This window comes from Stenella coeruleoalba (assembly GCF_951394435.1).
Source record: "Stenella coeruleoalba genome assembly, chromosome: 8".
Taxonomy (NCBI): Eukaryota; Metazoa; Chordata; class Mammalia; order Artiodactyla; family Delphinidae; genus Stenella; species Stenella coeruleoalba.
In genome coordinates, this window is record NC_137154.1 from 38,605,528 (window position 1) to 38,848,904 (window position 243,377).

At 47.2% G+C, this 243,377-nt stretch overlaps 1 protein-coding gene across 12 annotated transcripts; it reads left to right on the top strand.

The window, feature by feature from the left end:
- Positions 1-21,121: 21,121 nt before the first annotated feature.
- On the top strand, positions 21,122-233,746 carry PLEKHA7 (pleckstrin homology domain containing A7; the record flags this gene model as incomplete). 12 transcript variants are annotated; one of them, XM_079930112.1, is made up of 29 exons in its annotated part: positions 21,122-21,216; positions 23,749-23,873; positions 23,956-24,048; positions 24,659-24,735; positions 24,830-24,887; positions 148,943-149,026; positions 162,717-162,828; positions 163,597-163,698; positions 166,319-166,391; positions 167,789-167,889; positions 171,735-171,910; positions 185,048-185,518; positions 194,213-194,735; positions 195,488-195,574; positions 198,196-198,249; positions 208,171-208,296; positions 208,415-208,495; positions 209,417-209,566; positions 210,132-210,233; positions 215,248-215,356; positions 215,525-215,751; positions 219,564-219,752; positions 219,845-219,962; positions 221,793-221,896; positions 222,454-222,654; positions 225,472-225,630; positions 227,831-227,964; positions 228,773-228,915; positions 232,365-233,746. In XM_079930112.1, 27 exons carry the CDS (start codon positions 24,008-24,010, stop codon positions 232,385-232,387), a joined length of 3,825 nt encoding a protein of 1,274 aa, XP_079786238.1. In that variant the 3' UTR covers positions 232,388-233,746. The 12 variants fall into 12 exon arrangements, with proteins under 12 accessions (XP_079786238.1, XP_079786230.1, XP_079786234.1 ...); XM_079930115.1 differs by lacking the exons at positions 21,122-21,216; positions 23,749-23,873; positions 23,956-24,048 and adding an exon at positions 24,460-24,542 and having other exon boundaries at positions 185,048-185,206; positions 185,432-185,518; XM_079930104.1 differs by lacking the exons at positions 21,122-21,216; positions 23,749-23,873; positions 23,956-24,048 and adding an exon at positions 24,436-24,542.
- Positions 233,747-243,377: the final 9,631 nt, after the last annotated feature.

The window sequence follows — 243,377 nt, forward strand, 5'->3', positions numbered from 1 at the left end:
CCAGTCTTAGATATGCAGCCACCAATTCAACATCCCCACTTGGATATCTAATATGTATGTGGACTTTATTTATTCCCAAACTGAACTCTTGACTTTTGCAGCCCAAACCTGCTTTCTCCGAAGACATTTACGTCTTAATAAATGGCAACTTGATTTCATCCTTGGACCAAAAACCTGAATCAGCCTTGCCTTTTTTTCTCTTACACCCATATATCCACTTGGTCACCACATCCTCTTGGCTTGATCTTAACAATGTATCCCCACATTTGATCACTTATCACCTCTACTACAAACACCCTAGTCTGAGTCGCCTTCTCTTACCCTTACTATTGTAAAAGCCTCCTCCTAACTATTTTTTACCACCTGTTAACTCCCCACCAAAGTTTACTGCATCCATCTAGAGTGGTCTTTTAAAATCTAAGTCACATGGTGTCCCGCATGCTTAAAAACCTCCAGTGGTTTCCATCTCCTTAAGAATAAAATCCTTATCTTGCCTTACAAAGGAGTATTAGGATCCTGGCAGGAAAACAGGTGGATGTCACACTCAAATTGAGGAATTGGGAGAGTGTGTACTAAAGGAACTCTTTACAGAGGTGCCAGTGGGGTTTAGGGAAGCCACAAGGCATGCTATCTGGTTTCCTGGAGCTGGCAACCCTGGAGACGCATTAGGGACACCCACCCCCAACCTGAAGTGCACAGGGGAACTCCAAGCTGCTGAAGGTCGTCTGGGTAAAGACGACTCCTGCCCTCTGATTTCTTGCAGGTGCCTCCCACTGGCCAAATCTCATAGGAAGCCAGAGGTCAAGGGAGCTTGTTGACATGGGGCATAAACCTCAGCTTCCCAGGCGGCAGAACAGGGTGGCAAGTGGGTATGGGGGGACAAAAGGGAAGTATCCAACTCAAAGGGCCCCTGTGGTGTGGCCTCTGCGTTCATCTCCTGCCACCCTTCCCAGTCACACCAGCCTGGTTTCACAAACACTCCTCCCTGGGCCATTGCCCTTGTTCATTCCTCTGCCTGGAAAGTTCTTCCCCCAGACATCTGCATGGCTTGCTCCTTCATTGAGGTCTCTGTTCAACTGTAACCTCAAGCAGAGGCCCTGTCTGAAAGAGCTCCCTCCCACCCAGCACTCCATCCCCCTAGCCCTGCTGTTCTTCAGAGTACTGATTACTACCTGACATGCTGTGTTGATATTTTCAGATTATAAGAAAGCCCCATAGAGCAAGGACCTGTTTGTTCACTGCTATATCCCTAGAATTTAGAATAGTGTCTGGCACATAGTAGGTTCTCAAATATTGGTTAAATGAATGCACACCAGAGATGAAAAAACTTGGGATCTTGGAAAAAGTCTTTTCAACTCTCATTGTTGAGTGATAGAATTTGACTGGGAGTAGACTCTAGATTGGAAATAATTTTTCCTAAAGAGTTTTAGCACTGCTTACTGTTCTAAACTAAAAACGAACAAAAATTGTTGTTGAGAAGTCAGATGTCATTCTGTATCCCACTCCTTTGTTTATAACCTTTTTTTTTTCTTTTGGGTTTTTTTTTTCTTCTTTTCTTGACCTGATGCTTTTAGGATTGTCTCTGTTGCTTAGTGTTCTGAGATTTGCAATAATGCCTTGGTTTTATCTTTTTTCATTTGTGCTGCAAGGTACTCAGTGAGCTATTTCAGTTTCAAAATTGTCTTGCAGTTCTGGGAAATTTTCTGGAATTACTCCTTTAATATTTCTTCCACACTATTTTCTGTGTTCTTTTTCTGGAACTCATTATTTGCACATTAGATTTCTGGACTGATCCTCTATTTTTTTTCATCTTTTACCAACTATTGTCCATTGCTTTTCCTTCTGAGAGGTTTCCACTTCATCTTCCAGTCTTACTACGTTTTTCCATTTCTACCTTTTATATTTTTAATTTCCCAGAGCCAGTGGTATATTGGTAAATGTTATATGTATGCTGGATGGCGTGTGTGTATATATATATATATATATTTACATATATGTAGGTGAATGTTTAAATCTCTGGGGGGGGGGGTTGGGCACTGATTTGTAGTGTTTACCTATTCTGTGATGTAAAAAAATCCCATGATGGCCAATTTCAAGCTACCAGTGGGATGGAGCTGGGAAGAGATACTTGGCAGTAGACCAACTACATAGTATTTTGCCTATACAGAAACAGTAAACATAAATGACTTCAAGACTGTAGATGATAAAATGATGTAAAATAATTAGGAAGTGATGAGCTTTATTTCTTAAATTGTTTTAAAAATAATTTATTTACCTTTGAGTTTATATAATTTAATTTTGAGTAATGCCCTGTGCTTAACTAGCTTTCAGAATTCCTCAGAAAGTAACAGTTGGGTATTGTTAGCCCTTATGAGCCAGATCCAGCTCATCACTGCTCAGAGCTCATCTTTGTTCCCTGAACTTGCTTTTCATAGAAACCTGTTGTTTCACAGATAAACTTTTTCTGCCTCTACATTGTATATTTTCTTTGAGATCCTTTTTTGTTTGTTTGTCTTTTATGTTAAAGGCTTTCCTCAAATGTCCAGTAATCCTTGTAAGGATCTGAATTGGGATGCTTGCTATACAGTATAGTATATAGACAATATGGAATTGTATCCAGATGCAATTACTCTTTCTACCACTGCGGGGGGGGGGTGGGGGGGTGGTGGGGGTGGTGGTGGTGGTGTGTGTGTGTGTGTGTGTGTGTAACAGTACCCTATACCAGCAGCTTCTTATAATTTAAAAGTACTCTCACATTTGTTATTTCTTTGATTTTCACAACTTCCAAAAAAGTTGATTCTAGATTTTTTTGGAAGGAGCTTTGGCACAAATTCATTTATGTGAGAAAATTACCCCCATTTTAAAGATGGGGAAATTGAGGCTCAGAAAAGGTAACTCAAACTAAGGCCATTCAGATGCCTGGTGTTCCTGTCACTAAAACTGATGCCTCTTATTCATTTTCTCAGGTTTTGTTCTTTTTTTTTTTTTAAGAGAAGTGCAAATAATAAAGACCCGTGTTCTAGACAAACCAGTTAAAAAATTGAGTAATATTTTAGCTAATGCCTAATATATGACAATATATCCATTAGAGAAATCAAAATTTTAAATCTTCAGAAGTCTCAGTATAAGCAGTTTTTACTATTATTTCTCTCTTATTTTCTTTTCTTTTTGGCCGCGCCACAAGGCTTGCGGGATCTTAATTCCCTGACCGGGGAGTGAACCCACAACCTCTGCAGTGAAAGCACGGAGTCCTAATCACTGACCGCCAGGGAATTCTCTCCCTCTCGTTTTCTTACCTATGAATAGAAATTAGAGTTCTCTTAAGCTAAGGATAAGAGTTGTCTTTCAGGTCTAAGCTAGTGCTGTTCCCGGCTCCCAGTCTCACCTGCAGTCAAACTGCTTCATACACTGGTACCTGTTGCTGTGACGTGTAGCAGCAGCTTGGGAATGATAAATCAAGATAGTGATTCCTCCAGGGGGAAGGAGGTGGGCAAGATTGGGCAGGGCTACACGGAGAGTTTCAACTGTGTCTGTCAGGTTTTATTTCATAAGCTAGGTGATAGGTACAAGGGGTTTTGTTATATTCTGTCTTTTTGTATGCCCAACATAATTCATTTTAAAAGTCTCTACAGGGTCTAGAGTTATAAACGCAATTCATTCACTCCACAAATATTTATTGAGCACTTTTGTGACAAGCATTCTAGACAGCAGTGAACAGCAATTTAGGGTCTAGATTCATCACTAATTCATTCAACATGCATGTGCTATGCCAGATGTTAATAAGATGACTCACACCTGATCCTGCACCTTAAAAAAGTTTTAGACTAGTGTGAGGTAGGGCACATTAGTCGTTAATCTCACAAGGTTGAAGTTAACTTCAGAAGAGAGGTGCAGATAAAGTGGTAAGGAAAAATCACAGAGAATTTGGGAGGGCTTCACAGAGGAGATGGCAGATGAGCTGCATTTTGAAGGGCATTCTGGGAAAGGGGAGGGATGCACTCCAGGAAAAGGACCTCCTCTGCAGAGGGAACAGCACGCGCAGAGTATGAGGTAGGAGCGTGTGCAGTGTGAGGGTCCAGTGAGTATTCTAGTTTGGCTGATGAACTCAGTGGTAGGGACTGAAAAGCCTAGGAAAGAAGTTAGATCAACTCTCAGAGGGCCCAGGTCCACGCCAAGCTGCTAGACTATTCTGTAGGAGACATAGAGCTATTTGCTGTAAGGCCAGGAGGGCAGGAGAGTGGCAGGTTGCTCACAGAGCTTGGGTGGTCACAGACAGGACCTGGAGAGACAGGAGCAGGTGGGAGATCACAACAGTAGAGTCCACAGGACCTACTGTTTCCTTTGGGTTGGGATCATTACAGGTGGCTGTTCAGTTTCTGCTTGAACTCCTCCAGGGATGGGAAGCTCATCACTCAAAAGGAGTATGGTTTTTACTGCTGGGTAGCAGTTCCCCATGTGTCTTGCTGGGTCTCACATGGAGCTCTACTTCACAGGGCCGTGGTGAGGGGGGAAGAGATGGAAGAGGAGGAAGAACTTGGAAAAGCACAAAGCATGCTATCTCTGTGAGGGCACTGTATCTGCTTCTGGCAGTCAGTGTGCGTGAGGACGAGCCGGGCTGGGGGATCCAAGGGGGGAAGGGCTGCTTTGAGGCTGTGCTCTTCTCCACTCAGGCACTGACCAACAGGCTGGAGGTTGGAGGTACCGGGTTGCCTTTGTGGTGCCTCTATGGGGGTGCCATGGTACTGGGCCTGGAATGCAACGGGGACTTGGGACAGAGACAATCTAGTGCTGGAGGTATGGGATGGTCCTGTGTCACTGGGGGTCCTGCTCTGCCGCCATCCACTCTTCTAGTCCAGGGAAGGGGCTTTTGACTGATCTGGGAGTCTCTCAGCATGGGCCATCAGCACTGGCCCTCACACCTCACCAGCATGGCTTTTGGCTCAAAGATTGGGGCCAGACTGGTCTTCATGGAAGACTGATTTGGTACCCTACCCTCTGAGGGTCATTAGACAGACCCCCCCCACCCCCACTTGCCCTAAATCTCTCCAGCTAACGTACTGCAGTGTCTGAAATCTCATCATTGGACACATACATTTCCTAGAGGGACTGGCACATTACTTGAGAGCCTACTCAGAACAGTTATCTATTAACAAATTCACAAAGATTCGAAGGGCCTGATTGCCTTTTGTAACTGTAAAGCCCTACACTAAAGTAACTAAAGTGCTATTATTCATGCAAGTCACCCCGAGCTCTAACCACCTCTAACTCAGGATCAGGAGCTTATGGATCACAGTTCTGCCTCAGTAATCTCACTGGACCTTTACAGCAACCCTGTACCACAGAAATTATTAAACTTCTCTTTGCCTCAGCTTCCTCTTGTAAACTGGAAGTAAAATCCCTTGTCCAAGGTCACATGACCAATATGAGGCCACAGAGACTGGACACTAGATTTTAGAAACAAAGTCTTATTTCTTCCTATTTTTTCAAAGCAGCTTGGAGTGTGACACACTCTACCTTGTGGAAGGATTACTGTCTGACCAGGATATGTCTCTGACCTTTGAAAGCAAGATAAAGATTGGGTAGGGCTGGAAAGGAAAGTTAAGTAGTCATTTGGGTGGGTGTGGGATGCCACCCAGAATGCATGGCAGGAGGGTCACCGAGGAAGCTGAACTGGGATTTGGGGGTGTGGTCAGTTAGCCATTCAGGTGATAAGACTTAGGTCCCCTCCTACCACTGGGCCAAGAGCCTGGGACAGGGTGTCTGTGAATAGCACAGCCAGAATGGAACCCAGGCTGTCGGTGCCTGAGCCCTGTTTTCTCCATCCCTGCACTGGCCCCCAGAGGTGCTGTGTGAACTTTGGCAAGTCTCACTGCCTGGCTGATCCTTACTAGAAAAGAAGGAGATTGGACCAGATAGACTGGAAGCCACCTCCCCCCCGCACCACCCCCCCCCCCCCCGCCCCGCCCGGGCAATGCCATGCTAAGTTCTGGAAGCAGGTGAAACTATTCAAGTCTGCAGCACCTCCAGAAGAGAGGCCCTGGGGCAGGGAGGATGTGTTTCCAGTCCTGACTAAATCACTTTTTCTTATAACATTCCTTTCTGGCATGCCTGAAGGATGGAAAATCAGCTGTGAGTCATTTCCTGGGCTCTGCCCAACCTGCCCATTTATTTCTTCATTCAGCAACATTTTCTAGGTGCTTATTACAACGGCCCTGGCCCCTCTCCTCTCCTCTCTCATCCATCCATCCATCCAATCAACAAATGTTTATTGGACTGTGTGTCAGCTGCTATTTTAGGCTTTGAGATACAATAGTGAGCAAAACTGGAGCCTACAGGGTTTTGGAGGGGAGAGATGCTAATTAAACGATCACCATACAAATGCAGATGCCAATGGTAACAAGTTCTACAAAGGAGATGGGTCTGGTGCTACAAGAGCCTATGGGTGGTCGGGTGGTCTGGTGGGGGAATCTCACCAAGGTGGGTAGAGAAGGCTTCCCTGAGGATGTGACTCTTGAGCTGTTGTCTGACGTAAGGGGCAGTGAAGTGGGGAAATGCAGTGGGCATTCCAGGCACAGGAAATGGCCCATACAAAGGCTTTATGGCAGAGGGAGCCCAGTGAGTGGGGGAGGGAGGCAGGGGCCAGACCCACAGGACTTTGTAGGCCTTTGAAAGGGACGATCTTTTCTTTAGAGCAATAGGGTTTTAATTAAGGCGAGTGACATGATCAGCTTTACATTTTTTAAATATTCTGGCTGCCCACTGGGTGAAGAATGGATGAGGGTGGGTGGAAGATGAACTGGACCTAGTGAATTTGGGAGACCAGAGAGGCCAGAGTCCAAAGGAAAAATGACTGCAGCTCGGACTAAGGTGTCAGGATAGAGGTGGAGAAGAGTGGAGAAGTTAGAGAAACATTTAGACCATAAACCTGTTAAGACTTGGCGTTGGGTTGGATGTGGGGAGTGAAAGAGGTATGAAAGATGACTGCCAGTCTCTGGCACGGGCAGAAGCAGGGGTGGCAGTCATTCATGAAGACGGAACACTGGGTGGAGCGGGGCAGGTGTGGGCTGTACATTAGGAGTTCAGGTTTGGAGATGTTGAGTTTGAACTGTCTATAAGATATCCAATTAGGTCAAATAATAGTAACACTGAGCACTTACACGTGCGAGACATTACACTAAGGGCATTATCAGTATTATCTCATTTAATTCTGATAGTCACTCTATGAGTAGAGAGCATCAGCATCTCCATTTTCTGAAAGACACCAAGGCACAGAAAGGGAAAGCAGACAGGCAGTTGGACATACTGGTCTGAAGCTCAGAGAAAAAAGCTTTAGGCAGGAGATGTAGCATCTTCAGGGAGGAGTAGAACCTGAAGCCATGGTCAAGTGAAATTGAGGAGAGATGAGTCCACCTTCTCTCCCATCTTACCTCCACCCCATTTCTAGCTGGGCTCTGCTCAGGCCCACTGTCCTGTGCTGGGCAGTAAGTGGGGTGCCTGGATCCACCCTGGGTGTGGGAGATTGTCTATATCAAACTCTTTTTGTTCTCCACTCAAGAGGTGGGGTCTAATCGTCCTCCCTATCAATCTGCCAGGCCTGTGACTTGCTTATCAATATTAGAATTCAAAAAAAGTGACTTTAGGACTTTTGAAGCTAGGGCAGAAAAGGCCTTGTTACCTGGATCACTCATGCTCGGGGTAGGAAGGCTGACCCTGAGCCTCCAAGCTGTGAGAGAGGAGAGGCCACACGCAGAGGCCATGCATGGGTGCTGTGGAAACCAGCCCTGGGTCCTAGAAATTTAGAGGGACTGTGAGCCCCAGGGAGCCCCACCAGAGGGCAGCAGGAAGCTGGCCCTAGGCTCCAGTGAGTCCCTCTGCTGAGAATGTCACTGGGGGTCCAGAGGCTCCATGGAGAAGAATTTAGGTCAGATTCTGAAGGAAGAGAGTGAGAAAGCTACTTTAGGCTTGTGTGGAGGGATGGCCTGTATAGAGCTAGGTAGGCAGGAGTTAGGAAGTCAAAATTGCCAGAGGTGGGCTTCCCTGGTGGTGCAGTGGTTGAGAGTCCGCCTGCCGATGCAGGGGACACGGGTTCGTGCCCCGGTCCGGGAAGATCCCACATGCCGCGGAGCGGCTGGGCCCGTGAGCCATGGCCGCTGAGCCTGCGCATCTGGAGCCTGTGCTCCACAACGGGAGAGGCCACAACAGTGAGAGGCCCGCGTACCGCAAAAAAAAAAAAAAAAAAAAAAGATTGCCAGAGGTGAGGATGGGGACTAGACACTCCTTTCAGGCAGGGAGGGACTGTGTCTGTTTTATGCAACCACCTATACTCTTAGACCCATGTCTGGCATATAATATGCATTAAATTAATATATATTGATCAAATGCACAAATGGAGATACTGTTGGAAGGGACAAGGGAGGGAAGTGAAGGAACGGCAAATGTTTTGAGTGGAAGACAAAAATGAAAGGAATTTTTACTTATTGAGCACCTACTATATGTTGGGCAGTACCATAATAATAAGCTCTTTAAATTCATGATCTCTTTTTTCAAGTTAGTTTTTTGGGGTTTTTTAAAATTAATTAATTTTATTTATTTATTTTTGGCTGCGTTGGGTCTTCGTTGCTGTGCGCGAGCTTTCTCTAGTTGCGGTGAGCGGGGGCCACTCCTCGTTGCGGTGCGTGGGCTTATCGTGGTGGCTTCTCTTGTTGCGGAGCACGGTCTCCAGGTGCGTGGGCTTCAGTAGCTGTGGCGCACGGGCTCTGTAGTTGTTGCTCGCGGGCTCTAGAGCACAGGTTCAGTAGTAGTGGTGCACGGGCTTAGTCGCTCTGCGACATGTGGGATCTTCCTGGACCAGGGCTCGAACCCATGTCCGCTGCATTGGCAGGCGGATTCTCAACCACTGCACCACCAGGGAAGCCCATTGTTTTTTTATTTTTTATTTTTAGCTGTGATGGGTCTTCTATACTGCACGCGGGCTTTCTCTAGTTGCAGCAAGCAGGGGCGGCTACTCTTTGTTGGCGGTGTACAGGCTTCTCATTGTGGTGGCTTCTCTTGTTGCAGAGCACGGGCTCTAGGAGCGTGGGCTTCAGTAGTTGTGGCATGTGGGCTCAGTAGTTGTGGCTTGCGGGCTCTAGAGCGCAGGCTCAGTAGTTGTGGCACACAGGCTTAGTTGCTCTGCAGCATGTGGGATCTTCCCAGACCAGGGATCGAACCCATGTCCCCTGCATTGGCAGGCGGTTTCTCAACCATTGTGCCACCAGGGAAGTCCCTCAAGTTAGTTTTTTGACTGAAAAAGAACATATGCTTAAGGTTAAAAAATATGAAACAAAACAAGAATTTTAAAGTAAGTCTCACTCTCATATCAGGCCCATAAGCCTTCTTCTCAGAGGCTAACAATATTTTCTGCATATCTTTGTAGAAATATTACATGCATGCCCCTTGAGGGTCACCTGCTCCCTCCTGCATCTTTCTGAACCTCCAGGCTCAGATTAGAGCAGCATTTCTCAAAATGTGGTCTGGGACCACCTTCAACAGAATCACCTGGTGGGGACATCGCTTATTAAAATGCAGAATTTCGGGCTTCACATAGACCCCCTAGAATCAGGGTAAGGAAAAATCCCTGATTTTCCACCCCAGGCAATTTTGATACCCACTAACATTTGAGAAGCACTGACCTGACTCACCCAATCACTTCATGGAGAGAGGGCCCAGATAGCTCCGGGTGCAAATCTAGGCTCCAGTATTTCCTCACTGTGGGACCTTGGCCCTGGGTGAAGCACTTTACTTCTTGTCTTAGTGGGCTTGGGCTACCTTAACAAAGTGCCACAGGCTTGGGTGGCTTAAACAACAGAAATTTATTTCCTAAAGTCTGGAGGCTGTAAGTCCCAGATCCAAGTGCAAACAGGGTTAGTTTCTGTTGAGGCCTCTCTTCCTTACTTGCAGACGGCTGTCTTCTTGATGAGTCTTCATATGTCTTTCCTCTGTGGGTGTAAAGAGAATGAGCTCTGGTCTCCCTCTTCTCATAAGGACACCAGTCCTAACGGATTAGGGCCCCACCCTTATGACCTCATTTAACCTTAATTACTTCTTTAAAGGCCCTATCTCCAAATACAGTCACATTGGGGATTAGGGCTCCTATATATGAATTTTGGGGCACAGAGACACAATTCAGTCCATAATACTTCTTATTCTTGTCCCCACCCCCAATTTAGTCTTCCTATCCAAGGCATGTCTCTCCTATTTATTCAAGTCATGTTTTATAAACCTCAGTAATATTTAGGAGTTTTCTTCATAATAAACTTTCATACTTCTCACTAGTTTATTACTAAATATTTTAATATTTAATTTTTTTTAACTCTTACACCACCAACTTTTTATCTGGAAAATTTTCCAACCTATAGAAAAGTTGCAAAATATACAATGAATACCCAACTACCTAGATTCACCAGTTGTTAAACTTTTGCCACATTTGCTTTATCTTTGTCTATAAATCTATATAATTTTTTCCTGCACCAGGATCTTCAGGCTCCTGCAGTGCTCTCCCAGCAGCTTCAGAGCAGCTCTGGTTTTCTGGTATTTAAAGACCCACTTCTCCGAAATACTGAGAATTCTTGGGGGGAGGGACCATGATGTATGTTCTGTAGAAGCTCAAGGACTTTGCAGTGTCTACTGCCGATAGACAGTTATTACATTCAATAATAAGAGAAGTGGGATGCCCAGGTTCACACAGCTTAGTGAGGGGCAGCACCCGGAGGCAAATGCAGATCTGTTAGACCCCAAAGTTCATGCTTCTACCTACTGTCTCCTTGATAGTAAAGCAGACTTTTTACTGGAGAATAATGCATTATTGGTTTCTTGGAAGCTGAAAATTCTTGGGCACATGTTTCGTTGAGTTAATCATATTTTGGCTCATCTTTGAACATGAACTATTTTGCATTTAAGTTGATGGCTTAGTGTCATGTACTTCAGCAGGACTGTCTAGTATAAACTAAAGTCCTTCCCCAATCAAGGGGAAGATCCTCTGGACAAATCGCCTTTTGTCACAGGTGGTGGTGATTTGTCCTGATAATTAGGTTGGAAAGGGCCTTGGACAGATATAGAGAGGTGTGTTGGAGCCTAGGCTATGTTACATTACTAGCCACACAATCTTAGGAGACCCACTTGCCCTCTGTGGGTCTCTGTGTCCTCCTTTAGAAATGGGGATAAAAACTCTTGCTCTGCCCACCTCCTAGAGATGCTATGACCAGAAAAGGGGAGAAAGCACACAAACCTTCTGTGTCTTAAATTCCATCCAACACAAATATTTGTAATTGTACTCAGCCGAGGATCATGTAGAACTCAAAAAAAATTCATTACTTTGTTTTTATAAACTGAAACATTTGCCGTGACTAGGCAATGATTGTCTGGGAAAAATTCCCATCTTGTTTTGATCAATCACAGGAGGTATCGATCCAGAATGGAACTGGCACCACATATTTGCACTCACATTCAAATGTTACTTCTTAGCCTGCAGAGTGCCTTTTCTTAATTATATAAATTGAAAAATGTGAAAAAGAATTCTCTAGGGCCTGATAGCTTGGGGTCAGTAGTGGTGCTTATTTATCTTGGGTGTATATTAGAATCACCTGGGGAGATTTAAGGTCATACCAATGCCACCAACACCAATTGTATTACTTGGGATAGGGCACAGGCATTTTGTTAAAGCTCCCAAGTAATTCTAATGGGTAGTAAGGTCTATAGGTACATGAAAGCGTGACACGGAAAAGCTGAAATGGGGGAGTGGCCAAGATGGCAGCGTAGGAAGACCCTGAGCTCACCTCCTTCCTCATGCACAGCAAGATTACAGCTGTTTACAGAGCAACTATTGATGAGAAAGGCCCAAAGTCTAGCAGAAAAGATCTTCTACAACCAAAGATATAAAGAAGGAACCATAACAAGATGGGTAGGAGGGGTGGTGACACAGTACAGTCAGGACCCCCAGGTGGGTGACCCCCAAACAGGAGGATAATTACAATTGCACATGTTCTCCTTAAGGAGTGAGGGGTCTGAGCCCCTCATGAGGATCCCCAGACTGGGGGTCTTGCACCAGGAAGACAAGGCACCAGAACATTTGGCTTTGAAAGCCAGCAGGGCTTGCTTTCAGAAGAGCCAGAGGGCTGTAGGAAAGAGACTCCACTCTTTTTTTTTTTTAACATCTTTATTGGAGTATAATTGCTTTACAATGGTGGGTTAGTTTCTGTTTTATAACAAAGTGAATCAGCTATACATATACATACATCCCCATATCTCCTTCCTTTTGCATCTCCCGCCCACCCTCCCTATCCCACCCCTCTAGGTGGACACAAAGCACCCAGCTGAACTCCCTGTGCTATGCGGCTGCTTCCCACTAGCTATCTATTTTACATTTGGTAGTGTATATATGTCCATGCCACTCTCTCACTTCGTCCCAGCTTACTATTCCTCCTGTGTCCTCAAGTCCATTCTCTACATCTGTGTCTTTATTCCTGTCCTGCCTCTAGGTTATTCAGAACTCTTTTTTTTTTTAGATTCCATATTATATATGTTAGCATACGGTATTTGTTTTTCTCTTTCTGACTTACTTCACTCTGTATGACAGACTCTAGGTCCATCCACCTCACTACAAATAACTCAATTTCGTTTCTTTTTATGGCTGAGTAATATTCCATTGTATATATGTGCCACATCTTCTTTATCCATTCATCTGTTCATGGACACTTAGGGTGCTTCCATGTCCTGGCTCTTGTAAATAGAGCTGCAATGAACATTGTGGTACATGACTCTTTTTGAATTATGGTTTTCTCAGGGTATATGCCCAGTAGTGGATTGCTGGGTCGTATGGTAGTTCTAGTTTTAGTTTTTTAAGGAACCTCCATACTGTTCTCCATGGTGGCTGTACCAATTTACATTTCCACCAACGGTGCAGGGGTGCTGCCTTTTCTCCACACCTTTTCCAGCATTTATTGTTTCTAGATATTTTGATGATGGCCATTCTGACCAGTGTGAGGTGATGCCTCATTGTGGGTTTGATTTGCATTTCTCTAATGATGTTGAGCATTCTTTCATGTGTTTGTTGGCAATCTGTATATCTTCTTTGGAGAAATGTCTATTTAGGTCTTCTGCCCATGTTTGGATTGGGTTGTTTGTTTTTTTGATATTGAGCTGCATGAGCTGCTTGTAAATTTTGGAGATTAATCCTTTGTCAGTTGCTTCATCTGCAAATATTTTCTCCCATTCTGAGGGTTGTCTTTTGGTCTTGTTTATGGTTTCCTTTGCTGTGCAGAAGCTTTGAAGTTTCATTAGGTCCCATTTGTTTATTTTTGTTTTTATTTCCATTACTCTAGGAGGTGGGTCAATAAAAGGATCTTGCTGTGATTTATGTCATGGAGTGTTCTGCCTATGTTTTCCTCTAAGAGTTTTAGAGTGTCTGGCCTTACATTTAGGCCTTTAATCCATTTTGAGTTTATTTTTGTATATGGTGTTAGGGAGTGTTCTAATTTCATTCTTTTACATGTAGCTGTCCAGTTTTCCCAGCACCACTTATTGAAGAGGCTGTCTTTGGAAAGAGACTCCACTCTTAAAGGGTGCACACAAAATCACACAAAGTTTGACAGACAAGCAAAAGCTAAGAATGTAGCACCATGAAACCAGCTCTATAAGAAATGTTAAAGGGACCTCTCTCTAAGCAGAAAAGAAAAGGCCACAACTAAAAATATGAAACGTATGAAAGGAAAAATCTCATTGGTAAAGGCAAATATACAGTAAAGATAGTAATCAACCATGTATAAAGCTAGAGGAAGGTTAAAAGACAAAAGTAGTAGACTCATCTATGTCTGCAATAAGTGGTTAAGGGAGCCACAAAACAAAAAGACGTAAAATGTGATGTCAGAAACGGTAAACATGGAGGGGGGATGGAGTAAAAATGCAGAGTTGTAAAAATGCATTAAAACTTAAGAGATCAGCAACTTAAAATAATCATGTATATATAAAGGTTGCTATATATAAACCTCATGGTAACCACAAACCAAAAACCTGTAACAGATATATGCACAAACACAAGAGAAAGGAATCCAAACATAACACTAAAGATAGTCATCAAATCACAAGGGAAGGGAGCAAAAGAAGAAAAAAGGAACAAAAAAGAACTACAAAAACAACCCCCAAATTAACAAAATGGCAATAAGTACATACCACTCCTGGGTATTTATCCAATGAAAACACTAATTAGAAAAGATACATGCACCCCTATGTTCATTGTAGCATTATTTATAATAGCCGAGAAGCAACCTACGTTCCTATCAATAGATGAATGGATAAAGAAGATGTGAGATATATATATATATATGATACATACATATATATATATATATACACACACACAATGGAATGATACTCAGTCATAAAAAGGAATGAAATCTTGCCATTATTGTCAAAATGGATGGACCTATAGGGTATTAAGTTAAATGAAGTAAGTCAGACAGGGAAAGACAAATCCTATATGATTTCATTTATAAGTGGAATCTAAAAAACAAATGAACAAATATAACAAAACAGAAACAGTTACAAATACAGAGCACAAACAGGTGGCTGCCAGAGGGAAGGGGAGCAAGGGAGGAGAGAAGTAAGTGAGGGAGATTAACAGGTAGAAATTTCCAGTTGCAAAATAAATGGGTCACAAGTATGAAATGTACATTGTGGGGAATATAGTCAATAATTATGTAATACCTTTTTATGGTGACAGACGGTAACTAGACTTATTGTGATGATCATTTTGAAATGTATAGAGATACTGAATCACTATATTGTATAACAGGAACTAACATAGTGTTGTAGGTCAATTATACTTTAGAAACAGCCTCATAGAAAAGAGATCAGATTTGTGTTTACCAGAGGCACAAAGGGGAACTGGATGAAGGTGATCAAAAGGTACAGACTTCCAGTGGTGAGCACTCCATGCTTTCACTGCCAAGGGCCCGGGTTGGCTCGCTGGTCTGGGAACTAGGATCCTGTAAGCCACGTGGCACGGACAGAAAAAAAAAAAAAGGTACAAACTTCCAGTTATAAGATAAATAAGTACTAGGGATGTACTGTACAACATGATAAAGATAATAAACACTGCTGTATGTTATATATGAAAGTTGGGAGTAAAACCTAAGAGTTCTCATCACAAAGGGAAATACTTTTTTTCTATTTCTTTTATTTTGTGTCTTTATGAGATGACGGATGTTCACTAAACTTATTGTGATAATTATTTAATTATGTATGTAAGTCAAATCATTATGCTGTACAGCTTAAACTTATACAGTGCTGTATGTCAATTATATCTCAATAAAGCTGGAAGAAAAAAAAAAGGAAAATGCTCGAACAGCACTAGCTGTCCAATTGAAATATGTGAGCCGCAAAGGTGAGCCAATCTATGTAGTTTTGAATTTGGTAGTAACCACTATTTTAATAATATATTTTACATAACTTAATGTATCCAAAATATTATATCAACATGTAATCATTATAAAGTTATGAATGAGGTATTTTACATTTTTTATACTAAGTCTTCAAAATCTGCTCTATATTTTATACTTAGAGTACATATCAATTCAGACAATGTAGGCTAGCCATAATTCCCATGGCCAGTGGCTGTTTGGGGTGATGCAGAGCTAGGTAATATAAACATTTTTGCTAGTAATTCATTGGATTATGTTACTAGTAATTGCAAGAATTTCTAAATCTTACAAAAACGATTAGAATGCATGCATTGGTTTTATTATTGTTTTTACATTTACAGGTTTAAATTTGAAACCAAGTTGTTATAACATTGACTATCAGTAAAGCTTTGTGGTTTTCATCATATAGGTTTTACACATATGTTTTGTATATTTTTTCATTAGGGTTATTCCTAAATTGTTTATATTTTTGCTGCTACTATTATGGGGGAAAGAGTTCAACTGATTATTAAACTATTAATTTTGTGATATTATCTTGGTCCTGAGTTTCCTTATTAATTCTAAGAGTTTAGGGTTGTTCTCCATATTTTAAGGCATTATGCCATATTTTTATTATCTGCAAATGAAGATAATTTTATTTCCTTCCCAATACTTAAGTCTTTTATTTCTGTTTCAGGTCTGATTGTATTGGCAAGAACTTCTAAAACAACCTTAAATAATAGCATCACTGTAGATATGCTTGTTCTTTTTTTAAAAAATGTTTATTTTAATGAGAATATTTTTAAATGTTTCATTGTTAAAGAATGTGTATGTCTGAGAGATATACTCTCAAAAGAAACATCTGGTTATTTTTAATTTTCCAATACATTTCTTAAACTTTTGAGATAATTATAGATTGCAAACAGAAGTTTGCAAAGACAGTAAAGAGGTCCCTATTTACCCTCCACCCATTTCACCAATGGTTACATCTTACATAACTACAGGACAATATCATATCAAAATTAGAAAATTAGCATTGGTACAGGGACTTCCCTGGCGGTCTGGTGGTTGACTCCCCTCTTCCACTGCAGGGGGTGTGGGTTGGAGAACTAAGATCCCGCACGCCCACATGGCGCGGCCAAAAAAGAAAAAAGAAAATTAGCGTTGGTTTAATGTATGTGTACATCATTCTATAGTTTACAGAATACAGACTATATCATTCTGTAGTCATTTTACTGATTTGTGTAACCACCATTGCAATCAAGATACAGAACTATTTCATCACTACAAAGATCTCCTTCATGCCACTCTTTTATTCATCTTTCCCCTTCCCATCACCATCCCTCACCCCTTGCCACCACTGATAAGTTCTCCATCTCTGTAATTTTTAAAATTTGAGAATGTTATGGAATCATATAATGTGACCTTTTCAGATTGGCTTTTTTCACTCAGCATAATTCCTTGAGATCCACTCAAGTTGTTGTATATATCAACAGTCTGTTCCTTTTTATTACCAAGTGTATTCCATGGTATAGATGTACCACAGTTTTTAAAACCATTCAGCTACTATAGGACATTTTGTTTGTTTCCAGTTTGAGGCTATTACAAAAAGCTACTATGAACAATCACGTATAAGTTTTTATGGGAACATGTTTCATTTCTCTGGAATGTCCAGGAGTGGGAATGCTGGGACATATGGTAAGTGAATGTTAAGTTTTTTAAGAAACTGCCCAACTCTTTTCCAGAATGGCTGCACCATTTCACATTCCCACTAGCAATGTGTGAGAGAGACAATTTCTCTGCACACTCACCAGCATTTGATATTGTCACTATTTTTCATTTTAGATTCTAACATAATTTTTAAAATGAGTGATGGTTTTCTCAAATACATCTTTTGGCATTTATTGAGATAATTTCATGGTATCTCTTATTGGATCTCTTGATGAACTGTATTATTTTATCCATAAATATACGTATATATTTTCCTCTCAACATTGCATTTTATTTTTGGGGGGAGAGGATAGGAGGAGTAAGGGGAAGAAAGCAGGGTCCCACTGGAGTCTCCAAAGTGTATGAAACTAGTAGTATAAGTATGGGATGAGACGGCCAGGCAGATTCGATAGAAGGCCCCCAAGATTCTTTTTTCTACTGATTTCTGTAATCTAATGAAAATATGACATATGTAATTGCCTAGCACATGGTATTCAATAAATGTCAGTTGCCTTTTCTAGCAGGGTTCTCTACAGGCTAGGCTGTACCTAGACACCATCATCTTTCTCCTTTCAGGTAATGAAGGTCACCTAGAAAACTAGGCAATTAAAAGCACAACACAGTTTGAGTAATGCAGTTGGCTGGCTGGCTCAGTGTGTGGTCTGTCTCCCCATCCTCCCCACTCTACTGGGCCAGGGAGGGGCTAAGAGTTCAGTTTCCCCAGTGGCTGTGCAGGGGACTCGCCAGCTTGTCCTAGCAGATTCATGTGGAGGGCTGTGGGCTGCAATGCTCTAATGCACAGTCATCTCTTTTTTTTTTTTTTTGCGGTACGCGGGCCTCTCACTGTTGTGGCCTCTCTCATTGCAGCACACAGGCTCCGGACGCGCAGGCTCAGCGGCCATGGCTCAGGGGCCCAGCCGCTTCGTGGCATGTGGGATCTTCCCGGACTGGGGCACGAACCCGTGTCCCTTAGCATCGGCAGGCAGACTCTCAACCACTGCACCACCAGGGAAGCCCCAGTCATCTCTTTTTGATATTGATAATTGTACAGAAAAAAAGCAGACATGCATGCTGATTTCGCCAGCTGTCTTCAGGATCTCAGTAGCCTTGCTGTGCTTGCTATCTTGGAAATCCACATTGTTCACATCTAGGACTTGGTCCCCTTTCTGAAATCCTGCTCAGTGTACATCAGAGTCAGAAATCACCTTGGAGATGAAGATGCCTTGCTGGCAGGCCCTTCCTGCTGAGATTTGAAATCCCAACTGAGCTCTAGGGGCTTTTTTTTTTTTTTTTTAATATTTATTTATTTTGGCTGTGCTGGGTCTAGTTGCGGCACATGGTATCTTCATTGCGGCATGCAGGATCTTTCATTGAGGTGCGCAGGCTTCTATAGTTGTGGCACGTGGGCTTAGTTGCCCCAAGGAGCTTTTTTCCTATGTTCTAGTTTTATGTTTTCAGGTCTTATGTTTAAGTCTTTAATCCATTTGAGTTAATTTTTGTGAGTGGTGTAAGATAGGGGTCCAATTTCATTTTTCTGGTGTGACCATCCAGTTTTCCCATTTATTGAAGAGACCATCCTTTCCCCATTGAGTATTCTTGGCTCCCTTGTCAAATATCAGTTGATAGCTTATGTGAGGGTTTATTTCTGGACTCTCTATTCTGTTCCACTGGTTTACATATCTATTTTTATGCCAGTACCATGCTGTTTTGATTACTGTAGCTTTGTAGTATAGTTTGAAATCAGAAAGTGTGATGCCTCTAGCTTTGTTCTTCTTTCTCAGGATGACTTTGGCTAGTCAGGGTCTTTTTTGGTACCATATGAATTTTATTTTATTGTATTATTATTATTTTTTTTGGCTGCGTCGGGTCTTAGTTGCAGCATGCAGGATCTTTTGTTGTGGCACACCCAGTCTCTTCATTGCAGCACTGGGGCTTCTCTCTAGTTGTGGCATGTGGGTTTTCTCTCTCTAGTTGTGGCATGCGGGCTCCAGGGTGCACGGGCTCTGTAGTTGTGGTGCATGGGCTCCAGAGAGCATGGGCTCTATAGTTTGAGGCATGCGGGCTCTCTCACTGAGGCGTGCGAGCTCAGTAGTTGTGGTGTGTGGGCTTAGTTGCCCCACAGCATATGGGATCTTAATTCCCCAATCAGGGATCGAGTCTGTGTCCCTTGCATTGGAAGGCAGATTCTTTACTGCTGGACCACCAGGGAAGTCCCCATATGCATTTTATTTTTTTTTTATTTTTAACTTTTTTTGAATATTTTCTTTTTTAAATTTATCTTTTATAGAAGTGCAGTTGAATTACAATGTGTTAATTACTGCTGTATAGCAAAGTGACTCAGTTATACATATATATATATATATATTCTTTTTCATATTCTTTTCCATTATGGTTTATCACAGGATATTGAATATAGTTCCCTGTGCTATACAGCAGGACCTTGTTTATCCATTCTATATATACCAGTTTGCATCTGCTAATCCCAAACTCCCACTCCTATCCTCTCCCCCTCCCCCTTGGCAACCACCAGTCTGTTCTCTATGTCCCTGATTCTGTTTCTGTTTCATAGATTGGTTCATTTGTATCTTATTTTAGATTCTACATATAAGTGATATCATATGGTATTTGTCTCTCTCTTTCTTACTTACTTTGCTTAGTATGATAATCTCTAGGTCCATCCATGTTGCTGCATATGGCATTATTTCATTCTTTTTAATGGCTGAGTAACATTCCATTATATATAAACACCACATCTTCTTTATCCATTCATCTGTCAATGGATGTTTAGGTTGTTTCGAAGTCTTGGCTATTGTAAATAGTGTTGCTATGAACATGTATGTATCTTTTGCATACATAGATACATGTATCTATGTATAGATACATAGATACATGTGCATGTATCTTTTCAAATTATAGTTTTATCAGGGTATATGCCCAGGAGTGGGATTGCTGAATCATTTGTAAACTCTATTTTTAGTTCTTTGAGGAATGTACATACTGTTTTCCATAGTGGCTGTACCAATTTACATTCCAACAGTGTAAGAGGGTTCCCTTTTCTTCACACCCTCTCCAGCATTTATTATTTGTAGCTTATTAAGTTTCCTTAAAACAGGGCTATTTTTAAATTTTTTTAATTTTTAATTTTAATTTTTATTTTTTTTGCGGTACGCGGGCCTCTCACTGTTGTGGCCTCTCCCGTTGCAGAGCACAGGCTCCGGACGCACAGGCTCAGCGGCCATGGCTCATGGGCCCAGCCGCTCCGCGGCATGTGGGATCCTCCCAGACCAGGGCACGAACCCGTGTCCCCTGCATTGGCAGGCGGACTCTCAACCACTGCGCCACCAGGGAAGCCCAGGGCTATTTTTTAAAATAAATTTATTTATTTTATTTACTTATTTTTGGCTGCGTTGGGTCTTCATTGCTGCATGCGGGCTTTCTCTAGTTGTGGTGAGCAGGGGCTACTCTTTGTTGCAGTGTGTGGGCTTCTCATTGAGGTGGCTTATCTTGTTGCAGAGCACGGGCTCTAGGTGTGCAGGCTTCAGTAGTTGTAGCACGTGGGCTCAGTAGTTGTGGTGCATGGGCTTAGTTGCTCCTCAGCATGTGGGATCTTCCCGGACCAGGGCTTGAACCCGTGTCGCCTGCATTGGCAGGCAGATTCTTGACCACTGCGCCACAAGGGAAGTCCCAAAACAGAGCTATCTTGAATTATTTACTGGGTAAATTGCATATCTCCATGTCTTTGGGATTGGTAACTGGAAGATTATTGTGATCCTTTGGTGGTGTCATGTTTCACTGATTTTTCATGTTCCTTGAAGTTTTGTGTTGCTGTCTTTGCATTTGAAAGAGCAGCTCCCTCCTCTAGTTTTTACTAACTGCCCTTTTCAATGCATCCAAACTTGTCTTTTTTTGCTTCAGTGGTGTGCTGGAACTTTACACCAAACCTGGACTTCCACAAAGACCCTCTTGTCTGCGGGTGATTTTCTAAGACAGTGTTTGCCACGGCCCCTAGACTGTGTCTGAGAGGGGCTGCAGTTGGTTTGTGGGCCCCTCAGCGTCCACAGCTGGGACCAAGGTTTGTATGTCTATTGCCTGAAACATGTGGGTGAGACTCCTCCTGGGTCCCTTGGCATGTGGTGCTGGATCCCACAGCTCCCATAAAAGCACTCTTGTCCATGGATGGATGCCATATTGTTTGTTGTTGAAGGCAGGACACAAATTAAGGGTATCTTATTTAGCCATGATGCACCTATATATTAATAGCAGCATACCACATACACAGTTCTGCGTTTTACATTTCACTTAATATCTCAGAGAGTATTCCATACCAGTACATAGAGATCTATCTCATTCTTTTTAACAGCTGCATAGCAACCCATTGTAGGAGTATGACATAATTTAACCCATTTTAAAAAATTGAGGTGTAATTGACATATAACATTATGTTAGTTCCAGGCGTACAACATAATGATTCAATATTTGTATATATTGCAAAACATCACCACAATAAATCTAGTTAACATCTGTCACTATACAAATCCATTTTGGGGGGATAGACACTTAGGTTGTTTCTGGTCTTTTGTAACTATTGACAATGTTGCAGTGAATACTCTTGTATACACGTCTTTGTGCCCCTGTGTGAGCATTAACGTAGGATAAATTTCTAGTAGAAGAATTGCTAGGTCAAAAGGTATATGCATTTAAATTATAATAGCTGTTGACAAATTGCCTTCAGTGAGACAACTATTTTATAGTCCCACCAACAATGAACAAGAATGTCTTTCTCTACAAAGTGATTTTTGCCAATCTGATACTAAAAATCTTACCTTAATTTTAATCTGCATTCCTCTTATTATGAGGGGGTTGAATATTCTTTCATTTGTTTAAAAGTATCACTTTTCTGGGCTTCCCTGGTGGTGCATTCGTTAAGAATCTGCCTGCCAATGCAGGGGACACGGGTTCCATCCCTGGTCAGGGAAGATCCCACATGCCATGGGGCAACTAAGCTCGTGTGCCACAACTACTGAACCTGCATGCTGCAACTACTGAAACCCATGCACCTAGAGCCCATGCTCCACAACAAGAGGAGCCACCACAGTAAGAAGCCCACTTGCCACAACTAGAGAAAGCCCGCCTGCAGCAACGAAGACCCAGTGCAGCCAAAAATAAACAAATAAATTTATACAAAAAAAGTATTACTTTTCTATGAACTGTGTGTTCATGTCCTTTGCCCACTTAATGCATTCTTTTAAATTAATGTTTAACGACAAAGACACTACTCTCCCCTTGTAATTTGCTCAAGAATCTCCTCAAAGGGAGGTGGCCCTCTTGGACAGGTGTTCAAGGTCCTCCACAATCACAGCTCTCTCTTTTTAACTCATATGGGCCTCCTTCCCGAACACCACTGTCTGTTCCTAAGGAAGGGCACCTTTATGGTCTCCTCAACACCCCATACCCCTTCCACAATCCCATGTTTGCTCTCTCATCCCTCTCCTCTGGGATGTGTTCTTCCCAGTCAAATCTGACCAGTCCTTCAGGGTCCAGCCAAATTCCACGTGTCTGGGGCACATTCCTTCCTTCCTTCCTTTCCTTTCTTTCCTCTATAGTTGATTTACAATGTTGTGTTAGTTTTTGCTGTACAGGAAAGTGAATCATTTATACATATATCCACTCTTTTTTAGATACTTTTCCCAATATAGGTCATTACAGAGTATTGAGTAAAGTGCTATACAGTAGGTTCTTTTTTTTTTTTTTTTTTTTGTGGTACACGGGCCTCTCACTGTTGTGGCCTCTCCCGTTGCAGAGCACGGGCTCCGGACGCGCAGGCTCAGCGGCCATGGCTCACGGGCCCAGCCGCTCCGCGGCATGTGGGATCTTCCCGGACCGGGGCACGAACCCGTGTCCCCTGCATCGGCAGGCGGATTCTCAACCACTGCGCCACCAGGGAAGCCCCTATACAGTAGGTTCTTATTAGTGGGGTGCCTTTCTGAATCTAGCCTACAGTCTCACTTTCATGTGAGCTGCATCCCACCAACTACCTCCTATGTCCCTCAAAGGCTGGACCTGACATCTCCCAGAGCCCAGCTTCCTCTCTGTCCATGCTCAGTGTGCAGGGATGTCAGGGTGGAGTGTTCTTCGTGCACTCAAGCCACATTTATTGACTATATATATGAGTCAGGCACTGTTCCAGGCACTGGGGATATGGCAGTGAGTGAGACAGAACACGGCCCCTCCTCTCATCCAGCTGACATTTTACTGGTGTGTTTGTGTATGTGTGATAATGTACAACAAAAAGGCAATAAACAAACACAAATAATGTCAACTAAGGGCACAGAAGTAAAGGAATAGTGACTGGAGGAGGGGAAAGGTCTCCTTTAGACAGTGAGGTCAGGGGAGGGATCCCCCAGGAGCTGAGATGATATCAAGGACTGAGAAGGCTCCAGTCATGCAAAGAAGCTTCCAGAGCCCCCATTACAGACCCCCACCCCCACCCCCGCCTGGAGGGTCTGTTCTTCTAAAGATGGATGAGATGCAGCACAGCTCTCAGCACCTGTCTGTCACTTGACAAGAATTGAAGGCAGAGACCTGTTATTCCTTCCAACTTCAGGGCTATGTGTTGGTGTGTCGGGGGAGGACCTGCACCCTCCTGCTTCATACGCCAGCTGCAAACTTGGGAAAATGAAATCATGGCTGACCTGGGATTAACAGAGCACCTATACGTGCCCGGGTCCAGTTAAGTACTTTACACCACTGTTATTTCATTTAATCTACAGAACAATCCCATGTAGTATTTATTACTAACTTTATTTTGCAGAGGAAGAAACCGAGGCTCGGAGGGAATATGGAAGTAACCTGTTGAGGTTTACATGGTTCAGAAAGAAGTACAGTTCCTGGAGAGAGTTGTGTCGTGGGTGTCCGGTGGGGTTTACCGGCGCATTCGGGAAGCACCCTGTCTCAGGAGTTGGCCCGCCGCGCCCCGAAGGCGGCCCCCGCCCTGCTCGAGTCTCGTGGCCTCAGGGGCCAAGGGGCGCGCGGCGGGCTGGGGGCGGGGAAGGCGCGGGGACAAAGGCCGCGGCTACCGCGCTGGGGCTGGCGGGTGCAGCGGCGAACTCCCGCGGCGGTGCCGGGACTCAACCTGGGCCCTGGCCGCCGCACGCCCGCGCCCCGAGGGGCCAGCGCCGCAATGGAGCGCCCGGGGGCGCAGTTCGGGCCCGCGCGGGCCGAGCCCGCCTGCACGCCGCCCGCACCGCCCCCTCCCCCGCCTCCGCCCCCTCCCTCCCTCCCCGCGGCGGCCGCGGCTACTCAGTGCGCGGCGAACATGGCGGCGGCGGTCGGGCGGGACACTTTACCTGAGCACTGGTCCTACGGCGTGTGCCGGGACGGCCGCGTCTTCTTCATCAAGTGCGGCGCGGGAAAGCGGGGACGCGGGCTGGGACGCGGGCTGGGCGGGGGTGCGGGGCCGGGCGAGCGCCCCTAGAGCGGCGGCGGCGCTAACAGGTGCATCTCTCTCTCCGCAGCGACCAGCTCCGCTGCACAACCTGGCTACACCCGCGCACCGGGGAACCAGTCAACTCTGGCCACATGATCCGCTCAGGTGGGCGCCGGACTGGTGGGGTGGGGCGCTCGGGGGAGGGGGTCGTGCGCCTGGGTGGCCCAAGTTTGACCGGACTTTTCTCGCGTTTCCACAGACCTGCCCCGCGGCTGGGAGGAGGGCTTCACGGAGGAGGGCGCCAGTTACTTCATCGAGTGAGTGACGGGGGCGCCGCGCCTTCACCTGTGCCTCGGGGTCCGACCCGTTTCCCGCCGCGCCGCCGCCCCCCCTCCTCCCGCGCGGGTCCGGCGAGTTGGCGCGCACTGCGCCGCGGCCGCACTCATGTGGGCTATTTTGTGCCTGAGTTGTGTGGCGGGCTCCAGGCGGAGGCGAGGCGGGGGCCGCATCTCCGCAGGGGGACCCGGGCGGGGGTCCGGTATCCGGCCCGATGCGGGCGCCGGGGCTTCAAACTGCGCCCGGGACGCGGCGATTGGGCGGGATTGGGGCGCTGGTGTGAGCGGTCGGACACACCTCCGCGCTGGGGTCTCGGGCTAAGCGGAGGCTGGCGGTTGCCGGGGCCGGGATGGCCCGGGGTGGGGAGAGCAGAAGTAGGGGTTCTGACTCGGGTCCAGCAACTGGGGTTGGGGAGGAGGGGGGGTGGGGAAAGAGACGAATGGCATCTCGTCAGGGGGACTTCCTCTTCGGCCACGTTGTCCGGGATGGTGGTGGAAAATCGGCACCGCAGCCCCACTTCTCCAAAGCGCGGGCCTGCGGGGGAGCGATGGGGCTGGGGAGGGAACCGGTCAGCCAATAGCATTCCTCGAACACTAGGTGTCTTCAGCTGGCGCTTTACCGGGACTATCACTCCTGCCTCTGCTCGTCAATCACACTCCTGCCTCCGCTAGTCAGTCAGTGGCTTTTCCTCAGAAGCTCGGGAGCCTTGCCCCAGTCGTCAGGTACCCTAGACCTAGGTCTGTAGAAATGAAATCGAGGGGCAGTGAGTTAAGGCGCCGTCCTGACGCTAACACTAGTATAGTCTTTAATTTCCCTCTCTGGGCGTGTACCTGGGTTGCAGCGTTTCTCTGCAACCCTCTGCCTGCTCGCAGGTGAGCTCCATGAGGTCGGAAACTGCTTTTGATCCTTTGCCCCAGTGCCTGGCACAGAGTAGGCACTCGGTAAATGTTTGTTCACTGAGTGAATAAACTAGGCAAAGGATAGAGGTTGGTGTATTTTGGGGGACTGTGAGTTAGAATTCCTTTCTTCACCAACTAAAACACTGCTAGTCAGTAGTGGAGCAGCATATTCGAAGCTCGGATGGTCCCAGAACATCCCAGAGCCTCCCTCTCGGTTTGGGCTCTCACAGATGGTTGAAATCCTGATGGATGAGATTTATAGAAATGAGCACTAGCCCTGTGACTGTGGTTCTGCTCTCCTACCTCACATTTGTATTTGAGAGAGAAGTAGGGGAGCTGGCTGGGACCTCAAACCTCTTGGTCAGTGGGCCTCTCTGGCTCATAACTGCACCCATTGATGTTATTAGATTTCTCCTGTGTACCACACATTGTTGTAAGCATTGGGACTACAGAAGTGAAGAGGCAGACACTGGTCGGCTGCTCAGGGAGCTTGCACTTGAGTGGGGGGGGGAGGGGAGGAAGCAGAAAAATAAGGGAAAAAACAAACAGGAATAATGTCAGATAGTGGTAACTACTATGCAGAAAATTAAAATAAGATGATGTGATAAGTAACTGGGTGGTTTGGTTGGATTGGGAGGTTAGTGTTGGTGTTTCTGAATAGGTGACATTTAAGGTAAAATTTGAATGACGAGAAAGAGCCATCCTTGTGTAGATGAAGTGGCAGAGCATTTCCAGAAGAGAGAAACTGCCAGTGGAAGGGCTTTAAGGCACGAAAGAGCTTGGAGTTTAAGGAGCAGAAAGGCGGGTGTGTCTGGAATGTGGTGAACAAGGGAGAAGGTGGCAGAAGAGGTTACAGACAAGAGAGAGAGCTGAATGGTACAGAGCTTTGTGAGCCAGGGTAAGGAGTGACACAAATGATTTACTTTTTAATTTTTTTTTGGCGGCTTGCAGGATCTTAGTTCCCCGACCAGGGATCGAACTTGGGCCCCGGCAGTGAAAGCTCTGAGTCCTAATCACTAGACCAGCAGGGAATTACCTGATTTACATTTTCAGAATGGTCTCTCTGCCTGTTCTAGAGTGGGCTGTAGGTGGGCAACTGTAGGGATAGTAGTAGGAGGCTGTTGCTGTAGTCCAGGCAAGCATCATTGATGGCCTGACTGAGGGTGGTAGGTAGCATCGGAGCTGGAGAGAAGTGGTCAGATCCAGGCTTGGTGACTGGGTTGCACTCTGCGAGAGAAGGAAAAGGGTCAGAGTTGACTCCCAGGGGCTTGAGCACCTGAGTGGATGGTGTTTATATTGAGATGGGAAGGCCGGGAGGAGCAGGTTTGGAGTGGGGGAGAGCGTGAGATCTTGTTGTGCTATGTTACATTGAGATGTGAATATATCAATTAGTCAGATGTGTGAATCTGAGCCCAGGAAAGAGAGAGGACTGGAGATATACATTTGGGTATTATAGGTGTTATTCAAGGCCACAGGATTAGATGAAATCACCTAAGAAAAGAGTGTAGACAGAAAAGATGACCTAAGCCTTGGGACAGAGCAGCATTTGGAGATTGGCAAAAGAGAAGGACTGAGAAGGTAGGAGAAAATCCAGGAGAATGAGGGCTCCCAGAAGCCTGAAGGACAAATCCTGAGTGGAACAGGTGGAAGAGAGCACATGGGGTAAGGAAATGGAGTCAGTAAGTATAGGTGGATATTTCAGGTGGTTTTGTTACAGAGTGAAGTTGAGGAACGAGCTGAGAACTGGAGAGGATGTACATTTGGAGGGGGGTGTCTTTTTTTAGAGGGAGATTGTAGAGCGTGTTTTGTTTGGATGGGAATTATCCAGAAGAGATGGAGAAATAGATGATGCAGGAAAGAGATGGGACAATTACTGGAGTAGTGTTTCAGAGAAGGTAGGAGGGAAGGCATCCAGGGCTTAAGTCTCACTGGTCTCAGATGGGAACAGGGCATTTCATCCATTTGTGCAAAGGAAGGGGCTGAGTACCAGAGCTGATGTAAGGAGGTTGATAAGGTTGGTGAGGGGAGAGGTGGGTGTTCCTGTCTGATAGTTTCGGTCATTTTCATGAGGTACTAGGCAAAGTCTTGGGCTGCGGGACTTGAGGGGTGTGTAGAACTCTATAGGCCATAGTCACAGCCTCCCAACCTTCCTGTCTTTTGCTGACTCTTCTATGGTAACTGTGTGTCAAGTCTCTGGTGATCATCTTACAGCAAGCTCTGGCTCCCTACCCCCCAGGGCCTTGGCTGTGTCCTCCCAGGCCTAGGGGAAAGCAGTATGTGACAGTGTCCCCACGCTCAAAGGTGAACTATGTGGGGAAGCTGAGACCCTGTGGCCGCTGATTATATTTCCTACCTCCCGTGACAATTTCTTGAGAGACTTAAGGGTTCGGGAGTAATTGTTCTCCTTTTTCCTACATAAAACATGTTTTGCTTCACTCTGCTTTCTTAGATCTGCTATGAGCATTTCTGAGTGTTCAATTTTTTTTTTTTTTGGTCCTCCTCTAATAGGGCTCAGTTAGAGGGACAAAGCATTGGCACAGCTGCTTTTATTTTCCCCAGTGGATCCTCGGACCAGAGAGCTGTGTGAGGTTTTCAGGATGCATCAGTTGCTCCTGATATTTAGCAGGTGTTTGAATACTTTCCAGAGAAAAATTTCTTGAAGCAGAAAACCTTGAGCTAAGGCAGGTGGATTTTAGTTTTGATTTCTGCACTTTTGGTTCATTTTTGGATTAACTTGGGACAAAACATGGTTCTCCCAATTCTAGACTAGGTGATGCTGATATCTCCTAAGAAGACTTCCTGTACTTTAAAACTTCTTTACTTTCCCATGAGTCTCTTAGCCAGGTAACAAGTTATGATAATAATTGTGGGGCTTCCCCGGTGGCGCAGTGGATGGGAGTCCGCCTGCCGATGCGGGGGACACGGGTTTGTGCCCCGGTCCGAGAGGATCCCACATGCCGCGGAGTGGCTGGGCCCGTGAGCCATGGCTGCTGGGCCTGTGCGTCCAGAGCCTGTGCTCCACAGCGGGAGAGGCCACAACAGTGAGAGGCCCGCGTACCGCAAAAAAAAAAAAAAAAAAAAAAAAATTGTGATAATAGTGTCATTAACGGCAACAGCAATAATAGTAGTAGCGATTATATAATAGCTTCATCTTTCTGAGTCCTTGGAGAATGCCAGGAACTGTTTTATAGATATTATCTGACTTAATTCTCACAACAACTTGATGAGGTAGGAACTGTTACTAGTCCCATTTTACCGATGTGGAATCTTGTATAATCCTGGGCATTTGGGCAGCAAAGGGCAGTTGGCTTTCTCCAGTACCTTTTCTTATCTGATCCTTCTAACAGTCCCTAGAAGCAGCAGATCGGGGATTACCCATTTTTCAGATGATGAAACTCAGGTTCACGAGGGTTCAGTAATTTGGCTGAAGTGTTAGAGCTGGGACTAGACCGTAGGTCTTCATGGTCACCATGGTAGTGGTGGTGGCTCCTACCCCAGATCACAGGTGAGAGCCAGCGTTGATACTTGAAGGAGCCTTGTGTGCCACGTGCCACTGCTCCGAGTCAAGCTGACCAGGGCTCATGTGTCTGCACCTCTTCTCTGTTTTGCTGGGGATTGAAGTGCCTTGGAAGGGCAGCAGCCCTGGTGTCCTATGCTGTCTGGTGGTGGTGCGTGTCTCTGATTAGTAAGAAGTGGAAGACATTAATTTTTTTTTTTTTTTGCACCGCGTGGCTATCAGGAACTTAGTTTCCTGACCAGGGATCAAACCCGTGCCCCCTGCAGTTGGAAGCATGGAGTCCTAACCACTGGACCTCCAGGGAATTCCCCATTATTACTTAGTAAAAACAGTTTGGCAGACACAGCCTTTTCAAACATGAAACCCATGAAGGAAAAGTTCTAGAAGAGGCCTTGGGAGCTAGAGTGTTACAGTGGGCTGGGCTTCAGGGTTTCATGAAACCCTGTGGGTTGGGTTCTCCCTACAGCAGGCTTTGAATAGATCTTGAGTCAATAAGGAGGATGAATGGCAGAGAGGAGGGGTCTTGCCTTCTCTGAGACTTTGGTGCCCAGCCCAGCACTGGGCACTGAGTAGGCATTTGGTATTTATTGAAGTAGATCAGGGGTATAGGGGAAACGGGGCAAGGTGAAGGAAGCAAAGCGGCCAGGAGCCACACCTGTCAAGGCTGGTGCCTGGCCCTCAGGCTTCTTGGATGTAGTTGCTTGGTGTCAAGAACAGCACTCAAAGTGGGAACCTGGCCTCCTTTGTCTTCTTCACCTTATAACCTCATGCTCTGCGTCTGGGGAACGGGACATCTGTTGGCCTTTGGACCAGGCCTCCCTCCCTCTCTGGTTGCCAGGCCTTGGTGTCTGCTGTAACTTGGCTCTAGGGTCCTGGTGGGAAACAGCTGATTGCACACGGTCTCTTCTAACTTTAAGTCCCCCTCAGTTTTAGCTTTGGAGCCTTTCAGGCCGTGCTGTATAGGTGCCATTCTCTTTGTGGGTGCTGGAGTAAGGCTTGGAGTAAGGCCGGTTTCCCCTCCCCAGCCCTTTGGATCGCAGCAGATCCTGGGGCAGTACTGGCAACCTGATTTGCAGGACCCTGTGCAAAATGAAAGTAAAGGGTCTCTTGTTCAAAAAAAAAAGTGCCATTAAAGGTATTAAAGTAGGGCTTCCCTGGTGGCGCAGTGGTTAAGAGTCCGCCTGCCGATGCAGGGGACACGGGTTCGAGCTCTGGTTTGGAAAGATCCCACATGCCACGGAGCAACTAAGCCGTGAGCCACAACTACTGAGCCCGCGAGCCTAGAGGCTGTGCTCAGCAACAAGAGAAGCCACCGCGGTGAGAAGCCCGCTTGCCCTAACTAGAGAAAGCCCGCACGCAGCAACGAAGACCCAATGCAGCCAAAAATAAATAAAATAAATAAATTAAAAAAAAAAAGGTATTAAAGTGTAAAGCGCTTTCCTTTCTTCTGCTGGCTTTCCCTCAACTTGTTATGGCATTTCTATTTGCTATTTAATGTCATCCTAAGTTTAAAAGAATTAGAAATTTAAATTATTAGCATAAATCTTATGGTTCATCTGTGAACTGTGGAATATAAAGCTTTAAATGCAAACATCAGGGCATTGACCTCATAGGCTGAATCACCACCATCATGTCTCACTCCGAGACACCACAGGGCGAGAGTGCCAGTGCTCAGGCCCCCTGGACAGGAGTGAGGAGCAGCAGTGCTGGGCAGGGCTTGGTGCTCCAGGGCACTGGGAGTGGGCAGTTAAGGACCCATCTTATGGAGGCAGGGAGTGGAGACCAGGCATGAACCAAGGCTTCAAGCCTCCTTCAGAAGGATTAGTCCTCTGGAATAATGCTGAATATCTAGAGTGTGTGTGTTTTTTTATTCTAAAAACCCATCGTTCAGTCTGCAAGGGAGAGAAGAGGAGTTAGGGAGTGAAGGCTCAACCAGGGGCGACAGAATGTCCAGGTGGGGACCCCAGATGGCCATAGGCACCAGGTGTAGAAGCCTGTGAATACTAGATGGCCCTGGAGGCTGCCCTCTTGAGGTTTAATTAAGCCATCATCCAAGGGACAGTCTTCCAGGGCACCCCAGGAAGAAATCTGTCCTGTCTGCCACATGTTCCTCCCCAGACAAATGTTGAACTTCATGGTAGTGAAATTTGTCTTGTAGCGTGCCAGCCTGCTAATTCGAGTATTTGTCATCTTTCTCATTGAGGTGTTGCTGGGAACAGCAGTCCCAGCAACTTTATTTCAAACCAGAAAGCAGCAGTTCCACAAAGAATTTCTGGGAAACTAGCAGCTTACATCTATTTAGAAGGGAAATTCTGAAACCTCTTGTTGTTGAAGGTTAAGAAAAGGTTCTCCCAGCTTGGCAAGCCTTGGCCTAATCCCACACTTTATATTTCATTTCCTGCTTGTTTTATCAAGGGTGAAAACTGGCTCATGGATTGAAATGTTAGGTTCTGTGCGAAAGGAACAAGAGTGGTGTTGTGTAGAGAGCCGGAGGGAGGACTGAGAGCCATGATTTGTGCCACGGTCTCAAAACCAACCTAGAAAAGATCTGGGAAAACCTCTTTAAGACGAATGGTGGCAAGTTGCTTCTTAAGGCTCTTTTTTTCAGAGAAAGGACAGTGGGTGGGTGGTAAGAATGTGACCCCTGATTTGCATTGCAGTGCGTATGTGAAGACGGTGGGTATAGGTATCATTCTCTTGATATTTACGGGAGTAAATTTTGGGCTTCCTAAATCGAGGACTTTGGGAAAAGGAGCTTATTTAAGAAAGCACTTCATGATGTGAACTATTTGGTGATTTAGTGAGGTGCTTACTCTAGTTTTCTGTGTCTTCAGAAAAGAGCATGGGTTTGAGTCTTTTTTGCTCAGTGTAAGACAGCAGGATCTCAGCAGACTGGCAGGGTGTCTTAAGTAAATACTGGCAGAGGGAAAAGTATGGGGGAATATGGTTCTATTTGTCTGTTGTTTTTAAGTGGCTGTCAAAACATTTATTTCTCGATTTTCACAGCAACGAAGACCCAACGCAGCCAAAAATAAATAAATAAATTAAAGACAAAACCCAAAAAAACCCACTGTATAACCTTGTCCAACAACAGCTATGCTGTTCCAAGGCCATGGGTACCTTGTCCAGGCTGTCGGGACCTGGGGACCAAGGGCCCTGCGTAATGAGGTGTGAAAACGGCTCCTGGTTTGTCTCTTTCCTGGGCATTTAGAGGGCTGCACAGATGTCTGATCCTTAATCTGGGTGGCCACCTGGTTATCGGCTCTGACAGCTGAAGGACAGACATTGTCTGTTGCTGCCTGGGCCACAGATGTCAACAGTAATAATCTCCGTGGTGCTTGATTGTTGAAAAACACGTACGTTCTTTTTAGAAGCAGGTATTTTTATTATTGTCCTCATTTTACAGATCAAGCAAGCATTTGAGGCAGGGGGTGGGAGAAGGGTTAAAAGATCTTTTCAAGGCCAGAGCATCAGTGGAGGAGCTGGGACTTGAACCCAGGTCCTTTTGGCTACAAATTTGTGTACTGTTTCTATCATGGTGCGAGGTGTCTTCTGGCTCCCATTGCGCCTTTCCTTCTGTCCTGAATCCTCCCTTTACAGTCTGTTCCCCCAAAATGGTCCTCTGTACCTTTCCTGATGACCCTGAGGCAGACGCCCCCTTGGGCCTCCCTCAGAAAGTCCCCCGCAGGATAGAAGAATGATGGGCAGGGTAGATGGTTCCCAGGCAGGGCAGTGGGTTGGGTCCCTGGTGCTCTGGGGGAGTAGATCCCCCGACCTCCCCCCAGATGTCAGCTGACCACAGCTTAGGGGCTGATGAGCCTCTTAAGCCTGCTTAGAGCCAGGCTGCCTCTTTCAAGGTTCTGCCAGGAGAGTGTTTCCAGCGTCACAGTCAGTGTTCTCAGGGTTTTTCAGGGGCTTTTCCTGCCAAGGCAGAGCCCTCACTCTCTTGAGGTCTGACGGCGTGAGGTTAGCATATGCATTCTCTTCCAGGGGCTGCTGGCTACCTCCTGTGCCTCCTTGGAACACTGCAGCACGGGGAGGGCTTGGGGGGAGGTGGGCAGTGTGCTCGGGAGATGAAGGGGGCAGAGATCCCATTCCAGCCCTGTGCCTGGGCCCAGGCTGCACAGCCTCTTGTGTTCTCTCCCCTTGGGTGAAGTGAGAGATGAGACTATCTCCGACCCGGGAGGTGTGGAAGCAGAGCAGTATTTTAGGTTAATGCAGTTACCTCTGCAATAAGCCTGTCCTCTCCAAACCGAGTTTGGAGAGGATAGGTTCTGTGTGTGTCCACAGATAGCACCTTGCTGGAGGAGCATTTAACCACAGGCTGACCACAGGCTGGATGGCTTTTGATCCAGGTTTCATCTGGACTCTGATGAACATCTACTATATGCCAGTCTCCCCACTGGGCGATGTGGAGAGGAATGGAGGTCACTGCCCTCCAGCAGTGCCCAGTCCAAGAGAGGAGAGGGATACTGGGTGGTTTCAGTGTGGGTGACTGGGGCTGGCAGCCTGAGGAGGGCGCCCTAGGGAGCTTCAGAGGGTGAGTGTGAGGAAGGCCAGGCAGCTGTGGAGCGGAGTGGTGGGCAGCCCGAGGCAGGAGAGGCCAGTGGAGGAAACGCGAAGGAGCTGGGGCTGAGGGTAGGTGTGTACCTGTCTGCGTCCTGAAGAGGCTGGCACCGAGTTGAGTAGTAGGAACTTGACCTGGATACCGCACTTGACTAGTAGCTGGGCTTTAGAAGAGTGACGTAATTGGGGATTTTGCCTAGGGGTTCCCCAAATTCTACGTGTGAGGGGTGGTGCTGCGTGGGGGTTACAGAACACAGATTCTGGAGTCCGGGCGCCTGGGGTGAAATCTTGGCTCTGCTGCCAGCTTGGGCAGGTCACTTAAACCTCTCTGTGTCTTCATCTGTTAAATGGGGGCAGTGACTGTACTGCCAACTCAGAACAGTGCCTGGCAAATCGTCCATGGTATAATAACTAGCATTTAACTATTAACCATTGCCGCTCCCATAAAGGGAGCCTCCTCCCGTGGGGAAATGTGGCCCAATCAAAGGAGCTCGTTCTCCTGGGGGAAGTCTCCTGAGATCAGGCTAACAGGAGGCAGAATTGTGCTTTCTTGTTGAGACTTGTCTTTCAAAGGAAGCTGGGCACTAAATGGTTGTTGCTAAATGTCAAAGAAATGATTCCTCGAAGCCCTGTCTGGCTGTGTCCAACCTGAGAGAAAATGAGTATTTTTCTTGTACTTGCGTTTGACACATTTTCCAAATGGGCTGTTTTGATTTCTTCCCCATCCATCCCCTGCTGCCACCACCACCACCACCGGGGAGAGGGTTCCCAGGTGTTAGTATTAGTGTTTGCACTGCCTGGCCGGGCGTCTGAGCTCTTTGTTTTGGAAGCAATAACCCTGGTATCTGTCTTAAAAACACTTGATGAGGGAGCAGGGAGGGTAGACACGAAGTAGAAGCTGTGTTCTGTGCTGAGGCATAACTTCTGGGGGTGGACTGGGAATCAGCGTTATTACAGGCTCCATGGGTGATTCTTACGGACCCTGAAGATGAAAACGTCTTGGAGCTTTAGTTCCCGATCTGTGTGGTGATGGCTGCGCTGCTTTCCTCCCAAGTGTTATATGAGAATTAAACGTGATGGCCCATCTGAAGCTCCCAGCATGCTGTTAGGCACATAGAGGTGCTTAGGCCTCGTGAGCCCTTTCATTTAGAGAGGACGTCTGTCAGGATTCATTGGATGGAGCTTCGAGAAAGGCCTTGAGAGAGCGTCCGTGGGTACAGCTATCAGTAATGCCCAGCCCGTGACCCCAGTTAGATCCTGGAGAGCCAGGCTCCCTGGGACCTCTGGTTTCCTCCGTGGAGGCTGGGAATATGCTCTCCTCCCCTCTGCCTAGATGATGCTGTCAGCCCCCAAGTTGACAGTATGGCTGGTCTTTTGGGTGACCATTGAGTGGGGACTGTGTCTGCCTGAGGGGTGGGCTAGCCATTACGCATCTCAGAACCCCATGACCACTTAGAGATCCTCCTGAGGGCAGAGGAGGGGCTGGGGTGAGGGGAGGGTTGTTCTGAGTGATTGACATTGATAGCCAGAGCAGGCAGGCAGCCGCAATTAAGTTGAGAAATGGGAATGCTTCTTCTGTGTGGGAGAAGAATAAATGTATCCTGGCAGACAGTCATGATGATGAATCTTAGAGGAGTCTGGTGTTGCAGTCTTTCCTGAGCTGGTCCTGGGGAAGATGGGGTGGGGGCAGGATTGTGACTCAGTGCCGTGAACGGCTCACCAACTCCCTGGGGACAGTGTCAGCCACAGAGTCGCTGTTCAACCAAGTCAGTGTGGGTTTGTTGATCTGACGTTTGGCATGACCCTCTTGACGCTGGCAGGCACACAAGGAGAGAGGCTTGACTGGGGTTAGGAGTAAATTGGGGCTGTAAGTGAAGGGGTGAGGAGGGACACAAAGTCAGTGGTCAGGGTCCCAGGGAGGGCAAATCATTCCCTTGCCTGCCCATGAAAGTGTTTGGAAAGATTTCTCAACACGTTTTGACCTGGGGATTTTAAAAAAATAGACACATGGATGCTGTGAAGCTAAATATCTATACTCCCTGTACCCATTAATGTATTTCTAAGCAGAATTGGCGGTACCTGAAATTACATCCATTTGCCGAGGCTTTGAATAATTACATTCTTTTTTAGCGCTGGTGTGTAGGTGGGAGCTGGAGAGAGCTCGCTCCGCCTCTGCTTCGACTTTTCCCTCCTCACCTGAAAATGCATGGATGTGTTGGTGTGTTTGGCACCATATGGTTTCTAAAACTCTGGGCGGGTGATATTAGTTCTTTGGGGGAGGGAAGAATAATTGGCTTCCTAGCCTGTGAATGGATAGATAATTTAAATTAGAATCCAAAACACACTCTTTTTATTTCAAAAACTCCATGTGTCTGAGGAGCACACTGAGTTAAGATATAATAATTGTGTTGTGCAGTGACCTTGCTGGGCCTTTTGACTTTGCTCCTCGGGGCAGGGAGGACCTGGTTGGTGCTGGACTGCCTCCTTGAGCTCGTGGAAGGGTTTGAGAATTCTTTTTTTCTTTAAGGCCTTTGTTGGATTTTCCTTGGTTTTCGGGTGCAGTAAGCTGAGTGCTGGGGCAGGGGGACTGTCACAGTGAGAAGCCGGTTGCTTTTGTTGAGTCCTCATTTACTTGTTTGTTGTATAAATGTTTATCTAGTGCACACTGTGCGCTGTTCTAGGGGCTTAACAGATGTGGGCTCATATAACCCTCGTACCAACCCTATGAGGCAGGTCCTGTTATGATCCTCACTTTATAGATGAGGGAGGTTACGGAACTCTCGGAACAGGTGTTAGGTGGCAGTGGTGGGATCAACCCCAACTGTCCTTATTTGGGGTCCTCATGGTCCCTTTGTGCCCTGCTTAGCCTGTCTCCACCACATTCCATGGTGGGCCGTGCTGTGGAGACTGGCTCCATTTTGTTTCAGGGAAAAGCTCTAGCTTCACACACGTCACTGAGGGACTGTGGCCGGGGAGAGAGAGGCAACAATGTGGTCTGAGCTGTTGGCCTAGGACTCAACTGGGAGCAAACCATGTCAGGCCTTCTGTTGCGTCAGCTCCTGGACAGAGCCCTGGCTGGTCTGGTAGGAATTATCCCCACCCTGCCCTAACACACGGTACATCCAATTGTAGAGAGCCCCCTGGACTTTGCAGTGGTCCCTCCCAGAGGGGGTGTGCCTGGAAATGGCTCTTACAGACTCTGTCCAGAGGACCATATCCTGAGCTCATAGATTGGCTGAGGCAGGCCCCCAGGTCTTCACCATCTTTCTCTGCCCAGAGTGCCAGTGATAGAGGAAAGCCACGGGCTGGTTAGGTTCCCCTGCTCCCTGAGCCGCTCCTCCTCTCCTCTCTTGCAGGAGCATGGGGTCTAGGAGAGGAAACAGATCCTTTTAACCAAAAGCCTTTCCTTTGGACCTGACTCCTTTTAGGGATGGACACCTCCCTCCCCTAGTCCCACCCAAAGTGGAAAGAAGATTTTGAAAATCAACTCCTCTTCATAGTGAAAAGGTTTGGCCTTTTGAGGAGAGTTAGCATGAAAACCTCACATCTAGTACTTTCCTGTAGCCTCTGGGTTATTGCTCAGGCCCCTGTCCTCGGACATTCTTAGTGGGAGGAGAGGGAGGCAGTCTGTGGGCTGAAGCGGGGAGAAGGTGGCTGGCTTTTCTGTCCCCATAGTCGCCTCAGGGTTATTGTAAGGGGGGTGGTGATGGGAGCACTGGCCACCTGGGGGAGGGAGCAGAAATGTCCTCGGCTCACAAGCAGAGCCTCTGGGCAGGGCAATCTCACTGGGTTCTGACAGATCCACAACGGACCCATGCTTGTGTGACGTGAGAAAAGGACCTGGTAGCTCGGCCTACTTCCCGCCGCAGATTGATACCTCCCCCTCCCCCCTCCCCCTGAACCCTGCCCCTCTGAACCTTTCTGGATCTGGATGTGGCCTCAGGCCTATTCCCCTCCCAGCCCTGGCTGCACCTGCCTGCGGTGTTGTTAGCAGGTGGGATAGGTGGAGGGACCACCTCCCTGAGTGCTGATGCTTCCATTTGGACTTAGGCTCACATTCAGTTCAGCTGTTCCACTCCAGGCTTCAGATAGGGCAGCTCTGGGGTTGTGGGCGAGCGCACAGGCAGCCCAACTTTGTGGCCACGTCGTTTTATTTAACCTCTAAATAAAATGGGGCAAGCGCTGGCATCTGCCCCATGGGCTTTTTGCAGTGGTTGCATGAGAATAATACATGTAAAGTACTCAATCCCCAGAACATATTAGAGTTCGATCAATTTTAGCAAGTATTTCCATTAACAGTGGGTATTTTGTCTTTTTTTCTGTAGTGGCTGCACTGGTCCAAGCGTATTTGGGCGATTCCTTGACTTACATCCCGCAGGGGCTCTTGTCTTGTGATATACACAGAGGGTACCTGTGGGTACTGCTTAGCTCAGATTCTCAGTTATGGGCATTTTCTCATAGAGGGCATTGAACAGCTTGATGTATTTTGCCCAAGGGGTTAAAAATGGCCCACTCTACTTGCTGGTTTTAACCATAGCTGCACCCTAATTATGACCGTGGCTGTTACAGCTTATGGGTTTAGGCAGTTCAGATATAGTTGCAGCAAAGGTTGGGTCTGACCCGGACCCTGGCTTGCTTCCCCAGGGCAAGGGGAAAAACAGCTCCTGTGATAATGGAAAAATGGAGAGGGGAGGCAAGATTCAGTTTAGTATTTCTGTGTCCACTTTTGCTGTGTGCTTGGCACCATGCTTGTTGTACTCTGGGGGATATCAGGGAGCTGGCGAAACAAGATGTCCACACAGTTTCAGGCCATAGGATGGTCAGGTGGTGTGTGATTAAGTGTCAGGTAAGTAGTACAGGTACAGCATGGAGAGGAGCGTCCAGGAGGAAATAATTCAGTAGCTGGATGAGTCAGGGAAGACTGAGGGGTCTTATGAGCTGGACTGGGTGGGGATGAGGGGAGGAGTGGGTGCCTCAGGCAGGGGGACCAGCGTTCATTATTGGGGGGGGCGGTCCCTTCATTTAGCAGACCTTTACTGAGCTCTCAGTGTGTGCCAAGCACCAGCCTGGGCACTGTGGATACCAAAATGGGTAAAGCAGAGTAGAGAAAACAGTTCTGGGAGGCAGAAAGGCCCAGTGGTTGGGAGCATGGTCTAGCACAAGATTGCCTGGGTTTGAATCCCAGCCCTACCACTTACTAGCTTGTGGATCCTGAGCAAATTATGTAATATGGTGGGGCTTCCCCGGTGGCGCAGTGGTTAAGAATCCGCCTGCCAATGCAGGGGACACGGGTTCGAGCCCTGGTCTGGGAAGATCCCACATGCCGCGGAGCAACCGGACCCATGCGCCACAACTACTGAGCCTGTGCTCTAGAGCCTGCAAGCCACAACTACTGAAGCCTGTGTGCCACAGCTACTGAAGCTCATGCGCCTAGAGCCCGTGCTCCACAACAAGAGAAGCCACCGCAACGAGAGGCCCGCGCACCGCAACGAAGAGTGGCCCCCGCTCTCAGCAACTAGAGAAAACCCACGTGCAGCAGCGAAGACCCAATGTAGCCAAAAATTAAATAAATGAATAAATAAATTTATTTAAAAAATTATGTAATATGGAGCCTCAGTTTCTTCCTCTGTGAAATGGGGATAATAATAATTGTGGTGGAGATTAAATGAATTAACATTAAGTACTCAGAATAGTCTTGAATGAAGTACTCTTTTTTATAAATTTATTTTAATTAATTTATTTAGTTTTGGCTGCATTGGGTCTTCGTTGCTGTGCGCGGGCTTCTCTAGTTGTGGTGAGTGGGGGCTACTCTTTGTTGCAGTGTGTGGGCTTCTCATTGCAGTGGCTTCTCGTTGCGGAGCACGGGCTCTAAGCGTGAGGGCTTCAGTAGTTGTGGCTGGCGGGCTCTAGAGCGCAAGCTCAGAAGTTGTGGCGCATGGGCTTAGTTGCTCCGTGGCATGTGGGATATTCCCGGACCAGGGCTCTAACCCGTGTTCCCTGCGTTGGCAGGTGGATTCTTAACCATTGCGCCAGCAGGGAAGTCCCTTGAATAAAGTACTCTTGAGTGTTCAATATTATTATCACTAGAATATGAGCTCCATGAGGGCAGGCATTTTCTCTGTTGTGTTCACTGGTATATCGCTGGCTCTCAGGAGGTATCTGGTACATGGTAGGCATTCAGTTAAGGAATCAAAGTGCCATTGGTGTCCTCAAGGAGCTTAGGAGCCTGTTCTCTGGTGGGGACACAGACGTCAACACCTAGAGGATACTGTGCAAATGACTTGATAAAGGAAGCATGGGGATTAGAGGGGCACATAGAGGGGTGGCCAGGGAAGGCTTCCTGGGGGGGTGGGAGGAGCCTGAGCTGGACCTTGGAAAACAAGCAGGAATTTGTTGGGTGGTGAAAGAGAGTTTGGATGTTCAAGGGAGAGGAAGCAGCATGGGCAGAGCTAGGTGAGAACATGGCATGTTCAAGGACATTGAGAGAGGAAGGAGGCTGCAGGAAGGGCTGCTTAGAGGAGCTGGGGCTTCATCGTGAGGGTGGTGTGGATCTGGGCTTAAGGAGGGGTGTGACGGAGCCCCCGGGGTTGTGAGGGAGGAAGGTGAGATATCCTGGGTGTGCTGGTCACTCTCCCAAACTCTGGCTCAGGAGTCCAGAGAGGTGGGGCTGGAGGAAGTAGGTTGAAGCCTGCAAGACATCCCACCTGGCAGGTGAGGGCTTGGCCTCCAGAGGAGGAGACGCTGGGAAACCCACACCACTGCCTGGCAGCACTCCTGCCTTAAAATAGAAAGAGATGGAGATAAAGAGTGAGTGGTGGTGTGAGTGTCCAAGTGGTGACCTAGTTAAAACCTGACCCCCTGGAAGTGCGAGAGCCACCCTCACCCTCGCTCAAACGCCGGGGCCTTCTAAGGGACAGCTGCCAAGGGCGGCCTTGCCCTCCTTACCTCGTCCCTCCTCAGCCTGTGCTGTGTGCAGAAGTCCTGTCGCCAGGTGGCCTCGGCCCCATCCCACCGACAGAGGAAGTCCGGTTCGCAGGCCCGTGTGCTTCTGGGAGAGGGTACGGGGGCTGAGAGTAAGAGAAGTAAGGGGATGAAAATAGGTTAGTGGACTCAGGTTAATGGGACTAAATGTAACTCCAAATGAAGAAGACTTGGAGGAAAAACTCTTCATATTTAGGCTTTTGTTCTCCACAGTGCATCATAATTCTTCACAGACTTAACTATCTGACAGACAGTAATACCCTTTACTCCCTCGTTCCTGCTCCCTCCCAACTTCCTTAAATCCCACCCAGAGACAGTAGAAAAGAGGAAAATGGAGGCGGCTTTCACTTTTCTCTTAGGCCCTCTGCCTCATTTTTCTTTGGTCCGTCCTGATTTCTCTGAGGCCTTCAGGACTTATTTCTGTGGTTGATGATTTATATGCAGGATCTGCTGAAGGTCCTTGCGCAGGACTTTTAAACTTTAACTGAGGTTGTGGGTATGATGGAAATTGTGTGGAAATGACATTGCAGGCATGTGAGGTGGAACCATCTAACCGTGGCCCCTGGTGTTGTTTTTCGGGTCTGCAGTCCTGAGTCAGGAGCGTGCCCCAGGCTTGTTTCTGTAACCACAGAACAACCACTTCTTCGGCACCTACTGTGTGCTCACTGGTCCTTCATCTGAACGGCTCTGGGAGGTCCGTGCCACCAGCAGGGAGAACCTCCAGATCTGAGAGAGCAAAAGCTGCCATGGATGACCCACAGGTGCTGGCTGTTTCTGGTGGATTGGAGCCCGAGGCCACGTTTAAAATTGCTGGGAACTTTGACCCTGTAGGAATGGGCTCCCGGTACTCAGAGCCTGACGGGAATGTGGCACGAGGGAGTGCGAGCCAAGGAAGTTGGATCACCTCAAACCACATAAGGGTTCCCATCTCACACAGAGAATCCAGGGTCCTCACAGTGACCCTCGAGGCCCTGTGTCGTTTGCTCCCCCCCGAACCCCATCACCTCATTTCCTCCTGTTCTCCCTGACACTCTGCTCCAGCCACGGTGGCCTCCTTGCTGTTCCTCAAACACGTGAGCACAACCAGCTGTAGGGCCTTTGCACTCACTGTTCCCTCTGTCTGGGATGTTTTCCTTCAGATATTCCCACAGCCTACTGCTCCCTCACTTTTTTCAAGTCTCTGCTCAGGTGTCACCCCTTCAAGGTGGCCTTTCTTTTTTTTTTTTTTATTTATTTTATTTTTGGTTGCATTGGGTCTTCGTTGCTGTGCACAGGCTTTCTCTAGTTGTGTCGAGCGGCGGCTACTCTTCGTTACGGTGTGTGGGCTTCTTACAGTGGTGGCTTCTCTGGTTGTGGAGCACAGGCTCTAGGCGCGTGGGCTTCAGTAGTTGTGGCTCGCAGCCTCAGTAGTTGCGTTTCCCGGGCTCTAGAGTGCAGGCTCAGTAGTTGTGGCTCACGGGCTTAGTTGGTCCACGGCACGTGGGATCTTTCCGTAACAGGGATCGAAACTGTGTCCTCCGCATTGGCAGGCGGATTCTTAACCACTGTGCCAAGGTGGCCTTTCTTGACTCCTCTCCCCCAGCACAATCTATTTCCCTAACCCTACTTTCTTTTTTTCTTTTTTTAGAATTCTCAACTCGACCCAGACATATTACAATTTTAACTTGTTTAGTTGCCTCCCACTAGAATTTTTTTTAACATCTTTATTGGAGTATAATTGCTTTACAATGGTGTGTTAGTTTCTGCTGTATAACAAAGTGAATCAGCTATACATATACATCTATCCCCATATCTCCTCCCTCTTGCGTCTCCCTCCCACCCTCCCTATCCCACCCCTCTAGGTGGTCACAAAACACCCAGCCGATCTCCCTGTGCTATACGGCTGCTTCTGTTTTACATTTGGTAGTGTGTATATGTCCATGCCAATCTCTCACTCCGTCCCAGCTTACCCTTCCCCCTCCCCTTGTCCTCAAGTCCATTCTCCACATCTGCGTCTTTATTCCTGTCCTGCCCCTAGGTTCTTCAGAACCTTTTTTTTAGATTCTATATATATGTGTTAGCATACGGTATTTGTTTTTCTCTTTCTGACTAACTTCACTCTGTATGACAGACTCTGGGTCCACCCACCTCACTACAAATAACTCAATTTTGTTTCTTTTTATGGCTGAGTAATATTCCATTGTACATATGTGCCACATCTTCTTTATCCATTCATCTGTCGATGGACACTTAGGTTGCTTCCATGTCCTGGCTATTGTAAATAGAGCTGCAATGAGCATTGTGGTACATGACTCCTTTGAATTATGGTTTTATCAGGGTATATGCCCAGTAGTCCCACTAGAATTTGACGTCCGTGATGACACAGAATAGTGCCTGTTTTGTTCAAGGCTGTACCTCTAGTGCCTAGAATAGTGGTTGGAACAAGTAGGTGTTCAGAAAATAGTTTTTTTAGCTTGATGAGGTATGATTGACAAAATTGTATATATTTAAGATGTGTTACTTGGCACTTTGATATACATGCACATTGTGAAATGATCACAACAATCGAGGTAGTTAACACATGCATCACTTCACATGGTTACTTTTTCTTGTGTGTGTGGTGAGAGAAAATAAGCGTTGGATGAATTTATTAAATGGTTCACTGAACTCTGTGATAGTCTTTCCTTGGGACTCTGCCTGAGAAGCCCGTCAGCCACTGAGTGGTGCCTCCCTGCTATGGCCTGAGAGGCACAGGCCTTGGGTGCTCTGTCTTGGGTGTCCCCAGAGACAGTGTGGGGACCACATGGCGTCCTTATTTGTCTCCATGCTGGCTTCCAGTCGCCCCTTCTGGGGAATCATCTGAAAATAGACATTTTCTATCATGCCTGTCCACATTGACCACGGGGAATTAAAATGGGTTGGCTTACCAACTAACCATGAGGGGTATTTGAATGCCCTTTGAGTTCTCAAAGCCATACAAATACTTATGGTGGCCGGAGGAGATGGTGTCCATCTCTCGACGTTCTCCCTGCAGAGTTGGAGCTGAGCTATGCCCAGGAAAACAGTCTGATTCAGGGCTCAGGATGTAATAGACTGGAAGGAAAGAAACCGAGGTTCAGTGAACACCTGTTGTTTGTAGCACGTGGTCGCAATGGTTATTTCACTCTTAACCGTGTTCCAACCTCGAGGTTGATGATTGAGTGCCCCTATGATGGATGGGGGAAATTAAGGCTCAGAAGTGATGTAATCAAGGCTCTCACTGACTCCAGAGCCTTGGGAATAACTAGGAAAGACTCTAAAGGGGAACTCACAACCAGGCTGTAAAAAACTGTTAGTATGTGAGTCACAGGGACAGTGTGGCATTAAGCAGTGGCACAGATGGAGAGACAGGAATGCTCTATCAGGTGTGGCTTGGATGGTTTTAAGACAGCCTGTTGAATATGAACAGATATTTTTTTTCTCCCATTATTAATTACCTGAGAATAGGGAGAAGATATTTTTAATGAAGCCCCAGCAATCTGGGTCTGGAGAAACCCTGGCACCAGCCTTCTCCCCACATAGGACCTGTGCATCCTGGGGTCACCAGGGACCATCCCAAACAATGCCCATATGAGTACATGCAGCTCAGCCTGGCTCTGGGAGCAGCTTAGAGCAAACCTCACCAGTCTTTGAGATTTTGTGGTTGGGAAGGCAGAACTTTGTTATATCCTGGGTAGGGGAGGAGCCTGAGGAAAGAATGGGGACTGTGCAATGGGCTTCCCTGTTTTAGGGGGAGTGGGAAGTGCTGGCATGATTCAGTATCTTAAAGCCCTTATGAAATAAATGCTTCTTGCTACCCAGCCCATTGCTGGTGAGATTAGAGAAAGGGCCTGTCTTCTTGATATTAGTTCAATTAATTTGTTCATGTAATCATTTGTTTATCAGCATTTATTAGCTCCTACTCTGCACCAGGTGGCACCATGCCAGATTCTGGGGCTACAAAGACAAAGATGTCGTCAAGGAATTTACAGTCCAGTGCAGGGAGAAAGACAAACCAAGGATGATATTCAGCATGGAAAGGCCGTGGGACAAAGAAAACAGGGTGAGGCTGGAGCATGGTGACCAAGGCCACAAAGCTTTGGGTTGGCAGGCTTGGTTTGACCTAACCAGTTACTTGACCTTGGGCAAGATCTTGTTCTTGGCTAGGTGCTTACATACTTTATCTTATTTATTCCTAAAATCGGACTGCTGAGGTAAAAATATTCCTCCATTTTGTAGCTGAGGAAATTGAAATTTGGAGGGGGTGAGTAATTTGTCTGGGTCACTTAGTAAATAAGTGGCAGGACCAGGATTCCAACCCAGGTCTGACTCCAAAGTTCCCGCGCTTTCTGCTCTATCCAGCTGAGGAGAATGAGTTTCGTCCATGCCCCAGCACAGCCAGGGTCCTCTTGGAGATGCAGCTCTAGGCCAAGGGGTTTATTGACCGTGGACTCCATAGGAGTCTACGGGATGATGTGACCAGCCAGGATGCTAATTTTGTTTTAGCCTGCATTAATGGAAGTATAGTGCTCATGACACGGGAGATGGTGGTGCTGCCCTGCTTGGGGGAGATCACAGATGGAGTATTGGGGTCCCTTCTGAGATCACCCTTTTAAGAGGGATGTGACTAGATTAAGCCCTTCTGGCTGTGATGGGCACTGGAAACCTTGTCTCCTGAAGAACATCTTCAGGAACTGGGGGTGTTTCATGTGGGGAAGAGGAAACCCACAGGAAAATGGGGGCTGGCTGCAAATATCTGAAGGGCTGTCACGTAGAAGAGTTTTATTCTCTGGGAAAGCTACAGAGAAAGGTTTTGGCTCCAGGTTTATAACAGAACCTTCTAACGTATCTCAGAATGTAGTGAGATACTGTCGCCAGAGGTAATCAAGCACAGATGGAAGCAGTGGAGAGTATGGACTAAATGCCCTCTATCATTCCTCTGCCCAGAGCCCCTGACTGTGGCTGTGTCTCTGCTGTTCTGGGTATGGGTCCTGGAGGGGGTACAGAAGGGAAGGGTTTAGATTGTATCTCTCCCAAACCCAGATCTCCTCAGAAGACTCCAGGGTTGTATGTGCCTCCAGGGGTGGTGGAGCAAACACAGGGTTAGAATCAGAATTAGAAGACCTGGGTTTGAACCTTGGCTCATACCCTTATGACTGTGTGACCTTGAACATGCATTTGCTCTCTGTAAAGGGGATCATGTCAGACCCTCACCTGTTGGCCTTTTATCAGGTAGTGAGTGAGAAAATGCTTTGTCAAGGAGAGAGGGTTCAAACACTGGTTGTTAATGGGTGCAGCTCTGGTCACCAGGAGTGTAATCAACTTCAAGGAGCTTGGCCGTTCCGTGTCTGGGAAACTTCACGCAGTGGTGATCGAGGACTTGTTAGGTGAGGTGCTTTGGAGAACTGACTCCAGGTTTGTGCGGAGCCCTGTGAAATATTTTGTGATAAAGTGAATTCCCTATCACTAGCGATAAGCAAGAGAGTCCCCTGCCTTCAAGACCCGTGAGTGGAGGCAGAAGGAGAGACTGGGATGGGTGTTGAGAAAGGCGAGATCCAGGAAGCCTTCATGGAGGAAGTGACATGTGAGTAGGGCCTAGACAAAGATTTCATTATGCAGGGAAGGGGGCAAGGGCCTGGAGGAGTCAAAGGCGTGTGTGGGGTATAAATGACATGGAGGGAGAGAATCAGATGCTGGGGTAGCTAGGGAGTCTCCTTATTGGGGTGGGGTGTTGCCTGCCAGCTGGAAGACTCTTCCCTTCCTGGCAATAGAGCACGAAGCTGTCTTGTGGTTGAAAGGGATCCGGGTTTACTGCAGTTTGCTGGTGGAACGTGGGGCAGGAAGAGGCAGGGTGAGAACTTTTGGGGAGGCTGTTTTACATTCTTTTCATTTCTCAGATGAAGGTAAAACCCAGATGGGAAGAGGGTTTCCTAGCAGGTTTAGGGTGAGCTGAGGTTAGAACCAACGCCTGACACCTCCTCCAAGTTTTCACCTTACTCCATGGATGAGTCGGCCCATTTGCCATTTTTCCTGGTTCTGCCTCCTGGCAGGCTATTCCTCTCAAGAAGGTAAAGGAGGGGAAAGCAAAGTTGTATTTACCAAAGAGGCTGGTTGGGCAGGTCTCCTTGCTGAGGCCAGAGTCTTAGGTCAAGGTCAATTGAGCTGGCTCCTGGTGGGTGGAGTCAGGCCCTGGCCGGCCCCCAGCTGGGGGACTTTTGGTTGGGGCTGACCACTGGTAGGGACTGAGGTTTTTCCAAGGCATTGCCCCTGAGAACAGTGGGCTGGAAAGATTACAGCCCACACATTCTTTCTCAGGAGATTAGGGCTGTGGGAGATTATGGGATACACCGGAGGCTGTAGGGAGGCCTGTAAATTTCCCATTTGGGGCAATTAATTTGACGGATTGTGAAACAGCTCACTACTTCCTCTCCCCCTCCCTGGGCTGGAATGGGCAGTCAGACTGGCCGGAGAACGTCCTGAGAATGCTCTCCCTGGATTCCTGCACTGCCTGCTTGGGCCCCTTGTTAAAACCTTTCTTGGGGGCAGGGGCTGGGCATGTCCTTTTCCTGCCTCCCCTCTGGTACAAGGAAGAGCGCACAGTAGGTGCTTTATAAAGTACCATACAGAGCTGGTATTTATCTATTAGAGCCTTTCTAGGATGCTGTTAGGGGTGGGATGGGCTGGGGCCCATGGTGGCAGCTCGGTTTATAGATGGGGAAGCTGAGCTCCAGGGGTGAGGTTACCTGTCCAAGGTCACTCAGGTCATTGGTGATAGTTGGGACTGCAGCCAGGTTTCTCCACTCTTGGGCCAGGGTGTCTTCCCAGTTCTCGTGTGTTCAAAGTGCAAGTGAAATGAATCGTGGGCTTTTTTTCTGGTTTCTCTCCCTGACTTCCTCCTTGCCCCCAGCCAGTCACAGGGGTCCCTGCTTTGGTTTGTGTACAGGATGTGACATGGTTCTGCTCCCATCTCCCCCGGGCAGTTTTGCAGCATTCCTATGAGGGCTGTGATGGGGCTGCCCTTCTCCCGCATGCTCACGGTGTTTTGTGGCTCATTTTGACCATCTGCCTCCCCAGTGGGGTCTGGCACCTGTGGTTGGTGAAGGTTCCTGCACAGTGCCTTTCTCTGGTGCCTTCTGAGGGCCCTGCCGTCACCAGCTCAAACTTGGACTAGTGCAGTTGGTCCTGAATGGTTGTCCTGCTTTGGTCCTGTCCTCTCTCCAGGGGCCCAAAGACCTCATCCTAACGTGCCTCCAGATCAGGGCCTTCCAAGGTGTTCTTAACTTGGGGCTTCTATATATGTGATCTGTGTCCTGTCGGATCACAGTGTTCGCCTTGGCCTGAGCACAACCCAACAGCATCGTAGTGTTTGTAGCACTTTCTTCCTTCTGTGCCTTTGCTTTTGCAGTTCCCAGCACCAGCAATGCCCCCTTTCCATCCAGGTAACTCCTATGCATCCTTAAGACTCACATTCCCTCAGGAAACCTTCCCTGACCCGCCTCCACTGAGGCTTTGTGACATCCCTTTTTTGGTGCTTTCATTCATTTATTCAACAAGTATGTCATGAGAAGTTTTTATGAGCCTGCAGTGTTATAAGTGCTGGGGAGTACAGCAGTGAACGAAGCAAAGGTGTGTGTGCTCATGGAGCTTATATCCCAGCATCCTCTCCTGCTACCTATCACCTTAGTTTACACTAATGTTTCTGTGTCTCCACATTAACCTGTGAGTTCTCCTCATGTTTTATTCATTCGTCTCTGTATTCTTAGCACTCAGCACAGTGTCTGTCAAAGAAAACCTTAAAAGTTAATGTTGAATAAATGAGGGAATGAGCAGGCTTCCCACTTCCCTCTCCTTCTAACCTGCCCATATCTACTTATGTGCAGCCCTGCCACCGCCTGCCGCACTCTTCCCCCTCACACTTCTGGCACTGTATGTGCTGCTCACGTGACTGTCCTGCTTCATATTACTTTTTGTGTCGACGTCTCTCTCCTTCACCTGGTTATAGATTTCTTCAAGGCAAGGTCCAATTCTATTTCAACTTTTATGTACTTCTGCCCTTTCTCATATCCAGTAAAATGAAGAGCAGTATGTGAAGCGGTGCATAAAGAAATAAAAGTATAAGGATGGACCCAGGGCCTCGAAGTGGGTTGATTTATTGACAGATGTCTGGCGGGCACCTGTGTGCCAGCCCTGGGCCAGGTGCTGGGCATTCCTAGGTGGGTGGGGCAGAGGCATCTGCCGTGAGGAGCCCAGACGGAGGAAAATATAGACAGGGTGAGGAGGTGCCCAGTCTGCTGGCACCCAGAATATTTGTGGTGTAGGATGCCCAGACACTTCTTTTGGTCAAAGAAGATGGCATCACAGAGTTAAGGAGGGGGTGTCAGACCCTCCTTTTTTTTTTTTTTTTTTTTTTAAGTATTGTTGACTTATAATGTGTTAGTTTCTGGTATACAGCAAAGTGATTCATTTATACATATATATATTCTTTTCCATTATGGCTTATCACAAGATATTGAATATAGTTCCCTGTGCTATACGGTAGGACCTTGTTGTTTATCCATTCTGTATATAATAGTTTCCATCTGCTAATCCCAAACTCCCAGTCCATTCCTCCCCAACCCTTTCTCCCCCTTGACAACAAGTCTGTTCTCTTTGTCTGGGGGTCTGTTTCTGTTTCAAAGATAAGTTCATTTGTGTCATATTTTAGATTCCACATATAAGTGATATCATATGGTATTTATCTTTCTCTTTCTGACTTACTTCACTTAGTATGGTACTGTCTAGGTCCATCCATGTTGTTACACATGGCATTATTTCATTCTATATGGCCGAGTAGTATTCCATTGTATATATATATATACACCACATCTTCTTTATCTATTCATCTGTCAATGGACGTTTAGGTTGTTTCCTTGAGACAGGACTGGTTTTTAATCGCATCTTGTCCCTTGCTGACTGTTTGACCTTGGACCAGTGAGTCCACTTTTTTGAGCTTCTGTTTCCACATCTGTAATACAGCTAGTAAGAATACCTACCTTGTAGGAGCGTTCATTCATTCATGAGCGTCTCTCCTCCCTCTCTCCACCTCCAAAATCTCAGGCCTTTATGGAGAGGTCTTGGGACGCTGATGTGGTCTCTGATGCAGTTTATCCACTCACCCCATACAGAGATCCCTTCAGCAGCAGTGCTGATCAAATTGCCTCTGATGGATTCCTTTGAATAACAGGAAGAGCCTGCTACCTGACCAAGCAGCCCCTCCTTTCATTGTCACATCCTCACTGTTAGAAAGTTCCCTTTTAGGTTGAGTTGAAATCTTCTATGTCCTGACTTCCCTCATTGCTTTTAGTTCTGAAATACAGGGAGTTAGTTGTATTCTCTCTCACCCCTTTTATCCCTTACCCCTCGCTTCCTCCCAATTAGGAAAAAGTTTACTAGTGTCCCAAGAGGCTCTTTGTAGTTCTTGCTCTATTACTCAGAGTAATCGGCTAGTTGGGAAGGTGAAGGAAAGCTTTGTAGAGTACATGATGTTGGGAGTGGGGTCCTGAGGGTGAGGAGTTAGCCAGATGAGGAAGGGGAGAAAAGCCTGTAGGCAGGAGGTAAAGCAGTGTCTTCTAATAGTATGTAGAGTCCAGGAACTCTAGATAGTTCGTATCACAGGAGCAATAGGGAGTGTGTGTGGGGTGGGGTGGGGTGGGGGGGGGGAGCGGGGATCATAAGGGAGATGAAGCCTGAGAGGTAGGCCGGAGCCAGAGCGTGAAGGGCCACCTGTGACCTGCCAAGGGTCACAAACCTGAAGTCAGAGGGCTACCTAGGAGAATGGGTTTTAAAAATGGGTTTACTGGGGGGCCCAGGTAGCACAGGTTTCACATTCTCCTAGAACTGATGAATGGGTTTCTGAGTACCTCAAACTCTCTTTCTTGCTCTTGTCTGGAGTTACCGATTAAACCTGTCCTTGGGACCTCTGTAGAGCAGAGCGGGGACAAGTCAGCACCTTGAATGTGCCAGTCACCCTTGACATCATGTTTCTGAGCTCAACGCACTGGGTGAGCCTGGCTTCAGGCCCTTGCCTCTGGAGCGCCTTACCTGGGTTGGGGTGGAGGCTGGGACACTGTAACCATGGCCAGCGGCCGGCCTCAGCTTGCCTCTGTCCCAGAGTTGGCTGGACACACAGCCCTGTCTCTGCCCTGCAGGGTTTCTCTTTATGCAGGGAGCCTGCATGAATAGCGCCTGGACTCCGAGCCCTTGGCCCAACATTCCAGATTCTTCGGGCATAAAGATTTTTTGAAGGGGCCTGGGACCCTTCCAGGGAGGTTTATGCCCCACACAGATGGCTGTTTGTGTCTGATTTTTATATATTCCCAAAGGTACTTTCTGAGCATCCTGGGGGAGGCCTGTCTCTCTCAGCCTGGCTGGCTCACTGGGAATCTTCTGGCAGACCCGCCGCGCACAGGCGGCATAAGGAGTGTCCTCCCACCACCGTCTGTCCTTCCCCGGGGTCTTGGATGCTGAAGGTCCAAGGGTGGAGTGGGGTTTTTTGTTTTGTTTTTAAATAGGGGCAACGTGGGTAAACAGAGTGGTGTTTCTGGTGCTGTCTGAGGGCCAGGACCCCGCATTCCGGTTCCATGACGACAGCCTGTTCCGTTGCCGCGTGTGGGCTGTGGGCAGCAGCAGCTTAGACAGGAACAATGGAGGCTCTGTTGAGATGCTGCTGCTGAGCTCGGGCAGAATGCATTTTAATTGAACACTTTCCACCCTGAAATCTAGGGGATCTGGTGGCCCACTCCTCTTCATTCCTTCATTTTCTCTTTGTGGCTCAAGAGCCAACTTACTGCAGCTCCTTTTTTCCCCTCTAATATTACCAGCCTCTTGTGGGAAAATGGTGTTTCCAGCCTGGGATGTGGTTTGCATTTGGCTAACTTGGCGATGGTGAGAGAGAGGAGTGCTGGGGTGAGGGGCTGGAGGTGGCTGGGAGACATCCCTGTAACCCAGGCTGGAGTATCATCACAGGTGCTATATATAAGAAGCTCGTCCTCCCCTTGGACAGGGCTGCCTGGGCCTTAGGAGGACTGGCTATAAAGTCAGACCAGCTGGGTTGGAATCCCAGTGGTAACACTTCCCATTCTGGGCCCCAGTTTCCCCATTTGCAAAATAGGGATAAGAATAGTGTCTAACTCACAGGATTGTTATGAGAATTAAATTAATTTAACACACATAACATAATAAAGATAATACCTGGTACATAGTAAATACCACAGAAATGCATTTATCATTATATTATGTCATTTTATTTATTTATTTTATTTTATTTTATTTTTTGCGGTACGCGGGCCTCTCACTGTTGTGGCCTCTCCTGTTGCGGAACAAAGGCTCCAGACGCGCAGGCTCAGTGGCCATGGCTCACGGGCCTAGCTGCTCTGCGGCATGTGGGATCTTCCTGGACCGGGGCACGAACCCATGTCCCCTGCATCGGCAGGCGGACTCTCAACCACTGCGCCACCAGGGAAGCCCCTATTTTTAATTTTTTAAAATTAATTTATTTATTTTTGGCTGCATAGGGTCTTCGCTGTGGTGCATGGGCTGTTCATTGCGGTGGCTTCTCTTGTTGTGGAGCACGGGCTCTAGGCACGCAGGCTTCAGTAGTTGTAGCATGTGGGCTCAGTAGTTGTGGCTCACAGGCTCTAGAGCGCAGGCTCAGTAGTTGTGGCACATGGGCTTAGTTGCTCCGCGGCATGTGGGATCATACCAGACCAGGGCTCGAACCCGTGTCCCCTGCATTGGCAGACGGATTCTTAACCACTGCGCCACCAGAGAAGCCCTGTGTCATTTTACTATTGTGTTCTGATCATCATCAATATTGCGTTCACCCTTCAAGGCTTCATCTGAGACTACAAGATGAACAGAGCAACATTCTTTCTAAAATGCAAATTTGATTTTGTCACTCCTTGGATTAGAAAACCTAAGTGAGTCCCCATTGATCTCTCTGCACAAGGAGAAAGGAACTTTTGTTTATTGAAGGCCTACTGTGGCTAAGTCCTGGGCACTTGGTGCACCTCAACTCATTTAGATGAAGTGCAAAGTCTGTGTAAGACCCTTCATCAATTGGCTCTATCTTGCCTGTCTTTTCTCCCCTACCCCGCAAAACCAAGCCAAAGAAAAGCATAACTCTACCTCAGAGAACAGTTTTCCTCCCTGCTGTCTCATTGGCTTTCATCCTCCATGCCTTTGTGCACGTTCTCCCTTCTGCCAGGAATGCCCTGTGGGTGGTGGCTGTGGTCCAGGGGAATAGACCACACCAGGGGAGAGTTTGGGAATTCCCTAACCATCCTCTGAGGACCCAGGCTGACTCTGGTTGAATCCTGGCTCCACCACTAACTGTGTGGCCCTAGACATGCCCTAAGAATAGCACCTGCCTCATAGGTTTCTTGCGAAAAGTTAATCCACGTAAAGCGTTAGAACAACGTCTGACGTACTGTGATTGTTCAACACGTGTTAGCTGTTTCGGCCATTGCAACTCTTCCAAAGGTCTGATACAGCATTTTTCTGTGTGGAGTATTTCTCTCTATAGGCTCAGCACTGGACCGATTTCTTTGGGGGTAACAGGAATTGAAGACATACAGTGGCTAGGGAGGTCCCAGGGGTTCCTTGTCCTTCCTGGCACTGCCTGCCTCGCTTCAGTCTGTCCCTGGCGGGATCCCTTGCTTCTCAGCCACAGACGTAGCTCATTGATGTAGCCACTCCTTGTGGTGGCAGCTGGGTAACAGACACAGGGTAGCCTCACAAGATGTAGAGACCCCATGTACACAAGCTGCTTACGGATAGACCTGCCTGCCTATGAATGGGATACTTGGTATCCGAATGGGAATTATTTATAGACAAAAAAAAAAAATTGCTCTGAGTTGAGATTATCCAGATAACCAATCTCTGGTCAAGAAGGGGAGAATGAATATGTCTTCCTTTCATGTTGCTGAGTTTATTAGGGCCAAGTTCTCAGAGACTTGGGTATTTTGCAAATACATCTCATTGAAGACAATGATAATGCTTGAAAGGCCTTAGAAAGAGAGAAGAATGGAAGATTTAATTTCAGGGAGCTATGGTGATGTATGGTTTGTGTCACCTCAGTTCTCTGATTATTGGGCTCAACAGTCAGGAGAGCTGGGGCTTTATCCTGGTTCTGTCATTGACCGACTATGTGACCTTGAGCACGCTGGCCTCAAATTCCATGTCTGTAAAATGGGAGTAACCATCTAGCTTTGCCTGCCTCCCAGAGTTGTTTTCAGGAGTTAAAGATCACGTGCTCTTGTGCATTCATATTTATTCATTTAACCAACCAACCTCTGTTAGATTTACTGTGTCCCAGAGCCAGGCACCTAAAGATGGAGAGAATGTAGTCTCCTTCCTCGTGGAGCCCAGAGATGGCGGTGATGGTGTAGGGATGTGTGAGTGGATGGATATCGTGAACATGGCGGTCTGGCAAGTGCTTTGCTAGAAGCACCCAGAAGGTATATTGGTACTCAACTCTGGGAGGCCAGGGGAGGCTTCCCAGAACTGGTGACACTTGAGTGGGGCAGAGATAAGAAAGGTAGGGGTATAAGGTAGAGGCACCAGCTAGAGGCAGACACACCTTGGCCTTGTAGGACTGTGCCAAGGGGTGAAGGTAGGGTTGTGGGCATGTGGGGGAGAGGCCGCCCTGTGGACCAGGCAGGAGGTGGGCTAGGTGTTTTGGGGTTTCACCCTGAGGGTGTTGTCCTGCGGTAGAGTGACTTGAGGCAACAGAGAGCAGAATCTGGTCAGTAGTTTACAAACCTCATTCTGGTGTCCATGTCAGGGCGTGACTTGACGAATGGCAGGCAGACCTGCTACGGGACTCCTGTGATGATCTAAGTGAGAGATGATATGGGCCTGAACTGGGCACAGAGGAGGACACGAAGCACATTTGTGTGTGTATGTGTGTGTGTGCATGTTTATATGTTCTGGGAAAGGGTAAAACCCTCTGTATGCACATAGGATAGTTTTTTGTTTAATGAGATAATCAAAAATACAGACACCCAACAGTTCCATCACAGTGGCTCTATCCTTCCAGGGTTAAGTAGAGAAAATTGCAGAGGTTCATGTGCAGGGATGTTCCTTGTAGCCTTGTATATAAGACTAGGAAATTGAAAACAACCTAGCTGTCCAACAGTTAGGTACCAGATAACTAAATTATGGAGCCACGCATCCCCAAAATGATGCTGCGGGTCTTTTTTTCTGAACACATCAAGGTACACTCATATATCAACTGAAAGAACAGAAGAACATATGCGCAGCATTTAGCCTGCTAGCGCTTTGCCATTATTCTCCATGACTCGTCAGTGCCGGTCAAGGTTGGGTTTGCTCTTTTTCCCTGTGTGTGACTTTCTGTCTTATGTTACTTGATAACTGTTTTGTGTCTGGGTCTCTGTGAACAAGGACCATGCCTTGTTCTTGCTTCCTTGTTTCCCTCAAGCAACAGGAGTAGGTGGCCGCTAATTACTGCGGAATTTAATTGAGGGATGTGAACAAAGGGCCTGTTATCAGCATTAAGTGATGTTAGGCTGTAGGCTGATTCTCCCTCACCCCCCTTTTTTCTCCCTCCCTCTTACAAACAGAAACAGTGTATCTGGCCCATAAAGAAGCCTTTAAACTAAGGTTGTGTTAACAAAGACCTCTTCCAGAGACCTCCCTGCTTTGGGGGCAGGGGGTGGGTGAGAGTAAATTCAGGCTTTGTTTCCTGTCTTAGGGAGCCAACTAGAGGTGAGGGGAGATGAGGTTTCATGCACATCTGAGCCGGTGTGCTTTTGTTGGGGTGGCAAAGGGGGAGGGGAAAGCTTTGCCTTACATCTGCTGGGTGCTAGCACCATATATCATCTTGTTTCGTCCTCACAGCAGCCTGAAGTGGAAGGAAAGTTTGCAGACAAAGATGCCAAGGCTCAGAGAGGTTGAATAACTTGCTTAGTTTGCCCAGCTAGGAATTGGTAGAGCCAGGATTTGACCACAGGTCTGTCTGCCCTCAAGCCCCTGTGCTTTGCCTTAGGTGCCAGTGGTCCTAGAGCAGGGACTGGGCCACAGTCTGGGCAGTTAGGCGCTGTTACCACGTCTGGCCTTGGACACCGAGCGAAGGGTAGAAGGCTCTGAGTTTGGAGCAGCGTGAGGACTAGCCGGTCAGGTGTGTATTTCATGATGCTGAACCCTGAGGGGGACAGAGAAGAGGCCAGGATGACACTGTCCTTGTCTACCATCCGGCTGAAGTCACTCTTTCTTACACGGAGAGCTACTGCAAGGGGTGGTGAGGGATGAATAGGGGCACAGAAAACAGGAGGTGGAGGAAGTCTGAAGAGGAGCAACCAGCAGGACTGAGCGGGTGGGGAGAAGAGGGGGAGGCGTGAGCAATGGTGTGAAGCTGGCGGGTCTGGGCCGAAGTGGGGGTTTCTTGGAGGTGAGGAGTGAGCGTGAGCTTGGTTGGGAAGCAAGCAGGGTGGTGGGTTGGGAGGCCTTGGATGCTGGACCGAGGAGCATCGCCTGATTCTCTGGGTCATGGGGAGCCACTGAAGGCCGTTGAACGGGGAGTTGACATGGAGGGAAACAAGTCTAGGGTGCTGTACCTGGCCCTCCTGTAAAATGTGGGTGATGGAGGCAGGGAGGAGGAGCTGCCTCACCTCTCTAGAATGTTTACTCATCTGTAAGAGTAGTGATAGGGAGGGGTGGGGATGCCCCAGCTGATGTTGACCGGGGCTATCAGGTTTGCTTTGACATGGGTGTGTGATGGTTCTGACAGTAGAAGGAGACAGATAGCTGTGTGTGCACTGGTCTAGGCGTGGGAGGGTTGTGACCACATCCTGCCAGGTGCTCAGCTTAAGGAACGGTTGGTGTGCGTGTGTGCATTCACTCAACAATTATTTATTGAGTGTCTACCATGGCACTTAAGCTAGGCATATGATAGTGAGTGAAACAGACCTGATCCTCTCTTTGGGTCTGGCTTTGAAAGTATATGTCACGTGAGAAAAAAAACATGACAGGAAAAAAAACGTTGAGCTGCTCTAAGAAAACAGTGTGCTCCATAGCCTGGTTGTTCCACCAGAGTGAAAACATTGCTTCTCACTGCAGAGATGAGATCTTATAGAGGAAGCTCCTGGACAGAGCTTGCCCAGAGGGTGGGGTTTTGGACAGCAGCTCCCTTTTCTTAGAGGTGAGTTGAACAGTGGGGTCTCCCATACGTTGGGGGAATTCCTTAGAGCTATACAGCACATTCTGTCCATCCTTGCTTCCCAGCACTCCTGCCCAAAACACGCTGGTTCTTCTCTGGCTGAGCCTGGCTTTCCAGGCTGGTTTCTGCCCTTGGATCGGAGGAGGAGCTGGAGGAGAAAAAAGGGATAGGATGGACATTAGAATGGAACAAAGAGAATACTTCAAACAGGACAAGCTCCGGAGGAACACTCTCACTTCCTCTGTGAAGCCCCAAATCAGGGATTCAGAGAAGCTTCGGCTGGGCTCAGCTCTTCACCTTGCCTGCGGTTTGGTAACTCATTACTGAAGGCCTTATTTCTGAAGGCCTAGGTGGTGGGGACCAAGATGTCACTCACTTCAGAAGGCCAGATACCTTGCTGAAATTCCAGAGGCTTTCCCTTGAGCCTTGGGGCTGTGGCCAAACAGACCCTGCTGTGGTTGCAGCCTCAGGTCCTTCTTGAGTACCGATGCCCCACCCCCTCAAGGGCCGGCCCCCGGGGCCCAGGGAGGCAGCTGGCAGTGCAGCCCCTGCCCCAGGTGGGATGGGCAAGCCAACAAGCAGCTGTACTGCGCCTGTGAATGGAATGTGTCCTAGAATGGAGACCCACCCAACATACTTTGCTAGCGGGAGGACACAATTTTGGCTAGAAGCTTTAATGGTGGCAAAACTGGAGCTTTACTCCAAGCATTTAAAAAAATTACTTTTTGTATTATAAAGTTGTTCATGTTCATTGTCGTAAATTTAGACAATGTATACTGAGCAACAGGAAGAGAGTAAAGATCTCTTGTAATCCTGTCACCCAGAGATAATCACTGTTAACTTTTTGTTGTGTATCTACGTGTGTGTGTTTTAAGAAGACTAGGATAATACAGTTTAAAATATTTCGTATTTTTTAATAATGATATATATTCCATATCATTAATTAACATTTACCTCATCAGTTTTAATGGCTGCATAGTATGTCCTTATACAGTTGTATTGTGGTTTACCTAACTAGTAATGGATGAGATTTTGGGGGATTGTTTTCTAAAAGGGAGTATCTTTCTTGTGGTAGCTGATCATAAAATAAACACATGAATTAGAATCTCTGAGGCTGTGTCCCTGGCAGTGTTTTCTTTAAGCTCCCAGTGATTTTAATGTACAGCCAGGGTTGAGAACCATGTGGTGAGACCATAAACACTTAAGTTGGTTCTTCTACCCCAGGACTCAGCACAGTGCAGGGCATTTAGGAGATGCATGAAGAGAAACATCTCACTTCACCTCCATGCTGTCATCAGGTGAGTTTGAGGCTAGTGTGAAGGTGGTTGACCTGGGGGCTCCCTGCTATGGTCCTTGCTGAGTCTGATGTTTGTATGCTGGTGACCCTTTAACTGGGATTCCAGTCCCCACGTCTCTTTACCTTATGTGGAGATGATTGCTAATTTTGAACATTGCAGTCGATGTTTATGTGGCCAAAGCCCTTGCCCACCCAGAGGAAGGGAGGGGCTGGTGAGGACTAGAAGAGAGCAGATTTGGGGCCTGATAAGTGTCTGGAGGGATCAGAGGGAGACTATGACATTCTTCACATATCCCTGGTGCCTTTTAGGTCACAGGGTGCCTCAGACATGGGATCACCGAATCCTCCCATCCAGGCTATACGGCAGATGGCCCAGGCAGTCTTACTCCTGTTTTATAGTTGGGGAAACGGAGGCTCTGAGAGGGTAGAGGGTCTTTGATTCAAAGGAGTGAGTCAGAGTTGGACCTCTCTCTTTTGACTATCAGTCTACTTTTTTTCTGCAAAACCATCTGGGTCTGTGGATTTGCTAGAGACCTTGGGTTTATGCCTCTTTGGGAAACCCTTTGTTTTATTATAGCAAGGTGTATGGTTACTGGCCAGAAGGTTTCTAATTTTTCAGGCATTTATGAGAACTGGCTGCTGAGTGACAGCACAAGTGTACTGATATGTTAATACCCATTCATCAGAATGTGTGGAGGTATTTGGAAAACAAGGAAGTGATTTTAAAATATACCTATAACAGCATTTTTTCCTGGCTTCCAGAGAAACATTTTTAAAAACCTAAGATAGTCAACAGCACTTGGATAACTGACTGGAACCTGAGAGGTAATAGTAATAGTGGCTATGGTAGTAATAATGGCTTACATGTATTGAGCGTACACTACGTTTTGGCACTTTGGAATACCTAAGCTCAAAGGGTTGCCGAGGAGATTATTTCTATTTCAGAAATCAAACCAAGGAAAAAAAAACTTACCACTTCTTGGTTTTATTAGTCATGGTACCTTCATACAATGAATTGCTATGCATCTATTTAAAATGGTGCTGTAGGGCTTCCCTGGTGGCGCAGTGGTTAAGAATCCACCTGCCAATGCAGGGGACATGGGTTCGAGCCCTGGTCGGGGAAGATCCCACATGCCGTGGAGCAACTAAGCCCGTGCGCCACAACTACTGAGCCTGCGCTCTAGAACCCGGGAGCCACAACTACTGAGCCTGCGTTCTAGAACCCGGGAGCCACAACTACTGAAGCCTGTGCGCCTAGAGCCCGTGCTCTGCAACGAGAAGCCACTGCCTTGAGAAGCCTGTGCACCACAACAATGAGTAGCCCCCGCTCTCAGCAACTAGAGAAAACCCGCGTGCAGCAGCGGAGACCCAGTGCAGCCAAAAATTAAATAAACGAATAAATTTATTTTTAAAATAAATAAATAAATAAAATGGTGCTGTAAAATATCCACCAGTGATACGGAAAGTGTCCCCTGTGCCCTAGTGGATAAAAGAAAATTATGAAATATGTTGGCATCTGGAGGTTCTCAATGAAAGTTTAAATCCACAAACATACAAAGCAGTACTATCACCCCCCTCATTTTCTTGGTAAGGAAATTGACTTGCCTAAACGTCACAGAATTTTGGATGTGGATCTTTTATAAGAATCCAGTGTGTTTCTCACAATCCTCATATGTTTCTGTTATTAAAAAAAAATAGAGAGTAAGACATTTTATAATCAAGGGCTAGTTGCTATGTTTAGAGCAAAAAAGACAAGTGAGGCAGAGACCTGTTTGACAACCATGTTACTTTGTTTCTATAGCTCTTTACAGTTAATAAAGCACTTGTAAATAACTTTTTTTCTGAGTTTCAAAGGAATAGTTATTTAGATATACAACAAGGGTTTACTATATAGCACAGAGATCTATATTCAGTATCTTGTAATAACCTATAATGGAAAAGGATCAAAAGAAAGAATAGAGTTATATGCATATGTATGTATAGCTGAATCACTTTGCTGTACACAACTATACTTCAACAACAGCAAAAGAATTTTTTTAAATACATATTTATTATATAATTAGGAAAGTAGGGAAAACCCCAGAGAAGGAAAAAAATATTTATAATCCCTCAGGGATAATGACTGTTAACATTTTTTCTTCCTGTTTTTTCTTTCTCTCTTTCTCTCTCTCCCCCTCTCCCTTCCTCCTGCCCTCCCTCCGTTTATCTATCTATCTATCTATCTATCTGCGCCGGGTCTTAGTTGCGGCATGCAGGTTCTTAGTTGCGGCATGTAGGATCTAGTTCCCTGACCAGGGATCAAACCCAGGCCCCCTGCATTGGGAATGCAGAGTCTTAACCACTGGGCCACCAGGGAAGTCCCCTTCCTGTCTTTTCTCATTGCAGATATATTATAAATTTTATAAACTTGGGACCATGTTGTACATATGTGTTTTTGTTTGTTTGTCTTTTGCTGTGCCATGCAGCATGCGGGATCAAACCCATGCCCCCTGCAGTGGAAGCGTGAGTGTTAACCATTGGCCCTCCAGGGAAGTCCCTTGTACATATGGTTTTGACTCTTTTACTAATCTGTTTTAGATCCTTCTCCCTGTCAGTAATTGTTCTTCTACAACATGATTTCCAGAGGCTGTACAGTATCTAGTTTTTATGAGTGATTCTGAATTATTGGACAATTATTGGTTGTTTATTGATTTTTTTTCATTATTATGAATAATGCTGTTATAAATACCCTTGTCTTTACTAGCATCTGGTTGTTTCCTCAGGATAGATTCTTAGAAGAGTCATTGATGGGTCCTAGGATATCTGCCTGTGACAATGCACCCTTCATTTACATTTTCTCCTTTGATCCCTAAAATAACACCCTGAAGCTGGTACCGGAGGGATTATTATCCCCATTGTACACATTGGAAGCTGAGGTTTATAAAAGTTGCAGTTTGCTCAAGCTAAGAAACTACTTTGGAATGGTAAAGGGAGCTGCTTTAATCCAGTGAGTCTGAGGGAATAGAGTAGGAGATGGGTTCAGATTCATCAGTTTTGTTGTATTATTCAGACTTCCTAGAAACTCCACTTTCTGTGACTTCCACTGATGTCTTGGGTAGGTCCATTTCCAGAGGGTTTCAGGCATTAGCAGGTTCTGAGAAGTCTGCAGTGCTGTAGGGTGGCTAGTAGGGGACTGGAAGTCCCTGTGAGCCCTTTGGGGGTTTTGCTGGTCGAGCGTGCCAGCCCCTGCACGTGGGCAGACTTGGTAGCTGGGGGTGTGCCATGGGTGTGCCGGGTGGCTTTTGGCCTCCATCCTTCTACTGAAGACTCCAAACTGTGTTGTTCAGCTGCAAAAACAGTTTTCTTCCTTTGCTAGCAAGAAACACAAAGCAGCCCTTCAGAGAGGGCGGGTGGGTGTGCAGCAGTTCTGGCAGAGTGTCACACTCATCTGATGCAGCACAGGGCGAACCGCCCCAGATGGCCTGGCAGAAGCAGAGTTGGACAGCAGCATCCGGAGGAGCCCTGGGGAACAGAGCGTAGTGGGGAAGAGCCTTGCCCTGGAAGGCCTTGAGACCACAGACAATGGCGGGAGGAGGCCTGATCTAGGCACTGGCTCGCCTGTGAGCTGGGCAAGAATGAGACTGGAGAGCGGCCTTTCGCATGTCGCCCTGTGGGTCTGATGGAGCCTCATGTATGCTGTGTGTGTCTTTGTGTCGTGATCTGAGTCTGGGAGCAGTTTCCCTAGTGGTTGCTGGGGTGAAGAGGGAGACAAGTCTCTCTGCTGATGAGCATTAGGGGTGCCTGAGGCCTCCTCACCTTGGGGTGGGTTGGCCAAACCGCTCAATGCTTTGGCAGCCTGTCTTTTGACATCCAGATGACTTCCTATGGGTAGAGCCCAGTAGCTCGCTATTTCCTCTGCCTGCACCAAATTCCCGTTGGACTTTTTATTTTGGCTTGGGCTGAATGGGATTCTCTCTGCTTGTCCTCCGTCTCTGCCTCTCCATCTCTCCCCACTCCCTTTCTCTCTCTCCTTCCTTGTCTGCATCACTTCTTTCCCCTTTTCCTGTATGCCCTGAGCCCCCTTTCTACCCCAGGGGAGTTTGGGGCTTGGTTAGACAGGGAACACTGTCCTAGTATTTAGATGAGTGCCTCTTCCTGGGCAGTTGGTCCAAAGAAGGATCTAGAGTCCAGTGCTGTGATTGACTGCTGAGGGGTTGGGGCTTGAGGCAGCAGGCTGGCAAGTCTGTGTGTCTAATGCGGATGCCTAAATCACGCTGGTATCTGGAGGGCCCAAGACAAATGCTTGTCTGGGTCTCATTCTGGGCTCGTAGCCTGTCACACCAGAAGAACCTAGTTTGGAGAGCACCTATGCATTGGAGAAGGGGCGCTAGTGGAGTGAGGCAGAGCAGAAGTGATAGCTGGCGGCCGTTCTCTCCTGGCAGGTGGTGACTTGTGTTCACACTGTGGCTTGTAAAGGGTGGACCCAGGCATGGAGGGCCGCCTGGCATTAAGCAGAGCTGTTTCGCCCTTCCCTTTCCACAGCTGGGTAGAGAGACATACATGAGTGTCTCCTTAGTGCTTGTCCTTGATCAGCACTGCCCAGACCTCAGACACCCAGCCAAGGGTCAATTTGAATTGTCCAGATTTTCCTTTATCTCTGCTATAAGGAGAACAGAAGCCAGTTTGGGGAAATCCTGTGGGAGGAAGCAGGGGTGCTAGTTGAGATTTGCCCTAATGAAATGCACGCTAGGCTATTCTTGGGGGTTGCTGGTGAAATTATATTTTAATGGGAATGTTCTTTTCTAAACTTTAACTAGCAAAGCCATAGCAGTGTTTGCAGTTAATAATGTACCTGGTGAGTTGTTGAGCTGAAGTTTAACAGCCAATTTAAAAAACAAGGTAGGGAATTTAAAAAAATAGGACATTGAGAACATGTGTGTCCTGGAATGATTTCAATGTTTCTGTTGGAATAAGTGGTTTTGTGCTCACTGGAAGGGTTTCCATGCCCCTGTTATCGTCAGTGGCCTTTCCAGGAGGCCCTGATGCCAGGCTCCCTGGCCCATTAGTGCTGCCCATTAGTAGATGAACCAGGAGGCCATTTTACCACTTTGTAAAGCCGCAGAGCTGGGGCAGCTCTTCCCCTGGTGGGGTAGCCCAGTGAAGGTGGCTGCAGCAGGAAAGGGAGACCCAAATCATGACGCAGGCAGATGCTTCAGGCACACAAGGGTAGATAAAACCCTCGTGGCTGAACAGGGGTGGGGCTGATGCAAGGAATAAAGCAGGGAGTCCGGTATCTGAGATGACAAAGTCCTTCTGCAGAGTTTGCTTTGGAAAAGAGAAGAGGTTTTTTAAAAAATCTCTGAATGGAAAATTTAGGGAAACTGAAACGGAGGCTCCTCCTGGATTCCGAGTGGTGTGTGTTACTGCAGGAGATTGGTACCTTTTGTTAGAGGCCCTGGATCTCAGGCCCTCCCCAGTTAAGGCTTCTGATTTCACGTTCACACCCTGGCTAGTTACTCCAGGCGTCCCTGTGCCCTGCTCACTCTCTCTGGTACCCTGGTGGGCTTGTGGTTCACAGTGTGGCACACAGAAATGAGCTCAGAGAGTGGACTCTGCCTGCCTCGTACCTATATCCCTCAAGGTGCCCGACAGCAGTGGTTACTCAGTGGATGTTTGTGGAATGCATGGGGTGGTTAGTTACAGCTGTGTGCGATGTACACACACACACACACACACACACACACACACACACACACCCATACACACCCACCCTTCGGTCCTGTCCCTGTGTGTCCTCACTTTCCCAGCTCCACCCGGAGTTCTCTTTCTTTTGCCTCTTGTGTGTCTTCACTCCTACTTGTTTTATTAGAACACCTAGTATGTGCCAGGCAGGTGTTGCACTAGCTTTATGTCAACTGTCTCATTGACTCCCCATAGCCACTCTATGAAGTAGATGCTAGTATTATGTTGCCATTTTACAGATGAGAAAGTCAAGGTCAAGAGAGATTAACTAATTTGCCACAGAAGTTAATGGTGATACTTCTGCTCACACACAGGCATCCCTGATTCAAAAGCTGAGTTCTTAACTTGTAGGCTACAAGCCTCCCTTCTCTGGGCTTTGAGCTGGAGTGGAGTGAGTGCCTCAGGGAGAAAAGATGCTGCCCATTCTCCCCTCCCCTCTGCTCCACTGTCTCACTTACCCCTGGAGTAGGAGCTCCCTGAAGATGAGTTAGCAGTAGCAAAGTTTCAGGCTCCGAGGGGTTGGGGTGGTGGATTTTGTGAGTTTATTTCCCTCGTTGTCATTATTATTGCTGTTGGTACAATATACTATAAAAGGAAGGAAAAAAGGCAACAAAGGAGGGATTGGCGTCTTCAAACTTTTTTGATCGTGTATATCCTATTAATAAATTAGCATGTACCCTAATATATGCATAATCATAAATTATATTCATAAACTGCTGTGATAATGTACCTATAAGTCATATACATGCACACTTAAAAGGATGATATAAAAATAAACATGAATAGATGTTCTCATATTTTCTTCCTGAACTGAAATGGGTCATTTGAGCACCTCAGGGTTGAGTGTGCCCCCCTATAGAGACCTCTGCGTCCCGCCAGTTATCTGATAAATGCTCTGCTACTGTAGTCCAGTGCCCTGTGAGAGAGGGCATATCTACCTAGACCTTCCATTTTTAGGTGCTCTGATTTTCAGAAGCAAAGCAGGCAGGCACAGCCCTTCCAGCCCTCATGGTTTTTGCTTAAATTCTTATCAAATTGCCTGGAGCTAAGGGGGAAACTCTCCTAGATGCTGCACTGGCTGCAGTCCTTTGCTGTTATTCCTGAGCCCCTCATTCAGTCCCCAGTAGCTTTCAGACATCCTAGGGTACAAGGGAAGGCTGTTTCCAGGGGGCTTGGGTATAGCCCAAGGGTTGGTGAGGATGTGGAGAAACTGGAACTCTTGTGCATTGCTGCTGGGAACGTAAACTGGTGCAGCCACTGTGGCAAGCAGCTTGGCAGTTCCTCAAAAACCTAAATAGAATTACCATATGATTCAGCAGTTCTACTTCGAGGTGTATACCCAAAGGAATTGAAGGCAGGAACAGATACTTGTACGCCAATGTTAATTGAAGCATTATTTACAGTAACCAAAAGGTAGAAATAACCCAGGTGTCTATCTAAACAGATGAATGGATTAATAAAATGTGATATATATACAATGGAATATAATTCAGCCATAAGAAGAAATGAAATTCTGATATATTCATTCATCATGGATGAAACTCGAAGACATCATGCTGCTAGACACAAATGGGCAAATACTGTATGATTCCATACATGGGGGATAGACATACAAATACAGAGAAGCAGATGGATGAGAGGTTTTCAGGGGCTGGGGGCAGGGAGGAATGGGGAGTTATTGCTAATGAACGATTATAATGTTTCTGTTTAGGGTAATGAATATGTTTTAGAAGTAAATAATGGTGACAGTTATGCAACACTGTACATATAATAAAATAAGAAAAAAAACTTAAAAAAAAAGAATAAGCAAGGAGAGGAGGCTGGGGGCTGGGGTGGAGAGACAGGCAGTTAATTCCTCGTCTGAATGTGTTACCACTGCCGATCAGATGCCAGACTGTCCCTTTCCCTGTAGGCACCTGTGCCTGGCGTTAGGGCTGCTAGAATGGGATACCCGTGGCCGCGCCCTGGCTGTACAGGTAGCTCTCCAGGCCCCCCAGGGGAATGGGCATCAAGATTTAGGCCATGAAGTAGGGCCATTTGTCCCCCTTCTTTGCCCTCTCCCTAGTCAGCTGATGACAGCTTTGGTACTGCAGCCCAGCACCCTGTGATCGAGGACACACCTTTCTGGGTGTTCCATTGTGAGAGCTCTCGGATTTTCAGAAGCAGGTAATGGTTTTTCTCTGAGGGCTGGAATCATGAAGTAGGGCAGACAGGTTTCTTTGGAGTTAAATTTAGGGCTTAGGATCCAGGGGTGGCAGAGAGAAGCTGTACTTAACAGCTATCGCACCACCAAAAAAGAAAAAAAATGTCCTAAATTAAGCAAGGTACATGGAACCTGAAGACACTTCAGCCAAATTGGAATAAGTACCTCTAAAAATAAAAGGTGCTGAAATCTGGAAAATACCAAATATGGCTTCTTGTTCAGGTGCTTGCTTCTCTGCCTTTCTGTTTTCGTCACCCTGTCCCAGTACTGCAGCTGTACAGAGACAACGTCACCCTCGTCCCGGAGGAATGGACTGTGTACAAGGCCTTGTCTTTCATGATGAGCTGTCCCTGGGGTGGGGAGGCGACTGGCAGATGTCCCCGGGTCACAGTGGCTGTGCCCTCTCCTCATCACCCCCTCTCAGAATGCCTGTTTAGCTCTTGGCTCTCCTGGGGAGGGCTGCCTTTAAGTCCGAAACACCCTTGGTGCCACCAGTTCCCAAGGCTCCAGCAGCCAATTGCCGCATCTTGGGCACTTGATGTTTTTGTTGTTGTTGGTCCTGGGCACTGGGCAGACCAGGTGCATGAAAGATTCTTAGAAACACAGGTTCAAGGGAGGATGCACAAGGGCAACATCAAGGTGCCTGTTCCCACAGATAGAACTTGAGTTTGCAGGACTTACAGTTGTTTCAGGAAGTGAGTGTTACATGAGACAATAATAACAATAATAATAGTGAAAGACACTGGGTACTTACTGCATTTTGGGCCTGTCTCCAGGGGTCTTTATGCAGACAACCTCATGAGGTGGATATTGTGATCATGCCCATTTAGAGTGAGAAAACTTAGGCTAAGTATCCTGCTCAGGGCTACACAGGCAGCAAGAGGTAAAGATGGATTTGAACCCATGCAGTCTGTCTCCAGGGCCTGTGCACCTCGCTACGTGTGAGTCAGTCATTTCTGTCAAAGCCACAGGGCTGCCTCCTCACCTGGGGCACAGTTTCAGGACTCAGGGCTTTGCTCCTCCTCCCACAGCCTGCTTTTTTGGGAAAAAGGACAGAATAAAAGTTGCTCCGCTCTCCCCCTATTTGCTCCCCTGCTCCCCTGCTGGATGGGGGCTGATGTCAGCCTGACTGTGGCACGCAGGCTCCTGCTTTCTGCATTTTGCATTTGGTCAGGCCTACCGTGGACATATTTATCAGACACCTACTATGTGCCGGGCCCTATGTTAGGTGCGTCCCTCATAGTATCTCCCAACAGCCGGTGAGTTAGGTATTACTGCTCCCAATTTACAGGTGAGAAAGCTGAGGTTCAGAGAGGTGAACCACTTGCCCAAGTTAAATAGCTAATTAATGGCAGAACCTCAGTTTGATCTCAGGACCATCTGATTAAAAAAATCTCTGGCCTTTCCACCCTCTTCCAGGAGGGTGCAGTGGGGCTGCCGTGACCTTCCATACTCCTGGCTCTGCCAAAAGCCTGTCTCCGGCTTTGATGATGCCAGGGTAGGTCTGAGGGCCAAGGTTGAAACGACACATGCCCTTTCTGGGAGAGATGCTGCGGGTAGAGGTGGGTGAGGAGGGTCCTCATGCTTCCCCCAGGTGTCCTGCAGATCCTGCCCCGGGGAGAGTAACAGCTAGGACGCCCCCTTTGGGCACGGCCAGGGGTGGGTGCAGGGCTAAGGGCCTCTTTTCTGGGCCACTTCTCAGGTTGCCTGTAGCCGTAACTGTAAACTCTCTGGAAGGAGCTCTTGGCTGCCGGTTGGAAGCCGCGGCAGGGTCAGTGCTTTTGAGGGGCCAGGACAGGTGTGAGAAGCAGGTGCTCTTCTGCCTCTGAGACTTGTCCTCCCATGAGCTGCGGAGCCTGGAATCAGGATTACCTGAGGGAGCTGGCGGCCTTTCTGCAGCCCTTTCTGGCTGAGCTGCTGAGATTCTGTCATCTCTTTAGGAGCCGCGGGCATCCTGGTGAGTGTCAGAGAAACCAGCCTGGGGCGGGGGTAGTTTGGGGACTGTGCTGAGGAAACTTTGCTCGATGACCTGATTTTTCTAAAACTTGAGGGCTTTGTGTTTTGGGTTTGGAAAAAGCCGTAACCCGGAAGTGAGGAGGAATATGTTTCAGAAAATCAGGCTCTTCAGCCTGAGACCCCCCCAAAGGCAACAACCGGCAGTGGGTCCTGCAGGAGTGCAGAGGGGAGCTGCTGGCTGGGTCTGTTCCTGGGGAGGACAGACTGCAGAGCTGGGCAGCGGGGACTGAGTGATGAAAGGAAGCCAAAGTTTCAGGACAAGTTTGGGTTCAAGGAGTTGGCAGGTAACTGGAGTGAGAGCTTCTTCCCTGCCCTGGGCCAGCCCTCTGTGTGCCTCAGTGTCCCCTTTTGTACACTGGGGGTGAAATCCCTTGGAGTATCGGGAGGCCTCAACCTCGGGGGTGTAGCTGTTACACAGTTGTTGTTGTCGTTATTTATTATTTAAGCACCTCTCCTGTGGCTGACCGGGGGCCTGTGAGTGGAGTATCACCTTGGGCTGTGGGAACCCTTTCTCCGCTGGACCCTGCAATCACCTGTTTGTAGTTAGTACCTGCTGCTTACCGGGACTGCAGCAGTTGCTTCACGTGGGTTAGTGACGGAGGCCAGGGAGCCCTCCCGGAATCCCCAGGGCAGCTCTTCCCTTCTCTTGTGGACTCCTGCAGCACTTGTTTCTGCAGTGTGGCTGTGCATGTCCCCCTCTCACTGCCTTCTGTTCTTCTCCCCCCTCACCAGGGACTGGCCTGATCCTCACTCTCCTGGCACCCAGGTCTCAGGAAACATTTGAGTAAATGGGCGGGGTGTGGGGGGTTGTGTGTGGAATCTAGATCTTCAGTGGCTTCTCATCTCGTTACTGTTTCCTGGCTCAGCTCAGGCCCTGGGTGCCACTTGGTGGCTGTGCCGGCTTCTCCAGGACTGGTGGGACTTAAGGCTGTGATGGCTGCGGGAGTGGGGCTGGGGGGCTGCCAGTGGCTGCATACGGGGCAAAAGGAAACAGGAGCCAGTGTCCAGGAGTGAAGGAAACTGAAAGGACGTGTGGCCCAAGGTGGACAGAGAAGCCGGTTCACAGTAAGGGTTATGGTTGGTGGAGCCACGCGGGGGATGGATTTGAGGGGTGAGGGTGTGTACGTGAGCTTGGTCTGGGCTGGAGAGTAGAGGCCTGGGGCATGGGGTGCACAGGAACCCGGAACCCAGGCCGTCACTCATCTCATTGTCATCAGTGGGTGCCTTGGGGGCAGTAGGTTTCAGCCCTAAAAATCCACCAGTGTCACCTGGGCTCCTCCCCCTGGGCTTGGCCTGGGGTGAGCCACATATGGAGGTGCAGGCCTGTGTGGCTTGGAAGGGCCCCTCCACCCAGGGGCCATGTTTTATGGGAAAGCTGGAGCCAGGAACCGCACCTTGATAAAAAAGTGTTTTCATTCTCGGGGGCGTTAATTAACACAGATTAGATTTCAACTGAGTGGGCCTTTTGTTGCAGGAGCCTTTCTAATCACCGTAGTTTCAATACTGCTACGGTTTCACTGAGCCAATTCAGGTTCATTACTTTGGCCTGTTACCACCGAAGGTATTCAGCCCTGATGTTATTACTTATGGCCCCACTGGGTCCAGTTTTTCAAACTCGATTTAACTACTGGCCTGGCATCTCTCTCAGGTATCACCCTCGTAGGGTGCTGAGCCTGGAAAAAGATAACCCAAGAATGTAGGCACGTTTTCTTGGCTCTCTGAATTTTATTAAACATTTACAAACGTGTTTTCTTCAGTTTCCCGAGGTAATCTGGCACAAACAAGATGGGCTTCAAAAGTTCTTTCCAGTTGTCATATTTATGAATAATTCCATCAGTTCTCACTGTATGGAGACAGACTGGAAAGGAATCAGACAATGGTGGAAGGGAAGCCAGGCTGAAAGTTGGAAAGAAAGGCTGCCATGGCTGGCAGTGGGTCACCAAGTGTAAAGACAGGGAGCTTCCTGGCTCAGGCAGGGGTTTGGGCCCCCAGGCCCATCCCCCAGCCGTGAGGCTTCTGTTCTTGCAGTAGACACTGCTTGTGGGTGAGAGACTTCATGATTCTTTTTCTTTTCAATATTTTTTCTCTGGTTATATCTGCTGTGTAATTAAGGAATTAGCAAATAAGAAAATATGTTACCCAGTATCCTGCCACCCCAAGATAATGGCACTTAAGATCTTAGCATAGTTCCTTCTAGATTTTGGCGGGCATTTAAAAATATTATTGCAGTCTTACACTCTTTATACATAAGTCTATATATCTTGCACTTGGAGGATAGTTATTTCTTTTTATTATTATAGAAACAATTCATATTTGATTGTAGAAAATTTGGAAAATACAGAGGAAAAGCACAGAGAGGAAAAATAAAAATTGCACTGATTATATTTCCATCCAGAGAGAACCACTCTTTGTGACTGTCTATATGTGTACACTGCCAGTCTTTCTTTTCTCAAGCATATACACACATTATCTCTCACCACAAATTGGGGTCATGCATATACAGACATCCTTTCTTTTCCCTTTTTACTTAAAAATATCCCATGAATGTGTGTCATGACGTGAAGTTTTGCTTTGAGACATGATTTTAAAAAAATTATTTGTTTATGTGAAATTTATGTAATATAAAATTAACCCTTTTAAAGGGAGCAACTCAGTAGTATTTAGTACATTCACAATGTTGTGCAACCAGCACCTCTATCTAGTTTCAAAACATTTCTATCCTCTAAAGTAAATCTCCTTACCATTAAGCAGTTTCTCCCCATTTCCCCCAGCCTCTGGCAACCAGCCAATCTGCATTCTGTCTCTATAGATTTATCTGTTCAGGATATTTCATGTAAATGGAATCATACACGAGACTTGATTTTTATTGGCTCATAGTATGCTTGTATGGATCTATTTGAACAGGCCCTTGGTCTTCAGTGTAAGGTGTCATCATCAGGGAGCTGGGATTCTGTCATATGGATATACCATAATTTATCTAATCCCTTATCTTTGGACACTGAGGTTGTTTCCATTTTTTTAATGCCTACAAGTAATAATGTGTTGAACATCTTTGTGCCTAAACCTTTTTAAAAATTTCAGATTAGAAAGGACACACATTCTCGAATATCCCGTGTAATTTAGTTTGAAAATGGTTATGAAAGAAACTCTTTTTTTTGTCTCCTCGAATGAAAGACTCTAGCCTCTAACCTTCGGTCTGCCTGTTGCCTTTTTTGACAGTTTTATATCTTCCATCAAAGCCATTCCTTGGTAAGCGTCACTAATGCAGCTTTAAACCGTGCAAGGTGATAATACCTCACATTACACAAAGGTAGCGCTTAAGAAGGTAGCACTTAAACCTGCCACTTCCGTTGGGATCATCTGGGCTGTTTTTGCGGAATCTTTCTGTTCTTCAAGGGCAACTTTTGCAGAGACTGGTTAAACTGCTTTAGATTTAGTTGACAGGGCTGGCCAGTGCTTGTGGAACTTGTAGCTGACAGAGACCTCGGGTAAAAGCTGTTGTTTCCTGTCTCTCATCCAGGTGCAAGAAGTGCCAGCGTGAGCCTGGCTCTGAGATGCTCTGTGTAGACAGATTGTGGATTAGGGCTTAGCCAGGAGCAGCCTTCATGGAGAGACTTCAGATCTCCTGCAAGATCCAAGACTGGCAGGATGTTCCTTTACCCCTGTCACAGACCTGGATTAGGTGTTATTAAAATGTGAGCTACTTTTGACTCTTACTGTGGCATTGTGAGCATGGGATCATTGAAGGGTCCTTGGCTGACTCTGTGGGGAGAGAGAGAGAGAATGAGAGTGAGTGCACAACACAGAACGAACGAGCTGATGGGAGAAACTCCGAAGTGAGGTCTAAGCTTTGCTGTGCCATTTATTAGCTGTGTGACGTTGGGCAAGACATGCTACCCTCTAGGAATCAGGTTATCTGTACTTTAGGTAGGTGTTGACTTGCCCTGGGCATTAGCCCCACTTCAGAATTGCACTTGCTGGACCATCCTGGATGACTCTTCCCTCCAAGCCTAGCGTACAGTGCCTGGGGCAGAGTGAGCCTCAACATGAACAAGTTTGGGCACACACATGTGCACACGCGCACACACACACACACACACACACACACACATACACACATACATTCCTCTGAGCTACTCCGTTGTGATGACAGAATGTGCCTATTTGCCTGGTCCCTATGGAAATTATCCAAAAAGAATATATTCCTACAAACTAGATCACTGGGTATGGTTTTCCCCCAACTCTGCTTTCTAAGTGGCTGTGTATGTTCTCTGAAATCTTCCCTTTTCTAGATGACTGGGTCTCTAACCATGCCTCGGTCATTTTAGATCCCTTGTGTGGGCTCACTAGGCCTACCTTCACTTGATATAACTGGGAGCAGTCCTTACCGTTCCATCCTGCTCCCTGCCCACCATTCTAGAGCTTTCTAGAGGTAGTCTTGACTGTCTTTTATGGTCATTACAGACTGCTGGCTCATGTTTGACACAGCTTGGAGGAAAAGAACCTCCGAATCTATGTAAATCAGTAACTTTCTTTAAGCTTTATTGATTCTGAGCTTAAGTGTATACATTGTTTTCTCTAATAGTCTGTAAACGACTGACTTATTCAATTAATTCAAACATTAACTGAACCTCTGCTGTGTGCCAGACACTATACTAGATGCTAGGGAATCAAAGATAAGTAAATCACGATCCCTCAAGATGCCCCAGTCCAGTGGGGATGAGCAGATACATAAACAACTGCAATGGGACAAGTGTCCTCTTGTGGATTTGTATAGAATGCAACAGGAGCACAGAGGGGAGGGCAGTTCATTCCAGGGATAGGCTCAATAGGAAGCAACATTGAATTGGGCCTCGAAGGATGGGTGGGATGTTGCCATATGGATGGGTAGGGGAAGGGTATTCTGGAAAAAAACTTTCATTCCATTCATTTGTTCAGCAAGTCTCTCCTTCTAGTCTGCCACAGTTCAGGCACCATGGTTTGTTAGTTTAGATTTTCTTCTTTATATTCTCTAGGGTGTCTAGCATAGTGCTTTGTATACAACAGTTGTTTGGGAAATATTTGAGTAAATTAAAATCCATCTGATAGGTAAGGGAAGTAAAAATTACTCTGACATCTGCAGAAACTGAATTTCAGGTGAAACAGTGTATATGGAAATAAAGCATGAGACAACTATAAGGTGTGTACATAATATTTACCTCTCTTGTTAGCTGTTTTTATTTTGTTCTCTTCCCAAGAAATTTATTTGGAGGATTTCTGTGACCTTTCAAGTAATTATGGCATTCTATAATTATTAGTTTTTTATTCTGTGCTCTGATAGTGCTGGATAAAAGAACATTTATGGTGATGTTTTAATTTTATTTAATGATTATTTTGTTATTGTTCAACAAAATATATAGGGTGAGAAACCCTACAAATCCCTCTTAACTTGTGGAGGTCCCTCGTCATTGTGTTAAGTTTGCTTCTTACCTACTGAAGCCCAGAACTTCCTTTCTGACTTCTCCATTCAGTTCCTGTGGGTCTGAGGGGTTATTTTCTGAACTTTATATAAGTTTATGTTTGGTGAGTCAACTTTCTGATCATGATAAAGGCCAAATCATTCTTTTATAAACCTTTGTGATTTGTCACATTCCCGTCTTTCCAGTTTCTTGAGGAGGAAGAGAAAGAAAAGTAAGCACCCTCTATATCTGCTTTGCATGTTCCTGCAGAGTAAGTAATAGACTTCATTTATTTGAACAAAAAAAGTAAAATAAAATATACACAAATTAGAAAACATTGTCTAATCAACCAGGTAAATTTATCTTTAGGAGGTAACTTAAGATGTGCCCTTAAATGCAGTACTATTTATTCAAACACTAGAAGTTAACCAGTAAAGAGCTCTGATGCAAACTTTGTCAGTGTAAATTCTTCTATTTTGGTGCAAAATTAGAACATAAAATGAAATCTTATATTTCAACCATGTGACCAAAGGTCTTAGTTTATTACCTTCTGAAGAGCCCTGGTCCTCACCATTTGGTCTAGCTTATTTAATTTTTAAATTGGGGTGGTGTGCGTAATTGCTCTTATTTTTTTTTATTTTTTATTTTTGCGGTACGCGGCCCTCTCACTGTTGTGGCCTCTCCCGTTGCGGAGCACAGGCTCCGGACGTGCAGGCTCAGCGGTCATGGCTCACGGGCCTAGCCGCTCTGCGGCATGTGGGATCTTCCTGGACCAGGGCACGAACCCGTGTCCCCTGCATCGGTAGGCGGACTCTCAACCACTGCGCCACCAGGGAAGCCCTGTTCTTATTCTTTTTTTTTTGAACTGTCAGGCTTCCTGTAGATTACAGTGACTGTAGAACTCACAAGACCTTTCTGATAATTTTCTTGGATTTCACTTTAAAATTTTAATTAATTAATTTATTTTTTGGCTGTGTTGGGTCTTCGTTGCTGCACACGGGCTTTCTCTAGTTGCGGAGAGCGAAGGCTACTCTTCGTTGCAGAGCGCGGGCTTCTCATTTCGGTGGCTTCTCTTGTTGTGGAGCACAGGCTCTAGGCACGTGGGCTTCAGTAGTTGCAGCACATGGGCTCAGTAGTTGTGGCTCATGGGCTCTAGAGTGCAGGCTCAGTAGTTGTGGAGCATGGGCTTAGTTGCTCCGCGGCATGTGGGATCTTCCCGGACCAGGGCTCGAACCCGTGTCCCCTGCATTGGCAGACGGATTCTTAACCACTGCGCCACCAGGGAAGTCCCTCTTTGATTTCTTCATACTCATATATTCTTACGTTCATTTAGTCATTTAACCAATACAAGGCATTTAGCTGATTACTATGATGAAGACCAAGGTTTAAGAATAGTCTATGAGACTGTATAATCCAGTAGGATCTAATAGTATCATCTCCATGCCTCTACATAAGCTGTTCCCTCTGCCTGGAGTGCCCTTTGTTTGTCCCCTCTTGTGCATGTGATAACTTAATCCTTAGCCTTCAAGGCATAGCTCAAACCTCCCTGTCTTGTTCAGGGCAGTGGATCCCCCAACCTTGGCTGTAGATTCCTAGAAAGGAACTTCAGAATTATTGCAGTGGTTCAGCAAATTCACATGGATACTAAACATCTGCAGACTGAATAAACAATACGTCATTTGTCAAAAATATTATTTTTCAAATGTATGTAGATGCCATTGTGAAAAATGAAATTAAAATATTTAAATTTAATTAAAATGCCTTACTAAATTCATAGTAGCTCTTTGTCCTTTTGTATTTTTACAGTGAAAAATACTAAAGGTATAACGGTTACAATGGAGGTCTATGAATTTTTTTAAAGTTAAAAATCATTATTCTTACTTGTTTTAGTTAGGGTTATGTTTAGTTGCAAAAGATAGAAAACCTGACATAACAGAGACTTACTTAAAGAAATTTATTTCTATTTTACACAAAAGTCTGGAGATAGTCATCTCAGGTCTGTTAGATTGGCCTCAAAAATCACCTGGTCCCCAAGAATTCTAATTTTTCTCTAGTCTGCTCTGCCATCCCTAGTACATGGCTTTCATCTCAAAGCTCAAGATGGCTGCTTGAGCTCCAGCCATCCTGTCTGTATTCCAGAAAACGGGATAGGATCACCTTCCTACCCACCCCCACGCCAAACACACAGAGTTGTGTCTTTAGGAACATCAGGGGAAATCTTTTTACCAGGAAGAAATGGATCCCTGGAACCTTCTCCAGAGTGGGCATCTCTTCGCATCATTGGTGTGGGAGTTCTTCTCCATCCCTTTGAGGGCTACTCTGCCTTGAGATTTCACCTGTAATGGTAGTCAGGGCCATGCCCACTTGTTTTCCATTGTCTCACCTCACAGATGCTAAGGCATGGCCTATAGCAAAAGGAAAAACCCTTCTCAGCACCTGGAAAATCATTCTTAGTTCTCTGCTCTCCCTCCCTCCCTCCCTTCTCTGTGGCCCTCCTCTGCTTCCACTCACTGACTCTAACCATTTGCTGTCTGGCTTTCACCCTCCACTCTTTGAGATCTGCTTGGCTTCCTACTCACCAAGTCCAAAGGCTATTGTCAGGCCTAATTCCCCCAAGTCTTTCTAGAGTTTGACTTTAGTGACCAGACTGTCTTTCTCAGAACCTCATTTTGGTGCTCATTCTGAATGGTCACCTTCCTTTACTCTCTATCTCCAGTTTGGTTGCTTTCTCTCCTGAATTTCTGTGGCTTATGATCTCCGTACTTTGATGGCATTTGCTACTTTCTTTCTTGTACTTTGGTGATTTATATTTATCTTTTAACTCCTGTGCCAGACTCTCAGGGCAAGATCTGATCCTTAATTCTCTTCTTTACTCCCCGCCAAGTGCCAAGGACAGGCATACAGTGGGCAGTCAGACATTGGAATAAATGAATGAAGAAACAGTTTTCGGGGGATTTGTTGTAAGTTAACTGCATAGTCATGTTTCTCAAAGTGTTTTCCACAGACCGTCTACATCAGATTCATGTGTGTATAATGAGGTATTTTTTTTAAATGCAGGTTTTTAGGGCCCTATCCATATTTACTGAACCAGAATCACTGGGAGTATGGTTCTGGAGCCTGCATTTTTAACCCCCTCCCAGGTGAGTTTATTCATATTGAAATTTGAGAACTCTTGGTTTAATGGACAGTGAGCCAATCTTAAATGCATTTCAGCTGCTAAGCATGAAATGTCTTCTAGATGAAGTCTGGAAGGTGAGCGTGATCCTGTCCACTCCTTCCCACCTGTGGGGGAGTTGAGGCTTGGGTAGAACGCATGGCTTTGGAAAGCGATGAATGGGAGGGGAGCACAAAGGAGGTGAGGGGGTTACTCTGAACCAGATGGACAGATAAGGCTTGCTAAGTAGAGACGGGGAGAAGGTAACGAGAAGGGGGCCTGGGGGCTTTCTGGGAGGAGGAACCAGCATGAGCAAGGCATGGAGGTGAGAAATCCAGAGTGTGGAAATGACAAGGGGTCTGGGTTGGCTGGTTGGAAATATATGAAGGGAAGCACATGAAAGGCTCAGGTCATGAGGGCTTGAACACCATACTGAGGAGTGGTGACTTCCTATGGGGTATCTGTGGGTATCTGTGTGGACCGGTCACCTGCAGGGCCTGCCTTTCTCCCTCTGTGTTGAGGATATCCCTGGGGACTGTGGAGTGGGGGAACGTTGGGAAAGGGCTTCGTGGAGAGGGCTGTGGGAAACCTGGAGCTCATGATCAAGTCCTAAAACACTTCAATCCATGTTTTATTTATTTATATTTATTTATTTATTTGGAGTATAATTGCTTTACAATGTTGTGTTAGTTTCTGCTGTACAGTGAAGTAAATCAGCTATATGTATACCTATATCCCCTCCCTCTTGGACCTCCCTCCCACCCCACCCCCCCATCCCACCCATCTAGGTCCTCACAGAGCACTCAGCTGAGCTCCCTGTGCTATACAGCAGGTTCCCACTAGCTATCTATTTTACACGTGGTACTGTATTTATGTCAAACCTAATCTCCCAATTCATCTCACCCTCCCCTTCCCCCCATGTCCACACGTCCGTTCTCTACGCCTGCCTTTCTATTCGTGCCCTGCAGATAGGTTCATCTGTACCATTTTTCTAGATTCCACATATATGCATTAATATACGATATTTGTTTCTCTCTTTCTGACTTACTTCACTCTGTATGACAGACTCAAGGTCCATCCACATCTCTACAAATGGCCCAGTTTCATTTGTTTTTATGGCTGAGTAATATTCCATTATATATATGTACCACATCTTCTTTGTCCATTCATCTGTCGATGGACATTTAGGTTGTTTCCAAGTCCTGGCTATTGTAAATACATGTGTCGCTGGGTCATATGTTAGTTCTATTTTTAGTTTTTTAGGGAACCTCCATACTGTTCTCCATAGTGGCTGTATCAATTTACGTTCCTACCAACAGTGCAAGAGTGTTCCCTTTTCTCCACACCCTCCAGCATTTACTGTTTGTAGATTTTCTGATGATGGCCATTCTGAGAGGTGTGATCCATGTTTAATGTGAAAGTGTATCTTCTTGTTTCAAGTGTCTGTGCTTTTTTTTTTAATCTTCTCCAGCTCCTGTGAACTTGCTAGAGGCTGGTGTGTGTGTGTGTCCTTCATCCTGCCTGACAGCTCACCCAGCCGCGTGTGTGTGTGTGTGTGTGTGTGTGTGTGTGTGTGTGTGATGTATATATATGTATATATATATGTATTTGTGCAGATGCTGTCTTACTGTTTTCCTTTCTTCTCATTGCTGTGACTGCTGTCACCTTCCTGGTGTGAGGGAAATAGAGGGCAAGGCAGTGCGATACATTCAGATATATTTTGACAGCCAGCTACTTGAAAATACAGTCAGTTGCCTCTGCAGTGGTCACCACCAGGGCTTACAGATGCTACAGCTCCTCAGGGCCTGTGGGGCCCTGGCATCTGTGTTCTTTACAAGCTCCCAGGGGAGCTTGTTGATGCTGATGTAGCTGCATTTTGGAACCATCAGCGCAGATGACCCAGTAGCTTTGCCCTTTTACCAAGGGATTAAGGGCCTGCGAATTCCTCAGCTGGGATGGGTTTTTTTTTTACCTTGAGAATGACTCCTTCTTTCTCCACTTTGATCAGCAGAGAGGAAAGTTCATCACAGAGCAGAGAGGTGGCTGAGGGAATGTTCCCCCAGGTCTCCTCTGCATGGTGGGTGTGTGTTGCCACAGCCTGAGTCTAACAGGATGCTTATTAAGACCCACAGCAAGTTGGGGCCTGTCAGTAATGAGTTCTCTTTGCTGTTTTCTACAGAAATTTCACTTCACAAACTGATTTGCCTTCAAATACCCTGATTTGCCATTCTAATTAGGCACTGAAGTCAGGCTTTGGGGCAGGTTTGTGGCGCTCCTGTGCATCCCAATGCTGTGAACCTCTTGGGAGACACTTGAAGTGAGATTCTTTGAACACATCAAAAACGTCAACACAAACAAAAGTCCCAGTGATTCCTAACCCTTAAAAATATTCAGTGTTCAATTTCAAAGTTCCTGTCCATCCTCACTTTGAGGTTGATCCTGCCTTGTGATGTGAAGTAAGGAAGGAGGGTTTCACACTGTAAGAGGTGCGGGGTGGGGGTGGGTTGGTTTTCAGGGTTTTGGCCCCGGCGGGCATCCAGTCCTCTTGAGGCTGGTTATCCAGCGGCTGTACTGTTTGGGAGAAGGTCCTGGGAGAAAACCTGGAAGCCTCAGCTTTGGGCCCACTGGACTGTGGCTCAAGTGGGTGCCAGTTCCCTTCTGGTCTCTGGCAGGAGGCGGCAGCTGATGCACCCCAAGGTGGAGAGTGTGGGTGGCGCCACAGATGGTTCCTGCTGCCCCCGTGAGGAGGACTCTGGAAAGCAAGCGACTTCCCGATGGTGGAGGCTCTGGCTGTCCTGTAAATGAGGAGACCAAGGAAGCCACCGGGGAAGGAATCAGGCTGGTTCTTTTCTGTGGCTTGGTCATAAGCAGACAGGGATGGCCCTTAAGGATGTTCCCTTAAAAATAAAACCAAATACACCCGTGAACTAAATGAGAGAGCAAAGTAGGGATGTCTTTTGAGCCAGAGTGAAAGTACAAGACTTTGTAGGACTTTTGCTCCTGATCACGTCCCTACTGGGCCCATGGTCCAGCCTTTTCCTAGGCCCAGATCCCTGATTCCTTTGAAATTGCCTTTAATATGACCTTTGCTGAAGCAAGCCCTCTTCCCTTCAGATATGCTGTTTGTAGGGCCAACCCCACTCCCTGCTGCCACATGTCCCCACATAGCCCCTCACTTCCAGATAGTGCCAGATACTCCTGGACCAAAGTTTTCATCCTGTCCCCTTCTTAGAAACAATATGGAGCTTCCGTTTATTCAGCTGATAAAGTCCAGTGATCTAGATCTCCCTCGTCTCCTATCAGACTTGTATCCATCCATCCATCCTACACTTACCAAGTACTATAGGGCTTTGTGAAGTTCAAGTGTACAGAGGTACGTGTGACAGGCGTATAATCCTTAAGGAACTCTCAGGCTGTTGGAGAAGGCAGACAAGGGTCAAGTACAGAGGCAAGTTTGGTGAACTGTGGGATAACAGAGGAGGAGCACTTGTGTAAAGGTGAGCTGACTCTGTTAATGGCCATCCAGTGTTTGTAAGGTCAGAACACGCTAGATGCTGGGAAGAAATCTAGTGATTTTTAGTATTAGGAAGAATAATGAAAATGAAGCTTTTGCATTATACAGACCTACTTCAAACTAAGCTTGATTAGAAGTGTGAACTCTTCTGAGCCTCAACTTCCTCATCTGTAAATTGGGTGAGGCATAATAATGGCACCAACCTAATAGGATTGTTGTTTAGGTTTAAATGAAATAATGTATATTTGTGGAACATAGTAACTGTTCAATAAATATTGGCTTTTGGGACTTCCCTGGTGGCGCAGTGGTAAAGAATCCGCCTGCCAATGCAGGGGACACGGGTTCGAGCCCTGGTCCGGGAAGATCCCACATGCCGCGGAACAACTAAGCCCATGCTCCACAACTACTGAGCCTGCACTCTAGAGCCCACGAGCCACAACTGCTGAGCCCATGTGCTGCAACTACTGAAGCCCGCGCGCCTAGAGCCAGTGCTCCGCAACAAGAGAAGCTACCACAATGAGAAGCCCATGCACTGCAACGAAGAGTAGCCTCCTCTCGCCACCACTAGAGAAAGCCCGTGCGCAGCAACAAAGACCCAACGCAGCCAAAAATAAATATAAAATAAATTAATTAATTAAAAAAAATAAGTAAATATTGGCTTTTGTAATTGTTATCAGTTATCAAAGTCAGAGAAGAAAATTTCTCCAGGATCCTTGGAGGGAAGTCACTGAAAATGCACAGAAAAACATCTCCGACAATTTGCTCAGCGTGAATCCAGCAAGTCTTATGAAGCTGCCTGTTGTAACACGCCTCAGCATAAGTGAAAGGAATAACTCCAGCAGTTCAATTCATCAGTGAAAGGAGCCTACTGGGTGAAGGGTAACACGCTGTTTTATCAAGTATGGATTTTGCACACTGGATTTTTTTTTTTTTTTTTAAAGGAGAGGCATTTTAATACTTGTGAGGTGATTTGGTACAGTTGTTCCCAAAGATAGGCAACATCAGAATCACCTGGGAAATGTCTTTAAAATACAGATCCTTGGGTTCTGCCTTTCTGCCCTACCCCAAACTGCTCCAGTATATCTGGACACGGCCTGCAAGTCTGTGTTTTAAATAAGTACCTCCAGGTAATTCTCCTTTGGGGCTCAGTTAGGGAACCCAGGACAGAATCAGGACTCTGAGGCTAAGCCCTGGGCTTAGTTTTTCCTGGTGCTGCCTCTGTCTACTTGGGTGACCTCCTGGTCACTAAGGCTCTGGTAGTCCCAGGGTTATCAGGCACGGGCATCTTATGAGATGGTGGGTGAGAACACTTCTGTGTGGGCTCAGTAAAAGTAAGGGATTATCATTCCTATTTATTCATTATAATAGTTCCTTTTTCCCAGTCCCACTCCTTCCCTAATGATTGAATCAGAGTTACCACTGCAATACAACAGATCTTTTAAGCCTGAAGTTGATTCTGATAGGATTTAATGTTGTAAAATAAGTAACAAAGGCCTGTGCTTTGGTCTAAGAGCAAACTCTTTGCCGTTAAAAAGCCTCTGATTCTGACCTTTGGTCTGTCTGCGGAGGGGAGACCATGCCAGGCATTTATGATTGGGACTTGAAAGCTTGAGGTCTGTGCTATACTAGAAAGGTAGCCACTAGGCGCATGTGGCTGCTTAGGACTTGAGGTTCTCCTAGTCTGGATTGAGATGTACTGTGAATTTGAAATACATAACAGATTTATTTTTAATACTAAAAAAAGGTGAAATATATCAATAATAACTTTTATACTAATTATATGTTGAAAATGATAATTTTTTGGATATATTGAGTTAAGGTATATTATTAAAATTAATGGTACCGGTTTCTTTTTATCCTTTTTAATATGGCTGCTAGAAAGTTTAAAATTGCATATGTGGGGCTTCCCTGGTGGCGCAGTGGTTGAGAGTCCGCCTGCCGATGCAGGGGACACAGGTTCGTGCCCCTGTCCAGGAAGATCCCACATGCCGCGGAGTGGCTGGGCCCGTTAACCATGGCTGCTGAGCCTATGCGTCCAGAGCCTGTGCTCCGCAACGGGAGAGGCCACAGCAGTGAGAGGCCTGCGTACCACAAAAAAACAAAAAACAAAAAATGTAAAAAATAAATAAAATAAAATTGCATATGTGGCTCGCATTACATTTCATCAGACACTGTTGCTTTAAGTCTTAAGTCAGTGTTGGGGGCCAGTTCAAAAAGTTCATGGTCTTTACCCTACAAATTCAAAAGCTGGGTTTTACTTCTTTTTTTTTCTTTTTGGCCACGCTGCGTGGCAGGCAGGATCTTAGTTCCCTGACCAGGGATCGAACCTACACCCCCTGCAGTGGAAGCGTGGAGTCTTAACCACTGGACTGCCAGGAAAGCCCCATGTTTTATATTTGAGGTGACCATCCAGAACAGTTATTCTGAATCATTTAACTCAACCTTGAATATTTGCAGTATTATTATCAGTGGTGCTTTTTTTTTTTTTTTGTAGTGGGAATTTCATGAAATTTGGTCTGAAGGGCATTTGTGGCTTATCTACTGTTTTAAAAGAGAGTCTTCTAACATCTCTAGGAGGGGCAAGAAGGAAACCTAAGCGAGAAATTGCTTTGCTCAGATTGGATTTTTATTGCAGAGCTGCAAAGCCAGAAGACCGCAGTTTATAGTGGACACTGCAGTTCATTTTTTAACTGTGGACTTGGGATGAAACTGCTATGAAATATCAATAGAAGCACTGCTTACCCTTTTTCCTAATCATTTTTGGCCTTTCTCTAGCCCTCCGCTTTCTCTTTCTCTTCCCCTGATATTGTTTGGTGATTACAGTGTGTGAGGGTCCAGCCAGGCATTCACACAGCGAGACTAAGAAAAGCAGATTTAGCTCCTAAGCAATGGCCAAGTTGGAGTGGGCACTGGTCACTGAATTTCTCCCTAAATGGCAGCCTTCCTGGGAATTCAGACCATTTTCTTCATCGCCAAAGTGGCAATGATAAAAGCTCTTGTGTCTGCCTCATGGTGGGATTATAAGAAGTAAAAAGGAGAAATTAAAAGGCAGGATGTCCACGTGACTTCCCTGGTGGTCCTTGGTTAAGACTCTGAGCTTCCAAGGCAGGGGTTGTGGGTGTGATCCCTGGTCGGGGAACTAAGATCCCACGTGCCCCACAGCATGGCACAAAAAAAAAAAAAAAAAAGGAGGGGGGGCAGGATGTCCAGGGTACACAAATAGTTAATAGTAAAAGCCTGGAATATCAAGGTCCCCTGCCATTAACTGTTTCTGTGGCAAACTGTCTCCCTTCTGTGGCCTCAGATCTTTCTCCTATTATAAACTAAGGGAATAGAAGAGTTCAATATAGTTAAAAAGACACAAAGTCTCACCCCAGATTGAATACCAGTTCTGCTACCTGCTAGCTGTGTGACCTTGGGAAAGCTACTTGACCTCTCTGTACCTCAGTTTCCTTATCTATAAAATGGGGACAATAGGATCTGTTGTGAGGTTAATTGAGCTAATACCTGGAAAGTCCTTAGAACAGTGCCTGGAAGATAGTAAATACTCTAGGAACATTGGATTCATTCAGTCAACAATATTTTTTGAGTGCCTTTTATGTGCCAGGTGCTGTTCTAAGCGCGAGACACAGCAGTGAACAAAGCAGGAAAACTCTCTTTGAGAGAGGTACTTTTAGTAGAGGAATTCAAGGTATATTTATTAATTATAATCAGAGTATTTCACTACCTTAGGGACCTGCATGCACAGTGCTGCTTTATTTTATTTATTGGGTTTTTTATTTTATTTTATTTTATTTTAGGGTTGAAAGAGACTGACAGTCCTACAGTTCACAGTTTTTAGCACCTGCCTGTATATTTCCATTTACAATGATCTCACAACTTTTTTGTGAGACAACTGATTTCATTACTGCGCAGCTTTAATTGTTAGAAGCCAAAACTGAGCCAGATTTTTTTTTTAATTTTTAAATTTTATTTTATTTACTTTCTTATACAGCAGGTTCTTACTAGTCATCAGTTTTATACGCATCAGTGTATACATGTCAATCCCAATCGCCCTATTTATTGGGTTTTGACAATGAGTCTATTTTTTTAAAGTTTTCTACTGCTAAACAAAACAAAACAAAGCAAATACAAAACCTTCATTCCTAGCTCACCTACCTCTTCACTGTGTGACCTTGGGCAAGTTATATTAACTCTCGAAGGCTTCATTTCCTCATGTATAAAAAAGTTATACTATCTTTTTTTTTAAAAGTTATAATATCTTCCACAAAGGAGAGTGTGGGCATTCAGTGTTATACCAAATGAGACAGTGCTTGGAAAGCTCTTAGCATGTTTGACTCCTAGTAAGTGTTCTGTAAGTGTTAGCTATTTTTGCCAGCACTTCTAGTTTTGGAGATTCTGGAAGTCAGTGGTTCTAAAACTGAAAGTTCCCCAGGCTGGTGTAAGGGAAAACTGAATCATGTTCTCCTGTGATGCCCCTCTCCACGGGCTAGGTGGTTCAGGAGTGCCTTGGAATCTTTCTTTTTCAGAGAAAAATAGAGATCCAGAATTTCAGTAGAGGTGCCCAAAGATGGAGAAGGTTTTCTTCAGAGGTAAGAGGTAGGAGTCCCTCATCATTGGGGTTGTCCAAGCTAGACAGTCAGCAGGGATATTGTAAAGGGATGGTCCTTGGGTTCGTTGTTTTTTGCTTTTTTTTTTTTTTTTTTGCGGTACGCGGGCCTCTCACCGCCGTGGCCTCTCCCGTCGCAGAGCACAGGCTCCGGACGCGCAGGCTCAGCGGCCATGGCTCACGCGGGCCCACGCGCTCCGCGGCGTGCGGGATCCTCCCGGACAGGGGCACGAACCCGCGTCCCCTGCACCGGCAGGCGAACTCCCAACCACTGCGCCACCAGGGAAGCCCTGGGTTCGTTGTTTTTGAAGACTGCTTCCAGCTGAGTTGATGGAGCCTTTGTTTGGTCATCAACATTTGGTCCAGCTAGGTAAGGAAACCCTAGCGAGGGGTACCCGATCATCCCAACACCTTGGGGCGCCCGTTTCTAAAGGGCAGCTGTGACTTCTAGAGACTTGCTGCCCCACCCAGCCAGGAGGGGCACTCATCCTGACATTGCTGCTAATACTTCTTCTGAGTGTAGTTATTTCTTGGACACAGGTGCTAGGGTTGAGTCGGAGAGAGGCGTGTCACTCCTTTACCACATTGTTTATCCAGAGAGTGGGGGTACCTGAGTCTCAGTGCCATACTTATCCTTAAATTTCCTTTTCTGGGGATGGAGTAGATTGAAATGACTTCAGAGCCAAGTGGCTAGTGGAGGAGCACAGCTATGTCTGGACCACTCGGCCAGCTCTGGGGAAGCCACAGCCAGCTTTTAATTTTGGTTTCAATCACTTCTCCATTTTGTTTTGCTACCTTGGACTTGCTTACAGGAAGTGAAAAAGCAAAGGAACTGTGTTCTCTGGATTCATTTGCTCTTTTCTTTTTTTAACGATAAGCAGTTTATTTGCTTTAACAGAACCATTTCCTGAGCATCTACTGGTACAAAGCACCTGCTAGCCACTGTTCTTCCATTCCTTCAAAGTACCTACTGTGTGCCAGGCACTGTGCGAGGGCCTGAAGATACGGGGCTGAGCAAAGATATAAGTGGTCCTTCTCCTGGAAGTTATAGCCCAGAAGGGGAGAGGGGCATTGAGTGAGTAGTTCTAAGGTCGTGATTGCGAAGGGGAGACAGACCCACGCAGGCTGTCTGAACGGTGGCTCTTCCCTTCCCTTCTTGTCCCAGCCTCCAGTGGCCCTGGCTTCTGTTGGCACATTGTCTGAGCTCCTCAGTGTCTGACTCACTTCCTATGGCGAAGTCTGGGTCTCATCAGATCCCAGGTGTCAGTGAAATGCCGCTGGTCTTTGTCGCCTCACCCTGGTCAGTTACCTCTGTACAGGCAGCTCAGGGAAATCCCTACCCTTCACCCCATACACGCCTCCTGTGCCAGAGCAGCCTTTAACTCTTCATAGTCTTTGCAGCAGTATGGGAATCCTCTGGCTCGGAGCAGAAGGAAAGCCGGGAGGAGGGCTAAGAATGACATGGGGTATGTGTTGCCAAGCCAGCTGGTCTGGGAGAACGTGAGGAGAGAGAAAAGGAAAAACCAGTGTCCTTGAAGGAGCTGCTTTATGAGAGTGACTTTTCTTAAAAAAATAAGACTTTGTTTTTTAGAGCAGTTTTAGGTTCACAGCATAACTGAGCAGAAGGTACAGAGATTTCCCATATCCCCCCCACCTCCACATGTGCACAGCCTCCCCCGTTATCAACATCCCCCGCCTGAGTGGTACATTTGTTATGATTGATGAACCTGCATCGTCACATCATTGTGACCTGAAGTCCATAGTTTACATTAGGGTTTGCTCTTGGTGCTGTACATTCTATGGGTTTGGACAAATGTTTAATGAATTTCAGAATGTATCTGCAGTGTTTTACATTTAGATTTTGTGAATCCTCTGTGCAATGTTCCCTAAACTTCAGGCATTCAAACTTTAGGCATTCCTGTTCCACCTCTGCATTTTTATAATAGCCATATAAAATTGACTCACTTAAAAAAAACCAAATAAGTGATATAAAAAAATAATTTTACATTCATATTTATTAGCCTTCATAGTTCTTAGCTACATTATGTATAACTATTATTTATAGCATTTATATTTTTTCAAGTGTTCTTGCTGCACTGCCATCTCAGGTACCCTCAGGTATTTGCTCCATTCTTGGGGAAATTCTGCCTACGAAGTTCATGAATGGACTTTCAGAAGCTTTTTGAAATCTCCTAAAACTGGCCAAAATTGTGTTTATGTCTTTTTTTCCTGGGGGAGACAGTTCAAGTTTTCATCATGTAAAGGGGGCCAGGACCAAATAAGGAGAAGAGCCTCAATTTGCAGTTCTTGGAATTATGCCTAATTTTCATTTACAAAGATTTCATCTTCCCAGGAAGCGGAATAGTTTTTTACAAAAAATGGACTTTCTACACATAAAACATCCTGTTGTTTTTTTTTTTAATGAGGTGCAGATAAACTGAAAACTGAAAAATGGTAACGGCCTCTCCCACATCTCCTCCTCATCTCTATCCTGTTTTCAGCCTTCACTGTGTGAACGTTAATTCAGTCATTAAGAGGAGAGTGACTATTTTCTGATCCAAAAATCATGACATATGGTCTGATGAAGAATCTATGTGTATATATCATGCCTTTCAGAGGTATAAAAGGAAAACTCCGGTTATATATTTCATGAGTTGCCTTTATTAAACAGAAAATTGCAAAAAAAAAAAAAAAAAAACTTTTTAAAAAGGGAGGGGGCACCTATCCTGGAATATCCAGAATGTAGGTTCACTGTAAATATAGGTCATTGAATGTTTCAGAGAAAAATGAGCATAAAGGAAAGCTGCTTGTTAGGGTAGAAATATAACGTGATAAAGTGTCTCTGGAAAAAAGCACTATTGTGCTAGATCACTCAAACCACAAGGAATGCACTGCTTATATAAAAGTGGACCAAGCCACATGTCTTTCTGTGCCTCTGGGGTAACACACCAGGCAGGGACACAAAGGGCACTCTTGTTAATTCTTTCCAGCTCAGCCCCTTAGCCTTAGAAAGAGTATTAATAAGTCTCTATTTGTGTCCTGTCTCCTTTCACCAAGGATTCATGAATAATAGATACAATGATAAAATAGAAATAGGAATTTGAAATCAGGACTAGGGAAAATATAAGTAAAAAGAAGAAGGCAAACCAAGGGGGATGGGGAGAGTGTAAATATGCATGCATTAAGGGTCTGCATTACTGCTGAGCTTCACATTTGACTTGGAGCTTCCTGGTAGCCAAAACAAAAAAGGGAACAGAGTATGTTTTCTGGATTTTACTGTTAGAGAAGAAAAACACCCTAGTCATCAAGAGGAAGCTAAATGCCTCCTAGTTTGTTCCTTTAAGTTAAATTTCTTACGTCGGGCCCACTGAGGGTATGGAGAACAGTGTCCTCTAGCTTTCTTCTTTATCTTATTAAGTCTTCGTCATCCTGCAGCTCCTCAGACTGGGCTAATTTTCTCATTTCAGGTGGCCATGTTACAGATGGCCATGGAACTCTCCTTTGTGGTACTTATCACAGATGTACATTTACATCTACTAATCAGATTATTTTGAAAGCTTGTCTTCTCCACTAGGTTTTAAGTCCCATGAGGCCAGGGCCATGTTGTCTTCAGTGCTTGGCATAATCCTGGCACACTGTGAGCCCTCGGTACATACTTGTTTGAACAAATGAATAGGCAAAAGCAGCCAGGGATCTTATGTGATTCTTATAGAGCTCTCACAGAAAATCAAGGTTCTTTCAAAGGTACAAACTGTCTCTTGTCCAGAGAGCTTGACTACCGTAGTTATCGCAGTATCTCCAAGTTCGTTTTACTCCACTGTACCCTTCAGAGATTGTTAATAATAATAACTCCAGGGCATTGTGCACCCGCTATAAGTCCAATCCCGTAGTAGGCATTTGGTACACGCTGATGCTTGTCCTCCCAGATGAGGGAAACTGAGGCTCAGGGGAGGTGGAGGGCTTGCCCAAGGTCGCATAGCTGGTAAGAGTCAGAGCGTAGGTCTCTCTGACTCAAGTGCATGCTGTTTCCTTTCTGCCTGCGGTGTCTGAGCCTGAGGCACAAGCGTCTGTGTGAGTTATGGGTTCTTATCTCTTGGCAGTTAGAGCTGCGCAGCAAGGTATTTCTGGCACAGGCCGTGGCTGCTTTCTGACAGCTGTTACATTCCGGTCTCTCTTGAGTTGGGGAAAGAAAGCCCACACCTAGTGTTGGCCAAGGCAGTCTCAGAACTCATTTGTCCTGGCTTTCGCACACAGAGAATGTGTTTATTGCTCTTGTCACAGTGTCTCCTGAAGTGCAGGCGCATTAAAGTTGAATATTATTTTCATAAAAGTCACTAGGGAGACAGGGAGAAGAGAGGCACAATTCGGTTGTCTCAGGAATAATCGGATCTGCCCAGTGATTGGGAGAGTGGAGGCAGGAAGTGACAATATGCCAGGACATAACGTTTGATGGTGCGTTTGATTCCAAATTTGTCAGGCATGTATTTTTAATTACTTTGTGCCTGTTGCCTGTTGTCATTCTTTTACTAGAGACCTAATTTTTAGAATGGGATTTATTATTATATTAAACTTTGTCTATTCCGCAAGGCTGGGAAATGGGAGATTCTTATAGCTCAGTGTTGCCACCTACCGTGTACTGCATGGAGTGTCAATCTTCAGAAAATTAGAAGGCAATAAAACAGTAAAACTGCAACAAGGCATAGTTTGATCTGTCTGTTCTTCCACAAGGTTACAAGTCCTCAGCGTGCTTATAAGCATCTGTCATCACTGTGTGCTCTAGAGTGCCAACATCCTGGTTCCGGTGACTTCTGGTGATTAAAAAAAATAGCACTTTTCCTTTGCTCCCTTGAGGATGAGCCTCCTCAAAAACATTTGCTGCCTGCACTTGGGGATCTGAATAATTGCTATATTCAGGTTTATGTTAGAGAACGTTCCTGAAGAAGGCATTTAAGGGGATGCTTGTAAACGTGACGAGGCTTTCGGTTCTATCTTTGTCCCACTAGTCTCGGTAAGGATTTTGGCTCACGTCAGTGATTTCGAAAACCTAATAATTTTTGTGTCTCCAAAGTTGTGTTCCCAGGCTGCTGGCTATTTCATATTCTAAAGCTTGTTTCTGCATTTAGAAGGACACGAGAGAATAGCAGTGGGCACTGACATGCCTTTACCTCTCTATGCCAGAGAAGGACTGACAGATTCCAGCTTTGTTTGTGGTTAGATTTAGATTGAGTCTTATTCTGATTTCCTTCAGTGGCTTTGACAAGTCTTGTTTGGAAGATGAAGTAGCACCGTTATTGAACTAGCATCCTGTTGTTCCTAGTTTGAATGGTAAGAGCCACAAAGTCATCCATACAGATATAGGACATAAGATTTCACCCACTTGCCCTATAAATTATTGGTCAGCAGTTAGGGACAAAAAATATGAAAAATGTAGGTGCTAATTATGACCAGATTCTCTCTCTTTTTTTTTTAAACAAGAGATCAAATTTTTTAAGGGTTTTACATATTAATTAGGGCATTTCTTCCCCCTAACCTCCAGTTAATATCCATGGTAAACAACCTTTATTGATTACATAAATCTGAAAGTTTCGTATCCAGGAATGTCAAAACTGTGCACTATTTGTCTATTCATCTGTTGCTTTATCCTGTTACACAGTGGATTCGAAGCAGCTTATGAGAAAGGCATAAAATATGAATGAAAAAGAAAACAATCAGCAACAGCAAGAATATAAATTGTACTAGGAGATTAAGCCTAAGGAGACAGGAGAATGAGAACAGCCTGGTACTATTTCTGTTAAGCTAAAAGCCACTTCATTGGAAAGGTTGGTGTAGCCATTTTTTTTTTAAAGCTGCTTGGAAGCTGCTCTCAGTTTTGGAAAGCTCTGTGTAAACATGGGCAGCTTCATGTTCCTGACATTTCAGCTGAACTTTAAGAATTGCCTTTCTTCTCCTTCCAACCTCTACCTGACCTCTAGCACACACCCACTTCCTCTGAGCCAAGGTGGTGTCAGTACTGAAAGTATTTTATCAAACGAGGTTGCTATATTTCTGGAAATGGTGTAGCCTGGAGATCAGCTGGGCATTTGGGAAGCCTGAATGTGGGAGGCTATTTTGGAAACCCTTTATTACTATCACACCCTGGCCCTTGTGAGCAATTCCAGGGACTCGCACCCGAATGGTCTTCGATGATAGGAGGACCGAAAAAAGGAGTGTTGAAGTGGAAGAGGGCGGCAGAAGTCATTTTCTCACAAGCTGGCAGGATGCCCGATAAACTTCCTTCCACGGCTCCTATTTCCAGCCTCTCCTCCAACCTCTCCTCTCCCCAGCCTCTGTTGCCTTCCGGGAATCTGGCATGCTGGAGGTCATCTTGAAAGAATTCTGTCTACATAGGCTCCCAGGAAGCTAGTTTAGAGGATGGGGCTGGCATGCAGACTTTACTGGATCACAGAGGTGCTTTCAGCCTCAGAGCAAGTTGTAGTCCTGTGTTGAGATGCAGCTCTGCCCTGGCTTATTACAACAAACCAGAGGTCCGTAGCTGGAAGAGTCCTCCTCTTCCTACCCTCACAAATACACTAAGTAAGGAGTCACGTGATGATGAGATACCTCTGATTACAATTCCAGCCCTGACCTTTCCCCTGAGTGGAGACTGACACAGCTCACTGCCTTCAGGACTTCTCCACTCAGATGTCTAATAGACACCTCAAACCTAATAAGTACAAAACTGAGTTCTTGGTTGATTTTAATGCCTCCCCTCTCTGATTTTTTTTCTTCCCCAGTCTTAATCATCTCAGGAAACTGCACTGCCATGCACTCTGTTGCTCAGATCAAAAACTTGGGAGTCTTTTTTGCTTGTCTGTTTGCTGCACCCCTGTCATAAATCCCATCAGTGAGTCCTGTTGGCTCTGCTACCAAGACATTTTGCACAGCTGAATCCCCCTCAGCATTTTCTCTGTTGCTCTCTTGGTCAGCCCCCACCCTCTCTTGCCTGTACCCCTGCAGTAGTCTCTTTACCTAGTGTTGCTAGTTCTCCCTACTTCTTTTCAAAGGCAGTAGAGAGGCATTGCAGTCAGACCATCTGGGTTTGCATACTGGATCCTCCACTTATTGTGATGAGCAAGTTACCTAATCTTTCTATGCCTGGGTTTGGTATCTGTAAAATCGGGATGATAATAGTACTCATATAAAAAGTTTTCATGGGACTTTCCTGGTGGCGTAGTGGTTAAGAATCCGCCTGCCAATGCAGGGGACACGGGTTCAAGCCCTGGTCCGAGAAGATCCCACATGCCACGGAGCAACTAAGCCCGTGTGCCACAACTACTGAGCCTGTGCTCTAGAGCCCACGAGCCACACTTCTGAGCCCATGTGCTGCAACTACTGAAGCCCACGTGCCTAGAGCCCATGCTCCACAACAAGGGAAGCCACTGCAATGAGAAGCCCACGCACCACAATGAAGAGTAGCCCCCGCTCGCCTCAACTAGAGAAAGCCCACGCGCAGCAATGAAGACCCAATGCAGCCAAAAAAAAAAAAAAAAAAAATTTAAGTTTTCATGAGGATTAAGAGAGATCATACATGTAACATTCTTAGGACAGTTCTAATGGCTTGTCCCCAACCCCCAAGCCATTCTCCAAATAGCAGCTACAAAAGTCTTTTAAAAGGCAAATCAGTTCATGCCTCTTCCATGGCACGATCTTTTCTTTTAAATTCTTCTATGGTTCCTATTGCCATTTGGAAGAGAATCTAAACTCTCACTAGGTATTACACGGCCTCCATAACCTTCGCTCTCTGACTCCCTAGTTTCCTCTTTTACCGCCCATCCCACTGGTCACTGAGTTCTAGCTTTACTGTCCTTCCTTCCCAGGAATGCACTTGGTTTGTTCCCACCTGGTCTTGTGCCGGAAGTGCTCCTCCACAAGATCTTAGTTTAATGCCACATCTTAGGCCTTTCCTGATACATACTGTGAACCACTATTTCACTCTGTCACATCACTGTTTTATTTTCTTCATAGCAGACATCAATCTCTGAAATTATTTATTTGTTACCTGTATTTTTGTCCCTCTGTCTCTTTTGTCACTACTGTATCACCTGTGCTGACAGTGCCTGATTTATAAAAGGCCCTAATAAATGTTTATCCATTGACTGACTAAGTAATGATAGCTGCCAGTTATTTAGTACCTACTATGTCCCACACACTTTCACAATTCTTTATTTCTTCCTCATAACATTAAGGGGATAGAATTTTTTTTTTAAAAACCCATTTTAGAGTTGAGCAGATAGAGTGACTCAGAGAAGAAAAAACTTATCCAGGGCCACCCAGCTGGCAAGTGGGTGAGCCCAGATTTTTAACTCATGTCTGGCTGAGTCTGTGCAGGTTTTTGGTGATAACACTAGTGAATTTAGGGGATTTATACCTGGCTTATTAGTACAAGGTGAGACTAGACAGGTATCAAAATTTCACTGTCCTCATTCTTCTAAAAGGTAACAGTTTTAGAGCACTTCCTATGTGCTAAGTGCTTCCTATTTTCTTTTTTTCTGGCATTCTTCATCATGCCCTAGTTTTGTTGCAATTTTGTTGAGGTTTCACAAGATGTATCAGTTGTATTCATTCAGCTTCCATTATGAATTGCTTCAAGTCCAGGAGGGTGACACCTGCTAGAAGGTAAGTGGAGCCAGGTGCGTTAGGCCCTCCCGGCCTTGTAGCTTCACATTTCTCAAAGTGTGGTCTCTAGACCACAAACAGTGACATCACCTGTGTTGTTTGCTAAAATGCACATTCTTGGGCTCACCCTAGACTTGTTGCATGAGATTCTCTAGGGGTGGACCCGTGGCATCTGCTTTTTTACAATCAACCAAGGTTATTTTGATTAAAATGGATGTATGAAGATCACTGGTCATAGACATGTATTCTAGCTAATTAGGTGTTTTGGTTTTGTTCTTGATTTTTAAAAGATGTGTAAAGCTGTATATTTGCTTATTAATTATTCATTTTATCAAAACTCATTTGCATGGCTTTTAGTCTCTGACCATGGAGCAAGTAGGCTTTTTTCCCATTCTTTTTTTTTTTTTTTGCGGTACACGGGCCTCTCACTGCTGCGGCCTCTCCTGCTGCGGAGCACAGGCTCCGGATGCGCAGGCCCAGCGGCCATGGCTCACGGGCCTAGTCGCTCCGCGGCATGTGGGATCTTCCCGGACCGGGGCACGAACCCACGTCTTCTGCGTTGGCAGGCGGAGCCCCAACCACTGCGCCACCAGGGAAGCCCTTTTTCCCATTCTTAATGACTCTTAGGCTCCAAGTTCCAGTCCCAAGTTGGCTACCGTGGTCAGTGTATTCAATGTTTCCTGCTTGGGTGAAGCAGGGCGCCTCATTTTTGTCCCTGAGCTGTTGCCTGGCTGTGTGTGTGGGGGAGGCTGGTCTGTTCTCAAGGGGGCTGGATAGTTGTACAAGAGCAGCCCTTCTTATACACTTGGTCCCATTAAAACATTTTTTTTAAATCAAGTTTGTTCTTGTTACCTCCTTTCCAGAAACAATTCTAGAATAATCAAAATTCCCAGATCTTCAAGTCTGTGCTTCCCTCCCCTCTGTTTACTCTCTAAACAAAGGCCCCATGATTTAATAGATGCCATAACAGTAAAATTAACTTTATTAGACTCTAGATGGATTTAAAATGTAACCTAATGGCATCTCTGTCTGGCTTGGAAGTCATGTGCTTCATTTTGAGCAGAGAATGCAGTTGCTGAGCCTGGTGGGGGATTTAATGATTATTGAATTAAAGTGGCCAAATAATATGAGCATTCCTCATCTTTAGATGCTGCCCTGATGGTTTTTGGCTATTGTGTATTGAGAAACCTGGGCCTCCAGCTTGGATTTTTCATCTAACCCACCTTCTGTCCTTGACTCAGGAGTTCATGAGTTATGCCACAAGGGAAAGTCAGCACAGTTATGTTTCCCAGCTCACGTCCTTCGTCTGGTTTGTGAGCACCCTAGGTTCTCAGAAAGCTTGACATATGAGGCAAATTGCAGTTTACTGCCCTTGTGCCAAAGAACTCACAACTAGCCAGCTCCTTCTCCTCCCAAAATTCCTAGCATATACTTTCATTAAATAATAACATGCTACACTGAGATACTACTGTTCACTTTATCCTAATGCTTTTATATCCACCCCTTAAAAGAAAAGTAGAGCCTTTATTAGGCTATTTAACAGAGGGGAAACTGAGGCAGAGATCACTCATCGGTTACTGGCTGAGCCCAGTCTGATTTATGGCCTGTCCTTTTTCTGCTGGTCCTTGCCGGTGTGCTTGGTGGCACCATCAGGTCTGGGAAAAGCAAAGCTGAATCGTTTTTGGTCCTTAGGATCAAAGGTGTATATGCCTTATATGTTCTCAGCTTATTAAGAACCTAGAATATTTGGTAGAGAGTTTCATGGGAAGGAGATCCATTAGCGGATGGTCATGGCTGCTTCATTTTGGACCCTTTAGTCTAAGCTTCTAAGCATTATTGTAAGCACACCCCAGGAGGTAAATGTAAAAATAATTTTCTTGCCAGTTTTTCCTGCATGGTATCCTAGCGACAATGTACTGTCTGTCCTTGGGTATTGGGGCACCAACTGGGGCAGTACGAGAACTTGGCAGAGAGAAGGCATGTGAAAGGCGTGGAAGTCATAGTTTCTTTTATCTTTTGGAGGGGTTTTAACCCACTTAAGCAGCATTTTATTTTCTGATTATGAAGGTAATATATATTTATTGTCAGACCACTTGGAAAACACAGAAATTCCCAAGGAAGGAAATAAAACCCAAGTCTAATTCCAATATTGTTAACATTTTGCTAAATATCCTTCTGGTAGTCTTTTTTTCTGAACTGTCAAAGAGTGATGAGGTTCTAAACTCAGAATATAAGGGAAAAGAATCCCAAAGTCAAGATTACCCTACAACCACAATGGATAGTAAGTTTTATGCACTCTGAAGGTTGGAAACGATTGAACTAGACTCAAGGAAAGAACAACTTAAAAAAATCTATATGAAATGAAAAGTCTGGGGGAAAAACCATTCTACCTTTAAGATTACTATCAGATCCCTAATGGTAAGTGGATGGCGGTGGAGAATTTAACTGTGTTCTTGCCTGTCTGTAAGGTTTATTCTGTTCTGTTTTAATATTAAACTTCTATAACTTTCATATGGGTTAATAGATTTACTTGTGAGGATGACAAGCCATAGTGATGTCACGTTTCGGTCCAAGGGGTAGGTTCTGAGTCATCCTAAGAAAAATGAACACAGTACCATTCCACCATAGGTGCTTACCACCCCTCTCAAACCTATACACAGACACATGCACACACAATTGGGATCATTTGTCTTATAACCTTCATTTTGTTTTATTCAGCAGTAAATATTCTATGTATTAGGTTTAAAGTTGCATATATTCAGTTGCAAAGATGTACCACAGTTTATTAACCAATCATTTTCTGTTATAAAAATCCTTGTGTATAAATTTTTGTGTTCATCCATAATTATGTCTTGAGGATAAATTCTTAGATGGAGAATTGATGGTTCAAAGGATAGTACATTTTTAAGGCTTTTAAATCATATAGCTAATTTGTCCCCAGGAACATTATGTGCTTCCTTCAAAGTGTCTGTTTCCCAGCATCACTGGAAATTATCATTCAAAAGAGCCTTCCACAGCATGCCTTTTGGATGACCCACGGCTTCTGTTCATTGCCTGGCCAATTTATCCTGGAAAGAATAAAAGAAAGGAGGCTGGAGGTGATAAGTGCTTGTGGCTAGGTTCATGCTGGAGGAATGGGGACAGATAACAGGAAAAGGGGGAGCTTGGAGACCATTTCTTTAACCCTGCTTCCAAGTTATCTTCAGCAGAGATCTTTTAATGGTGAATACTTGAAGGGAATATATAGCTTTAAAAGCACATTCAATATTATAATTTTTGATTTGGAAAATGATTTGATGTCTTGTCATCATAGATACTACAGAACAGGAACGACAGTTCTGTGTTTATCCAAAAGGGAGTATGGTTTAAAAAAAAAAAGTGTAGAAACACTATTCTAATCCAAACCCTCATTTCACATAGAGAAACTGAAACTAGAGAGTTGGAAGGGATTTCTTTAGAGCCACACAGCAAACTGATGATGGAGTTGGAGCCAGAGTAAAGGCTCCCGACTACCTGTTCAGAGCTCAATGATGAGGTGGGCCAGCCTGGTTCAGGGGGAGATGAGAAAGCAGACATAGGGCCTCTTTGGACAGACGGCCAGGCTCTCTTCCAGGGCCTGTGAGCTGCCTCAAGCCCCTCCTGGACAAAGAACTAGGTGTCTCGGGCGTGGCATTTCACTGTCTTCTTGATTATCTCCACCTGTGAATGGGAGCAGACCTACACTTTAATAACCAGGGTCTTTGCCTGAACTTTGCCTTCCCCTGGATAACTTCTCTTCATTCCTCATCAGCTCAACTGTTACTTCCTTAGGGAAGCTTTCCTGACTGCCAAGATAGTTTAGGGTCCCTGTGTGCATTCTTGTAGCACCTCTTACCTTTAATATCCTTGTCACAATTGTGATTACCTTGCTTTATTTTTAATATGTCTCTCTCGGTGACTAGACTGTCTTCTCTATGAGTGTAGGGCTCTATGAGTGTAGGAATGCTGTTTTATCTTCTGTTGGTCCTGGCATATACTAAGCCTTAATAAATGCTCGAATGTTTGACTATTTGGATGAGTGAATTAGAAGTGTGTGTGAGCTGCTGCGTGGTGCTGTTTTTGATTGCCTGCAGAACCAGGAGAACTGTCCCTTATTGCCAAAGGCATTGAGAGACGAGAGAGAGAAAGGAGACCCAGTTGAGGCTGCTGGTATAGCCACAAGCCAGAGGGTATGGTCTGCTTCCCTGGGTGCCCCATTGCGGCCTCCTGGGTGGTGGGGTCAGCACCCACATCCAATCAAGCATTTATTACTGGCTTGGCAGAATCAGCCCCGGCAATTTCGTAGAGGTGGTTGGAGAGGAGCCTCCTTGAGTCATTCTGAGGAAGAGAATTCAAGGTCAGGACTCACCTTGGCGGGGAGAGGACAGCAACCCAGGTCACCTGCGACCTGGTCTTCACAGTCATGGGCGCTTGCGGCAACGGCTGTAAGGTCTGCTGGTGGATGGCTGGGCGCCAGAGCAGCGCTGCTGTTAGGCGGCAGGTCCTGCCCCCTCCGCCGGTTTTCCTCCCCCTCCTCCGTCTCCCTGCCCACTCCTGCTTGCAGCATCCTCTGCAAGGAGAGGAACGTGCCGCGCTCGGACGCGCTGTCCTGGCCGAGCGGCGGCACCCGGGTCGCACTCTGGACCGCCGGGGTCTGCCGTCTGGCGCTGCGCCAAGTGCTTTGATGCGCGCTGATGTCAAGTGGGTGTGGGCTCTTAGGGAAGGCCGGGCGAGGACGAGGAGGGAGCGAGATGCGCCGCGGGCGCGCTGAGGCCCCAGCGCGCTCCGCCGCCCCGCGCTGCTGACCGGTAGCCGGCCCCGGCTCCAGGAGCGGGCTCATGGAGCCGCGGCGCTGCCCGTCCGGGGACGCGTGCCCCGCCGCCCTGGGGGGCTGGAGGGGGCCGCCTCGGGGGGCCTGCAGGTGTGTCCGCGCGCCGTAACTTTCGGGGGGCTGCGGGCTGTTGGGCGGGTAGGGTTCAGGGTGCTCGGGCTGCATTTAGGAGTGCTTTTGTGTCTGGGCGCTGGCGTGATGGGAGCCGGTTTGTCCCCGGCCGGCCATCCGCGTGGGAGCCGCAGCTCGCCACTGGAGTTTCAGCGAGAAAATTCATTGAGCCGGCGACCGGCTTTGGGTTACTCATCGGGAAGGGAGCCGAGGGAGCTGCCTTGTTGTTTTGAGAATTGGTCTCCAAGTACAGACTGCATTCATGGTAACTGGATTATCTCTCAGCAGACAGCGCGGCTTCCCGAAATCGGCTGTGGTTTGGGGGCATCGGTCGGTCGGGGTGCGGGGGAGGGGAAGTGGGCAAAGGAGACCTGTCCACCCGTTCCGCCCCGCGCGCCGGGGCGCCGGCCCCTCCCCCCACCCCTTCTCGCAGGGAGCCGGCTATGGGGGAGGTAAGGGGTCAGCTTCTCGCCGTTGACAGGTCTAGTTTCAGACACACCTTCCCGGAGGAATGCGGAGGCTTTGTTCCAGCGCCCGTCCCAGCCCCGAGCCCAGAAGCCCGCGGGCATCAGGCCGGGACTCCAGTGCCATTACTCATCTTTTATAGCAACGCCGGCGAGCTCCCGGGTAGGCAAGTTAATTATTAATGTGTCTAGGCTGCCGGGAGGGAATCTGGAAATGAGATTGGTGGGTTGCAGGTTTTTCTTTCCCTTTTTTGGCGTTGGCCATCAAGGTTTAAGCCCAGGGTATTGCAGCCTATTTCCTGAGAAGGATGCTGGCATTCCCCCAGTGACCGGCACTCCGCGAAAGGGACCCCATTTCCCCATCTGTGGGACAGCCCCATCTCCCCCCAGAGGGCACAGAGGGAGCAGCTCTTGTTTTTTATCTACTTTGGAACCGGCCCATACCTTTCCTCCTTTGCCTTCTGAAACCAACCTCATTCCCGCCCCCTGCCTCAGAGCAGCTTCCAGGCTCAGGTGTGTGAGACCTGAGCCCTCAGCCGGTAGCCTGAAGCCTTCTGAAAAGAGCTGCCGTGTCCCAGCCTCAGTGCCTGAAAACCTCCGCCCTGCTCAACAAGTGCCCTGGGGTATATTTTCAGGCCCCTGCTCTGTAGGACTGTGGGCCGAGGCAAAAGTGTCTGTCGGGTGGTCACCTGACCTGCCTCTCCCAGTTCCCTCAGCTCCAAGAGGAAGGAGGAGGTCAAGGTTGGGGAAGAGCTGAGGGCGGAGTTCTTGCTGTGGTTTCAGTTTCCCTCCTGGCTGGCTGGGAGAAGGTGGATTCTAAAACTGGTAGTCTCACCAGGTGTGCTCTGTGTGTGCTATTGAATAAGAACGGGAGGGCCCAGGTTTCAGTGGACGGCTGTGGATGAGGCTTGGCTGGGTGGATTGGGCTGGGTGGAGGGCTGAGATTTTGCCCCAGCTGGAGCCTGAGGAGAATTGTCAAACTCAGCCCTCCTGGCAGCATTGTGCCTTAGAGACCTGGGACACTGCTTTTTCTTTGCCAGTTTAGGATAAGAGGACTCAGCCTTGTAAACTGAAGGGTTGGCAGATCTGTGATGAGAAGATGAGCTTGCCTTGGAAGTTGACACTCTTGAGGGTGCAAGAGGGGGCTGGGCTTATGCGGGGGGAGATGAATGTGGGGAGGAGGATGGGCTTATAGGGGTGAGGAGTGCAGGGAGGGGGATTTTAGCTCTAACTGTGGGCTGTGAATTGCATCAGAGCCTGTTCGCTGACAGGCTGCTGTAGGACCCCACATCCCTCCCTTCAGTTGTCTGTCCCCTACCTCAGTGGCTTGGCTTACTGGGTTCCTTCTGGCTCTGGTCTCCAGGGCTGGACTGTTCTGATGGCTGCCCAGGGACACCTAGTCCCCATCTCACCCCAGCCTTCCGGGGAGGAAATGAGTGGAGGAGGGCTTGGCTTCAGAGAGGCCTCTGATCCTGACACCCTGGGTTACTGTGGAGTCTGTGCCACCTGTCTTCCACTGGGTTTGTGGTATGTGCACTCAGTGGCACCCCTCCCCCAACTCACATGCTTTTAGAGTGCCACCTTCTCCAGCAGTGCCCTGAGCTGCTGGTGATCTGCTGGCACTCTGCGAGTTGAGGATTTGGAGATGGTCCTGATTAAGAACAATTTTTTTTAGATTACGGGAAGTCTGCCATCTAATGTTTGCTCACTTGCAGCCTACTGGTCATAGCTGAATCCTCATTGATAATGGCCTGGCCACTGCCTGGGAAGCTACTCAAGGTGATTCTGTAAAGAGTAGGTGGGTCCCTGGGGGCACTGTGAAGCAAACAGGAGGTCATCAGGGATTGTGACGTTGTGGGGAAAGTGAGGCAGCTGTTATAAAGGCTGTGGGAATTGTGGGGTGAACGGGAGGAGATCAGAGTCACTGTGAGTGGTAGGGTCAGAGGGCTGAGCAGGGCTGGTTTGGAGATTCCCCCATGTGTCCTGTTCCTAATGTCCATGCTGGGCACAGCGGGCAGTAGGGGGGTCGAGCATCAGCTGAGACCTCTGTTCTGGGACCTGACTGCCACTGCCTCCTGGGAAAAGGGTCAGACTTTCTCTCTGTACAGCAGCTCCTAGACTTCTCCTTTCCGTCTTAACAGAGGTGCTGGGTTTAGTGGTGGCTGTTACTGTGTTCCTCAGCCCCAGCTCTGGCAGGGAGCCTCTTCCTGGGACGGGCAGCTGGAGAAAATACCCAGTTTAAGAGAGAGGTGCTCTGAAGTGCTCTGAATCACAGAAGATCAAGAGGAGAAACAATAAAGACCCTGGCAGTCTCTGCAGTCTTGTAAAATACAAAATTCCTCCCTAGGGTTTGTACTATCTCTGGTGAAGAGAAAAAGAGGCTAGTTATTCCAGGTCTATGTCCCCTGCATCTCCAGGTGAGGGGAGAGAGAATGATGAGGAATTAGTTGAGGCGTATGGTTTGTGGCACTTTCTCTGCCCACTTGGGTTCAAACTCAGTCTCTGCTGTTTACTAGCTTTGTGTTTGTGGGCCTTTCTGCCTCTCTGAGTCTGTTTCTTTGCCTGTTAAACAGGGATAAGGGTACCTCTCTTCACCCCCTCCCCCCAGTAGGATAATTGTGAGGATTATACAAGACGTTTGTAAAGGATGGAACACAGTGCTTGTTAATTGGCAGGTTTTTTTTTTAATTAAAGGTAACTAGAGGATCCTTGGAGCAGCAGCTGAGAGGGTTGTTTTATTTTACAGAAGATGAGAATGTCAGAAATGGCATTTTGTGCCCACCCCAGAGGCCATACCTGGGCTCCTAGGGTCAGATATGAGAACTGTCCTGGAAGAGTTTCTTCTGACCTTCACATTAAGTCTGTTTTCCAGTCTCAAATTATTCAAAGAGGCCTTGGAGACCTGTGAATCCCTGACTGCAGGCACAGAGCATAATTGAGCTGGAAAGGTAGCAGCCTCAAACTCTTGCTAATGCAGCCATCTCTGGTCCAGCCATGATTGTGGATTGTGGATTGTTAGTCCCAAGAACAACCCGACACCTGGCACTTTTTTATCTCTGTAACTCTGGACGAGTCCTTTTGTCTCTTTGAACCGGTGTTCTGTGAGAGTAATAAAGCCTGCCTCTTATGATTAAATGGAATAGTGTATGCAAAACTGTAATGCAGTAATGTAATGCAGCTTACTATGTACCAGACACTGTTCTAAGTGCTTTCATATATTATCTCATTTAATTCTCGCAACAATTTATGGTGCAGTTAATTATTGCCCGCATTTTATTGACGAGGAAGTTGACTATTAGGAATTGTTACTGTTGCGTGGTTGACCCCCTGTGGAGATCATGCGTCTGAAGATCTCTGCCTCCCAGAGTAAGAATAAACTGAAGTTTCTGCAAGTACATTTGCATACTGCCTTTCTTCCATCCACCTATTCTAACATCTCCAGCTACCTCTGGATATGTTTGTAATATGAGTAAAAGAGGTCCTTATCGGTCATTTTGGTTTTTCGGTGCCCCTCTCTTGTCCCCTCCGCCTTTCATCCATAGGCTCTGTGGGGCTTATAGCCACAGCACCTTCTTGGCTGTTACTTTTAAGTGTCATTTGTGTGGGACTGTAACCCTCTTGGGCTCACTCACTTAGTGGTACCTTTTAAGAACGAGGTTGCTGGTGGATCAAAGATAGTTGATATTAGGATAGTAATGCAAGATATATAAAAAGGATTGTACATCAGCTTGCCTTAATGCTGGGCCACACTTAGGTACTGAGGATCAGTTGTATCTCCTTCTGACTTGAGTGTAATTCATGTAAATAAACTAAATGTTTGTGGATATCTATTAAAAAAAAGAAAGAAAGAAAGAGGTTGCTAACTTGATTTGACTTTAGGCAGAGGAAATGTTTGGTTTAGAGCCAGCCATTAGGCTTGGAGTTTTCAAGGTCCCATCTTTCTTTCTAATGGTTCTGGTTAGCTATTTTGTATCCTTCCCTCTGCTCCAAACCAGCTGCCAGTGAGCACCCAGGTCTGAAGTTTTAAATGTGTTAGGGGAATAAAAAAGGGAAGAAAGAAACAAACACCCTGTGAAAATAAGGACTCATGGCTGGTGGTGTTTCAAACACGGGTGGTGCTCATTAACAGAGAGTTATGATCACAGCCTCAAATTTATTCTCATTACTTTTGTAGCACGTTTATATGATAAGAAAAAGGCTGCAGCTTTGTGGGTTATTCTTTCTTTTTATGACAGGAATAACATTTATGGGCGTATAACACAAAGGAATAAAGGTCTGGTTAGGAATAAAAAGTGAAAAGCAACTGGTGGGACTCCGGGCATAGTCAGAAGATTCCAGAGTTCTCGTTAGCAGAGATTTTTCACAGCACGGACCTGGGTGCCTTAGTTCCCACAGCAGCCTGGTGATGTCATCAGAGGGGTAGTGTTCCTGTCATTTTACTGGAAAATGGAGTAACTTTTCTGAGGTCAGATAGCCAGATATGTAATGCTGGAGACTGGACCCCAGGTCTCTGAGTTTCTGAGTCAGAGGCAAGCAGTCTCATTTATCCTTGTAACAATTTTAATAATTTTTCTATTATGGACACATGATGGGAAATGTAGAATATTATAAGGGAAGATCGAAGCAGGGAATCATGGCCCAAGCATTGTGTACATCTTGGTGAATTCTAAAGACTTTTGTTTTAGGAAGAAGGGAACGTTTGTCTTTGTCAGGGAAGAATTGCTTGTTATTTATACATCTCTGGGCATCTCCAGTTTCCTGTCTTGGAGCAGGCACTCTTTCTGTGAGCTTTGATTCCCTACAAATTCAGGCCAAGATCTTTATTTTACGTGAAACACCGTGCTAGGCACGGTGGGGGAGAGAAAGATGCACAAGGCATCCCTGCCCTTAGAGAGTTTATCATCAAGTGGGAGAGGCAGATGTGTACTCCACCCATTAGTCCAGGTGTGATAGTAATAGCAAACAGCGACCGTATCCAGCTCTGTTCCAGGTGCTTTAGACAAGTTATTCACATTTAATCCCCAGACAGCCTTGTGAAGGAGGTGTTACCCATTTTACAGTTGTAGAAAAACTATGAGGTTAAATGGCCTGCCTAAGGGGATAAAACTAACAACCATCCAAGCTGACATTCAAATCCAGGTTGTCCCATTTTAAGACCAAGGGCCCTCTCTTTTGAAAATCCCTTAAAAGAGAAGCACAAAGTCTGAGTCTTTCAAGATGAGGGAAGGTATGGCGTTTATCTCTTTGTCATTCTCTCTCATCTTTTTCTTCTGTCATCTTTTATGATAAATGATTCTAATGATTTTGAGTGGTATTCATTACCTTTTCCGAAAATTCCCTGCTTGGATTCTTTTGCTTATCCGGACCACTTGATAATAAATCTCATAACCTCAGAACTGGAGGAAACGGAAAGCTTGTCTAGATCATTCTCTTTCTTTTCTTACTTGGGGGAAACTGAGTCTCAGAGAAGGGACCTGACGTGGGCGTACCTAATAGTTGTTAGCGTAGTCAGGACCAGAACTCAGGTTTTTTCACCAGTTTCCCAGAATGTAACAGGATATGGGATGATACAGGGGTGAGTATTTTAAATTTTACTAGTTTTATACCTGAGTGTATGACCCTTCCGTGTGAAATATGACGAATCTTGAACTCATCATCTGGCAGCTCCTGTCGCTTAGGATATGTCTAAAGTCTGTGCTGTGTCTGTTTAAAGGAAAAAGTGGACGTACAGGTTCGACAGCGAGGTGGCAGAATCGTGGAGGCAGTGTGCGGGCAATGCGTGGATGACATTAGGGAAACAGCGTGGATACACCAAGTTGTACTCTCTGAGAGGATTTACTTGCCCTATCAACTTGATTCTTTGAGGAGCAGGAAGAAGGGGGCCAGACCCTAGTGGAAGCATATTACCTACTAGGTATTTTACCTGTCGGTCAGTAGGAATGGGTTCATTGTGTGTATATTGTATATTGAGAAAGCTCCGAGAGGTTGATTAACAAGCCCATGGTCACACAGGGTAGACTGGAGAGTGAGAGTTCAGATCCCAGCTTGGGCTCCTTCCCTTGCCCCTCCTTGACACCTGCCACATTCCACAAGGTGGGTGAGTCCTGCACCCAGCCTGCCCTTGTCCAGGGTTCTGACACTATCTTATTCAGGTACCAGGCTCAAGTGGAAATGAATGTGATTGGGTTGCTAGGTTGCTGCGGTAACCTGCTAATTTAAAGCTTGATTTTGATAGAATTTCAAAGAATGTGCTGTATCTATAATATGTGTATTTATCAAATCTGACTCATGCTGGTAAGTGGTAAAATCCTTATCCTGCTGCCTTTTGGCTTCTGTACACATTATGATGACGCCGTGTGGATTGTGGGCTCCAGGAAGACATAGACTGTGCCTGTCAGTCTATCTAAAGGGCAATTACCGAATGATTTTTGAGACTGATTCATTTATCCATATTTTCAGAGTTCAGAGAATCAACCAGTAGGTTTTTACCTAGGGTGGAGGTGTGTGGGCTGCGTCCACGTTAGCTGAAGAAACTCAGAGTTGCATTATGAAGAGAAGGCCTCCTTTGGGAGATTTTGGCTAGAACAGGGGCTCTAGGCTTTGGGTCCCTCCTAAACCTGTCGAGAAGCTTCTACGTCTCAGTGGTTTAGGACCACATGGAGCATGGTTTCTTGCAGGAGGCAGTCAGTCACTGCCCATCTGTTATGCACTAAGAGCTATGATAGTGAGGTAGGCCGAAAGATGGCTCCCTCCCCAAAAGGTGTCCATGTTCTGATCCCCGGAACCTGGCAGTGTTACCTTATGTGGTAAAAGGGATTTTGCAGGTGTAATTAAGCGAGGAATGGGGAGATTATGCTGGGTTATCTGGGTGAGCCCAGTGTAATCAGAGGAATCCTTATAGGAGGGTCAGAGTGAAAAGAAGGAAATGTGATGACTATAGTAGAGGTTGGAGTGATGCAGGCCTGTGAGGAAGGAATGTAGAAGCTGAAAAAGGCAAGGAATGGGTTCTCCAGAAGGAATGCAGCCCTGTTGACACGTTGATTTTAGCCCAGTGAAACTGATTTTGGACTTCTGACCTTCACAACTGTAAGATGGTAAATGTGTGTTGTTTTAAGCTGCTAAATTTGTGGTAATTTGTTACACCACAAATATAATACAAACTGATACCAGATGGGTACTGAAGATCAAACAATGAACATAGCACAGTCCTTGCCTGCCTTCAGTGGTTCTCAGTCCAGTGGGGGAGACAGGCAAGTACAGAGCCAATTTTGATGACGGTGATAAGTATCCCGTTAGGGCTGTAAGGTCAGGAATCTGTGGGAGATAAGGGAATTCAGCCTGGGGAAAAACTTCTTGGATGAGCTGACCTCAGTGGAGTTAGGGGATGAAGGAGGCCAGGAAGAGCTTTTATGGAGAAAGAAGAGCATATTCAAGTTCATCTCAATAAGATCTGAAAACTAGATGGAGGCGACTGGCCAGGCCTTCCAAGGCAGAAAGCTGGTTTAAGTTGGTGCAGGTCCTCATGGCCCTGTTTCCAGACTAAAGCCTTGCACAGTGGGAACTAAGATGGAAAAGTCCTGGTGCTACGCCTTCAGGGTTGTGTGACGATAGACCTAACACCATCTTGGGCACCTGCTAGGTCTTTCACATATTTTCCCATTTAATCCACGCAACAACTGTGAGAGGTAGGGACTATTATTTTCTTCATGTTGTGACTGGGGAAAATTGAGGTCAAGTAATGGGCCCAAGACCACGTAACTTGTAAGTAGTGGGGCTGAGATTTGAATCCAGGCCTTCAGGCCTTCGAGCCCTCGTTCTTAGTATTCTGCTCTGCGGTAGGAAGATCCCTGGGTCAGCAATCAGAGGAGCTGAGATCTAGTGCTAGCTGTGCTTCTTAGTAGATTTAGGTCAATCTACTCTTCAACCTCAGTATTTCCATCTGTAAAAGGGGATAAGAGGCCTGCCTGCTTCAGAGATGTTGTGAGCCTAAAGGAGATGCTGAAGGAATGTGTTTTTGCTGTGAACTCCTCCCCTCTCCCCAGAGTTTCAGACACCTCCAGAAAGGTCCTTGTTTGTTAGTGAGCCCTGTCTTGTAGTACTGGTCATCCTTAAGGGTCATGAGGCAGGTTGGGGAATTTGGCCACGGTGGATCATAGACGTGTCCACATGGGGCTAGAGTGTTTGCATCTGTGGGTGGTGGTAGAGATAGAAAGTGGGCAAGAGACAGGGAGTGGCCTGTCTCAGGGTACCGAGAGTGGGAATGTAAGTCTGGAAGGAAGAAGTATAGTCTGCATTGTGTTCCCTGCAAAGATGCCAACGCTAGAGGTGACTGAGGGGGAAACATTCCTGACTTGGAAGTTGGGTGAGCAGCATGTAGTGATTTGAGGCAAGTTGATGTGAGTTCTGGAGCCTCAGTCTCTTCATGTGTAAAATAGAGCTAATGGTCCCTACTTTGCAAAGCATGTGAAAGCATCCTGCCCAGTTCCTGGCCTATAGCGGACATTCAGTAAATAGGGACCATCTCTAAAGCTGGCAGTTTGAGACTTCTCAGGGTTAATCCAACAGATTCCAGTTCTTTGCAGAAATTCCACCTTTCTCCCTTGCCTTTCAGACTCGCTTAGGCACATTGTCATTGGATGTGAACGGAGGTCTGGCCACAGAATGAGAGACCCATGACTCTTTGATGGGGAAGACCCTGTGCTTCCCAGTGAGAAATGGTGACAGGTGGTTTTCAGGTGGCTGCAGTGGGTCTGCTGGGCCATTTTGGAAGCGAGACTGTGTTCATCTTGCCAAGTACAGGATTGAGTGTCACTGTTTTGCTTTCTGGGAATAATGGCCGTGCAGATAAGGTAGATTTATGGCGCTGAGGTATTTCAAAGAATAGACTGTTCCTTTTTTTTTTTTTTTGAATGTCTACATCTTCTGGTTATTAAGGTAGTGGTTATTTTAGAATATTTGGAAAGTATTTTTTAAAAATAAAAACATTTACTTCCACACCCAGAGAGGATTACTGCTAACATTTTAGTGTATTTCCCTCCATTGTTTTTGAAATGAACATATACTTTTTTCACAAGATACAGAGTTGAATATGCTTTATTCACTTAACATTATATCATGTGCATTTCCCAGATTATTACATATTCCTTAGAAACATCTTAATTTGCTGCATAATAGTCTGTTGGGTACATGTACCGTAATTTTCTTAATCATTCCCCATTCAGAGGTTGGGCATTTACATTGCAACTACTGAAATAACATAAATACGTATTTTCCCCTAAAATATGTAAAAATATTTGACTACGGTTGGTTTTTTTTTTTTAAAAACTATCTTCTTAGTTTCCTAGAACTGGAAATTCCTAGACCAAAGAATCAGTACATTTTAAATTGCCTATTGGTGGGGATTATCGGACTGTTCTGTTTACCTTATATTTAAAGCAAAAGCGTTATGGCGTGTCAGGCGGCTGTGGGCCAGCTGGGTGAGGTCCCTGCTTCTGACCATTGTGCACAGGAGGCTGCCTCCTCACCGCTCACTCACTTCCTGGCAGACAGTACAATCAGCCCCTTGTAGCTCCCCAGTGAAATTTAAGTAATCGGTCAGCTTCTCCAGTGCTTCCCTCTCTGTCAGGAAGTTCATCTGTGAATCTAACCTAAATCTCACCTGCTGCATTTAAAATCCTCACCCGCTGCTGACTCCCCTCAGTGGGAGTGGAGCAAAGTGGAGCGGATCTGTGCACCTTCTGCAGGCAGCCCACTCGCCTCTCTCCCCACTGCCTGACCACCGCGGCTCCGGCCACCAGCCTTATGTTACCCTGGAGGAAACTTGAAGGTCTCTGGCTACTGCTGTCACGACTAGGAGGGCGGTCCCTGCATCGAGTTGCCGCCGATAACACCAGGTAGGGTTTCCAAACCTGAGAGTGCCCATGGCGTGGAGGCCAGCATCCCGGCCTCTCCCGTGCCCTCTGCAGAGCTCGTGGGGGCAATTAGCATTCAGAGTGGTGCTCTCCTATTGACACTGCGGGTCTATCAGATTCATTCTCTGGGAAAAAAGAAATGTGGCTAAAGCAGGGATTAATTGTGTTTCAGTCCCAAGTGCATTGGCCAAGTGGTAACTGCAGTGAAGGAGTTCAGCTAGGCAGGGAGGGGCATTTGAGTGCATTCTGGTGATGAGGGAGCCCACTGTCAGTGTGGAAAGGGTAGGGTCCCACCCTGGGCCTCCCACCTTTGGCATCAAGTAGCGGCTGTGCCCTCCACCTGAAGAGCCTCGGCTACCTTTCTTAGCCGAGTCCTTTGTTGAGAGCTGACAGCTTTCTTGTGGGGCAGTAGGATGTTAATTTGGAAGGGAAATGAATATAGCTGCAACTTCATGGGCAGCAAGAGGCCCCTTGTGTCCCTCACTTAGGCCTTTTAGAGCTGGCTGGCAATAGGCCAGCAGAGTGGACCAAGTCGTACAGGAAACAGACTGGGGATTGAGTCCTGCAGCACCTGTGGGAGTATCTGAGCATGGCTGGAGCCTGAAGTGTCCCTGGGGCCCGGCCCAGGCTGGCTGACCTTCTCCAGCTCCTTGCCGTCCCTTCCACGTCAGCACCAGGAGATCCTGCCTCAGTATGAACTGCTTGATGTTCCAGCTTTACCTCCTCAGAAGGTCTGCACTCTTAAGACGAGATGCTTTGTTTCCGGTTTGCTGTTCCTTCCTTCAGTGCCTGGTACAATGCTAGTGCTTGATTGAAATGAAAGAAGCATTTATGAGGCAAAACCCAGTGGTGTTAGGCACTCAGTAAAAAAGCTAGTTCTCTGCTCTTCAGCCCCCATTGAAAATCCCATGTCAGATGGTTTTTCTTCCTTTTGAAGAGGGGGAGCGTTTTTCCCCGCCTCACCTTATTGTTATCCCTTGTGCACTTTGGAGCTGAATATTGCTGGTACTTTTACCTTGACAAGTTGGAGCCCAGTGTCCCCACTGTGAGGCCTTAGCCCAGTGAATGCCATCCCTGGCTGCCTGTTAGAATCCCTTGGAGAGCTTTTTAAATATACTGATGCCTGGGACCCAACGCCAGAGATTCTGATTTATTTAGTCTCAGCTGGGGCTCTGGCACCATCATTTTTTTTTTTTTTTAACGTCTTTATTGTAGTATAATTGCTTTACGATGGTGTGTTAGTTTCTGCTGTATAACAAAGTGAATCAGCTATACATATACATATGTCCCCATATCTCTTCCCTCTTGCATCTCCCTCCCTCCCAGCCTCCCTATCCCACCCCTCTAGGTGGTCACAAAGCACCGAGCTGATCTCCCTGTGCTATGCGGCTGCTTCCCACTAGCTATCTATTTTACATTTGGTAGTGTATATATGTCCATGCCACGCTCTCACTTCGTGCCAGCTTACCCTTCCCCCTCCCTGTATCCTCAAGTCCATTCTCTAGTAGGTCTGTGTCTTTATTCCCATCTTGCCCCTAGGTTCTTCGTGACCTTTTTTTTTTTTTTTTAGATTCCATATATATGTGTTAGCATACGATATTTGTTTTTCTTCTTCTGACTTACTTCATTCTGTATGACAGACTCTAGGTCCATCCACCTCACTACAAATAACTCAATTTCGTTTCTTTTTATGGCTGAGTAATATTCCATCGTATATATGTGCCACATCTTCTTTATCCATTCATCTGTTGATGGACACTTAGGGTGCTTCCATCGCCTGGCTATTGTAAATAGAGCTGCAGTGAACATTTTGGTACATGACTCTTTCTGAATTATGGTTTTCTCAGGGTATATGCCCAGTAGTGGGATTGCTGGGTCGTATGATAGTTCTATTTTTAGTTTTTTAAGGAACCTCCATACAGTTCTCCATAGTGGCTGTATCAATTTACATTCCCACCAACAGTGCAAGAGGGTTCCCTTTTCTCCACATCCTCTCCAGCATTTATTCTTTGTAGATTTTTTGATGATGGCCGTTCTGACCGGTGTGAGATGATATCTCATTGTAGTTTTGATTTGCATTTCTTTAATGATTAATGATGTTGCGCATCCTTCATGTGTTTGTTGGCAATCTGTATATCTTCTTTGGAGAAACGTCTATTTAGGTCTTCTGCCCATTTTTGGATTGGGTTGTTTGTTTTTTTGATATTGAGCTGCATGAGCTGCTTGTAAATTTTGGAGATTAATCCTTTGTCAGTTGCTTCATTTGCAAATACTTTCTCCCATTCTGAGGGTTGAATTTTCGTCTTGTTTATGGTTTCCTTGGCTGTGCAAAAGCTTTTAAGTTTCACTAGGTCCCATTTGTTTATTTTTGTTTTTATTTCCCTTACTCTAGGAGGTGGTTCAAAAAGGATCTTGCTGTGATTTATGTCATAGAGTGTTCTGCCTATGTTTTCCTCTAAGAGTTCGATAGTGTCTGGCCTTACATTTAGGTCTTTAATCCATTTTGAGTTTATTTTTGTGTATGGTGTTAGGGAGTGTTCTAATTTCATTCTTTTACATGTAGCTGTCCAGTTTTCCCAGCACCACTTATTGAAGAGGCTGTCTTTTCTCCATTGTATATTCTTGCCTGCTTTATCAAAGATAAGGTGACCATATGTGTGTGGGTTTATCTCTGGGCTTTCTATCCTGTTCCATTGATCTATATTTCTGTTTTTTTGGCACCAGCATTTTAAAAAACATTCCACAGGTGATTCTAGTGTTCAGTAATCTTCCCAGAATAAGGAGTAAGATGTTCATTCCTGCTCTGTCCTGTCAGCAGTTTCGCTTTATGGAAAGATGTGTTAGGAGCCTGTGATATCTGCAGCAGCAGGCTGCTCACATCCTTTATGGAAGCAGAAAGGGTAAAATGATAAATGAGAGGATTGTGACAGGCTTTCGTGGGTGGTATTGGCTTGATGGGAAGCCCCTATGGATGTACCTAGCATCCCTTTCTGTTACCAAGATGTGCTCTGGCTGTCAGTCTGTCTAGTAATTAAGCAGGGGACCTGGGCAGGAGGAGGATGTTTTAGTTAAGGTGGACGATAAAAAGGAACAAACAGGCAATGAGCCTGTTTATATTCGGTTCATTAGCCAGGGCCTGGATTCACCTTCTTCTCAAACGTTTGGAACATGGGGCAAATGGGATGGATGGGGAACAGGGCTGTGAGTGAATGGCAGAGGATGGCGTTCAGTTTCAGGCTAGAGGACAGAGAGGTCAAAGCAGTGGGTTCCTGCAGTGAACGTTCAACCCTTCATGACTCTCTGTTACCCATTGCAGGCTGGGATCCCTAAGGCCTCACTTAGGCTAATTTCCTTTTGAATGTTGTAGATACCTCTTCCCAGAGGAGATAACAGGAGACCGAGTTATTGCCATGAGTGAATGAGCCCCTTCACTAAGGGTATTTGGGTTTGCCTGTAGGTTCCTTTACGTGATTCGAGGATGGTTATGCCCCTGTTGACTAATGCATTTGACTTGATGTCTTAAGTCCTATACCTTCCCTTACCCTCTTTGGGGTGTTTGTGGTTGGGGCTTTGTTCCATGAGCATCCTCTCAGATTGAGGGGCTGCTTTTGTGGTTTCAGCTGCTTCTTGGCTTCTGTCTCATGGATTGGCCATTTCCAGGCCCTCTCAGCCTTAGAGAAGTTGGAGCTCCCTTAAGAGAGCCCCGTGTAGCTTTATCAGAGGTGAGGTGGCCTCTAGATTAACCCCTGGGGTGCTGATGGCACTGTTCCTCAAACTTACAAATCCTGCTTAGAAAAAGCTACACACATTTTATTTATTTATTTTTAGTTTTCTCATGCTATTCAAACTGCAGTTTTGCTAGCTGTCTATAACAGATTCCCCCGGGGTGCCTGTTAAAAATGCAGAATCTCTGGGACTAGAACCTAGGAATTTGCATTTTAGCTAGAATCCCAGGCCATTATCAGGTACAGGAATGTTTGAGAATCACTTTGTTTAAAAAAAAAAAAAAAAAGGGCTTCCCTGGTGGCGCAGTGGTTGAGAATCTGCCTGCCAATGCAGGGGACACGGGTTCGAGCCCTGGTCTGGGAAGATCCCACGTGCCGCGGAGCAGCCGGGCCCATGAGCCACAACTACTGAGCCTGCGCGTCTGGAGCTTGTGTGCTCCGCAACAAGAGAGGCGGCGACAGTGAGAGGCCCACGCACCGCAATGAAGAGTGGTCCCTGCTCGCCGCAGCTAGAGAAAGCCGACGCACAGAAATGAAGACCCAACACAGCGGAAAAAAAAAAACAACAAAAAAACAGTCACCCCCTTTGTTTTACAGGGGAAATATGACACAGAGTGGTTAAGTGACTTGCCCAGGATCACTCAGTGAATTCGGGCTGGAGCCAAGCTGGAAGAACCTAAGCCAAGTCCAGAATGTTAACATCACCTCATAGTTGTATAGACCTTTGTTCTTTGAAATCGTAGCCCATCTTTCTGCCCCTCTAGTTTGCTAAGATGGAAAGCGTCATCCATCGTCGTTTTGAACCAGATTACTTTTTGCTGTGGGGAGCTGTCCTGTGCATTGTAGGATTTTTTAGCAGCATTTCTTGCTTCTGCCCCCTGGATTCCAGTAGCATCCCACAGTTGGGATAATCAAAAATGTCTCCAGGCATTACCAAATGTCCTTGGGGGGCAAAATCACCCCAGGTGAGAACCACAGCTTTAGCTGCAAAAGCTGTGTGTCAGGGATGTTCCCTAAAAGTATCCTACAGCGTTTATTTTTATATCTAGGGATTCACTTTTAAAATTTGCATAGCTGGCTTCTACCCGACTTGGCTACTGTGCTGGATTTGCACACATTAATGAAGTCACGCTGAATATAAGCTCTTTCCTCCTCTGTTTTGGCCTGCAGAGGAAAGACATAAATAAGCTTGGAAGGACCACTGAATTTGGACTCTAGTCTGTGGTTTGCCTGCCAGCCCTGCATGTCCTAATAGCTGTGGGATGTTGGGGAAAGTCGCTTGCCTTCTTGAGCCCCTTTCCTCATCTGATTATGATAGAAATAAATGTTTGTTTTGAATGAGAATTAAGTGACACCTTGAATGTGGAAGTGTTTATAAAACATTATTCATATATTAAGTGGCGATGATAAGATTCAGGTCTAATTACCAGCACTTGAGGTTTTCTCAAATTCAAGAGTGCGGAACTCAGCACAGCAATCAATTCTAGACTTGTATTTGGCCAAGTATGTTACCCTTGTCGTGTTTCTGCCCATAAAGTTAATCTTCCCCCTCTCACTTTAAATTTAATCTCCTTCTTCTTACTGGCCGTTGCGATACCTCTTTTGGGTCATTGTCTCTGCAAGATTGGTTGTTAGTTTATTACCTGTGACTGGCAAGAGCCGGGTTCTTTTTATGGTAAGGTTTCAGAAGGGCCGTCAAATAGTTTATGAAAATCAAAACCAGTGTCACCTTCCCTTCCCTCATGGCCAGCACCCAGGGAAATCCATAGTAATTGGTACATGAGGCCTGAATGCAGGCGGTGAAGCCAGCGTCAGTCTGTAAAGAGTTGCATGCAAATGAACTTGGAGATTAAAGGTCTCTGAGCTGTTGGCACAGCAAAGCTCGGCGAGTCCAGCACTTTATTTTGCAGACAAGGAAACTGATTCCAGAGAGAGAACATGTCTGAGGTATCACAGGGGCAGAGTAAGATTGTGGTCCAGGCTTTCCAGGTGCCGGCCGAGGCTCTCGGCACATGTTCACGTGTGTCCAGGCTGCCGATTGGACGGTGTGGGGGGAGCAGGCCCCACGCCGTATCCAGGGCGCTGTGGCTGCCCTCTGTTTTACTTCAGATATTGCCTGATAGGTCTTGTGAGATCATCTCTTTTAGCTCAGTAGCTTATGGGTGGAACTTCACCAGAATTCAACACAGTACACAGCATGATTTCTGCTGATTCTTACAGCAGGACATCTTGAGGGGAAAAGGCACCAGTTTCACTGTGAACATATTGAAGACGAAGAAGACTGAGAAACTGAAGCCCCTCTTGTTTCTTCAGCCACTTCGAACACCATCCCTTGGCTATACATATTCTCCCACTATGATGTGATCCTATGTCATCATCACTGCTGATATTAATTGTTGGTGTTATTAATACTTGCTGCTGTTTATTGAGTGTCTACTGTATGCCAGTGCATGTGAAGTGTTTACCACAATGCACATCTCAGTTGATCCACCCAAACACTCTACTGAGAGGGTGCTATAACTGTCTCTGTTTATAAATGGGACACAGATTAAGGAACTTACTCAAGCTCACAGAGTGGGAGGGTGGGCTGAGATTCAAACCCTTCCAACTGATGAAGCCCGAATAGGCTCCTTCCTGATCTGTAGTTCCTGACTCCCTTGGGGGCAGTTACTGTGAACCCCTCCAGCCCGCTCCTCCTCTCTAGCCAGCGTCGAGGCCTTCGAGGACCTGCTTCAGATGGCCAGTTTGAACCTCTAGAACTGTCCTGACTGGGTGGCTCTCCACCTGCCCCCCGAGCATTCCCTCTCAGCCTGTGCCAAGAGTCTGAATGAGAAGAGCTGTGTCTGACTCAGGAACCTAGAGGCCAGCTGGCAAGGGAGGCACAACCTTTAGAGACTAAGGCCTGGATTTTGGTTGGATGGATTCCTTAACCTTCTGGAGCCTCATCTCCCTTGGCTATAAAGTGGAGGCAATTCCTGTCTCACAATTTCCTTTTTTTTGAGAGTGTTAGACACTTCATATTCAAAGTGTTTATAAACTCTGGGTTTAGGTGGGATTGTGAGACTAATGATTTCTCAGCACCTGGTGCATCCCCATCATGATTCCAGAGGAGAGGAGAGTGGGAGCCTGGGGGAGAATGTTCAAGGGAATGAAATATAGGGACACTTTGGGGAAGAAGACGCAAGCTAATCTCCATTTGCCAGCTGTTTTAAAGGCCTTCTCACCCAGCCTTCCTCCTTCATGCAGTGCCAGTGCACCCTGTGTGGACGTGTTTCTGCTTCCCTACCTGCTCTGGAGGAAGTGATCACAGGCACTGTTGGAGGACTAGGGGTTCCTGTAGGTCCCCCTGCAGATACTCGCCACAGGGCCCACCCTGCTTTTCCTTGGGGCAAAGAGGGCTGCTTGGGGGGCGGACTTGGGTTATTTAAAGGGAAATTGCTAATAGATATTTTGGATTATGGTGACCTAGAGGAAAGCAGAAAATTAAAAAAAATTTTTTTCATCATGAAGGTAGTATAACTATATTACCTCAAAAATTGGATAATAGAGAAGAGGGTAAAGAGCGCTCATATTCATTTCACCGTAATATATTTCTTCTGGATTTTTGCGGGGAGGTGGAGGAATAATAATTTTCATTTATTTTAATAGGTATACGTAACATGGCACACATTTGACAGGGTACAAAGCAGTGAAAAATAAGTCTTTATAGAACATGTTTTTAGTCATTTCATACATATTTTTTTTTTGTTTTTTTTTTTGCGGGGAGGGGAGGGGCGTGCTGTGTGGCATGTGGGATCTTAGTTCCTCGACTAGGGATCGATCCTGTGACCCCTGTGTTGGGAGCACAGAGTCTTAACCACTGGACTGCCAGGGAAGTCCCCATACATATGATTTTGACTCTTTCAGTCAACGTTACTTGATCTTCACATGTCTAAATGTCTTATTCTTCCCCATTTTAAAGATTTTAAAAATTTTGCAAGCAATATGTGCAAAAATATACTTAAAATTTTTTATTCTTATGTAAGTGGACAGCAAAATACCAAATTGTAACAGTGGTGACATGTCACAGGTGACTTTTATTTTTATTTATTAAAAAAATTTTTTTTAATTTATTTTATTGAAGTATAGTTGATTTACATTGCTGTGCTAATTTCTGCTGTACAGCAAAGTGATTCAGTTATATATATATATGCACATTCTTTTTCATATTCTTTTCCATTATTTTTATCATAGGATATTGAATATAGTTCCCTGTGCTATACAATAGGACCTTGTTATTTATCCATTCTATATATAATAGTTTGCATCTGCTAATCCCAAACTCCTTATCCATCCCTCCCCCACCCACCTTCCCCCTTGGCAACCACAAGTCTGTTCTCTATGTCTGTGAGTCTGTTTCTGTTTCATAGATAAGTTCATTTATGTTGTATAAGTGATATCATATGGTATTTGTCTTTCTCTTTCCGACTTCACTTTTTATGATAATCTCTAGGTCCATCTATGTTGCTGAAAATGGCATTATTTCATTCTTTTTATGGCCAAGTAATATTCCATTGTATGTGTGTACCACATCTTCTTTATCCATTCATCTGTCAATGGACATTTAGGTTGTTTCCATGCCTTGGCTATTGCAAATAGTGCTGCTGTGAACATAGGGGTGCATGTATCTTTTTGAATTATAGTTTTGTCTGGATATATTTTTTTTTATGCTTTTATTTCTAAATTTTCTACAATGAGCAGGAATATTCAGAGAAGTATGCTGAGTAGATATTGTCCATAATCTTAGAATTAATATTTTGACCTGTTTTTATTGACTATTTAGTCTTTGCATTTTATAAACACAGTTGAAATTATATTTTATATTGTTGTGGGTCCTACTTGGTTTTCATTTAACATAGCCTTTATGAAGCTTAGATTCTTAATAAACGTTGTTTTTAATAACCATAGAATATTTTATCAAGTAGAAACACTTTTATTTAATCATTCCCTTATGATTGGACAGTTAGGTAACTTCCAGTTTTCACTGTTAAAATAATGCCAGGATGAACAACTAAGTAAATACAGCATTTGGAAGTGTCAACCCTGAAAAAATCAGTCCAGAGATTAGAGGAATTCTATTCCCAGTGGATGGGTACGCATGGAAATTCCCTGGCAGTCCAGTGCTTAGGACTCCATGCTCTCACTGCCGAAAACCTGGGTTTGATCCCTGGTCGGGGTACTAAAATCCCACAAGCCTCATGGCATGGCCAAAAGTGGGAAGGAAAAAAAAAAAAGTTAAGACGGTGAATTTTATATTATGTGTACTTAACCACAGTAAAACAAAATTGGAAAAAAAATTCATCATCCAATGGATGGGTATGCAGCAGGCACGCAGCAGTGCTTGTGCTTAGTGAACGAGGGGGCATGAGTGAAGGAGTGTCCTATAAATGATTTCAATAAATAATAACACGAAAGAATAAAGAATGTTTTACAGCTGTGAAGGCCTGTCAAGAGGGACCTCAGGATGGACTGCAAAATCCAAACCTGTCATATCCTGATAGCTTCAAGGTTTTTGAGAGGGTTCTGCAATTTCAGCCATGAAATGTATTGGGGGAAGCCAGTGATTTGCAAAATTGTACAGTCGGAATGTAGAGCTGCTCTGTCTTTGCGCCATGTTGAAGGATCGAGTGGCACTGATACTTTTCCAGTTTCTGAAGGAAGGGAACATGCCAAGAAGGACAAAAGCCTAAAGGTGGTTTGTTGTCTGACTGTGTGCTGCCCAAATGGCTGCTGAAAGCAAATCAGTTTGTGGAAGGCTGCGACGGTTTTCCTGGCTTAACTCTCTCTTTCGGAATTGGATAGGAAAATAGAATTTCTCTAAAAAGTGTCTCTATTTGTGCCTGGAGCGCTCTGTAATTTGGACCTTGTCAGCACAGCCTGTCTTTATTTTGAATTTGGAACAATTGACTCCCCTTTTCTTTACACTGTGAGCTATTTATATGCCAGAAAGCACAAGTGGAGGCCTTTCCACCTTCTCACTCACGACTTCAAGAAATAAATAAAGGAAAGCAGCATTCTTTAGGTTCTATAGTCCCTGAGTGTTGGCAACAGAGAAACGAAAATTATTCTCATGTAGACGTCTGTGTGGTGGTGATGGGCTGTGGATGGGCAGGGAGAAGCTCGGCTGCTGGGTCCTATTGTGCTGTTTCTTAGCCTTTCCTAGGACCCTCTGGGGAAGGGAGTCCTCATCCACCTGGCTGAGCATACATCCCATACATGTTCTGTTTGTCCATTTAGTCATTCCGTTCATTCCTTCACTCATTTATTCTATTTGGTTCACTTTAGTTATCGATCACCGAATGTTATACGTCATGCAGTGTCAAGGCCGTAGTGACACAGCTGTGACTAAGACTTCCTTCCTGTTTCAGTCAGGGTTCAATGGCAGTAATGAGAAACTAGCTATTCGAAACAGACATGGATTGCATACAGTGGATTAGGTGCTTACATCATTACTGGGAGGGTGGAGGAGCAAGATCTAAGCTGGCCTGTGGTAGTGACTCCTAAAACAAGACTCTGAAAACGGTTCACGAGTCACATTTTCTTTTTCCTTTTTCTCCCTCTTTTGAACTCCCCTTGCTCCCTGCTCCCAACTTCTCTGTCCCAGATTTTAAGACTATTCCTTTCTGGGATTAATGGATTGTGAAGTGTTAATGGTCGAGTCCGTTGTTAATAATAGCTGTTACTTGCTGCCCTTTTAACAAGCTGTTACTTGTGCCCAGCTGTGTGCTAAGTCCTTTGTATACCTTCTCTCAATTCTCACATCCTCTATTACATGCTTAGTAGTAGTATCTCCACATTACAGATAAGGAACCTGAAGTTAATAAAAGTTAAGTGACTTACTCAAGATAATTCAGCGAATAAGTACATTTGAATTCAGGCAGTATCCCTGTCCAGAGATACTTGCAGTTTAAAACAAAAGCTGGGCCAAAGAAGATATGCAAATGGCCAACAAGCACATGAAAAGCTGCTCAACATCACTAGACAGCAAGGAAATGCAAATCAAAACCATAATGAGATACTACTTCACACACACTAGGATGTCTATATTCAAAAAGACAAATATTTTATTTTTTTTACATTATTTTGAATCATACAACTTTATTTTTAAGTTTATTTGCTGTGCTTTTTATAGCAAAGACCTTGACTTTTTATTTTTCCCCAGATTTATTGAGGTATAATGGACCAGTAAGAATTGTATGTATTCCAGGTATACAACATGATGTTTTTCTGGGGGTTTTTTGTGTGTTTTTTTTGCGGTACGCGGGCCTCTCACCGTTGCGGCCTGTCCCGTTGTGGAGCACAGGCTCCGGACGCACAGGGTCAGTGGCGATGGCTCACGGGCCCAGCCGCTCTGCGGCATGTGGGATCTTCCTGGACCAGGGCGTGAACCCGTGTCCCCTGCATCGGCAGGCGGACTCTCAACCACTTGCGCCACCAGGGAAGCCCCAACATGATGTTTTGATATACGTATACATTGTGAAATGATGGCCACACATCACCTAACATAGTTACCTTTTTTGTTTTTTTGTGGTAAGGATACTTAAGATCTGTTTTCAGCAAATTTCAAGTATACAATACAGTATTATTAACTACAGCCACCATGTTGTATATTAGATATCCAGATCTTATTCACACTGTATAATTGAAACTTTGTACTCTTTGGCTAACATCTCCTCATTTTCCCCATCCCCTGCCCCTGGCAACCATCATTCTACTCTCTTCTTTTATGAGTTTGACTCGTGTAGATTCCACATAAGTGAAATCATGCAGTATTTGTCTTTCTGTGTCTGGCTTATTTAACTTAGCATATAATGTCCTCCAGGTTCATCCATGTTGTTGCAAATAGCAGGATTGCTTTCTTTTCAAGGCTGAATAATATTCACATGTATATAAAACCTCATTTCCTTTATCCATTCATCAGTTGATGGACACTTAAGTTGTTCCATATTTCCATATCTTGGCTATTTTGAATAATGCTGCAGTGAACATGGGAGTATACATATCTATGCAAGATCCAGATTTCATTTCCTTTGGATGTATACCCAGAAGTGGGATTGCTGGATCATATGGTAGTTCTTTTTTTTTTTTCCACATCTTTATTGGAGTATAATTGGTTTACAATGTTGTGTTAGTTTCTGCTGTACAACAAAGTGAATCAGCTGTATGTATACAAATATCCCCATATCCCCTCCCTCTTGAGCCTCCCTCCCACCCTCCCTATCCCACCTCTGTAGGTCATCATAAAGCACCAAGCTTATCTCCCTGTGCTATGCAGCAGCTTCCACTAGCCATCCATTTTACATTTGGTAGTGTACATCTGTCAGTGCTATTCTCTCAGTTCGTCCCAGCTTCCCCTTCCCCCTGTGTCCTCAAATCCATTCTCTATGTCTGCATCATTATTCCTGCCCTGCCACTAGGTTCATCAGTACTGTTGTTTTAGATTCCGTATATATGCGTTAGCATACGGTATTTGTTTTTCTCTTTCTGACTTACTTCACTCTCTATGACAGACTCTAGGTCCATCCACCTCACTACAAATAACTCAATTTTGTTTCTTTTTATGGCTGAGTAATATTACATTGTATATATATGTGTCACATCTTCTTTATCCATTCATCTGTCAGTGGACACTTAGGTTGCTTCCATGTCCTGGCTATTGTAAATAGTGCTGCAGTGAACATTGCGGTACACGTATCTTTTTGAATTATGGTTTTCTCAGGGTATATGCTCAGCAGTGAGATTGCTGGGTCATATGGTATTTCTATTTGTAGTTTTTTAAGGAACTTCCATACTGTTCTCCATAGTGGCCGTATCAATTTACATTTCCACCAACGGTGCAGGGGGGGTTCCCTTTTCTCCACACCCTCTCCAGCATTTATTGTTTCTAGATTTTTTTTTTTTTGCGGTACGTGGGCCTCTCACCGCTGTGGCCCCTCCCACTGCGGAGCACAGGCTCCGAACGTGCAGGCCCAGCGACCATGGCTCACGGGCCCAGCCGCTCCACGGCACGTGGGATCCTCCCGGACCAGGGTACGAACCTGCGTCCCCTGCATCGGCAGGCGGACTCCCAACCACTGCGCCACCAGGGAAGCCCCATGTTTCTAGATATTTTGATGATGGCTATTCTGACTAGTGTGAGGTGATGCCTCATTGTGGTTTTTTTTTTTTTTTTGGATCTAACACATAACTATATTGCTATGATTAATCAACACCTCATTGTGGTTTTGATTTGCATTTCTCTAATGATTAGTGATGTTGAGCATCTTTTCATGTGTTTGTTGGCAATCTGTATGTGTTCTTTAGAGAAATGTCTATTTAGGTCTTCCCCCCATTTTGGATTGGGTTGTTTGGTTTTGTTTTTTTTTTTTGATATTGAGCTGCATGAGCTGCTTGTAAATTTTGGAGATTAATCCTTTGAAAGTTGCTTCGCTTGCAAATATTTTCCCCCATTCTGAGGGTTGTCTTTTCGTCTTGTTTATGGTTTCCTTTGCTGTGCAAAAGCTTTTAAGTTTCATTAGGTCCCATTTGTTTATTTTTGTTTTTATTTCCCTTACTCTAGGAGGTGGTTCAAAAAGGATCTTGCTGTGATTTGTGTCATAGAGTGTTCTGCCTATGTTTTCCTCTAAGAGTTCGATAGTGTCTGGCCTTACATTTAGGTCTTTAATCCATTTTGAGTTTATTTTTGTGTATGGTGTTAGGGAGTGTTCTAATTTCATTCTTTTACATGTAGCTGTCCCGTTTTCCCAGCACCACTTACTGAAGAGGCTGTCTTTTCTCCAGTGTATATTCTTGCCTGCTTTATCAAAGATAAGGTGACCATATGTGCGTGGGTTTATCTCTGGGCTTTCTATGCTGTTCCATTGATCTACATGTCTATTTTTGTGCCAGTACCATACTGTCTGGATTACTGTAGCTTTGTAGTATAAGGACAGATATTTTAAAAGTGCTGGTAAAGATGTGGAGATACTGGAACACCAATACACTGCTGGTGAGAATGTGCAACCACTTTGAAAACCACTTTGCAGGTCCTCAAAAGTTTGAACATAGAGCCACATATGACTCATGAACTCTACTCCTAGGTATATACCCAAGAGAAATGAAAGCATATATATCTGTATAAAGACTCATATGTGAATGATCATAGAAGCAGTATTATTAATATCCCCAAAGTGGAAATAACCCAAATGTCCACCAATCAATGAATGGATAAATTAAATCTGGTATATCCATGCAATGGAATATTATTTGGCAGTGAAGGAAAGAAAAGGAGTGAAGTACTGATATATGCTATAAGGATGAACCTTGAAAACATTATGCTAAATGAAAGAAACCAGTCACAAAAGATAACATAGTGTATTATTTCATTTATATGAAATGTCCAGAATAGGAAAATCTGTAGAGGTAGAAAGGAGTTTAGTGGGTGCCTAATCTACTTTCTAGGGCTGGGAGGGATGACAGCTAAAGGGTATGGGGTTTTTTTTTTTAGAGTGATGAAAAAGTTCTAAAATTGAGTGGGCTTATGGTTACACAACCGAGACTATACTAAAAGCCATTGCATTGTACACTTTAAATGGATGAATTGTTTGACATGTGAATTATGTCTCACTAAGTTGTTACCAAACCAAAAAGAAAAAAAGAAGAAAAGCTGGGAAGGACAGTTCTTACCCAAAGAAACAAATTGCTAATGGTGGAATTTAGCTCAAACTTAAATATTTAGTTCCCAGTTGATTGTCTGGTTGGTGGACCCTAGAGGTGGTTTTTTTCTCAGCTGTCTACTTTTCTGGGTTTTTCAGTTTTTCTCTAAGGCGTATGTATTACTTTTTTTAAAAAATTAAATTTATTTATTTATTTTTGGCTGTATTGTGTCTTCACTGCTGTGCGCAAGGCTACTCTTAGTTGCGGTGCACGGGCTTCTCATTGCGGTGGCTTCTCGTTGCGGAGCATGGGCTCTAGGCATGCGGGCTTCAGTAGTTGTGGCACGCGGACTCAGTAGTTGTGGCTCGCAGGCTCTAGAGTGCAGGCTCAGTAGTTGTGACTCACGGGTTTAGTTGCTCTGCGGCATGTGGGATCTTCCCAGACCAGGGCTCAGACTCGTGTCCCCTGCATTGGAAGGTGGATTCTTAACCACTGTGCCACCAGGGAAGTCTGTAAGGCGTATGTATTACTTTTTATAAGTAGGAAACCAAAATAAAGTATGTCATGAAATATGTATTCCATTGGGTTATGCAAAAAGAACATCATGACTTTTACATGTTGTGCCACTTGAACTAGTTTGATTATTTTTGTCCTAGAAAAAATATTTTTGGGGAAAAAAAAGTGAGAGGTACCACAAGTGTGTGTCCCTGAATTGAGCTGGTATCAGGATCCAGTCACTCCTCAAAGCCTCCTGCCTTTCACCCTCTCATTTCTCACTTGCTCTTTGTGCCTGTCCAAGGACCACCAAGTTGTTAATGATCACAGTGCTGTATACAGTTTTGTGCACAACTTTCCTTACAAGGGAAAGATAATTGGGGGGAGGGGGGAGGGGTGGTGGTGATGGATGGTCAAATTGAATGTGAGTAAAAGGAAGAAATGTAGTGGGGTCTGGGCCCTTAGGTAATTTGTTCCATTGCTGATGCCAGCATTTCATAGTCTACTCGTAACCCAGTAAAATACCTCATGAAAGTTACAAGGCCTTCACAGAAGGGGAATTCACTGTAGCCCCCTCCTTTCTACCTGAGCTAATAAGACCATGCGTATGTTCTGTTTTGTTTTTTAACAGGATTTGTGGATCACTGAAGTGAAATGTATTGAGATCCAACTGTATGTTTGAGGGCAGAATTTGCTGTCAAGCAATCAGAGTAAAGCTAAGGATTTACAACCCGTGAGAGGCTTAAATGGAGAGTTCTTTTCCCATTACACATTAAGTAGGCAACTTGGAACATGACCTGGATTTCTCAGGCTAGAAGTGGCAAGCTTTGGGCCCTGAGGTCTTCTTGTTTACTTGTGTGCAGCACATGTGTTTGTCTGAAAGTAAGGTCCAGGTGCCTTCCAGGTAAAAGGGGTGTGAGGAGTAAGGGTAGGGGGAGCAGGTCTACTAGGTACCTGACCCCCACCTTACCCAGTGAGCCTGCCAGCACTTTTCGGCACACCCCCTGGCACCCGGGCTCTCTCTTTTCCTGCAGACACCTGGGACCTTTAAGAGCAGGCCTGGAATAGCTCACAAGTATGGTAGAAAGAGAAATCCCAGAGAGCAAGGTTTGGGTCCTCACTCTACCACTTACAACAGCTCTTTGCCTTTGGGCAAATCACTTATCCTTTTTAAGCTTTTCCTAATCGTGAATAGAAATAATGCTACCTACCTTCCATGCTCATGGCAGATGCAGGCACACCTTGGAGATACTGCGGGTTCAATTTCAGATCACTGCAATAAAGCGAATATTGTGATAAAGAGAATCTTACGAGTTTTTTGGCTTGCCAGTGCATATAAAAGTTATGTTTACAGTGTACTGTAGTCAATTAAGTGTGCGATAGCATTATGTCTTAAACCATGTACATACCTTAATTTAAAAATAACGCTGTTGGAGAAATGGTTCTGATAGACTTGTTCAATGCAGGTTTGCCACAAACCTTCTATTTGTAAAGAGATGCAATATTTGTGAAGTGAAATAAAACGAGGTATGCCTGTATTAAATGAAAATCATATGGAAAATGCATAGCACAGTGCCTGAGACACATTAAGCCTTTAATGAAGATCATTACCTCTTTCCTAATCCACTTTTCTTCTTTGCCTCCCCTTTCCCTCACCTGATTCCTACACTGGGTTGGCAGAGAAAGTAACCCAGTTTTCTCCACCTCCAGAGGCCCCCTGTCAGTATTAGTAAAATATTTTCTCCCCCACCTACCTATTTTTGTGCTAAATTTTAGTCTATATTGAACACATTTCTCCAAAATAAAACCCATTGAAACAAAAAATTGTTTACTCTAGATTAACCTGTCCAGTAGAAGTTTCTGTGCTAATGAAATGTTCTTGGCTACTCTTGTCCTTTTACTCTTTCACTTAGATTTTAAGATCGGTTTGTGAAGATCCATGAAAAACCCTGTGAGATCTTGATTGGTTTCACATTGAATTTATAGATTAATTTAGGGAAGAAGCAACATCGTTATGACATTGGGGTTCTCCAGCTCTCTTTTCACTTAGGCCTTTTAACATGTTTTTCAGTAAACCCATATTTTCTCCATGAAAGTCCTATCAGAGATTCACAGACCAAAGGACATTGGTTGGGTGGCCATGAGGCCAAGAGAGAGCAGAGTCTAGAAGCAAGGAAGTCAGTGAAGAGGTGAGATAAGACGCAAGCTTGGATTTAGGACTGTGAGAAGGGGGAGGAGACAAGACAAGCCCGTGACATCTCCTAGGAAGAGCGGACAGGGCCTTCTTAATTCTTTCAGGTCAGAAGAAGGCAGAAGAAGGATAACACTTGCTGCCACTTGTTGATAACTCACCGTGTACCAAGCAAAGTGCTGGCTGGCGTGTTACCGTCTTCATGACTTCTCACAAAGCTCCAGAGTAGGCATTATTCTATCCTCCAGGTGAGGAAACTAAATATCAGAGAAGTTAAGTAACTAACCCAAGGTCACCCAGGGGAACCAAGCTAGTTCACATCTAGATCTGCTCCTGCCGAAAGGCCACTGAACACTTGTGTAATCTCGGGTTGTTTCAGAGTTTATTGGACGTACTTCATGAGAATGTGCTAGACCTTTTGAATTTTATGACTGAAATAAAAGTGACAAAAATACTGTTTGCAGTCATAGTCAGAAAATTAAATTGGAATGTTTACCTAGTTTTATAATGTTTGATAAAAGATCTAGACAACTTGGAATTTATGAGATTATAAAATGTGAGTTGTTGAGAGGGCAGGAGGGCAGCTTTGGGGATGGAGATCATGTGACTCTGGAAAGCAGAAGGAATTTTGAATTCGGAAAGTGTTCTTGGTCATGTATTTCTGAGTAACATTTTGTTGATGTTTTTTGTCCATTGGTCAGAAGAAAAAAAAGAATGGGCTCAATTAAAATTTCTGTTGTCGGGCTTCCCTGGTGGCGCAGTGGTTGAGAGTCTGCCTGCCGATGCAGGGGACACGGGTTTGTGCCCCGGTCCGGGAAGATCCCACATGCCATGGAGCGGCTGGGTCTGTGAGCCATGGCCGCTGAGCCTGTGCGTCCGGAGCCTGTGCTCCGCAACGGGAGAGGCCACAACAGTGAGAGGCCCGCGTACCGCAAAAAAAAAAAAAAAAAAAAATTTCTGTTGTCTTTGCCACAGAGGAAGGAAGCCTTTTGGTGGTTGTCATGGTGATGTCTGAATGACATTGCTGAAAGTGGGTAGTGATTGCCATCCAGAGCCCTGAAATGAGCATTTATCATTTTCCCTGCCCCCTGAGAGGCCTGCAGAACCAAACTGCACAGTTCCTTAATCGCCTTAAATTTGAATTTGAGCCAGCTGTGTGCATGCGTGCATGCATGCGCGCATGTGAGGGAATGAGCTCTGCTTGTAGCCATGGTTAGAGTCGTAAAGTCTGAAAGCCCATTTCTAACTACTTTGTGCTCCTGAAGCAAAATGGCATATGTGAGGTGCTCATGAAAACTCTCAGAAAGTAATCAGGAGCTACCAGCCTTTCACGTGGCACAGCAGAACAGCTTGGGAGGCTTCCTCCCTGTCCCAGCCCTCCTGGCCCGCTCCAGGCACTCAGAAGTCTTGCCTGACACACCTTCTCCATGGACAGCCCATTGAACAGGCTTGTGCTTAATGCCTGGCAACTTTAAATGCTGCCATTTACCACGGGTCCTCCCCGCCCTGCACCCAGCCGGCACACTGGAGCCATCAGGCTGCATGCAGGCGGTGTGTGGCTGTTTCTGACAGTAAAACCAGGCTCTTTTACTGGCTTTGGGGTTTCTGCACTGTGTGATTGGGGTGTAGGAAGGGGAGGTAGGGAAGAATGATGTTGGGGGGTTGGGTAATATGGATGGATTTTCCGGAGTTCTGTCTGCAGGTGTGAAGAAGACAGGCTTGTGACACCTCCCACCCCCAACTGGACAGCTCTTCTGTAACCTGTCACGTAGAGTGGTGTTGTGACAAAGAGCAAAGAATTTGCCATCAGAGAACCTGGTTCAAGTCTTAGCTCCACCTCTTAGCTAGCCCTGTGAACCTGGGCAAGAGCTTAACTTTGGTTTCCTCTTCCAGAAAACTGTAGCATCGACAGTAACTCCCTCTCCAGGTCCTTGTATTGCTTGAGATGATGCTTTGTCAGCTGTAGGTGCTGTAGAAGCTGTAAATTCTAATTCATTAAGCTCATATCGTACACTAGGCTCTGTGCTGGAGAATCAGAGTCGACAGAGAGGCAGGGCGAGAACAACAATCAGAATAAGATGGAGGGGACCTCCCTGGCATTCCAGTGGTTAAGACTCGGCACTTTCACGGCCGTGGCCTGAGTTCAATCCCTAGTTGGGGAACTAAGATCACGCAAGCTGTGCGGCACGGCCAAAAAAAAAAAGATGGAAATGTGTGATTCCAGTGTGCACCAGCAGGCACTTAACTCTGCTTGGTGTCAGGGAAGGCTTCTAGGTGGAGGTGACCCTTGCACTGAGTCTTGAAGGATGGGTATAGTTAGCCAGAGAGACAGGGAGACAGCCTTCAAGAAGAAGGAACAGTATGTGCAAAGACACGGAGGCACCACTGGAGCCTAGTGAGCAGTGAATGGTGAGGCAGGGAACAGATAAAGGGTGGTATTTATCCAGAGGTGGGGGGAGCTGATAGATTATCTTAAGACAAGGAGTGACACAATTGTAGGTTTAGAAATATAACTGGTAGCTGTGTGGAGGATTATTGAAAGTTAATTGGGAATAGGTGGGTGAGTACAGAGATAGGATAATGACCTTAGAGGCCACTGCAGTCATCCCAGTGAGAATGGCCATGGGGATGGAGAAGATGGACTGGATTGGTGAAACAGGAAGTGAACTTGACAAGTTTCTGACTGAGAGGGAATGAGGGAAAGCTGTAGGATGACTTTCAGCATTTCTAAATGGTGTTGCTGTTGGCATTTTGGGAGGGACAGATTTTCATTGTGCAGGACAGTATCATTCAGCATCCTGGGTTCTCTGCCCACTAAATGCTCCCTAGTTGTTGTGGCAACAAAAATGTCACCGTAATTTTTCCATATGCCCCTGGTTAAAAACCATGAAATGGTGGTTTCACCAACATGGGGAATAAAAGAAGAGAAATAGGGTGGGAAGAGTTCCTTTGTGGAATATGTTGATTTTATGTTTGATTTACATGTTGGTAGAAGTGTAAGCAGTTGGATCTAGCGATCCAGGGCACAAGAGGGTGGACAGCACTAGAAGTACAGCTTCAGGAGTCATACCCATGGCAGCTAAGGGCCTTTCCAGGGAGGATACTTAACATGAGAAGGGGCAGGTGGATGGCAGAACTTCAGGGACCATCATGTATCTTGTTTAATCTTGTGTGCTGGGGAGGACAGATAGTATTCCAGGGTCTACAGGGAAGAGGAACCTGAAGCTCTGCAAGAGCAAATGACATTTCCAAGTTTCTCTTTTTATCAGTTTTGGCAGATTCTCTCCCTTGGCCCAGCTAGTGTCCAGATGAGGCTGGGGAGAAGTGGATTTTGCCCCTTTGCTTTGAAGGGCTCTTTGATGTCTTTCTTTGTGGCCAGTTGGTCCAAGCGTCTCAATGACTGGGCTGTTACTATCACTGCCTCACCTTGGGTTTAGAAGTCTTTGTGCGTTAGTAAGGCGGCTTCTCATGATTTGCTTTTTTCCCTGCAGTGGCAGATTTTTCCTTGGTGCCTTCTGTGTTCTTGGTTCACTGATTAATAGACACTTGAGGAACTGCAGGGAGACGTTTAACATGCATCAGATACCATCACTAGCAGAGAAAATGATTCACTGAGCTCTTTCTCTGTTGTCTGCATCCCTGCCTGCTGACATAGTTTGACGTTGGGGAATTGAGTCTGAATCTGGAAAAACACAGTTTAAATGTGTGATTCAGAGTCAGTGATGTGCAGCTGTCTCCAAAGTAGGGGTGCTTAGAGAGCTGGATGGTAAGGGGTCCAAGAGGCTTTGCACTCCCATCTCCTTTACATTACCTCCTTCAAATGTAGGAGTCATTCCAGGTTAAAGATAACAAGTTCTGGGCTCTAACCTTCAGGCCTTCAGCCAGTACCCACGCCAGGGGGTTGGGACTTCAGACCGGGATGTGGAGGGCTGGTGATTGATTTTCAGAGTGTGAAGATTCTAGTAAGATTGACTTCTAGTGAGCTCTTACCCTATACCAAAGTTTTCTTCTTCCCTCGGAAATATAAGGAGCCAGTTTTGCCATGTTGCCTTCGTGGGGAATAGTCCGTCCTTTCACTCCAGGGTCCATTTCAGAGGGTGGACCCCTCATCATCCACCTCTCCAGAGTTGGAGTCAGAGGACCTAGGTTTGAATCCTGGCTCTGCCCCTACCTAACTGTGTAATCTTACACAAACCCCTTAATTTCTCTCATCCTCAGTTTCCACATCTATAAAATGCAGATAATAATACCTGCCTCCTAGGATGGTAATAACGCGTGAGACATAGAATACCTGCAGAGCGCCTGGAACAGATGATATGATATATGATATACTTGCTGCAGTCACTGTTACGGATCTCTCTCATCTTATGTGGTTCTTTATCTACAACCCTCTCCCACCCCCCTCCCCTCCGCACACTTTTTTGGCTATCTGCAGAAATCTGGCCCTTCGGCATGGTGGGCCCTCTGTTTAGGGATGTGGAGAGCTAGTAGGTTTTCTTTAGGCAGAGGGGACCTCGATAAGATCAGCTACCCTATTGTTCACCTCCTGATGCCAGACACCATTTAGAAAATCTTTCACAGAACCTACACTGGCAGTGTGGGACTGGAACTGGAACCCAGTTCTGACTCCAAATCCACAGTCTTCCACTGACTTGGATGTCTCTCCCCTGCCCTCTCCCCTCTCAGGCCTGCTTTGCCCCTGCCCCCACCCCCCACCAAAAAAAAAAAAAAAAAAAAAAGAAAGAAAAGCAATAAATAAACAGTAGAACAGAACCAGAAAGGCCTGTCAGGATATTCTGTCTGGGCTCCGTGGTGTGCTTACTGGAAAGTCTGAGTACTCGGGGTCCTGTGGGTTAGGTGCCTTCTTCCTGCTATGCTCCTTGACCTGAGGCTCCACTCCCTTCCTGAATGGCCATCACTAGGAAATTTGAGAAGGAAATGGGTTTGGGTGGGGGGTTTCTAGAAGTGAGAGAGGCAGAGAGAGCCCCTCCCTGACCGGATGTCTGAAGTCCTTCCCCCTGGCCTCCACTCCAGCACTGAAGTTGGTATGGTCCCCCCTCCCTGGGTCATGGAGGGATGCCTGGCCAGTCACGCTGTGTGATTAGGTGTCCGGAGTTCCTTGGCTCTGTTAATACCACTGCTAGAAGACTCCAGAGGGACAGTTGGGAAATAGGTGGCCTTAGGCTGTCCTGAGCGGGCATGTAAGGAAGCAGCTGTGGAGGGTGGATGGGCGTCCTAACCTGATTCAGGACCGCATCCATGGAGGCTGTGCTGTGCAGAGCAGCTGCAGGAGGCCCCTCCCCCTGGAATGTGGCTGGACTACTTTACCTCTCACCCCCGCACCAACAACTTCCAAACAAAGACCCTGGGCTTCAATTCCTCATGGACATCCCCTGGGTCCTGGCACAGGTAGCCCTCAGATCTGTGTGCTGACACTCTTTACAGGACAGCCCTGGTTTATGGAATGAAGTGCTAAATGTCAAGATTTATGTGGGCCATTCTTCACTGCACACCTGCGCATGAGCTCATACAGCTGACTATGGGCCTGTTCTTGGTTTCCTCCTTCCATCACTGCCCTGGCCTCCAGGCAGCATGCAAAACAACATTGCTAGCCATGTCCCCCTTGTTGTGAGTACCAGAGATTAACTGCCTTGCCTGTCACCACTTTCGCAGCCTGGAAGGGGACATGGGGTAAAGGAATCTAGTCGAGCTGCATCAGGTGTCAAGAGCTGGAAGGGCTTCTTCTCCTCATCATTTCCAACCTTTTCCCATTTTATAGACGAGAGGCCTGAGGCCCAGAGAGGGAAAGCTACCTGCTTGCTTCCCCCTTGCGTGGTATTGTTGTTTACCTTGAACAAATTAAATGCCTGAAGTAGGATGCAGAGAAGACATCATCATGATGCAGGAAAAGAGTTTGGCTTCTGGACCTGGATTCCAGCGGGAATCCTAAATCCTGAAATGTATGGCCTTGGACAAATGACTTAACCCCTCTTAACCTCAGCCTGAGATGATAATACCTTGCAGTGTTGAAATGACCATTAGAGGTAATACATGCAAGCATCTCAGGCAGTTGCTCACCGTGGTAGGTATTCAGGAAAAGGTGACGGACCCCAGTGGTTTGTTAATGGATACTGGCTGCACTGAACTATGCAAGCTGTGGATCTGAAAGAAAAAGCTTGACAGAGGTATTGTCAATCTCAGTGTAAGCTTCCTGTGAGAAGGGGCTAAGGAACCTAACCCAGCCTCCACCACAGAACTGTGACCACCTGCTGCTGTGGCCAGGTTCCTGGGAGTTGGGCATAGGTTCTCAGCCATAGCTCCGTACAGGCCCTTGTTTCTTTGTTTTCCCACCAAAGTATCTCCTCATGCTCAGAATCTCGTCCTCCTACCCGTGTATTTCGGAAGTCTCTTGACTCACATAATGGCTAAATGGTGTGTTTCATGAATTAATGGATTCACAGACCTAGAGAGGAACATAAGGTCCTCTTGGCAGATTGCAGGCTTGGGGGTTACGTTCTTTCCTTAGCAACATGTTGCCCAATGGGTTTTTTGGCCTCTGGGCTCGAAAACATCCACCCACAGGAGACAGCCAGCCAGTCTGATGTTCAGAGGCCGCTCTGACCGTGACGTTGTTGACGCTTGATTCCTTGAAAAATATGCCTCCCAGTGACTCCACCCACTGATCCTAGTTCTACCATCTTGGACCTCAGGGAACAAATCAAATTACTCTTCCTCATGATAGCCTTTCAGAGGCAATGACAACGGTCGTGTGCCCTGAGTCTTCCCAGGCCATAAAACTCCAGTTCCTTCAGTGATGCGGCTTTGACCCTTCACAGCCCTGGCTTCTCTCTCCTGGACGTGCTCCAGCTTTCCACTCTGGCCTGTAGGTGTGGTTACCAGAAGTGAACACAATATTTGGATCAGTTAAAAATAGAACTTTTTTTTTTTTTTTGCAGTACGCGGGCCTCTCACTATTGTGGCCTCTCCCATTGCGGAGCACAGGCTCCGGACGCGCAGGCTCAGCGGCCATGGCTCACGGGACCAGCCGCTCCGCGGCATGTGGGATCTTCCCGGACCGGGGCACGAACCCGCGTCCCCTGCATCGGCAGGCAGACTCTCAGCCACTGCGCCACCAGGGAAGCCCTCAAAAATAGAACATTTTTTACCTCCCTTGTCTTAGTCTCTGTACTACTATTGAGTGAGTCCCAAGGTCTTAGTGGCTTTGTGACAGCTTTTCCATACTAATTGGGTTTGTGGTAAGTCACTAAACTAATACAAGTTCTGTATTATTTCCTAGAGCTACCGTAACAAGTTACTATAAACCTGGTGGCTTAAAACAACAGAAAGTTATCCTCTTACAGTTCTGGAGGCCAGAAGTCTGGAATCACAGCATCTGCAGCCTTGGCTCCTTTTGGAGGCTCTGAGGGAGAATCCATTCCATGCCTCTCTCTTTGCTTCTGGTGGTTGCTGGCAGTTCTTGGCATTTCTTGGCTTGTAGACACATTGCTTCACTCTTGGCCTCTGGCTTCACATGACCATCTCTCCCTGCATGTGTTTTATGTGCCACTTAAATCCAGACCAACGGCACTGGATTTCTGTGCAAGGTCTTTTGACTGGACACGAGGATTCCCAGCTCTCTAAAATATATTTTTCATGTTTGTTAGCAGAAATTAGTCACTGGAAGATGGATTTTTTTTAAGGCAGGAAATAAATTTTAAAACAGTGTGGTGATGATGTTTTTTGGGTTTTTTTTTTTTTCTTTCCATAATCCTTGTTTTCAGGAACCTAGTGTTAATTTATGGTTAGTAATAGCTAGGACCTTGAGCAATTCTCTAACCTTCCCTGACCTCAATTTCCTCATGTGTAAAACAAAGAGACTGGATGAGGTGAGTGAACTCTGGGTCATTTGCAGCTCTGAAATTCTTAATACAGTGATTTCTGGAAAGCAGGGGTTACCCTTGGTGATAAAAGGGCTCAAGTTGCCTTAATAAACTGATTGAGAATTTACAGCTCTTGACTAAGAAGACAATCATTCATGAATCTGAAAATCCGAAAAACACTGTCCTTCTGTTCACCTTTGACAGGATATAGAGTCTGAGCTGTGACACACCCCCTCCCTCTTCTCGATTACTCATGTAGTATGAGACTCTACAGGATTGGCATCTGGTTGGCTCTTAAATATTGGTTGCGTGAGTGAACGAATATACTTATGTATCATTATTGGGAGCAAGTAATGCAGTATCATTCAGGTCTGATCATCTAGTAATTGCGGGCCTGTTAAGATTCCTCCTGAGTGTATTCCTAGCAGAAGCAATAGTTTTTATTTATTTATATTCCAGTTGTATTGAGATATAATTGACATATAACTCTAGAATTTTAAGGTGTGCAGCATAGTGATTTGACTTACATACATCATGAAATGATTATCACAATAAGTTTAGTGAACATTCATCATCTCTTCTAGATACAAATTAGAGAAATAGAAAAAAATTTTTTGTAATGAGAACTCTTAGGATTTACTCTCTTAACAAGTTTCATATATGACATATAGCGGTGCTAGTTATATTTATCATGTTGTACGTTACATCTTTAGTACTTATTTATATTATAACTGAAGTTCATAGTAACTTTTGACTACCTTCATCCAATTGCCCCTCCCCCAACTCACTCACCCTACTGTTACCACTCCCACCCCCGCCTCTGGTAACCACAAATCTGATCTCTTTCTCTGTAGGTTTGTTTGTATATTTGCTTTTGTTTGTTTTTGAAGTATAATTGACCTACAATGCTACGTTAGTTCCTGTTACACAACATAGTTATTTTTTTCTGTACATTTCAAAATGATCAACATGATAAGTGTAATTACGATATGTCACCATATAAAGGAATTGCTTAGTTATTGACTGTATTCCCCACACTGTACATTTCATACCCATGACTCATTCATTTTGCAAGTGGAAATTTGTACTTCTTAATCTCCCTCACCTATTTCTTTCCTCCCCCCAACCCAGAAGCAATTATTTTTAAAAGATGGTGGCAGCGTTTCGAAGTTGCTTTCTGGAGCAGTTTCCTTATCTGTGAAATAGGCGGCTGTGTGGGGTGGACTCCAGTGCCTGTGCTCTAAACACCACAGGAGACTGCATTTTTCAGCTTGGGGTAGGTCTGTGATCTTGCTCCAGACAGAACCTGGCCAGATGCTGTTCTGTTGCAGGAGGCCCCGCTTGCCTTCAGTGGCCCCTGTGGGTGTTTAGAAGGAGCTGCAGCCACTGACACCACTCTTCTTTTGCATTCTTTAGGGTCAGACTGTTAGCAGTGCCTCTCTGGATTTTTCACTCTGTGCAAGAAACAGTCTGCTGGCTGTCATGGGGTTCACCTTTTTTTTTTTTTTTATAAATTTATTTATTTATTTTTGGCTGTGTTGGGTCTTTGTTGTGGTGCGTGGGCTTCTCATTGCGGTACGCGGGCCTCTCACTGTTGTGGCCTCTCCCATTGTGGAGCACAGGCTCCGGACGCGCAGGCTCAGCGGCCATGGCTCACGGGCCCAGCCGCTCCGCGGCGTGTGGGATCTTCCCGAACCGGGGCACGAACCCGTGTCCCCTGCATCGGCAGGCGGACCCTCAACCACTGCGCCACCAAGGAAGCCTGGGGTTCACCTTTTCAGGAGACCAGTCAGGGAAGGCTAAAGGCGAGTCCACTTGCCATTATTGTTGGGAAGATTCTTTGAAGTTTTTTTGTGAGAGGGAAATTTTTTGGCCTATTTTTGCCATCATCTTTCCATTCTTACTCTTATGTAAGAAATCTCTATTCTTTAAAACAGATCTCCTTCATAAAAGGAGGAGCTTCTCTAGAATCAATGGTGTTGGTACAAGATAGGTGTTGCAAACTCAAATGTCTGTAGAGGCTTAGCAGATAACAAAAAACCAGACTGTGTGTATGCTCTCCAATTTGTTTTAGGAATACTCTGTCCTCTCTGTTTATCTTTTGTTTCCCTAATTCTGGTTGAGATATGGGTATGAAGAAATTTCTGTCCTGTAGGGAAATTAGAAATAAAGGTGTGATGACAAATAGCACTAGACGTACACCCTCAACATCAGGAAGCAATAGGGAGTAGTGGGGACTGCAGTGAACTAGAAGGGCCATCCCACCTCTCATGGGGGCCCGCTGTTGCCACAGTGTTTGGTTTTCCAAGATGAGCTGGGTTTTTGTATGAAAATTTCCTGTTGTTAAACTTGGGCTCAATTTTAAAAATCTGTGTGGTTCAAATAAAATGAATTCTGGGGGCAAATTGGTTTGCAGGTAATCAGTTTGAAACCTCTTATATATGTTGGGGCAGATTGGCATATGGGATGGGCTCCTGGGTCATCTCTCTGTGGGTTGGTCTCGTTTGGTGGGGGGGGGCGGTCCTAGCGGAGCTGTGTGCGGAGGGGGTCGCTTATGTTCATCCTTGCAGGTGGATATGGAGGAATCGAAGATACGTAAAGTAAAAAGCAAGTTAAAGAAAAATGTGTACAGTTTTATTCTGTTTATGTAAATTTTTTTCTAAAAAGATGTGTATATAAATTTTAAATGCATAAAAATTTCATAAAGGCGAAAAACAAAAACAAAGAATACACAAGGAACTGGTAAAGGTGTTGCCTCTGAGATTGACACTGAATTCAAGGCAAAAAAGGGACCTTCTGCTTTTTAGTTTATACCTGTCTGTAACACGGAATACAGTTGACTCTCTGTGTCCGCAAATGCAGAACCCACAGATAAGGAGGCTCACTGTACTATGCCATTTTATATAAGGGACCCGATCACCTGTGGATTTTGGAATTGGGGAGGGTCCTAGAACCAATCCCCCACAGATGCCAAGGGACGACTGTACTTAATTTTTGTAGGGTAAAATGAAAAGAGTTGTTGGGAAGCATAATTGCCGTATAGAGAGTGTAAGCCTTCAGTGCTGAGAGTACAAGGAAGGAAGAAGGCAGAGTGGTCTGGAGTGATCAGGAAGGACTACTGGGAAGAGAAGAGGCCTTGAAGATTGGGTAGTATTCGTTAGGGAAGAAGACTGCAGGAGACAAAGCCCAGGGGTGGGATAGACCGGGTGATTTGGGTACTGATAAACGCTTAAATTTGGTAGGAGCTGAGGGTCTAGGGAAGTGGTGAGAGAGAGGGAGGCTTTAGCAGTGAGGAGCCACGGAGGGTGTGTGCCAGGAGATAATGGAACGAGAGCGGTGCTCCAGCATGATCAATCTGGCAGTAAGGATGCGGGAGTTTGGAGGCAGGACTACAGGGTGGGAGCCTGTCATGTGGCCTCTTTGGGCTCCCAGCTAGCTGTCACTGATCCCTGCCAGGGTGTTGCCTGGTGAACAAAGTTATAGCTATATACCTGGTGAATAAGCTCACAGCACTTCCCGTTTCTCCACTCTCAGAAATGTGGGCTTTGGAAGTTGGCCAGCCTCTGCTGGTGCTCGATGTGCTTCCTGTACCTCTGCTGCCAGCGTGTCTCCGCAGACATTTTGGAGGTTCTGTGGAGGAACTGGCCATTGACTGAAGTGTAGCTGCTAAGAACAGCCCCATACTTTGGAGTCAGGCAGATATGGGCTTGAAGTCTGACTTTGTCACCTACTGGTTATGTGACCGTGGGGTGGCACTTGACCCCTTTGGGCTTCAATATTCATGTTTGCAAAATGGGGATAAAACGATTTACCTTCTAGGGTCGTTGTACCCAGCAGATTGACACATAGCAAGTTGGTGGGCCTTGCTGTAGTTTTACACTGTGGTACTCACTCTGATCTGCAGTTATATATATTTATATTATTTATGTTTAATATTATAAAATACTTACTGTATCTATTTATGACCATATCAGTCTATTCTTTTGGATTGTAAGCTCCAGTTCAGTGGGAGTAATTATGTTCTAATCACTGTTTTAGGCCAAAACACTCAGCGCAGAACATATAGTAGCGCTAAATAAATGTTGAATGAATGGAGTTTGTGCTCTTAAACCTACTCCAGCCTTTACAAACAGTTGACTTTACAAACAGTTACAAACAGTTGATCGACTAGGGTGTATCTGTAGTTGAGAGACTAACTTCTCTGTGGTTGAAACAAGTTTTTTTTTTTTTTTTTGCGATACGTGGGCCTCTCACTGTTGTGGCCTCTCCTGTTGTGGAGCACAGGCTCCGGACGCGCAGGCTCAGTGGCCATGGCTCACGGGCCCAGCCACCCCGCAGCATGTGGGATATTCCCGGACCGGGGCACGATCCCGTGTCCCCTGAATCGGCAGGCGGACTCTCAACCACTGCGCCACCAGGGAAGCCCTGAAACAAGTTTTGTCAATTCAAATGCCCTTGTTAGGATGATATGTCAGGATGGCTTGTCGAGTCCTTCATTCTTTCATTCTACAGTGGCAGATCTGTTTTGTGGGACTTGATGTTTACAAAATTTGGGAGGTCTTCTTTAAAATATATACAGTTGTAGAAAGCATGTACACACGTTGCTAGGCCCCTTTCTAGGGCCTTGGAAGGGGCTTGTGAAAGTGAGGGGCCCTAATACTTGAAATTCCTTAGTTTCACAATAAATCATCTCTGCATTTAAAGATTTATAGAATACTCCCTACAGGCAGGGGTGGGAGTTGTGAAGGATATGGAAATTTCTAAAAGGGAAAAAATGATGTTAATGGATACAGGTTTTAGTAAAGCTGTCATTCCAAGTAGACTCAGAACAAAACCCCGTTGTTTTGTTTTATGTTTTTTGTTTTTTTTTCATTCAGCAAATATTTATTGAGCACCTACTGTGTGCCAGACATATGTAGGCATTGGAACATAGCTGTGAAAAAAGAAGTCCTTGTCACCTGCATCATGACTTGTAGACCTACATAGATGCAGTGAAGAGCCACAGTGTTGCTCTGAGGCCGTGAAGATAAAGGCACTTTGATACCTTAGTTTGCCTTTCTAACCCCCTGCCCTTCTTGGTAGCCATCCCAAGCAGTGATGAAAGAATCATAGATTTGGGAGTGAGTATGATGGCTTGTAACCGCTCAGCCTCTTCCTGGCCATGACCATGAGAGATAGTGATAGAGGAGCTTTCATTTCTCCACCAAAGACTCTCTGCTTTGGGGCTGATTTCAGCCACAGTGTGGCAGAGCAGAACCGAGTGAGCAATTCATTCTGACTCCTGGGCTCACAAGTGGAGGTGTTTTTCTATATTCTGCTACAAGAGGGGCAGCCAACCCCATGGTCTCAAAGAACAGAAGAATTGGGGCCTGGAGACACAACGTGCCTGCCTCAGTGTTTACCTCCAGCCGGTGATCCACTTGGCCACAGCGTGGCGGTGACTCACAGCTGGAACTGTGTTCCTGCATAGTTGCCAGGTTTTGCGTAGGGGTGGGCGAGGAGAAAGGAGAATGAATGGGTAGGAGCAAGTGGCTGCTGGATTTGTAACACCTTGGGAGGCAGCTGCTCCAGAACCGAAATTGAAAGAGAACAGGCGGGCTGGGAGCCTCTGCTTCACCTCTGCAGGTGGCCGGACCCTCCCTCCCAGTCTGACCTGAACTGGGGTTTTCATAAGGCCCGGGCTGGGAAGACACAGCATGGAGCTCGAGGAGAGAGTGAGTGTGTCTGCCGCCTTTCCCAGCGAGAACAGAGCTGGAGAGCAGGTTAGTCCTATACTGGTTACTGTTACTGGGATTCAGTTTGCCGTGATGTATTCTGATTCATGAAAGTCAAGTAATGACAAAGAAAGGGAGTTTTCGATGGGTTGGTTGGGAGCGTCTGCAGTTTAAAAAAAAGAAGAGCCCAATTTAATTGGGAATAAACAGGACAAAAGTATCATTAACTACACCTCCCCGATGTCATTACAAAGGATATTCTGTTGGCAAGCGAGACTGGGGAGGACAGCTGTTCTGCCTCCTTCCTTTGTGTTTTCAATTATGTGCAGTGTTGTTGCATTTCAGTCTGTGGCTCCAGCAGTAGTCTGAGATGAACCTCAGTGTCTCAAGATGTTACAGCTGGAAGATCCCTAGAACATCACCTGGTCTAGCCTTCTCATTTTACACTTGAGGAACCTGACTTATTGAAGAGCATTAAAGAGAAGCATAAACCTGGGTGTTCTCTGAGGTCGAAAATGTTACCATGAAGTTTTAAAACTTCTGTAGAGTGTGTGTCCCTGGCTCAGCACAGCCTGCTGGGAAGGCTGTTTTTTCTTGGGCTGCACTTTCTGAACCATGGAGCTCGACCCAGTGAGGGACAGAAGCGTGGCTGAAGGAAGGTGCTTATTGATCTGAAACTACTTTGCCTGGCAGGCGAATTCTAAGTTTAAACAAGAGGCTGGGTGTTTTGCCTTAACTCAAAGGGAAGAAAATGTGTTCTTGAGCCAGGCTAATAATATGGGAGTTTGCAACATAGAAAAAGACAAAACATCTCTATTAGAGTGGAGTTTTAGAGCTAGCAAAAGAAAAATATAACAGACACTGAAGGTTGAGCGCCTGCCATAGGCCAGGCACATTATCGGTACTCTTTATAACAATCTCGCAGGGTTGGAATTGTCTCCTCTTTTTACAGATAAGGAAACCAACACTCAGAAAGGTCATTAACTCTTTCAAGGTCGGGTACCGCCAGCGTGCGGCAGAGCTGGGGTTTGAACTGCATGCAGCCTGTATGACTGAATAGCCTGGGCTTCATGCTTTGAAGCCTGCGTGTGGCCTTGATGGAGAGTCTAAGCCCCTCATTGGACAGACGAGGAAACTAAGGGCCAGAGAGGTTGTGTATTTGCTCAGGGGTGTGAAACTAGTTGGTAGTAACAGAGCTGGTACCTCGGCTCCTATTACATTGCTTCTCTGCCAACTTCCTTTAAAAAAAGAGTTAGGGGAGGGGAGGCTATCTGGGTTTGATTTCCTCATTCAGTCAGGAGTTTGGCTTTAGTCTTTTCATGGTTATTGAAGTCCTGTGGAGCCACAATTAAAACTTCCTATTAACCATCAATCCTAAGTATTGGAGCCCCATGTTGGGGCTTGGGGAGAAGAGAGGCTTGCAGTGTGGGTTACTGGGTCAGAAGAGGTAATTTATGAAATGAGCTGGCCACTGAGTGGAGAGCCTAATGAAACATAGATCTTTTCAGATCATGATGGAAGATTTCGGTCTGTTAAATTCAGTGTTTGGAAAGGAGAGACCTCCCTCTTGCAAGATGTGAGAGCCTCCAGTTAACTCAGTTAATTCTGTGACTCCCTTGAGCCCAGCTCTGTCTGTGCCAGGCTCATCCCCTTTTGGCACCTTTGGGCAAGGAGAACAGGTACTGACTGCCCCTCTGGGTGGTGGGTCTGAGGTTTGGCTGCATTTCAGTGTCTTTGCCTAGTTGGGTGTGTGAGTGAGTCAACTGTGGACAGTGTGGAAGTGGGGAAGGCCCTTCCTTGGTCTGCACCGTGCTCCCCAGGGCTGATGGAGTCTCCTAGCCTGGGTGTAGGATCCTTTATCAGGGCCTGGGGGCCTCTGCCTCCCCAACTCTCTCTGGGGCATGTGTGATCCTTGGGCTGCTGAAACCAGAAAATGAGAGCGGTTCTGCACAGCCTCTCCCTGAAGGTGGCGTGTGTTTGTGCTCAGGCTGTTCAGATAAAGGACTTCAAGTGCCTGCTCCATGGTATTGCTGTTCTGTGCTGCAGGAGATACATGAGAAATCAGTGAATGACTGCCCCCAGCCCTGTGGGAACTTAGGATCTTACTGGAGGTAGGGGGAGAGGGGGAGGAGAGCAAACACACATGAAATGGTAGAGAGCAATGTGAGAGCATATAGCCAGTCACCAAATTGTAGGTTTCACACCAAATATTCTCCAAGTTCACAAAAAGGAGTTACAGGTGATGTTTCTATTATCCTCCTGTGTGTTTTTAATCACTCAGTAATTGCCTCTAGGGTGTTTGCATTCCATTCTTTGGTTCTCTCTGCCAAGTGTACTACCTCTCCTTTGCAGCAGTGAGGGGGAGGGGAGTTGCAGGGGAGGGTTAATTTCTCCAAATTATATTGTAACACAGTTGAGAGAGAGCCAAGGATTAGGCATTCGTATTATGTTGGTGTCTGATGCTTCCTTCCTCAGGTGGTAAGAGCAGAAGCCACTGCCTTTTGATGGCTTATGACCCTTGTTTTTGTCTGTCTGTGATCCAAGTCCAGACTTCAGTAGGGTTAGCTAGCCTATTTGGAGGCATGGCCTCGCTTTAAAGTAGGAGTCTCCTTCATCATTATTTCTCATTCATTCATTCAGCACATATCACAGAGCCAGACTCTGTTACAAGCTGATAATAGCAGTAAAAAGACAGGCAAGGTCCTTGCTCTCCCGGAATACACTGTTAGTTTGGGTTACCGATGATCAGCAAACACAGACATAAGTAAGAAAAATAACAGTAACAATTAAAATAGGGTGATGTGATATGAAGTGACTGGGAGCCTACTTCAGTGGGTGGTTGGGAAGGGCTCTGAGATGATAATTCTGCTGAGGTCTGAATGACAAGGAACCAGTTAGAAAGTAAGGGGAAGAGCATCCAGTACAAAGGTTGTTAAGTAAGAGAGAGCTTGGTATTCAGGGAGTAGAAAGGAGACCGATGTGGCCAGAGCAGGATGGGGATGGAGGAGAGTGGTGCGAGAAGAGGATGGAGCTAGGCAGGGGTCAGATCATCTAGGATCTTGTAAGCCAAGGTAAGGAGCTTGAATTTTACTCTGTGTGTGATGTGGAGCTGTTGTAGGGTTGAAAGGAGGAGTGTGTGTGATCTGACTGACGTTTTAAAAGATCCTTCAGGCTTTTGATGAGTAGGGTGGGTGGTACAGAGGCCAGGGTGGAAGCAGGAGAGCAGTTAGGTGGCTGTTGTGATGACTAGTGTGCTGGCTGTAGACATGAAAAGAAGCGTATGAGTTCAGAGTATGTTTTTTAGATGGAGGCAGTAGGACTTGCGAACATATGATGTGTAGCGGTTAAGGTAAAGGAGTGGAGGATGACTACTAGGTTGTTGGATAGCGATGCTGATAACAGACATAGGGAAACCTGGAGGAGGAGTATTGGATCTGGTGGGAGTGAGGGGAGGAGATTCATTCTATTTTTGCCCTGTTAAAATTTAGATGCCTGTTAGTCATTGCCATTGTCGAGACACAGCCAGGGGACTTCCCTGGTGGCGCAGTGGTTAAGAATCCGCCTGCCAATGCAGGGGACACGGGTTCGATCCCTGGTCCGGGAAGATCCTACATGCCACGGATCAGCTAAGCCCGTGTGCCACAACTACTGAGCCTGCGCTCTAGAGCCCTCGAGCCACAACTACTGAAGCCTGCGCACCTAGAGCCCGTGTACCGCAACGAAGAGTAGCCCCCGCTCACTGCAACTAGAGAAAGCCTGTATGCAGCAACGAAGACCAAACACAACCAAAAAACAAACAAACAAAAAAAGACACAGCCGGGTTCAACAAACATGAATTGAGTACCTTCTGTATGCTAGGCGTTGTGTGATGCCCTTTCATATATCCTCTCAACAACCTTTTGGAAGGATATTATTATTATTTCCTATTTGCAAATGGATGAAATGAGGCTCAGAGACCTGAGGTGGCTTGTTCTGGTTTGAACCCAGGTCTTCTGACCCCAGGACTCTGGGCTGACTTGTTGCCGAGGGTGGATATTGAAGGAGGCTGGTTAATACTGTGTTGATGGCACTCACCTGGAGAGAGGATGGGGGACCATATGTTGTCTCGCCAAGGTCTGATTCCCATGCTTCTGGAAGGAGGACCTGTCAGAGTCATGCCAGTGTGCAGCGAGCTGCTTGACATTTTCAAATAGTGCAAGCTCCAAAGACCACTTCAGTAACGTCCTCAGCCCCCTTAGGAATGCCACACGAATAGCGGTGACACTTTTTACTAAATGAGCAATTTTGTAAAAGTGTTAAGTAAAATAAAACAAAAGTTTCTTAAGAAGTGTTGGGGGAATGTAGAGATGCCATTTCGACTGTTGGCCGCTATCTCTTTACTCTGCAGCCCACATGGGAGCTGAAGGCGGGGAGGCAATTTCTTGTGTTTTTGGGTTATTAATTCGGGGACCTAACTGGGAGGATTAGTAGGTTACCTGGAACCTTGGCTTTCTGGAGACACTGGGATTCAGCACAAAGATAGTAAGTGCCGTAACAAGTCTGGAGGCAGTGCTGACTGTGGCTCGATGTCTGTAGGGTGACTCGTTCACAGCATTCTGAGAGCTGTATTGAGGAGCCAGAAGGTCCAGAGTGGCAGGTGCCGCCAAGCATACCAATGAGGAGAGCCTTGATAGAGTCCCCCCGTGGGCTTCAAGGCCGGATGCTTTCCTTACATTTTAAGTTGTCTCTTCTGCTCTTTACAGCAGGGGCCAGATAAGAGCTCGTGCTGGCAGAGCAGATCTGTCACGCTCTCAGCATACCAATACCACCACTGTCAGAAAAGCAGATTTACCAGGCTGCTCCGACCTCCACTCTTGAGCACCATTCAGAACTTCTTGCCATGCCAGAAACAGTGGCTGTGCTAAGTAAATTGGAACCTTTATGTTTAACCAACCAGAGTCACTGTTCACGTTATAGTCAAAATCTCTATGAATGGAAGAATTAATCTTGCAAAAATGTTGCAAGAAACTGTAGGACTCATTTACATTTTGACTAGCCCTGTCTGTGGCTGTAGGTGGGTTCTTCCTTCTAGTGAGCTCAAATCAGTCTCCGGTTCTCCCTGGCCCTCACTCTGTTCTCTTACCAAGTCTCCTGTGTTGGCTGTCATACTTCTTGAGGGCCTAACCCAAGTCCTTCCAGCCCAGGGCTTGTGAAGACGTGCTTGTTTACGTGGATGGTTACCCATGGCCCGCCTTTATGGGGCTTGTCCTTCCCTGCCATCTTCCACCCGTGCTCCCTGGTCCTCTCACAGGTGAGACTGGCTGCCCTCCAACCTGGAGGGCTGCCCCTGGGAGGAAGAGTGGGATCTGAAAATAAAGGCTAGGTTCTGCTCTACCTCATTTGCCGAGTTACTTTCTCAGTAGTCTGAAATGCAACAGAAGCCCTTGTATGGAGGAGAGAGAGTTTCTGTGCTCCACTGAAACCAGCCACCTGGCTCCCGGCCGGGTCACCTACATCACTGTCAGGGAGCAAGGTGGCAATTCAGGTTTAAGAACAGGTATTTCAGGGGATTTGTCTGTGCCTGCTAACTTCATCTTAAGATAGGGTCATAGGACATGAGATTCTTCATGGGTTTTAGAAAATCAAAAGTCAGGAAATGGGGCAGGCTGGGGGCTTTTGGGCTGAGGGGTTAAGGACAGCAGGAAAAGTCAGAGGACTTTGCAATCTCCCAATGGGTGGGGGAATCTAGCGTTCCATAGGCAACCTCCATTTGGTGAAGGTGAGCCTGGAGTGGTAGAAAGAGATCAGAAAGGTGGTGGGTGCAGGAACCCAGGAGTTGACTGTTGTGGGCATGTCATTTCCCCTTTCTGGGCCTTTCCTCACCTGTGGCTTGATGTAACGAAACACAGCCTGCCCTGCTGGGTGTTTAGGCAGATTGAATGAAATAGTCCAAGGACCTAACTCTTCTTCCTTTGCCAAAAAGTGCTGAACCAGAAGCTCTGCCATTAGCAACCTGGGCGAGTTTGATCAGAAACCATCGAATTTTAAGACCTCAGTATTCAGGAGGCATTACTACTTTTTAAAAATTTTATTTAATTATTATTTATTCGGCTGCATTGGGTCTTCATGGCTGCACGTGGGATCTTCGTTGCAGCACGTGGGATCTTTAGTTGCAGCATGCAAACTCTTAGTTGTGTCATGTGGGATCTAGTTCCCTGACCATAGATCGAACCTGGGCCCCTCTGCATTGGGAGCTCGAAGTCTTAGCCACTGGACCACCAGGGAAGTCCCCCAGGAGGCATTGCTTTGATTCATCTCTTTTCTCAATGTATTGAGTCCTTTTTTTTTTTTTAATTTAGTCTTCCAATAACATCCCGTGACCCACATCTTCATTTATTTTTGCATAATATAGGAATAAAAATATCTGTGCTGCCTACCTCAGTGGGTACTTGGGAGGGTCAAATACAATAATGAATGTGACCACACTTAAAACTTCATGTAAATGCAGGAAATGGTGGTGATGGTGCTGTGGTTGATAACTGTTTTTAGCAAAAAGGGCAGCGTCCATATTAGGGAAGGAAGACTGAGGAGCTGCCTCTAGGTCTGACCAAATGACAGCTATATTTTTGTCCACTTGAAAAAACTATCTTTCTTCTAATGTTAGAATGTGAAAATCAGCACAGTGCCTACACCTTCCAGCTCAGGGTTCATTTACCCAAGACCCTGGGCTTATTTAAGCTGGTACAGGTTGGGTGTGGAGAGCCCAGGAGTTGCTATTCAGGTTGTACAGTGTGTATGAAGGCATTGCTGGATGCCGGATGCTGCTCCCAGCACATAGAAGGTTTGCTCTTTGCTCACACCTACCAGAGATTCACCAGGCTGACCTTGGCATAGGACCAAAGACTGTTTGGGGGCTACTGAGTGCCACACAGGTGGTGTCATTCAGAAGTTTGGCCCTGGGCATAAGGGGAGGGAGAGGAGGTAGCAGTAGATGCTGCTGTTTTTCAGATGCCTTGACTTTAGGGACTTCCGATATTGACCAGGAAGCTGCCAGCCCCACAGACTCCTAAGGGAAGGGGACAGCAGGTTAGCACGCAAAGAGCATCGATTTAGAAATTGAAGACCTGGATTCATGGCCCAGTCTTATCACTTATTGACAGAGTTATCTTGAGCAAGTCTCTTGACCTCTCTGAGCCATTTCCTCATTCATAAAACAGGGGCCGACGGTGTTAATAGTTAAGATGTGTAAGAAAAGGCTTTGTAGAGGTAATCGTGGTTAGGAATTATTGTTATTCCCATTATGAGCAGAGCATTTTTTTTTTTTCCTCTAGGTAGAAATGAGGCAGGCTTAGGTAGAATGTTTTCAAATTCCCTGGTGAATGGAGATGGCTAAAAGAAACTGGGTGCAAATAAAGCCTAACCCGTGAACACAATGCAGGGATTTCTGAAATAGGTGTTACGGGGGCCTGCTTCTCATCCTTATCCAGACGCTCATTCCTCAACTCTATTTTTTTTGGGAAGAACAGTCTGCTGCCTGCCAGATGAGGTCATAGGATTCCAAGGGCTTTGCCTGGAGCCAGGAGCTGGGAATTCGGAGGCCGGCAGTGGTGGGGAGGGTTGAGGGGGTGCTAGGGGTGGTGTGCAGTTGCAGGGCCAGGGAGCAGACTGGCCGGATAGCTCTGCCTATTTCACCTAGGGCTTATTAGGATTCAGGCTGCTCAGATCTCAGTGCTAGCTTTACCCAGACACCAGACGCAGGACGCTCTGACAGCTCCAGGGCAGAGTAAGGCAAACAAAGGGTTTTTGTTTTTTGTTTTTTAACCTTTATGCTATGCTCATTTAAACCTACTAATCTCTGGGGTGAGTCAGGGCTCAGTTTGGGGATGGGGCTGATATCTTAACACTATCGAACTGAGATGATATGTTGACTCTGACAAGAAAAAGCATTTTAACCGTCTGTATAAGGAGCCTTAAAAAATGACCATGCCCTTTGATTTAGTAATGTTACTTCTGGGACTTTAACCCAAGGAAATAATTTGAATTGCAGAAAAAGCCCATAAATGCAAAAATATATTGACTATAATAGTGGGGGTGGGGTAGGGGAAGCACCTAAAATGTCCAGCATTAGAAGAATGTAAATCTTTCTAGAATGTAAGCACTGCGGGGTAAGGACATTTTTGTTCACTCTGTATCTCTAGCACCTCAGGCAGTACCTGGCACACAGATGGCCAGTAAAAATTTTACATCTATATGATAAGACTATTATTCACCTATTTCAAATGAAGACATCTTAATGACATAGGAAATTGTCTATGTTAATTGGATGTGAAAAAAGCAGGATACAGATTTCTAAATACAGTAAAATCATATTTTTAAAAAAAAATGATAAAAAAAAGAAAGCTAGGAAAGAGAAGAAACCCAGGTATATCTCTAGGTGGTGAGATCATGGGTGACCTTTTTTCTTTCTATATTTTCTAAAATTTCTAAAACAACTATGATTTTGCGAGTGAGAAAAACATTTTAACATAAATCATATTCTTTAAAGAATAGAAAAAGGAGGTTAGGTTAGTTTATTCGTGTGGATCAGAGCAGCAGCCTCTAGAGCCAACTCCTCCTTCCTCTCAAAGAACCAGGCAGCCTTTATGAATACACAAAACACCTACACACTTCGGTTGTGTCTGTCAACTCGGCGTGGAAGCTGATCCCTTCTCACTTCAAAAGGGTGATAAAAACTCCACAGTGTTGAAATTGTACAGGTCATGTTGCAGAGACATGCCCATACATTTATATTCCATCACTGAAGTGAAGACATTTTGTAGTAGGGAGAAGAATTTTAAGAAGATAGATTTTTCTGGGTGGATGTTAATTCTTAGGATTCTTTTCCTGGTTCATGGGTTTTGGAAGCTGTTGAAAGTGCCATCTGCTTTCGTTCATTCTTGTTTTCAGCTCGTGCCATCTTAAAGTAACTTGCGCTGAGTGAGTCAGTTTCTTGGAGTTAGCCCTTCATGGACTGTCTCTCTGAGATACAGTGCTGTCTTGGAGGCAAGACTTGCCTAGAATTGAAATCCCCACGTCTTAGGTGAGCTTTGGCGCCTGAGCTGGAAGTTTTTGGTTTTTCAGTGCAGCTGGCTTCTGGAGTGGTCTTACCCTGGGAGGAGTCTGTGTTGACCAGGGGTCCTCAGACATTAATGACCTATTGTTGTGTCTGTGAGCCTTTCCATTCACAGGATTTCTCATTCATTATCTCTCTTTCTCTTTAGCCATAACCAGCAGACCACAGCCTTCAGGCATCCTGTGAGTGGGCAGTTTTCTCCAGAAAATAGCGAATTTATTCTTCAAGAAGAGTAAGTACATTTGTATATTCTCCTTTTCCAGGCACAGCTTGGGAGCTTAAAGGCATTTGCTTAAAACAAAGCTTGTTGGACTGTTTTCTCTCTCAGACGTAGGGGCTTGACGTGGATTGTTTGATTCAAGCTGAAACTCGAGAATTTTGTTTGTCAGTCTCTAGACTTCTTTCAGCGGGTAGATGTGGAAGCGGGGAGATGATATGGGGATGTGCTGTGATGGTTATTGTCAGAGCCTCTTCATAACTCCCTTTCCCCGAATGATCCCTTTCCCCTCAAGCGTCACCTAACACACTAGCTGTGCTCTGAGAGGACCCACTCACCTGTTGTGAGAGTACCTTAAATCAGCCTCAGGTCCAGCTGAACCAACCTCCTGTGGAGGCCTCATATAGGAGCCCAAAGCCAGGGCTTAGAAGAGAGGAGGGCTGGTGGCCCCCATTGTCCCTGAACATTTTGAGTCCTTTCTGCTTGCTTTCCCTAACACGGGCACCGTCTTGCCCCTCAGTCCCATTTCACCAGGGCCTCTGGGGTGCTCAGAGGTAGTTTATACCACCCAGGGCTTGTCTGCTTAAAAATGCATGTACAGCCCACGCATACATTTTGGGGAGGTGTCCTCCCAAAAATGAAGGCAGAGAAATGTGTGCAAGTGTCTGTGTTCCCTTCTGATCATTTGAGATAGCTCTGTTTGAAGAAAACAATTCTGTCTGAGAAACTAATAGAGATGTTGGCTTTAAGCATTTTTCTTTTTTTTCTTTAAAAAAAAATATACACACACATACATATAATATATGTATAATGTGTGTGTGTGTATGTGTATATATATATATATATATATATATATAATTTTTTTTTTGGCCGCAATACACGGCTTGTGGGATCTTAGTTCCATGACCAGGGATTGAACCCAATCCCTCGGCAGTGAAAATGCGGAGTCCTAGCCACTGGACCGCCAGGGAATTCCCAAGCGTTTTTTTTTCCCCCTTCAAATCATTTTTCTTCTGTTCAATCACCTAGATATGTTCAAATATAATCTTAAATTATCACTATTTATATTTTTACAGCATTCCCCTTTCTCAGTACTTAAACTTTTAAACTAACACGGAAAATTTCAAACATATACAAAAGTAGAGAGATACAGTAATAAATCCGATATATTCATTACCCATCTTCAACAGTTTCCAAAACATGGCTGATTTTATTTTATCTGTACCCTCCCCCTCACCCCTGGATTATTTTGAAGCAAATTCCGAACATATTATTTCATCTCAATAGTGTTTTCAACTTAGAATCATTATCCAACAGAACTTTTAAAACTAGAAATCTGTAATTATGATCATACTGACATTCCTTGCATGTTTACTCTGTGCTGGGGATTTTTATATGCATATCTCATTTAATACAATAATCCTGAGAAGTAGACCATCATCACCATCTTAGAGACGAAGATACTAAGACCCAAAGAAGTCACGTCACTTGCCCAAAGTTGCCTGGCTAGAAGTAGAAAAGCCAGGATGCCATCCCAGCCTGATCTCTTTTTGGTCAGGTCTAACCCTTGCCCTAGTCAGAAGCTGTTTGCTCAGTTATTTTGGTGCTCGTGGCCCACAGGACATGACAGCCAGACTGTGGGGCTTGTGGGGGGTTGGGGGGTGTTTGACTTTGAAAGCATTAATACTATTAGAGAAAGAGGGGATGCAAGGTAAAGATTGTCTTGTCTCCTACATTGAAAAAGACCTGCTGTGTAAAGACAAAGCCAGAATGTGGATTCTCCGAATTCCAGGTTGGAATGAGTTTGTTTATAGAATCCTGAAGGTTAGAAGCTCTTGGGAGGTTGTTGAGTTCAGCCCCCCTCCTTAAGCATCCAGGAGACACGGGCGCCTGTCATTATTAAAGGTCTGGATGTAGAATCCATCAGAACATTTAGCTTGAGAAGTTACCAACTTTAATAAGAGCTTCTGGGGAAATGCACACTTTCCATCACTAAACACCTCTGTCACACACATCCTTTTTCTCATTGTTAACAGAAGACTTTATCCCTTGACCACTTACTTCTGAGAAGGTAGCCTCTTTATCCTACCAAAATAGCTCTGCAGCTAATCTCAATTCCATCCAGTTTCCAAGGAAAAGATATTCCTTCTTTTCAAGGGTCACTTTTTCCCTCTAGATCCCGTTTCCTGAATGTCATAAGGGGTGCTTGCTCATTTCAGATGTTGGGTACAACTATATGGCCAGACATTCCTTGAAGCAGACAGAATGTGCTTTAGGCGTTGAGAGGAAGGGATGATTCCTATGAACTGATGTGGTAATTGCTGCACTTATTCATTGAATACTTAGTCAGTGCCTACATGTGTCAGGGGCTATGCCAGACTCTGCAGTTATAGCAGCAAACAAGACAAATGTGGTCCTGTCTGTGAAGAGCTTACGGTTGAGCAGGGAAGATAATTAAACAAGATATCACAAATGTGATAAATGTTCAGGATAGAGGGAACACAGGGTTCAATGGGAGTTGATAAAAGAGAGTTCTAACCTGGCTCAGGGATTGTGGAAGGCCTCTCCATGCTGGGAAAGGATGTTGTTTAAATTGAGACCTGTCCAGTCAAGGTGAACAACTTGTGCAAAGACGGAGAGGGGAGAGCATGGGGAATCTATACTAGTTGAGTTAGAATGAAAAACAAAGAGCACAAAGTGGATTCTGGAGATACTTGGGAGGTAAAATTGACAGGACTTGGTGATTGATTGGCTGTGATGGGGACGAAAGAGAGGGAAGACTTTCTTGAAGTGTCTGGCCCTAAACTGGAGGAAGGGGTAAGATTTAGATAAGAGAAGATAAGTGTGCACGAGTGTGAGGGTCATTCACAGCTGAAGGAAGTGTTACCAGCCTTGGCAAGAAGACTGACATGCCACTTCCCAGAACTTCTGCCGCTAGTGTCCTTGTCCCCATGGTGAGCCACAGCTGCCTCCCGCCTCTGCAGGAGACCCTCCAACACTAGCAGAAATAAGGCATTACCCTATACATCCACCAGAGGGCAGACAGCGGAAGCAAGAAGAACTACAATCCTGCAGCCTGTGGAATGAGAACCACATTCACAGAAAGATAGATAAAATGAAAAGGCAGAGGACTATGTACCAGATGAAGGAGCAAGATAAAACCCCAGAAAAACAACTCAATAAAGTGGAGATAGGCAGCCTTCCAGAAGACTGACATGTAATGGAGGTTTGTGAAGGAGAGATAAGGTTGGAGAGGGAGGTTGCAGCCAATTATCCAAATTGCTTCCTCTCTCCAAATAGACTTGGCTTTTCCTCCAGGTAAATCCTGGGGGAGCTCCGGAGGGTGAGTGAGGCATGATTTGCCTTCCCAATAACCATTTTTAAAAACTGTGCTAAGGAGTATGATTTCCACTTTGTTCCCTTTAGAGGAGCTTAATTTTGTTGTGTAGTGTGTTATGTGGTGAGAAAAAAAAGGCTGAGATGACCTTTTTCGTCTTTATATCAGCTCTCAGATTAATGTGTTGGGTAGAAAAAGGAAAACTGGCTCTTTTCTTTTCCTTCTCCAAAAGTCTGTTACGGTCACATTGACTCCTCTCGCCAGAGCCTCTGCCTCGGTTTCACCACTTCTAGAGCGGTGGTTCTCAAAGTGTGGTCTCTGAACCAGCATCCCCTGGGAACTTGTTAGGGATGCAGTTCTCAAGCCCCACCCCAGACCTACTGAATCAGAGATTCTGGAGGTAGGACCCCCATAAACTGTGTTTTAACAAGCCTTCAGGTGATTCTGATTCTGGTAAGAGTTTGAGAACCACTGATTTAAACAACCTGCTGTTCCCATCCCTCCTGAATTACTCCCAGATTCTTCTATTTATCCTTAAGTCTCCTCCAGATAACCCATCATTCTTTGGGCTACAGTGGCAATCTCAGATGGATTTTAGTCAGATAATCTTGGGATTCCTTATCCTGTGAGAAGAAAAAAAACATTCTCCATGGTGACTTCCTTTAGAGCATTACTGATGTGAACAGATAACCCATCTCCCGCACTGCTGGCAGGTGGGGCTCACCTGAGCTGTTTGGTGTACCAGGTGCATGCCCACCAAAAGATTGTTTCCCATCTTACTGATTAGAAGCATGGAGAAGAGAAATAATGTGAAAGCTGTGATCTGGTGGATCTAGAGGACATAAACTCTGAATGTTCTAGTTTCTGTTTCAGTAATACAGGTTCAGTCAGGATAGTCTAGGGTCTGCTCTGGTAATAACAACGACAAATAAAATCTCAGTGACTTAGAACAATTAAGGTTCTCACTTTTGCCCCATGTGTCCATCATAGGTCCCCTGAGGGGTTCAGCTCTGTCACCTTTACTGAAGGACCTGCATCTCTGTGCTTCCATGATTGCCAAAGGCCAGAAAAGGGAAACTTGGTGAATTCTACACCGGCTCTTTCACTCACATCTCATTGGCTAAAACGAGTCACATGACCACTCCTAACTCCAAGGGGGCAGGGAAGTGCTTTTCTACCAGGCATCTGGAGAGGAAATCAGAAATATTTGTTGGTCAGCACTAATGACTACACTTAATAACCCACAGTGCAGATTTATTAAGGGAAGCAGGACCTTTTGAGACTGTCGCTGACGAGCATCTTTTGTTGCATGACTAGCATTTGTTTTTTCATTTCACCTTTTCTGTTACGCTACTGAGTTCTTTGTTAGAACCCCCAAGGCGGGTGGGTATCAGTCAACAGGTCCTGCAGCCTTGACCCCCAGGGGAGACCCCTGTATACCCAAGCCAACGGGCATGTGGAAATCCCTCTTGGAAGAGCTGATATAAGCCCAGGCTGCATTAATAAAAATATAATGTGTAGAGAAAGGGGGAGAATAGTTCTGGTATACCATGGTGTTTGTGGACTCCTTCATTAATTCATTCTGAGTTTATGGAGCCCCAGGGACATGCCAAGCCCCAGACGCTCTGATCTGGGTACTAAGTTTCAAGAGGGATGTTGAGCAATTGAGATAGCCCTGAGGAGGGGAATCCCCTTATGAAAAGGGGTCTGGAAACCCTGTCCTATGGCCGATCATGTTTAGTCTTTAGGAGAGAAGATGAAGGAGGATGTGCTGTAAGTCTTCAAGAAGGGCTGGCAGGTGGAAGTGGGGTATGTTTATCGTGTGGCTGCCAAAGGCAGGCATCAGATCAATGAGTAAAAGTAAAAGGCAGGCAAATTTCAGCTCAGTCTCTAATTTTCTAGGAAGGAGATTTTCTATCATCCCTTGTTTCAAGATCTAGAATTTCATCTTTAACATTAAATGAAGTAATCTACTTCTTAGAATAAGAGTTGGCTTTTTCCACTAATAATAATATTGATATTATTATTATTTGTATAGCTAATACTTAGAGTCCTTATGATTTATTGTCAGGTACTTTTCTAAGTGCTTTCCATATATTAATTTCCACAACAGTCCTTTGAGGAAGATAATGTTATTATCATGGCTACTGAGGCACAGAGAGGTTAAGAGTCTTGCCAGAAGTCACACGGCTAATAAGTGGCAGAGTTAGGATTTGAAACCAAGTAGTCTGGCTGCAGATGCTGTGCCTCTAACTACTACACCTACTGCCTCTCATTTCAGTGGTCTTCAGGAGACATTCCCCTTCCTTGGCTGTACTTAGGCGTTAATGTGTTGACTAAGTAGGCTACTGCTACTTAGAAATTTTAATTGTAATTGTATTTGCAGTAATGAAATTTGATCTAATAACTTCATGCTTGCTTGAAAGGAGCCAGCTTCCCCGGTAGTCTCTTCTCCAGAAAACATCCTCGAGCCTTTTTACAGAGCTTCAGTTACAGTGATTGGATCTTTTGGTCTCTTCTGAAGGCCTTTTTCCTGATTCTCAGCGATTTTCTTGAATTGGGAGCTTGTGGCTTAAAGGACCACACCCAGGGGCCCTCATAAAGGCGGAAGCCTTGGCACAGAGAACTCCCAGGCTGTGGTTTTGGTGGTTGGTGCCGTGTGCAGGAGCATTTACTCCTCGGTGCTGGGATGCCCAGGAAGCCACTGACAGACGCCTCTGCAGCTCTTGGGGAAGAGGAGAGAAGCATTCCGGAGCCGTGAGGCTGGCAGCAGGCTGTGTACACTGATCCCCAGGCTCTGTTAACCATTTGATGACGAGGTGGGGCCTGGTTGAGAGTATGCGCTCTGGAAGTTCAGAAGCCTGCTCTGCTCAGAAGCCAGCTGTAAGGCCCCCAAGATCACCTTGGAGTTTCCTAACCAGGGGAGAGGACCCTTGCCTGGCCTGTCTTTCTTTCCTGGGCAACCTAGGAAGTTTAGCTTGTTCCTTCCATTGAGGTCTGAGCAGCCCTTCGTTTTCTTATTGGACTGCTTAGAAAAAAACCACAGCTGGAATTGCTTAGAATTTCATGAGTGGTGTTTGGAGGATAAGACTTTAAAAGATACTATCTTGCTGAAGGTTAGACTTACCTTCCTGACCTTTGACCTCTTTGGGGGTTCACTCTGCAGGTTGCAGGGCAAGACTCTCCAAGGCATATGCTGATTATGCCTGGGGGTGGGGTATCTCCTGCTGCTAGAGATGGCTGTTTCCCATTCCTCCTGCAGTTTCAAGTTGGTGAAAGCTCGCAGTGAGAGATTAAGAGCCCAGGTTGGCAGAGGGGGTGCGCTACAACTCTGAGCTCGGAGGAGTCTGTCCTGTGAGTCCCGGGCTGTGAGGCTGATGTGTTCCTGTCTGTGGCTGATACAGCCAGCACCTTGTCTTTCCAGACTGGCAGTCTTGGGCTAGCTTTGCCTGTTGCATTTTGTTGCCATGGCAGCAGAAAAATGAGGAAAAATGGGAACACCTGGCAAGCAGATGCAGAAACTTGACTGTTCAGTTTTCCTTCCTGGTCTAAGAGACGGTGTTGGTGACAATCACAGGTAAGGGAAGAGGTGATGATGGTGTCCTTAGTTCCTTCAGACACCTGGGTGTTGGCTTGGCTTTTGATGTTGATGTTTCGAAGGGCATTGGCACGGGGGATGCAGTCGTTGCCACACAGCAACCACGTCTCCGGCTGTCTGTGCTGAGGAAGATGCTGCAGTGGTGGCTTTGCTGTGTGTGGAAGGGAGGCTGCTGCTCGCACAGTGATTTTGTCTTCCTGTGACTGCCCTCCTTGACCTCCTCTCAATCTTGGAAGTACCCAGATCTCCATTAGAAAAGGCTATTTCCTACTGTGTAAAGTGGCTGCCTGGTTATCCAGGAGGAGCAGATTTGCTTAGAAAAGGGCTTGCCAAAGGCTGGGGTTAGAATTGTAGCATCTCTGAAACAGCAGAACAAAGGTGAAGAGGACAGTAGAGGTCAAAGTCTGGTTCTCCCTCGGCATAGACAGAGACATGGAGCCTGGACAGCAGAAGAGACTAGACCAGGCTCATACGGCAGAGCGGGACTCAGGCCAAGTTCAGGACAGTGCTTGGGTTTGAAGGTGGGAGAGAGGAACCTTCGAAGCTCGCTGGGTTGTTGCTGTGCCTGGTGAGGGCTGCCTTTTGGGCTGCCGTTTGGGCTGGTTTCCAGCCCCCGAGGTGGTGTGGAGTAGGGGGAGGAATGGGAGCTTGTGTTCAAGAGAGGAGCTGGGGGTGAAGGGGAAGGAATGCAGGAAGCCTTAGCTGAGTAATGAGGCCACAGTCACTGAATGAAAACCCCTGTCAGACAGCCTTCCCCGGGGTGTTGGGAGTGTGTACAGGGAGTGCTGGTGGTCCGTCTGTGTGTCTCTTTCTCTGGGAAGACGGGGTGTGGAGATGTCTGCCTGTTTGGGACAAGAACTTTGTTTTATTCCTGCTTTTCATTGTGTATTGCTCTCCCCAAACCCCTTAGGGTAGTGGGTGTGAGCGGCTTAAAAAATGCTGGTTGTGCTGGTTGTTTGTGAGTGTGCCTGTTCTCGTGCACCCGGTAATCTCAGCTGAGTTCTCCATGTAGAATCCTTGAGGATAGAGCATGAATTGGGGTGCCTATTTTTCTTTCTTTTTTTTTTTTTCAAAAAGGGCTTCAAATGCTTGGCTTTTTTTTTTAATTAATTTATTTATTTATTTATTTATTTTTGGCTTTGTTGCGTCTTCGTTTCTGTGCGAGGGCTTTCTCTAGTTGTGGCAAGTGGGGGCCACTCTTCATTGCGGTGCGCGGGCCTCTCTCTATCGCGGCCTCTCTTGTTGCGGAGCACAGGCTCCAGACGCGCAGGCTCAGTAGTTGTGGCTCACGGGCCTAGCTGCTCCGCGGCATGTGGGATCTTCCCGGACCAGGGCTCGAACCCGTGTCCCCTGCATTGACAGGCGGATTCTCAACCACTGCGCCACCAGGGAAGCCCGGGGTGCCTATTTTTCTAGGAATTAATGGGACACAGATGTCATCTAATGATGTCTTCTTCGTAAGAGATTCCTGATTTCTCATAGCTTCCTAACCTCCCATCATAGCCTTGAAGACTCTTGACATTATCCTTCTCCTGGAGAAAGAAAGGGAGGCCAGCCCCACAGCCACAGGGTTATTACACGTTAAAGAAGCCCCAGCGAAGGTGTTTATAGGGCTGTTTATAGGAAATGATTGCTGTTCAGAGGTTAATGGTCTGGTACCTTCAGCTTTCTGGAGAGAAGTGCCTTAGAAATAAAAATAAAGTAAACCTGAGATTTAAATTCTGGAGTCTCCACTGGTAACAGGGACAAACAGTGCTTTTCGTTGAGTGCAGTGCTTCGTGGTTTTCGAAGCGTCATTTCAGTCTACATAACCACCTTGTGAGACGAGAGTTCTTTTCACCTCATTTTGCAAAAGTGGAAATTGAGGCCCAGAATAGTGACGTGACTCTTGGAGAGTCTGTAAGCTGCAGAGCTTTGTTGAGATCCCGTTATTCTGGGCTCGTGGTCTTTCCACCACCCCAGGATCTTCTTGGTTTGGGGGTTGCTCTTGGGGTTGAGAAGAGCAAAAGCCTGTTTCCGCCAGACCTTGGGACTTGCCGTGGGATGGTATCTCTATGGCGAAGCCTAGGTTTTGGAGTCCAGCTTCTCTCTCGGGCAAGTCATTAATCTCTCTGAGCCTCAGTTTCCTCTTTGACAAAATGGAGAAGGTAAAACTGGCTTTGCAAGGGTAAGTGAGATAATGCAGGCAAAGTGCCTGACACAGCAGGTGCAGGACAAATACAGCCTGGTCCCTGGGCTTGCTGGACCTTGTGTACCCGTCCCTAAGGGTTGGTGATACTTGGCCTGGCGACCTACCTGTTGCAACAGCAATAGGGTCTTGCTGTGCCGCCGCTTCAGTCTGCTCCAGTTCCTGATGTTGACTGAGAGGCAGCTGAGGAGCCCATTAACCAAACTCACCTAAATTCAGACCCAGCAGAAAGGAGTGGCTTCTGAATTTATAACTTCTCTCTCTTACTACGTCTGACAGTGTTATATGCATTGCTCCTGGAAATGTAGGAAGCAGAAGCAGCTCCTTTTGTAGATAGGTAAATTGAGGGACAGAGAAAATGACTTCCTGCCCAGGTTCACCTGACACATCCTTGAGGAAGTTCAGAGTAGAATGAAGGTCACTTTCCTCCTGGGCTTCTCCAGACTGATTTTTGTGTGGTTCCAACTTCTTTTGTTCTTTTCAGAGGGGAGGCAATTGAATTAAAACTCTAGCTCACTGTTTTGAACTTCAGCCCACACCCCTCCGGCAAATAATCAGCATTCATGTAGCCCAAGTCAAGGAAAGAGAAGTCTTTGTTCAAATCATCCCACTGTACTTTGGGATTCAGGATAGCACAGAAACCTGGCACACAGGCTTTTAAGGTAATAGATTTTATTGAATGACACTAAGAGTCTGCCTTCCCCTCGTGTGTGCAGCTTTTTGTCGCCTCTGCCTGTCGGCATCTGTGTGACTCATGTGCCTGAGGGCATGCTGCCGGGAACCAACCACCTTCACAGCTGCTCAGCTCAGGGCCACAGACTCCTCTTCTCTTCTCTGGGGGAGGGCGCTGTTCTTGAGTAAGACCTGTCAGGAGTCTGGGGAGTTGAGGACAAATCAGTGTCTGCCCTGTCAGACTTTTAAGTGGGGAACACACCTGTAAGACGTAACTGGCTGGAGCAAATGTGCCAGAATGCCCACGTGCAAGTGACTGTTGCTCCTTTCAGAGTTGTCTCTTCAGGAGGCCACACACATGCTCCACTGATGTTCCCACTGCTCCAAATAATGTGGTCAACGACCTCTAGCAGTTTCCATCAGAGCCACCTTTTCAGCCAAGTGAGAAAATTGTTTTTGAGACATTTTTCATATCCTCGTTTTTGAATACCAAATGGTGTCCCAAGGGTGACCACCATCGTTTTTTGGTTTTTTTTTTTTGTTTTAAACCAGTTGAAATTCCAGATAACTTCTAGTGATTTCCAGAAGTGACAGTCACCCTTGGAGGGACCTAAGAGACCATGGCCCATGCTGAAGAGATTCAGAGGAACATCCTCTGAATGCAGATCTTGTTACTTGGCCAGGTGGGTAGCTGTGTGCGCCTTGTTCTTTCAAAGAGTCAGGTCAGGGACTGCTAGGTAATGGTTGAGTCTATTGCTTGAGTGGGGAGTCCTGGTGAAGACACGCTCCCTGTTTGTAGAGATGACATGGTCCCCTCTCTGGGGCAGATTTAGTTTGGACTTCAGTCCTGTCTGCTAATAAGGCAGCTTTCTCTGGATGTTGCTGAGCAGAGGTCTCTATAGTCACGGAGAATGAAGTTGTCTTCATGTGTTTCTCCCTGTCCTCACCCCGCCACCCCTGTCCCATCCCTCACTAATGTTCAGTGTTGGGGCCACAAACAGTCCTTTTCCAGCTGAAATCTGTTCATACCTGGCTCTCCAGGTGGTAGTCGTACCTTCTTTCCTCACCTACCCAAGGCTGCAAGGAAGTCATCTTTCTTCCTGCACCTGTGGCTGGAGGAGCTCCCCGGCCAGCCAGCATCCCAGAAGCTAGTGTAGGGAGGGGACATGGGGTTAGAATACAGGAAGATGACTACAGTTAGAGCTCAAGATTGTAAGGTGCAGAAATGGCAAAAGTGGTGGGCATCTGTCCCGGATTTCCTGAGCAATCACAAATCCAGATAGTCTCTTCTTTGTCTCACAGAGTAGTGATGGCATATCTAGTTGATGGAATGTGATGCAGTCATTTAAAATGACATGGATGAGTTTAAAAGAAAGTAGAGGGACTTCCCTGGTGGTCCAGTGGGTAAGACTGTATGCTCCCAATGCAGGGGGCCCGGGTTCAATCACTGGTCAGCGTACTAGGTCCCCCATGCCGCACCTAAGGGCCCCCGTGCTGCAACTAAAGATCCCACATGCCGCAACTAAGACCTGGTGCAGCCAAATAAATAAATAAATATTTTTTTAAAAAAAGAAGAAGAAGGGCCTCCCTGGTGGCGCGGTGGTTGAGGGTCCGCCTGCTGATGCAGGGGACACGGATTCGTGCCCGGGTCCGGGAAGATCCCACATGCCGCAGAGCGGCTAGGCCCGTGAGCCATGGCCGCTGAGACTGTGCGTCCGGAGCCTGTGCTCCACAACGGGAGAGACCACGACAGTGAGAGGCCCACGTACCGCAAAAAAAAAAAAAAAAAGAAAAGAAGAAAGGAGAAGATGTTTATATTACAATAAGTTTAAAAATCAACATGCCAAATCGTAAACACAGTATGATCACAATTATATAAAAACAAAAAAGCACACATCCCCCCCAAAAAAACACAGGCATATAAAAAAGAATGAAAGTAAATATACCAAGTATTAAAAATGACTTTTCTGTGGGTAACAGGACTATGGTGATTTTTTTCTTTCGTTTTAGCTTTTTTCTTATATTTCTCAAGTATTCTGTAATAACCGTCATATCAGTGTCTTAAATGGGAGCCAATTAAACTTGATAAAATCCCGAACAAACCTTTCTTACTGTTGGACTTTGTGTCCTGAATTTTGGCTTAGAGATACAGCTGCCGTGACTGAGATAACCTGAGAACTCTCCTTCCTTGTCTCAACCTCTGTAAATCTGAAGTCAGGCAAGCCCAGGTTCCAGGAAGACGTTTTGGGCATAGTTCTGTCTGGAGGCAGGGGCTGGACAAGGCAGCCTCTCAGAGCCCCTTCCCACCCCCGGTTGGCGATTATCTGTGCTGCACACAGCTTCTGCCAACACTGAGCGGACTCTAAGTGTGGTGACATTCTCTGAGTGGGGAGCAGTAACAAAAGTCTGGCTGGGATGGAGGCCGGGGGCGGGGAATCTGGAGTGAGTGCCTGAGCTGACAAGGAGCCAGTGATCTTTCTCCCTGGTGGGACTTGCACCTCCAGCTGCCAAGCATCCGGCAGGGCCCAGCCGCTTGGAAAGCTGGTGCCCGCTGCAGTGGTCCTGCTGCTGGCACAGCTCAGAGAGCACGGGGGTCACAGCTACTTCCGCGAAGGACTTCCCTAATGGTACAGGGTGTCAGGTCTCTGTCTTGGGGTGTGGGAAGGATCACTTATCCTTTGAGCAGCAGTGATTTTGAAGGAAGCAGCGTGTCTGCAGGGTGGAAACTAGGATTTTCCCTCGTAGCACCCGTGTAAAAGTAAGCCTGGCGAACAGACATCCAGAGCGTGTCTTCCTCAGCTGTGTCTTGCCTGGATCCTCCATCTCCATCTACTCAGGGCCCTGGCCCAGGCCTCCAAATCGGATTTTCTCCACTCCTCAAGCCAAAAGCCTCAGTTTACTGCAGCTACCTGGGTCCTGTTGCCCATCAGAGCAGCAGACAACCCAGCCATAGAATGCTGGGACTTACACTTTGAGGAAGGCTTAGGGATCCTAGAGTTAGCAGGGTCTGGGAAACAAGCGTTGAGCTGTTTAAGGATAGGGATTGGATTGTGTGGAGTCATTCTGCTGCCGCTGCTGCTTTGAAAGACTGGCAAATGCTGGGGCTCCGTGGAGGCAGGTAAGAAGGGTTCTCTGTGATGGCTCTTAAGTGCTATACCATGATGTTTCCAGGGCGCTGGCCCTCCCAGGGCAGGTGGACCTTCTTGGTGGGACGCGTGATGTTGCTGGATGCCGATGGGGACACATCAAGGGGAATGTCACTGGGGATGCAGGCGTGCTTCATTTCTTCGTGCTCTCCAGGCATGGCACAAGGGGTTAATATCTTCAATGGCTCTATTTTGGGGCTAATGGAGTGTTCCTAGAATAAGACTCTTTGTTGAGTAATCTATTTTGGGAGGCAAGCCCCACTGGCATTTATGTAAGCGATTCTATGTATCCGGGGGTGTGGATGTGTGCGCAAGTGGTTTCTTGTTACTAATTAGAAACAGCTTCTTTTGGGAGCCAGGGGAAATGGAGGTGTGTGTGTGTGTGTGTGTGTAAGGAGTGTGGATTGCTTTTGCTGTAAAGAGTGGGGTAAACCGTGTGGGCCCATCTGATGGGGCAGTTGCCACAAACACCCGAGTAAGAAAGGTGGGGACCTTGGGACAGCAGGCAGCAGTGACCCGGCCCCTTCGTGGGGTGTCAGGCTGTGGAGATTGTCCATCTGTCATGCTCTTGATTCCCTGAAGCATGTGGGTAGGCTGGGTGTCGTGGCCCTCTAACGGCAGTCTGGAGTTAGGTGGTGTCTAGAAGATCTGTCTTGGGCTGTTTAAGGTCCATCAACCAGTTCTAACCTGAAATAAATCTCAGATTCCACTTCCCATTGCGACCTGGCCACTTAATCACTGGATTCCCTTCTGTCTCCCCACAGGCCAAATCCGCATATGTCGAAGCGAGAGAGAAACCAAAGACCGTCCAGCATGGTCAGTGAAACGTCCACGGCTGGGACCACTTCTACCGTGGAGGCCAAGCCTGGCCCCAAGGTGAGCTCCTGGCCACTTCCCCTCTTCTGCATTTTGCCAGGCCCCTTTGTAGCCAGAAACCCGTTTGATCTTCACCATAGTTTTGTGAGGGAGACGTGTAATAAGTATTCTCCCCAGATGACAGATAGGAAATTGTGGCCAGTTGGGGTTATGTCACATGTCCAAGAAAACAGGTGATTGCTGACAGAACCAGGACTGACATCTACGGCCTTGGCCGCATTCTTCATTTTCCTGTCGTGTCTTTGGAGGGCCACACCTCTGTTCACATGTGTGTCAAAGACTGCATGGTGAGATTCACAACAGAAGGGCCCAGAGGTTTCTGTGCCCACGATATGGAAGCACTGACTGAGGAACAGGGAAGAGAACCAGCATTGCAGAGAAGGGGAGGGTGCTGAGGAGTGAACCAGATGGGAGGGGTAAATATCTGGAAATTGGCAAATTCTGTGACCAGACTGTAGCATTGCTCCAGAAAGCCATAGGACATATTAGGGCCAGAAGCTGCTGGTGAAAGTTGATTGAAAAATCCCTTTACATTTTTTTTCCTCTGTGACCCAAACAGGAAGCTTGCTAGCTCTTGCACCCACCTTTTAACTAGGATGCTGCGGCCGTGTGCACGCCCATTCTCTGTCTTCTTGCTGTTCTTTTGATCAGAGGGCACTGCTGCATAGATGACGGCGCAGGGAGCCTACAGCCCTCCTATCGTGCAGATGCTTCTTGGGCCTCCCCAAATCCCCCTTGCTGCTAGAGTTCAAGTCTGCTCTTTCCTAGATCATAAAGTCCAGTAAAGTCCACAGCTTTGGGAAGAGGGACCAAGCCATTCGGAGGAACCCCAATGTTCCGGTGGTGGTGAGGGGCTGGTTGCACAAGCAGGTGAGGAGACTGAGGAGGGAGGGGTGGCAGGGAGGTAGTTCTTGCTGAATTCCTTCCTTACCCTGACCCCCGGGAACTGGGAACAGGCTCATAATAAGCTTTCTGTTCCTGAGTTTGTCTGAGGCCAGTAGATCCTGCCCACTGTGCTAAGCGACTTGCTGTTCGTTTTTGTGAGTCGGCAGTCTGCTCAGTGGCTGCAGTTTCCTTCCCCAAACCCACTTAACCACTTTGGTTCCCACTGCTCTTGGCTGTCCTGGGACTCGGGCCCAAGTGTGGGTGGGTCAGTATGAATCCAGCCTTACCGCCAATCCTCTGCCAGCACTTGCCTTCCTGATGTGAAAGAGCCTTTGTTATCATTTGCCTGAAAAATCCCATCTTTTCCTTCCCCCCAGTCTAACACACATACCTGGCATCCTAGCACCTCAGGTTCCAAATCGGCCAAACTCAGCTCACTGTCTCCTCACCCCTCACCTGTCTTTTTCCCCTGAACTGTTTCTTCTGGATCTTGGTGGGGGTACCACCATTTTCCCAGGCACCCAGGTTAGAAACTTCAGCACCATCACCAGCTCCTTCTCCCACGGGCCATCCTTCATCTCTAGCTTCACCACACTTCACCACAACTTCACCAGAGGCAGTTGTTCTGCCTCTGGTCCTCTGGCCTTGGATAGGCTGTGAGCTCCCAGGGTCAGAGAACACGTCCCTTTTGTCTCCTCCCTTCTCTTCTTGCCATCCATCCATTCATCTACCCACCCACCCACCAAGTGCCTGCCGTGTTCTAAGTGCTCTCACAGCAACGACAAAGAGATGAGTAACATGTGGTTCCCGCCCTTGAGGAACTCATGTCATAGTCTGCAGGGGGAAACATAGAAACACCTCTCACGTGTCATGTCATCACCCAGCACAGTCTCTCACATAGCATATTATCCAAAAAAAACACAAATTCTGAGAGCAATGATGTACATTTTTACTAAAGGCTTTGTGGGAAAACAGAGGAAGACATTACCTTTCACACCACACAGAATAAATTCCTAAATGTCCCCTTGAAATCTCCCACAGCTCTCCAGCCTCTTCTGGCCGGTACTCCTCTGGCACCACCCTCTCTTAATGCTTCCCTCTTCCCTCACAGCTCTGCTCTCATTCTCTTTTCTTACCTGAGTAATCTAACCCTCTGACTTTTTCCACTTGCATCCCCATCTCCGTTAAACAAAAGGATGCTCCTTTGAAATGTGGAGGTAGAGGGAAGGTATTGTAAATAATCCTTCTCCCCAACAGACACCCCCTGGCCCAGGCCCCTCGGCTCCTTGGCTGTAGCTGTAACCAAGGTCTGTGTACAGTGCTGTGGGCACACAGCAGAGAGAATGTAGCTATGCTTGGGGGAGTCCTGAAAGGCTTTCCAGAGGAAATGACATTTGAAGCAGATGTGGAAGGATGGAGAAGAGCTTTTCAGACAAAGCAAGTATCGTATGCCAGATCATCTGGTTAATGCAGAAGATAAAACCAAGAAACGCAGGAGCTTAGCAAGTTTTTAACACTTTAGCAAATGGAGGATGAATAAAATTTTTAAAAATTTAAGCCTGTCAAAAACTTTTGCAGAAGGAAGACAATTTTAACAGCTAAAAATGGCTCTGGAATTTTCCTAGGTTTGGGAGAAAAGTGACCCTAAAACTACTATTTTCCTACCCTAGCCATATTTTAAAAAACTTTTCACAAGAAAATCCAGGTCTTTTTCTGTTGAAAGGAAGGAAAAACACAGAAAAATCACTCCTTTGTGGTAGATAACTGAACTTAGTAAAATGAGAACTTTGCCTCATTGATTAATTAGCTAACTTAAACTCTTTGTTTCATACTATGTAAACCAATTTTCTAATCAGTATAAGTGAAGGTATTTTAGTGTAGCACCTGAATCAGTGAATGAATGAAGGACGGAAGGAGTAAATAAATAACTTCCCTTTTGTTAAAAACTGATTTCTTTCTTAATGGATGAACTGTATTTTTGGGTTTTTTTGGCCACACTGTGCGACATGTGGGAGTTCCCCAACCAGGGATTGAACCCATGCCCCTTTTAGTGGAAGCGTGGAATCTTAACCACTGGACTGCCAGGGAAGCCCAAGAACTGTATTTTTGAATTCATATCTTCCTTTCTAAAAGGAGGATGCTTATGATACACTAGTCTGTTTATAGGAAACAAAACTTCCTGGGGTTAAACCATCATTGGATCTAAATTTTAATGTCCTATTCAAAGAATGGCTATGCAGTAAAAACTTATTAATTTATTTCGGGCTTCCCTGGTGGCGCAGTGGTTGAGTCCGCCTGCCAATGCAGGGGACACAGGTTCGTGTCCCGGTCCGGGAAGATCCCACATGCCGTGGAGCGGCTGGGCCCGTGCGCCATGGCCGCTGAGCCTGCGCGTCCGGAGCCTGTGCTCCACAACGGGAGAGACCACAACAGTGAGAGGCCCGCGTACCGCAAAAAAACAAAAAACAAAAAAAAAACCTTATTAATTTATTGAAAGAAAGAGTGAATATGGGCAAGTCTCGGTTCCAGAATCAGGTTGTACATGACTGGGGAGGGGGAACAGTATGCTCAGATATTGCCCTGATTAGTTTCCTTTGCTTTGCAGGACAGTTCTGGGATGAGGCTGTGGAAGAGGAGGTGGTTTGTGCTTGCTGATTATTGCTTGTTTTACTATAAAGGTGAGCTGAGGCTCAGGCCACCAAGGGGTCTTTGTGCCAGAGGGGGTGGTGAGGTCATGCAAATGGTGGTCTTCTCAAATCCAGTGAATGGACCAGTGGCCTGAGCTAATCGATAACCTGTTGACCTGCTGAAGTGTTCACTTTTACATATGTGCATAGTTGGTGATTTCATTTTTACCAGTCCCAGCACTGGAAGTGCCATTTGTTGAGTTAAAATAATAGAATCTGGTTTGCCTTCTACTTAAGGTCTCAAGATCTGGAGGTTTTCCAGCTTCTGCCCCACTTGTGGCACAGGCACACCTTTGATTCAGTCTGGAGAGATGGGAAGTATAGGTGAACATTATATTTTGTGACCTGTTATCTGGATTTATCCCGTTATTGGATGGGCAACTGGTGAACTAAATTGGCCATAGGAACATTTGTGGAGCCCAGTACGTAGAATTAGGGGCTGTGCAAAGGTGAGAAGAAAGTAAGGCTCAAAATATGGAGGAAGAGATAGCCTAATTTTAAGACAAGACTAGGTTTTGAAGACATCTAAAGTGCTTAGGCAGTTCAAGAGGAACAAGAAGCCAATTCCATCTTGGAGAACTTGGGCAGGCTCCTCAGAAGAATTAGGGCTCGAGTTGGGCTTTTTGGGATGGGTTGAGCTTTGCCCACGTGTAGGGGGATGATGGGCGTTTAGGCAGAAGAAACAACTTGATTAAAGTCCTAGAAGCAGAAGAAAGTGGAATGACAGACCTGCAAAGCCAGAGTGAGTCTTGCATGGAGCACACGCTAGGAGATAAGGCTCAGGAGGTGGGTAAGAGCCCAAATGCAAAAGGGCTGTGACACTAGACAGAGGAAGTTGGGCTTCATTCTGTATCCAGTGGGCAGTCAGCAAGTGCCTTTGGGTGGGAGAGCAGTGGGACCAATTCTGTCATTAGGAAGTTACCTCTGGTAACGAAGACGGTTTGGGGGAGGAAGAGAATAGACATAAAAGGTAGGATATCTCACACCTGCTCTAACATTGCCTATGAGGTGTGTACCACCCAGAATTCCCTTCCCCATCCTTTGCAAAAGTTTAAATATTACCTTCTGAAGCCACCTCCACTTCCCCAGGCTGTGTGCCGCTCCTGTCTGTGTGTTCCCGCAGCACTTGGTATGCCTCTGTGTTTCAGGAGTTAGCAGGTCGAGCTGAGCGTGTTTACATGCCTGTCCCCCTCCTCGGGGAGAGGGCCCTGTCTGATTCACCTGTGTAGTTCCAGCACTAGCACAAAGGTCCCCAGAGCACCTGAATGGGCGATCCATGATTGCTGTCATCCTGGGAGAGATAAGGAGCCTTGAACTAGGGCAGTGGGATGGACCAGCCCAAGGAAGGTGCCACAGAAGGTTATTCTGATTTGTATTTCCATTCAAAGACAGCCGAGAAGAAGTGGTCCTTGGGAGCATCCCTCTGCCCAGCTACGTGATCTCAACAGTGGCCCCCGAGGATCGCATAAGTCGCAAGTATTCCTTTAAGGTACTGCCCCCCCACCCCCGCTCCTCCAGTGCAGCAATTCCATCCTAAGAAATGTTGTGTTCCACAAAATGGCTTCACAAAAGCAGTTGTTTCTGTTGGGGGTTGGGGGGAAGAAGTTAAGAGGTTGAGCGTTTCAGACTCATGTTAACAAAGTTATAAATTCTTTAAACAAGAATAATGTCACATCACAGTACTTTCATTTGTATCTTAGCTTTTGAGTCCCCCAGCCTTGCTTGAGTTTTTAGACCCCTCTTTTCCTGTCGCTGTTTCTGTGACAAGTATCAACACGGCCCTTCTCATGCTTTCTTACCACTGTCACTGTCCCCGGTGACTCCAGAGTTGCTGTGGGTTGAAGATTCTGGATCCTCCTTCACTTCATGTTGCGTGATATGGTATTGCCTTATTTCTGTAAAACCTTCTGTGACTGAGAACTACTTTTATCCATGTTACCTCATTTGGTGCTTGTGGGGAGCCTGTGAGGTCAGGATCATTAGCTTCGTTTTATAGATTAGGAACACGAGGATCAGAGAGCTGAAAAAACTTGCCCACAGTCCCAAAGTTGGAAGATGATGGAGGCAGATCTCCACCCTGAACTCTGTCCTCTTTCAGTTGCATTACAGGGAGGGAGGACAATTTCTTTCTCTTCTTCTCTGCTTTTCTTCCATGTCTTACTCTGGTCACCCATATACACATTGCAGGAGGTGGGAGGTGGTTTCAATTAATGTTTATTGTTATCATTTTAGGAATACTTTTCTATTAAATTGTTCAGAGCCTCTCTTGCTTATTGTTGGCTCTGAAAACATTTTGTTCGATGGGTGTCACACTGGTCTTTTGCAGCCTGAAAGCCTTCCTCAGAAAAACCTTCCTTTCTAGGGTTTAGTGTTGCTACTGGGCAAACAATTGGGATAACGCTGTTGCATGTGAATTTGCGGGGCGGGGGGGGGCGACAGCATTTGGGATATCCTCAGAGTAACTGATTATAATAACTATATATAGTTCATCTTAACACTTTGTTGGGAGGTGTGAAAATACATTCTAGGAAAACATCTTTTATGTGTCATACATTTTTTTTTTTTAAATAGGCTTCACCAGGAGTGTTCCCTAAATATTTTTTCTGGGAGACAGAAGGCATGCATGTTTGGGCGGATGATTGGGGTCTTCAGGGTCTGAGAAGGGAGAAAAGCTATTGCAGACAGAATGGGTGATGTTCAGGTGGTTCTCCAGACAGGGCTGTGGTTTCCTGAGTGTGAAAGACTTCCCTTCCCTTTGGGTCGCAGTGTCATTCTTTTAGGAACCTGAGGATGGGCCCTGGGACAGTTCAGGATCCATGTCCTCGGGCATACTGAGGAGTGTGCAGTATTTTGTGTCCTGGGCCTTATGCTTGCCTCTGATGTCCATTCTTCTCAGTTTGCAGAGCTGAAATTCTCTGACTGTTGCTAGGGTACCTTGCCTGAGATTGTTCAGAGTACCTGTAGTGGTACATAGGCAGAGCCTAAAGGGCTGTGTGGTCCTCTCTCGTCTGTCTTCTCTAACTGTACGCTCAGCCAGGCAGCTCCTGGGCACTGTCAGGGAGCCAGGGTGTTAGATGTGCCCTGAGGCTCCGCTAGGTCTGCAGGACGAGCCAAGCAGGGCTCTCGGTGGCCTTTAGGAGCCATCGTTCCTCCCCCACCCCCACCCCCCTTGAGCTTTAATCACAGCCTGGAATGCCCTGAAGAGTTCCCCAACTCTTACTTACTTGTCCTTTAGGTGTCTGCTCAGGGGCCACCTCCTGCAGGAAGCCTTCCTTAAGTCCTCGGGTTAGGTACTTTTCTTCTGAACATCCACAGGTCTGGTATCACTGCACTATAAATGGTTGATTACCCATTCAGAGCTTTCTACAGGAAAACTAACCATCAGCTAGTTCTGCCAGGGTAGATGGGGCTAGTCTCATTCTGCAAACAGATAACATGGAGCAGTCACTTGTAGTAGGAGTTGTGGTGAATGACACTCCTTATACTTCCCAAGTTAAGGTCGGTTCAGGCTTACTTCTGTTTCATGTTTAGTCCTCTGTAAGTCAGTGATTGTTCACTGAATCACCTTAGCTTACTCAAGTAAATGCCTGCCCCAGAACCCGCTGTGGAACCCTTAGCTGCAGGCCGAGTTTGCCTGGACTCCCTTGGCACTGGGTGGGATGGATTCAGATATGTGAATGTCACAAGCAGGCCCGTATTTAATATCGTTTTTGGACCTGGATGTTAGGCATGTGAGTGGAGAAGTGAATGCTGACAGTTCATCTGAGAGGTTTTATCCATGACCATTGGTGATTTTAGAAACATGTCATTTTCCAGATTCTGTTTAGTTCTCTCATTTTGCTTTCTCTGACTGGTCCTTGCATGGCGTCTGTCTGTCATTCTGGATCCAGATTATCAGACTAGTGATCTGTATCGGACTCATTTCTGGATAGAGCCTGAGAGCACTGAACAGAGAAGCTTGGACTCAGAGTCAGACATTCCTAGGTGTGAATCCTGCCTCCAACTTTTCAGTCGTTCAAAAAATATTTATTGGGCTTCCCTGGTGGCACAGTGGTTGAGAGTCCGCAGGGGACACGGGTTCGTGCCCTGGTCCGGGAAGATCCCACATGCCGCGGAGCAGCTGGGCCCGTGAGCCATGGCCACTGAGCCTGCGTGTCCGGAGTCTGTGCTCCGCAACGGGAGAGGCTACAACAGTGAGAGGCCCGCGTACTGCAAAAAAAAAAAAAATATATATATATATATTTATTTATTTATTTATTTATTGGGCACCTACTATGTACCAGGCACTGTTCCTGGGGATATAGTAGTGAACAAAATAGAGTCCCTGCTCTCATCGAGTTTATATTCTGCAGGGAAGAGACAGATGATAAACAAGCATGTAAAATAAAGAATACCAGGTAATAGGTGCTGTGAAGAATCTGTGACCAAGTGTGGAAATCTAGGAAAGTTACTTAACTTCTCAGAGCTTCACTTACCACATCTGTAAAAGAGATTCTGTTCCTTCCTTATAAGGCTGTTAGGATTAAAATGAGATTAAAGTCACGGAAGTACCTAGGAGACACATAGTAGGCACTCTGTAAATCTTCCTATTTCCACATCATTTTCCTATGTGGATTTGGTCAGCTTTTTCCTTGCCAATTTAAAGGACCTTGCTTATCAGAGCACAAGGGGGAAAACCTCTTGTTCGTAGTCCATTGCGGTTGCTTTTCCCAGTATACCTGTGGAACATGTGAAAGCACCTTGATGCTTCCTGACGTATAGTAGGTGTGCCAGGGTGTTCAGTCAAGTGTTAGACTGCTCAGCTGAGCTTTGTGTTGCCTCTTTGGCGAGACAAAAGAGCAGCTTCCTTGATGGGCGTACATCATGTTTCACGCCCAAGCAGGAAGCAGAGTGAATATCTGCACCGAGCTGCCTGCTGTTGAGCAGCTGATTTTTGAATCAGTTCCAGTCAGCAGGTGCTTCAGAAGAACCAAAACAGGGACTCCCGAGAGTCTGCTTCTATGGAATGAGGGTTTTTTAAAAAAATCTCTTTCTCAAATAAACCTTGAATTGACTGTATGCCCCTCCCTAAGTGGGAGTAAGATAAGTAGGAAACAGGTACAGCTGCGGGGCTTTTGCTGCGGGGAACAGACACAGCTGTTCCTAGGCCTGACTTCACCAAGAAAAGGGAATCCAGCCTGTGACGTTTTTTCGAGGTGTGGAAATAAACTGGGTGGTGCATGGGCTTTTAGTCTGGAAGAAGGGAGAACCTGGCCGGGGCGTTTCTGGGTTTTGCTCCTGGAAGTGAGACGCGCACTAACCTCTCTGACCTGGGTTTCCGTCTTCTCCCTCCAGGCCGTGCACATGGGGATGCGAGCACTCATCTATAATAGCTCCACCAGGGGCTCTCAGGCCGAGCAGTCAGGCATGAGGACCTACTACTTCAGTGCCGACACCCAGGAGGACATGAACGCTTGGGTCAGGGCCATGAACCAGGCTGCACAGGTGCTATCTCGATCGTCACTGAAGAGGTCAGTCCCCATGGAGGGTCCCTGCCAGAGCGCTTCCTACACAGGTGGGGGAACCCAAATAAGAACTCTTGGATGCCCAGAATTCCACCGTTCACTCACTCTTATTAAACATTGCCCTCTCTTTGAAGTCCTGTTAAATGGTGACTTCTTCCAGGAGGAGACTATTTACAGGGCCAGCACATGCTGCAGGCAGAGCTGGAAGGTCCCCTAGGAATTATCTAGTCCACTGTCCTCATTAAACAGAGAAACAGGAAGGGCTGGGAGAGTGAAATGACTGCCTGGGATACACAGCCTTGGTACCTGGTTGTATGTTTCTCAGTCTTTCTTCTCTTGTGTGTGGTGGAAGGGAAAACCTTGGGGCTAAGACTGGGGAGGAGGGAGCAGACAGACAAGAAAGATCTTGCAAACTGGAAACATGCCACCGACGGCCCACCTTGTTGTTGGGAGCTGACTTGGGAGCTGTCTTCCAGCTGCCTCTTCCCTCGAGTGGGCCAACCAGGGTACCATCAGGGATCTTGAAGTTCCTGAGTCTGTTGACTGTGGGTGATTCCCTGTGAGAAAGCAGAGGAGAAACATGAGTGGAGTCACGGGCTTGGGGAAGGTGGGGTAGTCCTGGAAAGTCAGGGTGCCTTTAGCCAGTCCTCACCTGACATGAGCCCCGTTCTTCACTCTCTGGACACCTTGCTCTGCTTAGAGGCCTCTTTGACAAAGGTCTGTTAGTGAGGGCTCAGAACAAGAGTAGTGTTCTCCAGCAACCTAAAGACAAGATTCTGCAGTAACTGCAAATGGGTTTCACATGGATGTTTTTATATTGTCCACCTTTTCCAACTCACGTGTATGCTATTTTTGGTGTTAGTGGTACTTCCTAGCTTCATGATATCTTTCCTGAGACGATCAGACCTTTGATATAGATAGTGACCTCCCTCAAGAGGTCAGGCTCTACCCTTGGAGCTTCCTAGCAACTCAGTCGAGCATTTGTCATGCTGGGTTTTTTTTTTTTCTGTCTATTTTTCAGTATCCTAGGCTTCAGGTGGGAATCATCTTTGTATATTCCGCACACCTGACATATAGTAAGCTCTCAAGTGTCTGTTGAGTGAGTAAGTGAGAGATAGGAAGAATGAATGAATACGTTGAACAGAACCAGGACCAAAGACTATCCTGGAGGTTTCCCCGTGGGCCCTGAATCAGTAACTCTTAACTACAGGTATTCAGTCAGGTTTGCCTCTGCTTCTTAGCATTGTCATCCTTCTGTTATGTCCATAATGATGATATGAAAGCCTGTGCCATTAACCTGCAGGTACTCTGTTCAGAGTGACATTGGCATTTCCACCTTCATCCTAGGAGAAGGAAACTGGGAAGGTTTGACACGACTTACTCCTAGTGTACATGCTCACTGTTTCCTAGTTTTTGTTGTTCATTCTTTTTTTTTTTTAATTAATTAATTTACTTATTTATACATACATACGTACATACGTACAATAAGTGAAGACATTCCCTGGCGGTCCAGTGGTTAAGACTCCACTCTGCCAATGCAGGGGGCGTAGGTTCGATCCCTGGTCAGGGAACTAAGATCCCACATGCCACGTGGCACGGCCTAAAGAAAAAAAAAAATCAGCACAATAAAGGCCAGAAAAATTAACAATTAAAAAAAAATGCAGAAAGCAAAGAGAAATATCCTTGGTCACCTTCCCAGGGTTACCTCTGTTACCAAGTTAACAGGGATCCTTTTAAACTATTTTCTATTCATATATGTGCTTATATAAATATAGAGGGGGTTTTGTGCTTTTTTTTATAGCATGAATGATACTGATCTTGAAAATCATTCTGTATCAGTGTACATGGGCTACCTTTATTTTTGACTGCTGTATGATACTTCATAAGGTAGAGGTACCATAATGTATTTAAGCGTGTGCCATATCTTGGATAGTTTATTTTTTGTCCTCTTTTACTGCTGTAGGTAGTTTTGTGTAATGAAAAACTTTCTACAGGCCTCTGCGTGTGTGAGGCTTTCAGATTGCTAGGTCAATATACAATGCATTTTTAATTTTAATCAATACCACCAAACTGCCCTTTAAAGAAAGCTGTATATTCCACTAGTGAGAGCGCTCATTTTCCCACATCTTTGCCAGCAGTTGATATTATCAATCTTTTTCATTTTTGCTGAGCTGCTGTGTAGATAAATGGTATCTGGTTATTTTAATGTGTATTTTCATGATAGTAGGGACCTTTTATATTTATTGACCACTTGTATTTCCTCTGCACTGAATTGCTGGTACCTATTCTCTGCCCATTTTTCTACCGAGTTGCTTGCTTTTCCTCTGTGCTTCCTTTCCTACATGTGCTGATATCTGCCCAGTTAGGAATGCAGCTTAGCCTATTGCAGAGGTTGGTTATAGGCTCTCCAGTCTTGTTATTTAGTCTGTAATATTCTGGCATTTTCCCTGTTCTCTTGGATTCCTCAGAGATCACCTGAGAGGTTTCTTGAGCCCATCTCCGAGTTCCCTTAGGGCCCTGGCGTGCTAACAGCTGGGCCTTTTCCATCTTCCTCCCCACCTTGGTCTTTCAGTCTCTCTTAACCAAGGTTGTTCTCTTATTCATGATGAAGTTCATTCATCTCAATGAAGATAAGGAACTAAATCCAGAAGTTGAAGAATTCAACTTTATTTGTGCTGTGGTCATCTTCCCAAGCAGAGATACCTATGTCTTATACTTTTTTTTAAAGTTCTCCCCTTCTTTATTTTAATTCTTAGAAAATAGAAAATTTTGTTTTATTTTACTTTGCTTTAAATAAACAAACCTCAGTCCTTCTAGACTTTACTGTTTCTGTAGTCATTCATGTAGGCCCATTCCACTGGATTTGTATTTTATCTCCGCTTGATGAATTTCTTGTGTCCTTTTATAACGTGAGCTCTGAGAGCTCCCTGTGTTTTTACATTGGTTTCTTTCTACCGGCAACATTAAATGGGTTCATTCTTGTGTCCCAGCTTTGCTCGGTTCTTCGTGCCTGACTAGGGCATTGGGTCAAAGATAACTTGAGAATGAGATCAGGCTTAATAGGAAAAAGTGCTGTGATTGATAAGTGATGTCTGCCTTGAACCGTTCAGGATGAACTTGCTAGCTGAGATTAGGATTTTTTTTGTTGTTGTTTTTTTTACTTTTTCCTACCTGAAGATTTTGTAATTAACTATCAGATTTTGGTTTTAGAGGGGCTCCTTCCCTTCTCCACTGGGCTGCCTTCCAGATCTCAGGCCATTTGTATTGTCCCTAGCTTTTTCCTGAACTTTTAAATGTGTTCTTACTATGCTCTTAATAAACTCTTAAAATCCCATAATCATCTTTGCCCAAGGTTTCTTCCCCATTTAAAAAAAAAAACAAACAAACTTGTTATACCTTCTGACGCAGACGAAAAGCAGAATAACATTTCCTCTTAATTTTCTGAGGTGAAATTATCAGCCAAGGAAATTCAGACTTATTAAATGTTCTATTTTACCAGAATAAGATGGTCAGACATTTGGTTAGTTAGAAGTATTCATCATGCAGGACTACATCTTGCCTCTCCTCCACTTTGGTGATCTGCTCTGCAAAACCTCCATCTCTGTTATGTGGGTGGCCCCAACCATAGCTTTTTGTTCTCTCCCTCCTTGTTTCTCACCCAAAAGCTTCTATCCTTATTCATACAGGCAAATGCTTTCTTTATGAATGTGGTACATTAGGACTTCTGACTGCAGGTAAAAGAAAATGCAAATTTACCTTAAAAGGGGAGGAATTTATTGATTCATGTCCATGAAAAGTTCAGGATAGCTTCTAGCTTTAGAAACAGTTGGGTTCAAGGCTCAGACAGTATCATTACAAGTAATTCTCTCAGGCTCTGCCTGCCTGGGCTGGATTCATTCTTAAACTCCGTGTGGAGGTCCCTGGCATATCTAGGACCTGGTGGCTAGATAGCTGCAGTAGCCCCAGACTTGTGTTGTCCAAGTTAAGTTCAGCAGGAAAGAGCCAGAGTCTTATCCAGAAGCTCTGAGGTCTTATTCTGATTAGACAGGCTTAGGTCACATTGATTCCCAAAATCACATACTGTGGCTAGGGAATGCATGTACTGATTGGCACAGACCTGGGATACATGCTTCACTTCTGAGAACTAGACCATGGGGACTGAGAGCCAGGTAGGGGTGGATTCCCAAGTAATGCTAGGGTTATGGGCAGAGGAAGGAGAAATGACTTGATGGGATGTGGTAAACGCGATGTAAGCAACCAATATCCAGGCCACTTCCTACTGTGTCAGTTTCTTTTGCCTTAAGTACTAACTCCTTCCAGAGTTTAGTCTCTGAAGTTGGGTAGACTGGGGTTTAAATCCCAGCTTTACTACTTTCTAGCTGTGTCACTTGTGCAATTTAGGTATGCTTTTTAAACCTCAGTTTTTCTAAGTTATCGGATTTTTGCAAAGATTAAATTAAATGAGTGTATAAAGTGCTTACTTCGCACATTGCCTAAGACATAGTTGATACTCCATCTCAGATGTGCTAGCTTCCATAGGGTTCGGTTTAACAATGTCATTGGGTCTTTTTCCTTTGCACCCTTTCAGTTTCATCGTTAATCCTCTGGTTTACATTGATGATGAATCTCCTGTGAGCAAATCATACTCTCTCCCTTGCCAGGATGTGCCCATCCCCTAGCAGTGTGAGTTGTGGCTCAGCAATCCAGGCTCCCTACAGCAGTGTCCCTCAGCCTGCCCCTCGCCGCTCTCCTCCTCCAGCCTCTTCCTACATCCTCTAACCATAGAGGGTGCTGAGCACCGTTGCTGCACCTCCTCCCTTTGTCCTCTTGTTTCCTACACAGGCTTCAGGGTCTCTTGATAGACAAGTATTCTTGAGGCCCCAGCCCTAGGCTGTAAGGAGCACCAAGCACTGCTGCCAGAGCCTGCCCTCTACCTCCTTCTGTCCATAATTTCTTCTCCCCTGTTTCCATGTTCTTCCACTTACCAGACTTTGGATTCTGGTTTTTGATTCTCTGCAGCCTCCTTGACATTTGTCTTCTGAGTTCCCCGCTGTTGAACTGGTTATTCTTCTCTTGTCTAAGGATGTCTTGTTCTTTCCAGTAAGCTAAAGCACTAAGCAAGGAGGTCAGCTTATCGTTACAGTTCACAAAACTGACAAGCAATTCAGATAGGAGGGCCTATCGGAAGACAACTTATCTCTTTTTATCAGTTTCCAAACGTCTCTGGTCTGTGGTGTAACTATAGTCCTGTCTTGGGACTGAAGGCACTTATAGCCTAGTCACCTTTGGCATAAAATCCAATCTCCTTAGTAGGGCTTTTGATCCCTGCCTGAGTCTGGTCCCTGCAGGTGCCTTTGGCTCACATTATGCTATTCCTTTTCCTCTCGGCCCCAACCATACTCAAATTATTGAATTGGGTGCGTTTGTCTGTACTTTTGTCCACTTAGTCTTTAATTCTACAGTTATTTATTGAGGGCATATTGTGCGTCAGACACTGTTAAGCATACTGAGAGATACAGCAGTCTTCAACAGAGAGGCAAAGTCCCATGCATTCTTGGGTGGGTGAGGGGGAGAGAGACCGTATACAGGCACACAAATCAGCGAGATGATTTTCTATCATGATCTGTGCATGAAGGCAGTAAAATGGAGTGATGAGATGGGAAGGGACTAAGGGGCAGGGAGCGGCCACTTTTGTTTGGGTGGTCAGGGGAGGCCTCCATATGGGGAACATGTGGAGGTGAGGCCTGATTGATGCAGGAAACTTGCATATGTAAAACTTCCAAGAAGAGTGTTCTGGGCAGAAGGTATGGCACTTACAAATGCCCTGAGGCAGGAAGGAGCTCGGTTTATTCAAGGAACAGAAAGCTGGAGAGTTGTGGCCAATCAAAGCGAGCTAGGGGGAGAAGAGACTGTGATGAGCTCTGGCAGGTAGATGGAGGTCCATACCGTGAGGCCCAGGATCCCTCTGGGCCTTGCTCATCTGCTCCCCTGGCCCTCACTCTTATTAGGACAATTCAGCACAGCCTTCAGGTCCTAGCCTATGCATATGTCTTCCTTCTTTGACCCTCAGTGTGTCAGATGCCTCTGCTTGTAGCACTCTTTCGTTCCTTATGCATAGAACTTTCATGTTAAAGTTATGTTGGCCTGCTTTCTCACTGTCACCCTGCGAGACTGTACGCTCCTTGAAAATGAGAATAGTCCTGGCACATAGTAAGCATTCAGTTAATGATGGGTGTGTGGGTGTTTGGCTGGCTGGGCACTTGGGTGGTTGGATGGATGAACAAAACTTCTACCTGTAAGATGTTCAGATAAGGACTTGTGGTGTCTGAGAGCCGTCTGAGCACTGCTGTGGGATTGATTGTGGGGACTCAGCCTGCTCAGAAGTGGCCCACACGTTTCTGGCTATGTGCACTCTCCTCAGAGCATGGAATCTTTGGCCTTCCAAACTCTGATCCCTTTGGTTAAAGTGTGGCAGGACAACGCCTGAGGTTGGACAAGCCCCTTGGACCCTTGACAGAAGTAATTTATAGACATGTTTTCAGCCCAGGTGCGGGGCTTTGGAGTTGGATCAGATGGAATTTGAGTCCTGCTTATGTCACTGGTTGCATGATTCAGAGCAAGTTGCTTAACCTGAGTTTCACGTTCATTACCTATAATGAAACAATAATATCTCTAGCTTTGTGCAATGATAAGAAGAGATAATATATTTGAAGTGCTTATAGCTTAACTTACTTTTGCAGTTAGTACGTGCTCACCACAGTCCCTATCTTTCAGTAGAGACAATTTATTGTAAGTAATCTGGTGCTCACGTGAGTGCCCTCAGCCTCTCTGGGCTTGACAGTACTGACCTTGCAAGATTGTTGTAGGGATTAGAGATGGAACCTATGTCAGGTTCCTGGCACACAGTAGGACGCAGCATATAATAACCAAGCATTGGCCACAGAAAATGAATGACCCAGACTGTAACTGCTGTAGAGAGATGGGAAGTGAGGAAGCTTGGTGCGTGCCAGACTGGCTCAGGTTGGGCTGTGACAGTTGAGCGTTACTTACGCAGCTAGAAGGAAGAGGGAAGGATTCTCCGGGCAGGAATGAGCAAAGCGAGGAGACCTGGCAGCCATTATATATCTTTCCTTTCTTCTTCGTCTGGTTTGTCAGGTCCTTAAAACTCCACAGGGGACTTTGCCGATAGCCACTCTGCTGAGGCAAGTGATGGCCTCAGGTGGGAGTCTGGTGTTTCATTTATCCTTCAGTCTCACTCTTCTCTGGGGGAGGACAGGCCCTCTTCTTGTTTATTTAGAGCAGAGCATGAAAGACAGCAAGTTATCTTCCCCCATCCCAGGGGAACTGCCCTATTTAACTCTGGGGAAAAGTAGAACCCGATTCCTGTCTCCATTTCTCTCCAGCCATTTCCTTCCTCAAATCTAGGAACTAATTCAACTGAGCAAGCCTGCCTTCATGCTTCCTAGAGACTTTGGGCCCATCCTCTTCAGCCTTTTATACAAGTCTATGGACTGTGCTCAGGGTGGGTTCTAGCTTTTGAGCCCACTGCCCTCCTGAGCCTTGGGGTCAGTGCTCAGGAACTTCTGCCCTTGACCTGGCTCAGACCAAACTCTCCAAGGATTATCAGTGGCCTGACCCTTGTTCTTGGGCTATTAGTTTGGTCATTTAGGTATGGTGAGTAGGGAGGGATCCTCCAGTGGGATTGCAACAGGAAGGCTGTGTCTGCCAACAGGACCAAGGTCCAGCCAAGCTCCTACAAGCTGTCGTTCCTTTTCTCACCCAAGTCTTTGAATGAGATTTCAGTGGGTGTGTGTGTTTAACATTAAGATAGAAGTAAATATTGTTCCTTATTTCCTGGTGAGATGAAGGGTTTGGAGGCAGAATAAAATAATAGTCAGTGTACAACTGCTTGGTATGATCTGTTTACTTCCAAGTTCTTGTGAAGGACAGGAATAAGATAGAAGTATCCTCAGTCTGAGATAGGTGCTCTTCCCACTTGCAGGGGAAAACAAGGATTTTCTCTAAGCAGACATAAAGCATTGCTGTGATGTGCTGAAAATGGGGTGGCCCAGTCCCTGCTAATGATGGGCTCAGCCCCTTGCATCAGTTAGGGATTGCGTTTGGTTGCCAGTAATAGAACAACCCAACTTAGGGTGGCGTAATCAAATTGAGTTTTAGTTTTCTCACTAGCAGGGATCTAGAGTCAGTTAATTTGGACTAATGTAGTAGGGACCCAGGCTCTTTCTCACTTTCTACCCAGATTTTGGCAGGTGGCTTTCATCCTCATTTTTGTCACCTTGCAATCCAGCATAGAGTCTAAATTCCAGGCAGGAAGAGGGGAAGGGTTAGCTAAGAGAGCTAAGCATTCCTTCTTTTAAAGGCTTTCCTGGAAACCCATCCAGCAATTTCTGTGCACATCTTATTGGCCAGATTTATGTTACACCGTCAGCTCCACGGGAGGTTAGGGAATGTAAGTTTTTTGTTGGGTACATTGCCACTTTGAAAAAACTGGAGCAAGGAAGAAGGAGGGAATAGATATTTGAAGCCAGTACATTTGTATTTGAGGACACGCTATGTGCCAGCCCCGGTGCTGTGCTCTTTCTGTGCATTGTCTCCTTTAATCCTCAAAACGACCCAAGGAGGCGGGGGTTGTCCCTATTTTGTAGATGAGGAACCTCAGACCAGAGAGGTTAGGGACTTGCCCAAGGTCACCCAGCTTCTATGGGCTGGAGCCAGCTCTTGAATCCAGGTCTGACTGGCTCTAATCCTATGCACTCTGGGTTTGTCAAGCTTGAGAAGTGACACATGTGGCCAAAATGGTCACCAAATGTCAGGAATTCCCTGTGTTTTTGAAGAGTCACTGATTCCAGGTGCTCACAACGATAGTAATGACCTGCACAAGAAAGGCTTGTGTCATCTTAGCTGAACATCTGTGCCCTGCATGGCCAACTTCTCTGAATGACACCGTCACTGAAAGCCAAGGAATACTTCATTCTTTCCCACCACTGTGCTAAATTGAGCATTGCAAATCTATTGTGATAGATCTCCTGCTTTGAGAAGTCATGTGTTACACTGGTGGGAATGCAAGGAGACAGGGAGAAGACCAAAAAACACGTTTGCCTTAAATCCCGTAACTTACTAAGTTAAATGTTTGTCAGGTAAGGTGGGCGGGTCGGGAACATTCCCTTCACCTTTCTTACCTGCAGCCAGAGGCTGAACGTTTTGGACACAAAGGCATCTTATCTGAGGTGAGTCCCAGCAGCTGTGGAAATAGAAGCTGTTCATAAGCCCGAGTATTAGGGCCTAGAAAGCTGCCAGGTAGCAAGCAGACAGCCATTCTTTTAGCCATCCTCTAAAGGTTTGTTTTGCAGTAAATGCTGTTGTTAATCTGAGAAAAGGGTTTATCTTTCTCAATCAACTTTATATTCAGGACGTGTTGGCATGTATCGGAGTATGTACACTCATATGTACACACACAGTAGGGGCTAATATTTGTAGTTATAAGTTAATTCCAAGGTTAGAAAAGACTGGCAAACTCCATGATTTGGGGTCAGCTTATGAGAACAGTATTAAATGTGGTTACCATGATTAAATCAGACTTTAGGATTGTCTGGGTTTGACAGCAGAGGCTATTTTCTCTACTACTTTCTTATATCCCCTAGTGCCTGTACCAGTGGGGATATATAGGTTCTCAATAAATACATGGAAGTTGATTGGTAAAAGAAGAAAAATGCCCGTTACAGTTGGTTCGGCTAAGACACAGTACCCACAACCCCCGGGTTCTGAAGTTGAGGACATTCTCTTATTTTATTTTATTTTAAAATTTATTTTATTGAAGTATAGTTGGTTTACAATGTTGTATTAATTTCTGCTGTACAGCAAAGTGACTCAGTTATATATACATTCATTTTCATATTCTTTTCCATTCTGGTTTATCACAGGATATTGAATATAGTTCCCTGTGCTATACAGTAGGACCTTGTTGCTTATCCATTCTATATATAATAGTTTGCATCTGCTAATCCTAAACTCCCAATCCATCCCCACACCTCCCCACCCCCTGCAACCATAAGTTTGTTCTCTATATCTGTGGGTCTGTTTCATAGATAAGTTCATTTGTGTCATATTTTAGATTCTACATATCAGTGATATTATATGGTATTTGTCTTTCTCTTTCTGAATTACTTCACTTAGTATGCTAATCTCCAGGTCCATCCATGTTGCTGCAAATGGCATTATTTCATTCTTTTTAGTGGCTAAGTAACATTTCATTGTATATATGTACCACATCTTCTTTATCCATTCATCTGTCGATTGAAGAAACCCTCTTTTCCCTTCAATTCTAATGTCATCCATTTAGGTGCATATTCGTTTTAGTACATGGCTTTTACGACAAGGCGCTGTTTATCTTTGTGGTGGGAATAACAAGGAGGTACAGTTACTTCGGTCTCACAATTGGAGTAAGCAGGTTATAAAGCTTCAGCATCTTGGCTGGGGTGTGACCCAGAGGGCAGCCAGAGCTTTAATCTTCTAGACAGCAGCCTAAGCACACCACTAAGGGGTGGTTTCCTGAATTTGAGAAACAGTAGAGAAGATAAAGGCCAACTTAGATGACTTGAAGACTGGGGTTACACTGATGTGGTGTTGGGAGGGAGGATTAAAGGAAGAAAAGAAAGACAAAGTTAAAACCTATAATGTGTACATTGTGGAACAGAGTCGTCCCTTTAAAAACTTATGGTAAGAATTGCTTTTTCTTAAAGTGCAGGTCCCTGAATATTTCCCATCTGTTCCTACTACTTGAGCTTATAGACTCACTGGACTTTAGGAATGGAAGGGTCCTTGGAGATCACCATCTAAATATGTCATTATAAAATGATGTAATAGGACTCCTTCTGCTATAAGTAATAGAGGCCAAACTCAGACTAGCTTAAGTGAGAAACAGAATATATTGATGCACAACCAAGAAGTCCAAGGATATATCTGGTTTAGGTGTGGCTAAATCTAGTTCAGGCCAAGTCTTTAAGATTCTATTTCTCTCCGTCTGCTTTTCTTGGTGTTGGTTTCACTCTCAAGTACCTGCTTCCCATGTAGTCGTAGCAGCTCAAGACCAGCTCCAACCAGAGTCCTAGAGCTAACTCTGATTGGCCTGGATTGGGTGATGTGTCAGCCTCTGAGCCAGTCACTGAGACTTTGGATCCTCAGCTCCACAGGGACTTGTAGAGTCAGCAGCACCTTTTAAACCACAAGGACTGAGCGTGGGGAGGGTGATCCCCAAATGAAAACTGAAACACTGTTAGAAGAAGGGGTGGGAGATGGGGGGGAAGATGTCCCCTAGTGATGGATAGAAGGAGGTCCAAACAAGCTTCCCCCCTCCACAAAGCTTTGGGTTTTTATGGAGAAGTCATGAGTACATGGACATGAGATGTGAGATTGCTTTTCTCAGTTTCCATGCCTAAGTTAAGGCCAACAGTTCAGCCTGCACGCACTAAGAAGCAGACCTGTGTTAGGGTTTGGATTTTCACTTTACACTGACGTTTTAACCAGCTCCCTGACTGGATTGATCTGCCCTGAATCAGTGCTGATTATTGGTAGCTGAGGTTCTGAGATATGTTGCAGGGACGCCTGAGGTCTGGCCACCAAGATGTAAATGCAGGAGCATTTCCGTTGTTCGTTCTCCTGTTGAAATGGAGAACCCTCAGGCTTGGCCATTTCAAGGAGTGAGGGATGTCTAGACCAGGACCTTTTTACCAAGGAGCACAAGTCGACCAGCTGCCCATTCAAGGTTCCCTGGTAATTTTTCTGGTCCTTCTGAGCTAGGCTGGAGTGGGTTCCCCTGCCTCCCCAGTCTAAACTCTGCTAAGCTTATGGAGCTGCTGCTGCTGTCTCTCTGGTATCAAGTAATGAGGAGGCAGACATAACTAGGACCCAAGGAGGTGGGAAGAAAGGCAGCTTCCAGTGTGAGATGGGCCATGAAAGAAACCTGCCCTTCTCTATGCCCCAGAAGCTCTTTAGCCTTGGTTCACGTCCTCCCCTGTCACCCCCACCCCATTCTCCTTTGCAGTTTCCAGGTCTGCATATGTGCAAATCATGGACATGCATTTGGAGAGGCAGTAGAGAGCAGTGGCTATAGCACATGGGCTCTGCAGTCTGCCTGGGATTAAGCCCTGGTGTCTCTCTTTCCCAGCAGTATGGTCTTGGGCAAGTCATTTATCTTCTCTGTGCCTCCGTTTCCTTATCTCTGAAATCTGACTAATAATACTTCAGAGAATTGTGGTCAGGTCAGTGTTCTTGCATTCCTGTTTGAGCAGTTCCCCGACAAGATACAAAAGTAGTCATATAAAGAGATTGCTGTGCCAATTCTCTACCCACCATCTTGGAAGAATGTTAATTATGCTGCTAATTGTACTTTGGGCTGTGCTGGATGCCAGTGGGAGAGACCCTGGGCTCAGGAGCCTTCTAGCCAAGCTGACCTGCCCCAGACAGACAGGTGGACAAACAGCAAAAGGGAAAGGCATGAGAATACCACATGTACCGTTTATTTGTTTATTGGTATTTATAGAGCTCCTATTCTGTACCGTTATTTCATGGAAGTTCTGGGCATACGATGAATGGCCAGTTGGGCCTCTGGCCTGAAGGAGCTCATAGTCTACTTGGGCGCTAGATGAGTAAACATGCAGTTATGGTCCAGTGTGATTAGTGTGATAGTGGGGTCAGCTGAGATCCTGATCTAGACTGGTGTGTGTGTGTGTGTGTGTGTGTGTGTGTGTGTGTGTGTGTGTGTGTGTGTGTGTGTGTGTGTGTGTGTGTGTGTGTGTGTGTGTGTGTGTGTGTGTGTGTGTGTGTGTGTGTGTGTGTGTGTGTTGGCTTCCTGGAGGAGGTGACATTTAAGCCAGGGGTGTGTGTGTGTGTGTGTGTGTGTGTGTGTGTGTGTTGGCTTCCTGGAGGAGGTGACATTTAAGCCAGATCCCAGAGGAGTAGAAGTTAGGCCAGCAGAGTAAGGGGATAGGTATGAAAGGAGCTCCAGGCAGAGGGAAGAGCCCATGCAAAGGCCTGGAGGTAATTGGAGTGTAAAGTGTATCCTTTGGGGAGTCTCGGCTGGGGGTTCCAGTCTGGATGGGGCTGAACGTGCTGCTGTCATTGCAGGGACATGGAGAAGGTGGAGCGGCAGGCAGTCCCCCAGGCCAACCACACAGAGTCCTGTCGAGAATGTGGCCGCGTGGGACCCGGACATGCAAGGGATTGTTCTCATCGCAAACGCGAGGATTCCTTTGGATTCGAGAGGCGGGAGCAGGAGGAAGACCGGTACCGCTCCCAGAGGGACCCACTGGAGGGCAAGCGGGACAGGAGCAAGGCCAGGTCCCCATACTCACCCACCGAAGAGGATGCCTTGTTCGTGGATTTACCCTGTGGCCCAAGAGGCCAGCAGGCTCAGCCCCAAAGGGCAGAGAGGAACGGTGTGCTGCCTGGCACATCTGGCCCAGGAGAGCAGAACGGGACTGGCGGGTACCAGCGGGTCTTTCCTTCCAGGACCAACACTGAGAAGCACAGCCAGAGGAAGAGCAGCCTGGCGCACGTGGAGCAGTGGGCAAAGACCCAGAAGGCGGACGGCAGGAGGTCAGTAGTGGACTCAGGATCGCTGCTGCTAATGAGCATAAAAATGTCATAAGAGTAGCTATCACTTACCCAGCACATGCTGGTACATGCCGGCCTTGAACTCTACCTCTGTTATCTCCATAAATCCCTGCAACAGCCTTGCAAGGAGGGGTGATAGCCTCAATTTATAAACAAAGAAATTGGGGCTTGGAGAAGTATGGGAACCTGCCCAGGGCACACAGATAAGCGGCAAAGGCAGAGTTTAGACTCAGTCCGTGAGCCTCCCAAGTGCACACGAGATTATATCGGGTTAGGGGTTTCCCATTCCCCAGGGAGCATGCCTTGAGACTGTCGGCATGTAGACAGTAACTGATCTTCTCCTCTTACTTAGCTACTTCTCTGCATCCGGGAAATATTTGTAGCAGCTAGAGTAAATACAGATCCGTTTTTAATTCCAGGCACGTAGAGCAGTGCTCAGGCACTGTTGACATTAAGCTTTATTATACCCGTTCCTTCAAGAAGTGGTTTTAATTATTTAGAGGGAATGCATCTCTTGCTATTTGCAAAGCACTATCTGTATGTTATTATAATTTTAGATTAATTAGGACACATTTATGAATGTGAAGAATTCAGGGTCACTCAGCTTCCACATTGTCCTTAGAAGCCACTGTGTGTTGTCTTCACTTTGAAGACAGCAAATCCCCCTCGCCATCCTCAGGCTTCTATTTATTTATTTATTTTTGCGGTACGCGGGCCTCTCACTGCCGTAGTCTCTCCCGCTGCGGAGCACAGGCTCCGGATGCGCAGGCTCAGCGGCCACGGCCCACGGGCCCAGCCGCTCCGCAGCATGTGGGATCCTCCCGGACCAGGGCACGAACCCATGTCCCCCTCATCGGCAGGCGGACTCCCAACCACTGCGCCACCAGGGAAGCCCCATCCTCAGGCTTCTAAAACAGACTGGAGACGAGATAGCAAAGTCGTGGTGCATTCAGAAAACCCGCCAAGGGCTGGAGGGGCCACAGTGAATGCGTCAGAGCTCAGGCCAAGTCTGCCACAGGCCTGATACACATGCTTTAAAGTGCTGCTCTCCATTCTCCCTGCTGTGAGGCCCACACTTTCCACTATGGGGTCTGGAGGTGGTGGTGCTCCAAGGGGAATAGGCTAGGCCTCTTTTTAGGTGGGTGGGGCTGTTGTGAATATGTGGGTGTTGTATGCATGTGTGGGTTGTGTAACTTCTTTAATCTGGTCCAGGTGGGCTATTGTGAGGTCAGATGGTGGAGAACTCACTGGGAGTTAATGGAAACTCCCTAAGCAGTTGGTAGACATTGTTGTGGGTCAGACTAGGAGAAGGAAGGCCCTTTGTGTTGTAGCTAAGATACCTTCCCATTCTCTCCTGGGACAGACCAGGTGTCAGTTCTGTTTGATCAGATTTTGTGTTTTATTGAAAATAGCTACTGCCCAAGGACACAGAGGAGGGAAGCTGCTATTCTTGGTGCTGGGCTAGGTAGACCTCCTAGGAGGTAGTTCTAAGTGACCTTACTGCTGAGTGAGATTGGAAAGCTGGCAGGGGTTGTATCGTGCAGGTCCTCATAGTCCAAGGTAAGGAATTTGGATTTTATTTGAAAAAGCAATAAGGAGAGCCACTGGAAGGTTTTAAACAGGTAAATGATGTGATCTGATTCACAAAGAAGGTAAGAGCCTAGGGAAGAGGCTGTTGGCAGTAGTCCAGCATGGTGCCAATGGAAATAGAAAGAAATAGATTTGAGGTACATTTTGGAGGTTGAAACAGAAAAGCTTGTCAATGAATTGGATGTGCAGGATGAGAGAAAGGGAAGAGGAACAAGGATGACCCCTTAAATTTTGACTTAACAACCGGGTGGTTGCTGAGACGGGGAAGGCTTAGGAACAAGTTTTGGGGGCAAATCGGGGTTTCCATTTTGGGGACTTTTAAGTTTGAGAAACCTATTAACTCTCCAGTGAGGGAGGTGTTAGGTTAGGCACTTGGATATGGATTGTGGCATGGAGGTTTGACATTTGGTTGGACATGCTGTTTGGGAGCAATCAGTGCATAAGTGGTATCCCAACTTGGATATTAGCAACAGAAGGGGGATCCAGTAGAGGAGACAGTGTGTCAGAGAGAAGCTACTCGTGATAAGTTAGCTGTTTCCTTTTATATGTATTGATAGCAACTCTTAGGAACTGAAGTCGGTATGGGGCTGACAAGGGCAGGTAAAAGCAGGAGAAACCAGAAATAGAAGCAGATAGAAAGGGCATGGGTTTGGCCCTGATAAGCCTGTATTTCCTACTGAAGAGTCTGGATTTAATCTTGAAGGCCCATGAAAGCCATTGATGGACTTAAAACAGGAGCATGGCATGATAGTGTCTAATATTTAGGAGGGTGGTTTGAAGGGTGTCGGCAGGGAAGAGGCCTCAGGAGATTTTTTCAGACTAGATAGATATTCCTTACCTCATCTCAGTTCTCACACAGCAGGTCCATGAATATGGTGAAGAAATTTCCCAGGCTATTCTGATGTACCCCATCCAAAATGAGAATGGCAGGTTTTTGGGTTTTTTTTTGCGGTACGTGGGCCTCTCACTGTTGTAGCCTCTCCCGTTGCGGAGCACAGGCTCTGGACGCGCAGGCCCAGCGGCCATGGCTCACGGGCCCAGCCGCTCCGCGGCATGTGGGATCTTCCCAGACCGGGGCACAAACCCGCGTCCCCCGCTTTGGCAGGCGGACTCTCAACCACTGCGCCACCAGGGAAGCCCAGAATGGCAGTTTTAATTACCCCTTGTTTAAAAAACTTTTTTTTATTAAAGTAATACCTGTATATAGTTTTAAGAATTTAAGTAGTATGACCCCATCCATCCCTCTTCCTGATTCCACCACCTTTGAGGCAACCACTTTCAATTCTTTTAGTAGTTTTATGTATTTATCTCTATATTTCCAAATAAGATAACTTATACTGCTGTTTCTTGAGTTTTCAGTTTTAGTTAGCTATCAACATTCTACTCTAGGTGATAAAGATTCAAGTCTCTTATTCCCCCCTCTACCTTTCCTTTCCAAAGACACACTTACCCTTATCTCAGCTTCATTATATAGTTATAGCATAATTTTTGTTTAGATCACTAGTCAGTTTTTACATTATTATATAATGTGAAGTATAAATATTCACAGCTGGGCCATGTAGTATACAATAATTAAATTTCATTTGTGGTACAGTTTTTTATTTTCTGGTATTGATAATTTTCATGCTTATAGCTTGCTTAGTTTTCTCTGTACCCGTGACTAATTCATCACCAAATTCATAGCTAAATGTGTAAATCTCTCTTTGCTCAGTACCCTCAAATAATCAGTAATCTACTTACAAGGTAAAAAATCCAAATAAGACCAATGAGTAAATACTGAAAAATAAGTGTCCTCCTATTTTATTTCAGAAACCTAGATCTACTCCCCAAAGACCAACCACTATATTAAAAACAAAACAAAACAAAAATCCATGTTCTTCACCTTGCTTTGTTCCACTTAATATATCAATAAATATATCGATAGATATTTTAAGATATCTTGGCTCTCTATATCAGCACATTTAGACATATTATTAATTTGAAATGGTGCAGAGTATTGCATTGTATGCATCTACAGTGATCTTTATACCATTTCCCTATTGATGGATAATTAGGTTGGTTATAAACATTTGCTATTACAAACTATGCTGCAGTGAATGTCCGTGCTTAATTGTCTTTGCAAACAAGTGCAGGTATACTTGAAGAACAAATTACTTGAAGTGGAATAACTAGGTCGAAGGATATATGTGATTTTAATTTTGATTGATATTACAAAATTGACCTTCAACAATGCTGTTTGAGTTTATACCCCACCAAAAGTGTCCCTGTTTCCCCACCCCACATCATCTCTGAAAACTACTGTTTTAGGTTAACTGCTTGCTCTGGTGACCATAGAGAAGATGGTTAAATGGAGAAGAGTCTGGAAAGAACATGACCAAGTATGAGGTGGTCATATTTGGGGTAGGAGGCGAAGAAGACCTAAACAAAAGCGGTAAAGATGGTGAGGCTTGTGAGGAGGGGTTGGATGGGATACATAGACGTTGAGATTGGGTAGGTATAGGGCTTGGGAAACTGATTCATCCACGGCTGGAAGGTGAGGAGGGCCACAGGTGGAGTTGAGGTTAACATTCAAGTTTGACTTGGTTAATAGGTGCATGTGGCGCTGTGCACAAGATGTGAGCATGGGAGAAAGAAATGAGCTTGAAGGGGAATGTGGTACCTGTGGAGTGGCCAGGTGGAGATAAGCCGTAGGTTATAGCGAATGTGGGTTCAGCTTAGGGAGAGATTTGGAAGTCATTGCCCTGGAGGTGGAAACTGATGCCCTGGCCGTAGTCAAGATCACTGAGGGTTGAATGCTTAGAGCAGTGGTTCTTAATCGTGGCCGCACAATTTGGTCATTTGAGGCCCTGCTCAAGAGATTTTGCCTTATTTGGTCTGGGGCAAGGTGAGGGCATCAGTCTGTTTTAAAAGCTCTCCAGGTGATACCAGTATATGAGAGAGGTTTGACATTTACTGAGGCCTGGGTCCCATACTGGAAAATCTGATTCTGATGATCCGAATTTCAGCCTGGACATCAGGAGTTTTCAAACCCCCCACCCCCACCCCTGGTGATTCTAGCATGTAATCAGGGTTGAGAATAACTAGCTTAGAACAATAGCAGAGGGCCAAAGGCAGAACCCTGAGGATCTCCAGTCCAAGGGGGTGGGCAAAAGCAGAGTCTGCGTAAAGAAGTCTAGCAGAAGATGGAGAAGGAAAACCGGAGTGTGGTGAGGGAAGTTTCATTTGGAAGGAGTCCAGTGGGCAGCATGAGACTGCTCCCTGGATGTGGTGCCTTCTAAGGAGGCTGGGTACCACGGAAGGAGAATCTGGAATGTCAGGGTCTCTCTGCTGGTCTCCTGCTCAGTAGCAGAGGCCTTTGGTTCCACTGAGCTTCTTGATGGGCTTAGATGAGTAGACCTTCTTAATAGAACTAGAATTTTGAAGTTAAGTCAGGAGGCAGAGTAATGCGAGGGGAAGGCCAAAGGGAACCAGAAGGAAGGCATGGCCATTGAGAAACCCTTCTTGGCAGGGGTGCAGAAAGGAGTTTGCAAAGCTGCACTGCTGGTATAAGTTGTAAGTTATAAGTTGTGGTTGTGAAATGTCTCTACATAACTCTGGCAGCCCACAGACCTACGTTATTCTGCTACACATAATGAGGGCTGGGGGCAACATGGGGAGCTAAAGGATGAGAAGTCAACTGCAAGGAGATAAGAGGTGGTTGGGGAAGGCGTCGGACTGTCCTTAGGATGTGAGGGGGGAGCTCGAGCCCTTCTTATCTAAGGGGCAGGGAGACATTAGGTCTAAATGAAAACTGTTGGCCTTGGAGGTCATTGAGCACTCAGTAAGAGGAATCTCAGTCTAATGATAGAAATAGTTCTCAGGGGGCTGAAAAGTAAACGTGAGGGATTGAAGACGACCCTTTGAGAAGAAAGCCGTCAGCCTCTGCGTAAGCAGAGTGCTCAACATCTGATCGTTCACTTGTAGCTGATTGTTCACTTGTAGCATATTGCATATCAGAGTTATCTTTATTTTTTTCCTTAAAGATGTGTTTGTAATTTCTTACAGTCAAGTAATAAGTAGTTCTGGCTGCTTAATAAAGGAACCTCCTCCTGTTGATAGTACAGAAGAGGGATATCCCTGCTCTGTGTATGATTGAGACTGTGCTAAATTGGAAGGAGGGTTATTAGAACTGTAATATGATCTCATATTCTCGGCTCTAGACCACACAGGGAATTCTTTCTAATTGTTCTTTTAGTGCTTGGAGATGTATATTTATATTTCACTTTTTTAAACTCCTTTAGAATGATGGTTTGCAAGGACAGACTGATACACCCTTAGAATCTTACCCCATTCTATGAGGTTGTTTCGAAATTCTAGCCTTCCATTTTTTCCCCGGTGTTTAAAGTAATGCATACTTGTAAAATAAAATGGCAGGGGTGGGTGTTGAGTCAGGGATGCAAACATTACCACGAGGAACAGAGTAAAACGTGGAAGTCCTGCACAACCAATGTGGAAGCTCAGGTAAGGACTGCCTGCTGCATAAGTAATTGGTTATAAAACTTGATTTCACGTTTCGATATTTTCGATTTTCGTTTCGATTTTATAGGGGCTATATCAGAATATATAGGTGCCTTTTGGAAAGGGAGCCCCCCATGGCACAGCGGGATTTGAGGGCAGGAGGAGACCTCGAGCCTTCTTTTGGATAAAGCTGGGGTTGGGGGCCAGCAAATGGATCTGCTCTTAGGACAGAGCTGCTCTGCGCGTTCCTGCCTGCTCCAGGGTGACCTTTACCTCGTCTTACAACCCTACCTCCTGTGTCCCTCCCTCCACCATCCGTTGGTTACTGTGGTTTGGCCTCTGGCACCAGGACTCACCATTGCACTGGGGTCTTTGGGGACGTGCTTCGCATCGTTTGCATTTTGCTTCAGGCAGAATGAGCAATGGTTAGTAAAGTCATGAACTCCCCGGGGTAAGCCCCCAGCCTGGTTTCTGCCATTGCCACCACTGCTGTTTGAGGGTTCAGGCACTGCCCCTTCCTCAGAGACACATTCCCCTCTGACTCTGGGAAATCCACAGCAAACCCTGCCACCTGGTGGCAAGGAGACAAGCTGGGCAAGCTGAAGAGATCTTAAAATTACTTCCCGTAATTGCAAAGATAACGATAAAAAGGGAGAAGAAAGCCACCATTTTTTGAATGGCAACTACTTTTAATCCTCACAACAATCTATTAAATGGTTCTTAGTAGCCCCATTTTACAGTAAGGAGGGTGATACAATGAGTTAAAAAACAATTAGAACAGCACTTCTCAAACATCAACCACCTGGAGGGCTTGTTAAACCCCAGGTGGCTGGGCCCCACCCCCAGGGTTCCTGATTTCAGGTGGGGCCTGATAACCTGCATTTCTGACAAGCTCCCAGGTGGTGCTGATGCTGCTGGACTACACGTCGAGCTTAGAACAAGGTCTGGTGAGCGCCGCTGTATAAAGATTTGTTAGATAAAGTTGATAGGTAAAGGCAGAGTCAGGATTCCAGCCCAGGCCTGACTCCAGAACCTGTCCGTTTTACATCCTGCTGCCTCTCAGGTTAGACTTTTAAAGCTTAATAAAACTGTAGTTGGCCCTTGCTGAATTTTTCTTTCAGAAAATAAGATGGCTGGTCGGTAGTAGTTTTCACCATCCTATCCGGCTTTTGTGTGCTGGAGTATTTGTTGAAGGGCTGGTTATGTGTCAGCACTTTCTCAGACCGCGGACAACACCGCAGAGTGTAAGACACAGTTGCTGCCCAGCGAGGATTTACAGCTTGTCTGGGGAAGAGACAGCTTACGGGTAGGAAAAGGTTACATCAATACAGGACCTTGGAAAAGTTACAGACTGTACAGTAACTAGGTCAGAGCAGGGCAGGAACCCTGAGGGCTGTGGCATTGCAGAAGGCCTCTGTGGAAGAGGCATGGGACAGTGACCTGGAGAATGAGTGAGATTTGGTGATAGGGCAAGGTGAGCCCATACAGGTAGGGGAAGGAGGAACAGTATGATGAGAGTAAGGAGAGAGAAGTGGGAAGGGAGCACCCACTGGTGAAGGTACTGCCTGTGTATCAGGCAAGGAGCCTGTGTTCTCTTCCTGTCTCATGTATTCTTCAGGGCAGCCTTAGGAGGCAGGTAGCTCTGTCCTCATGTTATCGGTAAGGAAGCTGAGGCTCAGAGCAGTCAGGTAAGCTGCCTAAGGTCACACAGCCAGTGGATTCAACCCTAGGTCAGACTTCCTCTGCTTTTTCTACTGCAGAAAGTTGTCCAAGTGTGTAGGAGGCCAGGCAAGATTAGGGTGAGGCCCTCACACTCAGGCTCCAGCAAGTGCAGGGGTGCACCTGAGAGGGGGGTGCCTCCTTCAGTGTTGGACCCTTGACGGCCAACTTGCCCCAATTTGATCCTGGCCCGGGTAGGAGGAGCAGTGAGAAAACAGCAGGAAGGGAAGGTGGGTTGAGGTCAGGTGCTAGAGGGCTGAGAGTATCAGGAGAAGGGGGTTAGATTTTATTTCATAAGCATTAGGGAGCCATTGATGGTTTTGGAGCACAGGAGTGATTATATCCAAGCAGTTGACTCTGTGCAGCATGGAAACTAGTTAGGAAGGTCTCAGAGTTGTCTGGGTGGAGGTAGTTAATCAGGATCTGGATTAAAGTAATAGGGAAAGAAAGGAACTGATGCCAGCCACTTCCTTTAAGAACCTCCAGGGCTTGGTGCTGGGGAACATCTTGGTGACCGGGAGAATCATGAGGCATCGCCTAGAGATATGCACACCTGATGGAAAAGCTGACTGATGGTAAAGCTGACTGATGGCAAGAGAGAGAGGCAGGTTTAATCATGCTGCACTTGAAGTGGGGCAGCCAAGTCGGCCTGGTAGGGGGTTGACCCTCCAAGGTTGATGGATAAAGTGGTTTAGGAATCCTCTGCAAAGGGAAGAAGTGACTGAGTCCTGGGTGTCTGCGTTGATTGTTCTTTGGGGTTCATGCAGGGCTCTCTCACGTGCCTGGCTTTGTGGCTTTGCCTAGCTGTGTTTCCAGAAGCCCAGCAGACCCCTTGCTGGTCCTCTTACCTGTCCTCTCCTTTCTCCTCAGCCTGCCCCTGGACCAGACCCTTCCTCGCCACGGTCCCAGCCAATCCCTGTCCTTCCCAGAAAACTACCAGACTCTTCCCAGGAGCAGCCGACACCCCTCGGGGGGCTCTTCGCCCCCTCCCCGCAACCTGCCGAGCGACTACAAGTACGCGCAGGACCGAGCCAGCCACCTGAAGATGTCGAGTGAGGAGCGCCGGGCACACCGGGACGGCACGGTGTGGCAGCTCTACGAGTGGCAGCAACGCCAGCAGTTCCGGCACGGCAGCCCCACGGCGCCCATCTGTGCCGGTTCCCCAGAGTTCACCGACCAGGGCCGAAGCAGGAGCATGCTAGAGGTGCCCCGCTCCATCTCTGTGCCTCCGTCTCCCTCGGACATCCCTCCCCCGGGACCCCTGAGGGCCTTCCCACCCCGGCGGCCACACACGCCAGCAGAGAGGGTCACTGTGAAGCCACCGGACCGGAGAAGGAGTGTGGACATCTCACTGAGCGGTTCTCCCAGGAAGACATGGGGCCACACCACCAAGGTGAGACTCCGGACGCCCTGCCGGGCTGCTGGGGCCCAGCATTAGGACGTTAGGAGCCTCACATGGTTTGAACACAAACTTGAGCAATGTAGGATAACGATAGGTAACACTTACGTAGTACTGTACTTTAGCGCTGGGTGTAGCGCTAAAGGCTTTAATTCTTACAACACCCCTATGAGGTAGGTGCTATTATTTCAGGTTTCCCCCGCTATCTGAAGGTAGAGCGTTCCTATGAAACCTTTAGTAAGCCAAAGTGGCATAAAGCGAAGAAGCAATTACATTTTCTGTGAAAGTGAAAATCCCCTTTGGATTTCGGTTATCAGGTGCTAAAGGTAGGTCTTTTGTAAAATCAAAGTGGCATAAAGCGAACTTCTGTAAAGCAGGGGATACCCGTATGCCCATTTCACACGTGAGAACTCTTAGGCATTAAGGGATGAAGTTACTTGCACACGGTCACACAACTAGAAGTCTGCTTCCTTGCAGCTTGGAAGGCAGGGAAAGATGTCTGTGTTTAACTAGTTCAATTATTTATAATAACCTGACTTAAGTTTTAAATCCGGAGGGGCTCTCACAGTTTGTCATTGTCATAACCTGGTGGGAAAGATGTGTATCCCAATTTGACGGATGAAGAGTGAGGCTGAGAGAGGTGCCGTGCCATGTGCTTGGCTGCCCTGGTAGTGAGTGGCAGAGGCTCTGGCCCCCGCCCCCCTCCACGCCCGGCTCTCCGTGTGACCATGTCTCCCCTTCCGCAGAACTCCTCTCATCTGGACCGACGCTCCATGCCCTCCATGGGTTACATGACCCACACTGTCAGTGCTCCCAGTTTACATGGAAAATCGGTAAGCAGCACCTCCTCTCCCCCTCCAGGCGACTGATCTTATCCAGCTTTCAAAGGGCTAATCTCATCAGAGTTCTCCCCTGAGCCGGTCAGATGCAATCCCCATTTTAGAGATGAGGAAACTGAGACTCAGAGGTCGAATGACTTGCTCAGGCCCATCCCGCTGGCATTGGGACCTCCTGAGGTCAGCGGAAGAGCGGGGGGTGGGGGTGGGGGTGGCGGGGGAAGTGGAGGAGACTGTGGTGTTTATTCTCTTTTGGGCAGCATTTTGTCTGCAGCATTTTCCAGCCACCTGCCTTTTTCTCCGGTTAGCTCCTCTCCTTTCTTCCTGGTCTTTGCTTTGATTAGTTCACTGTCTTCAAAACTCAAGTCTGGGTGAGGTTGCACTGCTGGTGGCTGTTTCCTGATAAAAACTACTTCCTGCAGCCCCTTTTCTGCCGGTGCCTTTACTTGTCCTAATGACAGAATTAATGCAATAATTACTTAATGGTGTCGCATCAATGCTGTGCCGGCACCGGGGCGAAGAGTAATTACAGCGTCGTGCTCCTGCGGTGCCTCATTTCCTCATGATGTGTCTACACACCTGCAGCTGGAGGAGCTCTCACTGCTTCTCACCCGGTTACGGCGGCACCAGGCCAAGTTGGCCAGGGTGCGAAATTTCGCCATCAGCCAGTTACTGCAGCACGAACTGACCTTTCCCACCTGCCAGGTCAGCGCCGGTGGGCTCTCTCAGGGCTGGGGGCCGCCCCGGGGACAGGGGAGTGACATGCTGGCCTGTGCTCCCTCGTGCCCGTGCTCTAGTCTGTCCTGCTGTCTGGCTCTCTCCCTTGTTCCTGCCTGTTTGCTACTGGATGCTACTGCCAGACACTGTGCAGCCATCGTGGGGCCCACGCCCCTGTTGCTGGGGAGGAGGCTGCATGTGGTGTGAGGGACCTGAACTGTGGCTTCTCTGCCTGTGAGTAATGACTGCCAGGCTGGTGTGTGGTCACGTCCAAGGGCTGCGCTAACTGTCATCCTTGTTGCCACCTTGGGTCCTCGTTGGGATGCTGAGAGGTGTGTGTCAGCCTGGAGGGAGAAGGCATGGTGCCCTCTCATCTGGATAGTGCCCTGCTGACTGTCAGAGCATCTTCACACCCCTGATCTCAGTGAATTTCACAGTAGCCTGGGAGAGGTTAGGGAGGACAGGTGGGAAAGTGACTTGCCCAGGATCCCTCAGCTAGTGGCCTGCAGGCTGGAGCCAGATTCCAGGTCCTGTCTGGCACAGTGTTCTAAACTGTTTCCAAGACATGAGGGGTTGCAGGCAAGCTCCTCGAGGAGTAGCCAGACAGTCGTTCTCCTGGGCATCCCAAGCATCTTAAAGAAGATGCTGGTCCACACGAGCCTGGTCCCCCGAGCTGCACAGAAGTAGGCAGAGGACAGATGAGGAGGTTGAGGGAATTGTCACTATCCTTACCTGTCCTATTTTAGTGGGACCTGAGAGATACAGGAAATGTATTTGGAAAAATGAATATAAGGGAGCACATGCAAAAATCCTAATTTGTGAATTTGGGTGATTTTTAGTAACATTGCTCTGTCCCTCTTACTGCAGGACTGGGCTGATTGAGGAAGTAGGGATGGGTAAGGAGACAGTTTAGGGACAGAAGTAAGATCTTGCAAACCACTGGTGTCCCTGGCAGTGCTCCTTCAGGCCTTCTCATGCTTAAAAGCGCTGCCTGAACGTTTTGCATTATTTATTTTTGTTTGTTTTACATCAGCGCTCTAAACTCGGACCTTCCTAGCCCTGGCTTGCTTTGGCTTGCTGAGAGGCCCCTTAGTTGGCTGAGAAAGTGCCCGGACTCTTTTTCTTAAGCTTTCGTAGCCCCTCTCCCTCACAGTTAGCTTCTGTGATCCATTACATAGGAAGCACAAGTTCTAGGAAATCAAAGGGTCTTTTCCTTATTCTCACTGTTTCTGGTAATTATACTGAAGAACTCAACAGTCAGAGATGACACAAGCAGACAGGTCTGCCTGGACCTTCCTTATCTAGCTCCTGACCCAGCCACCTTGGCTCCATGCTCAGCAGACGGAGCCAAAGCTTCCAGGAAACTTTCTGCAGCTCCTGTTGCTTATCGTTCTAGAACCCAAGGTCAAAAGGGAACCTCCCCGGGTCACCTAGGTCATCTCCATGCCTCTTCCAGGCATCCATCCGCACCCGTCAGGGGGTCATTTTCCTTCATGCATGTGAAGTGGCCCAGTGCAAAGGTTTGGAGCGTGGCATGTCCTCTTCCAGGTAGACCTCTCTAGTTCTGTCTCAGGAGCTCGCCTCCGCCTCAGCTGCTCTGCTGGCCTGGTCCTCTGGTGGGATGTGTGCTGTCTCCCTCCTCCTCCTCAAACTGTCCCCAGCCAATGGTGGGAACAAGCTGGCTTTCCCCACATGGTAGACCTGTGAGATCCACTATGCTGAGAGAGCTCTGAGCTGCGCCGAGACATGTGTGCTTCCTCTGTGGCCTGGATGTGTTGGTCTGCTGTGGTCTCTTGTCCCCGAAGCTGCACAGGTGTAAATGAGTCGCCCGTGAAGCCCTGAGTTGTGGGACACCTTGGGTGTTCATAACTGGCTTTTTTCTCTCTCTGCTTCATTTGAAGGCTGACGATACCTACCTCCAGCTGAAGAAAGACCTGGAGTACCTGGACCTAAAGGTGAGTGGCTTCAGGGGTCTTGCTGTCCTGGGACACTTACCTTTCTGAGAGTGTCAGCCTCATTGGAGACCAGCCCCAAAGCCAAAGGCCTTGCAGGTCTTACAAATCTGGGTTTCAAATGAAGATGTCTCCTGTCTGAATCAGAAGGGGGATTTTTTGTTTTGGGGTTTTTGATTTTTTTCTTTGGTTGCTGTGGCTTTTGGAAATTTCATTTTTAAATTGAATATAATTGACATATAACACTGTATTAGTTCCAGGTGTACAACATAATGATATTTGTATATATTGGGAAATGATCACAAAGCTAATTAACATCCATCACCATTCTTGGTTACAATTTTTTTTTTCCTTATGATGAGACCTTTTAAGATCTACTGTCTTAGCAGCATTTAAACATGCAATACAGTATTGTTAACTATAGTCACTGTGCTGTACATTACATCCTCATGATTTATTTAGTTTATAACTGGAAGTCTGTACCTTTTAGAAGAGTCTTATTTCTTGTAGCCTCAGACTCTGGGCTCTTCTCAGTTTCTTGTGAATTCTGCTGTAAGGTCTCTGGCTTACAGAATGAGGGCACGAGACCTTGCTTTCTTCCTGTCCTTGGTTAGAACCACAGGGTTCCTCCATATAATAACCAGTTGCTTCTTCAGAGCCTCCGGTGGGGCTGGGATGGGTCTGGTTCACAGGGCGCCACTGATGCGTGTTTTCAGGCACAAGCAGTTTGGTGGATTGTCTGGTTTTGTAGTGGGGGGAGCAAGTGCCACATGGAATCGTGTGGCTCTGGGGGTACCGGAGTCTCCCATCCCTCCCATCCGTGTTTAGGGGATGAACGTCGGGCCCCACCCCGTAGGTGATGACGTTCAGGCTCTAAGTCAGCCTCCACAGCACAGACAGAGCTGGGAAAGCTGCTAGAGAAGCGAGAGGCATTCTGCCTGGAAGAGAGCTGCTTTTGTTCTGTTCCCACAGCTCTCTGAAAGCTCCCACTGTGAAAAGCACTTCTTATGCCTGAGCCATGACTTAAGACTGAAGGAATGTGACCTTTAATTAACTGCGGGTGTGAGAGGGCGGGCAGAGGGCCCTGCGGGAGGACACCCAGGTGACTGCGGCAGGGGACATGCCTCCCTCGGTCCCCAGTGTACCTGGCTTGAGATATTTTTAACTTGGGGATTGTCATCCAGCCTTGTAGGAGCAGGGGTAGGAACATTAGGTCCTAAGGCAGCAGAGGAGGGACCTCCCCCCTCTGAGGCAAGATCAACACCTTTGATTAGGAATCCCTCCGTTAACTTAATGTATCTGGTAATGAGCACTTGTGCTGTATCCAGCTCTGGAGAAGCTAGGGGGGATGGAAGAGAAAAATCGAGGCTCTCTGGCCTTGAGAAACTTCCAGATGTTCTGGGTCGGGGAAAGAAAGCGTCCTGAAATAACACAGACTTTTTTGCAATGAGCGTATAAAGATTTGTCTGGCCCAGTGCTCAGAGCTGAGATAGTGAGGATGACTGTGGCTGCAGTGCTGGGAAGGCTTCTGGAGGAGGTGGCGTGTGTCCAGAGCCTTGCAGAGCCAAGGGTTTAGGTTGGTTGACGTTAAAGGGAAGGGAACTGTGGGAGCCAGGGAGAGCCAGGGTGAGGGTGGTGTGGCTGGAAACGTGGGGACAGATTGTCCAGGTTCCGGAGTCTTTCTAGGCTTTAGGAAGGAAGGTGCAGTGAAGAAAAGTCAGGCTTGGCTTTCAGACATGAGCAAAACAAGGAGGGTTCTCTCAGAACCAGGACGTTTTCTAGCTTACGTGGTATTCAGGTCACGTAGAGCTTGAGTGAGTGAGTATGGTAGTCAGGCCTCAGTGCCCAGACGTGGTGGTGTGGGCCAGATGTGCAGCCCAGCCCTCCCTCCTGCGCTCTGAACCTGGGTAGGTCCTTCCACCATGCCCACCTCCCCCATCTGACCTGGAGCAGCCCCCGGCCTCCACCTGCCCTGTGTACCACCATGTCCCTGTTCCCTGGCCTCACCATGCCCGGGGCCATGCAGGTGACACAGAAGTATTTGCAGAGCATCCACGATGTACCTAGGCCTGTGGGAGAGGCGTGGCTCACAGCGGCACAGGTGTACCAGAAAACGCTCTTCAGCGTGCTAGGTGCACGGTGCGAGGGGACTTCATAAAGTGCTTGAGCCGGAGTAACAGGAAATAGGTGTCTTCTGACTCCTGTTTGTGTGAGATAGCCGACCTCACAGGTGGTCCTGGAGAGAAGATCCAGCTCAGCTTGGTTTTATTTAAAGATTATAGAACTTGAGCTCAATAAAAGGGATTGAGAGAGAGAGAGAAAAACTGAGGCATAGGATAGCAGAGTAGAGCCAGGAGTCTGTGTCCTGACCGCCAACAGAAGCGGAATAACCATAGAGGGTAAAGTGTGTGTCAGTCACCATGTTTTACTTCTGTGAAATTATGTACCCGCGGCAGTAGCCCTATAAGGGAGGTGGTGTTATCTTTTTTTCACTGACTGAGGCTCAAAGAAGTAAATGACTGTCCCAAGGCCACGTTAGTAGTTACGGGGGAGCCAGTACTTGGGAGTAGCGCTGACTCTGAAGCTGGTGCTCTTAATCACCCTGCCTCCCAGCCGCTCTTACGATGCTGCTTCTACTACTGTGGACCCGAAGGTATTAAGTTTTTTGTGGAGCTGAACTGAGGTCCTTCTGCCAGGAAATATTTATGCTGTGATAGAGAAAAGGTTGCATCCTTGGGATGTTTTCACCAGCTAGGAGCCGTATGTGACCAAAACATTAACTAGTGATTGGAAGTTGTCACTGTTTATCTTGAAAAACAGCTGTGTTGATACCAGAATTTCCCTGGTCTTATAGCTGCTACTTCAGTTGCTAAGCTCCTCTTAGAGAACCAGTCCCCCAATAACAGCACCAGCAGGTGAGAGACACTTGGCTTACCAGCAACATGGGTGGGAAAAGATGCTGGGGTTTGTGTTGTGTGTCAGTCATCATTCAGAAAGGCTGATATCACCTTGGCCTCCCTCCAAGAGACAGGCCTCCCTCCAAATCAGGGAGGCAGTGGGCCTGCTCTGCTCAGACCCAGCTGGGGTGTAGAGTTCCCAGATGGACGTTTCACTTCAGGATCCAGACGAGGGAAGGGCTGGAATCAAAGGAGAGGTGATGAGGGGCTGCAAGAACTGTGGCTGAGGAGTGTATTAGGCGGGATGCTTTTGTTGGCAGGTATCCGAAACCCAAATCAGCCTGCTGAGCCACAAGGGGAATATACTGGTTCACGTAGCCAGGGCTTGCGTTCCAGGAGCTCAGGCCATGCCACCAACTGTTCCACTTTCCACACGGCCAGGGAAGAAACGTGGCCACTTGCACGCTCAGGCTGGCTTCATCCCAGCCGAGCCTCCCTGTGGAGTGAAGGGTGGGGGGTTCCCTAATGGAAAGCAGACTGGGCAGAAACAAGAAACACAGCAGCAGGCAGCACAGCTACAGTGTGGTCGGTTGAAGGAGGAAGGGGCAATGCAGGCAAGACATAGAGACAGTCTGTAAAGCTCTAAAATGTTACCATGTGTCTTCCGTGGCTCTGAGGGGCAAGTCAGACAAGCGGATCACAGCTACAAGTAGACGGTTTTAGTTGAGTAGAAGAAAGTGTTCTCTAAAAGGGCCACCACAGGTCACAGTGACCTCCCCATCACTGGGGCGCAGCTGAGGCCAGGTGAGCACTGAGTGGGATGTGACTGGATCAGGAAAACCCTCAGGCCCGTTGACTCTTGAGATCCTGTGACGTGCTAGACAAGATGAGCTGCCGCGAGCCCAGTGGGGTCCCTGAGACGAGGGCCTCGGAAGACACAACTGAATGGGCCGTGTAGCCCAGCCTGGTCATGGAGATGGTGCCAAGCACAGCCCCGCTGTGACCAGCTTCTTGTGAGAGGTCCCTCCTGAGTCCTTGTCGGGAGAGGTAAGCCTCTCTGGAGAAGGATGGTCTCCCTGCCCCCACCAGGTTGGCACAGGGTCCCCCGCGTCCCTGTCCCAAAGGCCGCAGACTTAAGGATCCAGAGCCCATGTCCCCTCCGCCTCCATCAGCTGATGCTTGGGTTCCAGAACCCGTTGGTGGTGTTTGCCCACATGTTGTGGAGCTTGGTCTCCTGAAGTGAGCATTCCTGCTGGGGTGCCAAGTGAGCAAATAAAAGCAGACTCCACTCTCTTAGAAGATGCTCTGTGTTGGTGTCCTCTTTGGAAATGTTTACTTTCCTGGCATTTTACTTGGCAGTGTCAGGGTGGAAAGGGTTTCACGCTGATTAAGCATCTGTCCTTGCCTGGCAATTGTGGGGCACCCGTTGTTCATTATCTCACTTAATCCTCTCAGCACCTTTGAGCAAATAAGAATTATTATCCCCACCTTACTAATCAGGAACCCGTGTATCAGAGAGGTAACTTCTGCAAAGGTATGCAGCTGAGATTTGAACCCTGTGACCAACTTCACACCTGCCTCCTTTCTTCCGTGTGCCATGTACCTCATCTGCCCTGAAGTTGCATTCGCTGAGTTGTATTTCTGGCATTAATGTTCTGCTCTTCAGAACCCTACACTGGAGCCAGGTCTGAAAAGGGGGTATGAAGTTTCGCTGTTGTTTATGGCTTGAATTGTTTTTATGCATCTGGGAAGCACAGCTGGTAAAGTGAGGTGGGGGGAGGGCACCTGCAACCACACAGGTGGTGCCTTTTAGGTGGAGCAGATTGAAGTCAGCCCCAAAGGGGCTCTTGTCCCTAGTGAGGGACGTCATCAGTGGCTCCAGGTGCTGGCCTCTGGACTTTTCCTAACAGAGCCTGAGATGTAGGCTTCTCTGTTCAGAGTCTGTTTCCAGTTAGCTTCTGGAGCAGAGTTCTTAAGTCATGGTCTGGAGCACCATCTATCTCAGAATGATCTGGGAGCTTGATATAAAATTGCAGATCTGGGGCTTCCCTGGTGGCGCAGTGGTTGAGAGTCCGCGTGCGGATGCAGGGGACACTTCCCCGGTCCGGGAAGATCCCACATGCCGCGGAGAGGCTGGGCCCATGAGCCATGGCCGCTGAGCCTGCGCGTCCGGAGCCTGTGCTCTGCAGCGGGAGAGGCCACAACAGTGAGAGGCCCGCGTACCGCAAAAAAAAAAAAAAATTGCAGATCTGGAGGGTTCTGTTGGATTAGAACCGCTGGAAATGATGCCCAGAATTCTGTGTTTTTAAAATCAAGCTCTGGGGTGATTCTTGTGAACAGTAAGCGGAGGTCTTTTATTCTGAAGAGAGATTGTTAACGCTGGTCATGAACTAGAGCAATGAAAATGGATGCTTGGGTCTTACCCCTTAGAAACGCTGATTTAATTGGTAATACTCAGGTATTACTCTTTAAGAAAGAAAGACACTCCCTAGGTGTGCTAATGTGTAGGTATGGCTGAGAAACATGGTTTAAAAGCAGTGGTCCTCAAAGCGTGATCCCAGATGAACAGTGTCAGCAATTTCTGGGGCTCTGTTAGAAATGAGCAGTCTTGGCTCCCACCCCAGAGCTGCCTAGTGAGAACCTTTGGAGGTGGGGCCCAGCCCTCCAGATGATTCTGAAGCATGCTCAAGTGTGAGAACCATTTTTCAGTGGAGTGATTCCCACTCCTGGCTGCACATCAGACCCACCCAGGAGGGCTTTTAAGAATCCCAGTGCCTAGGCCCCACCCCAGGCCAATTACATCCAAGTTTTCTTGGAGTGGGACTCAGGCATCAGTCTTTTAAAGCTCCTGGGTGATCTCAGTGGTGGAGGCAGGGTTGAGATCCAGGGTCTTAGTGGGTGGGGACGGTTCCTTCTCAAAGGAGCTGGAAGCATTTGGCATCATGGGTAAGACATAGTGGTTTAGGTGTGCAGGCGAGGGTCTGAGGGACCAAAGGTGGGTGGGGCTGAGACTAATGCATGGCTCCACTCTAAACTACAGATTCAGTATCTTACAGTATGTGATGGTGGGAGGACAGGGGAAGAAGCAGTCCCCTCTTGCCTTCTGTGGCAGAACCAGGAAGGACATGGGCACTGAAATCAGCACTCTCACGAAGATCCTTCAGGCAGCGCTTATGATCCCCCATTTACGGATGAGGGAACTGAAGTCTGGAAAGGTCCACCGGCTGGGAAGCCGCATAACCAGGCTGAGACACACTCATTTGAACTGCACAACGCACATCCTCCTTAAGGTTTCCCCTTGCCAGTTCCCCAAATTCTGGCTTCTTCAAATGTCATTTGATGTCTTACCTGTTACGATTTGTTGTATTTGCCTTTTTGTTTGGAACAGATAAAAAATAATGAACCTTTGATCAACGTGCTTTACAAAGTGCTGAAGAAGTCAGCACAGGGCTGTCGGCCCAGGAGAAGCGTAAGATGATCTGATCTGTATCTCCAGGCGGGGCCATTCCATTGCTTCTGGCTCAGTGCCGACTCCATCACTTGCTTCACCAGGGGCTCTCCTGACCGCCTCCAGGCTTCCCGCGAGTCATTTCGGTTTATTTTCTGTCTCTTGAAGCTCCCTCAGCGTTTTGGCTGGTGCACGAGGCTGAGCCTCTCATCCGTAGCGTTTTGTGACTCCATCTTTTGCGCTGCCATTGGGGGCGGGGGGGTGGTGGGGCTTGCCTAGCTTGCCACCAGCTTGTGTTGTGTCCCCATCCTCGCTCGTCTGCCTTCATGGTGAGGGCTGCCCTAGAGCCTGGGTTCCTTGGGAGGGAGCAGCAGTTCCTGGTCACCTTGGAGGAGCTGGGGTGTCCCAGGATTCCACCGTGGCCCAGGGATCAGGGTGGCTCTTCTTCAGGGCAGGGTGTTGATGTTTGAAAACGTTCTGGAGCTGGACTAGAACAAAACGCCCACCTCCCCACCACCCACCCTTTGAGAGATGCAGAGGTAGTGCCTGAAACGTGGCCAGCTTTTACAGCATTCCAAGGGAGGCTGCAGGTTGGAAAGCGGGAGCTGTGTCCAGTCATCTTGAGCCCTGCATATAGGTGTCTTGGGATGTGCTGGAGGGGAGTAAGGTGCCTGGGAGGCCTTTAATTGCTTTCCGACGTGGAGACTCTCTCAGATGGATGAGTGCCCACTAACTTTCACTTTTTCTGGTGACAGAGCTGCTAGGGACCCATAGTTGATGTTTTGAATGGATTTAAACATTGCTATCACAAATGTGCAATTTTAAAAGGAAAATGAGGTGGAATATACTGTTTGTGGCTGTGTCTTAGAAGCCTCAGCTCTCTGGAACAAAGCTAAATTCAGAAGCTTCAAGGGCCTGTGAGTTGTGTAAACACTGTCACGAAGCCCCTGCTCTAAACCCTGTGACCTTTATTCCACAGAAAGAGGTCTCAGGCCCTGAGCACAGCCAGCTCACCTCGTTTTGTCACATTCACAGACTCACTAAGCAAACGCTTCTCACGCCGGGCCCTGGGCTGGGCTTTGACGGTACGCAGAAAATACATCACAGTCCCCACAGTCCCTCCTAATTAGGTTATTGTCAAGTGAGGGGAGACAACAGATCATCTACTAAGGCCCATGATAGTGGCAGACACAAGGGGTGGGAGGATGTCCCTTGTTGGGTACCAAACCCAGATGGAGGGAGGGAGACAGGGAAGAGCAGCAAGTGTGTCCCTTCTGCTGAGTTTCTAATCCTCATAGACTCAGTCATTTGAACTCCTAATTCATAGCACCTTAAAAGCAGCACATTAAAAGGGGACAAAGACAAAGTTACTTCTTAGGAAAGAGGGAGTGCTCATATCCTGAGAGAGAGAAGAAACATTATACGTCAATCTGAAATGGAAATGAAAGCGCAGACATTTGGGAGCATTTAGCTAGATAGGCAAATAGTCCTAATCACAAACTTCTAAGAAATTCTATATTACTGATTTTTGTAATGACTCTGATTCATCCCCCAGAAGGTTGAATTTATATTCAGTGTTCTGTGAAGGTAGTAAAGGACATACTTTTAGAAAGCTTTCCATCAAAAAGTTTAAAAGACAGCTTTCTGAAAGTGCCCTTTTTGTGCAGAAATACCTCATTCCTCGCCTGATGGTGCTGGATAAATGAGGCATTGCTCAGTTAGACTCTCTGCCTTGCTATTTCAGTATCAAAAACATATCATCTGGAAGAAGCTTCAGTGACATAAAGGGAAGAGTTTTGCTAAAAGGAGAAGTCCCCAAAGAATTATCTCAATTTGAAAATGATTGCTTCCTAGGAAGCGAGGCAAGGGTCAGCCCCTTGGAGAGTAGACAAGCTTACGGCGCCTCACTTTGGCAAAGGACTGTGACACAGAGCGAAGACTCCCCTACCTCTACCGGCTAGGGTCCCAAGTCCTGCCTGGGAAATTCAACACCTGCCTGGTTGTTGGTGGTTCACCGGGATTACTTCCCCTTCCTCGCTTCCCACACGGCGCCCCCGACCCTTGCAGGAGCATTTTTTGTGGATTGTTGCTGCGGTCAGTGTGTTCTGTGACTGTGTGTATGGTTGTATGTAAACAAAATTTGCCAGTTTGAAGAGCAGAATTTGGCCGGAGTTCTACTTTTTCTAGGACTGACCTACATGTATTTCCCTTTCACCTACCTGTGAGGCAATAATCAATTTGCCGAGTGCATTCCAGTGTGCCAGGCCTTCCGTTCGGGGCTGACTGTACCAAGATAAAGAAGACAGCGGTCCCTATCCTCTACTGTGCCGCCAAAGGGAGCAGGGGAATGAGTGGGGGCGGGTCTGCAGCCCAGGCTCAGCCTTCCGCTCAGGGCGTGGAGAGGGCTTCTCCCTTGACCTTTAGATTTGGTCACGTGGTCCGCTTGAGTTTTGAGGGGAATGTTTGCTAATATATCTCTGCTTCTGATTCACACTCACAAACTTAATGGAGTAGGGAGAAAGTGAGGGCCATTTCTCCAGCAGCTGTGTGTCCCTCCGTACTGGGACCCTCTGCATAGCTAGCTCTGCTATAGCTAGCTCCATCCTCCATTTCTCTGGTCAGATCTGCAAAATGGAGTTCAGCCAGACGGCCTCCCCTACAAGGGGCACGTTTGACCTGGCCATCCCTGACCATGGTTTGGCCATGGGGGTACATCTATGAAAATGGTTCCCCTGCCCCTGCACAGTTTTTGACGAAGAAGGAGATTTGGAGGAAATGAAAACACGGACTAAAAGAGTGTTTAACTTCATAGGTGTCAGTGAGAGATGGGCAACGTGTCGCCCACGCTGGGTCTAGGGAAAGATGGCAAATGTTGTGAAATTCCACTGGCTTCTAAGTTTGGGTGATTTTTGTCCACTGCTTTGTGGTTTCCTTTCTTGAGAGGACAGGGTAGCTTGTAACTTGTATTGCAAGTACAGCTATTCAGGGATCAGTTGAAAACCTCAGCCAGGAACAGTCCAGGTTTCTTCTCTTGGCCAGATCCTTTTCCCAAATAGGAGAAGAGTGAGGAAGGCTGATCTTAGTCATGGGGAGGTGGGCTATTCAGACTTCCTTGAAGTAAGGCTCAACAATGCCCAAGGGATTTGCTAGTTCTTCTTGGTCCACCCATCCTATGGCCCTGGGCGGGGTCGTGGACTTCTGTTAATTATGTTTGACCCCAGGTTTAGTAGCAAAACTCTCTTATCAGTGGCGAATCTTCCAAGATTCATACTGAACTCACTTGGGGCAAATTTAAGCCTTTACAGTTGATGATACTGTAACTTGAAAGTCTGTGTTTTCTTCAATTTGAGAAATTTACAAGTACTACTAAAAGATCTCAAAAAGGTTTTCTTTTTTCCCTGAAATGAAATAAGCATAAAAATAAAGCAGGTATTGCCCAAGTTTTTGCCCTTTCCATGCCGTGACCCTACCTGCCACTGACGAGACTTCCACACCTGTCCGTTGTAGGGGTAACTTTCCTTCTTGACTTCTGATTCCGAACCCCGTGGTTAAACCTCCTTTAAATTGTTCACCTCCCAGATGACAGGCCGGGATCTTCTCAAGGACCGAAGTCTGAGGCCAGTGAAGATTGCCGAGAGTGACATTGACGTGAGTGAGCAGAGTAACAGGCTGACCCCTCACCTGCCTGCTGCCTCCAGACCCAGGGTGGGCAGCTTCGGGCAGGGTTTGGATGGCTCTGTAGCCCAAGGCTTTTGGATCATGCTCCAAGGCCATGGCCTTTTCTCATCATCCCAGGCCCTCTCCAACCTGTTCTTGTTCACAGGTTAAACTGAGCGTCTTCTGTGAACAAGACAGGATCCTCCAGGACTTGGAAGACAAGATACGAGCCCTCAAGGAGAACAAAGTATGTATCGGTTTTGCGTAGTCTTGGGCTGGGTGGCAGGGGTTTTGTCATCCTGTGTTTCCTCAGTATAGGCTGGACTCTCATGTTAGTACTGGACAACAGATGTCTGTTTATCCAGAACAACGTCTTTGAATTTAAAGGGTATTTCTTGTGGGGTTTCTGTCTGAACCCAGAGGAAACCTTATAGGGAGACCTCAGCCTACTTATTCCAAGTACTACCTCCCGGACCTTAATTCTGCTCTGGGCCACCCCCACCTCTCCCTGGAAGCCCTGTGAGGTGAGCCTGGGAGAGTACGGCTCCACTGGCTTGCAGTGATGACCCCAGGCTCCTGAACCCCAGGGAAGCGGGGGCTGCCTTGGAGAAAGTGACCAGAGTCGTAGCAGGGCAGAGGCTCTCACCTCCTAAAGCTCCTTTCCTCTAAGGATCTGGGCCATAGGGGAAGCGAGTCTGGTCGGGAGGGGAGGAATAGGCTGGTAGCCACTGATGTTTGGTCTCTTAGACACTTCGTGTGAATTTTTTCTTTTCCGCATTTTAACAAGGCATTATATTTGTGACGCTCAAGGTTTATAAATAACATGGCCTTTTTATTCAAGTGCTTCAAGAGTTTTCCATCTGTTCTTTGATTTAGCCTCATAGTTTATCCCCTAAGGAGTGGACGGCCTAATGCCCAGTTTATAGATGAGGAAACAGGCACAGAGCTGTTAGGTGATTTGTCCCAGGAGGCCACCCAACGGGCAGAGTCAGAGCTGGAATCAGAGGCCTTGACTCTCAGGCCCCTAGCTGGGTGCTGGCCCCTGGCCCCTTCAGCCTCGGTTAGATCCAGCAGGTTTGCTTAGTTCCTGGTGTGGCGTGGCGTGGCGGGGTTGGAGGGGACGGGACTGCCATTCTCCTGCTCTTTGGCCCCGGTCTGTCTGGTGCAGGATCAGCTGGAATCCGTGCTGGAGGTGTTGCACAGACAGATGGAGCAGTACCGAGACCAGCCCCAGCACCTGGAGAAGATTGCCTACCAGCAGAGGCTGCTGCAGGAGGACCTTGTCCACATCCGGGCAGAGCTCTCCAGAGAGTCCACTGTGCGTAGAGGGTGTGGAGGGTGGCAGACGCTCCCCTGCCCTCCCCAGCATGGGCTGGCCAGGGGGCTGCTTTTCTCACCTCCCAAGCTGTAGTGGAGTTGGTGGCTGGGGGCGAGAGTCTTGGCATAGGAGAACGCCTCCAGGCTGCCTCCTAACAGTAGCTTACCTTGTCTCTACCGGTGCCTTAAGGTGCTTTCTGCCAGTGACTCCTGGGTGGCTACAGCGACACCCAAGGGGTCAGATGTTTGAGAGCAGCCTGCAAGACTGTTCCCCTGATCTGTGTACAGTTAACTCTGAGACGTCAGAATTTCTACTCTTTTATTTGTCTATCTGATGTGGTACAGGCCCTTTCTGCCAGAACTGGGAACCAAAGCATCCCCAAGGGTGGGAGAGGGGACGGTGCAGGTGGCCTGTCTGTCTCCCCAGGCCTGCCTGAGACCCACCAGGCTCCCCTTCCCTCTTCCCCTGTCGGGTCAGCAGTGGTCAGGAGCACAGGTGCTCATGGGGCCTTCTGAGGGGTGGGCGTGGCATAACGAAGAATCAGAAGCATTTCCTTGGCCAACAGGAGATGGAAAATGCCTGGAATGAATACCTGAAGTTAGAGAGAGATGTGGAGCAGCTGAAGCAGACCCTGCAGGAGCGACACAGAAGAGCCTTTTTTTTCCAGGTGACCCAAGGGTTCTTCATCCCTTCTGAGCTCTGATTTCTTCTTGGAGTCTTCACCTGTGGGGGATGTTAGCCCTACCCAGGGGCCTTCTCTTTTTGCACCTGGACTCAGCCTGCTCACCACCCCAAGCGCTCCCTTGGGGAACCCTTGCCCCAGCCAGGCTCTCGTGAGAAACCTCCCCTCAGCTCCCCCTGCCTCTTTGCCCTCAAAGACAAGCTCCTGGGCATTTTTCTAAGGGTTTTACTACTGATCATTTGGGGAAACAGCCCCAAGGGGAGACAGTAGTGACCTAACCTTGCAGATACTTGAGGGTGATCTGTGTTCCTGGTTCTTGGCCCTGCCTTGGGTTCCTAGCTACTCACTTAGCAGCAGGAAGCCCCGCCTCCTTCCCTCCCGGACTCCTGAGGATAGATGTTATCAAGCCTTCACCTGATCAGTAGTGTGAATTCAGGCCAGGTGGGGTGATACCCATTGCTGTGGCCCCTGCCTCACTCAGGAAAGGCAGCCTTAGAGCCCTGCCTTCTCTGCCCTAAAACCAGGCTGCCCCGTTGATAACTACCTCTGCCTCCAAAGCTGAGAGGAAGAAAGGCCCTGTGTGGTTTTCCTTCTTCCAGGTTGGGTCCTCCAGCTGCCAGTGTTCCCCCATTGGGTGCCCAACCAGGCTTCTCCCCCACACTCAAAGTTTTGAAAATGGAAAATAGCCTGCTTTTGAACCTAACTTCAGATCTGTATCTCTTCTTTCAGGACCCTGACATAAATTCTATTTATTTGAATTCAGCAAGCATTAACTGAGGGTTCTTGTGTACAAGGCAGCCTGTTGGGCCAGTCTGGGGGCCAGGCTTGCTAACTGATGAACTAGTTCTAGCCAAGCCTCTTCATTCAAGTGACTTAATGAATGTGTTGACTCTCTTCACATCGGCATCACCCCAGAAAACTGAAGGAATTCAGGAGGAGGTTTAGGTTTGTGGACTAGGAGGCTTTTCCCAGGCCCTGCTATGCTTCCACTCACCTCCACTCAGCGCTTTAGAGCTGGTCCCAGAGAGACTGGTCTAGGCGTATGTGGAGGAGACTCTTGCCTGCGGTTCAGGGTTGGCCTGTGAGGTCACGCAGAACTTGTCTGTCTCCTGTGGCTGTTGGGTTTTTCCCATAATTTCCCTTCATTTGAGCTAACATTTTCCTCTTCTTTTTGTATCCCCAGTATTTAGCATAGTGGCTTGAAAATAAATAGGTGAATATTGTTGGCAAAGTCCTTTAAACAATTGTTTCTAGTTACTAGTTCCTTGAACTGTTCGGTCTCATTAGACTTATCTTCTTGGACTTCAACCATCCACATTAATTTCAGCCATAATTTTTTTTTGAGCTTTTCATTCCTTATGTTTCTTTAATTATACAGAAAACACATAAATGCATCTCCCTGGAAAGTCCAAACAATGAGAAGCAAAACTAAAACAGGACACAAAAGCTCCTCCTCCCTCCTTCCCTTCTCTGCCCAGTCCCTCACCTTCCCAGCATGTAATCAGTGCCATCGGTTCGCAGTGTTGCCTTCCACACCATTTTCTGTGCATTTCCAAACGTATGCACGTACATAGTATCATATAATTTATTTGGGGGAGGGAGTTGGGCTTACTTAAACAGGAATCATACTTACACACATTGTTTGGTAACTTGCTTTTTTTGTCATAACTGTATGTAATGGAAATCTTTCCAAGAAAGATACCCCCAAGTTTATGCTGCCCTGTATGGTAGCTATTTAAATTTAAACATAAATTAATTAAAATTAACTGAATTAAAAATATATTCCTTAGCCACACCAGAATTATTTCATGTGGCTAGTGGCTTTCTGTATTGGACAGCACAGATTATGGAAGATTTACATAATCTCAGAAATTGTATTAGACATTGTTGGTCTTGATGCTACAGGTTTCATAGTGTGTGGATATCCCATACTTTATTTAGCCATTCCTCTTCTGATGGGCATTTAAATTATTTGCAGTGTTTTGCTTTTATAAATGGTATCACAGTGAGCATCTATGTAACTGCCTTTAGAGCTTGTTTATGAGCATTTATCTAAGATAGGCTCCTAGGAGTGGACTTGTTGGGTTGACTTGAGTGTACATCTTAAATGTTGGCAGATACCGCCAAATCACCCTCTAAAAGGCTGCACTCATTCGCCCTCCCACCCATAGTGCATGAGAGTACTGAACCTGTTTACCCACATCCTTGCCAACACTTGATGTTATCGGTCTTCTTAGTTTTTGCCAGTCTGCGTGCTGAAAAAGGACATCATGTTTTTATCTGCATTCATTTAATTACTAGTAGGTTAAACATCTTTTTTTATGATTATTGGCTATTTGTATTTCTACTGTGCCTTACTTCGTGGTAATGTAACATACAGCAGGCCCAGGATCTTTTTTTCCCTCCAGAAAATAAATGGGTGCCGTGTATAGGTCTTGTCACGGACCTCCTAGAGAACTTAGCCCTGTAAGTCACTAGGAGATAGGCCAGTCTGAAGCCTGGTCCCTGCAGCTTGATTTCCACCTAGCCTAGTGGCATTGCTCATGCTTTCCCTGAGTGCCACGATGACCTGGGAAGCTCACAAAGCCTTTCTTTGAGCCGGCTCTGTGCTAACTGCTTTGGTGTAATTCTAGGCCAGGCAAGCTGTTAGAGTCCTGAATAAATCATTGACGCTGGAGATAGGCTTGCAGCCCCATATGCAAATTCTCAGCAGTGGGGCTTGGAAACTCACCCCTCTTTAGTCAGGGTTGGCTGTGAGAAAACCCATAGCCTTTTGAGTAAAGATGAGTCGCTTTATTTATGAAGATCCTCATGGCCACCCAAGCAGGGAAACCAGAGGGTAAGAGAACTTCCAGGTAACCCTGAGAGTCAGTGAGAGGTGAGGCTACGTGTAGGTGTCCCTACGTCTGGACAGTGAGTTCAAGCCTTTGCTGAATGTAGTACATTGGAGCCTTCCTGCTCGGTGTGATGTGAGGATACAGGTATGAAACCCCACTCTCGTGTTCCCCAAAAGCTTCCTTCACCTTGTCGTTAAGTTCTGAAATTCCATCGTCCTTGGATTGAAGTTCTCTGGCCTTTGCTCCTCTCTGCTCTTCTCTTACACGTTGAGGTGACAGGCAAAATGGGGGCAGGATTGTGAACTGACAGGTAGAAGTACGCCAGGTAGACTGCCAGGGGAGGAAAGAGAGAGAGAGGGAGAGATGATCTTAACCACATGCTCCTTCTTCACCTGTTCCCAAACACTCTGCTTGGGGACCTCAGCTCTAGAGATAATCCTGTTAGCTCAGTAACGTGTCTGTTTTAGGACACTCGTTCTTTAGTGGGGAGCTGAGCATTAAGCCTGTTATTTGCTTATCAGCCCTGAGGATGTGCACTGGCGTTGGAAGGGTGGAGAGAGTATGAGAGTGTGAGCTCCCCTTAGGAGGGAGGCTTCAGACGTCTGTTGTTATGCCTGTTAGATAGTATTTGATCAGGGAATTTTATGTGATTGGTCCTTTATTTATTCAGCGTACATGTACTGAGAACCTGCTCACTGCCCAGCCCTGTGGGGATGTATCCAGGAGCAGTGGTCCATAAATATCACACACGTGAGAACTCTTCCAATTGAGGCCAGCGATGTACCTGGAAAGGAGATAGGGGTGTGGAGCCTTCCTTTTTAAGTCCATGGGGTGGGACCATGATAATTTTTTAAAAAAGAATACCATATCTGATGTTTACACAACTCGATTAAAAGGTGCCCACGACCCTTTAATCACAGCAGACCCTGCTCACCTCTTTCTAGGGCCTCTTCCCTGGTGGTTTGGGTGTAGCTTCTCAGAGTTTGCGCATGGTTGTATAGCCTGCCTCTTTTCCCATCGTACTTTTAAAAAAAAATAACAGCTTTATCATGTAATTCACATACCATAAAATTCACTATTTTAAAGTATGTAATTCACTGATTTTTTTTTTTTTTTTTTTTAGCACATTCACAGAGTTGGGTAACCATCCCCACAGTCAGCTGTGTAACATTTCCATCAAGCCCCCAAAGCAACCCGGTACCCATTTACAGTCACTCCCCACCCCCACCCCAACTTTCTACCCCTGCTCTAGCCAAGGACTAATCTACTTCCTGTCTTTATGGACTTAATCTATTCTGGACGGTTCCTATGAATGAAATCATACAGGATGTGGCACTTTGTGTCCGGCTTCTTTCACTTAGCATCATGTTTCCAAGGTTCATCCATGTGGTAGCAGACATAGTACTTCATTCCTTTTTACTGCCAAATAATATCCACTGCCCCTTATACTAAATCCCACATCCCAAGATTCAGCTCTGTCTTCAAAAAGATGCCCTTTATGTTCTAGGGATGATGTAACCTCTAGTCCTTGCCTTCTCTTCCCTTCTGCCGTGGTTGCCTAAGACAGTCTTTTTTTAAATTGTAAAATATATGTAGCATAAAAACTTACCTAACCATTTTTAAGTGTACAGTTTGGTCCTGTTAAGTGGATTCACATTGTTGTACAGCCAATCTCCAGAAATGTTTTTCATCTTGAAAAACTGCAACTCTGTACACATTAAACAACAATCTGCATTCCCCCCTCCCCCCAGCCAAAAGTGGAGCTCTGTACCCATTAACAAAACAATCCCTGTTCCCCCTCGTCCCAGCCTCTGGCAACCACCCTTCTATTTTTCTGTCTCTGAATTTGGCTACTTTAGATAACCTCATATAAGTGGAATCATACAGTATTTAAGGGAGTCTATTTTTAAGTGAGGTGGAAACAGGAAAGGTAGACTGTGAGAGCTTCTCTGAAACTTCTCCCCTGGACCCTGGGCATCTTTCACGTCTACACTTGCCCAGGAAGCCATGAAGCAGGCTTGGCTGTAGACCTGGTGGGGTTTCCAAAGGGTATACTGCCCCCCAGGGTGAGGGGCTCTGTCTGAATGACAGCAGAAGTCCTAAGAAGAAACTTCTGGTGAGGAGCTAAGAAGGAAGTGAACCCACTGCCTCCTCTTCCTCAGGAGAAATCGCAGATACAGAAGGATCTCTGGAGGATCGAAGATGTCACTGCAGGCCTGAGTGCAAATAAAGAGAACTTCAGAATCCTGGTGGAATCGGTCAAAAATCCGGGTGAGCGGGCCATCTTCCTGGGAGTGGGGGTGGTGGAGGCCAGCGCCTGGAGCCTGGGGGATGGCCCCTGGGGAGGTCGGGCCTTCGTGGCCTAAGTCACTCCCCTTGTCCTCTGAGGAAGAGGGTCTTTGTTTCATCGCACCCTTTGCTTCTCTCCACACCCCTCAGAGAGGAAAACAGTGCCTTTGTTTCCTTACCCGCCTGTGCCTTCAATCTCCTCTTCTGAGAGCAAGCCGTCCCTGCTGCCCAGCCCTCCCACCAGCCCCATGCGGACCCCTCTGGAGGTTCGACTCTTCCCCCAGCTGCAAACCTACGTGCCGTACCGACCTCACCTGCCCCAGCTGAGGAAGGTGATGTCTCCCCTTCAGTCACCAACCAAGACGAAGCCCAAAGTTGTGAGTATTGATGACCAGGAGCTGGGCGCTGTCGTTTCCTCTCTGGCAGACGATTGTCCTTCTCTGTCCTCAGGTCCTCTTCTCTTGGGAGAGAAGCTTTTAGGGAAGCTTGGGGAGACAGACCAGCCAGAGTCCTGAGGGGTTCCTGAGCCATGAGCAGTTAAGGAGAGGTAGGGGCTCCTGCCGTTGTGCTTAGTTTCCCAGAACTGGAAGGGCCCTTAGAGGCGATCTAGCCCACTCTCCCATTTTGCAGCTGGGAAAACTGAAGCCTAGCAAGAGGCAGTGACTGCACTGAGTAGGGTAGAATTTGTGATCTGCATCGTGCAGAGGTGTGTGTGGCTGCCCCATGCAGGGCTCCGTGCAAACCTGCGGTTTGGGCAGTGAGCTCATCTTAGCAGAAGAGTATCCTTATCTCCACCTGCAGCTGAGGATCGTGCTGGGTGGTGAGGATACATGTGATCTTCACAGTAACCTCCTGGAGTATAGACAGGAAGGTCAGCATCTCCATCCCACAGGTAAGAGAACTGAGGCCCAAGGTGTTAAAATTTGCACGAGGTCTCCATATTAGTTAGTGGATCCAATCCACATCTCCTGCCCATTCTTTGTGCCATCTGACATGTAACTGGACATGCAGCCCTGGTCCTCAGGTTAGGTATGTGGCCTGTGTGGTTGCCTGGGCCAACACCTTGGCTTGCCTGGCATAGAGAGGGGCCATGCCTTTGGCTGAGTCTGGGAGCACAGAAGACTCTAAGGAAATAAAAGATGTGGTCAAGTACTCTGATAGCTCATGTTTCCAGGGCAGACCAGCCTTGGCTGGAAAACATGAGGGGGCTGGTCCAAGTGACAGGGAAGCTATAGCAGAGGGGACCTTGGAATGGAGACCTCTAGGTTTTCGCCAACAAGGGCTTGAAGGAGCTTTGCCTGGGCACCGTGTATGCTTAGGACATCTGACAAGATCAGTGCACAGTTCACACGAGTTCCCATACCTGGTCTTCACCGTTCACCTGCTTCCAGCCATGGTCTAGAGCCCAGAGCTGGAAGAAATGGTGCAGGGAACCAGGGTCATTGTGAACTTCTTTATCTTGAGATTTCCTTCCCACTCCCAGATCTAAGAGTCATGGAGCACCAACCACAAAACAGGAGGTAGAAAATAGCAAAACAAATAGCAGGAATGGCTGGGACAGACAGGTGCTAATATAATGCAAGATGCCTGCCTCCTGGGACGAGGAGCAAAGAGAAAAAGGCCTGTGAGCGGGACTGCCTGGATTCCAGCCCTTGTCTGTCTCTGGGTCTTCAGGCAAGGCCCATACCCTCTCTGAGCATCCTCAGTTTCCCCTTGTGCAGAACAAGCAGCTTGAAATAGATGAAGACAGAGGCTCCTCTCCATAGCTTGGTTGCTGTGGCTTGGAAGCAGGGCTTTTCAACTTGGTTGAGCATCAGGGTCCCCAAGGTGGGTGGGTCTTCTCTCTCCTCCTCCTAGTTGTATATATGTTCACCAGTTTTACCATTTTTGTTGTTGGTTGCTTGTTTTATATTTATTTTTGTGAAACAATGATATCCATCCTGAAATTGACATAAAACATGGATATTGGGCTTCCCTGGTGACGCAGTGGTTGAGAGTCCGCCTGCCAATGCAGGGGACGCGGGTTCGTGCCCCGGTCCGGGAAGATCCCACATGCCGCGGAGCGGCTGGGCCCGTGAGCCATGGCCGCTGAGCCTGCGTGTCCGGAGCCTGTGCTCCGCAACAGGAGAGGCCACAACAGTGAGAGGCCCGCGTACTGAAAAAAACAAACAAACAAACAAAAAAACATGGATATATAATTTAGTAAATAATAATGAAGAGACTACCCATTTCATACCAACACTCAGACCAAGAAATAGGACTTTTTTTTAAAAATTAATTTTTATTGGAGGATGGCTGCTTTACAATGTGGTTATCCTCCACTGCACAACAAAATGAATCAGCCATATACATACAGATATCCGCTCCCTTTGGGACTTCCTCCCATTAGGTTACCACAGTGCATTAGGTAGAGTTCTCTGTGCTATACAGCATGTTCCCATCAGTTGTCTATTTTATACATAGTATCAATAACGTATATGTGTCGATCCCAGTCTCCCAATTCCTCCCACCCCACCCCTTTCCCCCATGGTATCCTTACATTTGTTCTCTACGTCTGTGACTCTAAGAAATAGGACTTTGCCAGCAATCAGAAGCCCTTGGGCCTGTGGGTCCCTTCCCAGTGTAGGCCCTTTCTCTTTCTCCCAGAGGTAACCACTATCTTGACTTTTTTGATAATTTCCTTGCTTTTTTGTTTTGTTTTGTTTCCCTACCTATATTTGCATCCAAAACACTTCTATTTTGCCCATATATAATACTGTGTTTATTCTTTCATATCTTGCATCCTTTCAACAATATGTTTGTGAGATTCACCCATATTGTTGCATATAGCTATGGTTCTTTCTTTTTTTTTTTTTTTTGTGGTACGTGGGCCTCTCACTGTTGCGGCCTCTCCCGTTTTGGAGCACGGGCTCCGGACACGCAGGCTCAGCGGCCATGGCTCACGGGCCCAGCCTCTCCGCGGCATGTGGGATTTTCCCAGTCCGGGGCACGAACCCGTGTCCCCTGCATAAGCAGGCGGACCCTCAACCACTGTGTCACCAGGGAAGCCCAGTTCTTTCATTTTTATTTGGCTTTTCTTAAATTTAATGTCTTTTTTTTATTAAACAATACTCTGAAAGGGTACAAAATCAAAGGATATAAAAAAATATGTAATGAAACGTCTCCCTTCCACCCTGTGTCTTCAGACATTCTATTCCCTTCACTCAAAGGCAATCAATGGTTTGCGTTTATCTTTCTGGGGGGCTTTTTTAGGAATTGGTGATTCCAAGATCTTGTCAGGATTTGGAAACCACTGATGCTCAGAGAGCCTCTGGGTATCTTAGGTCAGCAGCTTAAACTTCACACAATAATGAAATGTGTTGCTTTAGAAGAGTGCTGATAGACTTTTGTAAAACAAGCTTACAGCACCCTTTCCTGAACTCTGAAAAACAAAGCAAAATGAGGCTAAGAAAGGGGGTGGTTAGGAGGAACGAGTCTGGATGGACATTTGTGCAAGGAGTGGGTGTCCATGGCAGTCAGGGGCCAGGCTGTCTGTCTGTAGAGAGGCCACAGCCCTCGGAGAGCATTGTGGACAGGGGGGTTCAAGGAAAATAGTTACATTCATCCCAGCCCAGGGAGTGGGCTGTGGAGAAGGCAGTGAGTCACCCATCCTGACTGCCTATTCTGTGCCTGAGTCAGGAAGGAGGAAATATTTTGTAACCATGTGCATTTCTGATAGAAAGGGCAGGAGGATGTAGATGGTCCTTGCTCAGATCCCCAGCCTGCTGAAGGATCCAGAGACAGTGCAGGGACCGCGGGCTGGCGCCGTCTGAGCATGGTGGGATGGGGTGGCGGTGGTGGGGTGCTGTCATAAACATACAGGTAAACACAGAGCTACCAACCTGCCTCCCCTGATGGTGCACTCCGAGCCAGTGGAATGAGAGCGTGGACCCGTGTCCTGAGTTCTGCATTGTGTGTAGATCATACTTTGAAAAATGGAAGATGTGTGAATCAAAGGGAAGGATGGGGTTGGAGCAGAGACGTCTCCCGACCTCACAGCTCAACCAGGGGAAACGTTGGCATCTTTGGGCTGAAGTGGTCACTCCCTGCAGACCCAAGGTGTCCTGCTCCTTCCCTTTGGGCCACCACTATGATGGTGCCACTGAGCATCCTCTCACCGGGCACTGGTTCTGGCTTTGTTTCTGAGCAGGAAGACGAGGCACCTCCCAGGCCCCCGCTCCCTGAGCTCTACAGCCCGGAGGACCAGCCCCCGGCCGTGCCACCTCTACCAAGGGAGGCCACCATCATCCGGCACACTTCAGTGAGGGGCCTCAAGCGGCAGTCGGACGAGAGGAAACGAGACCGGGAGCAGGGGCAGTGTGTGAACGGGGACTCGAGGGTGAGCAGGGGGGACCCCTGGGGTTGCCCCGCTGTGTGTGGGGAGAGGGACGGCGGCGGGGCAGGTGTGACGGCCTCAGACTCTGCCCACAGGTGGAACTCCGGTCATACGTCAGTGAGCCTGAGCTGGCGACCTTCAGTGGGGACATGGCCCCTCCCTCCCTGGGACTCGTGGGCTCTGAGAGCAGGTACCAGACGTTGCCAGGCAGAGGTAAGGCGAGATTTTCCATGGAGTCTTCCTGGGCGTCCCCGCCACTGCCACACCACTGCTCCCCAGCCCTACCCGGTCCTCACACCCTTCTGCCTGCAGCGTGGGGCCTCAGCCTGGGTAGCAGCTGTCAGCCGACTCTGGGCTGTAGGGAGGGCCTGTCCGTCCTGCCTCTGGCTCACATCCTGATTCTCATCCTCTTTTATTACGTCTTCCCCCGGGAGCCATGATAATAGCAGTTACTATAAAGCCCAGTGCTGTTTGAAGCACTTTATTATATTCACTTAGTTAAGATTCATGATAATCCCGTGAGGGAAGTACTATTGTTATCCCCATTTTAGAGATAAGAAAACCAAGGCCCAGAGAAATGAAACAACTTGCCAATTAGCCAATAAGTGATAGAGCCAGAATCCCACCCTGCAGGCTGGGATGTTGGGTGACTGTCATCAGCTTGGCCATCCCATCTCATGCCTTCCAGAGACTTTTCTCCTCTTCTGTGTCACTCTAAGACTCAATGAGTCCTTTATTTAAACAAACACACCTTTCACCTCAGTTGGGTCTTCTCACTCTCCTCCCCTATCCCTTTGTGATGGGGGTGGGAACAGATTTAGGCCATTAGGCTCACCCATGCCCTATTTTTCCCCATAGCCAGATCCTCTTTCTGAAATCCTTTTAAAAGGAGGCCATCTGGAACCCCAGAGCAGGTTGACCACACTCCCTCATTTGGTGGGAGGTCAGGCGCTTTCCCCCCTTGACAGGGTGTGGAAACAGGAGGCCACACCGCCATGATTTGGGCTCCTATGGGGTTATGTGACTCCCAGCCCACCATGCTGTGTCCTGAGCTGGTCCCTGGAGGGGACTGGCTTTTGCTGAGTTGGGCCACAGCAACCCTTGGCACTGTGCCTGGGCACCCTTTTCCCTTCTTTCATTACAGCCTAGAGGTGTTCATCAATGGCAGTGTTAGTGGCCTGTGGGCAGGACAGTTCTTTGTCGCTCAGGAGTCTCTGGGCACTGCAGGACATTTATCATTCTTTTTCCTACGTGCTAAATGCTGGTGGAGTCCTCAGTGTGATGCCCGTTTCCAGATGTCAGGGACCAGCCTTGCTAAGAATGTTGCTAGTGGAGAAAGCACGGGCTGAGGCTCCGTGTGACCTTGGACAAGTTGCTTAACCTCTCTGAGCTTTAGATTGCGTACCTCCACGGTGGTTAGGTAATGCTACTTTGTAGGGCCAGCGGGACAAAATCTATATGAAATACCTGGCACGATGCCTGCCTTTTATATAGTAAGTACTCAGTAAATGCTTGGTGCCGTCTTCTTTCCATTCTTCATTTATTCATTCAGTCATTTATTCATTCAACCAGGCATTGTTGAATTTGTAGACAGGCATGTTGACACTGTGGTCAGTGCAGTAACCGGTGAATATACTGAAGAATACAGGGAATAACTGATTCTGCCTGGAGCATTTGAAAAGGCTTCTCACAGGCAGGCATGCAAGTTGGGTCACACAGTATGCATAGGAGTTCATCAGCAGGAAGTGAGGCAGGGCATTCCTCGCCCTCCATCCTTTCCTCCTGCCAAGCAGCCCAGGTCTTCTGCATGTGAGGGAAGACGAGGGTAGTCCCCAGATCTTCCTTAGGGGACAGAGGGCACCCATGGGCTGGCCCCTCATTCCCTACCTGGGGCCTTGCTCTTCTGGGCCCTGGGGAGGAAGAAGCGTGGGTTGTTGGCTGGGTTCTCGTGGTCCCCTCACGGGAGTGAGAGTTGATCAAGAAGGGACTGGTGGCCTGTCCTCCTCACCACAAATCCACTTGCATTTCTCTTTCCTCACTAAGGGCTCTCGGGGTCCACGTCAAGGCTCCAGCAGTCGTCCACCATTGCTCCCTACGTCACGCTTCGGAGGGGTCTAGATGCCGAAAGCAGCAAGGTGACCTACCCTGTGAGTGGCCTTGAGAAGCTCCTGAGGGGCTCACTGCTCCCTCACGCACAGAGGGAAGGGCTCTGAGGTAGACGGTAACTGGGATTCTGTCAGGTGACCCCTCCAGAGCTCAGATTCCCTGTCACCATGTGCTCATGATGCCTTCACCACTGCCCACCAAGAAGGGCATCACACTGCCCTCCCCATTTCCCAAGGGGCTCCCACCTTTCTCCCCAGTCTCGCCCAGTGAGTCACACCCTGAGTTGTGGCCCATGATGTGCTTCTGCTCAACTGGACAGGCCTGGGCCTCAGTGTCTGCATCTGCAGAATTGGGTGCTGCCCAGAGAGCCCGTGAGGGCCAGCAGTATCATGTCCACGAGTGTGCTTAGAGGAGGTGCTTCTCAGTGGCCAGGAGGAGCCCAACTGGAGTGTGTGTGTGTGTGTGTGTGTGTGTGTGTGTGAGAGAGAGAGAGAGAGAGACAGAGACAGAGAGAAAGAAAGACGGGGATGAAGCCGGCAGGGCGGCTGCCCTCTGTGTTCCCAGCCCAGCTGCCCTGTCTGTCCCTCCTGCCCCTCAGAGACCCAGGAGTGCCTTGGAGCGCCTGTACTCAGGGGACCACCAGCGGGGCAAGATGAGCGCGGAGGAGCAGCTCGAGCGCATGAAGCGGCACCAGAAGGCGCTGGTCCGGGAGCGCAAGAGGACGCTGAGCCAAGGAGAGAGGACGGGTCTGCCCTCGTCCCGCTACCTCGGCCAACCACTCCCTGGAGATCTCGGCTCAGTATGTTAGGAGGGTCCAGGCAGGCGGGGCTGGGACAGGGAGCAGAGCTTCCCCGAGTCCCCCAGACACAAGCACTTCTCAGCGCCGAGGGAGTGGGCTGTCGACCTGGATGGCTCAGAGAACACCCCCACGGGCTGTGTGTCCACAAGCCGGGACGCATGTGTGACTTGGTCAGAGGGCGCCCCGGAACTAGAGCAGGAACGAGGATGTCACTGCAGGAGCCCAGGAGCCAGAGAGAACGTCCACAGTCAGTTCTGCAGTCGAGCTTGAGGGAGGCCTTTGTAAGCATTTGGAGTCTCTCAGCTGAACCAAGGACTTGGGAAGTACAGGGTTCGAGGAGTGGAGGAGAAAGGTGGTGCTATGATTTGAGGAGGAGGAGTGCAAGCCAACCAGCCTCCCAGACCTCCAAGCGGGTGCCTTGTGGGGCAGCTGAGCAGAGGGTGGTGGCCCTCACCTCTGAGGACTGGGGCTCTCCCACCACCACGGTGCTGACGGGCCTCCCCATGCCCCTGGAGAGCCGGGGCGTCTGCTGCCCCCTGGTGGTGCTTCCAGGCACTGCACCCTGCCCACAGTCGCCTTAGGTCCCTTTTGGAAACATTCCGTTTGACTTTTCCCTGTTGTTTGAAATCAAATGTTTCCCTAGACCTCTAGCCTGACTGCTCTTCCCCTAATTCATTGCACAAGCTCTTTTGCTTTTAGCGTTACCGCTCGTTGCCTCGCTAATCCTGCCTGATTGTGTCTACAGACGCTTCTAATTTGCATCAACCATTCTCTAACTGGCCTGTGCTCTTGTTACCAGGCTTATAATAGCAGCTCTTCTCTCCATAGCCTAGTGAGCACTCCCATGTGTGACTCACCTTTCTGCCGCCCCCTTTATGCAGGCTTACTGACTCATAATTCCCTTATCCCAAAAGCTGCCCCACAAGTTTGAGCCAGCCCCACTGCCTGAGGGCCGTGGTCATTGTCAGAGGTCTGGGCATGATGAATTTATCAAAGTCCATGCCTCACATCTGGACAGTAGACACAGACTTCAGAGATTGCATGTTGGAATAAATTCTGCCAAGTCTGCGGTGGTTCAGTTTTAATTCCTCCGGCCCCATCGGCACAATTTCTTACGGAAAACTTTTTGTGTTTCTAGTATTTAATAACTTGAACGGGTAGCAAGATACATTATGATCTGTATTCAGAGGGCCTCTCTGCAGCTGTTAGCTCAGACACCAAAGGGGTAAGACCCAGGATACTCATATCCTGAAAAGCTGCAAAGCCAGTAACTTTTAAACTTTATAAGTAAGTGTCATATGAGGTAAGACTGACTTTTCACAACCTGATGTCTCAAATGTAGAAAAATGATCTAAAAATCGTAACTTGAATACCTTGTAATTTTTCTTTTTAAGAAAAAAGACTTGTGTAAGTCTCTGCCTCAGCGCCAATAAACGTGTTGCTTAATGATAATGGATTGGCGTGGTTCTTCCCCAGGATACATTGTAGAGTCCAGTGAACTTTTTCTGTTTGTGGAAACAATCAGGCTGGGTTTATGTGAGGTCTTGTCTCTCTTTGGGGCACTGGTGAGCGTGTAAGAAAATGTGTGTTTTCTTTGTGAATCATGAAATTAATTTTTCATCCCTGAATCTTCAAATGCCTAATCCTTTTACACTTTAATTGGAAACCATCACCTAAAAGCGCTTACGTTGACGTAGAGTCAGTATGGAGAGCTTGTGCACGAATGGGTGAAATGGGCTGCTGTGGCCGTGGGTTTGGGGCCTGGGTGAGTGCGGGCTTGAGGGGGCATTAAAGACAACGGCGACCACTTGGGGCTCTGTGAGGCGGGTGGGGTGGGAAGGAGAAGGCAACCTGGGATGGAGAAGCGTCTGCTTGGCTCCTGCTCAAGAAAGGGAGGCTTTGGGCCCGTTCCCTCCTCTCAACAACCTGCTCAGCGTCGAGGCCTGTGGGGATGCAGGCCACAGGTGATTAGGAAGGCCGCGGCGGAGCCAAACCGTGGTGCTGGGATCTTAAAGTGGCTGGGTTAGAGTTTCCCTCTGTGAAGCCTGCTTGTTACAGAGTTGGAATTGTTGCATTTGATTTAGCATTTAAATTTTACACGTGTTTGGTTTTTCTAACTTAAAACATCTGCCCCAAATAGCTGCTGATACGCAGCAGCTTATCGGCCTCCCTGGCCGCAAGCTGCTCCTCTTGCACCTCCCCAGTCCCACCGTGGGGGCATTATTCCCCACCCTTAACTGTGTCCTGCTGGGACTGCCCACTAGAGAGGCTCTTGGCTATTCCACTCGCTTACCAGGGCCTCAGAGGGTTTGTTTCGCCCATTGTTTCTGAGCTGGAACAACATATGGCTCCCGAACCAGAAGGGCTTCCGTGATCTGTCATGCAACAGAAGCGGCAAACCTCTTCTCCTGAGCTCTGTCCCAGCTTCTGTTTTAGGGTCACCTTCTTGGACCTGGGAGCCTCCTGTATCCCTGGGGACCCTTGTGAGTCTGAAGTCGTGGATCTTAGACCCGTGCCCGGGAGGTTTGGACACTTTAGGGCCCATATCAGAGAGAAATCAGCAGTCTGGAGTCCGGCTGTATCAAAGGGGCAGAGGCCTTGTTCTCTCTGTCCCAGAGTTTCAGAACACAGCAGAGACCATCCGTGTCACAGGATTGCTGCTGCCTTGTTTTAGAGATGAGGTTGAGGTCCATGGTCACACAGCTTTTTGCTAATGAGTCACAGGCCCATCTTCCCAAGGGCCCCAGTGCCTGCAAGACCTACCCAAAAGGGATAGCCAGGAAGTGACTACATTTCACCCTCTTGTTCTGTTGCCAGTGGAAGCGCGAGCAGGACTTTGACCTGCAGCTGCTGGAACGGGCCGTACCAGGGGACAGAAAGGACAAGGAGGAGAATGGCTGGCTGAAGGTGCAGGCTATGCCTGTCACTGAGTTGGACCTGGAACCACAAGACTATGACGTGGACATCAGCAGAGAGGTGAGGGCAGGGGCTTCCTTCACGCTGCCCCCAGGAGGCCCAGCCTTCAGATGCCAGCCTGACCAACCCTCCCAGGGGCATGGAGCGGAGCGGGGGGGGGGGGGGGTTGTTGCCCTGAATAAGGACAGGCTCCGTCTCAGTGTGGCCCAGGAGGATGGATGGACAGCACCTGGAGGTAGTAAGAGGAGACCAGACATTTTGATGCAGGTTCAGAGCTGTCTCTCTTTGTAATTTGTGGCAAGTCATTTAACTTCTCTGTGCCTCAGTTTCCTCAGCAGTAGTGTGGGTTGTGGGGAGGGTTAAGTGACTCAGCACATTGCCCGAACAATTAGCAATGATCAGAAAGCTGTGAGCACAGGGCCTGGCACATGGTAGGCAGGTGATGAGGTAGTTGTTACTGTTAGCATATGTTCCCTGGAAAACCAGGGGGACCAACCAGGGTTGGTCTTGCATCTGGCCAGTCAGGCCAGTTTGGGCAGTCAGACTTGGGGAAAAGGCAGGGCAGGTTTAGAAATCACAGGTGAAATAGCCAGCCATGGCAGAGGCTAGGAGACCTGGATAGGTCTGGTCTGGGTTATTTCGCCCTCTGGTGGCTCAAACGCATCATGGCCGGGCAGGCCCAGAAAAGCAAGTAACTGCAGTCAGGACCGTCTCTTACCCAAGGGAAGAGAAAGGGAGTCAGAGCGTGACACACTTAGGGTCTTCAAGACATAGGGTGGTCTCCTGTGGCCTATGTTGTGCCATTTGTAAGCTCTGTAGAGCAGTGTCTTTGGCTGTTTGGTTCACCTTTGTGCACCCAGCACCAGGCCTGGCACACAGTAGATGCTCTGTAAATATTTGCTGAATGACGGCTCTGTTGAATGAAGTGCACAGTGGCCCACAGATATCCCAAACACATTTGTATGAGGACTTGGCCTGGCCTGAAACTGCATGAGACGAAATGCTCTCACCACATGAAGGATAGATCAGACAGGATGGGGGCAAACTGACGCCTGTGGGGTGGCTGGGTTCTGGGATCAGCAGGGGCTCCAGGGTTTAACGAGGTTGGTCCCCTGCCTTCAGACCTTTTCGCTTTGGCACCTCTGAAACAGCCAAAGGTCCGTGCTTTCTCAGGTCCACAAAAGAAGCTTCTACACACTGCCTTGGCAATGGAAGTGCATTTTGCGGTGTCCTAATTGGCCTGCCAGCCAGGGGAAAAAGTTCTTCCTTATCTCTAACCTAAATCCCTCCTGCTACAATGTAATCTGCTTCCTTCCTCTGCATCTGTCCTCATGGGAAATAACAGAAAAGAGCTTATTTCTTGCCATCTTTCACCAGAATGAAAGGTCTGCATGGGCTTAAATTCAAGTCCAGATTTGCCCTGGGATTGGATTTAGCTTGTTTTTGGAAGTTTCAATCAGCCCCATTTTAATGTAGTTCAAGGAAGAAAAAAATTCCCTGAGGTGTGTGCAAAAGTTGCCTTTAGCGCTCTTGGCCCACGTCAAGGTTCACCAAGCTGAGGTTGCTGTTGGGTTTGTGTGAGACACTGGTGAGGGGAGGAGCTGGGGTCATTTTCCTCTTGAGAGCAGTAGATTCAATGTGGCTGCCTTCTGTCTGGGTCTTTTGTAGGGGCAGAAAGCACTATCACTTTCTTTCATCCCTCCACCCAGCCACCCAGACACCCATCCAAGGAGTGTTTGCTGAAGGGCTGCTAAGTACCAAGTCCCTGCTCTAGACAGTGGAGAAACAAACAGGAAATGGGAGGGAGTGGCAGGGGTGGGTGGATGGGAGAAGGAGGGTCAGGGAAGCTTTCTGGAGGTGAGGTTGGGAGGATGAGAAAGAGGCCATGGAGCCCAAGGAAGGAGAATCCCAGGCAGAGGAAAGAGCAGGGGCCGAGGTGGGTCAGTGTGGCTGGAGAGGTCAGATCACATCAAGGGTAGCTTTTAGGGTGATCATTTGTATCCTCAGGGCTTACTGGTCTAGTTATTTCGCCTTCCCCCCTCCCTTCCCTTGGCCTGTAGGAGGTTGCCTGGTACGGTAGATAGAACACAGGCTTTGGAGTCAGACCCAGATTCAGATCGGGACTGCACAGTGAACTGCCACTGTGATCTTAGCAAGTTACTGAAGTCTGCGGGCTCCTCCGCGTGCCTCATGGCGGGGGACAGGATGGGGGGAGCAGGTCCCAAACCCAACATCTGTGCCTCCCACCACCTTTCCTCAGCTCTCCAAACCAGAGAAGGTCTCCATCCCCGAGCGTTACGTGGAGCTGGATCCTGAAGACCCGCCCAGCCTGGAGGAGCTGCAGGCGCGGTACCGCAAGGCCGAGAAGATCCGTAACATCCTTACCCGGTCCAGGTCAGCCCTCCTGCTGCCTGAGTCCTGACGACCCGCTAGGCCGACCCCAGGGGTGTCTCAGCTGAATGGGCCCCGGGCTGGGCTGGCCGGGGAGTGTGTCATGCCAGGCCGGGCCCTGGGCTGGGCTGGCCGGGGAGTGTGTCTTGCCAGGCCTCCGTCTCAGACCAGCGCTGCTCACGGTAAGGAGCAGGCCGGCTCTCAGCACGTCACCCGCAGATCAGCGAGGGAGCTTGCCCAGGTCATCCGGGAGGTCTAAAGCACTGAGAGGGCCCTCCTAGGCCCTTGGCCCCAAATCTGGGTCCCGTGGCCCTGGCAAGCGTGGGGAGTGGAGCCAAGTGTGGTGGTGAAGTGGACACAGTTGGAGATAGGCCCCAAGGACGGCCCTCCCAGCCTTAGGGCCATTGTTCCCTCACACAGACCCCCAGACCACAGCCAGGGGCCCAGCCTTGTCCTGAGGTGCCAGAGGCCTTGCCCACATCCCTGGAGGCCAGGATGGTAGCCTCAGAAACGTAAACTGGGTATTTGAGGGTCTCCCTTTCAGAGAGCGGTTAGCCTTTTCCCGTCTGGATTTAATCGGAGCTTAGAGCTGCAACTCTTATCTTGAGGTCTGTGATCCACCAAAGGAGGAACAAAGCTGTGACTAGGTGTTTGGGGAGAAGCATGTGCACCTTTGTCTGGAGAGAAGGTGCACCATTTTTATCTGATGCCCCCAAAAGGGTGAGATCCTCCGGCCAGGGAGACTCTGCTCTCCTGAGGCAGGTGCCTGGGGGTGGCGAGGCCCACAGCTTGCTTTCTGGCTCTCCCACAGCATGTGCAACCTGCAGCCGGTGTCTGGCCAGGACCGGGATGGCGTGGCCGACCTGGACTCGCAGCTGCAGGCGCAGGAGCGCATCATCAACATCTCCTACGCCCTGGCCTCAGAGGCCTCCCAGCGCAGCAAGCAGGTGGCAGGTGAGGCCCTGGGGACAGCCTCTGAGGCTGGGCCACACCCCCTGCTCCTTGGGCTCAGGGCCTGGCATGGCCTGTCGGGGTCAGTGGAAAAGCAGGCGTCAGGCTCGCTAGATGACGGACAGTGGTATGTTCCCCTGTCCCAGGCGCACTGCAGGGCTTGCGAGGGGGACTGGGGCTCAGGGGTGTCCCGGGAGAGGGTGTATAGCTCATTCTTAAATCTTCGGAGTGGTACTGCTATTCCGCTTTCTCTGAGGTTGTGGGTTGAGAACAGGTTTTTCCTGTTCTCCTGAGCTAAGGGGTCAAGGCTAAGGTTTCTGGCCTCACGAAGAAGGGGCAGGAAAGCCTTTTGGTGCTTGGATTTCTTGCCGGGACAAGGCAGAATGGGGCCCCTCTAACCCTCCCTGGGGTCCATGCTTTGGTTCCCAAATCAAAGTCACTGTTCACCTATCAGAGTGGCCTGTGCCAGAAAGCAGGACTTGGGAAGTGGGACTTTGCTGTCCAGTGGGAAAAAAATAGCACCACGGGATGGGAGGGCGTGTGTGTGTGTGTGTGCGCGCGCGCGCCAGGAAGGAGACTCCTGGCTCCTCTCCCCACCCACGTGTGCCCCCCCGTGTGAGCTCTCACAGTTCACCTAGTGCTGTTTCTCCCCAGATGCAGCTGCCACTGCATGTCTAGGTGGTGCCCTTGGCCAGGTGTGAGAGGGGTGGTCATAGAGCCTGAAGTGGGGTCACAGTCCCCACCAGCCCTCCAGCCCTGGCCAAAGAGTCTAGAAGTGACCACGGGTGGGGCCTGCTGGACCTTGAAGTGGCTGGCCCTGGGAAGCAGAACCATGGGTATGACCGAGGACAAGGGCCAGCCTGTTCTCTGTCTCCCAGCTTGGATCCCGTACAGAGTCGCTGAAGTCCCTGCTGTTCTGACTCCCCTGAGGACATGTGCGTGGGCTGAGAGGGGGTCTCCCCTGGGGAGACAGCAGACGGCGTTCCCGGGCCCCTCCTCGTAATGATCCTGGGGCTCCCTGAGCCCATCGTGGCGATTTTGAATTCCTTCCCGTGTCCAGGGCTCTAGCAGGGGCACCTTCCCTGCCATAAAGTGCCCTCCTCTCTGGCCTGTGCTTGCTCTACCTATGTGGACCTACTGTCCTCGGCTTCCTTAACCACCAGCAGGCGAGCGTGCCCCAGACCTGACACCCGCAGTCACGTCCCTGCTCAGTGGCCACCTTTGCTGCAGCCTTTGCTCACTCTTGCTCCCTCTCTCCAGCTCAGAGACATTTCTGGGAACTGCAGGCCAGACCCCCGCCAGGCCCCATGGATATGCCCCCGCAAGCCCAGGCCGTTAGTGGTGGGCAGCGGGGCCCACGGCACCCCGGCCCTGCCGCTCAGGGCGTCTGGTGCTGCAGGAGCAGACGAGGAACCTAACGCGCCACTTAATTCCTGTCTGCCCGTCTAGCGCAGCATCTGGCCCTCCTCCCGCCTAAAGCCCCCCTGTCCTCCAGGACGGTGCCACCTTACCCCCCCTTAAACAACGGACTCCACTACACCTTTGTCTAACACCTTCCAAGTAAGAGCCCCCCTCCTGGTGTGGCCCCTCACCTGGCGCTGAGCATGTCCCCTCCCCTCTGCTGCTGAGATGATTGCAGTGCCACCTGCTGACGCTTCCTTCCGTGGGCAAAGCGGCTGCTGGGGAGACCCCTCCTGGACCGGTAGGCAGGTTGGGGGCTGATGATTTTTAGGAACTCAATGTTCAGCGGCTCCGATACAGTAGAGACTGTGTGATCCAAGCCCCCTGGCTCCCTGAAATCTCAGGAGGCAGAGCTGTGCCCCTTCCCGCCCCGCTGTCCTTCCTGCAGGCGGCCCAGTGCCCCAGAGGACCAGGGCAGGCCAGACGGCCAGCTTGGGAAGGAGGGGCGGTGGCTGGGAAGGACGAATTAGATCATGGCCTCTCCCTGTCAGGGCTTTGACCAAAGAAATTGAAGAACCCGAAGCCTAGAAAAACCAGTTTTGCAGATGAGGACACGGGCCCTGTGAGGGGTGGGGGCTCATTCCAGTCACAAGGGAAGCTTCAGGAGGAGGCTGCCCGGGGCGATGGCCCTCACTCCTGCAGAACATTCCAGCACCACCCCTTCTGAGTCCTCCCCATGTGGGCATTTACTGGTGAGAGGAGACAGCGTGGGAGTAGGGAGGGAGCACTGGACCAGGAGTCGGGAGGCCGGGGCCAAGTCCAGGCTGTTGTTCTGAGTTCTTGGCTGTTGCCTCACCTGGACGGGGAGGGCGGATCAGGAGTCTCCGCAGCCTCTCCCTGATGTTCCACTTCGTACGACTGTGTAGGGCTTCCCCTCGCATCCCTCTATACACACGGTTAACGTTGCTGAGCACCTACTCCGTGCCAGGCATTGCGCTGATCATCTCCTTTGACAACAACCCGATGGAGATATTCACCCCGTTTTACAGATGAGGAAGCGCAGCTCAGAGACCCTGAGGGACTTGCCCAAGGAGTTGCGGCTGTGTCAGAGCCAGGGCTCGAACCCCTTCTGTGCGAGTTCAGAGCCTCTGTTCTCCATCGCCACCCTGGGCCCACCTGGGCCACCTCCATTGGCCCACCTGGGCCACCCCCAGGGGCTCTAGATGTTTGGAGAAGGGAGTGCAGTGAGGGATGGCGGTGTGTGGTTGGGACGGAGGCATGGTCTTGGGCAAGTGTCCACCCGCCTGGGCGCTTCGCTGTCCTGAGGGTGGCAGGAGGAAGTCGGCCTGTTGGGCCAGGCTCTCGGGAGGTGTGAAGTAGGGACCTCGTGACTGAGGAACCCCAGGGAAAGCTCCAGCCAGGTCTTTTGTAAAGGCTGCAGGGTCTTCTGGGGCCACGGGATGGTGTATGGTTTTCTCCTGGAGATCCGAGTGTGGTGACACCACCCCAGGCCACAGAGAGGCAGAAGAGAGGCTCTGTTCCTCTCTGCTTTTAGTGCCCCTGTGGTCATGAGATAGGCCTCTAATGCTCTTTTCAGAGCACACACACATTTCCTTGTACCCTTCCGGCACCCTCATTAGGAGATTGGTACAGTCACCCTGTTTTTAGATTAAGAAAACGAGGCCCATGAAGGCTGAGAGAGTTACCCAGAGTCCCTCAGCAAATGAAGGGCAGGGCCAGAACTGGACCCCAGAGTCCTCTTTGCTCAGACCTTCTGCCCTATCAGAGCAGGGACCCAGTCTAGGGGCCAGCATGTGTCTGGCAAACTTCCTAGAAGTGGTGAGGGTGGAGGAAAGGTGGGATGCCCGTTAGTCCTCGAAGCCGAGGGTCCCCCAGCAGCGGCCGCATTGCCCCAGCCCCCTGCTCTGCTGTTCTCTGTCTTGTCAGCCTGCCATTCCCTGTCACGTGTGCACAGACATGCCCACCGCCTGCTCCCCAGACGTGGGCTGGGGTCCTGCCAGCCTCTCATTGTCTCCTGTGCTTTTTGCCAGCCCAGGCAGTGACTGACCCGTGATCCAGCGTGCAGAGAAGTCTGGAGCCAGGGGCCAGTGGAACCAGTTTCCTCCGAGAAGATTGATCCTTCTTCCCCTTCCAGCTGAGCCGGGGTTCAGGCTGGAGGACAGAGCACCACCAGCTGTGGGGCATTCACCACAGGGCTAGGGCCTAACACCCACGCTTGTTTTAGTTCAGACTCCTTTTTACATGTGACAAAGGCACTTTTAATACACACTGTAAAATACTGACTCTGTATTTTAGAATCAGGCTATATTTTATAATGTTCACCTCAAGGGCTGAGTGGCTGAGAAGGTGAGGATGCAGGATTTTGGAGCTGCACATACAGATTCAGGTACCGTTTGGGTGGTGGGTGTGGGTGGGAGCTGAAGGGCAGGGTGAGCAGAGGCCAGTCCAGCATCTGCTGAACTCAGGTGAGGTTGGATTGGAGATGTACTTCCAGTGGATTCCAGTGTTGGGCTCATTGGTGTGTTGTCCAGGGCAGTGATCAGCTGACCCTGACCTGGCCTGATGACCAGCTCTGTAGGGTGAAACTCCACCGAGCTGGCACGTGGAGCCTCGGCCTTGGGTCTGGCTTAGGCCCAAAGGTGTGTCCAAGAACTTTGGTTCCCAACCTGCCCATGAGGTTCTCTCAGCAAAGGGCTCTTCAAAAAATACAAAAACAGTTCGCTGTAATTAAAAAAAAAAAAAAAAAAAACACTTTGAAATACAGAAAAGGTGAGAAGAAACACCTTTGATTTGTATCATAAGCAATAAACGTCACACTGGGTGGCATCTACCTACAGCTCCCCGAGTCCGCACTAGGCTGTGATAGGTAACCCGGGCTCGTTGCGGCTGGCCCCTGAGAACACAGGTCAGCCTACCCAGGACTTGGGTCAGGTGGCAGGTGGGCAGGCAGCGGGCCCCTGCCCTCCCTCATGGCCAGCAGGGCCATGATGACAGGACTATGACTTGACTTCCAGCCTAAAACGGGGAGGGCGCTGTTAAGCCAGGAGCAGTGTTTGTGGCCCTTTATGTAAGTCATGATATTCTGCGTTCGGAAAATGAAGTTGGAAAAAAACAAAACAACTCCATTGGGTGGAGCCACACTTTAAATGAAAATTTGTCTTTGACTATGGTCAGAAAAATAATCTTGAATATATTTAGAAGTTGCCGTCTATTTTTAACTAACTCCATATGCTGCCAGTATCAACTTCATGACATTTGCCAAAATAAGATTTTATTTTTGCCTTTATAAGACTTTGTTGGAAAAAATGAAATGACTATTTTGCAAGAAAAAGTTAATTTAAATAAAACTGTAATGGTTTGCAAAAAAAAAAAAAAATGTGATGTACAGATTAAACTATTAACCTGATGTGCTTCCTGCCTTTTGCTGCCTATATTCTCCTGAGTGGCCTGTGTTAGGTTTTTTCCCGTTTCCTTGGAAAACCCCCAGTGTCAGCTCTGGATCCTGCGGTGTTCACCTATGAAGTCTCTCCTGATGACAGTTCCGTGACACGTGATTGACTCTGGAGGCCTGAGGGAGGAAGGCCTGCGCGCTTGGGCCTTCGGCTGGGCTTCAGCAGCCGCTCAGGATGGCCCCCCACCTCGCCCCCGCCCGGCTGAGGGGCCACCGGGCTGTGGACTCCTGTGCTGGGCTGGTTTGGCAGGCGGTCTGCAATCCCAGACAAAGGGAGGGACTCCGCAGGCCCTCTTCCAGCCCACACGCCTCCAGCTCGTTCCAATGAGGCGGGTTAGTGACGGACCATTGCAAACTGGACTTGTGTTTAATTCGTTTTGACTTGTGATATGTGCTTAAAGCAGAAGGCAAGAGGCCAGTTCAGTTTAGGGATGCGTGCGCTTCCAGGTTTGTTGCTATGGCAGTTTTTCTCTGTTGCCAAGAAGGGCGCCCTCAGTTTAGAGTGACTTTCCAACTAGTTAAACTGGAGAAAATAGATACCAAGGCATTCCGAAGAGGGAATGCTGCTGCTTTTTTAGCTACTGCTCTCCTTTTGAATTTTAAAATGAAAAATACTCTCTGGTTTTAAGCATTACTTGGACCTATCTCCATAACCTATGAAAGGGAGGCAGGGGCGGTGGGGAGGAGGGTTTGTCCATGCCTGAGTGCAAGGCAAGAAAAAAGGTACAGGAGGCCCCCCCGCCCCACAGGGTGACTCCTGCCGGGAGGAGGGGTAGCCTGTTCTGTAAGAATCGTGGCCCAAATTTCAAACAGAGAGCGTGACAGGCCCTCACCTCAGACTTCATGGAGAGCACGCGTGATCTGGAAAAGGCACCCTCCGGCTATGTCACGTGTGAGCAGGCGCATGGCCCGGCCCCCTTCTCCGCCCCCTGGAGAGGACTCGTTACCTGAGGTAAGATGCCATCTGCGGAAGGACCGGCTGACCAGGGACCCTCCAGGTGGGGGGCCACTGGGAAACCCCACGTGGCCCAACGATTCCGGCTTTGCTTCTTTACCGGGACCCACGGGCCTGAGCAGAGTTTGAAACGATGGGATTGCAGTCAGCAGAGGGGGCATGAGCACGCTTCTGCACCCCTGCTGACATCCATTCCTGACTTTAACTCTAACCCAGGTCCCGGTCGAGCCCAGTATGTCTATCTTATTTTAGCAAGAACCAACAAGAACATTTTAGGATCTAGTATTAACAGGGGTTGGGAATAATCTTTTCCTAATGCCCACTTGACCCTTCTGAACTGCCCAGATTCTCAACATGTCCAGGGTGTTGTTTAAATGATTGAAGTTGAGATGTGTGTGCATTTGTGAGTGCACGTGAGGCAGATGTGCCCAGACTGATGCGGGTGTTGAAAGCAGGCCTTTTGTTTGCTCCCTTTCATTCACTTTTCTGCCCGCCTTTGTGTCTGGCTGGGGGGATGGGATCCGCAACTAGTCCCTTCTCCCTCTGACCCCTTGGCCACCTTCACTTAAGCTGGGTTCTAGAATTCTCCTGGCTGTTGTAGGTTGCAGCCTAAGGCCAGGGAAACCTCCATCTGTCCAAGGTCAGCTTGGGGATAGAAGGCATGGGGGGTGGAGTGGATGTGGACCCTGACTCAGCTGGACAAGAGCCCATTTTAGGCTTTGGGAGTTTCCCCCAGCTATGGTACAGAACTCTGCGGCAAATCCTTTTGTGTTCGCACCAAGGGCGGGAAAGAAGCAGCGGATTATTTGTCTAATCCACAGATCACATCTCTGAGATGAGGCAGGCAAATGCTGGGAGCCCTCTGCTTCCGATTCAGCATCAGACACCGGGGCACATGAGAGACTTTGCCCATGTGGGTTGCGTGCCGTTACGAAAAGAACAAAGAGACGAGGCTGGGGGGGATGTGAAAAATGGCAGCCCCTCCCGGCCCGGTAAACACGCCATTGCTTTGCCATCTCCACTCCAAAGGCTACCACTTTCATTGCTCTCCGAGCAAAGAAACCTTTCTTCAGAGCGAGTGGCAGGGTACAAAGGCAGAGTACAAAATGTGCACACATCACAGTCCCCGCAATTCTGTTTGAACAACCATATTGATTGGGTCTGACCTTGTTACATTTTTTTCCTATTATTTGAAAAGCTGCATCTAAGTGTAGTGAATTGAACCAGCGGAACTGAACTTTCCATGAAAACTTCTTGAGGTATTTCTTTAGTTCAAAGCTTTTGAATTTTAAAGGGCATTTTTAATACGAGTCTGTTGAGTATTCTCTGCCACAGCCCAACAAGGGATGTTAAATGCAGATGAGGATGGAGCGAGGGCACCCGTGGGGTGGACGTGCCCACACAGCGGAGGGTGCAGGTCGTGGTTGGAGGGTGCAGGCCAGCCCAGGAAGGGCTAAGCTTTGGGGAGAGAGGCCGAGCCTGCGGAGCAGCACACACAGACCCCAAAAAGGATCTCTCTGAGCTCACTGGGGACAGCTTAGGAGACAGGGAAGAGGTTTCCCAGCTGAGCTTCTCAAAGGCTTTTATGTGGAGAGCTGAGAAGTACTTGCTAGGGGCCCCTTCTGATGGGCGAGGGTTTTGTCCTTGGGAATAAGGGGCTCCTTACTCAGCCACTCGCTTTCTCTTACACTGTGCTTTAGAACTGAGCAGGAATAAGAGGCACAGCCCCTTGGGTGAGGTCACAGAGTCAGAAAAGAAGCTGCCACTGTCCTCAGCCCTTGACGTCACTTAACAACTGCAGGTGCTTTCCTGCTGAGCCCTGAGCTGCATCCCGATCGTCAACTGATTTGACGTCTTAGGACGTTTTGCTGATCGTGTGGGCCACAGCAGTGGTCCCTCTTGCCATCCTGGCCTGGGCCCTTGGAAGCATCCAGAGTCGCATTTTTTCCTCCACACAAGGGGCCTCTCCCGGCCCACTGAAGGCACACAGCCGCCGCCTTTGAGTGAGTTCCAAGGGTCTGTTTGCCTCCGGAGGCCTCTTGGATCTAGAAAGCACCTCCTTTCTAGACCCAGAATTCGAGATCAGAGGCAGAATCATCCCAGGGAGGAGCTGGAAAATCAGGTCCTGTGCTGGAAGAACCCAGGACTTGGGCATCTCAGCAAAATCCTTTCAGTGTCCTTGCCAAACCTCCAGCCTAGAAGATTGGCCTGGGAAGGTCAAAACGGGGTCAGAATCGCAGTAACAAATGGTGGAAGATACCCAGTCTTCTCTGCCCACAACTGGGGACACCAGCCCCATTCAGATTCCTCTTACCTCTGTGGGAGTCCCCAGGGGTGTCTCACATACACTCTGAAATTAGCGTTTTTGGCTGTCACATTCGGGCCTTCCTGCTGTTATCTGTGTTTCCTGAGGCCACACTACCCAGTGGATACCAGGGAAGTTCCACTGACAGTAAAAACTCAGGTTTCATGGCCGCTGCCCCGCTTCTGCTCACAATGAGGGTCCAGGTCCTGTGTCCATGTCTCCCCAGTCATTTCTGGGGTCCCGAGGCATATCTTACGTGAGCTCACCACTGGCCTCTCAAGCTGCAGTTCTTCCACTTGCAACTCCTGGATGTCATCAAGCCATGAAGCCACTGCCTGTGTCCCAGGGAGACCGTCCCTGCCCAGCTCACAGTCCTCTCCCGGCGCTGCGGACCCTCGAAGTGCCTGATGAGTGTGTCTCACCGCGAGTCCTCCCTGGCCAAGCCCAGGCCGCAGTCTGCATGCACGTAGGAGAACTTGTGCTCCCTAATTCTGTGGCTCTCGGGTCCCAGAGAAGGTTTTGTGTGCTCTGGTTCACCCAGAGCCCTGGGGAGAGCCACTTCTTCAAGCTTCTGCTCAGGTCCCCTGTCTGTGGGGCTCAGACACGTTCTCTATGTTTCCTCCTCCCTCACCCCAAATAACAATTTGTTATTTCTTATGATTCTGCAACCTAGGCTGGGCTCAGCCGGGCAGGCCTTCTGCTCCATGTGGTGAGGGGGCACTGGGGTATCCAGGGTGGTTTCCTCACTCACATGTCTGGCACCCCAGCTGGGATGGCTTGGGGAGCTGGGAGCTGGCTGGGCTGCTCCGTCTTTCCACACGGCCTCCCCACGTGTCTGCTCCGTCTTACAGCGTGAAGGTCTCAGGGTAGTTGGACTTTTTACCTGAGCTGGCTTCCAAGGGCAGCAAAGCTGCCAGCCAGGCCTTTTGAAGCGTAGATCTGGAATTGGCACAGGGTGACTTCCTCCGCATTCTCTTGACCAAGGCCAGGCACAGGCCAGCCAGCTTAAAGGGGAGGGAAACAGATTCCACCCCTTGATGGGTGGAGTGGCATGCACGTGCAGACGGAGGGGATGGACGGCGGCCGTCTTGGAGACTGTCTACCACAGGACTCCTTCCTCATTCTCCTACAGCCACTGAAGCATTTAACAGCCAGTGCAGTCGCCCCAGCTTTCTCTTCCCCTGTAGTGGACACCTGGGAGCCACATATTCTGGACGGAGTAACCACAGGATGCAAGCCGACTGGTCCTAACTCTCCACTTGGAAGGGGACTACCCAGCAGAGGCCCTGAGGCCCACGGCTCACTTCGCATGAGTGAGAAATAAACTTTGATGTATTCATCCCCTGGGACTTTAGGCTTTATTTTCTACTGTTGCATAATCTAGCCTACCCGGGTTGTAGGTATCATTATCCCCGTGCTACATATGAGAAAACTGAGGCATGTTGGTTCCGTGACTAGTCAGAGACTGAGTTGAAGCTGGAGCTTGTGTCTGACTCCAGAGAGCCTTTAACCACTGCATTGGCTGCTGTTACCCTGGGAAGAGGAGATGGTGGGGGAAGACAGTCCTGTGGGCCTGGATTCTGGGTCACTTGAAATAGCATTGCCTGTGGTGAGGACAGAGAGCTCATGGACAGCATGAAGAGAGACCCACAGGGAAGCGCCTAACACAGTGCCTGGAGAGCAGGAGGTGCTCAGCTCAGCGAAGGTAAGCTGCGCCCACGGCCATGATTTGACAGGCTGGGGATCCCGTGAAGGGGCATTACTTCGGCTCACTTAACCCGGCCATTGGTCCCTGGGCTTTGCAGCTCAGAAACTGGATTTGTCACCACCAAGAGCAGGGCTGTCTCTCAAGGCTATGTTCACAGTGACTGGGCTCAGGAGACACATGGAGGAAACCGAGTGAGAGCCCAACTGCCAAGCTACTGTGTTCACTGCCATATGCCCTGCCCCCACCCCTGTTGCTCCAGGGGCCAAGTCTTTCTTGGAAGGTGGCCTGGCAGTCTCGGGACCAGTCTTGAAGAATCCTGGTGTCCCTGAGCAGCACACTGAGCAGCCCGAGGTCCCACCTCCACTGCAGGATGCCCCCATTCCACAGACCTGGGGCCCACATTTCCAGACCAGGGCTTCCTCTCTCAGGATAGAATAAGATGGCACTGACCCTCAGGTGCCCCCTTTCTCTGTGACCATGGCTGGCCAGTCCCTTTTTAGGAGATTGACCCCATAGAAAGGAGACCCGGCGCAGCAGAAAGAACGAAAGAAAGAAGAAGGGAGGAAGGGAGGGAGGGAGGGAGGGAGGGAGGGAGGAAGGAAGGAAGGAAAGAAAGAGAAAGAAAGAAGTAATTTTTTATTTTTTTAAAAAAGAAAATGCTAAGCATGGTTCCTGGCCCCATAGGAAGCACTAGAAAAAATATGGCATATAAGTTCTCATTTACCTACATTTAAATTATAATTATTTAACACATACCACATTCTCATTCTTTGTTTACTTGTTTATTGCCTGTCTCCCTCACAAGAATATGAGCTTGCTAAGAAATAATTCGTTGAATGAATGAGAGAATGAAAGAAGTCAAGGGCTGTTGCCCAGGGAGCCTTCTCTCTTTTTCAGATGATTTTGCCTCTCTCTGCTCTGTTGCACTTTTTATACTCTAGCCCCCAGAGAGCATCCCTAGTACCCTATTTGTAAGTTCCTTGAGTAGTAGGTAAGAGCAGGAGTTGTGGAATGCAAATCCACCCTTATTAACTCTGACCTTAGGCAAGTCACTGAACCTCCCTAAGCTTTAGTTTCCTTCTCTGAAAGATGGGAATAATGGCACGTACCTTACATGGGTGATGTGAGGACTAAAGGAGATCATCCTTAAGCGCCATCCCTGGCAGGGACACCCAGCCAGTGGTCACCGTGCTGGTTTGCCCTCATGTATGATCCTTACGAACAGCAAGGCTCCAGGCAGTCCTTCCACATTTAAAGCCTGTCTCCTCTCCCCGGCTCGGCAGGATAAACGGGTTTGGGGCCAGCTGCTATCGCCCACCCCAGTCTTCTGCCCTCCACCATCCGTCTGCCATTTTAGACAGTTGCCTGCAGCGAGTAAAGCAATGGCCCAGGGCTTTTGAAGTTTGGGCTCACGGGGCCCGTGCCACCACCAGGCTGCCTCCCTGAATTCTCCAGGGGCTGAGGACAGGCGAGTCCCCTGGGGCCTCCCCTGGCAGCCCTGCGGCTGTCCACCCGACATCAGATCAACCTGTGCTGTGGGCGCCTTTGATGTCAGTTCCCACACTGGAGCCTCGTGCCCTGCCCTGAGGACATGGGCTTTGAAGTTGGCCTGTAAACCGAGCTTTCAGGAAGAAAGTTGTCTATTGTGCCTCAGAGCACAGCCAGGCCCTGTAAAGGCACTCGGAATGCCATGAACACCTGATAAATAATTCTTTCTGGGCCCAAGAAAGATTCGTTCCACTTACAGGGGAGGAAAATTCCCTTGACCTTTTCATTGAAGTCCTGTGTGTGTGTGTTTGGGGGGGGGGTGGTTAGAGAGGGTTTTTGCGTCTTCTCGCTGAAGTCACGTGGGACAGGCAGGTTGTCTTAGAGCTGAGCTCCAGTGACTGCTCCAAAAGGGCTCCTGGTCCCTGACCCCTGGTCCAAGGTCCCCCCAGCCAGTCCCACTCCTGCCTCCTGCTGGGAACATGGGAGAAGATTGGGCCCTCTAACGGGTAGAGGGGCCTTGGCCCCTCCAGGCCAAACCCTGCTGCAAATGGCGGGGCTTCCAGGAGGCACAGCCCTGTTGCCTTTCTTTCCTCCCAGGGCCTGGCATGGTCAAAGAGAGGGGGCAGACAGGATTTCCCACCCGAAGGGGTCCCGGAAGTGGATACTGGCTCACATACACTGAGCGCTTACCTCAGGCCAGGCCCTCTGCTGGGCCCCCTTCTGTGTGCAATTGGATAATAGGATGTGGGTATGTGTGTAGTTTTGTGAAAGCTTTCTTTATGGTAAAACGTAACCTACATGTAGAAGGTATATAAAATAACAGCACACAGCTCAGTAAATGATCAGAAAACAAACATCTCTGCAGTCACCACCTTAGTCAAGAAATTCAAGTTTGCTAGGATGCAGGAAGCCCTGCTGGTGCCCCTTCCTGCTCAGTAGGGGCACCCTCCCTGTCCCACGAAGGATAACCACCCTTCTGACTTTGTTGTTACTACTTATTTGCCTTTTTAAAAATAATTAATTAATTAATTTATTTATTTATGGCTGCGTTGGGTCTTCGTTGCCGCGCCTGGGTTTTCTCTAGTTGCGGCGAGTGGGGGCTACTCTTCGTTGCGGTGCACGGGCTTCTCATTGCGGTGGCTTCTCTAGTTGCGGAGCATGGGCTGTAGGTGCGCGGGCTTCAGCAGTTGTGGCGCACGGGCTTAGTTGCTCCGTGGCATGTGGAATCTTCCTGGATGGGGCTCAAACCCATGTCTCGTGCATTGGCAGGTGGATTCTTAACCACTGCGCCAGCAGGGAAGTCCCTTACTTGCTTTTTCTTTATAGTTTTTCTATCTAATCAGGCATCATCAGATACTCTTAGTTTTATTTGTTCTCTGAAATGTGTACAAATGGAATAATAGAATGGAATAATAATGCATTCCTTTGTGCCAGGCTTTTTTTCACTGAACATTGTTTATGATATTCATCCATGTAACTGTTTCATTCATTTTGCTGTTGTATAGTATTCACTGTAGGAATATTCGAGGAGTATTTATCCATTCTGTTAAAGGACATTTGGATGTTTCCAGTTTGAAGTTATTAAAAATAATGCTGCTATGTACATTTTTAAACATATCTCTTGATTCACGTGCACTCATATTTCTTTTGGTGTATACCTAGGTGTAGAGTTGCTAGGTTATAAGGTAAGCATATCTTCAACTTAGGTAGAAAATGCCAAACTGTTTTCCAAAGTAGTACTAATTTATACTCCTACCATGAACATGTGAGTTGCTTCACATCCTCGTTGTGGTGGCAGCCTCTGAGACAGTGATCCCCGCCTTCTTGCATTCACACCCTCTGTAAGCCCCTCCCCCTAAGTGTGGGCTGGAGCTAGCAATTCCCTTCTAATGAATAGGATGTGACAGAACATAACAGGATGTCGCTTTCTTTCTTTCTTTTTTATTGGAGTATAGTTGCTTTACAATGTTGTGTTCTGTACAGCAAAGTTCAGGATGTCACTCTCAAGATGAGGTTACAAAGAGACTATAGCTTCTGTCTTGGGCGTCCTCTGCTTTCTCACTTGCTCACTGTGAAGGCCATGTTGTGAGCTAACCTGTGGGGAGGCCCACAGGGCAAGGAACAGATATCTCTGACCAGCAGCCAGTGAGGACCTGAGAACTCACATGAATGAGCTTGGAAATGGGTCCTCCCAGCCTCCAGTTAACCCCTGAGATGATTGTAGCCCTCTCTGACACCTTGATTACAACCTTGTGAGAGAGCTTCAGCCAGAGGCACCCAGCAGAGCCCAGATTCCTGATTCATGGAAACCGAGATAAATGTTTATTGTTTTAAGTTGTGAAGTTTTGGGGGTGCTTTGTTACATGGCAATAGATAATCAATGTACTCAACAAGACTTTTTTTTTTATTGTCCCATTTTCAATGTGTATGAATTAGGTTAGCATCTTCCTGATATTATTGGTATTGAGCACCGTTTCAAGTTTGTTGACCCTTTGGATTTCCTTCTTTGTGAAGTACCTGTCAGGACTCTTATCATTATTCCGTTGGGTTATACATCTTTTCCTTGTTGATTTGTAGGGGTTCTAGATGTAAGCCTGTCTTAGCCTGGGCTACCCCTAGAAAGCAGAGCCTGAAGCAAGGGCTTGCAGGCAGAGAGTTAATTTGGGAAATGATCCAAGGAACAGAAGTAGAAAGGAAAGGAGGGGAAACCAATAGAAGCACGCCTTCTCAAGTTGGTCACTGTTGTGGGAAACTTGGGCTCATTCTCGTTGGGACCTTCTGAAGAGCCATGTACAATGTTCCTCAAAATTATCCACCTGTGTTATAAAAGAGAAGAGCATTTATCTTCTAGCTCAGGGCCCCCCCTTGACCAAGGGCTCCCCATGGGGTGTTAAATCCCTCACATCTCCAGATCCCACATGTGTGACTGATTCCCATAGGAAGCCCACGCTGGGGCAGCTAAGAAGCCCTGGGGCATCACGTGAGAGGTGTGGCTAAAATGAGATCCTACTGCAGTAATACCTAGAATAAAATGGGTGCCAAGAGGATGTGCAGTGGAGCATGAGGAATATCTGACACATAGCCTCTTATAGATGATATGCCTTGTAAATGTCTTTTCCCATCTGGGCTTGCCTTT